This window comes from Somniosus microcephalus, chromosome 13, assembly GCF_052327205.1.
Source record: "Somniosus microcephalus isolate GS21.2 chromosome 13, FLI_Smic_1.0, whole genome shotgun sequence".
Classification (NCBI taxonomy): Eukaryota; Metazoa; Chordata; class Chondrichthyes; order Squaliformes; family Somniosidae; genus Somniosus; species Somniosus microcephalus.
This window is the reverse complement of record NC_140999.1, coordinates 486526-774883: the sequence shown is the minus strand read 5'-3', so window position 1 is coordinate 774883 and position 288358 is coordinate 486526. Positions and strand designations below refer to the sequence as shown.

Below are 288358 nucleotides of genomic sequence, written 5' to 3'. Positions count from 1 at the left end.
CTAACCTAACCCTAACCCTAACCCTAACCCTAACCCTAACCCTAACCCTAACCTAACCCTAACCCTAACCCTAACCCTAACCCTAACCCTAACCCTAACCCTAACCCTAACCCTAACCCTAACCCTAACCTAACCCTAACCCTAACCCTAACCCTAACCCTAACCCTAACCCTAACCCTAACCCTAACCCTAACCCTAACCCTAACCCTAACCCTAACCCTAACCCTAACCCTAACCCTAACCCTAACCCTAACCCTAACCCTAACCCTAACCCTAACCTAACCCTAACCCTAACCCTAACCTAACCCTAACCCTAACCCTAACCCTAACCCTAACCCTAACCCTAACCCTAACCCTAACCCTAACCCTAACCCTAACCCTAAACCCTAACCCTAACCCTAACCCTAACCCTAACCCTAACCCTAACCCTAACCCTAACCCTAACCCTAACCCTAACCCTAACCCTAACCCTAACCCTAACCTAAAAAACGCACTTTTTCAATGAAATGTCTCGTTTTTCGTAATTACCCTAACCCGAACCCTAGACCCTTGACAACTGACCCTAACCCTAACCCTAACCCTAAACAACTGACCCTTGACCCCTAACCCTAAACCCTAACCCTAACCCTAACCCTAACCCTAACCCTAACCCTAACCCTAACCCCTAACCCTAACCCTAACCCTAACCCTAACCCTAACCCCTAACCCTAACCCTAACCCTAACCCTAACCCTAAACCCTAAACCCTAACCCTAACCCTAACCCTAAACCCTAACCCTAACCCTAACCCTAACCCTAACCCTAACCCTAACCCCTAACCCTAACCCTAACCCTAGCCCTAAAAAACGCACTTTTTCAATGAAATGTCTCGTTTTTCGTAATTACCCTAACCCGAACCCTAGACCCTTGACAACTGACCCCTAACCCTAACCCTAACCCTAACCCTAAACAACTGACCCTTGACCCCTAACCCTAAACCCTAACCCTAACCCTAACCCTAACCCTAACCCTAACCCTAACCCTAACCCCTAACCCCTAACCCTAACCCTAACCCTAACCCTAACCCTAACCCTAACCCTAACCCTAACCCTAACCCTTACCCTAACCCTAACCCTAACCCTAACCCTAACCCTAACCCTAACCCTAAACCCTAAACCCTAACCCTAACCCTAACCCTAACCCTAACCCTAACCCTAACCCTAACCCTAACCCCTAACCCTAACCCTAACCCTAACCCTAAAAAACGCACTTTTTCAATGAAATGTCTCGTTTTTCGTAATTACCCTAACCCGAACCCTAGACCCTTGACAACTGACCCCTAACCCTAACCCTAACCCTAAACAACTGACCCTTGACCCCTAACCCTAAACCCTAACCCTAACCCTAACCCTAACCCTAACCCTAACCCTAACCCTAACCCCTAACCCTAACCCTAACCCTAACCCTAACCCTAACCCCTAACCCTAACCCTAACCCTAACCCTAACCCTAAACCCTAACCCTAACCCTAACCCTAACCCTAAACCCTAACCCTAACCCTAACCCTAACCCTAACCCTAACCCTAACCCTAACCCCTAACCCTAACCCTAACCCTAGCCCTAAAAAACGCACTTTTTCAATGAAATGTCTCGTTTTTCGTAATTACCCTAACCCGAACCCTAGACCCTTGACAACTGACCCCTAACCCTAACCCTAACCCTAACCCTAAACAACTGACCCTTGACCCCTAACCCTAAACCCTAACCCTAACCCTAACCCTAACCCTAACCCTAACCCTAACCCTAACCCCTAACCCCTAACCCTAACCCTAACCCTAACCCTAACCCTAACCCTAACCCTAACCCTAACCCTAACCCTTACCCTAACCCTAACCCTAACCCTAACCCTAACCCTAACCCTAACCCTAAACCCTAAACCCTAACCCTAACCCTAACCCTAACCCTAACCCTAACCCTAACCCTAACCCTAACCCCTAACCCTAACCCTAACCCTAACCCTAAAAAACGCACTTTTTCAATGAAATGTCTCGTTTTTCGTAATTACCCTAACCCGAACCCTAGACCCTTGACAACTGACCCCTAACCCTAACCCTAACCCTAACCCTAAACAACTGACCCTTGACCCCTAACCCTAAACCCTAACCCTAACCCTAACCCTAACCCTAACCCTAAACCCTAACCCTAACCCTAACCCTAACCCTAACCCTAAACCCTAACCCTAACCCTAACCCTAACCCTAACCCTAAAACCCTAACCCTAACCCTAACCCTAACCCTAACCCTAACCCTAACCCTAAAACCCTAACCCTAACACTAACCCTAACCCTAACCCTAACCCTAACCCTAACCCCTAACCCTAACCCTAATCCCTAACCCTAAAAAACGCACTTTTTCAATGAAATGTCTCGTTTTTCGTAATTACCCTAACCCGAAGCCTAGACCCTTGACAACTGACCCCTAACCCTAACCCTAACCCTAACCCTAAACAACTGACCCTTGACCCCTAACCCTAACCCTAACCCTAACCCTAACCCTAACCCTAAACACTAACCCTAACCCTAACCCTAAACCCTAACCCTAACCCTAACCCTAACCCTAACCCTAACCCTAACCCTAACCCTAACCCTAACCCTAACCCTAACCCTAAACCCTAACCCTAACCCTAACCCTAACCCTAACCCTAACCCTAACCCTAAACCCTAACCCTAACCCTAACCCTAACCCTAAACCCTAAACCCTAACCCTAACCCTAACCCTAACCCCTAACCCTAACCCTAACCCTAACCCTAAAAAACGCACTTTTTCAATGAAATGTCTCGTTTTTCGTAATTACCCTAACCCGAACCCTAGACCCTTGACAACTGACCCCTAACCCTAACCCTAACCCTAACCCTAAACAACTGACCCTTGACCCCTAACCCTAAACCCTAACCCTAACCCTAACCCTAACCCTAACCCTAACCCTAACCCCTAACCCTAACCCTAACCCTAACCCTAACCCTAACCCCTAACCCTAACCCTAACCCTAACCCTAACCCTAAACCCTAACCCTAACCCTAACCCTAACCCTAAACCCTAAACCCTAACCCTAACCCTAACCCTAACCCTAACCCTAACCCTAACCCCTAACCCTAACCCTAACCCTAACCCTAAAAAACGCACTTTTTCAATGAAATGTCTCGTTTTTCGTAATTACCCTAACCCGAACCCTAGACCCTTGACAACTGACCCCTAACCCTAACCCTAACCCTAACCCTAAACAACTGACCCTTGACCCCTAACCCTAAACCCTAACCCTAACCCTAACCCTAACCCTAACCCTAACCCTAACCCCTAACCCCTAACCCTAACCCTAACCCTAACCCTAACCCTAACCCTAACCCTAATCCTTACCCTAACCCTAACCCTAACCCTAACCCTAACCCTAACCCTAAACCCTAACCCTAACCCTAACCCTAACCCTAAACCCTAAACCCTAACCCTAACCCTAACCCTAACCCTAACCCTAACCCTAACCCCTAACCCTAACCCTAACCCTAACCCTAAAAAACGCACTTTTTCAATGAAATGTCTCGTTTTTCGTAATTACCCTAACCCGAACCCTAGACCCTTGACAACTGACCCCTAACCCTAACCCTAACCCTAACCCTAAACAACTGACCCTTGACCCCTAACCCTAAACCCTAACCCTAACCCTAACCCTAACCCTAACCCTAAACCCTAACCCTAACCCTAACCCTAACCCTAACCCTAAACCCTAACCCTAACCCTAACCCTAACCCTAACCCTAAACCCTAACGCTAACCCTAACCCTAACCCTAAAACCCTAACCCTAACCCTAACCCTAACCCTAACCCTAAAACCCTAACCCTAACACTAACCCTAACCCTAACCCTAACCCTAACCCTAACCCTAACCCCTAACCCTAACCCTAACCCTAACCCTAAAAAACGCACTTTTTCAATGAAATGTCTCGTTTTTCGTAATTACCCTAACCCGAAGCCTAGACCCTTGACAACTGACCCCTAACCCTAACCCTAACCCTAACCCTAACCCTAAACAACTGACCCTTGACCCCTAACCCTAACCCTAACCCTAACCCTAACCCTAACCCTAACCCTAACCCTAAACCCTAACCCTAACCCTAACCCTAACCCTAAACCCTAAACCCTAACCCTAACCCTAACCCTAACCCTAACCCTAACCCTAACCCTAACCCTAACCCTAACCCTAACCCCTAACCCTAACCCTAACCCTAACCCTAAAAAACGCACTTTTTCAATGAAATGTCTCGTTTTTCGTAATTACCCTAACCCGAACCCTAGACCCTTGACAACTGACCCCTAACCCTAACCCTAACCCTAACCCTAAACAACTGACCCTTGACCCCTAACCCTAAACCCTAACCCTAACCCTAACCCTAACCCTAAACCCTAACCCTAACCCTAACCCTAAACCCTAACCCTAACCCTAACCCTAACCCTAACCCTAAACCCTAACCCTAACCCTAACCCTAACCCTAAAACCCTAACCCTAACCCTAACCCTAACCCTAACCCTAACCCTAACCCTAACACTAACCCTAACCCTAACCCTAACCCTAACCCTAACCCCTAACCCTAACCCTAACCCTAACCCTAAAAAACGCACTTTTTCAATGAAATGTCTCGTTTTTCGTAATTACCCTAACCCGAAGCCTAGACCCTTGACAACTGACCCCTAACCCTAACCCTAACCCTAACCCTAACCCTAAACAACTGACCCTTGACCCCTAACCCTAACCCTAACCCTAACCCTAAACCCTAACCCTAACGCTAACCCTAACCCTAACCCTAACCCTAAACCCTAACCCTAACCCTAACCCTAACCCTAACCCTAAACCCTAACCCTAACCCTAACCCTAACCCTAACCCTAAATCCTAACCCTAACCCTAACCCTAACCCTAACCCTAAACCTTGAAGGATTTTTAAACCGCGCGAAAAAAAACGCACTTTTTTAATGAAATCTCTCGTTTTTCGTAATAACCCTAATCCGAACACTAGACCCTTGACAACTGACCCTTGACCCCTAACCCTAACCCTAACCCTAGCGCGCAGCCGAGAAACCTTGAAGGATTTTTAAACCGCGCGAAAAAAAAACGCACTTTTTTAATGAAATCTCTCGTTTTTCGAAATAACCCTAATCTGAACCCTAGACCCTTGACAACTGACCCTTGACCCTTGACCCTTGACCCCTAACCCTAACCCTAACCCTAAACCTAGCGCGCAGCCGAGAAACCTTGACGGATTTTTAAACCGCGCGAAAAAAAACGCACTTTTTTAATGAAATCTCTCGTTTTTCGTAATAACCCTCATCCGAACCCTAGACCCTTGACAACTGACCCTTGACCCTTGACCCCTAACCCTAACCCTAACCCTAGCGCGCAGCCGAGAAACCTTGAAGGATTTTTAAACCGCGCAAAAAAGACCGCACTTTTTTAATGAAATCTCTCGTTTTTCGTAATAACCCTAACCCGAACCCTAGACCCTTGACAACTGACCCTTGACCCTAACCCTAACCCTAACCCTAACTCTAACCCTAACCCTAACCCTAAACCCTAACCCTAACCCTAACCCTAAACCCTAACCCTAACCCTAACCCTAAACCTTGAAGGATTTTTAAACCGCGCGAAAAAAAACGCACTTTTTTAATGAAATCTCTCGTTTTTCGTAATAACCCTAATCCGAACCCTAGACCCTTGACAACTGACCCTTGACCCCTAACCCTAACCCTAACCCTAGCGCGCAGCCGAGAAACCTTGAAGGATTTTTAAACCGCGCGAAAAAAAACGCACTTTTTTAATGAAATCTCTCGTTTTTCGAAATAACCCTAATCTGAACCCTAGACCCTTGACAACTGACCCTTGACCCTTGACCCTTGACCCCTAACCCTAACCCTAACCCTAAACCTAGCGCGCAGCCGAGAAACCTTGACGGATTTTTAAACCGCGCGAAAAAAAACGCACTTTTTTAATGAAATCTCTCGTTTTTCGTAATAACCCTCATCCGAACCCTAGACCCTTGACAACTGACCCTTGACCCTTGACCCCTAACCCTAACCCTAACCCTAACCCTAGCGCGCAGCCGAGAAACCTTGAAGGATTTTTAAACCGCGCGAAAAAAAACGCACTTTTTTAATGAAATCTCTCGTTTTTCGTAATAACCCTAACCCGAACCCTAGACCCTTGACAACTGACCCTTGACCCTAACCCTAACCCTAACCCTAACTCTAACCCTAACCCTAACCCTAAACCCTAACCCTAACCCTAACCCTAAACCCTAACCCTAACCCTAACCCTAAACCCTAACCCTAACCCTAACCCTCACCCTCACCCTAACCCTAACCCCTAGCCCTAACCCTAACCCCTAACCCCTAACCCTAACCCTCACCCTCACCCTAACCCTCACCCTCACCCGGATTTTTCTGTCAAAATAATAGTATGGTAAATGCCACCCGCTGTTATTTATGTGCAAATGCTACAGCAACTTCAGGCATGGGGCAGGAGTGTGGTTAAACTCAAATATCCAAACGTTGCTGTCCAAGATGTGCTGCTCTGCCATTAGATTCGTGAAAATTGCATCTTGCTGACTGCCTCACTGTTGAAATGCATTGAATGGCATGAAATTGCTATATTTGTGCTGTAGATACAAACTAAACTCACCAGACAGTTGAGTTTTGTCCATTTCAGTATGAGTACTCTTAGTGTGGTAAGTATTAGTTACTGCCAGTCAACCGTTCTGACACTGAACATTAACTATTACAAGTGTGGAGTCTCATTACTTCAATTTTAATTGTTGGAGATTTTAGAAATGTAAAATTCTGTCTCTTTCTCTCTCTCTCTTAATCCAATCTTTCTTTCCCTCTGGTAAAATAGATAAGGGAGAACCAGTGGACGTGGTGTATTTGGACTTTTAAAAGGCTTTCGATAAGGTCCCGCATAAGAGATTAGCTTGTAAAGTTAAGGCACATGGGATTGGGAGCAAGGTATTCACTTGGCTAGAGAACTGGTTGGCAGACAGAAAGCAACGAGTTGGAATAAACGGGTCTTTTTCTGATTGGCAGGCAGTGACTAGTGGGGTAACGCAGGGATCGGTCCTTGGACCCCAGCTATTCACAATATATATTAATGATCTAGACAAGGGAACTAGATGTAATATCTCCAAGTTTGCAGACGACACAAAGCTGGGTGGGCATGTGTGCTGTGAGGAGGATGCTGAGAAACTCCAGGATGATTTGGACAGGTTGGGTGATTGGGCAGAAGCAATATAATGTGGATAAATGCGAGGTTATCCACTTTGGTGTCAAAAACGGGAAGGCAGATTATTATCTGAATGGCAATAGATTGAGAGAAGGGGAAGTGCAACGAGACCTGGGTGTCCTTGTGCACCAGTCGCTGAAGGTAAGCATGCAGGTGCAGCAGGTGGTTAAGAAGGCAAATGGTATGTTGGCCTTCGTAGCAAGAGGGTTTGAGTACAGGAACAAGGATGTCTTGCTCAATTGTACAGGGCCTTGGTGAGACCACATCTTGAGTATTGTGTGCAGTTTTGGTCACCTTATCTGAGGAAGGATGTTCTTGCCATGGAAGGAGTTCCGTGAAGATTCACCAGGCTGATACCTGGGATGGCAGGAATGACGTATGAGGAGAGATTGGGTCGATTGGGCTTATACTCGCTGGAGTTTAGAAGAATGAGAGGGGATCTCATTGAAACTTATAAAATTCTGACAGGACTGGACAGACTAGATGCAGGAAGGATGTTCCCAATGGTCGGGGAGTCCAGAACCAGGGGTCACAGTCTAAGGATAAGGGGTAAGCCATTTAGGACAGAAATGAGGAGGAATTTCCAACATCTGCAGTATTTTGCTATCGTACTAGTGAACCTGTGGAATTCTCTACCACAGGAGGCAGTAGAGGCCAATTCATTAAATATATTCAAGAAGGAGTTGGATATATTTCTTAAGGCTAAAGGGATCAAGGGATATGGGGAGAAAGCAGGGACAGGGTACTGAATTTGGATGATCAGCCATGATCGCATTGAATGGCGGAGCAGGCTCGAGGGGCCAAATGGCCTACTCCTGCTCCTATCTTCTATGTTTCTATGTTCAGTTTGGCTAGATTCCTGATTGTGCAAAGAAGGAATGCTCTTTTTTAAGGGGAGGAGAATCAATCTAAAAAGTATTTTAAATATAAGCTAAAAGATAAGGCTCTGTGGATGTTTTATTCAGAAAGGAATTTAAAGATAGTATTTTGCAATCAATTTTTAAAGTACAATCAATTAATATATGTTACAGGAGACAAATTAAACTTTAGGTTTTGATGTTAAAATGTGGTGGCGGAATGGCTGTGCAGAGCGGCGGAATGGAATTGTATGATACAATGAAATGATCACAATGTTGTAAATGTTCTTAATGTTCAATAAAGTATGTTAATAAAAAAAAGTTGGTAGCACACTTGCATCTGAGTCAGAAGGTTGTGGGTTCAAGTCCCACTCCATGGACTTGAGCATATAAAGCTAGGCTGACACTCCAGTGCAGTGCTGAGGGAGTGCTGCACTGTTGGAGGTGCTGTCTTTTGGATGAGACGTTAAACCGAGGTCCTGTCTACTCTTTTAGGTGGATGTAAAAGATCCCATGGCACTATTTTGAAGAAGAGCAGGGGAGTTATCCCTCAACCAACATAACAAAAACAGATTATCTGGTCATTATCACATTGCTGTTTGTGGGACCTTACTGTGCACAAATTGGCTGCTGCGTTTCCTACAACAGTGACTACACTTCAAAAGTACTTCACTGGCTGTAAAGCGCTTTGGGACGTGTGGTGGTCGTGAAAGGCGCTATATAAATGCAAATCTTTCTTTCTCTGGATTCTTTTAAAATGCATGGATGCAATCCATCCGGACCAGGGGTTTAATCCTCTTTGTGTTTGATTAGCTTATTTAATATTTCTCCTCTTTTTATTTTAAATGCGGTTATATCTTTTCTAATCTCATCTTCCAATGTCCACCTGTTCTGTCTCCCTGGTAAATACCAAAGCAATTGAATATTTCTGCCATTACGCTATCGCTGCCTGTAATTTAACCTGTCCACCCCTTAGTGGCTCTATTCCCATCCTGACTTTCCTATTTTTTAAATTTAGGTGTCTGTAGAGTATTTTACTATTTTGTTTTATGTTCCTTGACAATTTAATTTCAGTTCCTCTTTGCCTTCCTAACTGTTTTTTTGACTTCTCTCCTAATCTCTTTGTATTCACCCTTGTTATGCTCTCCCCTGCTGTTCATATAATGATTGCTGTAAATCCTGTGTAAAATGATGTAATCTGTTGGAACACCTGGGAATCAAAGTGCAGTCTTTAAAAAGGCAATGGTCCTGGTTTCCCGCCCACATTGGCCCAGATTTTGCTGGTGTGAGGCATCTCACGGTGCACCGTTAGTTAGACTGTGATATGCCTATCAATTAGTCCAATAAAAGGCGACGAGTTAAGAACGTAACTGAAGGTTTTTATTGGCTAAATAACAGAGCCCACCCTCGTGGGTGATCCGATCCAACAGGGAGGAATACTAGCCAGTCAGCTACCTTTATACCTGGGCAGGTAATGGGCGGAGTCGGAGGTGGTCAGCCCAGGTATAACAGTGCGACAAGAGGCGACCTCGTGTAGTGATGTGACAGTGAGAACAGTGAGAACAATATACAGTGATAACTATAACAGTGGTTTACCACATTCACCCCTTGTTTAGATTAGAGTCCGGCGGGGTGAAGTGTATTACCAGCTCTGGTATGTCAGTCTGTCCGGAGGCTTCGTTAGCCTCTCCGATCGTCGCAGCGGCGGTGTTACATTATCCGGTGTTAAAGCTGGTGTCTGCGTAGTCGGCAAAGGCTCGTGGGGTTCCGGCATGCCGTCTACCTCGGCTGGACTCGGGGGGTTGGGAGGGGGGGGTGAGGGTGCGAGGTCTCGTAAGGAGACAGTGTCCTCCCGTCCGTCTGGGTAAGCCACATAGGCGTACTGGGGGTTGGCGTGCAGGAGGTTCACCTTCTCGACCAGGGGGTCCGTTTTATGGGCCCTCACGTGCTTTCGCAGCAAGACGGGTCCCGGAGAGGTCAGCCAGGTTGGTAGGGTGGTTCCCGTAGTCGACTTCCTGGGGAAGACAAACATTCGGGCATGGGGGGTGGTGTTAATGGCAGTGCAAAGTAGTGACCGGATGGAGAGCAGCGCAATCGGGAGGACCTCTTGCCAGCGGGAGGTTGGGAGGCCCTTAGACTTTAAGGCTAAGAGGGTGGCCTTCCATACCGTCGCGTTCTCTCTTTCCACCTGGCCGTTCCCTCGGGGGTTGTAGCTGGTGGTCCTGCTTGCTGCAATACCCCTCTCCAATAGGAACTGACGGAGTTCCTCGCTCATGAAGGAGGCGCCCCGGTCACTATGTATATAGTTCGGGAACCCGAACAAGGCGAAGAGTTTGTTCAGGCATTTAATGACCGTGTTACTGGTCATGTCTGGGCAGGGGAAGGCAAAGGGGAAACGGGAGTACTCATCAACGATGTTGAGGAAGTACACATTACGGTCGGATGACGGTAGGGGCCCCTTGAAGTCGATGCTCAGACGCTCGAAGGGGCGGGTGGCCTTGATCAGGCTTGCTCTGTCCGGCTTATAGAAGTGCGGTTTGCACTCAGCACAGATCTGGCAGTTCCTGGTCATGGTCCTGACCTCCTCGATGGAGTATGGCAGGTTGCGGGCCTTAATGAAATGGTAGAGTCTGGTGACTCCGGGGTGGCAGAGGTCATTGTGGAGGGTCTGAAGTCTATCACTTTGCGCGCTGGCGCATGTAATGCGTGAAAGAGCATCAGGGGGGTCGTTCAGTTTACCGGGCCGGTACAAGATCTCATAATCATAGGTGGAAAGCTCGATTCTCCACCTCAAGATTTTGTCGTTCTTGATCTTGCCCCTCAGCTTGTTATTAAACATGAAGGCAACCGAGCGTTGGTCGGTGAGGAGGGTAAATCGTTTGCCTGCCAAGTAGTGCCTCCAGCGCCGTACTGCCTCCACAATTGCCTGGGCTTCCTTCTCGACCGACGAGTGTCGGGTCTCGGGGCCCTGTAGGGTCCTTGAGAAGAAGGCTACCGGCCTACCCTCCTGGTTAAGGGTAGCGGCTAGGGCGAAGTCGGATGCATCGCTCTCCACTTGGAAGGGGATTGACTCATCCACTGCGTGCATTGTGGCCTTGGCTATGTCTCCCTTAATGAGGGAGAAGGCCGCGCACGCCTCTTCCGTGAGGGGGAAGGATGTGGTTTTCAGGAGGGGTCTGGCTTTGTCCGCATAATTGGGTACCCATTGGGCATAGTAGGCGAAAAGCCCCAGGGTTCTCCTAAGTGCTTTTGGACAGTGGGGGAGGGGTAGCTCCATGAGGGGGCGCATTCTTTCGGGGTCGGGGCCGATGACTCCGTTCTCTACTACACAGCCAAGGATGGCAAGGCGCGCTGTGTTAAACACGCATTTCTCCTTATTGTAGGTGAGGTTCAGCCGTTGGGCCGTACGGAGGAATTTCTCCAGATTCACGTCGTGGTCCTGCCGGTCGCGGCCGCAGATGGTGACGTTATCTAGGTAGGGGAATGTGGCCTGCAGTCCGTTCTGGTCAACCATCCGGTCCATCTCCCTTTGGAAGACCGAGACCCCGTTGGTGACACCGAAGGGGACCCTAAGGAAGTGGTATAGGCGCCCATTCGCCTCGAAGGCGGTGTACTGGCGGTCCTCGGGGTGGATAGGGAGTTGGTGGTAGGCCGACTTAAGGTCGATGGTCGAGAATACGCGGTATTGTGCAATCTGATTGACCATGTCAGATATGCGGGGAAGGGGGTATGCGTCCAGCTGGGTGTATCTGTTTATGGTCTGGCTGTAGTCGATGACCAGGCGATTTTTATCGCCGGTCTTAACGACCACGACCTGGGCACGCCAGGGGCTGTTGCTCCCCTCGATGATGCCCTCCTTCAGGAGACGCTGCACCTCAGAGCTAATGAAAGCTCTGTCCCCAGCGCTGTACCGCCTGCTCTTGGTAGCGACGGGTTTGCAGTCGGGGGTGAGGTTAGCGAACAGGGAAGGTGGCGGCACCTTGAGGGTGGATAGGCTGCAGGTGTTACGCGGTGGGCGGTTTAACCTTCGCTGGTTGTCGACTGTGAGTGGGGGGAGGGGTCCACCGTATGCTAGGGTTACACTTTGGAGGTGGGATTGGAAGTCCAGCCCTAGTAGGACGGCAGCGCAGAGCTGGGGGAGGACGAGGAGTTTAAAGTTTTTATACTCTGTACCCTTAACCGACAAGGTCACAGCACAGTAGCCGCTAATGTCCGTGGCGTGGGACCTCGATGCCATCGAGATTCGGTTGCGCGTTGGCAGGACAGGGAGGGAGTAGTGGCTCACCGTGTCTGGGTGGATGAAGCTCTCCGTGCTTCCGCTGTCGAACAGGCAGGTCGTGGCGTGGCCGTTTACTTTGATGTCCATCATCGACTTGGACAGGTGGTGTGGGCGGGCTTGATCCAGAGTGACGGAGGCTAGCGTGTAGGTAAGCGAGTCGTTGTCGTCTGCGGGCGAGGCGGTCGTCGGGTCCGGGGGCCCGGTGGCAGTCGGGCGTGGTGTGTAAAATGGCGTCTCCCACGAGGTAGGACAAAATGGCGGAGAAGATGGCTGCCCCCATAACTCACATGAGGCACTATTGGGGTCGGTTGCCTTGATCAAAGATGGCCGCCCCCATGACTCACGTGTGGGGATACTGGCCTCAGTTGCCGTGAAAGAAGATGGCCGCCCCCACAGTTCGCATGAGGCACTGCTGGCCTCTGAAGATCCGCTCCTGCAGGCCTTAGAGAAATGGCCTTTCTTCCTGCAGGTTGTGCAGGTAGAGTTCCTGGCTGGGCAGCGCGACCTCGGGTGCTTCTCCTGGCCGCAAAAGAAGCAGCCGGCGGCCCGATCGCGGGTGCCCGATGTCGGAGCCGGTACCGGGGGTGGCGGGCCCGGTCGGGTCCGGGACGCCGACGCTGAGGTAGGTCCCGGGGGCGGCGCTGCGAAGGGTATTGCGGTAGGGGTCGGGCCCGAGTCCCAGGGTCGCGAGCAGTACCTGGAAAACGCCTCCTGGTCCTGATGGGCCACCTCCAGGGAGAGAGCGAGGGCTTCAGCTTTGTCCAGGTCGAGGTCTTTAGCTTCAAGCAGTCTTTGCCGTGAGTAGTCGGACCGTAGGCCTTTCACAAAGGCATCGCGGATATTATCTTCCGTATTTTCAACAGCCGTCACCGCTTTAAAGTCACAGTTCCTGCCGAGTGCTCTTAGCGCCCGTAAAAATTCAGCTACAGACTCTCCTGGCTGTTGCGGGCGGGATCTTAGGAGGTGCCTGGTGTACATGTAATTTACCGGGCTGCGGTACTGCTGTTTCAGTAGGTTGATAGCGGCCTCGTACGTAGTCGTGTCCTGTATGAGTGCGTATACTCTCGGGCTCGCTTGGGCGTTCAGAAGTCTTAGTTTGGATCTCTGCGGGGCGCCGGATTCTTCCAGGTAGGATTCGAAGCAGTCCAGCCAGTGTTTGAAGTTGAGGGCTGCGTTTGGTGCCTGTGGGTTTAGATCCAGGTATGGTGGTTTCAAGGCTTGCAGCCAAGCCGGCTGGTGTGGCCCGTTGTCTGGAGGCTGCTGTTGCTGTGCTGCTGGGTGAGCTCCTTGCTGTTGCTGTTCATTATCAGACATCTTTAAAATTTAGCCAATAAAATTGATATGCCTATCAATTAGTCCAATAAAAGGCGACGAGTTAAGAACGTAACTGAAGGTTTTTATTGGCTAAATAACAGAGCCCACCCTCGTGGGTGATCCGATCCAACAGGGAGGAATACTAGCCAGTCAGCTACCTTTATACCTGGGCAGGTAATGGGCGGAGTCGGAGGTGGTCAGCCCAGGTATAACAGTGCGACAAGAGGCGACCTCGTGTAGTGATGTGACAGTGAGAACAGTGAGAACAATATACAGTGATAACTATAACAGTGGTTTACCACAGACTGTTTCCCTCCTTTCAGCTCGAAATGTTTTGCCCTGTAACTTGCTGGAAGTGTGAGCTAATGACGGTGCGGCGAGGGCAATGGGGCAGCTGGGACTTTAGTGAACGATGGGATCAGCAGTATATCTCCTTAGCCAATGAGTTAAAAAGATTGAGAGAAAAAAAGAGGAATGAAGGAGGAGGGTGAATCAGGTACAGAAAGAGAGGTAAAGAAAGAGCGAATTAAGAGAGAAGAAAAAAGAGACACAAAGGAGAAGCAGAAAAACAAAATTAAATTTTAACTTTAAAAAGCCTCTCAGAACAATTTACTAGCTGCAGGAATGAGATTCCAGTTTGAATTGTTTCCTTTCTGGGTTGGAAGGGTTGAGTGGCATTGCAAAAGAGTCCTTATGCTATTATGTACCAGCCCCTAACTTTCTGCAGCGAGTTTAATTGGCAATTAATGCAGCAATTTCTTGAAACTCACGGGGAGGTTGAGGGCAAGATGTTGTTTTCACGAGGCTAACAGTGGACTGGCACAAATTGTCCAACAACTTGTGGTGATTCGCGATTTACAGGGTATCGCTCATTCGCCACAAGTTGCTGGATAACTTACACATTAATAAGTGTGAGCATTAAACTCACCATTAGTTTAGCAGCAAAATCTGGGTCTTTATTTATTATTTCAAGGGCGCAAGTCTCAATCTGGACCAATTGTCTTATCTAAGGTGTGCGTTGTATTATTTTAGCAGCTGTTTACAATATTAAAAATGTTAAAATTTAAAACTTCCAACACAAATAGTGTAACTATTTATTAATAGGATGTCACTGCTTCCTGCCTAAGCTATCTTGAACTTCTCAAATTTTCTTGCATTGTGAACTGGTCCAACTGGTCTGCTTCAGATTTGGCCCAGTGCACTCTGGTTCAGGTTTGTCTCGGTTCGGCCTGGCTCAGTGCGGGTTGCACTGATGAACTGATTCCGACCTTGTTGATAACATATAAAGTTGGAAATTTTCTCAGCCATTTAAGGGGAACATTCCAAACAAAGTTAGACTCTGATCCATTTTTAAACATGTATTTTATTTGATTTCAGCAAAAATAGAAAATGTTTCAGTTAAAAAAAATTCCATTGTATTTTTAGTTAAAGTAACTGGGACAGAAAGGGAATAAAACCTGGTCTGTGATTGTTAAAGGGACAGTTTGGATTGGCGGTGGCCTGAGAATCTCGCTGGTGCAGGAATGTGTGTTTTGGCGTTCACTGCAAGAATCAAAACTCTTTCTACTTTAATTTCCAAAATGTCACCAGAGATCTGCAGACAGATTTTAATAACAATATTGCATACGGGCTAAGAGAATTCAGCTCTGGATCCCTGCTGATCTGCAGCTCAGGGAGCGACTCCAGCAATGTTTGTTAGAAAGCGCTTCAGACCAAAGTGCCCCCTCCTGTCTCCCCGTGATGAAAATGTAAATGCGTTGGAGCCATAGTATACGGAGACACTTGGAGTTCCAGATTCACTTCACGGCCAGGACTAGATTGCACATTTAGGGAACGAGTTCCTTCCTTCAGCTTTTGCACAGGCCTCTGGTTTCTTACCCTGTGACACAAAACAATGTTCTATTAATAGATTGTAACACTGCTGCAGCACTGAAATCACAACTGATTCACGACCAACTTATCAGGCATCTGTGGGGAAGGTGTCTAGAGCAATAACTGACTTACCGTTCATCTGCTTTCCCAAATGGCAATTTATTCAAGGATGAATTCATAAGAATCAACTGGGGGGTGGGGGTGCAATTCCAGGCGCACGGAGCGATTGGCTGGAGGGAGGGTTAATTATGTGGGGTCAGGAAGAACATAAATGCAGCGATTCCTTTAAGGATGGCTAGTCGCGGTTTCCCAGCTCACTCCACAATGGTGGCGGGACAGATGTCAGTGGCAGTGCACCAGGATTTGGGCACTTCAATCTTCGGAGGTGGACATTACTACGGACGCGGCGCTAGCGCGCAGCCGAGAAACCTTGAAGGATTTTTAAACCGCGCGAAAAAAAACGCACTTTTTCAATGAAATGTCTCGTTTTTCGTAATTACCCTAACCCGAACCCTAGACCCTTGACAACTGACCCCTAACCCTAACCCTAACCCTAACCCTAACCCTAACCCTAAACAACTGACCCTTGACCCCTAACCCTAACCCTAACCCTAAACCCTAACCCTAAACCCTAACCATAACCCTAACCCCTAACCCTAACCCTAACCCTAACCCTAAACCTTGAAGGATTTTTAAACCGCGCGAAAAAAAACGCACTTTTTTAATGAAATCTCTCGTTTTTCGTAATAACCCTAATCCGAACCCTAGACCCTTGACAACTGACCCTTGACCCCTAACCCTAACCCTAACCCTAGCGCGCAGCCGAGAAACCTTGAAGGATTTTTAAACCGCGCGAAAAAAAACGCACTTTTTTAATGAAATCTCTCGTTTTTCGAAATAACCCTAATCCGAACCCTAGACCCTTGACAACTGACCCTTGACCCTTGACCCTTGACCCCTAACCCTAACCCTAGCGCGCAGCCGAGAAACCTTGAAGGATTTTTAAACCGCGCGAAAAAAAACGCACTTTTTTAATGAAATCTCTCGTTTTTCGTAATAACCCTCATCCGAACCCTAGACCCTTGACAACTGACCCTTGACCCTTGACCCCTAACCCTAACCCTAGCGCGCAGCCGAGAAACCTTGAAGGATTTTTAAACCGCGCGAAAAAAAACGCACTTTTTTAATGAAATCTCTCGTTTTTCGTAATAACCCTAACCCGAACCCTAGACCCTTGACAACTGACCCTTGACCCTAACCCTAACCCTAAACCCTAACCCTAAACCCTAACCCTAACCCTAACCCTAACCCTAAACCCTAACCCTAACCCTCACCCTCACCCTCACCCTAACCCTAACCCCTAGCCCTAACCCTAACCCCTAACCCCTAACCCTAACCCTCACCCTCACCCTAACCCTCACCCTCACCCGGATTTTTCTGTCAAAATAATAGTATGGTAAATGCCACCCGCTGTTATTTATGTGCAAATGCTACAGCAACTTCAGGCATGGGGCAGGAGTGTGGTTAAACTCAAATATCCAAACGTTGCTGTCCAAGATGTGCTGCTCTGCCATTAGATTCGTGAAAATTGCATCTTGCTGACTGCCTCACTGTTGAAATGCATTGAATGGCATGAAATTGCTATATTTGTGCTGTAGATACAAACTAAACTCACCAGACAGTTGAGTTTTGTCCATTTCAGTATGAGTACTCTTAGTGTGGTAAGTATTAGTTACTGCCAGTCAACCGTTCTGACACTGAACATTAACTATTACAAGTGTGGAGTCTCATTACTTCAATTTTAATTGTTGGAGATTTTAGAAATGTAAAATTCTGTCTCTTTCTCTCTCTCTCTTAATCCAATCTTTCTTTCCCTCTGGTAAAATAGATAAGGGAGAACCAGTGGACGTGGTGTATTTGGACTTTTAAAAGGCTTTCGATAAGGTCCCGCATAAGAGATTAGCTTGTAAAGTTAAGGCACATGGGATTGGGAGCAAGGTATTCACTTGGCTAGAGAACTGGTTGGCAGACAGAAAGCAACGAGTTGGAATAAACGGGTCTTTTTCTGATTGGCAGGCAGTGACTAGTGGGGTAACGCAGGGATCGGTCCTTGGACCCCAGCTATTCACAATATATATTAATGATCTAGACAAGGGAACTAGATGTAATATCTCCAAGTTTGCAGACGACACAAAGCTGGGTGGGCATGTGTGCTGTGAGGAGGATGCTGAGAAACTCCAGGATGATTTGGACAGGTTGGGTGATTGGGCAGAAGCAATATAATGTGGATAAATGCGAGGTTATCCACTTTGGTGTCAAAAACGGGAAGGCAGATTATTATCTGAATGGCAATAGATTGAGAGAAGGGTAAGTGCAACGAGACTGGGTGTCCTTGTGCACCAGTCGCTGAAGGTAAGCATGCAGGTGCAGCAGGTGGTTAAGAAGGCAAATGGTATGTTGGCCTTCGTAGCGAGAGGGTTTGAGTACAGGAACAAGGATGTCTTGCTCAATTGTACAGGGCCTTGGTGAGACCACATCTTGAGTATTGTGTGCAGTTTTGGTCACCTTATCTGAGGAAGGATGTTCTTGCCATGGAAGGAGTTCCGTGAAGATTCACCAGGCTGATACCTGGGATGGCAGGAATGACGTATGAGGAGAGATTGGGTCGATTGGGCTTATACTCGCTGGAGTTTAGAAGAATGAGAGGGGATCTCATTGAAACTTATAAAATTCTGACAGGACTGGACAGACTAGATGCAGGAAGGATGTTCCCAATGGTCGGGGAGTCCAGAACCAGGGGTCACAGTCTAAGGATAAGGGGTAAGCCATTTAGGACAGAAATGAGGAGGAATTTCCAACATCTGCAGTATTTTGCTATCGTACTAGTGAACCTGTGGAATTCTCTACCACAGGAGGCAGTAGAGGCCAATTCATTAAATATATTCAAGAAGGAGTTGGATATATTTCTTAAGGCTAAAGGGATCAAGGGATATGGGGAGAAAGCAGGGACAGGGTACTGAATTTGGATGATCAGCCATGATCGCATTGAATGGCGGAGCAGGCTCGAGGGGCCAAATGGCCTACTCCTGCTCCTATCTTCTATGTTTCTATGTTCAGTTTGGCTAGATTCCTGATTGTGCAAAGAAGGAATGCTCTTTTTTAAGGGGAGGAGAATCAATCTAAAAAGTATTTTAAATATAAGCTAAAAGATAAGGCTCTGTGGATGTTTTATTCAGAAAGGAATTTAAAGATAGTATTTTGCAATCAATTTTTAAAGTACAATCAATTAATATATGTTACAGGAGACAAATTAAACTTTAGGTTTTGATGTTAAAATGTGGTGGCGGAATGGCTGTGCAGAGCGGCGGAATGGAATTGTATGATACAATGAAATGATCACAATGTTGTAAATGTTCTTAATGTTCAATAAAGTATGTTAATAAAAAAAAGTTGGTAGCACACTTGCATCTGAGTCAGAAGGTTGTGGGTTCAAGTCCCACTCCATGGACTTGAGCATATAAAGCTAGGCTGACACTCCAGTGCAGTGCTGAGGGAGTGCTGCACTGTTGGAGGTGCTGTCTTTTGGATGAGACGTTAAACCGAGGTCCTGTCTACTCTTTTAGGTGGATGTAAAAGATCCCATGGCACTATTTTGAAGAAGAGCAGGGGAGTTATCCCTCAACCAACATAACAAAAACAGATTATCTGGTCATTATCACATTGCTGTTTGTGGGACCTTACTGTGCACAAATTGGCTGCTGCGTTTCCTACAACAGTGACTACACTTCAAAAGTACTTCACTGGCTGTAAAGCGCTTTGGGACGTGTGGTGGTCGTGAAAGGCGCTATATAAATGCAAATCTTTCTTTCTCTGGATTCTTTTAAAATGCATGGATGCAATCCATCCGGACCAGGGGTTTAATCCTCTTTGTGTTTGATTAGCTTATTTAATATTTCTCCTCTTTTTATTTTAAATGCGGTTATATCTTTTCTAATCTCATCTTCCAATGTCCACCTGTTCTGTCTCCCTGGTAAATACCAAAGCAATTGAATATTTCTGCCATTACGCTATCGCTGCCTGTAATTTAACCTGTCCACCCCTTAGTGGCTCTATTCCCATCCTGACTTTCCTATTTTTTAAATTTAGGTGTCTGTAGAGTATTTTACTATTTTGTTTTATGTTCCTTGACAATTTAATTTCAGTTCCTCTTTGCCTTCCTAACTGTTTTTTTGACTTCTCTCCTAATCTCTTTGTATTCACCCTTGTTATGCTCTCCCCTGCTGTTCATATAATGATTGCTGTAAATCCTGTGTAAAATGATGTAATCTGTTGGAACACCTGGGAATCAAAGTGCAGTCTTTAAAAAGGCAATGGTCCTGGTTTCCCGCCCACATTGGCCCAGATTTTGCTGGTGTGAGGCATCTCACGGTGCACCGTTAGTTAGACTGTTTCCCTCCTTTCAGCTCGAAATGTTTTGCCCTGTAACTTGCTGGAAGTGTGAGCTAATGACGGTGCGGCGAGGGCAATGGGGCAGCTGGGACTTTAGTGAACGATGGGATCAGCAGTATATCTCCTTAGCCAATGAGTTAAAAAGATTGAGAGAAAAAAAGAGGAATGAAGGAGGAGGGTGAATCAGGTACAGAAAGAGAGGTAAAGAAAGAGCGAATTAAGAGAGAAGAAAAAAGAGACACAAAGGAGAAGCAGAAAAACAAAATTAAATTTTAACTTTAAAAAGCCTCTCAGAACAATTTACTAGCTGCAGGAATGAGATTCCAGTTTGAATTGTTTCCTTTCTGGGTTGGAAGGGTTGAGTGGCATTGCAAAAGAGTCCTTATGCTATTATGTACCAGCCCCTAACTTTCTGCAGCGAGTTTAATTGGCAATTAATGCAGCAATTTCTTGAAACTCACGGGGAGGTTGAGGGCAAGATGTTGTTTTCGCGAGGCTAACAGTGGACTGGCACAAATTGTCCAACAACTTGTGGTGATTCGCGATTTACAGGGTATCGCTCATTCGCCACAAGTTGCTGGATAACTTACACATTAATAAGTGTGAGCATTAAACTCACCATTAGTTTAGCAGCAAAATCTGGGTCTTTATTTATTATTTCAAGGGCGCAAGTCTCAATCTGGACCAATTGTCTTATCTAAGGTGTGCGTTGTATTATTTTAGCAGCTGTTTACAATATTAAAAATGTTAAAATTTAAAACTTCCAACACAAATAGTGTAACTATTTATTAATAGGATGTCACTGCTTCCTGCCTAAGCTATCTTGAACTTCTCAAATTTTCTTGCATTGTGAACTGGTCCAACTGGTCTGCTTCAGATTTGGCCCAGTGCACTCTGGTTCAGGTTTGTCTCGGTTCGGCCTGGCTCAGTGCGGGTTGCACTGATGAACTGATTCCGACCTTGTTGATAACATATAAAGTTGGAAATTTTCTCAGCCATTTAAGGGGAACATTCCAAACACAGTTAGACTCTGATCCATTTTTAAACATGTATTTTATTTGATTTCAGCAAAAATAGAAAATGTTTCAGTTAAAAAAAATTCCATTGTATTTTTAGTTAAAGTAACTGGGACAGAAAGGGAATAAAACCTGGTCTGTGATTGTTAAAGGGACAGTTTGGATTGGCGGTGGCCTGAGAATCTCGCTGGTGCAGGAATGTGTGTTTTGGCGTTCACTGCAAGAATCAAAACTCTTTCTACTTTAATTTCCAAAATGTCACCAGAGATCTGCAGACAGATTTTAATAACAATATTGCATACGGGCTAAGAGAATTTAGCTCTGGATCCCTGCTGATCTGCAGCTCAGGGAGCGACTCCAGCAATGTTTGTTAGAAAGCGCTTCAGACCAAAGTGCCCCCTCCTGTCTCCCCGTGATGAAAATGTAAATGCATTGGAGCCATAGTATACGGAGACACTTGGAGTTCCAGATTCACTTCACGGCCAGGACTAGATTGCACATTTAGGGAACGAGTTCCTTCCTTCAGCTTTTGCACAGGCCTCTGGTTTCTTACCCTGTGACACAAAACAATGTTCTATTAATAGATTGTAACACTGCTGCAGCACTGAAATCACAACTGATTCACGACCAACTTATCAGGCATCTGTGGGGAAGGTGTCTAGAGCAATAACTGACTTACCGTTCATCTGCTTTCCCAAATGGCAATTTATTCAAGGATGAATTCATAAGAATCAACTGGGGGGTGGGGGTGCAATTCCAGGCGCACGGAGCGATTGGCTGGAGGGAGGGTTAATTATGTGGGGTCAGGAAGAACATAAATGCAGCGATCCCTTTAAGGATGGCTAGTCGCGGTTTCCCAGCTCACTCCACAATGGTGGCGGGACAGATGTCAGTGGCAGTGCACCAGGATTTGGGCACTTCAATCTTCGGAGGTGGACATTACTACAGGAATTGAAAAGCAGGGATCCCCACTCACCTGACCCAAGATATATTTTTTTATTCATTCATGGGATGTGGGCGTCGCTGCAAAGGCCAGCATTTATTGCCCATCCTGAATTGCCCTCGAGATGGTGGTGGTGAGCCGCCTTCTTGAACCGCTGCAGTCCGTGTGGTGAAGGTACTCCCACAGTGCCGTTAGGGAGGGAGTTCCAGGATTTTAACCAGCGACGATGAAGGAACGGCGATATACTTCCAAGTCAGGATGGCGTGTGAATTGGAGGGGAACTTGGAGGTGATGTTCCCCTGCACCTGCTCCCCTTGTCCTTCTAGATGGTAGAGGTCGCGGGTTTGGGAGGTGCTGCCGAAGAAGCCTTGGTGAGTTGCTGCAGTACATCTTGTAGATGGTACACACTGCAGCTACAGTGCGCTGGTGGTGGAGGGGGTGAATGTTTAAGGTGGTGGATGGGGTGCCAATCAAGCGGGCTGCTTCGTCTTGGATGACGTAGAGCGAGTGCTGTTGGAGCTGCACTCATCCAGGCAAGTGGAGAGTATTCCATCACACTCCTGAATTGTGCCTTGTAGATGGTGGAAAGGCTTTGGGGAGTTAAGAGGCGAGACATTTGCCGCAATATGCCTAGCCTCTGACCTGCTCTTGTTGCCACAGTATTTATGCGGCTGATCCAGTTAAGTTTCTGGTCAATGGTAACCGCAGGATATTGATGGTGGAGGATTCGGCGATGGTAATACCATTGAATGCCAAGGGGCGGTAGTTAGACTCTTGCTTGTTGGAGATAGTCATTGCCTGGCACTTGTGTGGCACACGTTACCTGCCACTTATCAGCCCAAGCCTAAATGTCATCCAGGTCGTGTTGCATGGGGGCATGGACTGCTTCATTATCTAAGGAGTTGAAAATGGCACTGAACACTCTGCAGTCATCAGCGAACATCCCCACTTCTGACCTTATGATGGCGGGAAGGTCATTGATGAAGCAGCTGAAGATGGTTGGGCCTAGGACACTGCCCTGAGGAACTCCTACAGCGATGTCCTGGGGCTGTGATGATTGACCTCCAACCACCCCAACCATCTTCCTTTGTGCTAGGTATGACTCCAGTCAGTGGAGAGTTTTCCCCCCCCGATTCCCATTGACTTCAGTTTTACTAGGGCTCCTTGCTACCACACTCGGTCAAATGCTGCCTTGATGTCAAGGGCAGTCACTCTCACCTCACCTCTGGAATTCAGATCTTTTGTCCATGTTTGGACCAAAGCTGTAATGAGGTCGGGAGCCGAGTGGTCTTGACGGAACCCAAACTGGGCATCAGTGAGCAGGTTATTGGTGAGTAAGTGCTGCTTGATAACACTGTCAACGACACCGTCCATCACTTTGCTGATGATTGAGTGTAGACTGATGGGGCGGTTAATTGGCCGGATTGGATTTGTCCTGCTTTTTGTGGACAGGACACACCTGGGCAATTTTCCACATTGTCAGATAGATGCCAGTGCTGTAGCTGTACTGGAACAGCCTGGCTAGAGTCGTGGCTAGTTCTGGAGCACAAATCTGCAGCATGAGAGCCGGGATGTTGTCAGGGCCCATAGCCTTTGCTGTATCCAGTGCGCTCAGCCGTTTCTTGATATCACATGGAGTGAATCGAATTGGCTGAAGGCTGGCTTCTGTGATGGTGGCAAGCTCAGGAGGAGGCCAATATGAATCACCCACTTGGCACTTCTGGCTGAAGGTGGTTGCAAACACTTCAGCCTCATCTTTTGCACTCACATGCTGGACTCCAGCTGAGGATGGGGATATTCATAGAGCCTCCTCTTCCCATATGTCAGAGGTTTTTTTTTTAAAGGAGAGAGTGGTTGAAGGTGATCCTATTATTAACGCAGATGTTTAAAATTATTTCATAATACATAAAGAAAAAGATTACTTCCCATTGGATGTTGATTCGCCTGAAACAGACAGCAGAGGGAGAATAGAACAAACTTTCCTCGCTTTGCACACAGGGAAATCTGTTCCTGGCTGCAAAGCAGAGGAAAATTGTGTGATCTCTCGGGTTGGTTCAGGTCTGTGCCGGCCGGTTTTGACAGATCGGCTCTGACTGAGGCTCCCGGTTCAGAGTCATCACCTTCACATGGGACTGGAACCGGAGTCTGGGCTAGAGTCCAAGGAAATCAGGAGAGTGATTGGGCCTGTGAAAAAAGTAGCATTGACTGGGAGCCTGACCACATCTGGTGAATCTGGCTATGATTTCAGGGTGAATATCAGCAGGTTATAGGATTATTACTAGTTACAGGTAGCATATCAGGGCATTACACCTATTACTATCAGTTACATATAGATTATCAGTGAGTTATTGTATTACTGTTAGTTATGAGGGGAATCAGAGTGTTACCACTTTACTATTAGTTATCAGTGCAATGTCAGTGAGTTATTCGTTACTGTTGGAATCAAAGTTCCTCCCACCTCTGGTTTCCCCTACTCGCACCCCCCCCCACCTCCCTGCCCTCTGGTTCTTGGAACTTCTTGCAGAACAGCTGCCGGTGTGAAACCATCAGCAAAAATATTCAACTACAGGGACTCAAGCTTCAAACGGCGAATGCAATGTTTGCAGAGGTCACGTGATCAAACCTCCAGGAATGCCTCCAACCAGAGTTGGCAACCTTGGTCCAAACATTTATCTGTCGGCCACGTCTTCAGTTTCAATCCCCGTTCCATTTCCCAGATACCTCAAGTTGCTGCTACTAAACAGATCCTGGCGTTCTGCTTTAAGATTTATTCCCCAGTGTTGTGGGCCTAGCCCCAGACCTAGGGGAAAAATTGGGTATCGCCGATTTTGGAGTGCTAATATCGGCCGGGCACAAAGTTTAGGGCCCGGCGCTAATTATCGTCTCAGTGCAAAATTCTCCTTGATTTGAGCGCTAAATCAAGCACTACACACCTCTCGGGGAGCGAGGCGCTAGCTCAACACACTACCGAAGCTCAGGCGATGTTCGTCTTCATGGAAGCCAGACAGACTGGCGCCATCCAGTTCTTAAAGGGGAGGGGCCATCTTGCTGGCCAGCCACACCCTGCTCATTGCAGCCTTGAATCTCGGCCTGGAGACACCTCTGAAGCAATTGTGTTGGAAACGCTAATGGATAGGCCCAGGGAAAGAGCTCGGCGCTTAGGAACCACAAAAGTGGTTCTCAGGACAAAAAACTCCTTCGGACAGCGTCGAATCTCTGACGTCTCTCTCTTCCCCCTCTCAACCTGCGTGTTCCAAAGATTTTGCAGACAAGAAAAGGCAGGAAGCACCCACCTTTAAATAGTGTTCCCACAGCCCCTTCCCGACCCGAAAACGTTCCCCTCTACTTGTCGTTCCTAGTGGCAGACGGTAAGGCAGGGGGCGCGACTCGATCTGGGGCGCTACCGGGGCATTGCACGCGCGACATATCATGATCTGCGAGGGCAGGAGATCAGGGCAGCAATGTTTAGGGCAGCTGCAAAACGACTGGTCAATTTCGCGAGTGGCACTAAAATCGCCGCGCTCGGGCGCTAAGTTCCTAGCGCCCCCCGGAGGCGCTAACCAACCGAATTTTCCCCCCCTCCCCTAGTGTTTTAAGGAGAGAATTAGAAGAAAAATGTATGGGGTACAGTAGCATAGTGGTTATGTCACTGGACTAGTAGCCCAGAGGCCTGGACTAATGATCCGGAGCCACGAGTTTAAATCCCACCACGGCAGCTGTGGAATTTAAATTCAGTTAATTAAATAAATCTGTAATGAGTTAGTATCAGTATTGGTGACCATGAAGCTACATAAAAAAACACAACTGATTCACTAATGTCCTTTACGGAAGGAGATCCGCCATCCTTACCCGGTCTGGCCGGACCAACAATAATGTGGTTGGCTCCGAAATGGCTCAACAGTTGAATCAAACTACTCCAAAAAGAATAAAACCAGACAGACCACCCAGCATCGAGCTAGGCATCAGATTCAGACACGACAAAGGTAAACCCAGACCAGTCAACTCTGCAAAGTCCTCAATAACATCTGGGACTTTTGCCAAAATTGGGAGAGCTGTCCTAGACAAGTCAAGCAACAGCCTTATATAGTCACACTCTCAGAAACATAACAGTTAACGTCCTAGAGCACTCCATCACCATCCCTGGGTATAGTAATCTGGGATGTAATGTTTAAGTTAGCCACCAGATGGAGCCAAAGAGTAAGGTTTCACATTCACCAGTATTTAAGGTAATGGGTCATGTAGTCAATGTCCTGGTACACCAGTTATTAAGGTAATATGGCATTGCATTATGGGTATGACTCAGAGGTGAATCCTCCATCTTGCAGTAAGAAATTGTGCGCTTTGCCTGCAGCCTGTAAGATATGTTCCTCTGCTACACCATGTAATAAACAGTTGGGTTTTGTTCCTTATATCTCACTTATCTCAGTTTTGGACCTTACCACGCGGATATCACATATTGGCGACGAGGATCAACAGATCACATCGTGACGGAAAAAAAGAGCACTGAAGAGGATCATGGCTGCTACGGTAGGAAAGATCTCTGCTTTTGATGTTCAGACACAGACCTGGGATGAGTACTGCGAGTTGCTGATGCATTTCTTTGAAGCAAATGATATAGATGATGTCGGAAAAAGGAGAGCTATTTTGCTCACTTCCGTGGGAAGTCAGACGTATAGTTTAATGAGAAACTTATGCAGTCCTGAAAAGCCTGGAGTCATAACATTTGCTAACTTAGTGGCCTTGCTGAAGAACCATTTCAATCCCAGACTGAGTGAGATTCTACAGCGTTTCAAATTTAATTCACGGAACAGGAAACCGGGAGAGACTGTATTGGATTATGTAGCGGTGTTGAGAAAATTGGCACACGATTGCAATTACGGGGACAACCTGAAAGACATGCTGAGAGATAGGCTAGTTTGCGGGATAATGGATGATCGAATGCAGGAGATTATTGTCCGAGACTGGGCTTACGTATGAAAAGTGTTGGAACTTGCTCAAGCCATAGAGACAGCGAACCGAGATGTAAAAGAAATACAAGGTTCCAGCTGGGCTACTACAAAGCAAGTTGCAAGTCAGGTTGCTGTGCACAAGTTAAATATGAGTCAGAAACCACAACGTGATCATGTGAAGGCATGTTATAGATGCAATGGCGATCACCTGGCGAGGGAATGCTGGTTCCTGGAGGCAAAGTGCCACAAGTGTGGGAAAAAGGACATATAAAAACGTGCATGCAGGGCAAAAGCAGCCGTGGAGGAATACAAACCAAAAAGGGGGAGGAAAGCAAAACCTAGGAAGAGAAGTGAAAAAACAGGGAGCACATCACATCAGCGGAGAAGCTGAGAAAGACGACGACATGTTCATAATGCATAGTATGGTAGAGAACATTCCAAAAGTGGATCCTATCACCTTGCAACTGATGGTAAATGACTCTAAGGTCAACTTTGAAGTGGATACAGGATGCGGCGTAACCATAATGAACAGGGAGGAGTACTCAAAATTGTGGAACCGTGCAAAAGTTCCAGAATTAAAGTCTTGCTCTATGCAGCTTAAAACATATACCGGTGAGCGAGTGGCGACATTGGGTACAGCTACTGTAACTGTGCAACACAGGGACACCGTGGAACAGCTACCTGTAGTTGTAGTAGCGGGTCCCGGACCAAACTTGTTAGGTCGGGGCTGGATACAAGAACTTAAATTAGATTGGGGAGCAATAAATCAAATAGAGGGAGGCAAACAGTTGTCTTTGCAAGAAGTATTGATTGAACATGAGAACGTGTTCAAGGGAGAACTTGGCACATTTAATGGCCCCCCAGCTAAGATTTGTGTCGACAAGGAGGCACTGCCAAGGTTTTTTAAACAACGACCTGTGCCGTATGCCATGAAACCAAAGGCAGAGGCTGAGCTTGACCGTCTTTTGAGAGAGAACATTCTGGAACCTGTAAAATGTTCAGAATGGGCAGCTCCCATTGTACCTGTTTTAAAACCGGACAATTCAGTAAGACTCTGTGGAGATTACAAATTGACAGTAAATAGGGTGTCTAAACTAGAACAGTATCCTATTCCCAAAACAGAGGATCTCTTTGCAAACCTGGCTGGAGGGAAGAAATTCACGAAGCTGGATATGAGTCATGCATTCTTGCAGATTACACTAGATGAGGAATCCAAGAAGTATGTAACCATAAATACACACAAGGGTTTGTTTACCTATAACCACTTACCATTCGTTGTCTCATCTAGTCCAGCTATTTTCCAGAGGACTATCGAGGGTGTACTGCAAGGGATCCCACATGTTTCAATCTATCTGGATGACATTCTGGTGACAGGAAGAACCAACCAGGAGCATCTGAGCACTCAGAGAGGTACTACAAAGATTGGATAAGGCTGGGTTACGGCTCAAGAGGAGTAAGTGCACTTTCCTGGGGAATGAGGCCGTGTTCCTGGGACACAGAGTGGACGCCACCGGGCTCCATCCAATTAAGAAGGTACAAGCACTGCAGGAGGCCCCAGCTCCTACCAATGTGACCGAGTTAAAAGCTTACCTGGGACTGCTAAACTATTATAACAGGTTTTTACCAAACTGGTCAACAGTGTTAGCACCTCTTCACAAACTTCTGCGCAAGGAGACAGTGGCAGTGGGAAGAGGAACAGAGGGTTTCATTTGAACAGTCCAAGAAACTGATGCTGTCCTCAGATGTGCTGGTTCACTACAATGCAAAGAAAGACATAATTCTCTCTTGTGATGCTTCACCTTACGGGGTGGGGGCGGTTCTTTCACATAGCTTGGAAGATGGAACAGAAAGACCAATAGGGTTTATGTCTCGAACTCTGACACCAGCGGAAAAAAACTATTCCCAGTTAGATAAAGAGGGGTTAGCAGTGATGTTTGGGTTACAGAGGTTTCACAAGTACATATATGGCAGGAAATTCACCATATGCACCGATCATAAACCTCTTCTATCTCTTTTTAATGAAACAAAAGCAGTGCCACAGATGGTGTCACCCCGGATCCAGAGGTGGGCAGTGACGTTGAGGGCACATGAGTATGTCATCGTTTACAAGGCGGGCAAGTACCATGGGAACGCAGATGCCTTGAGCCGTCTTCCACTGCCAGGTACACCTATCCGTGCAGCTCCAGAGGACAGAGTTTTGATGTTGAGGACACGGACACGGCAATTGTGACCGCAGAACAAGTAAGGACATGGACCGGTAAAGATCCAGTACTGTCTAGAGTCCGAGAATATGTGCTGAGGGGTTGGCCACAGCATCAGGAAGGGACGGATTTCACACCTTACAGTGTCAGGAAGACGGAGCTGAGTGTGCAGGATGGTTGCGTGTTGTGGGGAGCACGAGTGATTATTCCACAGCCAGCACGACAGTCTATCCTAGGGCAACATCATCAGTGTCGTCCTGGAGTTTCGCGTATGAAAGCCTTGGCAAGGAGTTACTTGTGGTGGCCAAAGCTAGATGAGGAGATAGAAAAATCTAGTCAAGACATGCAGCACTTGTCAAGTACACAGGAAGGCACCAGCAGCGGCTCCTCTCCACCCCTGGGAGTGGCCGGATAAACCATGGAGAAGATTACATGTAGATTATGCGGGTCCATTCATGGGAAAGAATGTTTCTCAATCATTGATGCACATTCCAAATGGATGTGTATCCTGTAAATTCTGCTTCATCTACTGTTACTATAGACTGCCTGCATAGGAGTTTTAGTAATCAAGGGCTACCGGAGATCGTAGTAAGTGACAATGCCACGTGTTTTGAGAGTACAGAAACAAGAGAGTTCATGAGAAACAATGGCATAGTGCACGTGACCTCAGCTCCATATCATCCGTCTTCAAATGGACTTGCGGAGAGAGCCGTACAAACATTTAAGGAGATGAAAAAAAGTGCGGAAGGGAGTTTGGCAGCCAAGGTGTCACAAGTTCTGTTCAGCTACAGAATAACACCTCAATCTACCACAGGACTCTCTCCTGCTGAGCTGTTGTTAGGACGTCGACTACGCTCCACTCTTGACCTGGTTCACCCAGATCTAAAAAGGAAGGTGGAAAACTGACAAATCAAACAAAAGGAGAACCATGACAGAAGGACAAAGAGCCGCAGTTTTGGGGAAGGAGATGCGGTCCTTACCAGGAATTTCAGTTATGGTCCAAAATGGATTCCTGGCATCATAGGCTCAATGACCGGTCCAGTATCATATACGGTCATGGTGGGAACTGGTCAGGTAGTACGCAGACATGTAGATCAGATACTGACCAGACAAGGGGAAATCGAAATGGAGGTTCCAGAGGAGATGTCAGAGGACAAGTTGGCCCCCAGTTATCCAAATGCATCGGTAGTACCACCACCACGAACAGAGCCAGTTCCACCTGGACCCCTTCGACAAGAGGCAACCATCGTAGCAGAGTCAGATACTCAGTGCTGCTCAGGAGCAGCAGGTGGCTCTACCACAACCAAGCAGGGACTTGACTGTAAGACGTTCACCAAGGTCTCACAAGCCGCCAGAGAGATTGACAACGACCTGCTAGATTCGTTCAGTATGGACTATCGTTAAAGGAGTTTCCTTATGGGACTTTTTAAGAACGTTAAGAAATTAATGTTCATCTTAAGACGGGAGGGATATAGTAATCTGGGATGTAATGTTTAAGTTATCCACCAGATGGAGCCAAAGAGTAAGGTTTCACATTCACCAGTATTTAAGGTAATGGGTCATGTAGTCAATGTCCTGGTACACCAGTTAAGGTAATGTGGCATTGCATTATGGGTATGACTCAGAGGTGAATCCTCCATCTTGCCATCGTGTAGTAAGAAATTGTGTGCCTTGCCTGCAGCCTGTAAGATATGTTCCTCTGCTACACCGTGTAATAAACAGTTGGGTTTTGTTCCTTATATCTCGCTTATCTCAGTTTCGGACCTTACCACTCGGATATCACACTGGGTATGTCCTGTCCCACCAGAGGTGGCAGCACAGTGGTATACAGTAGGGAGGGAGTGGCCCTGGGATCCTCAACTTTGACTCTGAATCCCATAAATTCTCATGGCATCAGGTCAAGCATGGACAAGGAAATCTCCTGCTGATCACGACCTACCGCCCTCCCTCAGCTGATGAATCAGTACTCATGTTTAAAACCACTTGAAAGAAGCACTGAGTGTAGCAAGGGCGCAGAACATACTCTGGGTGGGGGACTTCAATGTACATCACCAACAATGGCTCGATTTTTCCCTCATGTTGGTTCTCTCACCATCTGCCGAGGGGGATGGGGCAGGGGGTGGGATGAGCAAACACGAGGGAAAAACCTATTGGATCTTGTCCTCCCCAATCTGCCTGTTGCAGATGCATCTGTCCATAACAGTATTGGTAAGAGTGACTGCCATACAGTCCTTGTGGAGACAAAGGCCTAGAAATTCGGTGGGCTGCGCCACCAGTTAGCGCCTAAAGAGGGCACTCAGTGGCTTTAGCGCCACTGGCCACGCCTCCCGCGATATTTAGCTGGGGTGCTAATGGCGGCGTTAGGCTGTTGCGCTGCGCCGCCACCGATGACGTCATCGGTGTGCGCAGTGCCCCGCTACAGCCCCGATCTCGATATTCGGTAGCGCCCGCCTCTGTAGCGCCGTTCGCAACTCGCGCCCGGTTCACGGGGCCTACCTGTGGCGGCAGTGGCACAAAGCTGGAGGTGCGGGGCGGCCGTTTTTTCCGGCGGCCGCCTGCCAGCACCTCCGTCCCCGGCCTCCTGATCTCCCCCCGCGGCAGTGCCGGCTGTTTTCCGAGAGCCCGGCACTACTCCTCGGTGCCGGGTGCTTTTGCCAGCACTCAATCTCTGATCGTGCTGGTGCAGGCCCCTCCCCCTTAAGAATGGGAGGAAGGCCTGCAGTACCGCAGTGCGCCGTGCCGCAGCGTGTGGCGCTGCGGCACGTTGCGCTGTGATATTCAGTTTCAGCGCCCTAAGAGGGACGCGGAGTGCCTCGAGCCTCGCCCCGTGTCCCTCTTGGGGCGTTCAAGCTGAATTTCCGGCGGTCGCAACTGCTCCGATCACTGCACTAATTCCAACGCCCCGGCGAGCTTGCCGCCCCGTTTGCGGCTCCAGCGAATTTCTCCCCCCCAAGTCTCGTCTTCACACTGAGGACACCCTCCATTGTTTTGTGTGGTACTACCACCGTGCTAAATGGGATAGATACAGAACAGATCTAGCAGCTCAAAACTGGGCATCCATGAGACACTGTGGGCCATCAGCAGCAGCAGAATTGTATACCACCACAATCTGTAACCTCATGGCCTGGCATACCCCTCACTTTACCATTACCATCAAGCCAGGGGACCAACCCTGGTTCAATGAGGAGAGCATGCCAGGAGCAGCACCAGGCATACCTGAAAATGAGGTGCCAACTTGGGGAAGCTGCAACAGTGGAATGTCTATAGCATGCTAAACAGTGGAAGCAGCATGCTATACAGGGCTAAGCAATCCCACAACCAACAGATCAGATCAAAGCTCTGCAGTCCTGCCACATCCAGTCATGAATGGCGACGGACAATTAAACAACCAACAGGAGGAGGAGGCTCCATGAATATCTCCATCCTCAATAATGGAGGAGCCCAGCACACAAGTGCAAAAGACAAGGCTGAAGCAGTTGCAACCATGTTAGCAAGAAGTGCCAAGTGGATGATCCATATCGGCCACCTCCTGATGTCCCCACCATCACAGATGCCAGTCTTCAATCAATTCAATTCACTCCACGTGATAAAGAAATGGCTGAGCAGCACTGGATACAGCAAAGGCTATGGTCCCTGACAACATCCCGGCTGTTATGCTGAAGCTTTGTGCTCCAGAACTAGCTGCACATCTAGTCAAGCTGTTCCAGTACAGCTGCAACACTGGCATCTACTCGACAATGTGAAAAACTGCCCAGGTATATCCTGTCCACAAAAAGCAGGACAAATCCAATCCGGCCAATTACCACCCCATCAGTCTACTCTCAATCAAAGTGATGGAAGGTGTCGGCGACAGTGCTATCAAACGGCACTTCCTCATCAGTCGTCAGGAAAATGCTTGAACCTATTATTAAGGACGTGGTAACAGGGCACTTAGAAAATTATAATAGGATTGGGCAGAGTCAACAAGGATTTATGAAAGGAAAATAGTGTTTGACAAATCTGTTGCCGTTTTTTTGAGGTTGTAACTAGCAGAATAGAAAAGGGGAAACCAGTGGATGTGGTCTATTTGGATTTTCAGAGGGCATTCGATAAAGTGTCACACAAGAGGTTATTAAACAAAATTAGGGCTCATGGGATTAGGGGTATTATACTAGCATAGATTGAGGATTGGTTAACGGACAGAAAACAGAGAATAGGAATAAATGGGTCATTATTGGGTTGGCAGGCTGTAACTAGTGGGGTACCGCAAGGATCAGTGCTTGGGCCTCAGCTATTCACAATCTATATCAATGATTTGGATGAGGGGACTAAATGTAATATATCCAAGTTTGCTGATGATACAAAGCTGGGTGAGAATGCAAGTTCTGAGGAGGATGCAAGGAGGCTTCAAGGAGATATAGACAGGCTAAGTGAGTTGGCAAGAACATGGCAAATGGAATATAATGTGTAGAAATGTGAAGTTATCCACTTTGGTAGGAAAATAGAAAAGCAGAATGGAGATTGGGAAATGTTGGTGTTCAGAGGGACCTGGGTGTCCTTGTACACGAGTCACTGAAAGCCAACATGCAGGTAGAGCAAGCAATTAGGAAACCAACTGGTATGTTGGCCTTTATTACAAGAGGATTTGAGTATAAGAGTAAAAACGTCTTACTGCAATTATATAGGGCCCCGGTGAAACCACACCTGGAGTATGGTGTACAGTTTTGGTCTCCTTACCTAAGGAAGGATATACTTGCCATAGAGGGAGTGCAATGAAGGTTCATCAGACTGGTTCCTGGGGTGGGGGGATTGTCCTATGAGGAGAGATTGAGTAGACTAGGCCTATATTCTCTAGAGTTTAAAAGAATGAGAGGTGATCTCATTGAAACATACAAAATTCTTAGAGCTTGTCAGGGTAGATGCAGGGAGGATGATTCCCCTGGCTGGGGAGTTTAGAACCAGGGGTCACAGTCTCAGAATAAGGGATCGGCCATTTAGGACAGAGATTAGGAAAACTTTCTTCACTCAGAGGATGGCGAATCTTTGGAATTCTCTACCCCAGAAGGCTGTGGAGGCTCAGTCGTTGAGTATATTTCAAGACAGAGATCGATAGATTTTTGAATGTTAAGGGAATCAAGGGATATGGAGATAATGCAGGAAAGTGGAGATGAGGTAGAAGATCAGCCATGATCTTACTGAATGGCAGAGCAGACTCGAAGGGCCAAATGGCCTACTGCTGCTCCTATTTCTTATGTTATCAATAAACTGCTCACCAATGCTCAGTTTGGGTTCCACCAGGACCACTCGGCTCCAGACCTCATTACAGCATTAGTCCAAACATGGACAAAAGAGCTGAAGTCCAGGAGGTGAGGAGAGAGTGACTGCCATTGTCATCAAGACAGCATTTGACCGAGTGGTCCTAGTAAAATTGAAGTCAATGGGAATCGGGGAAAACACTCCGCTGGTTGGAGTCAAACCTAGCACAAGGGAAGATGGTTGTGGTTGTTGAAAGCCAATCACCTCAGCCCAAGGACATTGCTGCAGGAGTTCCTCAGGGTAGTGTCCTAGGTCCAACCATCTTCAGCTGCTTCATCAATGACCTTCCCCCATCACAAGGTCAGAATTGGGGATGTTTGCTGATGACTGCACAATGTTCAGTTACAGGCTTGGGCTGACAAGTGGCAAGTATCATTCACACCATACAAGTACCAGGCGATGACTATCTCCAACAAGAGTATCTAACCACCACCCCTTGACATCCATATGCAGGTGCAGCAAGCCATTAGGAAGGCAAATGGTATGCTGGCCTTTATTACAAGAGGATCTGAGTACAGGAGTAAAGAAGTCTTACTCCAATTATATAGGGCCTTGGTGAGACCACACCTGGAGTACTGTGTACAATTTTGGTCTCCTTACCTAAGGATATACTTGCCATAGAGGGAGTGCAACGAAGGTTCACGAGATTGATTCCTGGGATAGCGGGACTGTCGTATGAGAAGAGATCGAGTAGACTAGGCTTGTATTCTCTTGAATTCAGAAGAATGAGGGGATCTCATTGAAGCATACAAAATTATTACAGGGCTTGATAAGATGGATGCTGGGAGAATGTTTCCTTTGGCTGGGGAGTCTAGAACCAGGAGCCACAGTCTCAAGATAAAGGGTCGGCCATTCAGGACTGAGATGAGAAGAAATTTCTACAGAGGGTGGTGAATCTTTGGAATTCTCTACCCCAGAGGGCTGTGGAGGCTCAGTCATTGGGTATATTCAAAGCAGAAGTTGATAGATTTCTGACTAGTAAGGGCATCAAGGGATATGGCGATAGGGCCGGTGAATGGAGTTGAGGCAGATCAGCCATGATCTCATTGAATGGCGGAGCAGGCTCGAATGGCTGACTCCTGCTCCTTGTTCTTATGTTCTAATGGCATTACCATTGTCTAATCCCCCACTATCAATAGCCTGAGGGTCATCATTGACGAGAAACTTAACTGGACCAGGTCAGAAGCTGCATATTCTGCGGCGAGTGAGTCACCTCGACTCCCGAAAACCTTTCCACCTGTGATGGAATGAGTCTGGATGAGTGCAGCTCCAACAACTTAAGAAGCTCGACACCATCCAGGACAAAGTAGCCCACTTGATTGGCACCTCATCCACTCCTTCCACTGTGTAATATGGCTGTAATATGTACCACCTACAAGATGCACTGCAGCAACTTGCCAAGGCTTCTTCGACAGTACCTTCCAAACCTGCGATCTCTACCACCTAGAAGAACAAGGAAAGCAGGCACATGGGAACACCACCACCTCCAAGTTCCCCTCCAGGCCACACACCATCCTGACTTGGAAATAGATCGCCATTCCTTCATCGTCGCTGGGTCAAAATCCTGGAACTCCCTCCCCAACAGCACTGTGGGAGTACCTTCACCACACGGACTGCAGCAGTTCAAGGCAGTGGCTCACCACCACCTTCTCAAGGGCAATTAGGGATAGGCAATAAATGTTGCCCTTGCCAGTGACTCCCATATAGGGAGTCATAATGGCACAGAAGGGGGTCATTCAGCCCATTGAGTCTATGACAGCTCTCTAGAGCAATCTAGTCAGTCCCATTCCCGCTCTATCCCTGTAGCCCAGCAAGTTTATTTCCCTCAAGTGCCTATCCAATTTCCTTTTGAAATCATTGATCATCTCCGCTTCTACCACCCTCATCAGCAGCGAGTTCCAGGTCATTACCACTCGCTGCATAAAAAAGTTCTTACTCGCGTCTCCCCTGTATCTCTTGCTTAAAATCTTAAATCTGTGTCCCCTAGTCCTTGTACCATCAGCTAATGGGAACAGCCTTTCTCTGTCTACCTTATCCAAACCCGTCATAATCTTGTACACCACTATCTCTCCCCTCAACCTCCTTTGCTCCAAGGAGAACAACCCCAGCTTCCCCAGCCTAACCTTGTAACTAAAATCCTTCATCCCTGGAACCATTCTGGAAAATCTCCTCTGCACCCCCTCAAGGACCTTCGCATAGAAACAGAAGATAGCAGCAGGAGTAGGCCATTCGGCCCCTCGAACCTGCTCTGCCATTTAATGAGATCATGGCTGATCATCCAAATTCAGTACCCTGTCCCTGCTTTCTCCCCATATCCCCTTAGCCTTAAGAAATATATCTAACTCCTTCCTGAATATATTTAATGAATTGGCCTCAACTGCCTTCTGTGGTAGAGAATTCCACAGGTTCACCACTCTCTGGGTGAAGAAATTCCTCTTCATCTCTGTCCTAAATGCCTTACCCCTTATCTTTAGACTGTGATCCCTGATTCTGGACTCCCCCGCCATCGGGAACATCCTTCCTGCATCTAGTCTGTCTAGCCCGGTTAGAATTTTATAAGTTTCAATGAGATCCCCTCTCATCCTTCTAAACTCCAGCGAATATAAGCCCAATCAACCCTCATAAGTCATTCCTGCCATCCCAGGTATCAGCCTGGTGAATCTTCGCTGCACTCCCATGGCAAGAACCTCCTTCCTCAGATAAGGTGACCAAAACTGCACACAATACTCAAGGTGTGGTCTCACCAAGGCCCTGTACAACTGCAGCAAGACATCCTTGCTCTTGTACTCAAATCCTCTCGCTATGAAAGACAACATACTATTTGCCTGCTGCACCTGCATCCTTTCTAAAGTGTGGTGACCAGAACTGGACGCAATGCTCTAGTTGTGGCCTAACCAGAGCTTTATAAAGGTTCAGGATAACTTCCCTGCTTTTGTACTCAATACCTCCATCTATGAAGCCCAAGATCCCATATGCTTTGCTAACTACTCAATATGTCCTGCCACCTTCAGGGACCTATGCACATCAACTCCCAGGTCCCTCTGTCCCTGCACATTCTGTAAAACTGTGCCATTAAGTGTATATTGCCTCTCCCTATCCCTTCTGCCAAAATGCATCACCTCACACTTCTCTGTATTAAATTCCATCTGCCACTTGTCTGCCTATTCTGCTAGCCTATCCAAGTTCTGTTGCAGTCGATTGGCATCCTTCTCACTGTTTGCTACACCTCCAAGTTTGGTATCATCGGCAAATTTAGAAATTTTACTCTGTATCCCAATATCCAAGTCATTTATAGATATAAAAACAGGCAGTGGTCCCAGCACTGACCCTTGGGGAACACCAGTGTCTACCATCCTCCAGTCTGAAAACCAACCATTTACCACAACTCGCTGTTTTCTGTCCTTAGCCAATTTCTTATCCAAGCTGACATTGACCCTCCTATTCCATGAGCCTCAATTTTATTAACCAGCCTTTTATGTGGTACATATCCCATGAAGGAATAAATTAAAAACATTTTATAAAGGAGACAAAAAAGTTGGGAATTCATACAAAAGCTGGAGAAAGTTTATTTTAATTCATTCTTTGGATGTGGGCGTTTCTGGCAATGCCGGTATTTATTGCCCATCCCCAACTGCCTTGAGAAGGTGGTGGTCGACTTTATTGTTGAACCACTGCAATCCGTGCGGTGAACAGGCTTCCAGAGTGCCTGGAGGTAGATCCAGGATTTAGACCCAGTAATGTTTAGAAATATTAGAAAAAGAAAGCATGAATTAGGGACAAAAACTACTGCACAAGAGGGACCCAACAAGATTTTACAGCCATGACATTAGAATGGTGGACTTAAACCCCGATTTTAACAGGGGCTGGTTCAGAGCAGGCGAGAAACCCCCAGACAGAGCACGAGCCACAGTACACAATCATGGTGGGTTGCCCTCCGGATTGCCTGCAGAATCAGGTGGGCAACCCCTTGCCACACGCAACTCCCAGCACGACTCCTGGCCACGCTTAACGCAGGGATGGACTCTGTACTTTCATTTCTTGTGTTCAAACTGCTCTTAAACTGGTGGAAATAAATAGAAAACATACTCTGGCAGCCAGGATGAGCAGGAATCTGCCCCACAATTCTCTGATGTCTCTGCCTAGTGGTTTCAATGAAGGAAGTAAGGCTGTGTAAAGTTTGTGAAAAACAGCCGATTTATTGGGCGAGGCTGCAATGTTGGCACCCAGCAGCTGGAGGGGAAATTGTCATCAAGGGACAGCAGCTCTTCCAGATGCTTCAAAAAAAATCAGTAAACTGCAAGGAGCAGTAGATCTGTCACTCACCGAGTAGGTTTTACAAACTAGGTTAAAGAGCGAATTCACAGCCTCATCCTCTAAATCTTCAGTGTGTTTCTGTAAAATAAACGAGGTTTGAACATCACAGCAGAAATGTTTATAATAGAGAATTATTTTTCTAACCTTTCAGGCTTCTCAAAAAAAACTCCAGCTTAAAATTTTACATTTACACTTTACATAAAAGTACAATTCTAGGGCTGGAGGAGGGAGCACGCATAGCAGAGATGTTGCTTTGTTGAGCAGAGCATCGTTCCATCTTACCCCATTGACTAGGATCCAGGGAACATACTCATGCGGTGGGTTTAGTGCCCTGGTTAGTTCTGCATTCTGGTGCATCAGTTTGTTTCCCAGGTCACCGGTTACGCAGCTTTCAATGTTGGTCCAGGAGACTTTGGGCTCGTAAACCTGGAGACACTGCAGAGATCAAACAGTAGAGATTAACTTCAAAACTAAGCTTGAAACTAAGAATGACAGCTCCCGCCACAAGTTGCACTAAGTGTGTTGTTGCAGGGAGGGAGCCGCAGGTTTGTAAACAAGGCTCCATTTCTCAGACAACAATCTGAGGCATGGGTGGAGATCAGTTGCCAACACCAATTTCTGCTGCTCACCGTCCAGCACTAGTTAATGCGGTATGGGATCAGGAAGCAGCAGTGACCATCGAGAAGTTCAATGCACAGATGTTCTGGGTGAAAGGGGAAGCACAGTGACCGAAACCTTTGATGCAAAACCGAGGAGGAAGTTGAAACTAGTCACAGTACATCTCGGGGTGGGGGAACACAGTGGAGGGGGCGAGGCCCAAGCTTTCCGCATGGAACGTCTCTCGCTCCTCCTGGACCAATAGCGGGTTCCCCACTCAGGCCCATTAAAATTGTGGTCTGGATCCACTGACATCATCATCATGTGGAACAGGCTAGAGGGGCTGAATGGCCTACTCCTGTTCCTAGGTGCCAGTATAGACGAACACAGCTGGCTTTGGCAGAGTTCCTTGCTGCCGGTCGGTATCGAATTCGGAACGGCGAGCTCCCAGATTAACCATCTGCGTGCAATTAAAAGTTGCTCCTTGACCTTTTCCAGCACCCCCCCCATAACACTGTACTTCTTCATAGAATCATAAACGGCCCATCAGGCTTGTCCTCTTGTTATAATGCTCATCTTCATCCTTCGTTAATCCAGAAATCTGCACACCGACTCCCAACCTCCCATAAGAAGCCGGCATTCCCATCAACGCCTTGCCAAGCCTCCAGCACTCTTACTTAAGCCACTTCTCCTAGTTTTCCAATCTCTTCAGTCTCAGGGATCTTGTCCAACTGTTGCCCAGCCTGCACCTTCATCTCAACTCTGGACTTCTGATTAAAATGTAATGGAATGAGCAGTTTGAACTCCTTCTGCAACTCTTCCGCATAACCACTTCACTTTGCTATCTCTCCTTCAGAGGTCTTCAAGAAAAAAGTAGCCAAATCTGTCCTTAGGTTTAGTCCGTCCCTCCCCCATGTTTCCTATCCACTGTACCCAAGATTTTCAACAATAAAAACAGAAAATGCTGGAAATACACAGATCAGGCAGCATCTGTGGAAAGAAACAGAGTTAATGAATCAGGTCGATGACCTTTCAAGTTAGCGCAGGTGGTAGCTCTCTCACCAGAGTGAAATCTTGTGGGTTAAAGTTCCACTCTAAGACTCGAGCCCATAATCTCAGACGACACTTCAATGTAGTACTGAGGGAGCGCCCCACTGTCGGAGGGGCAGTACTGAGGGAGCGCCCCACTGTCGGAGGGGCAGTAATGAGGGAGCGCCCCACTGTCGGAGGGGCAGTACTGAGGGAGCGCCCCACTGTCGGAGGGGACGTCTTTTAGAGATGTTACATCAAGGTGCAGCAGCAGGGAGCTCGCCCAGTATCCTGGCAGGGGGGACCAGCCGTGTCAGCATCGGGTACTCACCAGCTGAGCGGCTGCAATCACATTGTCTGCTGATTCCATGCAGAAAATAACAGGGAAATACCGTGCAGGCTCCTGGAGGGTGTACATCAGGCAGGCCTGTAAATCAACATCAATAGAGAGAAGCACTTACAGCACTAATTCAATTATCACACGAACCAGCAGTGATCACAGGACTTGTGCTGAGGATTGCGGCTGTTTCTGGGGATGAGGGAAGCCAGACACACTGCACTAATTCAATTATCACACGAACCAGCAGTGATCACAGGACTTGTGCTGAGGATTGCGGCTGTTCCTGGGGATGAGGGAAGCCAGACACACTGGTCAACTCACGGCCGGCCAGGAACAGGAGCGTGTTGGAGGGAGAGGGTGGGACACGAGGCTTCATAGCAGGCTATCGAGGTACATAATATTCACAACTCATCAAATCTAAAGTTCAAGTCTCAGTTTTGAACAATGTGAAATTAATTTAGTTGAATTGAGGAGGAGGCCTAATCATGTTAAAAAGACTTTTGTCGCTTTGAGTTAGCCGATCACAGATTATTAAGGAACCCAACAGCAATTTCCACAACTCGCATTTCTCTGGAGCCTTTAATGGGCGACGGCTCGGTCGAGGGGGTGGCTGTGAATATGGATTGGGGAGTTTACAAGGAGGGAGAGGTTAAGGGAGGATAGGAGGGCAATGAACTCAGAGGAGACAAAGCAAGGCGAGTTGAGATGAAGGTTACTGGGGGGGGGGGGGGATGAGAAGTCGCTCAGTACAGAGGCTGAGGAAGGAAAGCAGTGAAGGTATCTCAGGAGAAACTTGGCGTGGTTCTTAGGTGGGCAGTAGAGGACGAGGATTTTAAAAGGAGGCAAGGGGGGTGGAACAAGGCGAGGTGAGATGCTCAAAGAAGGAGAAGGTGCCAGAGTAGGGCGACAGACTGATTTCGTGAGAAGGGCCACACCATCACCGCGGTGGACTGGGTGGGGCAAGTGGCGTGGAAGGTATAGACAGGCGGGAAAGCTTCACCAAGGAGAAGGTGTCATCACCCTCAGCCAGATTTTCATCAAGGCCATGATGTTGATACAATCATCCACAATAAGCTCATGGAATGCAAGGGCCTTGCTCACAAATGAATTGGCATTTTGCAGGGAGATGCAGAGGGGCGGTAGTGGCTGGTCCATTGGCAGAGTCCACAGGGTCAGCGCTGGGAGGGCTGAGTTGGACTGAAAGGAGGTAGGAATGATTAGCCCCCAGCGAGCATGCTGGGCAGGAAGGTCAGCGAGAGAGTAGGATGGGGTAGTTAGGGTTGCTGATCATAAGGAGAAAGTGACGAGTGTCTTGATGGGCCCTTCAGAGGCTAAGAGAGGCATAGAAGAAAAAAGGGGAATAAAATGGATGGGCACAGGTTAGAGTCATATCCAATTTAAAATCACATGGAAAACCTGGGAGGATGAAGAGGATGTTAAAGAAAGCGACTTTGGATAGAATTCTCAAGGATATTAGATGTGAGGATTGTGCAATGATCATATGACCCTCAGTACCTGTTCAGATCGGGTACGCACCTCAATCATGTTTCCAGTACATTCCTGCTCTCCGTGCTGACAGTTGAAAATCCACTTGCCACTTTCATTTCTCTCCTACAAGAGATGGTAACAAAATATGAGAGAGGATTAACAGGGAACATGGCAGCCTGGCTTAGACCTACTTCAGTGCTGCTCGAAGGCTGTCTCACTGAATAAAGGTTATAGCAAAACTTTAAACCGCATCTTGGCCTCAGCTGCTCATTGTCAAACCAGGTTCGTCGCAGGAGACAGGAAGTCGCGCTCAAAGATGTCAATTCGCTCCCTAAATTCAGAGGAAGTGAGGCACAGGGGTTCCCGGGGGGGGGGGGGGGGCGCACTGGAACAGGGAACTGGGCGGGGCGGGCACTGGGAGTTCTGTACAACTGAAGCATCACTTCCTCCCCTCTATATTCCAGCCCCTGAAATAAAGGCCAATATTCCATTAGTCTTTTTGATTGGTTGTACCTGTCCACTAGCATTTAGTGATTCGAGTACTTGGACTCCTCAATCTCTGCTCCTCCACAGTTCCTAGTCTCTCGCCATTTAGAAAAGAACAAATGACAGGCCAGTTCCTAGTCTCACCATTTAGAAGAGAACAAATGACAGGCCAGTTCCTAGTCTCACCATTTAGAAAAGAACAAATGACAGGCCAGTTTAGAAGAGGCTTGGAGAAGTTCTAAAATTTCAATGCGAAAATAGAGCTAAAAAATCCCAGTAAACAGAAATGAGAAGTAGTAATTGTGGGTTAAACACAAGATGTTGTGCAGTGGCATGGGTCAATGCGCTCGCCTGAGTACAACATTAGTCACTCAGCTCCGCGCGACCAGTCAACATTCCCCAAAATCAGCAATACGTCATAGAAATCAAGAACTAGGATTTTGTGGTCTGCCACTTCTCTCCACACTTTCAGATTGAGAATCTAACTTTGCATGTTGCAAGCTGCTTCTATCTTTTTCTGCCAGCTCTCTGTATAGCAATCCAGTCAGTCCCATTCCCCCGCAAGCTTATTTCCCTCAAGTGCCTATCCAGTCTCCCTTTGAAAACATCGAGTGTCTCCACTTCCATCGGCAGCGAATTCCAGGTCATCCCCAATCGCTGCATAAAAAAGTTTTTCCTCACATCCCCCCTGTATCTCTTGCCCCAAACCTTAAACCTGTGTCCCCTGGTCCTTGCACCGCCAACTAGTGGGAACAGCCTTTCCTAGTCTAGCCTATCCAAACCCGTCATAATCTTGTACACCTCTATCAAATCACCCCTCAACCTCCTTTGCTCTAACAAAAACAAATCCAGCCCCTCCAACCTGTCCTTGTATCTAAGATCCCCCATCCCCATTCTGGTAAATCTCCTCTGCACCCTCTCAAGGGTCTTCACATCCTTCCTAAAGTGTGGTGACCAGAACTGGACGCAATACTCCAATTGTGGCCTAACCAGTGCTTTATAAAGGTTCAGTATAACTTCTCTACTTTTGTACTCAATACCTCTATTTATGAAGCCCAAGATCCCATATGCTTAGTTAACCACTCAATGGCCTAGAAATTCAGTATAGCCACTTTTGGGGCGGTAAAGTCGGGCGGTCGCTAAAGTTAGCGCCCGCCGGAAACTGCAGGTCACTTCGCCGAAATTCAGTAGATCTGGCCAAGAGTTTGGGCGAGCGCTGAAACTGGCGTTGCACTCCTATCTTCAGGCGCTAAGCCGGCGGTGCGGACTGATAACGCCGAGGCCGGGCGCAGCGCAGGTGCGGTCATGTTTTGATTGACAGCAGACACCCTGACGCCAGCCAGCTCTTAAAGGGGGAAGGGTCGACTTTGTCTGCAGCCACGCCCTGGATAGTGGAGCCCTGCAGCTAGGCCTGAACACTGCTGGTGGACCCAAATAGCGCCTGAAGCCATGGAGAAGGCCCGTGAACGAGCGCAGCGCTTCTCCCAGCATGCTTTGAGGGTGCTGGTTAGGGGGTTGGAAAGGTACAAAGAGATCTTGTGCCCGGACAGTGGCAAGAAGGCTCCCAGGAGGCAGTACAGGAGAGCCTGGAGGAAAATCGCCCACAGGGTGTCAGTCAACAGCAATGTCCCCAGGACTGGTGACCAATGCCGCAAGAAGTACAACGACCTCACTCGGATGGTCAAGGTGAGTACCCTTTCCAGTGTCCTCCTCATCCTTGCATGTGCACCTCACATTATGGGCAAAGGGACCTCAAAGGCCTAATGGCCAGCCCTCCTCCCGCAGCTATGGCACTGGCATGATCCTCAATAGCACTTTCTGCACTTAACACACTGGCCAAGCTATTCGACCATGGGAGGCAGTGCACACAACAACAGGCCACCACACTGCCAAGCTATTCCACCATGGGAGGCAGTGCACACAACAACAGGCCACCACAATGTACTTAGAGGCCGTCCTTTCTCTTGCAGGCCAAGATGGCCCGGAATTTGAAGAGCCAGAATGTCACCGGGGGAGGCCGTGCCCAGTTCCAGGAGCTCAGTGAGCTGGAGGAGAGCATGGCTCGACTCATGCGTGGCCGGGTGGTTGGCCCTGTTGCCATTGGAGATGCCGACCCTGTGCTGCGACCCAATGGTAAGGACATGACCGTTTGGACCTCTCTCGTTCCCCTAGCGCATCAGATCTACATCCTTTGCCACTGTCCGACCAATGCGCTGAATGCCACCACTCATGCCTCCCTCGCTGACGCCCTGTCCTCACTGTAAAGCTACTCTTGTGCCTTCCTGCTTTCAGCTGGTGAGGAGGAGGTCCCTGAAGCAGAGAGTGCCAGACCCTCGGAAGAGGAGCACGACGAGGACCAACAGGAAGGCGGCACATCGGGGGAAGCATCATCTGCGCCAGGGGATGGCAATGGAGGGGACACGTCTTGCCTGGAGGAGAGCCAGGGGGAAGTGTTGCAGGGGGGTGTAGCTCCTGGGCCCAGTGCCGTCCAGGCACGCGGGAAGGGTCGGGCAGAACGGCGGCCTTCTCCCCAGAGGGGGGGGGGGGGGGGGGGGGGGGGAAGTGTTGCAGGGGAGGGCAGTTGCTGGGCCCAGTGGCGTCCAGGCACGCGGGAAGGGTCGGCCAGCTCGGCGGCCTTCTCCCCAGAGGGAGAGTCCGGCCTCCAGTCCGGAGACGGACCTCGCCCAGGAGGTGCGCCTCCTTGATCAAATGTCGGCGGATTCGGAGCGGCGCCACAAGGAGTTCATGGGGGTTGTGGGACAGTTGCCTCAGGCCATTGAGTCCCTGGCTCATAGTGTGGCCGCTTTCGGGGAATCACAGGCCAGGAGTGTTGAGCAACTCGCGGCAGCACACGCCAGGGGTGTCCACCAACTCGCGGCAGCGCAGGACGCAAGTCGCGAGTTCATGAGTGGTGCCGTGCAGACACTCACTGATCTGATGCGGGCACAGACCAGGGCAGTTCGGGCACTCACTTCTGCCACACTCGCTGTGTCGCGGAAGCATCGCCAGGGCACCCGCCGCCCTGCTGCAGCACAGCGGTCTGGCCTCCACCAGATTGCTGCGCTTGCTGCACTGCCAGCCCAGCCGAGTGCCAGTGTCTCTGGCGAACAGCGAGCGCGTGCCATCAGCCAGCTTGCCCCCATTGCTGCAGCCGCCACTGCAACTCCCCCAGCCAAGGTGCGACGAGCTGCTGCAGAGACTGATGCTGCGCAGCCACAGCTGCAGCAGTCAGCAGCCGGCCCCTCCAGGGCCGGACCTCGTCTAGGCCGACCCCCAAGGGCATCTGCCGTCACGCATTCTGCCCCTCAGGAGCCTTCCCCCAGCCTTGCAACACCCACAGGGCCCAGGTTGAGGCGGAGCAACAGGTCGGGCAGGGGCCGCACAAGGACTCGCCCTCTCGGCACACCCAGTAGAGTATGGTGGCAATGGTGTTTTTTATATGGGGGTGTTTGTGTTGTGGGGGGGCCTTCTTTTGGTAAGGCCGAGGATGAAGGCCAATGGTTTCTTATATGGGGGTGTTTGTGTTCTGTTTGGGGGGGGGGGGGGGCTTCTTTTGGTAAGGCCGAGGATGAAGGCCAATTGGATGGGCAAGTTTTGTTATTCCTCCCCAGGTTGTGGGAGTGAGATATTCTTTTCACAGTTTTTTGGGGGGTGTTGTCTGTTTTTCTGTTTCATGTGGGAAGGGCCCGGAGTTTGTTAAATAAAGCTTTTTATTTATTCAGCTTGTCCAGGTGTCATGTTTCCAGTGGTTGTTGCGTTAAGTGGCTGAGGGCTTGCGGAGCGGCTGCATTCAGGTGCGTTCATTGCCACAAGCCATTCCCTGACAGGGGGCCTAGAAGTGTCGTTCAATAAGCCGCCGGCGGACGGCCCTTGGACCTTGTGGCTCCCTCCTGGCCTGGTACTCCTCCTCCTCCTCATGGTCCTCCTGCGCGTCCTCCTGAGGTGGTGGTGCTACGTCAGGTGGCAGTGCCCGAGTCCTGCGGATAGCCAGGTTGTGCAGCATGCAGCAAACGACGACGAACTGGGAGACTCTATCCGGCGAATACTGTAGAGATCCGCCGGAGCGATCCAGGCAGCGGAACCGTTGCTTGAGGACGCCAATCGTTTGCTCTATGATGTTCCTTGTGGCTTGATGGCTTTCGTTGTATGCCTCCTCCGCAGGGGTCCTGGGCGCGCGGAGCGGGGTCATGAGCCATGTACACAAAGGGTAGCCCTTGTCCCCAATAAGCCATCCCCTTGGTGGAGGCTGTGCCTCGAACATGTCAGCCACAGTAGTCTGGCGCAGGATAAATGCATCGTGGCTGCTTCCTGGAAAGCGGGCATTGACAGCTAGGATGCGCTGCCTGTGGTCACACACCAGCTGTACATTGAGGGAATGGTAGCCCTTCCGGTTGCGGTAATCCTCAGCATTGTCGATAGGTGCCCGCATAGCCACATGCATGCAGTCAATGGCGCCCTGCACCATGGGGAAGTCCGCGATCCTGCCAAATCCGACTGCACGCTGCTCCTGCCTCTCTAGGGTCATGGGGAAGGAGATGAATTGGTGTCTCCTCGCGAAAAGGGCATCGGTGACCTGCCGGATGCAGCGATGCGCGGCGAACTGGGAGATGTTCGCTATGTCCCCAGCAGCGGCTTGGAAGGAGCCGCTTGCATAAAAGTTCAGAGCCACCGTGACCTTCACTTCCACCGAGAGAGACGTCCTGCACATCAGCTGCGGACGCAGATCTCGGTGAAGCAGCTGGCAGATCTCTCCAACCACCTCCCTTCTGAAGCGCAGCCTCTTAACACACTGCGCGGCAGTCATGGTGAGATAGGACACCTGCTGCCGGTATTCCCCGAGTGGGTAAGGCCTACGTTGCCGACGCCTGATGGCCCCTCTGCGTCTAGGCATGGCTGGCCCTCTCACACAGCGTCTGCGAGCCCTTTGCACATAATGCTGCAACTGAGGGTTGCCACCCCATACAGCCCCCATAATAAACTTGCAAACAGTGAAATCACAATGAATCAAATTTCCAAGCTCTGGCCAGAAGCCAAAAATACCTCTCCTATGTTGTCCCAAATCAGTAAGCTCTGTTCCTTGGCCTCTGTCCAGAAATCCAAAGCACTAAAGTCATTGCAGCAAAATGGCTGGGCTTTATAGGTCAGTGTAAGTGCCCTTTAATTAGCGCTCCCCAAGGCCCGCAGGGCCTCTGTTGCGTTCCACTTCACAGTTCTTAACAGCGCCTCACCCACATTGGGCGGGCGCCACTGAATTTCCGGTTTGAGGCACACAAACAGCGTTGCACGACGAAATGACGTCATAAGCTGCGCGCGCAGCTGAGCGGGCGCAAACACTTTGCGCCGGCGCTAAATGACAACTGAAGTTGGGCGTAGGCGCAGTTCATTCTGCGCCCGGGCGCTGAGTGCCTAGCGCTGGAAATCTACCCCTCTTATGGCGTTAACGGCTGGCGAACGCAACTGAATTTCTAGGCCAATATGTTCTGCCACCTTCAGGGACCTATGCACATCAACTCCCAGGTCTCTCTGTCCCTGCACACTCTTTAAAACTGTGCCATTAAGTGTATACTGCCTCTCCTTTTTCCTTCTGCCAAAATGCATCACCTCACACTTCTCTATTAAATTCCATCTGCCACTTGTCTGCCCATTCTGCTAGCCTTTCTATGTCCTGTTGCGGTCCATTGATATCATCACTGTTTGCCACACCCCCAGGTTTGGTGTAATTGGCAAATTTAGAAATTCTACTCTGTATTCCAATATACAGGTCATTTATATATATCAAAAAGCAGTGGCACCAGCACGGACCCTTGGGGATCACCACTGTCTACCATCCTCCAGTCTGAAAAACAGCCATTTGCCACAACTCGCTGTTTTCTGTCCTTAAGCCAATTCCTTATCCAAGCTGCCACTGACCCACCTATTCCATGAGCCTCAATTTTGTTAACCAGCCTTCTATGTGGTACTTTGTCAAACGCCTTCTGAAAATCCATGTGGACAACATCCATTGCATTCCCTTCATCAATCCTCTGTTACTTCATCAAAAAATTCAATTAGATTAATCAAACTCAATCTGCCTTTTACAAATCCGTGTTGGCTCTCCTTAATTAGCTTAAACCTCTCCAAGTGCCCGTTAATGTTTTCCTTGATTATGGTTTCTAAAATTTTGCCCACCACTGATGTTAAACTGACCGGCCTGTAGTTACTAGGATTGTTCTCGCACCCTTTGAACAATGGTGTCACATTTGGCACTTTCCAATCCTCAGGCACCTCCCCCGCATCTAGGGAAAATTGGAAAATTATGGCAAGCTCTTCCGCTATCTCCTCCCCCAGTTCGCTTAGCAACCTGGGATGCAAGTCATCTGGACCAGGTGACTTGTCCACTCAGCATACCCAGCCTTTCTAGTACATCCTGTCTATCAATTTTCACCCCTTCCATTGCTTCTAGCTTTTCTACTTCTACTGATATTTTGTCAGCATCCACCTCCTTAGTAAACACCTATACAAAGTACTCGAGTATTCTAGCCTTGCCCTGCGCCTCTAAGCATATATCACCTTTGTCTCCAATAGGCCCCACCCAGACTCTTACTACCCGCTTACTGTTTACATGCAGGTAGAAGATTTTTGGGTTCCCTTTTATGTTAACCGCCATTCTACTCTCATATTCTCTCTTTGCCAATCTTATTTTCCATCTTCACTTCCCCTCTCAACTTATTGTATTTGGTTTGATTCTCCCTTGAAGAATTTACCTGACATGCATCATACACCCTTTGTGTTTCCTCATCTTCTCTATCGCCCTCGTCATCCAAGGAGCCCTTGCTTTGGTTCCCTTACCTTTCCCTCTTGTTGAAATGTACCTAGCCTGTACTTGGAATATCTCCTCCTTAAAAGATCATCCATTGTTCAGTTACAGTTTTTCCCGTCAGTCTTTGGTTCCATTTGACCCTGGCTAGATCCTTTTGCATCCCATTGAAGTTAGCCCTATTCCAGTTTAAAAGTTCCACTCTAGATTGTTCCTTTCTCCTCTCCATTGCTAATCTAAATCTTATGATACGATGATCACTCGTACCCAAGTGTTCTCCCACAGCCACTTGGTCGACCTGGCCCACCTTATTCCCCAGCACCAGATCCAGCAATGCCTCCTTCTTAGTTGGGCCAAGAACATATTGGTCAAGGAAATTCTCCTGAACACATTTCAGAAATTCCTTCCCCTCACCCAAGCATTATCCCAATTGATATTTGGGTAATTAAAGCCCCCCAATATCACCACTCTATAGCTCTTGCATATCTCTGCGATTTCCCTGCAGATTTGCTCCTCTACCTCCCTCTCACTATTTTGAGGCCTATAGAATACCCCCAATAGCGTGATCATACCCTTTTTGCTCCTCAACTCTAACCAAATGGATTCTGTCCTTGTCCCCTCAAGAACATTCTCCCTTTCCAACACTACAATGTCTTCCTTAATCAGCACTGCTACCCCACCTCCCTTTTTTCCTTCCCTAGCTTTTCTGAACACCTTGTACCCTTGAATATTAAGTGCCCAGTTCTCACTGTTTTAAGCCACATTTCAGTTATTGCCACATGGCTAATTGTGCTTGTAGCTCACCAACCTTATTCACCACACTTTGTGAGTTTGTGTACATGCATTCTAAAACCGTTTTTGAATTTTTTGTAGTCTTTCTTAGTCTGCTCCTATCTAATATGGTACTACTACCGCCTCTAGTACTATCTTCTCTAGTACTAGCCAACACACTCACTCTTTTATGCACCTTATTCCTCTTTTCTACTCCTATATGCTGGTGCCCATCCCCCTGCCAAGCTAGTTTAAACCCTCCCCAACAGCACTAACAAACCTCCCCGTGAAAATATTGGTCCCGACTCTGTTGAGGTGCAACACGTCCAGCTTGTACAGGTGCCACCTTCCCCAGAAACAGTCCCAATGCCTCAGGAATCTAAAGCCCTCCCTCCTGCACCATCTCTCCAGCCACGCATTCATCTGTTCTATCCTCCTATTTCTGTACTCACTAGCACATGGCACCAGCAGTAATCCGGAGATTACTACCTTTGAGGTCCTGCTTTTTAATCTCTCTCCTAGCTCCCTAAACTCTGCCTGCATGACCTTATCCCCTTTCCTGCCTATGTCGTTGGTACCGATATGGACAATGACCTCTGGCTGTTCACCCTCCCCCCTCAGTGTCCTGCAGCCGCTCAGTGACATCCTTGACCCTGGCACCAGGGAGGAAACATACCATCCTGGAGTCATGTCTACGGTCACAGAAACATCCGTCTACTCCCCTAACTATCGAATCCCCTATCACTATTGCTCTCCCACTCTTTTTCCTCCCCCCCGTGCAGCTGAGCCACCCATGGTGCCATGGACTCTACTCTGGCTGCCCTCCCCAGAGGAACCATCGCCCTCACCAGTACTCAGAACAGAATACTGGTTGGAGAGCACGATGCACTCGGGGGACTCCTGCACTACTTGCCTGGTCCTCGTCTTCTATCTGCTGGTCACCCATTCCCTCTCTGCCTGAAAACTCTTAAGCTGCAGGGTGGCCACCTCTAGAAACGTGCTATCCACGTCTCATGGCATCAGTTAAAACATGGGCAAGAAAATCTCCTGCTGATTACCACTTACTGCCCTCCCTCAGCTGATGAATCAGTACTCCTCCATGTTGAACACCACTTGGAAGAAGCACTGAAGATAGCAAGGGCACAGAATATACTCTGGGTGGGGGACTTCAATGTCCATCACCAAGTTTGGTGCACCACTACTGGCAGATTTCTGAAGGACATAGCTGCCTGATTGTCTCTCCATCTGCTGCAGGCCCAACCAACACGAGGGAAAAACCTACTTGACCTCGTCCTCGCCAATCTACCTGCCGCAGATGCATCTGTCCATGACAATATTGGTAGGAGTGACCACCGCACAGTCCTTGTGGACACCAAGTCCCGTTTTGACACTGAGGATTCCATCCATCGTGTTGTGTGGCACGACCACCGTGCTAAATCGGATAGATTCGGAACAGATCTAGCAGCTCAAAATTGGGCATCAGTGAGGCGCTGTGGGCCATCAGCAGCATTGTATACCACCACAATCTGCAACCTCATGACCCGGCATATCACTCACTCTACCATTACCATCAAGCAGGGAACCAACTCTGGTTCAATGAGGAGTGTAGAAGAGCATGCCAGGAGCAGCACCAGGCATACCTAAAAATGAGGTGCCAACCTGGGGAAGCTGCAACACATAGAAACATAGAAGATAGGAGCAGGTGTTGGCCATTCAGCCCCTCAAGCCTGTTCCGCCATTTAATGAGATCATGGCTGATCATCCAAATTCAGTACCCTGTCCCTGCTTTCTCCCCATATCCCTTTAGCAATATAGCAAACTCCTTCTTGAATATATTTAATGAATTGGCCTCAACTGCCTTCTGTGGTAGAGAATTCCACAGGTTCACCACTCTCTGGGTGAAGAAATTCCTCCTCCTCAGTCCTAAATGGCTTACCCCTTATCCTTAGACTGTGACCCCTGATTCTGGACTCCCCTGCCATCAGGAACATCCTTCCTGCATCTAGTCTGTCTAGTCCTGTTAGAATTTTATAAGTTTCAATGAGATCCCCTCATTCTGCTAAGCTACAGCAAATACATGCCCAATCGACCCAATCTCTCTTCATACGTCATTCCTGCCATCCCAGGTATCAGCCTGGTGAATCTTCGCTGCAATTCCTCCATGGCAAGAACATCCTTCCTCAGATAAGGCGACCAAAACTGCACACAATACTCAAGCTGCGGTCTCACCAAGGCCCTGTACAACTGCAGCAAGACATCCTTGCTCCTGTACTCGTATCCTCTTGCTATGAAGGCCAACATACCATTTGCCTTCTTAACCGTCTGCTGCACCTGCATTTTTACCTTCAGCGACTGGTGCACAAGGACATCCAGGTCTCGTTGCACTTCCCCTTTTCCCAATCTATTGCTGTTCAGATAATAATCTGCCTTCCTGTTTTTGCCACCAAAGTGGATAACCTCGCATTTATCCACATTATACTGCATCTGCCCAATCACCCAACCTCTCCAAATCATACTGGAGTTTCTCTGCATCCTCCTCACATAACACACGCCCATCCAACTTGGTCATCTGCAAACTTGGAGATATTACATTTAGTTCCCTCATCTAGATCATTAATATATATTGTGAATAGCTGGGGTCAGAGGACCGATCCCTGCGGTACCCCACTAGTCACTGCCTGCCACTCAGAAAAAGACCTGTTTATTCCAAATCTTTGCTTCCTGTCTGCCAACCAGTTCTCTATCCAAGTCAATACCTTACCCCCAATCCCATGTGCTTTAACTTTGCAGGCTAATCTCTTATGCGGGACCTTATCAAAAGCCTTCTGAAAGTCCAAATACACCACATCCACTGGTTCTCCCTTATCTATTCTACCAGTTACATCCTCAAAAAATTCCAGTAGATTTGTCAAGCATGATTTACCTTTTGTAAATCCATGTTGACTTTGTCCGATCCGGTCACTGTTTTCCAAGTGCTCTGCTATTACATCTTTTATAATGGACTCCAGCACTTTCCCCACTACCAATGTCAGGCTTACCAGTCTATAATTTCCCCTTTTCTCTCTACCACCTTTTTAAAATAGTGGGGTTATATTAATTACCCTCCAATCCATGGGAACTGTGTCAGAATCTATAGAATTTTGGAAGAGGACCAGCAATGCATCTACTATTTCTAGGGCCACTTCCTTAAGTACCCTAGGGTGTAGATTATCAGGTCTTGGGGATTTATCAACCTTCAATCCCGTCAATTTCCCTAACACCATTTCCCTACAAATACTGATTTCATTCAGTTCCTCCCGCTCATTAAACCCTATATTCCCCGACATCTCTGGGAGGTTATTTGTGTCCTCCTTTGTGAAGACAGAACTAAAGTATGTATTTAATTGGTCTGCCATTTCTTTGTTCCCCATTACAAATTCCCCTGATTCTGACTGCAAGGGACCTACGCTTGACTTCACCAATCTTTTTCTCTTCACATATCTATAAAAGCTTTTACAGTCAGTTTTTATGTTCCCTGCAAGCTTACTCTCATATTCTATTTTCCCCCTCTTAATTAATCCCTTTGTCCTCCTTTGCTGAATCCTAAACTGCTCCCAATCCTCAGGTTTGCTGCTTTTTCTGGCCAATTTATATGTCCTCTCCTTGGATCTTATGCTATCCCTAATTTCCCTCGTTAGCCAAGGTTGAGTCACCTTTTTGTTTTATTTTTATGCCTAAGAGGAATGAACAAGTTCAGTAGTTCATCCATGTGATCTTTAAATGTTTGCCATTGCCTATCCACCGTCAACCCTTTGTGTAACGTTCCCCAATCCATCCTAGCCAACTCGCACCTCATACCATCGTAGTTTCTTTTATTTAAATTCAGGACCCTAATCGGAGTCAAATATTTCACTCTACATCTTAATGAAGAATTCGATCATATGATCGCTCCTCTCCAAGGGGCCTCGCACAAGGTTGCCAATTAATCCTCTCTCATTACATAATACCCAGGCCAAGATGGCCTGATCTCTAGTTGGTTCCTCGACATATTGGTCCAGGAAACCATCCCGTATACACTCTAGGAATTCCTCCTCCACAGTATTGTTACTAATTTGGTTAGCCCAATCTGTATGTAGATTAAAGTCACCCATGATAACTGCTGTGCCCTTATTGCACGAGTCTCTAATTTCCCATTTAATGCCATCCCCAACCTCAGCATTACTGTTTGGGTGTCTGTATACAACTCCCACTAACGTTTTCTGCCCCATGGTATTTCTCAGCTCTACCCATACAGATTCCACATCATCAGAGCGAATATCCTTCCTTATTATTGTGTTAATCTCCTCTTTAACCAGCAATGCTACCCCACCTCCTTTTCCTTTTTGCCTGTCTTTCCTGAATATTGAATACCCCTGGATGTTGAATTCCCAGCCTTGGTCAACCTGGAGCCATGTCTCCGTAATCCCAATTATATCATATCCATTTATATCTATTTGTGCACCTAATTCATCCACCTTATTACGAATGCTCTTCGCATTAAGACACAAAGCCTTCAAGCTTGTTTTTTTTTTTTTTTTTTTTAAAAACACTCTTAGGCCTTTTAGAATTATTATTTACTGTGCCCATGTTTGATTTACACCCTTGATTTCTCTGACTGCCACTTTTGCTTTTCTCCTTCCCGTCTTTTGCTTCTATCCTTGCTTCCCTTTCCTCTGTCTCCCTGCACAGGTTCCCAACCCCCTGCCATTTTAGTTTAAACCCTCCCCAACAGCACTAGCAAACACTCTCCCTAGGACATCAGTCCCGGTCCTGCCCAGGTGCAAATTGTCCAGTTTGTACTGGTCCCACCTCCCCCAGAACTGGTTCCAATGTCCCAGGAATTTAAATCCCTCCCCCTTGCACCATTCCTCTAGCCATGTATTCATCTGAAATATCCTTCTATTTCTACTCTGACTAGCACGTGACACTGGTAGCAATCCTGAGATTGCTACCTTTGAGGTCCTTTTTTTGATTTACCTCCTAACTCCCTATATTCAGCTTTTAGGACTGCTTTTAGGTTTTTACCTATATCGTTGGTACCAATATGCACCACAACAACTGACTGTTCACCCTCCCCCTCCAAAATGCTCTGCAGCTGCTCCGAGACATCCTTGACCCTTGCACCAGGGAGGCAACATACCATCCTGGAGTCTCGTTTGCGGCCGCAGAAACGCCTATCTATTCCCCTTACAATAGAATCCCCTATCACTATAGCTCTCCCACTCATTTTCCTCCTGTCCTGTGCAGCAGAACCACCCATGGTGCCAGGAAGTTGGCTGCTGCTGCCTTCCCCCGATATGCCATCTCCCTCAACAATATCCAAAGCGGTATATCTGTTTGAGAAGGGGATGGCCACAGGGGACCCCTACACTACCTGCCTGCACCTACTACTCTGCCTGGCGGTCACCCATTCCCTTCCTGCCTGTGCAGCCTTTACCTGTGGTGTGACCAACTGATTAAATGTGATATCCACGGCGTCCTCAGCATCGCGATGCTCCAGTATGTATCCATTCGCAGCTCCAGTGCCGTAATGCGGTCTGCCAATAGCTGCAGCTGGATACACTTCCCGCACACATGGTCGTCAGGGACACAGGAAGTGTCCCTGATTTCCCACATAGTGCAGGAAGAGCATGCCACGGGGCCGAGCTGTGCTGCCATGACTTACCCTTTGATTTTAATTTAAATTAATTAATGCCACTAATTACACTACAATTAAATGATATACTCAAGGGCCCTTGTTTACTAGCACTCCCCGCTACACAACAGAGACCTTAGAATCTATAACTACAAAAATGAAGACCTTCTAAACTTTATAAACTATTAACCTTAACTGTCAAACTATAGAGTATAATTACTCACCTGGCCGTACTCACCCAATCAGCTGCTTCCTCTTGCCTGCGTCACTTTGAATTGTGACGTGGCTCTGGAACACTACCGCTGGTCTGCGAGATTGGCAAGCCTCTGAAAAAACCCACGAAAGTGAGTTTAAATATTCACTGTACTCTCCTGCTGCTCCTGACACCAGCCTCTTCCTACAGGGTGAAAAGTTAGGAAAAACAAAGCCAAAGAAAGGGATCACCTCCTTCCACTCTTCGCCCAACTCCCGGACTCACCCAATTCACAGCACTCTGTTGAAACCGCACTCAGTGCAAAAATCACACTTCAAAGCCTGTTTTATAGGCCCTGAAACAAAGGAGACTTGCTGAGCCCAGCTACAGGAGAACCAGCTTAATCTAATCTAGTTTCCCTAATTAACTGCCTTCAGCTGCTCTGAATTGTAGGCCTTGTATATCCCTTTATAACCCTGCTTAAAGCTGGGAAACTTAGATTTTAAACAGTAGACAGTAACAGTAAATGTGAAACACAAAAGTTTGATTTTAGCAACTAATTAAGCCTCCCTGACTCACCTAACTTGCAGCACTCTGTTGAAACCACACTCAGGACTACATGCACACTAAACAGTGGAAGCAGCATGCTATAGACAGAGCTAAGCGATCCCACAATCAACGGATCAGATCAAAGCTCTGCAGTCCTGCCACATCCAGTCGTTAATGGTGGTGGAGAGTTAAACAACTAATGGGAGGAGGAGGCTCCTTGAACGTCCCCATCCTCAATGACGGTGCGTGCAAAAGAAAAGGCTGAAGTGTTTGTGACCATCTTCAGCCAGAAGTGCCGAGTGGATTATCCATCTCGGTCTCCTCCCAAGGTCCCCACCATCACAAAAGCCTGTCTTCAGCCAATGCAATTCACTCCACATGATATCAAGAAACAGCTGAGCGCACTGGATACAGCAAAGGCTATAGGCCCCGACAACATCCCGACTGTGGTGCTGAAGACTTGTGCTCCAGAACTAGTCGCACCTCTAGCCAAGCTGTTCAGTACAGCTACAACACTGGCATCTACCTGACAAAGTGGAAAATTGCCCATATACATCCTGTCCACAAAAAGCAGGACAAATCCAATCCGGCCAATTACCGCCCCATCAGTCTACTCTCAATCACCAGCAAAGTGATGGAAGGTGTCATCGACAGTGCCATCAAGAGGAACTTACTCACCAATAACCTGCTCACCGATGCTCAGTTTGGGTTCCGCTCCAGACCTCATTACAGCCTTGGTTCAAACATGGTCAAAAGAAAAGCGGAATTCCAGAGGTGAGGCAAGAGTGACTGCCCTGGACATCGAGGCAACTTTTGACAGAGTGTGGCATCAAGGAGCCCTAGTAAAACTGAAGTCAATGGGGATCATGGGGAAAACTCTCCACTGGGTGGAGTCATACCTAGCACAAAAGGAAGATGGCTGTGGTTGTTGGATGCCAATCATTTCAGCCTCAGGACATCGCTGCAGGAGTTCCTCATGGCAGTGTCCTAGGCCCAACCATCTTCAGCTGCTTCATTAATGGCCTTCCCTCCATCATAAGGTCAGAAGTGGGGAACTTCGCAGATGATTGCAGTGTTCAGTGCCATTCACAACTCCTCAGATAATGAAGCAGTCCATGCCCGCCTGCAAGAAGACCTGGACAACATCCAGGCTTGGGCTGATAAGTGACGAGTAACATTCGCGCCACACAAGTGCCGGGCAATGACTATCTCCAACTAGTCTAGCCACCTCCTTGACATTCAGCGGGGTTACCATCACCAAATCCCCCACCACCAACATCCTGGGGGACCACCATTGACTAAACTTAACTGGACCAGCCACAAATATTGTGGTTACAAGAGCAGGTCAGAGGCTAGGTATTCTGCAACAAGTGACTCACCTTCTGACTTCCTAAAGTCTTTCTATCATCTAGAAGGCATAAATCAGGATACTACCACCACCACCACAACATAGTAAAACGTCCCAAGGAGTATTAATTATAAAAGAAAAAATTGGACACCGAACCACACAAGGAGAAATTAGGGCAAGTGACCAAAAGCTTGGTCAGAGGTAGGTTTTAAGGAGTGTCTTAAAAGGAGGAAAGAGAGGTAGAGAGGCGGAGAGATTTAGGCAGGGAATTCTAGAGCTTAGGGCTTATGCAACAGAAGGCACGGCCACCAAAGGTTGAGCGATTATAATCAGGGATGCTCAAGAGGCCAGAATTAGAGGAGCGTTGATATCTCAGGGAGGTTGCGAGGCTGGAGGAGATTACAGAGCTAGGAAGGGACGAGGCCATGGAGGGATTTGAAAACAAGGATGAGAATTTTGAAATTGAGGCGCTGCTTAACCGGGAGCCAATGTAGGTCAGCGAGCATGGGGGTGATGGTTGAAAGGGACTTGGTGCAAGTTAGGGCACAGGCGGCCGAGTTTTGGAATGCCTCAAGTTTAGGTAGGGTCAAATGTGGGAGGCCAGCCAGGAGTGCATTGGAATAGTCGAGTCTAGAAGTAACAAAGGCATGGATGAGGGTTTCAGCAGTGGATGAGCTGAGGCAAGGGCGGAGACGGGCAACATTAGAGGTAGAAATTGGCGGTCTTAACTATGCCACAGATATGTGGTCAGAAGCTCATTTCAGGGTCAAATATGACACCAAGGTTGCGAACAGTGTGGTTCAGCCTCAGACAGATGTTAGGGAGAGGGATGGAGTCAGTGGCTAGGGAACAGAGTTTGTGGCGGGGACTGAAAACAATGGCTTCGGTCTTCCCAATATTTAATTGGAGAATTGCAGTAGTGTGTGCAGTTCTGGTCACCACACTATAGGAGGGATGTGATTGCATTGGAGAGGTTGCAGAGGAGATTCACCAGGATGTTACCTGGGCTGGAGCGCTTCAGCTATGGAGAGAGACTGGACAGGCTGGGGTTGTTTTCCTTAGCGCAGAGAAGGCTGAGGGGGGACCTGATTGAAGTGTACAAAATTATGAGGGGCATAGATAGGGTAGGTAGAAAGGAACTTTTCCCCTTAGTAAAGGGGTCAATAACCAGGGGGCATAGTTTCAAGGTAAGGGGCAGGAGGTTTAGAGGGGATTTGGAGGAAAAACTTTTTCACCCAGAGGGTGGTTGGAATCTGGAACTCACTGCCTGAAAGGGTGGTAGAGGCAGGAGCCCTCAACATTCAAGAAGCATTTAGATGAGCATTTAAAACACCATAGCATACAAGGCTATGGACCAAGTTCTGGAAAATGGGATTAGAATAGAAAGGGCTTGATGGCCGGCATGGACACGATGGGCCGAAGGGCCTCTTTCTGTGCTGTAAACTCTATGGGCAGGATTTTCATTGGGCCATGGAGGCAGGATTGATATCGCGAAATAGGGGGGCATGAACCCATCCCGCCCCCAACCCACCTCCATGCCAGTTTCAAAGGAGGCAGATACCCGACCTGTGCTGGGAGCCGCCTCCCCGAGGCGGGAAGGGGATTAGTGCCAATTAACTGCCTGTTAACAGGTTTTTAGCCTAATCCCTATTTTTATTCCTGAAGTGTGGGATTCCTGGCGGCTCCAAACCACGCCAAGTTAGCGAGGCGGACTGTCGGGCTGAAGGGTTCGAGATGTCCGGTGTTCAGGTGAGTGATGGGTGCATGAGTGCAGAGGTAAGTGTGTTTGGTGTGTGTATAAAGAAGTTTAATTACCTTTACAGCCTTCCTTCCTTCAGGTCTCGGGAGTCCCTCATCTCACCGGCATAGAAACCAGAATGGCCGCGAGCTGTCAAAAGTTGCAGCATTCAGCTTTCTGTTCTGGAGAGATCTCTAAATCAGCCTGAGAGGAAGGAATTAACTTGGAGTACAGATTGTCAGTGTTTGACAGCTTCAAAGAGCTGTCAAACGCTGATATTTCATCTGTCAAAAGCTCTTGACAGATGAAATGTCAATCTGTGACGTCACCTGTTGCCGGGTGGCCCTTAATTGGCCTGCTGAGCCCGCTGGGCAGGCTCAAGGTCAATCAAGTGAAAATCACATGGGTTGGCCGCAACTCAATGGAGGCGGGACTACAACCCCAAAAGTTGTAGTCCCGCCTCCTACATCAAAATCCAGCCCTATGACTAAAATTCCTGCTCATCTAGAACTGAATGTCATACAAGCAGTCTGACAAGTTTGAGACTGTGGAGGGGTCAAGAGAAGTGGTAGTGAGGTAGAGCTTGCTGTCGTCAGTGTACATGTGGAAAGTGAATGTGGAAAGCTGTGTTTTCGGATGATGTCGCCAAGGGGCAGCATGTAGATCAGAAATAGGAGGGGCCAAGAATAGATCCTTGGGGGACACCAGAGGTAACGATGCAGGAGCGGGAAGAGAAGCCATTGCAGGTGATTCTCCAGTTACGATTAGATAGATAAGAATGGAACCAGGCGAGTGCTGTCCCACCCAGCTGGACAATGGCGGAGAGGCGTTGGAGAAGGATGGAGTGGTCAACTGTGTCAAAGGTTGCAGACAAGTCAAGAAGGACGAGGAGGGACAGTTTACCTTTGTCACAGTCACAAAGGATGTTATTTCAGACTTTGAGTAGAGTCATTCGGTACTGTGGCAGGGGTTCAAACATGGAATTATGGGGAAGATGGGTTCGGATTTGGGAGGAGACAACACGGTCAAGGACTTGAGGAAAGGGAGGTTGGAGATGGGGTGGTAGTTTGCAAGGACGGAGGGGTGAAGGGTTGGTTTTTTGAGAGGGGCGATGACAGCAGATTTGAGGCAGAGGGGGATAGTACCTTAGAAACTAATAGTAAGATTGGGCAGAGTCAACATGGATAGATGAAAGGGAAATCCTGTTTGACAAACCTATTGGAGTTCTTGAGGATGTAACTAGTGGAGTAGACAAAGGGGAGCCGGTAGATGTGGTGTATCTGGATTTTCAGAAGGACTTCGATAAGGTCCCACATAAGAGGTTGGTGAGCAAAATTAGGGCACATGGAATTGGGGGTAATAAACTAGCATGGATTGAGAATTGGTTAACAGACAGAAAACAAAGAGTAGGGATAAACGGGTCCTTTTCAGGGTGGCAGGCTGTGACTAGCGGGGTACCGCAAGGATTGGTGCTTGGGCCCCAGCTATTCACAATCTATTTGGATGAGGGGACTAAATGTAACATTTCCAAATTTTCTGATGGTACAAAGCTAGGTGGCAGTGTCAGTTGCGAAGGGGATGTGAAGAGGCTTCAAGGGGAACTTGACAGGCTCAGTGAGTGGGCGAGAACATGGCAGATGGAATATAATGTGGATAAATGTGAAGTTATCCACTTCGGTAGAAAAAACAGAAAGGCAGAGTATTTCCTAAATGGTGAAAGATTGGGGCATGCAGATGCTCAAAGGGACCTGGGTGTCCTTGTATATGAGTCACAAAGTGAATGTGCAGGTGCAGCACGCCATTAGGAAGGCAAATTGTATGCTGACCTTCATTACAAGAGGATTTGAGTACAGGAGTAAAGAAGTCTTACTCCAATTATATAGGACCTTGGTGAGACCACACCTGGAATAATGTGTACAATTTTGGTTTCCTTACCCAAGGAAGGATATACTTGCCATAGAGGGAGTGCAACGAAGGTTCACGAGATTGATTCCTGGGATGGCGGGACTGTCCTATGAGAAGAGATTGAGTAAACTAGACCTGTATTCTCGAATTCAGAAGAATGAGAGGGGATCTCATTGAAGCATACAAAATTATTACAGGGCTTAATAGGGTGGATGCTGGGAGAATGTTTCCCTTGGCTGGGGAGTCTAGAACCAGGGGTCACAGCCTCAAGATAAAGGGTAGGCTATTCAGGACTGAGAGGAGAAGAAATTTCTTCAGAGGGTGGTGAATCTTTGGAATTCTGTACCCCAGAGGGCTGTGGAGGCTCAGTCATTGGGTATATTCAAAACAGAAATCGATAGATTTCTGACTAGTAAGGGCATCAAGGGATATGGCCAGTGAATGGAGTTGAGGCAGAAGATCAGCCATGATTGCATTGAATGGCGGAACAGGCTTGAAGGGCTGAATGGCCTACTCCTGCTCCTATTTCTTATGTTCTTACCTGAGGAGACAGAACCGTTAACAATGTCAGCTAACATGGGAGCCAGAAAAAGAAGTTGGGTGGTCAGCAGTTTAGTGGGAATAGGGTCAAGGGAGCAGAAAGTGGGGCTCTGGGACAAGATGAACGCAGCGAGGTCATGAGGGGAGATCGGAGAGAAATTGGAGAAAGATGCAAGTTCAGGGTTAGGGCAGGGGGGGAACCTTAGAGGAAGTTTGGCCTAGTGGGCTAGGGGAAGGAAAGGAAGTGACAGAGGCAGCTGAACGGATGGTCTCAATCTTAGAGACAATGAAGTTCATGAGCTCCTCGCACTTGTCGGAGGTGAGGGTGGAGGAGACAAGGGAGAGGGGGTTTAAGACGGTAAGCAGTGGAGAATAGAAGCCGGGGTTTATCTTTGCATTCTAGAATGATTCTGGAATAGTGAGCAATTTTGGCAGATGAGAGCAGGGCCCGATATGCTTTATGTGGTCCAACCAGATCTGACGGTGAATGGCTAAACCAGTTGTCTGCCATATCTGTGCAAGTCTGCGTCCTTTGGACTGAAGGGAGCGAAGATGAAGGCTGTACTGGGGGGGGGGGGGGGGGGGGGCGGTGGGGAACAGCCAGGGTGCGAGAGGGAGTAATTGTTTTATCGGGAACGCTAGCAAAGTGGTTATATTACTGGACCAGTAATCCAGAGATCAAAACAGACAATGCTGGAAATACTCAGCAGGTCAGGCAGCATCTGTAGAGAGAGAAACAGAGTTAGGGTTTCAAGTCTATGAACCTTCATCAGAACTGGGAAAAGTTGGAGATGTAACAGGTTTTTAAGCAAGTGTAGGGGCAGGGAAAGGGGGGAGGGGAGGAAAGAACAAAAGGGAAGGTCTATGATAGGATGGAAGGCAGGAGAGATTAAAAGACAAAATGGATGATGGGAGAGGACCTCGCACCTCGCCTCTTTTTCCGGTACATTGATGACTATCGGTGCCGTTTCCTGCTCTCGCCCCGAACTAGAAAATTTAATTCACTTTGCTTCCAATTTCCACCCTTCCTTCACCTTCACATGGTCCATCTCCAACTCTTCCCTTCCTTGACTTCTGTCTCCATCTCTGGGGTTACGCGATTGACAAACTCACTATAAGCCAGCCCACTGACTCCCACAGCTACTTGGACTATACTTCCTCCCACCCCGCTTCCTGTAAGGCCTCTATTCCATTCTCCCAGTTTCTCCATCTCCGAAACATCTGCTCTGATGCCACCTTCCATACTAGTGCTTCTGACATGTCTTCCTTTTTCCTCAACCGAGGATTCCCCTCTACCATGGTTGACACGCCATTTGACCATATCCATTCCATTTCCCGCACTTCCGCTCTCACTCCTGCCCCTCCCTCCCGGAACCACGATAGGGTTCCCCTTGTCCTCACCTTTCACCCCACCAGCCTCCACATTCTACAGATCATCCTCCGCCATTTCTACCACCTCCAGCGTGATCCCACCACCAAACCTCCCCTTTCAGCATACCTGCTCCCTCCGCGACACCCTAGTCCACTCCTCTATCACCCCCAACACCCCTTCCCACGGCACTTTCCCGTGCAAGCGCAGGAGTTGCAACACCTGCCCTTTTATCGCCTCCTTATCTGAGGAAGGATGTTCTTGCCATGGAGGGAGTACAACGAAGATTCACCAGACTGATACCTGGGATGGCAGGAATGACGTATGAGGAGAGATTGGGTCGATTGAGCTTATACTCGCTGGAATTTAGAAGAATGAGAGGGGATCTCATTGAAACTTATAAAATTCTAACAGGACTAGACAGACTAGATGCAGGGAGGAAGTTCCCAATGGCGGGGGAGTCCAGAACCAGGGGTCACAGTCTAAAAAGATAAGGGGTAAGCCATTTAGGACAGAGATGAGGAGGAATTTCTTCACCCAGAGAGTGGTGAACCTGTGGAATTCTCTACCACAGAAGGCAGTTGAGGCCAATTCATTAAATATATTCAAGAAGGAGTTAGATATATTTCTTAAGGCTGAAGGGATCAAGGGCGATGGGGAGAAGGCAGGGACAGGGTACTGAGTTTGGATGATCAGCCATGATCTCATTGAATGGCGGAGCAGGCTCGAGCGGCCTACTCCTATCTTCTGTGTTTCCTCCCTTCCCACTATCCAGGGCCCAAACACTCCTTCCAGGTGAAACAGCGATTTACTTGTACTTCTTGCAATTTAGTGTACTGTATTTGCTGCTCACGATGCAGTCTCCTCTACATTGGGGAGACCAAACGCAGATTGGGTGACTGCTTTGCAGCACACCTCTTCAGTCCATAAGGGTGACCCCGAGCTGCTGGTCGCCTGTCACTTTAATTCTCCGCTCCACTCCCACTCTAACTTCTACGTCCTCTTATATTGTTCCAACGAAGCTCAACATAAGCACAAGGAACAGCACCTCACCTTTCGATTAGGCACTTTATAGCCTTCTGGACTCAACATCGTGTTCAACAATTTCAGACCATAACCTCTGCACCAATTTATTTTCTTCTCTCACATGGCAGCTGTTGATGATTCTGTTGTTGTATCAGTGTGTTAATGAAGACACGGAATGCAGGAGTTGGTTTACAGGTGTTTACTGGACAAAGTCTGGAGGTGAACTAACAGATACAAGACAATATACAGGCTTATATAGCCCGAGTGGCCATTACAGTACACAGGGGGCTTAAGGCACATACACCACAATTCCTCCCCTTTTAGACAACCAGTACATAACATTAAGTAATTGTTATTTAACATGTTTACAAGAACAAGAATATACATATTGCTGCAGTTAATCAATTATAAGTCAGTCTCTCTGGAGGCTTCCTGACTCGGTCTGGATAACGCCTCGGTGGTGTAGTAGGTTCTTTTGGCAAGGTCGATTCGGCTGGAATGCCAGTGTCGGGTTCATCTGGTTCTAGCATCACTGGATCGGAGGTAGATACTATGGGTATCTCTGCTTCATCATCAGGTGTATAGAGTTGTGGTGTAGGTTGTCCCTTTCGGATGACTATGATCTGGTCAGCATAGCGCCTTATTATGCTTTCTCCAATGTCCACGGTATATATCAGCGGTCCTAGTCATGTGCAAATAGTTCCAGGCTGCCATTTCTCGGTACGGTAGTCCCGGGCCAAAACTTGTTGACCTATCTGGAAGGTTCTAGTTGGCCTTTCATTCATGCCTTGAAATTGCCGGTTCTCTACGTCCCTTCTGATGTTTGGCTTGATCAAATCCAGCCGGCATCTTAGGCTTCTATTGAAAAACATCATGGCGGGAGCCAGGGACCCGGGTTCGAATCCAGCCTCGGGCGACTGTCTGTGTGGAGTTTGCACATTCTCCCCGTGTTTGCGTGGGTTTACTCCGGGTGCTCCGGTTTCCTCCCACAGTCCAAAGATGTGCGGGTTAGGTTGATTGGCTATGATAAATTGACCCTTAGTGTTAGGGGGATTAAATACGTGGGGTTACGGGGATAGGGTGGGATATGTGTCGGTGCAGGCTCGATGGGCCGAAATGGCCTCTATCTGCACTGTGTGGTTTCTGTGATTTCTGTGATTTCTGAGTCTGGTTTGTAACCATGTGTTGAATTCCTGTATACAAACAAGAAGTTATCTACCTTGTGCTGTAGATTTATGTCTTCATTACCCATGGCCTTTATGGCCTTCTTGAAGGTCTGGACAAACCTTTCAGCCAATCCATTGGTGGCGGGATGGTATGGGGCGGACGTGTAGTGCTTAACCCCATTGTTTTTTAAGAACTTCCTGAATTCTTCGGACACAAATTGCGGTCCATTATCAGAACAGATCTGTTCAGGCAGCCCATTCCTGGCAAATATGGTCCTTAACACGGTGATGGTTTTTTCCGTGGTGGTGGAGGACATCTTTATTACCTCCGGCCACTTGGAGTGTGCATCAACCGCGATTAAGAACATGGAGTCCATAAATGGACCAGCAAAGTCGATGTGTACCCTTTGCCATGGAGACGAGGGCCACTCCCATGGATGTAGAGGGGCTTGTGGTGGGGCATTTTGGACCTTCTGGCATCCTAGACAGCCCTTGGTCATTTCTTCGATGTCTCCATCGCTACCTGGCCACCACACAAACGCTCTGGCTAGGTTCTTCATTTACACTCCACCCAGATGCCCCTCGTGAAGCTCCTTTAGCACTTTATCCTGGAGTTTGGGTGGAATCACCACTCTGGATCCACACGTCAAGGTTCCTCGGCACACTGACAGCTGTTCCCTTCTTTGCGAGAATGCTGGCAACAGTGGTTCGCCATGTGCTGGCCATCCCTTCACCGTTAAATCGTAGACTCGGTGAGAGAGTCGGGTCATTTCTCGTTTCCTTTTCAATGGCAGAATTTGTTACTGGTAGACATTCTACTATGGTAGAGTGGAACATTTCCACTGGGTCCACTGTAGGTGCCTCTTCTACCGTTGGCAACGGTAGACACGATAAACCGTCAGCATTTCCATGCTGTTTTGATCCTTTGTATTCTATGTCATATTGGTGTGCCCCTAGGAAAAGGGACCACCTCTGTAGCCTTTGTGCTGTCATAATGGGAACGCCCTTTTTAGGGTTGAATATGGAGACGAGGGGTTGATGGTCAGTCAACAAGGTAAATTTTTGTCCGTGTAGGTAATGGTTGAATTTCTTCACTCCCCATACCAGGCTGAGTGCTTCCCTGTCGATCTGGGCATAGTTACGCTCAGCTGACTTCAATGAGCGTGACGCAAAAGCTATCGGCCATTCTGAGCCATCAGGGAATCTATGTGATAATACCGCTCCTACGCCGTAAGGGGATGCATCGCACGCCAGTCTGATTGGCAGTGATGGGTTGTAATGAGCCAAAACTTCCTTGGATGTGATCAAGCCTTTACATTTAGGGAAGGCACGTTTACAGTCCTCGCTCCATTCCCAAATTACTCCCGTTTGTAGCAGTGCATTAAGAGGGTGCAGAACAGTTGACAAGTTCAGTAAAAATTTATGGTAGTAATTTATCAATCCCAGGAACAACCTTAATTGAGGGACATTTTCAGGTGCTGGTGCTTTTATGACTGCTTCAATTTTCTCAGGGGACTTATGCAACCCTTCCTCATTAATTATGTGGCCACAATATGATATTTGTTTCTGGAAAAATTTGCACTTGGGGCGGTTTGCTCGTAGGCCCCATTCTCTCAGCCTAGTGAGCACCTTCTCCAAATTGGAGAGGTGTTCGTTGTCGTTTTCTCCTGTTACAAGGCTGTCGTCTAGGTAGCATTGAGTCCCAGGAATCCCTTGCAGGACTTGTTCCATAGCTCTTTGCCAGATAGCTGGAGCTGATGCTATTCCGAAAACCAGTCGATTGTACTGGTACAGGCCTTTGTGTGTGTTTATTGAGATACTTTTTAGAGGCCTCCTCAACCTCCATCTGTAGATATGCCTGTGCCAAGTCAATTTTTGTGAAACGTTTCCCTCCGGATAGTGAGGCGAAAATATCTTCTATCCTCGGAAGAGGATAGTGTACCGTGTGAAGGACTGGGTTTACAGTCACCTTTAAGTCCCCACAGATGCAAATTTTTCTCTGTTCTTCAGATTTATCATTATTTAACGTTTTCTTCATGACCGGGACGATGGGTGTTGCCCACTCGCTCCAATCTATCTTGGATAACACACCTGTCTTTTCCAAATTCTCCAGCTCTGCCTCGACTGCTGGACGAATTGCGTATGGCACCGGCCTTGCCTTAAAAAACTTGGGACTTGCCGCATCTTCCACCTTTATTGAGGCGGTGACGCCTTTCAATGTTCCTAGTTCCTGTTGGAACACTTCTTTGGCGTTGGCCAAGATGTCTTTTAATCGTTCAGGTATGATATCATCATTTTTTTTCTTACTGATCACCGTCAGTGCCTGAATGGAGTGCCAGTCCAAACGTCTCTTCCTGATCCATTCACGTCCCAACAGCAGTGGACCACCATCTTGCAGAACGTATAAATACAACTTCTGTATTTCCTTGCCGTTGTATACAACAGGCACCTTTATTTTCCCTTTTGGGTATACTTTCTGCCCCGTATGTTTTCAAGATAATGGATGTGTCTTTCAAAAGGTATATGTGGAAATAGCCGCTCGTAATCCCGTCTACTTATGACGGTCAGAGCTGATCCTGTATCTAGCTCCATTTTAACTGGGGACCCCGTTATCGTGAGGGTAACCCAAATGGTCTGGTAATCTTTGGCAATTACATTATGTAATTTGAGAGCTTAGTCTCTTGTTTCCGGAGTTGCCATCGCTCTTCTGGTCTTCGGAGTTACTGTCCGTCATCATTTGTACCTTTCTGTACTTTTCCTTATTGATTTTCTTTCCGTCAGTGGATTTTTTGTTTCCAGATCGGCATACACGTGTAATGTGTCCCATCTTTCCGCATTGCCTGCACGCTTTGTCCTTGAACCAGCAGTCCCTCTGGTCATGGGTGGATCTGCCGCAGCGATAACATCTCGAAACCCCATGTCATTTCATGGGTGCCGAAGTCCTGTGGCTTTTGCTGTATCTCTGCAGCTCCTCTTGCTGCTGCTTCGTATGATACAGCTACACTGAAAGCCTTGTCCAGTGTCAAATCTTTCTCAGAAAGTAGCCTTTTTTGTGTTCCTTCACTTAGGAGACCGCAGACGAATTTGTCTCGTAGAGAATCTGACAGTCCTGCCCCGAATTGGCAGTGTAGGGTATCAACAATCTCCTTAAAATTCTTGTCCATCGGTTTGGCTGGAGTGATTAAGTTTCGTAACAGCCTGTATGTCCTTGCGCCCATTAGATTTAGAAGTACCGATGCCTTTTTAATCATCCTTTATTTCATTCGCTGTGCAATATACTTCCACTCTTTCCACATATGTGGCCCAATCCTCTACATCACTATCGAAAGTAGTAATGTTGCCAGTCTTAGGCATCCTTAAAAAAAAAATGGCGCCTCCCGCGCTTTCCTTTCTTCCTTGCTGAAAAAAGGAATGGCGCCTCCCACGCTTTCCCGCCGCTGTTGCTGCTGACAACGCTGTTCTCCGCGGTTTTTATTTATACAAATATTTTTAATAGTCGGAGACTTGTTCCCGCCAGACTCTCTGGGACTTTCCCCGCCCCCTGCGTGGTCCGAACGCCGACTTGCTTTGCAGAGCTGGCTGTCTCCCGAGTGCTCCACCCTTCGTATCTGTTTGCCTGCACCTTCACTGCTTGGCCCCGCTGTAGAGCCAGCTGATCGAGCCCCAGCCCGCCGCCCAGAAAGGATTATTGCAGTACCTGCCACCAGCCTGGCTAGCTGGTGAAACCACAGTTTTTCTTCTTCCTTCGTCTGAGGAATCGATCTCCTTGAGGTGCTGCCGAATTGCAGGTAAGTCCGTTTCCAATTCGTCGCCACTGTTGTATCCGTGTGTTAATGAAGACACGGAATGCAGGAGTTGGTTTACAGGTGTTTACTGGACAAAGTCTGGAGGTGAACTAAAAGATACAAAACACTATACAGGCTTATACAGCCCGAGTGGCCATTACTGGCATTACAGTACACAGGGGCTCTTAAAGGCACATACACCACATCTGTCATTGCCATTTACACTTCATCTAGACCTATCTTTTGTTTCTTAACTTGTCCCATTACCATCTCCTTTTGCCATCATCCTTTTTGTTTTTTAATCTCTCCTGCCTTCCATCCTATCACAGACCTTCTCTGCCCTTACATATGCTTAGAAATCTGTTACATCTCCAACTTTTTGATTTCTGACGAAGGGTCATCGACCTGAAATGTTAACTGTTTCTCTCTCCACAGATGCTGCCTGACCCGCTGAGTATTTCCACCATTTTCTGTTTTTATTTCCGATTTCCAGCATCCACAATATTTTGCTTTTGTATTAGTAATCCAGAGGCCTGGACTAATGATCCAAAGACGCCAGTTCAAATCCCACCATGGCAGCTGGGGAATTTTAATTCAGTTAATTAAATTTTTTAAAAATCTGGAATAAAAAGCTAGCATCAGTGATGGTACCATGAAATTATCGTAAAAACCCATCTGGTTCACTAATGGCCTTTAGGGAAGGAAATCTGCTGTCCTTACCTAGTCTGGCCTATGTGATTACAGGCCCACAGCAATGTGGTTGACTCTTAACTGCCCTCTGAAATGGCCTAGCAAGCCACTCAGTTGTAACAAACCGCTACAAAAAACAATAAGAATAAAACCGGACGGACTATCCGGCATCAACCTCGGCACTGGCTATGGACATGACAATGGCACACCCAGCCCAGTCAACCCTACAAAGTCCTCTTCACCAATATCTGGAGACTTGTGCCAAAATTGGGAGAGCTGTCCCACAGATTAGTCAAGCAATAGCCTGACAAAAGTCATACTCACAGAATCATACCTTTCAGCCAGCGTCCCAAACTCCTCCATCACCATCCCTGGCTATATCCTCACCCACTGGCAGGACAGACCCACCAGGGGTGGAGGCACTGTGGTATACAGTCAGGAAGAAGTGACCTTGGGAGTCCTCAATATTGACTCTGGACCCCATGATGTCTCATGGCTTCAGGTCAAGCAAACTTCCTGCTGATTACCACCTACCACCCTCCCTCAGCTGATGAATCAGGAGTCCTCCATGTTGAACACCACTTGGAAGAAGCACTGAGAGTAGCAAGGACACAATGTACTCTGGGTGGAGGGACTTCAATGTCCATCTGAGTGGCTGGGAAGCACCACTACTGACCAAGCTGGCTGAGTCCTGAAGGACATAGCTGCCAGTCTGGGCCTGCGACAGGTGGTGAGAGAACCAACACGAGGGGAAAAACCTACTTGACCTCATCCTCACCAATCTACCGGTCGCAGATGCATCTGTCCATGACAGCAGTGACCACCACAGTCATTGTGGAGACAAATCCCATCTTCACACTGAACACCCTCCATCGTGTTGTGGGGCACTACCACCGTGCTAAATGGGATAGATTCAGAACAGATCTAGCAGCTCAAAACTGGGCAATCATGAGGTGCTGGGGCCATCAGCAGCAGCAGAATTGTATTCCACCACAATCTGTAACCTCATGGCCCAGCATATCCCTCACTCCCATTACCATCAAGCCAGGGGGCCAACTCTGGTTCTATGAGGAGTGTAGAAAAGCATGCCAGGAACAGCACCAGGCGTACTTAAAAATGCAGTGCCCACCTGGGGAAGCTGCAACACAGGACTACATGCATGCTAAAAAGCAGAAGCAGCATGCTATAGACAGAGCTAAGCGATCCCACAATCAACAAATTTGATCCAAGCCCTGCAGTCCTGCCACATCCAGTCGTGAATGGTGGTGGACCATTAAACTACCAACAGGAGTTGGAGGCGCCATGAATATCCCCATCCTCAATGATGGTGTAGCCCAGCACGTGAGTGCAAAAGACAAAGCTGAAGCATTTGCAACCATCTTCAGCCAGAAGTGCTGAGTGGATGATCCATATCGGCCTCCTCCAGAGGTCCCCACCACCACAGAAGCCAATCTTCAGCCAATTTGATTCACTCCACGTGATATCAAGAAACAGCTGAGCGCATTGGATACAGCAAAGGCTATAGGCCCCGACAACATCCCGACTGTGGTGCTGAAGACTTGTGCTCCAGAACTAGTCGCACCTCTAGCCAAGCTGTTCAGTACAGCTACAACACTGGCATCTACCGGACAGTGGAAAATTGCCCATATACATCTTGTCCACAAAAAGCAGGAAAAAGCCAATACAGCCAATTACCATCCCATCAGTCTACTCTCAATCATCAGCAAAGTGATGGAAGGTGTCGTCGACAGTGCTATCAAGCAGCACTTACCAACAACCTGCTCACTGATGCCCAGTTTGGGTTCTGCCAGGACCACTCAGCTCCAGACCTCATTACAGCCTTGGTCCAAACATGGACAAGAGAGCTGAATTCCAGAGGTGAGGCGAGAGTGACTGCCCCTGACATCAAGGCAGCATTTGACAGAGTGTGGCATCAAGGAGCCCTAAAAGTGAAGTCAATGGGAATCGGGGGGGATAACTCTCCATTGGCTGGAGTCATACTAAGCACAAAGGAAGATGGCTGTGGTGGTTGGAGGTCAATCATCTCAGCCCCAGGACATCACTGCAGGAGCTCCTCAGGGTAGTGGCCTAGGCCCAACCATCTTCAGCTGCTTCATCAATGACCATCCCTCCATAATGTCAGAAATGGGGATGTTCACTGATGACTGCAGTGTTCAGAGCCATTCGCACCGCCTCAGATAATGAAGCAGTCCATACCCACATGCAGCAAGACCTAGATGACATTCAGGCTTGGGCTGATGTGTGGTGTGAATGTTACCTGCCACTTAAGTGCCAGGGAATGACTATCTCCAACAAGCGAGCATCTAACCACCGCCCTTTGACATTCAACAGCATTACCATTGCTGAATCTCCCACCATCAATATCCAAAAACTTAACTGGACCAGCCAGATAAATACAGTGCCAACAAGAGCAGGTCAGAGGCTGGGTATTCTGTGGTGAGTGTCTCACCTCCTGAATCCCAAAAGCCTTTCCACTATCTACAAAGGCACAAATGAGGAGTGTGATGGAATACTCTCCACTTGTCTGGATGAGTGCAGCTCCAACAACAAAAACTTGTATTTATATAGCGCCTTTAACATAGCAAAACATCCCAAGGCACTGCACAGGATTATTTTAAGACAAAAAATTTGACACCGCTCCACATAATGATAAATTAAGGCAGGTGACCAAAAGCTTGGTCAAAGAGGTAGGTTTTAAGGAGCATCTTAAAAGGAAGAGAGAGGTAGTGAGGTGGACAGGTTTAGGCAGGGAATTCCAGAGCTTAGGGCCTAGGCAACAGAAGGCACGGCCACCAAAGGTTGAACGATTATAATCAGGGATGCTCAAGAGGGCAGAATTAGAAGAGCGCAGATATCTCAGGGGGGGGGGGGGGTTGTGGGGCTGAAGGAGATTACAGAGATAGGAAGGGGGCAAAGCCATGGAGGGATTTGAAAACAAGGATGAGAATTTTGAAAGCGAGGCGCTGCTTAACCGAGAGCCAATGTAGGTCAGCGAGCACAGGGGTGATGGGCGAACAGGACTTCAAAAACAACACGCAAGGAGCTCGACACCATCCAAGACAAATCAGCTCTCTTGACTGGCACCCCATCCACCACCTTAAACATTCCCTCCCTCAACCACCGGCATCCCATGGTTGCAGTGTGTACCATCTACAAGATACACAGCAGCAAGTCGCCAAGGCTTCTTCGGCAGCACCTTCCAAATACACAGCCTCTACCACTTAGGACAAGGGCAGCAGGTGCATGGGAACACCACCACCTCCAAGTCACACACCATCCTGACTTGGAAGTATATTGGCCGTTCCTTCATCGTCGCTGGGTCAAAATCCTGAAACTCCCTCCCTAACAGTGCTGTGGGAGTACCTTCACCACACGGACTGCAGCAGTTCAAGGCAGCGGCTCACCACTACCTTCTCAAGGGTAACTAGGGATGGGCAATAAATGCTGGCCTTGCCAGTGACACCCGCTTCCCATGAATGAACGAAAAAAAGTTATGTGGAGAGACTGGAAAAACTGAGGTTTTTCCTCTATAGAGCAGAGAAGGTCAAGGGGAGATTTGATAGAGGTGATCAAAATCATGAAGGGTTTTGATGGAGTAAATAAGGAGAAACTGTTTCCAGTGGCAGGAGGGTCAGTAACCAGAGGACACTGATTGAAGGTGATTGACAAAAGAACCAGAGGCGACATGATGAAAAACAAATTTACGCAGCGAGTTGTGATCTGAATTGCGTGGCCCGAAAGAGCGGTGGAAGCAGATTCAATAGTAACTTTCAAAATGAAATTGGATAAATACTGGAAGGGCAAAAAATTACAGGGCTATGGGGAAAGAGCAGGGGAGTGGGACTAATTGGATAGCTCGATGGGCCTCTCTCTATGCTGTAAGATTCTATAGGTGGTTTGAAACAGGGATATAATGAGCTGACAATTTAATGGCTCAGTCTGTCCAGGGAAGGGGTGGCTGCCCAGCAGCTTCCACTGAACTCCCAAACAAAGAAAAGCATAAATGCTGTAAATCTTAAAAAAACAGAGTTGGAAATCACAACAGGTTCATCATTGTTTGAAAGAGAATGGACACTTTCCTAACCTGGGCTCGCACCAACTGGATTAGTAATGAGGAGACTCGAGGTATTGCAACGCTTTCCATTGGAGCAGAGAAGGTAAAGGAGGCATTAGAGTTTTCTAAATTTATGAAGCATGAATAGAGAAAGACTATCTTCTTTGTTTGGGGAAACTGTCAGTAAGGGAGAATGAGGAGAGCAGTTGGAGCTTCATCACAGGGAGTGGTTGAGGCAAAGATCATTAAAATAAAAATTAATAACTATTTTAATCAGAGGAAGATACAGGGCTATGGGGAAAGAGCGGGTCAATGGGATTAGTTTGGAATTGCTCTAACAAAGAGCTGGCACAGACCCAATAGGCTGAATGGCCTCATTCAATGGCACATTAGACCACGCACAGAGTTCTTCACTAACTTACAAAGCTATAAATCCAACCTCAAATTTCTGGGGAAAGTTTAACCACAATTTCTGCTGAACTCAAGTCTTCCTCATTTTTTTTGATAATTTTCAGTTTCTGCAGAATCTGAATTCAATTGGAACAGCCGCATGATCCTGACCTCCTTCCTTCCCCCCCCCCCAATTGCCCGCCTTCATCTCTTCTTTCCCCTTTCCTCACTCAGCCTGCCCATCATGCTTACTGCCCACCAGCCTTCATCACATGCCCCTCCCTAAAGCCTCCTTGGCCTACCTGCCCCACCTTTGACTTCTCCCCTTTGACCACTGCCACCATAAGTGTTGAAGTACTTTACCACAGCATTTCCATATGGGACGAGTGTGACATTCATTATGTCATTCAGCATCAGCCAGGTGGGAAAAAGCTGAAACACGAGAAAGTTACGACATGCTCCACAGAGACTCTCGTAGTACAAGCTGATCACAATGGGATCAACATCCTTCTTCATCTTGAACTCTAAGCACTGGTGTTCCACCTACAAGAGAGAGCGAACAGCAGGTTTCAGTTGTTTAATATCACATGTTGCCCATAGGAACAGGAGGAGGCCATTCAATTAGTTCATGGCTTACCTGTTCTCCAAAACCATTCACCCGCCTTTGCTTCAGATCCCTCGATACCCTGAACCTACAAAAATCTATCGACCTCAGTCTTTAAAGCTCCAATGACCCCCAGCATCCACAACTTTTTGGAGGGAGAGAGTTCCAGATTTTCACTACCCTTTGTGTGAAGAAGTGCTTCCCGACATCCCCCCTGAACAGCCTAGCTCTCACTTTAAGGTTAATGCCCCTCGTTATGGACTCCCCTCACCAGTGGAAATAGTTTCTCTCTATCTACTCATTGTCATTTTAAACACCTCGATCAGGTCGCCCCTCAACCTTCTAAACTCAAGGGAATACAAGCCTAGTCTATGCAACCTGGCCCTGTAATTTAACCCTTTAAGCCCCGGTATCATTATGGTGATTCTACATTGCACCTTTTCAAGGCCAATATATCCTTCCTGAGGTGCAGGACCCAGAACTGAACACAGTGTCCAGATGGGGTGTCTGACCAGAGCTCTATACAACTGAAACATAACTGCCTCCCCTTTGTATTCAGCCCCCTCGAGATAAATTAGCCTTTTTGATTACTTTTTGCACTTGACCACTAGCTTTTAATGATTTGTGCACATGGACACCTAAGTCTCTCAGCTCCTCCACAGTTCCTGGTTTCTCACCATTTAGAAAATATTCTGATTTGTCTTCCCTGAATCCAAAGTGGAAGACCACACACATTCCCACATTAAACTGCATCTGCCAGATTTTGGCCCGGTCACTTACTCTATTAATGTTCCTTTGTAACTTCTTGCTCTAATCTGCACAATTTACTGTGCCACCTAACAGCCACCAGGAGTAGAACCCGTACCCCAACATCATTGGTAGGGGCAGGGGGCACCACCAATGGAACCCGTACCCCAACATCATTGGTAGGGGCAGGGGGGCACCACCAATGGAACCCATACCCCAACATCATTGGTAGGGGCAGGGGGGGCACCACCAATGGAACGCGTACACACATCATTAACAGAGGGCAACGAGCACCAGTGGACCTTGTACCTTAGCACTAGTCAGCACATTTAGGAGGAGGAAAAATGGGTTCCAATTTGCTTAATAATTACCCTAACAACGGATCACAAGCTCAGAGTGTCCGATTGAGCAGCTTCAGAAATTGGTCTCCCGTTGGTTCTGAGAAAATTTCAAGAGCCCATGATACAAGATGAAATTACTGAACAATGAGAGACATTGAGCTAATCAGCAAATCGGTGAAGGACTGATTGCACTTGATTCATTGGTTATTGAGGAAATCACAGCGTCCGGATAAAGAGCATGTGGTGGATGTGAAGACTGGATTGACGTTGTAGCCACTCTCTCTATTCCCGGAACTGCTCACAGGCGTGTGTACTTTTCAGGTTATAAATCTGCGGGTCTAAGTTTTACCAATTTTCTTTTCAGAAAGATGATTTTGACTAAAGTGCGAGCTGTGCCTCAACCCCGTCCGTCGAACCGATAATCAGCGACTCTGCCTGTTTGATCTCGGTCAAAGTGGAACCTTACTTTGCTGGGTTGATTTGTACTTTCACAATGTGAATAAACAAAACATGGCAACTTAAACTATTCAGATTAAATTCGAATTTAAAGTTGGCTTTAGTCACACACCCTAGCTTATGAATGATCAGTTTTTAAAAACCCAGAACCATACCTGACAGGCAATTGCGATTTGCTCCGAGTTACACCATTGAGCGGGAGGATAGTCGCAAGCTGGTCTCCCATCGCCCTCGCTCACTGCCCAGAGCAGCAGACACACCAGCACAGCCGCGACCCTCATACTTCTCAATCGATTCAAAACAAACTCGGGAATCCCCAGCAACGCCAGGATATATAGGTGATTTCCTGTGCCACTCACATGACAGAGTTGAGTCAGGAAGAGGTTAACCCCTTGGGTGCTGATTTCACAGCTCAATCGCTGCAGCTGCTCAAAGTAGGATCTTAGAATGTCGCTGACTCATTCTGAACTTCCACAAAGACCACCTGGTCCATCGAGCTTGCCCCATAACGCATGACTAAAAATTTAACTTTTTTCTTATTTTACTCCTTTTGTAAGTCTTGTTTTTATTTTAATAATTAATTCTGATTTATTGATGAAGTCAAAAAGTAATCCAATTGAATCAAATCTACTGAATTAAGAGAGGAGTTTGTCTCTCACTGTCCCACCATCCCCACGCACCCAACACTCCGGCCCCCATTCCCCGATATCCCATTCCCGCAAGTCAACTGTACCCCGATTCTCCCTGTGCCCCCGATTCCAACCCCACCCCCACCATGCAGGCCCGCACGCAGCAAGACCTGGACAACATTCAGGCTTGGGCTGATAAGTGGCCGGTAACATTCGTGCCACACAAGGGCCAGACAATGACCACCTCCAAAAAGAGTCTAACCACCTCCCCTTGAGATTCAATGGCATTACTGTTAAGTCTGTGTGTTATATTGAGAATTACTACACAGACCACAAGAGTAAAATTTAACAGGTCTTTACTAGTCGAAGGTCAGGGCGGAACTGCCCAATAAATCATTGCACAGCACTTATATACCGGTGTGGTCACCACCGGTATTACAGTATACAGCAGCCAAGATAAAGTAGTGCAACCCTTAAAATAGTTCTCTTAAAGGTGGAACGGTTACATACACTACAATCCTCCCTTTTTAGGTTAACAGTATATATTCCCATTAAACATAACATCATAACATATATATACAACTTCATGTAAAAACAGTTCACAGATTCAGTCTCTCTGGAGGCTTCCTGACTCGGTCCGGATAACGCCTCGGTGGTGTAGTAGTTTTCGGTGGTGTAGTAGGTTCTTTTGGCAAGGTCGATTCGGCTTGCATGCCAGTGTCGGGTTCATCTGGTTCCAGTATCACCGGATCGGAGGTAGATACTATGGGTATCTCTGCTTCATCATTAGGCGTATAGAGTTGTGGTGTAGGTTGTCCCTTTTCGGATGACGCTATGATCTGGTCAGCATGGCGCCTTATTATGCTTTCACCAATGTCCACGGTATACATCAGTGGTCCTAGTCGTGTGCAAATAGTTCCAGGCTGCCATTTCTCGGTACGGTAGTCCCGGGCCAAAACTTGTTGACCTATCTGGAAGGTTCTAGTTGGCCTTTCATTCATGCCTTGGAATTGCCGGTTCTCTACGTCCCTTCTGATGTTTGGCTTGATCAAATCCAGCCGGCATCTTAGTCTTCTATTGAAAAACATCATGGCGGGAGTTTGGTTTGTGACCGCATGTGTTGCATTCCTGTACGCCAACAAGAAGTTATCTACCTTATGTTGTAGATTTATGACTTCGTTACCCATGGCCTTTATGGCCTTCTTGAAGGTCTGGACAAACCTTTCAGCTAATCCATTGGTGGCGGGATGGTATGGGGCGGACGTGTAGTGCTTAACCCCATTGTTTTTTAAGAACTTCCTGAATTCTTCGGACACAAATTGCGGTCCATTATCAGAACAGATCTGTTCCGGCAGCCCAGTCCTGGCAAATATGGTCCTTAATACTGTGATGGTTTTTTCCGTGGTGGTGGAGGACATCTTTATTACCTCCGGCCACTTGGAGTGCGCATCAACCGCGATTAAGAACATTGAGTCCATAAATGGACCAGCAAAGTCGATATGTACCCTTTGCCATGGAGATGAGGGCCACTCCCATGGATGCAGAGGAGCTTGTGGTGGGGCGTTTTGGACCTTCTGGCATCCTAGACAGCTCTTGGTCATTTCTTCGATGTCTCCATCGATACCTGGCCACCACACAAATGCTCTGGCTAGGTTCTTCATTTTCACTCCACCCAGATGCCCCTCGTGAAGCTCCTTTAGCACTTTATGCTGGAGTTTGGGTGGAATCACCACTCTGGATCCACACATCAAAGTTCCTCGGCACACTGACAGCTGTTCTCTTCTTTGCGAAAATGCTGGCAACAGTGGTTCGCCATGTGCCGGCCATCCCTTCACCGTTAAATCGTAGACTCGTGAGAGAGTCGGGTCATTTCTTGTTTCCTTTTCGATCGTAGAATTTGTTACTGGTAGACATTCCACTATGGTTGAGTGGAACATCTCCACTGGGTCCACTGTAGGCGCCTCTTCTACCATTGGCAACGGTAGGCGCGATAAACCGTCAGCATTCCCATGCTGTTTTGATCCTTTGTATTCTATGTCATATTGGTGTGCCCCTAGGAAAAGGGACCACCTCTGTAGCCTTTGCGCTGTCATGATGGAAACGCCCTTTTTAGGGTTGAATATGGATACCAACGGCTGGTGGTCTGTCAGCAGTGTAAACTTCTGGCCCTGCAGGTAATGATTAAACTTCTTTACTCCCCACACCAGGCTGAGAGCCTCCCTATCTATCTGAGCATAGTTGCGCTCAGCGGAGGTCAATGATCTGGATGCAAATGCGACTGGCCTTTCCGAGCCATTTGGCAACTTGTGTGAGAGTACTGCTCCAATACCATAAGGAGAAGCATCACAAGCTAAACGAATAGGTAGCGTTGGGTTGAAGTGAGCCAACACTTCCTCTGAGGTGATCAATGTCTTGCTTTTGCGAAAGGCCTTCTTACAGTCCTCGCTCCACTTCCATGGTACTTCTTTCTGCAAAAGAGCATTCAGCGGGTGCAGCACCGTGGATAGATTTGGCAGAAACTTATGGTAATAGTTAATCAACCCTAGGAACGATCTCAACTGGGATACATTTTCCGGAGCGGGAGCCTTCACAACAGCTTCGATCTTGTCAGGTGACTTGTGCAGCCCCTCCTGGTCAATGACATGACCACAGTACGAGATCCGTTTCTGAAAGAACTCACATTTCTGGCGATTAACTCGAAGGCCATATTCCTTCAACCTGGTGAGCACCAGTTTCAAATTTGCAAGGTGTTCCTCATTGTCATCTCCTGTAATCAGGATATCGTCCAAGTAACATTGAGTGCTTGGAATTCCCTGTAATACCTGCTCCATGGCCCTCTGCCAAATTGCTGGAGCCAAAGCCACTCCAAAAACCAGTCTATTATATCGATACAAGCCTCTGTGCGTGTTGATTGTGAGATACTGGCGCGACTCTTCCTCAACTTCCATCTGTAAGTACGCTTGCGCCAGGTCTATCTTGGTGAAGCGTTTCCCGCCAGACAATGAAGCAAAGATATCCTCAATCCGCGGAAGCGGATATTGCACCGTGTGAAGCACCGGATTAACTGTGATCTTGAAGTCTCCACAGATGCGGACCTTCCCCGGTTCCCCTGGCTTGTTACTCGATGAACGCTTCATGACGGGAACAATGGGCGTGGCCCACTCACTCCAGTCCACCTTAGACAGTACTCCTGAATGTTCCAGCCCTTCCAGCTCAGCTTCCACAGCAGGTCGTATCGCATAAGATACCGGTCTGGCTTTGAAAAATTTTGGGTTTGCATGTTCTGCAATCTTGATTTTTGCCTTAATTCCTCTCAGTGTTCCCAGTCCCTGTTGGAACACCTCTTTAGCCTCATCCAATATTCTGGACAATCGTTCAGGTTTGACATCTTTTTTTCCGGAATCTACCGTTATTGCGTTTAGGGAGTGCCAGTCCATATTTATTTTCCTGATCCACTCCCGTCCCAGAAGTGGTGGACCTCCCTCAGGTAGTACATATAAGTCCATTCCTTGGTGTTCTTTGCCCTTGTGTATCACCTTGACTTTTATCTTTCCGATGGGGTATACTTTTTGCCCCGTGTATGTCTGCAATACTATCTCCGTATCCCGTAGGGGAATATGTTTGAATAACTTTTTGTAATCTTGCTTATTCATGACCGTCAATGCCGATCCAGTGTCCAATTCCATCTTCACTTGGACTCCTGCTATCTGCAGTGTGACCCAGATAGTTTGTCGGTCAGCTTCCTTACTCACGTTGTGAATTCTCAGACTACCCAGTTCCTTGCTGTTGGAGTCTGAATCCGAATTCTGTTCATCCGAACTCTTCTCAGCCACCTTATGTACCTTTCTGCACTTTCCCTGTGGTGACTTTTTGTTGCTGGTCTTCTTTCCTGACCGGCATACTTTAGCTATGTGACCAAGCTTGCCACATTTTCTACATTCCTGGTTTTTAAACCAGCATTGGTTCTGATCGTGTGTTGTCTTTCCACAATGATAACATTTCGTTGTACCCAAAGCCATTTGATCTACGCTGAGTACCGCTGCCTTCAGCTGCATTTCTGCAGTGCCTCTCGCTGCGGCTTCGTGCGATGCTGCAATAGTGACAGCCTTATCAAGTGTAAGATCATTCTCTTCAAGCAGCCGCTTTTGTGTTCCTTCTTTCGACAATCCGCACACGAATTTGTCTCTCAGTGCCTCTGTCAGACTTTCCCCAAACTGACAGTATTTCGCTAGCTTACGCAGTTCAATTAAGTACTCCGCGTTGCTTTCCTCTTTCAGTTGCGTTCTCGCATAAAATTTAAATCGTTCCGCTAACATCAGCGGTGTGGGGTTCAAATGATCCTTCAGGACAGCAACAATATTAGCGAAAGTCTGATCCGCCGGTTTAGCTGGTGATAGAAGATGCTTCAATAGCCCGTATGTCTTTGCACCCATTGAGTTTAGTAAGGTTAGTGCTTTATCTTCATTTGATATTTTATTTGCCTTACAATATATCTCTATGCGTTCTACATACGTGGCCCAATCTTCAACATCGGGATCGAAATCGTTGATGTTACCACGCTTAGGCATCCTCGCAATCTTCTTGAGAAACAAAAATAAATTTTTTCTTTACTTTTTTTTTTCAAAATGGCGGTTTCCCGCACTTGTCTTCTTCCCCGCCCACGAAAATGGCGGCTTCCCGCGTTTACCTTTCTCCCCCGCTGGCTGTAATGGTGATTGCCATATTGCTGTGTTCGCCCTCCCCAGCGGTTCTTGAATCGTGCCTCCCAGCCCCTCTTGCAGTCCGGTCCTTTCCCCCCGGCTGCGGCTGAGTTCTCCGCGTTTTTTTTAAAAAAATTTATTTTCTCCCGCGCAAGCGGTTCTCGAATCGTGCCTCCCAGCCCCTCTTGCAGTCCGGTCCTTTCCCCCCCGGCTGCGGCTGAGTTCTCCGCGGTTTTTTTTTCTCCCGCGCCTTTCGCTGTCCCGGTCGCTGCGCCTCGCGGCCTCGGTAGCTGCCCGGCCTTTTTCACCGGTCGCGGTCGAGCTTGCTCTCGACGCTGTTGCGTCTCCCAGCCCGCTTGCAGCCCGGTCTCTCACACCGGCTGCGTTTGCATTCACCGCGGCTTCCGTGCCTTACACTGCCCCAGCCTCAGCGCCTCTGGCCCCGACTTCTGTCCGGCTCTTTTCCCCGGCCGTGGTCGAGTTCTCCGCCCTTATATCCTCCGTTTTTTTATTTTCTCCCCTACTCACAGTCAACGTGGCCGACTTGCTGCTCGTCGCTGATCGGCTTACCCACCACCGTGATAGAAGGGATGATCACTGTTGCTGATGGAAGGCTTCGTGTCAGAATTCTTCCTTTGCTCTGCAGACCCGAGTCTTCTTTCAGCAGAATGATGAGGGCGGATGCCTCCTCTCGACGCCCGTTAAACTGCCTTGGATGTATCTCTGCCACAGGGTAAGATCGTACTCGTCGCCACTGTTAAGTCTGTGTGTTATATTGAGAATTACTACACAGACCACAAGAGTAAAATTTAACAGGTCTTTACTAGTCGAAGGTCAGGGCGGAACTGCCCAATAAATCATTACACAGCACTTATATACCGGTGTGGTCACCACCGGTATTACAGTATACAGCAGCCAAGATAAAGTAGTGCAACCCTTAAAATAGTTCTCTTAAAGGTGGAACGGTTACATACACTACAATTACCATTGCCAAATCCCCCACTATCAAGATCCTCGGGGTCAGCGTTGATCAGAATCTTAACTGGACCAGCCACATAAATATTGTGGCAATAAGAGCAGGTCAGAGGCTGGGTATTCTGTGGTGAGTGACTCACCTTCTGACTCCCCAAAGCCCATCCACCATCTACAAGGCACAAGTCAGGAGTGTGATGGAACACTCTCCACTTGCCTGGATGAGTGCAGCTCCAACAACACTCAAGAAGCTCAACACCATCAAGGACAAAGCAGTCGCTTGATTGGCACCCCATCCACCACCTTAAACATTCACTCCTTCCACCATCGGCACACCATGGCTGCAGTGTGTACCATCTACAAGATTCACTGCAGCAACTCGCCAAGGCTTCTTCAGCAGCACCTCCCAAACCCACGACCTCTACCACCTAGAAGGACAAGGGCAGCAGGCACATGGGAACACCACCACCTCCAAGTTCCCCTCCAAGTCACACACCATCCTGACTTGGAAATATATCGCCGTTCCTTCATCGTCGCTGGGTCAAAATCCTGGAACTCCCTCCCTAACAGCACTGTGGGAGTACCTTCACCACACTGAAGGTGTGCAGCGGTTCAAGAAGGTGGCTCACCACCACCTTCTCAAGGGCAACTAGGGATGGGCAATAAATGCTGGCCTTGACAGCGACACCCACATCCCTCAAATAAATATACACATTTTCCCCTGCCCTGACCCCTTTCTACACTCACTGCTCCCACCATGGGTTTCTTATATTTTTCTCTCAGTTTAAGAAGGTGCGTCTCTCAGGCCACATCCACCAACACATTGATTGTCAGCCTGCTCCCAGAATTCCACAGGGAATCCACCGAATCGTGGTTTGAAAGACTTGAGAGTTTTTGTCTTTCCTCTACAGCCCTTCTCTAGTAATGGGTCTTCAACAGCTGAAAGACTAGGGTAAAGAATAGTTCTCCAACCTCTGCCATTACTTAAGTAAATGGGGAGAGGAAAGAGAGAGAAAAACTCCCAGAGAAATACAAGGCACCTTATTGGAGCAGGATTCCAAATGTCTGTAGTCTCTAATTGATGTTATTCACTTTTTAAAGTCTGGCCTTTAATTAACCTGATTCTAGACACAAAAAGGCTTCGAGGGGTATAGGGAGAGAGCGGGAATATGGTATTGAGATCGAGGATCAGCCATGATCATATTGAATGGCGGAGCAGGCTCGAAGGGCCGAATGGCCTACTCCAGCTCCTATTTTTCTATGTTTCTATGTTTCTAAATGGGTGGGGTTGGGGTGGAGTCCGAGGGGTGGCTGACCCCTGACCTAGGCTCACACTCCAGTCACATGACCTCTCTACTTACTACACATTTAATAGAGAAACAGAAGATGATAAAAAGCCAAAGTCCTTTATTAAAAGCTGTCACAGAGAAACAACTAGACAAAATCCAACCGGTAGAAAGTAAAAAAATTCAACATTAAACCAATGAGGAAATCACAAACACCGGATGTCACTTTGTTAAAATTGCATTCCGTTATTCGCTGAATCTATTTGTGTCACATTTTAAAAGCATAACCACTGCACCTTGTCAAACACTAAAGTTACAGGATCAGAATTGGAAGAAATGTCTTTTCTCTCGGCACAGATTGAAGGTTTCGTACCTCAAGACACAGCACTTTGGAACCAGGCCACTCAAGATAGGAATTTTCAATAGCCTCTGTTACTTCTGTGTTTCATTACAATTGCCAGAATTTCTCAGATATAAAGCTAGAAACTACTGTCAATCTCATATTTGGAGGTTAATGATCTGGTTACCAAAGCTTTTTGGGAAAGTTGTAACCGGTTAACTCGGACATTGTTGGTTTTCAACCAATGGTGAATCTGGAGCAGCTCAGTGGTTTGCAGAACTCTCTACATTAGCTGCGAACTCGTTAGTCCCTGAAATAGCACAGCAACAAAAGCAGCGCATTGCTGCAGAGCTGGGTTTTACTGACTGGGCAGGAAGCGTGAGCTTTCTACAATGACTCCGAGAGAAAAGACACCATTTTTAAGGGTCGCACCCAGGCACAGCTTTTACAGAATAAACTTAAAATGAGCAACAGTCAGCCTGGACATACAACCTAACAATGCACAACCCACAATCGGCCAACACACTTACTCATTCCACAAGGAAGTTATGTAGAAGGTTTGAGGTTCGGTTTCATACATTTGAAAGAAAGTACCAACTCAAACCGCAACATTCACAAAGCACAACAGGGAAAATAAATGCCCTACAGTTCACTTAGACATCCTGTCTCTGGTTCTAACACAGCAAATCCCCAGAATAAGATGGCAACAGATTGGTATGAAGAACTGAGCATGAAAGTGAAGGACAAGCTGCTTTCGGCACCATTGCTTGGCAGATCCAGTTTGCCCCTTTAAGAAATGCTGCAGCTTATGGCAAGGCACCTTTAATTAGTCCCATCAAACACTCCCACAGCACGGGTTAGATACGGAGTAAAACTCCGCTAAATTACAACAGTGACTACATTTCAAAAGTACTTAATTGGCTGTAAGGCATTTTGGGACGTTCTGAGTTGGTGAAAAGCTCTGTTGAAATGCCCGTCTTTCTTTCTTTTCAAATCTCAACCACTAATATTTCACTTCTCCTTTAAGACTGTAACAAGGTCAAAATGCAGCTGAACCTTTAACTCATGGGGTCAGAAATATTGAAAACTCTCCCGTAAAATGTTCAGCTGCTGTCTGTTTAATTTTCTGGTTAACAATGGGCATCATAAGAGACCAGTCACATAGCATTGGCCTTAGCCACTCCTTCACTTCACCAACATGGCATAGTGAACATGGGCGTTAAGTGATCACTTTACACAACTGGAGGCAGTTTCTGAGCTGAATTATCAAACTGGTTTATCATTGTGTACATGTTCAACAATTTAGTTTCTGTTTATGAAGAATTAGACTGATTTTTTAGTTCTCATGTTACATCCTTGGTTTTAGAGACTTTCAATAGTCCAGTCCCTGCGGTGTATCAAACACTGCTGGCAAACTTTGTGCTTTGTATAATTTGATGTATTTTAAAATGTCTTATTCTGTTATAAATAAATTAGTGGCAGTGACTCTCAGCCCTGTTCTGATCCATCGCTTCCAGTTACTGTGACAGCAGCAATGTGTAGGTAAATGAGATTTCCTGTATTACTAAATTTGACTCTTTTTTATAAACATAAAAGGTGCCTTATAAAAACATATTCCCATGTCCAGCACCCATCCCTTCACTGTGCCTCCAGCCGCTAAACACGCACACGCACACAGGCACACAGACACAGACAGACAGACACACAGACAGACGCACACACACAGACACAGACACACTTTAGTCCACATTGACTGTAACGTTATAACAACAGAAAATGCTGGAAAAACTCAGCAGGTCAGGCAACATCCGTGGAGAGAAATTTGAGTTGACGTTTCGGGTTTGACCCTTCTTCAAAACTGGAGAGAAAAGGGCGTTTCCTGATTGGTCCGGTGTGGTGATTTTGGAGCTCAATCTTTAGTTCTTCCTTTCTTGCGATTCCTTGTAGATTTCCTGGCTGGAGAGTCTGAAGTGAGTGTGTTGTCCTTGTCTGCCTCCTGTTTCTCAGACTGGTTTTGCAGTGTTTCAGTGTCTAAAAATGGCAGATTCTCTCTCCTGTGTGTCGGTGCCTCTTGCACCTCTGTGTGATGTTTGGGCTCACAGGCGCCTAGAATTAGCCCAATCAGTGTTAGACTTTCATCTGTTACCAAGGAACTTTGACCTTTAACTTGACAGTGCAGTAAATTTGATTGGCGGTCCCCAACACAGAGGTGTGTGTGATGTTCAGGACTCAATGACGCACCTGTTGGTGTCGCTATCATTTCCACCTCAGACTGCACCTCTTGTCCATTTGGCTGCTGAATTGGCACCCACTGTTTCCTAAAGCTGCTGATTTCAGCTCCTCTTGCTATTTCCAAGTGTCTAAAGGGTTCTTGACGCAAGCCTTGAATGGGATAGGTTGCCTGACATTCCCATTCCACAGCACCCCGTTTATGACTTTCGACCTCTGACCTATGAACTTCAATTTGTGGCTCTAAGTGTGATTTCCAGCTGTTGGGCTCTTTAAGATCAGAGTATTTATCTGCAGCTGGTTCAGGGATTTCTACCCAAGCTGCTTTATACTGAGTACATTTCTCCTCGACTGCATCCTCTCCCTCTCTCTCCCCACTGGCTCTCTCTTTCCTTGTTCTTTCCCGCTCATCAGTGGCTGGTGTCACCTCAGGCTCGTCAAAGCTCACTTCCTGAACTGCTTCTTGTTTCTTAAATGAATCGCGCCGTTCTGACCAATTTAACTTTCTCATTACGACTATATCTTGATCTCTCTCATGTCTCTCCGCTGTCCACTCTCTTAGCCTTTGAGCTCCTGCGTGAACAAGGCGCACATTCTCTCCCAAGCCCTGCCTCTCAGGTAAAGCTTGGACCTCACCTGCTGCGCCCAGACTTTGAAGATCTTTCTGCAAAGCTTCATTTATTCCTTCGCCCGGAGACATTTCCGGAAGTTTTCTTGAGCCACACGGTTTCTTATCCGCAAGATATGCAGCTGAGAGTTTCTCCGCTGACTGCACGCGTTTCAGCAGTGGTGATCGTGGTGGTTCTCCAATGCGTGGCCGGACTGAATGTCTAACGATGGTTGGAGGGGACAGCGTCTTGCCAGGATATGACTGGACATTCTTTGAGTAGCACGATAAAGGAGAGGGAGAGCGGTGTGGTGAGGGCGGTTGGGGTGTTGGTGATGGTGTGCACGCCAGAGGGGAGGGTGGAATGCTGCTGGTGGACTTCCGTCGCCCAGCCTTGTAACGTTGGCTATTGGGCTTGGGGGCCAATCCGTGCAGTGTGCAGGGCCTAATGTTCCCAGCTGGTGAGCTTGGAGCGCTGGGTCCAGGGGAGATGCTCGGAGGTGAGTTAGTCCCTGTAAGAAATAGAGAGGTTAGTTTCACTAGAGACCTTTACAAAGCTAGCTCTTTATGCCTGTTCTTTAAATCTAAAATTGGAACAGTGACTGGATCTCTACTGATGTCAAGCTAGCTCAGTAACTCCTCTTAACTAGCTAGCACCCAGAGAGAAAAAGAAACAGACATTTAACCATTATTTAAAGTATAACACAGTTTGTTCCACAAACCACCATAAGACAAGTACCGGAACCATGGAATAATTTGGTTGTCACCTGAGTGGAGCTCAGGAGCAGGACTTCGACAGGGAGTTGTTGATCCCGGAGACAGGCTGTGAGTGGGTGATCCTGGAACGCTTTCACTGGACGACAGGGACTGGTGCAAGGCAGACGAGAAGCTTTTGCTTGTGTGTAACGCTGGTGCCTGCTTGGAAATCTTCTTGAAGTGTGATCTCTTTCTGTTAACAGCAAAAGTAATATTTGGTTAATCCACTTCTCTCAAATGTAAGAGAAAAACTGAGGCACAGCACACTGCTGCAAACACTGAGTAAGCCCAGCGGGGGAGGGGAGATTCCAAATGTAGCACTGGGTGGTGGGTTCAGTTGCCGTTAATTGTCTCTTATACCTGTTGTGAATATTAATGCCATGTTGTAGTTTGGTGAAGAATCAGGTTTTAAACAGCCTGATGATGTCATTGCCCCATTGCCATAAAGCATTTCTGCAATAACATCCACATTTTCCATATTTTCCTCCTGGTTTTTGATGCCTGGCAATTAGCCAAACAAAAGCAGCAGCCTTGGACAACACCTGGAAGAAGGGGCAAGCAGTCTGGCACAATCGAGCTCACGTGACACTGACGGTCAGTTTTGAAGATTTGTGTTTCTGAATCCCCCAATCACTCTGCCCCTCTATTTGTTTTAAAGTTCAGTATTTAATGTAGATTTCCTCTCCTCACCTCTTTCTACCTTAAATATCATCTGACATCTACCTGCCCCATCTACTAACCTGTTTCCTTCTGAAGTTGGTTACAACTCTCTCCACAGTTACCCACGCAAATTTGCAAATTTTCATTGAGTGCCCCGTACCAAAGTCCAGACTGTTAATATATTAAGAGCAAATATCCCTCCAGCCCAAAAAACATCCATCAGCCACTGCTCTCTTTTTTCTGTCCATTAACCAACTGCCTATTAATGCTGCCTCATTCTCTTTAATAACATGTGCCTTCATTTTATTACTAACCTCCGAGGTGGCTCCTTATCAAATGTCTTTTGTAAATCTGTATAAATAACATCCATTGTATTTCCTTTATCAATACAATCTGTTACTTCCTCAAACAATTCAGTTAAATTTGTCAGACACAACTTGTTTTTTACAAATTTGTCCTGGCTGTCGTTAATAAGGCCTGCCTGCCTAGGTGAAGATGAATTTTATGTCTGTATTACGGCCTTTGTAATGGTGTGCTCAGCAAGACTGACCTCTCCTGGCCATCCTTCTTTCGGTTCCTCTTGCTGCGTCGCGCCATCGTGCCCTTGAAGCTCAGCTTCCTGGCTGGACCAATCTTTATTGAAGTGTTCTCCAGTGGGGTGGAGCGTATCACCACCTTGTTTCCACTCTGTGCGAGAAGATAATGTGTCCATTATCATTAATGGTCTGTGGCAGGAGGAATATCATCATTTTGAAAGTCTCCGGAAGTAAGGGCTTATAACACAACTGAGTTTACAAGATGGAAAACAATATTCAGTGTTCAACAACAACTTTTCTGAGTACTTCTCCCACTAAAGTAATAAGCAGCCTGTGGTCAGGATTCCCCTCTGCTTTTAGTTCCACTATAAGGAGTTTCCAGGTAACTGAAGCTAAAGGAACAGACAGATTACAGCCTTGGAGCAGATAAGAAGGTCATTAGCAGAACAGAGCAGCGCACAGGACATCGGACACAGAAAAACTGGAGGAGGAAGGAAGGGATAGACAATGTGGGATATGGAATGAGGAAGGGATAGACACTGTGGGATAACTCGCCAAGTCTTCTTCGACAGCACCTCTCAAACCCGCGACCTCTGCCACCTAGAAAGACAAGGGAAGCAGGCGCATGGGAACACCACCAACTCCAAGTTCCCCTCCAGTCACACACTATCCTGACTTGGAAATATATCGCCGATCCTTCATCGCTGGGTCAAAATCCTGGCACTCCCTCCCTAACAGTATTGTGGGAGCACCTTCGCCACACGGACTGCAACGGTTCAAGGCGGCAGCTCACCAACACCTTCTTGAGGGTAATTAGGAATGGGCAATAATTGCTGGCCTTGCCAGCGACGCCCACATCCCAGGAACGAATAAAAAAAATATGGAATGAGAAAAGGTTAGACACTGTGGGATATGGAATGTGGAAGGGATAGACACTGTGGGATACGGAGTGAGGGAGGGTTAGACACTGTGGGATATTGATTGGTTGCACATCCTGTACAATGAATCACAATACGATCAGGCCGATTACGGTAAGTACCTTCAGGAGGATTTCCACCACATCCGTGTGAACAAGCCCCAGCACCGATTCTCCATTGACATGTGTAATGAGGTCACCCGTGCGCAATCCTGCCTCGTGAGCTGGACTTGCTTCTTCTACACTCTGCAACAAAGCACAAACAGCTGGTACAAAACTGCAAAGGGCTCCAACATTTCCTACACTTTATATTCAATACCTTGCTTACTGATCAGAAAACTAAAGAAACAGGACTATGATGATTTCTCCATCTGTGCCATCCATTGCTGCTGGAATCCTAATCCATTCCTTCATTCCCGCCATTGCATTCTCGAACTCCACTCAGCACAAACTCCAGCTCATTCAAAACTCCAATCCTCACATCCACCCCTGCACTGAATTCCACTCCCCCATCACCCCATCCTCGCTTTCCTCAATTGGCTCTGAGCCCCCCAAAGTATTACATTCAAAATCCTCATCCTTATTTACAAATCTTCCCCATGGTCGTGACCCACTCTACCTCCCCATGTCTCACCTTATGTTCTTCACACCTTCGATTCTGACCACCTCGCCCCGTTGTCTTGCTATCTCTGACATTTCCTTCAGCTGTTTTAGAAACTTGTCCCTAAACCTCTAAAGCCTATTCATAACCTGTCTTTTCAACCAGGCTTTCCAGCACTCCCTGAATCCAACTGCCTCTCAGTATTAGTTTGTCCTCTGTAAAGTCATTTGGGAATTTTCTATATTAAAGGTGCTGGTTGTTGTTAAATGGTAATATATATAAAATGCTCCATTATTCTCTCACACTGCAGTATTTATTGAAGTGATTTGTAAATTGTGTGCAGTATGATTCTGAATTTCCAAAATGTGGCAAGGCTCCCACTGGCAGCTCAAAGTCAGAAAATGACCCTATTGGCTCAGGTCATACCCTGCCCCTATATCCGCCCCCAGACCATGTATCTGCCCCAGACCATGTACCTGCCCCCAGACCATGGCCTAGAAATTCAGTGCCCTTAGCGCCGATTTTGCGGCGCTAGAGGGCCTAGCGCTGCAATTGGCGCCGGCGCCGAAATTGCCTGGGGCCCTTCCGCCGCGGTAGACCGGTAGCGCTGCGCCGGCACCGATGACGTCATCGGTGTGCGCAGCGTCCCGGTTGCCATGCCGACGGGCCCCAGCGCCGAAATTCAGTTGCGGCCGCCTCGCCCGTGGCAGCCGCAACTAAGACTCTGGCAACAGAGTCTTACATGACTTTGCGCCGGCGCATTAAAGGCACCGCGGCGGCCGGCCGCTTTCCCGCCGGCCGCCTGGCCGCAGCTCCCTCCCCGGACTTCCCCCCACCCCCCCCCCGGAACAGAAGCAAGCCCGGCACTTGTCCGAGGTGCCGGGCTCATTTTTAAAAAGATTTTCGCGGGCCGCGGCCGGGTGCAGGCAGATCCTCCTTAAGGGAAGGAGGAGGCCTGCACTTCCCGAACCTGCCGCACCGCAGCGGGCGCCGCAGCGCCGGAATAGCGCCAATATTCAGCGCGTAGCGCCAGTTTTCAGGCGCAAACAGCTCTCAGCAGCGCCGGCAGCCGTTTGGGCGCAGAATTGGTGAATTTTGGGCCCGACCAGCGCGACTTAGCTCCGGCACTAACTTCCAGCGCTAAAGCCCTGGCTGCGCCAAAACTCAATTTCTAGGCCCATGTATCTGCCCCCAGGCCATGTATCTGCCCCCAGACCATGTATCTACCCCTAGACCATGTATCTTACCCCAGACCATGTATCTTACCCCAGACAATGTATCTAACCCTGTATCTGCCCTCAGACCATGTATCTGACCCCAGACCATGTATCTTACCCCAGACAATGTATCTAACCCTGTATCTGCCCCCATATTAATGAGTAGAATTTCTACAGGGTTTCTTCCAATCTCCCTCCATAACCTTGGCACAATCAGGGTTTCTGCTGAGCTTCTGTTGGTTACAGTAGATCAGGACAAACCCCATGGAAATTCTTCCTTTGTGCCTAACCTGTATCTGCCAATATATTTTCTTTATGGTGAGAGACAAGGAACTGTGGAGGAGCCGAGAGATTTACTCTCTGACTATATAAGCTGTGTCTTTATGCATTTCTCCACTTCACCTGACGAAGGAGCAGCGCTCCGAAAGCTTGTGATTTCAAATAAAGCTGTTGGACTATAACCTGGTGTTGTGTGACTTCTTACATTTAACAAAAGTTTATCCATCTCAGTCTTGAAAGCTCCAATTGACCCCCAGAATCCAAAACCTTTTGGGGAGCAATTTCCAGATTTCCACTGTGTGAAGAAGTGTTTCCTGACATCACCCCTGAACAGCCTTGCTCTAATTTTAAGGTTATGCCCACTAGTTTTGGTTTCCTCCACAAGTGGAAACATTTTCTCTATGTCTACCCTATCAAACCCTTTCATAATTTTAAAGACCTCTAGCGGGTTAATTGAATGGCAGAAGAGGCTTGAGGGGCTGGATGACCTATTCCAGTTCCTAGATCAGACTCAGCCTGCATTTCTATCTGGCCCAGACCTTAATTAGCTCTATTCTTACCCAGACCACATGGTGCACAGTATACACATCACTGTCTCCCACATAGACTCGAATCGCTCGTAATGTGAATCCCAACTTCTTCCCAGAACTGTGAATAATTATTGGAGGCCGCAGACTTGTGATGTTCAATGAATGATCACGACTTGGTGAGGAGTCTCTGGATGATGGATTTGATGAAAGAGAGTGTGGTGATACTGGACCAACCACAGGCACACAGCCAAACTCATCTGAAAAAGGAAACAATTTAGAGTTGTCAGAATTAATCCAATGATCAATTAATTTTTTTTAGAGAAATCTACGCCCTGTGAACCACTCGAACAGACCCCACTCCCTGCCATACCCTCGAAGAGACCAATATCAGAAGGCTGGACTGTTTGGGAATTACATGTTTGGAGGAGGTTAAGCAGATAATGTGGCTGAGGCCTTGGAGGGACTTAAAGATAAAGATGAAAATTGTAAACTTAAGGCATTGGCTAATGGGAGCCAATGGGAGAGGACAGGATCCAGAGTCCCAGACACCTGCTCCCAGAGTCCCCGCTCCCAGTGAATCCCCTGAGCCATGCACTCCCAAAGACTACCAGGGACCTGCTGCCTGGGATCTGTTCTAACCAGCAAGGCTAGGGACCAAGAGCTGGAAAGTGGAATTAGGCTGGGTAGCTCTTTTTCAGCCAGCACAAACACGACGGGCCGAATGGCCTCCCTCTGTGCCATAAACATCTATGATTCTATGTCTTTTCTCAGTTACTTGAAGGAGTAGGGGGGGTTATGCTTCAACTGTATAAAACACTAGTTAGGCCTCAGCTAGAGTACTGCGTGCAGTTCTGGTCACCACATTACAGGAAAGATGTGATTGCACTAGAGAGGGTACAGAGGAGATTTACAAGGATGTTGCCGGGAGTAGAGAATCTTAGCTATGAGGAATGATTGGATAGGCTGGGTTTGTTTTCCTTGGAACAGAGGAGGCTGAGGGGAGACCTTATTGAGGTGTATAAAATTATGAGGGGCATAGATAAAGTGGATAGAAAGGACCTATGTCCCTTAGCAGAGGGGTCAAAAACCAGGGGGCACAGATTTAAAGTAATTGGTGGAAGGTTTAGAGGGGATTTGAGGGGAAATTTCTTCACCCAGAGGGTTGTGGGGGTCTGGAACTCACTGCCTGAAAGGGTGGTAGAGGCAGAAACCCTAACCACATTTAAAAAGTACTTGGATGTGCACTTGGGATGCTGTAACCTACAGGGCTACGGACCGAGAGCTAGGAAGTGGGATTAGGCTGGAGAGCTCTTTGTTGGCCGGCGCGGACACGATGGGCCGAAATGGCCTCCTTCCGTGCTGTAACTTTCTATGATTCTATGAGTACCACTGGGGTGTGGGGCAATTACTCTACCCTCCACCTGCACCATCCCAGATCCAATCAAACTCTTGCTTACCGGGTGTGATAATAAGCGAGAGGGCACTGATGGATGCCGATTTGGGGATTGTATTTCCAGTGGCCATCCTGTTCTTCTCTAAGTGACCCTCTAGTCTGTGAGATGTTGTGGGGTGCAGTCCTTTCGGTGTTGAGCTTCTGTGCCCCACGCTGTTACTACGTACGCGCATGAGATTAATACTGCTGGCAAGAACATCTGAAAAGGAATCAACCCAACAAGTCAAACTGCAGCATAGGCACACAATAAAATGAGTTCCCAATATACTGCGAAGAGCTAAAATGATCGCACCATTAGAAAGAAATCAAAATTGTTTGAAAAGCAATGATCCACCTCAGCAACACATGATTCTGCAGTCGTGGTTTGCGTCTGGTTACGGTCTGTGTATGGTTATAGAATTATCGAACCTTACGGCACAGATTTTCTCCAGAGGGTTGTGAATCTTTGGAATTCTCTACCCCAAAGGGCTGTGGATGCTAAATAGTTAAGTATATTCAAGATAGAAAGATTTTTGGATGCTGAGGGAATCAAGGGATATGGAGATCGGGTGGGAAAGTGGAATTGAGGTCAAAGATCAGCCATGAAGGGAATGTTACTCAAAGGGTTGACGGTTGATAGGCAATGGCAAACATTCAAAGATCACATGGATGAACTACAGAATTTGTTCATCCCTGTTTGGCATAAAAATAAAACAAAAAAGGTGACTCAACCGTGGCTAACGAGGGAAATTAGGGATAGCATAATATCCAAGGAGAGGACATATAAACTGGCCAGAAAAAGCAGTAAACCTGAGGATTGGGAGCAGTTTAGGATTCAGCAAAGGAGGACAAAGGGATTAATTAAGAGGGGGGAAAATAGAGTATGAGAGTAAGCTTGCAGGGAACATAAAAACTGACTGTAAAAGCTTTTAAAGATATGTGAAGAGAAAAAGATTGGTGAAGTCAAGCGTAGGTCCCTTGCAGTCAGAATCAGGGGAATTTATAATGGGGAACAAAGAAATGGCAGACCAATTAAATACATACTTTGGTTCTGTCTTCACAAAGGAGGACACAAATAACCTCCCAGAGATGTCGGGGAACATAGGGTCTAATGAAAGGGAGGAACTGTAAGAAATCAGTATTTGTAGGGAAATGGTGTTAGGGAAATTGATGGGATTGAAGGCCGATAAATCCCCAGGGCCTAATAATCTACATCCTATTCAATTCAATTCAATTTTATTTGCCATATGTACTAGTACAATGGAATGCTTACTCCCCGTAGGGACACGTCAGCTATTCTTACAGCGCCGTGTTCAGAAAGTCAATTCTTTGGCATCCAGTGGCAGTGGGCACGATGTCCCTCAGCCGCTCCGTAGTCCTCGTCACCGCGGCCTCCTCCTCACTGTTGCCGGCTCGGCTCCACGTGTGGTGGCCTGCTTCTCCCGCTCACCCTCTGGCCACCATTCCCGGCTCCCCTCCTCCCAGTTGGACTGCGAGTCGTCGTGGCTGCTGCTGCTGCTCGATGCGCTGCGCTGCCTCCACCCGACTCGCCGAACACATCCTCCGGTCACCGCGGCCTCCACCTCACCGTCGCCGGCTCCACGGTCCGACGGCCCGGGGCCTCCCCCCATTAATTAGTTTAAAGCCCTCTCTACAGCCCTAGGTTATTTGATTTGCCAGGACTCTAGCTCCAGCACTGGCAAAGTGAAGTCCGTCCCAACGGAACAGCTCTCTCCTGTCCCAGTAAACTGTTCTCTGCTCCGGCTCTCGCTCTTTTTAAACTTTTCTCCGCTCTGGCTCTCACTCTTTCTAAATACTCCTAGGGTACTTAAGGAAGTGGCCCTAGAAATAGTAGATGCATTGCTGGTCATCTTCCAAAATTCTATAGACTCTGGAACAGTTCCCATGGATTGGAGGGTAGCTAATGTTACCCCACTGTTCAAAAAAGCTGGTAGAGAGAAAACGGGGAATTATAGACCGGTAAGCCTGACATCGGTAGTGGGGAAAATGCCAGAGTCCATTATAAAAGATGTAACAGCAGAGCATTTGGAAAACAGTGACAGGATCGGACAAAGTCAACATGGATTTAGAAAATGTAAATCGTGCTTGACTACATAGAAACATAGAAGATAGGAGCAGGAGTAGGCCATTCGGCCCCTCGAGCCTGCTCCGCCATTCAATGAGATCATGGTTGATCATCCAAATTCAGTACCCTGTCCCTGCCTTCTCCCCATATCCCTTGATCCCTTTAGCCTTAAGAAATATATCCAACTCCTTCTTGAATATATTTAATGAACTGGCCTCCACCGCCCTCTGTGGCAGAGAATTCCACAGGTTCACCACTCTCTGGGTGAAGAAATTCCTCCTCATTTCAGTCCTAAATGGCTTACCCCTTATCCTTAGACTATGACCCCTGGTTCTGGACTCCCCGGCCATCGGAAACATCCTTCCTGCATCTAGTCTGTCCAGACCTGACAGAGTTTTATAGGTTTCGATGAGATCCCCTCTCAATCTTCTAAACTCCAGTGAGTACAAGCCCAATCGACACAATCTCTCCTCATACATCATTCCTGCCATCCCAGGTATCAGCCTGGTGAATCTTTGCTGCACTCCTTCCATGGCAAAAACGTCCTTCCTCATATAAGGTGACCAAAACTGCACACAATACTCAAGGTGCGGTCTCACCAAGGCCCTGTACAACTGCAGCAAGATATCCTTGTTCCTGTACTCGAACCCTCTTGCTACGAAGGCCAACATACCATTTGCCTTCTTAACCGCCTGCTGCACATGCATGCTTACCATCAGCGACTGGTGCACAAGAATACCCAGGTCTCTTTGCACTTCCCCTTCTCCCAATCTATTGCCATTCAAATAATACTCTGCCTTCCTGTTTTTGCCACCAAGGTGGATAACCTCACATTTATCCACATTATAGTGCATTTGCCATGTTTCTGCCCAATCACCCAACCTGTCCAAATCGTACTGGAGTTTCACGACATCCTCCTCACAGCATACCCTCCCACCCAGCTTTGCGTCATCTGCAAATTTGGAGATATTACATCCAATTCCCTCGTCCAGATCATTAATATATATTGTGAACAGCTGGGGTCCTAGGACCGATCCTTGCGGTACCCCACGAGTCACTGCCTGCCACTCAGAAAACAACCCGTTTATTCCAACTCTTTGCTTTCTATCCGCCAACCAGTTCTCTATCCAAGTCAATACCTTGCCCCCAATCCCATGTGCCTTAATTTTGCACACTAATCTCTTATGCGGGACCTTATCGAAAGCCTTCTTAAAGTTCAAATACACCACATCCACTGGTTCTCCCTTATCTATTTTACCAGTTACATCCTCAAAAAATTCCAGTAGATTAGTCAAGCACGATTTACCTTTTGTAAATCCATGTTGACTTTGTCCGATCCTGTCACTGCTTTCCAAGTGCTCTGCTATTACATCTTTTATAATGGACTCTAGCATTTTCCCCACTACTGATGTCAGGCTTACCGGTCTATAATTCCCTGCTTTTTCTCCACCACCTTTTTTGAATAGTGGGGTAACATTATCTACCCCCCAATCCATGGGTACTGTTCCAGAGTCTATCGAATTCTGGAAGATGATCAGCAATGCATCTACTATTTCTAGGGCCACTTCCTTAATACCCTAGGATGTAGATTATCAGGCCCTAGGGATTTATCGGCCTTCAGTCCCATCAATTTCCCTAACACCGTTTCCCTACAAATACTGATTTCTTTCAGTTCCACCCTTTCCTCAGACCCTATGTTCCCTGGCATCTCTGGGAGGTTATTTGTGTCCTCCTTTGTGAAGACAGAACCAAAATATGTATTTAGTTGGTCTGCCATTTCTTTGTTCCCCATTATAAATTCCCCTGATTCTGACTGCAAGGGACCTACGCTTGACTTCACCAATCTTTTTCTCTTCACATATCTATAAAAGCTTTTACAGTCAGTTTTTATGTTCCCTGAAAGCTTACTCTCATATTCTTTTTTCCCCTTCTTAATTAATCCCTTTGTCCTCCTTTGTTGAATCCTAAACTGCTCCAAATCCTCAGGATTATTGCTTTTTCTGGCCAATTTATATGTCCTCTCCTTGGATCTTATGCTATCCCTAATTTCCCTTGTTAGCCACGGTTGAGTCACCTTTTTTGTTTTATTTTTATGCCAAACTGGGATGAACAAATTCTGTAGTTCATCCATTCGGTCTTTGAATGTTTGCCATTGCCTATCCAGCGTCAACCCTTTGAGTAACATTCCCCAATCAATCCTACCCAACTCGCACCTCAGACCATCGTAGTTTCCTTTACTTAAATTTAGGACCCTAGTCTCTGAGTCAACTACTTCATTCTCCATCTTAATGAAGAATTCGATCATATTATGATCGCTCCGACCCAAGGGGCCTCGTACAACAAGATTGCTAATTAATCCTTTCTCGTTACATAATACCCAGTCTAAGATGGCCTGATCTCTGGTCGGTTCCTCAACATATTGGTCCAGGAAACCATCCCGTAAACACTCCAGGAATTCCTCCTCCACAGTATTGTTACCAATTTGGTTAGCCCAATCTATATGTAGATTAAAGTCACCCATGATGACTGCTGTGCCATTATTGCACGCTTCTTTAATAATTTCCCTTTTAATGCCATCCCCAACCTCCGCCTTACTGTTTGGAGGTCTATATACTACTCCCACTAACGTTTTCTGCCCCTTAGTATTTCTCAATTCTACCCATACAGATTCCACATCATCAGAGCTAATATCCTTCCTTACAATTGTGTTACTCCCTTCTTTAACCAGTAATGCTACCCCATCTCCCTTTCCTTTTTGCCTATCTTTCCTGAATATCAAATACCCCTGGATGTTGAGTTCCCAGCCTTGGCCATCCTTGAGCCACGTTTCCGTAATCCCAACCAAATCATATTTGTTTACCTCTATTTGCGCAGCCAATTCATCCACCTTATTACGAATGCTCCTCGCATTAAGACACAAAGCCTTCAGGTTTGTTTTTTTAACGCTCTTAGACCTATTAGAATTATTATTTACTGTGGCCATGTTTGATTTAAACCGTTGATTTCTCTGACTGCCACTTTTGTTTTTCTCCTTCCTATCTTTTGCTTTTATCCTTGTTTCCCTTTCCTCTGTCTCCCTGCTCAGGTTCCCAACCCCCTGCCATTTTAGTTTAAACCCTCCCCCAGAGCACTAGCAAACACTCCCCCTAGGACATCGGTTCCAGCCCTGCCCAGGTCCAAATCGTCCGGTTTGAACTGGTCCCACCTCCCCCAGAACCGGTTCCAATGTCCCAGGAACTTGAATCCCTCCCCGTTGCACCATTCCTCTAGCCACGTATTCAGCTGAAATATCCTTCTATTTCTACTCTGACTAGCACGTGGCACTGGTAGCAATCCTGAGATTACTACCTTTAAGGTCCTATTTTTTAATTTACCTCCTAACTCCCTATATTCAGCTTTTAGGACCTCATCCCGCTTTTTACCTATATCGTTGGTGCCTATATGCACCACGACAACTGGCTGTTCACCCTCCCCTTCCAAGTTGTTCTGCAGCTGCTCTGAGACATCCTTGACCCTTGCACCAGGGAGGCAACACACCATCCTGGAGTCTCGTTTGCGGCTGCAGAAATGCCTATCTATTCCCCTTACAATAGAATCCCCTATTACTCTTTTTCCTCCCGTGCTGTGCAGCAGAGCCACCCCTGGTGCCAGGAAGTTGGCTGCTGCTGCTTTCCTCTGATAAGCCATCCCCCCCAACAGCACTCAAAGTGGTGTATCTGTTTGAGAGGGGGATGTCCACAGGGGACCCCTGCACTACCTGCCTGCGCCTAGTACTCTGCTTGTTGGTCACCCATTCCTTTTCTTCCTGTCCAACCTCTACCTGCGGTGTGTCCAACTCCGAAAACGTGCTATTGACGACGTCTACTAATCTACTGGAATTTTTTGAGGATGTAACTGGTAGAATAGATAAGGGAGAACCAGTGGATGTGGTGTATTTGGACTTTCAGAAGGCTTTCGATAAGGTCCCACATAAGAGATTAGCGTGTAAAGTTAAGGCACATGGGATTGGGGGCAAGGTACTGACTTGGATAGAGAACTGGTTGGCAGACAGGAAGCAAAGAGTTGGAATAAATGGGTCTTTTTCCGACTGGAAGGCAGTGACTAGTGGGGTACCGCAGGGTTCGGTCCTAGGACCCCAGCTATTCACAATATATATTAATGATCTAGATGAGGGAACTAGGGCCTAGAAAAATGGGGCGCCAGTCTCGCCAGAGCGCCGGAAGTACCACCCGGAAGGAGTCGCGGCCACCCGCCGCAAATTCAGTTTCAGCGCCCCAGACGGAAGCGCAGCGCTACTCGAGGCGCCCCGCATCCCTCTTGGGGCGCTGCAACTGAAAATCGCAGCGTGCGCTGCGGTACTGCAGTCCTTCCTTCCCTTCTTAAAGGGGAGGGGCCTGCTGCAGCGCACTCGAAGAGCGCGAGTGCCGGCAAAAGAGCCTGGCACCGAGGAGAAGTGCCGGGCTCTTGGGACACAGCCGGCACAATGCGGGAGGAGGGCTCAGGAGGCCGGGGACGGCAGCGCGAAGAGGTGCTGGCAGGCGGCCAGCAAAAAAAATGGCCGCCCCGCACCTCAGCACCTCTACCGCCGCAGGTAGGCCCCCCTGAACCGGTCGCAATTGCGTTAAAGCAGGGGGCGCTACCAAATTTCACGATCGGGGCAGTAGCAGGGCGCTGCGCACACTGATGACGTCATCGGTGGCGGCGCAGCGCTAACGGCTAGCGCCGCCATTAGCACCCCGCTAAATCTAGCGGGAGGCGTGGCCAGTGGCATAAAACCCACTAAGTGCCCTCTTTGGGCGCTAACGGGTGGCGCAGCCCACTGAATTTCTAGGCCTAGATGTAATATCTCCAAGTTTGCAGATGACACAAAGTTGGGTGGGCGTGTGTGCTGTGAGGAGGATGCCGAGAAACTCCAGTATGATTTGGACAGGTTGGGTGATTGGACAGATGCATGGCAGATGCAGTATAATGTGGATAAATGCGAGGTTATCCACTTTGGTGGCAAAAACAGAAGACAGATTATTATCTGAACGGCAATAGATTGGGAGAAGGGGAGGTGCAACGAGACCTGGGTGTCCTTGTGCACCAGTCGCTGAAGGTAAGCATGCAGGTGCAGCAGGTGGTTAAGAAGGCAAATGGTATGTTGGCCTTCATAGCGAGAGGGTTTGAGTACAGGAACAAGAATGTCTTGCTGCAGTTGTACAGGGCCTTGGTGAGACCACACCTTGAGTACTGTGTGCAGTTTTGGTCGCCTTATCTGAGGAATGATGTTCTTGCCATAGAGGGAGTGCAGCGAAGATTCACCAGACTGATACCTGGGATGGCAGGAATGACGTATGAGGAGAGATTGGGTCGATTGGGCTTATACTCGCTGGAATTTAGAAGAATGAGAGGGGATCTCATTGAAAATTATAAAATTCTAACAGGACTAGACAGACTAGATGCAGGAAGGATGTTCCCGATGGCGGGGGAGACCAGAACCAAGGGTCACAGTCTAAGGATAAGGGGTAAGCCATTTAGGGCAGAGATGAGGAGGAATTTCTTCACCCAGAGAGTGGTGAACCTGTGGAATTCTCTACCACAGAAGGCAGTTGAGGCCAATTCATTAAATATATTCAAGAAGGAGTTAGATATATTTCTTAAGGCTAAAGAGATCAAGGGATATGGGGAGAAGGCAGGGACAGGGTACTGAATTTGGATGATCAGCCATGATCTCATTGAATGGTGGAGCAAGCTCGAAGGGCCGAATGGCCTACTCCTGCTCCTAATTCTTATGTTATGTTCTTATGAGAACAATCCCAGCGTCTCCAATCTCTCCACATAATTTAAGTCCCTCATCCCTGGTAGCATCCTGGTAAATCTCCTCTGCACCCTCTCCAAGGTCTTGGCATCCTTCCTAAAATGTTGTGCCCAGAATTGAACACAATACTCCAGCTGAGGCCTAACCAGTGATTTGTAAATGTTTAGCATGACTTCCTTGTTTTGTATTCAATGTCGCATTTTACAAAGGCAAGTATCACTTACACTTTCTTAACCGCCTTATCAACTTGCCCTTCCACCTTCAAGGATTTGTGAATCTGCACCCCCAGGTCCCTCTGTTCTTGCAGCCCCTCAAAATAGGACCATTTAGATTATACTGCCTCTCTATGTTGTTCCTCCCAAAGTGCATCACTTCACACTTATCCGCATTAAATTGCATCTGCACGTCTGCCCATTTCACCACTCTGTCTCTGTCCTCCTGAAGTCTGCTACTATCATGCTCACTATTTACTACATTGCCCTTTTTGTATCATCTGCAAACTTTGAAATTATACTCCCTATACCCAAGTCAAGGTTTGTGTATGGTTATGGCCCGCGTGTGGTCAGGGCCCGCGTGTGGTCAGGGCCCGCGTGTGGTCGCGGCCCGCGTGTGGTCAGGGCTCGTGTGTGGTATTGCAGCAGCTATATTTTCTAACATCTATTCTGTCTCTGATTGGCTGATCCAAGGTTAGTGATGCATGTACAGAAATGGCTCAACGGGAATATAGGAACAGGAGGAGGCCGTTGAGCCCCTCGAGCATGTTCCGCCATTCAATGAGATCATGGCTGATCTGTGACCTAACTCCGTATACCCGCCTTTGGCCCATATCCCTTAATAGCTTTTTTTAAAAATTCGTTCATGGGATGTGGGTGTCACTGGCAAGGCCAGCATTTATGCCCATTCCTAGTTGCCCCTTGAGAAGGCGGTGGTGAGCCGCCTTCTTGAACCGCTGCAGTCCGCGTGGTGAAGGTGCTCCCACAGTGTTGTTAGGTAGGGAGTTCCAGGATTTTGACCCAGCGACGATGAAGGATCGACGATATACTTCCAAGTCAGGATGGTGTGTGACTTGGAGGGGAACGTGGAGGTGGTGGTGTTCCCATGCGCCTGCTGCCCTTGTCCTTCTAGGTGGAAGAGGTCGCGGGTTTGGGAGGTGCTGCCGAAGAAGCCTTGGCGAGTTGCTGCAGTGCATCTTGTAGATGGTACACACTGCAGCCACGGTGTGCCGGTGGTGGAGGGAGTGAATGTTTAAGGTGACAGATGGGGTGCCAATCAAGCGGGCTGCTTTGTCTTGGATGGTGTCGAGCTTCTCGAGTGTTGTTGGAGCTGAACTCATCCAGGCAAGTGGAGAGTATTCCATCACACTCCTTACTTGTGCCTTGTAGATGGTGGAAAGGCTTTGGGGAGTCAGGAGGTGAGACACTCGCTGCAGAATACCCAGCCTCTGACCTGCTCTTGTTGCCACAGTATTTATGTGGCTGGTCCAGTTAAGTTTCTGGTCAATGGTGACCCCCAGGATATTGATGGTGGAGGATTCAGCGATGGTAATGCTGTTGAATGTCAAGGGGCAGTGGTTAGATGCTCGATTGTTGGAGAGTCATAGCCTGGCACTTGTGTGGCGTGAATGTTACCTGCCACTTATCAGCCCAAGGCTGGATGTCGTCCAGGTCTTGCTGCATGTGGGCATGGACTGCTTCATTATCTGAGGAGTTGCGAATGGCACTGAACACTGTGCAGTCATCAGCGAACATCCCCACTTCTGACCTTATGTTGGAGGGAAGGTCATTGATGAAGCAGCTGAAGATGGTTGGGCCTAGGACACTGCCCTGAGGAACTCCTGCAGCGATGTCCTGGGGCTGTGATGATTGCCCTCCAACCACCACAACCATCTTCCTTTGTGCTTGGTATGACTCCAGCCAGTGGAGAGTTCCCCCCCCCGCCGATTCATAAGAACATAAGAAATAGGAGCAGGCCATTCGGCCCCTCGAGCCTGCTCCGCCATTTAATGAGATCATGGCTGATCTGATTTTGGCCTCAACTCCACTCTCTTGCCCGCTCCCCATAACCCTCGACTCCCCTGTTGCTCAAAAATCTGTCTATCTCAGCCTTGAATATATTCACTGACTCAGCTTCCACAGCTCTCTGGGGTAAAGAATTCCAAAGATTCACGACCCTCGGAGAAGAAATTCCTCCTCATCTCCGTCTTAAATGGGCGACCCCTTATTCTGAAACTATGCCCCCTAGTTCTAGATACCCCCACTAGGGGAAACATCCTCTCAGCACCCACACTGTGAATCCCCCTCAGAATCTTATATGTTTCAATAAGATCACCTCTCATTCTTCTAAACTCCAATGAGTATAGGCCCAACCTTTCCTCATAAGACAACCCTTCCATCCCAGGAATCAACCTAGTGAACCTTCTCTGAACTGCCTCCAATGCAAGTATATAAGGGGACCAAAACTGTACGCAATACTCTAGGTGTGGTTTCACCAGCGCCCTATACAGTTGTAGCAAGACTTCCCTACTTTTATATACTATCCCCCTTGAAATAAAGGCCAACATTCCATTTGCCTTCCTAATTACAGGAAACTCTTTGGTATCCGGTACCGACGGGACCGGGATGGTGCCGGTTGATTAAAAATTCCGGATGACGGAGAGGGTTATCTACCGAGGCTATTTTTAACAAACAAAGAGTCAGACTCCTGTTATTGAGGTGTTCGGACTTCTGACAGTGCCAAGAAGCCAAGTAGTGGCAGTTTGGAGAACTACCCCCACTGACTAACTTGGCCACAGCGGGAGACTCGGACTCGGACTCAGCAACATTTCCGGTTATTGAGGTGTTTTCGGAGTATGCATTTCGCTGGTTAATAGAGAATTCTGGATATTTAGGTGCCGTTTAAACGAGAGTTTCCTGTACTTGCTGCACCTGCATGTTAACCTTTTATGTTTCATGTACGAGGACACCCAAATCCCTCTGTACCGCTGCATTCTGTAATCTTTCCCCATTTAAATAATATTTTTCTTTTCTATTCTTCCTACCAAAGTGGATAACTTCCATCTGCCAAATTCTTGCCCACTCACTTAACCTGTCTGTATCCCTTTACAGACTCTATGTCATCCTCACAACTTGCTTTCCCACCTATCTTTGTATCGTTTGCAAATTTGGATACAATACACTCGCTTCCTTCATCCAAGTCATTAATATAGATTGAAAATAGTTGAGGCCCCAGCACTGATCCCTGTGGCACCCCACTAGTTACAGATTGCCATCCTGAAAATGACCCATTTATCCCGACTCTCTATTTTCTGTTAGTTAGCCAATCCTCTATCCATGTTAATATATTACCCCCAACATCATGAGCTCTTATCTTATGCAGTAACCTTTTATGTGGCATCTTGTCGAATGCCTTTTGGAATTGGATTCCCATTGACTTCAGTTTTACTAGGGCTCCTTGATGCCACACACGGTTAAATGCTGCCTTGATGTCAAGGGCAGTCACTCTCACCTCACCTCTGGAATTCTGCTCTTTTGTCCATATTTGGACCAAGGCTGTAATGAGGTCTGGAGCCAAGTGGTCCTGGCGGAATCCAAACTTGGCATTAATGAGCACGTTATTGGTGAATAAGTGCTGTCGATGACACCTTCCATCACTTTACCGATGATTACATAACATAAGAAATAGGAGCAGGAGTCGGCCACTTGGCCCCTCGAGCCTGCTCCGCCATTCAATAAGATCATGGCTGATCTTGGGCTCAAAGCCGCTTCCCTGCCCACTCCCCATAACCCTTCATTCCCTTATCTTGCAAAAATCTGTCTATCTCCACCTTAAATGTATTTAATGACCCAGCCTCCACGGCTCTCTGGGGCAGAGAATTCCACAGATTTACGACCCTCTGAGAGAAGAAATTCCTCCTCATCTCAGTTCTAAAAGGGCGACCCTTTATTCTGAAACTATGCCCCTGAGTTCTAGATTTCCCCACGAGGGCAAACATCCTCTCTGCATCTACCTTGTCGAGCCCCCTCAGTATCTTATATGTTTCAATAAGATCACCTCTCATTCTTCTAAATTCCAATGAGTATTGGCCCAACTTGCTCAACCTTTCTTCATAAGTCAACTCCTTCATCTCAGGAATTAACCTAGTGAATCGTCTCTGAACTGCCTCCAATGCAAGTATATCCTTCCTTAAATAAGGAGACCAAAACTGTACGCAGTACTCAAGGTGTGGTCTCACCAATACCCTGTACAGTTGTAGCAGGACTTCCCTGCTTTTATACTCCAACCCCCTTGCAATAAAGGCCAACATTCCATTTGCCTTTTTTATTACTTGCTGTACCTGTGTGCTAACTTTTTGTGTTTCATGCACAAGGACCCCCAGGTCCCTCTGAACTGTAGCATTTTGTAATCTCTCTCCATTTAAATAATAATTTGCTTTTTTATTTTTCCTGCCAAAGTGGATAACCTCGCACTTTCCCACATTATACTCCATCTGCCAAATGTTTGCTCACTCACTTAGCCTGTCTTATATCCCTTTGCAGATTCTTTGAGTCCTCTGCACATAATGATTGAGAGTAGACTGATGGGGCGGTAATTGGCTGGATTGGATTTGTCCTGCTTTTTGTGGACAGGACATACCTGGGCAGTTTTCCACATTGTTGGAACAATGTTATAGCTGTACTGGAACAGCTTGGCTAGAGGCGCACAAGTCTTCAGCACGACAGCTGGGATGTTGTCGGGGCCCATAGCCTTTGCTGTATCCAGTGCGCTCAGCTGTTTCTTGATATCACGTGGAGTGAATCGAATTGGCTGAAGACTGGCTTCTGTGATGGTGGGGACCTCAGGAGGAGGCCGATATGGATCATCCATTCGGCACTTCTGGCTGAAGATGGTTGCAAACACTTCAGTATTGTCTTTTGCACTCACGTGCTGGGCTCCACCATCATTGAGGATAGGGATATTCATGGAGCCTCTTCCTCCCGTTAGTTGTTTAATGGTCCACCACTATTCACGACTGGATGTGACAGGACTGCAGAGCTTTGATCTGATTCATTGATTGTGGGATCGCTTAGCCCTGTCTATAGCATGCTGCTTCCACTTTTTAGCATGCATGTAGTCCTGTGTTGCAGCTTCCCCAGGTTGGCACCGCATTTTTAGGTATGCCTGGTGCTGTTCCTGGCATGCTCTTCTACACTCCTTATTAACCTTTGGTTAACAAAAAGCGACCAATCTCAGATTTAAAATTAACACTTGATCTAGCATCAATTGCAGTTGTGGACGAGAGTTCCAAACTTCTACCACCCTTTGTGTGTAGAAGTGTTTCCTAACTTCACTCCCGACAGGTCTGGCTCTAATCTTTAGACTATGCCCCCTAGTCCTAGACTCCCCAACCAGCGGAAATAGTTTCTCTCTATCTACTCTATCTGTTCCCCTTAATATCCTGAAAACTTCAATCAAAACACGCCTTAACTTTCTAAATTCTAGGGAATACAATCTTAATTTGTGTAATCTCTTCTCGTAACTTAACCCTTGGAGTCCGGGTATCATTCTGGTAAACCTGCACTGCACTCCCTCCAAGGCCAGTATATCCTTCCTAAGGTGCGGTGCCCAGAACTGCTCCCAGTGCTCCAGGTGTGGTCTGACCAGGGTTTTGTACAGCTGCAGCATAACTTCTACCCCCTTGTACTCTAGTCCTCGAGATATAAAGGCCAGCATTCCATTAGCATGTTTGATTATTTTCTGTACTTGTTCATGACATTTTACCTGGACCCCCCGAGTCTCTTTGGACCTCCACTGTTTTTAGCTTTTCACCATTTAGAAAGTACCCTGTTCGATCCTTTTTAGGTCCAAAGTGGATGACCTCACATTTACTTACATTGAAATCCATTTGCCACAGTTTTGCCCATTCACTTAATCTGTCGATATCCCTTTGTACTTTTATACTTTCATCTACACTGTCTACAATGCCGCCTATCTTGGTGTCATCGGCAAATTTGAATATATGACTTTCTCTGCTGCTTAACTGGATCAGCCATGTAAATACTGTGGCAACAAGAACAGGTCAGAGGCTAGGTATTCTGCGGCGAGTGTCTCACCTCCTGACTCCCCAAAGCCTTTCCACCATCTACAAGGCACAAGTAAGGAGTGTGATGGAATATGCTCCACTTGCCTGGATGAGTGCAGTGCCAACAACACTCAAGAAGCTCGACACTGTCCAGTACAAAGCAGCCCGCTTGATCGGCACCCCATCCAACACCTTAAACATTCACTCACTCCACCACCGGCGTACCGTGACTGCAGTGTGTACCATCTACAAGATGCACTGCAGCAACTCGCCAAGGCTTCTTCGGCAGCACCTCCCAAACCCGCGACCTCTACCACCTAGAAGGTCAAAGGCAGTGGGTGCATGGGAACACCACCACCTTCAAGTTCCCCTCCAAGTCACACACCATCCTGACTTAGAAGTATATCGCCGTTCCTTCGTCATCGCTGGGTCAAAATCCTGGAACTCCCTCCCTAACAGCACTATGGGAGTACCCTCACCACACGGACTGCAGCGGTTCAAGAAGGCAGCTCACCACCACCTTCTCAAGGGCAATTAGGGATGGGCAATAAATGCTGGCCTTGCCAACGACACCCACATCCCATAAACAATTAAAATAAAAGCCGTTAATAAATAGTGTGATTAGTTGAGGCCCCAACACAGATCCCTGCGGGACACCACTAGTCACATCCTGCCAATTGGAGTACCTGCCCATTATCCCTACTGCCTGTCTCCTGCCGTTCAGCCAGTTTCCTAACCAGGTCAATAATTTGCCCTCAATTCCCGTGGGCTTCTACCTTAGTTAATAGTCTCTTATGTGGGACTTTATCAAATGCCTTCTGGATGTCCATATAAAGAACATCCATAAACATTCCCCTGTCCACTACTTTAGTCACCTCCTCAAAAAATTCAATCAGGTTTGTCAGGCATGACCTACCTTTCACAAATCCATGCTGGCTCGCTCTGATCAACTGAAAATTTTCGAGGTGTTCAGTCACCCTATCCTTAATTATAGACTCCAGAAATTTCCCGACAACAGATGTTAGGCTAACTGGTCTATAATTCCCTGGTTTCCCTCTCTCGCCATTCTGAAATAACAGAGTGCATTGTGCAATTTTCCTATCTAAAGGAACAGTTCCTGTATTCAGAGAACTTTGGAAGGGTTAGTACTGAGGGAGCGCTGAACTGTTGGAGGGGCAGTACTGAGGGAGTGCTGCACTGTTGGAGGGGCAGTACCGAGGGAGTGCTGCACTGTTGGAGGGGCAGTACTGAGGGAGCGCTGCACGGTTGGAGGGGCAGTACTGGGCGAGCGCTGCACTGTTGGAGGGGCAGTACTGAAGGAGGGGCAGTACTGAGCGAGCATTGCACTGCCAGAGGGGCAGCATTGAGGGAGCGCTGCACTGCCAGAGGGGCAGTACTGAGGGAGCGCTGCACTGCCAGAGGGGCAGTACTGAGGGAGCGCTGCACTGTCGGAGGGGCAGTACTGAGGGAGTGCCGCACTGTCGGAAGTACCGTCTTTCAGCTGAGATGTTAAACCGAGGCCTTGTCTGCTCGCTTAGATAGATGTAAACATCCCACGGCACTATTGGAGAGTAGGGGAGTTCTCCCAAGTGCCTTAGGGCCAATATTTATCGCTGTGATTAGCTACACAAACATTTTTGTGGCCTTTTGTGGCCTGCGGTGTGGGCCACACTTTCTTCAGCTCCCTGGGAGAAGGCCAGTCACTGGATCCATGCTGGCCAGGAGGAGAGAGAGGGGATCGGAGGGGGAGAGCGAGAGAGGATCAGAGGGGGAGAGCGAGAGAGAATCGGAGGGGGAGAGCGAGAGAGGATCAGAGGGGGAGAGCGAGAGAGGATCGGAGGGGGAGAGCGAGAGAGGATCGGAGGGGGAGAGCGAGAGAGGATCAGAGGGGGAGAGCCAGAGAGGATCAGAGGGGGAGAGCGAGAGAGGATCGGAGGGGGAGAGCGAGAGAGGATCAGAGGGGGAGAGCCAGAGAGGATTGGAGGGGGAGAGCGAGAGAGGATCGGAGGGGGAGAGCGAGAGAGGATCAGAGGGGGAGAGCGAGAGAGGATCGGAGGGGGTGAGTGAGAGAGGGAATCGGGTGGGGGGGAAGAGAAAGTCAGGAACTCGGTCGGGGGGGGGGGGTTGCTAAAAGAGCAGAGAGCACAGTGGAGATGGGGGAAGAACATGATCCAGGTATAAAAGTGGGGGGCAGGGTGGGTAAATGAGAGCAAGAACGTGATCCAGATGGTAAGACGGATCACGTTCTTCCAACCCCACCCCCTTTACACCCGCACCATGTTCTCCCTCTCCTCCCCCCAGACCTGGTTGATTTCTCGGAAAGCTCGATGCGTGTGTGGCAAGTTATATAATTGGACTGGACGAAATCCGGAAGTCATGACTCTGTCACACTTCACTTCATACCCAAAAAACCTGTTGACAATCCGTGACCCACACACAATGCCCCATCTATGGAGGGCAGGGGGGGATGGGGGGAAGTTCAGGAACTTGTTGGGTAGGTGGGAGGTCAGGAGCTCGGGCGGGGGGGGCGGAGGTCAGGAGCTCAGGCGGGGGAGGTCAGGAGCTCGAGCGGGGGAGGGAGGTCAGGAGCTCAGGCGGGGGGGAGGTCAGGAGCTCGGGGTGGGGGGGTCAGGAGCTCAGGTGGGGGAGGTCAGGCGCTCGAGCGGGGGGGGGGAGGTCAGGAGATCGGGGTGGGGGGGAGGTCAGGAGCTCGGGGTGGGGGAGGTCAGGAGCTCGAGCGGGGCGGGTCAGGAGCTCGGGCGGGGGGGGTCAGGAGCTCGGGATGGGGGAGGTCAGGAGCTCGGGCGGGGGGGGAGGTCAGGAGCTCGGGCGGGGGGGGTCAGGAGCTCGGGATGGGGGAGGTCAGGAGCTCGGGCGGGGGGGAGGTCAGGAGCTCGGGTTGCGGGGGGAGGTCAGGAGCTCGGGCTGGGGGGGAGGTCAGGAGCTCGGGCGGGGGGGGAGGTCAGGAGCTCGGGCGGGGGGGAGGTCAGGAGCTCAGGCGGGGGGGGAGGTCAGGAGCTCAGGCGGGGGGAGGTTAGGAGCTCGGGCGGGGGGGGAGGTCAGGAGCTCGGGCAGGGGGGGAGGTCAGGAGCTCGGGCGGGGGGGAGGTTAGGAGCTCGGGCGGGGTGGAGGTCAGGAGCTCGGGCGGGGGGGAGGTCAGGAGCTCGGGCGGGGGGGGGAGGTCAGGAGCTCGGGCGGGGGGGAGGTCAGGAGCTCGGGCGGGGGGGAGGTCAGGAGCTCGGGCGGGGGGGAGGTCAGGAGCTCGGGCGGGGTGGTCATCAGCTCGGGCGGGGGGGGGTCAGGAGCTCGGGCGAGGGGGGAGGTCAGGAGCTCAGGCGGGGGGGGAGGTCAGGAGCTCAGGCGGGGGGGGAGGTCAGGAGCTCGGGCGTGGGGGGGAGGTCAGGAGCTCGGGCGGGGGGGTGGGGGGAGGTCATCAGCTCGGGCGGGGGGGGTCAGGAGCTCGGGTTGGGGGGTAGGTCAGGAGCTCGGGCGGGGGGGGAGGTCAGGAGCTCAGGTGGGGGGGTCAGGAGCTCAGGCGGGGGGGTGATCAGGAGCTCGGGCGGGGGGGGGAGGTCAGGAGCTCGGGCGGGGGGGGGTCAGGAGCTCGGGCGGGGGGGAGGTCAGGAGCTCGGGCGGGGGGGGAGGTCAGGAGCTCGGGCGGGGGAGGTCAGGAGCTCGGGCGGGGGGGGAGGTCAGGAGCTCGGGCGGGGGGGGGAAGTCAGGAGCTCGGGCGGGGGGGGGAGGTCAGGAGCTCGGGCGGGGGGGGTCAGGAGCTCGGGCGGGGGGGGTCAGGAGCTCGGGCGGGGGGGTGGGGGGGTCAGGAGCTCGGGCGGGGGGGGCGTCAGGAGCTCGGGCGGGGGGGGTGGTCAGGAGCTCGGGCGGGGGGGGTGGTCAGGAGCTCGGGCGGGGGGGGAGGTCAGGAGCTCGGGCGGGGGGGGTCAGGAGCTCGAGCGGGGGAGGGAGGTCAGGAGCTCAGGCGGTGGGGGAGGTCAGGAGCTCGGGCGGGGGGAGGTCAGGAGCTCGGGCGGGGAGGAGGTCAGGAGCTCGGACGGGGGGCAGGTCAGGAGCTCGGGCGGGGGGGGGAGGTCAGGAGGTCGGGCGGGGGGGGGAGGTCAGGAGCTCGGGCGGGGGGTGGAGGTCAGGAGCTCAGGCGGGGCGGGGGGTAGGTCAGGAGCTCGGGCAGGGGGGTGGAGGTCAGGAGCTCGGGCAGAGGGGGAGAGGTCAGGAGCTCGGGCAGCGGAGGGGAGGTCAGGAGCTCGGGCAGCGGGGGGGAGGTCAGGAGCTCGGGCAGCGGGGGGGAGGTCAGGAGCTCGGGCAGGGGGGCGGAGGTCAGGAGCTCGGGCAGGGGGGCGGAGGTCAGGTGCTCGGGCGGGGGGGGAGGTCAGGAGCTCGGGTGGGGGGGGGAGGTCAGGAGCTCGAGCGGGGGAGGGTCAGGAACTTGTTTGGGAGGGGTGGGAGAAGGTCTTAATCCATGAGGGTGAGCCCCGTCTGTTCTCTGTGAGCTGTGTTCCGTCTGGAACCTGGCAATCAGAATGGCTCGAATTACACTTTGCAAAGTAATTGATTACTTAGGCAGGGAAGATCTAATTACACACTGCAGATAAACTGCCGGGTGTGTCTTGTCCTCCAAGGGGACCAATCAGATATCAGGTGTTGCCTTCAAGGTGACCAATCAGAGATCTGGTATTGGAAATAAATGCAACCAATATTTATCCCTCAACCAACATCACTGAAAAACAGATTATCTGGTCATTATCACATTGCTGTTTGTGGGAGCTTGCTGTGTGCAAATTGGCTGCCACATTTCCTTCATTACAACAGTGAGTACACTTCAAAAGTACTTCATTGGCTGTTAAGCGCTTTGGAACGGCCTGAGGATGTGAAAGGCGCTGCATAAAAGCAAGTCTTTCTTTCTTTGCACACGGCGTAGCCAATCCCCTGCTCGCACGGTGCAGCCAATCCCCTCCCCGCACGGTGCAGCCAATCCACTCCCCGCACGGTGCAGCCAATCCTCTGCCCGCACGGTGCAGCCAATCCACTCCCCGCACGGTGCAGCCAATCCTCTGCCCGCACGGTGCAGCCAATCCACTCCCCGCACGGTGCAGCCAATCCCCTGCCCGCACGGTGCAGCCAATCCTCTCCCCACACGGTGCAGCCAATCCCCTCCCCGCACGGTGCAGCCAATCCACTCCCCGCACGTGCAGCCAATCCACTCCCCGCACGGTGCAGCCAATCCCCTGCCCGCACGGTGCAGCCAATCCTCTGCCCGCATGGTGCAGCCAATCCCCTCCCCGCACGGTGCAGCCAATCCCCTGCCCGCATGGTGCAGCCAATCCACTCAATGCACGGTGCAGCCAATCCATTCCCCGCACGTGCAGCCAATCCCCTCCCCGCATGGTGCAGCCAATCCACTCAATGCACGGTGCAGCCAATCCTCTCCCCGCACGGCGCAGCCAATCCCCTCCCCGCACGTGCAGCCAATCCCCTCCCCGCACGGTGCAGCCAATCCACTCAATGCACGGTGCAGCCAATCCCCTGCCCGCACGGTGCAGCCAATCCCCTCCCTGCATGGTGCAGCCAATCCCCTCCCCGCACGTGCAGCCAATCCCCTCCCCGCACGTGCAGCCAATCCACTCAATGCACGGTGCAGCCAATCCCCTCCCCGCACGTGCAGCCAATCCATTCCCCGCACGGTGCAGCCAATCCCCTGCCCGCACGGTGCAGCCAATCCCCTCCCCGCACGGTGCAGTCAATCCCCTCCCCGCACGGTGCAGCCAATCCATTCCCCACACGGTGCAGCCAATCCCCTGCCTGCATGGTGCAGCCAATCCACTCAATGCACGGTGCAGCCAATCCTCTCCCCGCACGGTGCAGCCAATCCCCTCCCCGCACGTGCAGCCAATCCCCTCCCCGCACGTGCAGCCAATCCACTCAATGCACGGTGCAGCCAATCCCCTCCCCGCACGGTGCAGCCAATCCCCTCCCCGCACGTGCAGCCAATCTCCTCCCCGCACGTGCAGCCAATCCACTCAATGCACGGTGCAGCCAATCCCCTCCCCGCACGGTGCAGCCAATCCCCTGCCCGCATGGTGCAGCCAATCCCCTGCCCGCATGGTGCAGCCAATCCCCTCCCCGCACGGTGCAGCCAATCCCCTCCCCGCACGGTGCAGCCAATCCCCTGCCCGCATGGTGCAGCCAATCCACTCCCCGCACGTGCAGTCAATCCACTCCCCGCACGGTGCAGCCAATCCCCTCCCCGCATGGTAACCTGCAAGAGACTCCCACCTGAGAATGTTCTGGCTCTCGGTCTGTTTGGCTCGTTCTCCGACTGTGGTTCCATCAGTTCTTGTCTCTCTAGATGCAGTGCTTGTTGGGTCAGTGCACAAACCTCGCTCTCATCCTCTGCGGAGAATGCAAACCATGGCACCATGTCTGAGCTGGGAATGCTGGAGGTGGGACTGCCACCTCGGTCAAAGTGGGAGCAGGCCGAGGATGCGCGAGGCCGCGGGCTGTTCAATACAATAGGCAGTGGTTATATTTCACACAGCCGTGCACAAGCTGCTCTTACACAAAGACTCAAACATTTGAATCATAATATCCTAGAATGGAACAGCACAGCCATTTGACCCATCGTGTCTGTGCCGGCTCTTCGAAAGAGCTCTCCAATTAGTCCCACTCCCCTGTTCTTTTCCCATGGCCCTGCAAATTTTCTCCCCTTTAAGTATTTATCCAATTCCCTTTTAAAAGTTACAATTGAATCTGCTTCCACCGTCCTTTCATGCAGCGCAGTCCAGATCACAACAGCTCGCTGTGTAAAAAACATTCTCCTCACCTCCCCTCTGACTCTTTTGTCAATCATCTTAAATCTGTGTCCTCTGGTTACCAAACCCTCCTGCCACTGGAAACAGTTTCCCCTTATTTACTCCATCAAAACCATTCATGATTTTGAACACCTCGATCAAATCTCCTCTTAACCTTCTCTGCTCTAAGGAGAACAATCCCAGCTTCTCCAGTCTCTCCACATAACTGAGGTCCCTCATCCCTGGAACCACTCTAGTAAATCTCCTCCGCACCCTCTCCAAGGCCTTGACATCCTTCCTAAAGTGCGGTGCCCAGAATTGGACACAATACTCCAGCTGGGGCCTAACCAGTGTTTTATAACAGTTTAGCATAACTTCCTTGCTTTTGTACTCTATGCCTCTATTAATAAAGCCAAGGATCCCATATGCATTTTTAGCAGCCTTCTCAACTTGTCCTGCCACCTTCAAAGATTTGTGTACGTACATCCCCAGGTCTCTCTGTTCCTACACCCCCTTTAAAATTGTATCATTTCGTTTATATTGCCTCTCCTCATTCTTCCTACCAAAATGCTTCAATTCACACTTCATACTTCCCTGCATTAAATTTCATCTGCCATGTGTCTGCCCATTTCACCAGTCTGTCTATGCCCTCCTGAAGTCTGTTACTATCTTCCTCACTGTTTACTACATTTCCGAGTTTCGTGTCATCTGCAAGCTTTGAAATTATTGTGCCCTGTATACCCAAGTTCAGCTCATTAATATATATCAAAAAGAGCAGTGGTCCTAATACCGACCCCTGCGGAACACCACTGTACACATTCCTCCAGTCTGAAAAACAACCGTTCACCACTACTCTCTGCTTTCTGTCCCTTAGCCAATTTTGGATCCACCCTGCCACTGTCTCTTTAGTCGCATAGGTTGTAATTTTGCTAACAAGTCTATTATGTGGTACTTTATCAAACGCCTTTTGAAAGTCCATATACACAACATCAACCACACTACTCTCGTCAACCCTCTTCGTTACTTCATCAAAGAATCAAATCAAGTTGTCAAACACGATTTGCCTTTGACTAATCTGTATTGGCTGTCATTTATTAACCCACATTTTTGCAGGAGACAATTAATTTTGTCTCGTATTGTCGCTAAAAGTTACCTCACCACCAATGTTACGTTGATTTGCCTGTAGTTACCGGGTTTATCCTTCTCCCCTTTTTTTAAACAGGGGCGTAACATTTGCAATCCGCCAGTCCTCTGGGACCACTCCCATACCTAAGGAGGTTAAGGAGATTGTGGCCAGATCATCCGCAATTTCCATCATTACTTCCCTCAGCAACCCTAGCGTGCATCCCATCCGGACCGGGTGTAAAGGCTCTATATAAATGCAAGTCTTTCTTTTTTATATGTTGATAAAAAAACTTTTGGATTCCCTTTCATGTTACCCACTAATCTATTCTCATACACTCTCTTTGCCTCTCTTATTTCCTCTTTCCTTTCTGTATTTGGCTTGGTTCTCCACTGTGTTATGAGCCTGATATTTATCTTTAGCCTCCTTTATAGAATCATCGAAATTTACGGCACAGAAAGAGGCCTTTCAGCCCATTGTGTCTATGCCTATCCAGCCTAATCCCACTTTCCAGCTCTTGGTCCGTAGCCTTGCAGGTTACGGCACATCAAGTGCATATCCATGTACTTTCTACCAATTACTTTAAATCCATGCCCCCTGGTTATTGACCCTTCTGCTCAGGAAAATAGGTCTTCCTATCCACTCTATCTAGGCCGCTCATAATTTTATTCACCTCAATTAACTCTCCCCTCAACCTCCTCTATTCCAAAGAAAACAGCCCCAGCCTATCCAATCTTCCCTCATAGCTAAAATCCTCCAGTCCTGGCAATATCCTGGTAAATCTCCTCTGTACCCTCTAGTGCAGTGGTTCCCAACCAGTGGTCCGCGAGGGTACTGCAGGTGGTCCGTGAAAAAATGGTCCAAACCCCTAAAATAAAGGTGTCTGTTGTCTCCACAGATGCTGAATGAGCCGCCGTGTGGTCCCAGTGTTTTTATTGCTGTTTAAAGCTGGGTTTTGGGGATGAGCTGATGGAAGTGAAAACCTGCCGTGGATGGAGGGCGGGTTGGTTTCTGGAAGGAGCAAATCAACTGGGCTGAAAAATCAGCTCCAGACAAATTCACCTTCGGAGAGGTTTGTGTTTCTGAATCCCTAAATCTTCTGGCTCTTTTGACATGTCCCCATTCAATGTAGAGACCCTCTCCTCATTCTGCCCCTCGAGACCCGTCACCTCACATTTCTCTCCAGCTAATTTCGAAACATGTTTTACACACCCCTCCAGGATTGCCCTGGAGTCCCAAACACTGTGTCAATTGGGAATTAGGCAGACCAAGTGTCGCTGAGCATTTGCTGTAGTGAAACAAGGGTTCATTTCATGAAACAGTGCTACAGCTTTCGGAATAGAGGGAGCTTATAGAGACCTGATGGGTTCCACCGAAACAAAAAGGGTTTGAGGTGTTGGCAGGCAGGACAGATAGAATGTAGGGAGTGTTTAAACTAGATGTGGAGGTTGTTGCTGTAGTTGTTCTGTGGAGTTCCTTCAAGGAGGTGATTCTGAATGCAATGGATCAACGTGTACCCATGCAAAGCAAAGGCACTGAGCATTGTTAAAGTCCAGCCTGGTTCAACGGAACTAACAAACAATTCATCCAGAAGAGAAAAAGGGATTTAAGGCCATGACAGTAAATGGCACAGCATTCAGGTGGCTACAAAACTAGAAGGCAAGACAAGAGTATAAAAACTGCAGCAGAATGGCGAAGAACAATTTCACATTGAACATGGCAAGTGAAGAGAAGGGTGATAATAGTGCCAGAGGTAAGTTGTGACATTATTCACAATTTGGCCTAGAAATTGGGTTGGGGTGCCAAAGTGGCGCAAAAGTCGCCTGAGCGCAGGATTTAGCGCAGCGATCGGTGTAATACCGATCGCCAGAAATTCCGTTTCAGTGCCGCTCGAGGGACACGGGGCGAGGCTCGAGGCGCTCCGTGTCCCTCTTAGGGCGCTGAAACTGATTATCGCAGCGCAACGTGCCGCAGCACCACACGCTGCGGCACGGCACGCTGCGGTACTGCAGGCCTTCCTCCCACTGTTAAGGGGAGGTGCCTGCAACAGCGCGATCCCCGCTCGCGAGTGCCGGCAAATGAGCCCGGCACCAAGGCAAAGTGCCGGGCTCTCGGGAAACAGCCGGCAATGCTGCGGGGGGGGGGGTGGTTAGGAGGCCGGGGACGGAGGTGCTGGCAGGCGGCCGCCGAAAAAGCGGCCGCCCCGCACCTTCACCTCAACTTGCGCCGCTGCCGGCAGAGTAAGGCCCCGTGAACCGGGCGCGGGTAGCGAACGGCGCAACTGCGGCGTTCGCTACCAAATATCGCGAACGGGGCACGAATGGGGCGCTGCGCACACCGATGACCATCATCGGTGGCGGCGCAGCGCAAATGCCTAACGCCACCATTAGCGCCCCTACTGAATATCGCGGGAGACGCAGCCAGTGGTGCTACAGCCACTGACTGCCTCTTTAGGCGCTAACAGGTGGCGCTACTCACCCAATTTCTCCCCCAAAATGTTTTAAACGGCTTGCTTACGTTGTGGTCCACAAAAGCTTTTGATGACAATGTCGTGGTCGGCATAAAGGAAAAGGTTGGGAACCGCTGCTCTAGCGCAATCACACCTTTCCTGTAATGTGGTGCCTGTGTTCTTTCTTAGTCTGACCCCACCTAATACCTTACTATTTCTTACTTTAGCGCTCTCTGCCTCTCCCAATCCTTTGAGCACTTTATTTTCCCTTTCTAATGTTATATCCTGGTGCCCACCCCCCTGCCAAATTAGTTTAAACCCTCCCCAACAGCACTAGCAAACCTCCCCGCAAGGATATTGGTTCCAGTCCTGTTGAGGTGCAACCCGTCCGGCCTGTACAGGTCCCACCTCCCCCAGAATCGGTCCCAATGCCCCAGGAATCTAAAGCCCTCCCTCCTGCACCATCTCTCCAGCCACACATTCATCTGTTCTATCCTCCTATTTCTATATTCACTTGCGTGTGGCACCGGGAATAATCCGGAGATTACTACCTTTGAGGTCCTGCTTTTTCATCTCTTTCCTAGCTCACTAAAATCCGCCTGCAGGACCTCATCCCTCTTCCTACCTATGTCGTTGGTTCCGATATGGACCACGACCTCTGGCTGTTCACCCTCCCCCATCAATGTCCTGCAGCCGCTCAGTGACATCCTTAACCCTGGAACCAGGGGGGCAACATACCATCCTGGAATCACGTCTGTGGCCACAGAAATGCCTGTCAGCTCCCCTAACTATCGAATCCCCTACCACTTTTGCTCTCCCACTCTTCTTCCTCCCCCCCCGTACAGCTGAGCCACCCGTGGTGCCGTGGACTTGGCTCTGGCTGCACTCCACAGAGGAACCATCGCCCTCACCAGTACTCAGAACAGAATACAGGTTGGTGAGCAAGATGTGCTCAGGGGACTCCTGCACTACCTGCCTGGTCCTCCTTGTCTGTCTGATGGTCACCCTTTCCCTCTCTGCCTGCACACTCCTTAGCTGCGGGGTGACCACCTCCTGAAACATGCTATCCACATAGCTCTCAGCCTCACGGATGCACCGCAGGGATGCTAGCTGCTGCTCGAGCTCCTCCAGCCGACGACACTTCCTGCACACGTGGTCGTCCAGGACACGGGAAATGTCCTGGAGTCCCCACATGGCACAGGATGTGCACTCTGTGGGACTGAGCTGCCCTGCCTCAATTTAATAGGCTATTAACTAGCTTTACAGAAACTTAAGACTAAGATGTATCCAATTCAAATTATTAATATAATACAGTATTAACAGATACCAATCCCTAAGTTTCTGTTTCATCTCTAACCAGCTATTTAACCCCAGCCCCTTGAAGAGCAAGAAAAAAACTGATGTGACCTTTACCAACCAATAAGTTACCAGCTGTCCTGTGATGTCACTCCTTGTGTTTTTCTCTTTCTTCCGCTCTTTAAATCCTCAGTCTCTGCGCTCGGTCTCCACCCAGGTCAGCTCTCACTGCTGCTCCCGGTGAGTCTGGGTTGTGAATCTTTGGAATTCTCTACCCCAAAGGGCTGTGAATGCTGAGTCGTTGAGGATATTCAAGGCTGAGATCGATAGATTGTTGGACTCCAGGGGAATCGAGGGATATGGAGATCGGGCGGGAAAGTGGAGTTGAGGTCAAAGATCAGCCATGATCTTATTGAATGGCGGAGCAGGCTCGAGGGGCCGAATGGCCGACTCCTGCTCCTAATTCTTATGTTCTTATGTTGAATCCCTCCCACTGCTGTGGCACTGATTTACCATCAAGTAGCTGTTTCCAGTCCACTTTCGCTAAATCACATCTAAGCCTAGTAAAACTAGCCTTTCCCCAGTTGAGAACTTTTACTCCTGTTCTATATTTGTCCTTTTCCATAACTATACCAAATCTAACTGAATTATGATCACTACCACCAAAATGCTCTCCCACTGATGCCGCTTCCACCTGCCACCTCCATCTGTTGCTCATTTGTTTTTGAAGTTCTGGGGTAGAAATTCGACCTGTATTTGAGCCCAGGTTCAGTGTAATGGAGCTCTCTGCTGCCCCCTGGTGTCTCTGTGTAATATAGAAACATAGAAACATAGAAGATATGGTGTGGAGACGGTGTTGGACTGGGGTGGACAAATGTAAGAAGTCACACAACACCAGGTTATAGTCCAACAGTTTTATTTGAAATCACAGGCTTTTGGAGCGCTGCTCCTTCGTCAGCTGAAGTGGAGAGATGCATAAAGACACAGCTTATATAGTCAGAGAATAATGTTCATACAGACCCCAGCATCTGCAACATTTGACCCCTTGTGACCCCACCTCATTGTTCTTTGATGTAATGTTTTCCTGACTGTCCTGTTTGGACACCATTCACACCTTTGATTGCTGTGATTATCTCTCTGCCGAGGTGTGATAAATGGCAGTTAGAAAGATTACCTGTAATCATCTGACATTATTCTCTGACTATATAAGCTGTGTCTTTATGCATCTCTCCACTTCACCTGACGAAGGAACAGCGCTCCGAAAGCTTGTGATTTCAAATAAAACTGTTGGACTATAAACTGGTGTTGTGTGACTTCTTACATAGAAGATAGGAGCAGGAGTTGGCCATTCGGCCCCTCGAGCCTGCTCCGCCATTTAATGAGATCATGGCTGATCATCCAAATTCAGTACCCTGTCCCTGCTTTCTCCCCATATCCCTTGATCCCTTTAGCCTTAAGAAATATATCTAACTCCTTCTTGAATATATTTAATGAGTTGACCTCAACTGCCTTCTGTGGTAGAGAATTCCACAGGTTCACCACTCTCTGGGTGAAGAAATTCCTCCTCATCTCAGTCCTAAATGGCTTACCTCTTATCTTTAGACTGTGACCCCGGGTTCTGGACTCCCCCGCCATCGGGAACATCCTTCCTGCATCTAGTCTGTCTAGTCCTGTTAGAATTTTATAAGTTTCAATGAGATCCCCTCTCATTCTTCTAAACTCCAGCAAATATAAGCCCAATCGACCCAATCTCTCCTCATACATCAGAATGTTGTTTATAGACTACAGCTCAGCATTCAACACTATCGTCCCCAACAAGCTGGCCACCAAACTCCAAACTCTTGGCCTGAACACTTCCCTCTGCAACTGGACCCTGGACTTCCTAACAAACAGACCCCAGTCTGTCAAATTAGGCAACCACACCTCCCCCCCACTGACCCTGAACACGGGGGCCCCACAAGGATGTGTGCTGAGCCCCCTCCTCTACTCCCTCTTCACCCACGACTGTGTGGCTGTTAATGGTTCCAACACCATCATCAAGTTTGCAGATGACACCACAGTAGTAGGCCAGATCACCAACAACGATGAGTCAGCCTACAGGGAGGAGGTCCAGCATCTCGTGAAGTGGTGCGCCGACAACAACCTGGCCCTTAACACCAAGAAAACAAAGGAAATAATCGTGGACTTCAGGAAGTCCAAAGGCGGAAGTCACACCCCCATCCACATCAATGGGGCGGAGGTGGAAAGGGTAGCCAGCTTTAAGTTCCTCGGAGTCCATATCACGGAAGACCTCTCCTGGTCCCTCAACACCTCCTCTCTGGTGAAGAAGGCCCAGCAGCGCCTATATTTCTTGAGGAGGCTGAAGGGATGTAATCTGTCACCCCCGATCCTCTCTAACTTCTACCGCTGCACTATAGAGAGCATCCTGACAAACTGTATCACGGTATGGTACAGCAGCTGTAGCTCCCATGACCGGAAAGCCCTGCAGCGGGTAGTCAAAACTGCCCAACGCATTACCGGCACCCGGCTACCGACCATAGAACATATATATCAGAAACGCTGCCTACGGAGGGCACGGTCCATCATCAAAGACCCTACCCACCCCAGCCACAGTCTGTTCGCCCTCCTACCATCTGGAAGACGCTACAGATGCATTCGCACCCGTACGACCAGATTTAGGAACAGCTTCTTTCCCAGGGCTGTCATCCTACTGAACTCCACAAATAAACACTAAAGCCTGCACATCTGCCGATGCACTTTATTGTGGTCATATTTATGCTAATATATATGTACAAATGTATGTTGAAATGTTTAAGTGTCCAATCCAAATTGTACACTCTCGGGAGCCACAAGCCTACATTTCGTTGTACTGCACTTGTGCACTAACAATGACAATAAAAGTTGATTTGATTTGATTTGATTTTTGATTTGATTCCTGCCATCCCAGGTATCAGTCTGGTGAATCTTCGCTGCACTCCCTCCATGGCAAGAACATCCTTCCTCAGATAAGGCGACCAAAACTGCACACAATACTCAAGATGTGGTCTCACCAAGGCCCTGTACAACTGCAGCAAGACATCCTTGCTCCTGTACTCGAATCCTCTCGCTACGAAGGCCAACATACCATTTGCCTTCTTAACCGCCTGTTGCACCTGCATGCTTACCTTCAGCGACTGGTGCACAAGGACACCCAGGTCTCGTTGCACTTCCCCTTCTCCCAATCTATTGCCGTTCAGATAATAATCTGCCTTCCTGTTTTTGCCTGTAATGGAGCTCTCTGCTGTCCCCTGGTGTCTCGATGTGTAATGGAGCTCTCTGCTGCCCCCTAGTGTCTTTGTGTAATGCAGCTCTCTGCTGCCCCCTAGTGACCTTTGCCTCTCCTTGGACTTGGTGACTAAACCGTTTCATTTCATTTTGTTTACATTCAGAGCCTTTGAAGCAGAGTCTGACTCACAGTCTCTTCCCTTGACTCCATCCCCAATGGTGATTGGTGGGTGGAGGTTGGAGGTGTGCGATGCTCCTACTATTGCAGAGTGTGATCCCAATCCCGGTTAATCTCAGCTGGTGCAACGGTCGGAGGGCTACAACTGGACTCAGTGCCCAGGGTTCCTGCTCCTAATCACTATTCTGTGTGTGGACTTTGGTCAAGGACATAATAACATAAGAATTAGGAGCAGGAGTAGGCCATATGGCCCTTCGAGCCTGCTCCGCCATTCAATAAGATCATGGCTGATCATCGACCTCAACACCATTTTCCCGCCCGATCTCCATATCCTTTGATTCCCCTGGAGTGCAAAAATCTATCAATCTCAGCCTTGAATATACTCAAAGACTCAGCATTCACAACCCTCTGGGGCAGAGAATTCCAAAGATTCACAACCCTCTGAGTGAAGAAATTCTTCCTCATCTCAGTCTTAAATGGCCTACAACTTATCCTGAGACTATGCTCCCTAGTTCTAGCCACTCCAGCCAGGGGAAACAACCTCTCAGCATCTACCCTGGCAATCCCCTTCAGAATCTTGTATGTTTCAATGGGGGAAAAATTCAGTTGTTTGCGCCTCCTGTTAGCCTTAAGAGGGCGCTAATGGGGCGCAAAGCAACTAGCACCTGGCGCGGTGATGTTTGCGCCGCTCGCAAAATTAACAAGACATTTTGCGGCGGCGCTAAACACTACCGCCACAATCTCCTGCGCCAGCAGATCGTGATGTCAGTCGAGTGCGCAACGCCCCGGTAGCACCCCAGACCGGATATTGAGTGGCACCCCCCTGCCTTACCACCTGCCGCTAGCAATGACAGGTTGAGGGGAGCGTTTTGCAGTCAGAAAGGGACTGGGGGGGCGCCATTTAAAGGCGACCGCTTCCTGCCTTTTTTTGTTGGTGACATTTTTGCACCACGCATTCTGAGAGAGAGAGAGAGAGAGAGACTTCTGGAGAGATTCAACGCTGTGTGAAGGAATTTTGGGTACTGAGCAGCACGTTACATGTTCATTTTGATTTGCCCTTCCTTGCTTCGCCAGCGCTCTGAGGTAGCACCTCGCTCCTCAGTCTTTGCGCCTTAAGACAGGTGTAAAGCGCCTGATTTAGCGCTCCAATCACCTCCAGGGGCGATAAAAGCCAAGTTTGCCGTCGGAGGTGATAATTAGCGCCAGGTGCTAAACTTTGCGCATGGCCGATAATGGCTCCCCAAATGGGGCGATACTGAATTTTTCCCCCAATGAGATCACCTCTCATTCCTCTAAACTCCAGAGAGTATCGGCCCATTCTACACAATCTCTCATCATAGGACAGCCCTCTCTTCCCAGGGATCAATCTAGTGAACCTTCGTTGCACCGCCTCCAAGGCAAGTGTATCCTTCCTTAGGTAAGGAGACCAAAACTGTGCCCAGTACTCCAGGTGTGGTCTCACCAAGGCCCTGTACAATTGTAGCAAGACTTCCTCACTCTTATACTCCAACCCTCTTGCAATAAAGGCCAACATGCCATTTGCCTTCCTTATTGCTTGCTGTACCTGCAGGCTAGCTTTCTGTGTTTCTTGTACGAGGACACCCAAATCTCTCTGAACACCAACATTTAATAGTTTCTCACCATTTAAAAAATATTCTGTTTTTCTATTCTTCCTACCAAAGTGAATAACCTCACATTTCCCTACATTATACTCCATCTGCCACCTTACTGCCCACTCACTTAGTCTATCTACATAAGAACATAAGAAATAGGAGCAGGAGTAGGCCATTCGGCCCTTCGAGCCTGCTCCACCATTCAATGAGATCATGGCTGATCTTCTGCCTCAACTCCATTCACCGGCCCTATCGCCATATCCCTTGATGCCCTTACTAGTCAGAAATCTATCGATTTCTGTTTTGAATATACCCAATGACTGAGCCTCCACAGCCCTCTGGGTTAGAGAATTCCAAAGATTCACCACCCTCTGAGTGAAGAAATTTCTTCTCATCTCAGTCCTGAATGGCCTACCCTTTGTCCTGAGGCTGTGGCCCTTGGTTCTAGACTCCCCAGCCAAGGGAAACATTCTCCCAGCATCCATCCTATCAACCACTGTAATAATTTTGTATGCTTCAATGAGATCCCCTCTCATTCTTCTGAATTCAAGAGAATACAGGCCTAGTTTACTCAATCTTCTCATACGACAGTCCCGCCATCCCAGGAATCAATCTCGTGAACCTTCGTTGCACTCCCTCTATGGCAAGTATATACTTCTTTAGGTAAGGAGACCAAAATTGTACACAGTACTCCAGGTGTGGTCTCACCAAGGCCCTATATACAGGAAACTCTTTTTTACCCGGCGCCGACGGGACCGGCGTGGTGCCGGTTTATCAAAAAGTCCGGATTACAGAGAGGTATAGTTAAAAGGTACAGGAGCTCCGTACACAGCAACAAATCCAGGCTTCCCTGTTGCTTAGCAACAGGTGCAGGAACCCCGGCCACAGACCAAGCATCCCTGTTGCGGGCAGGAACCCCGATTACACAGCCACAGATCCAGGAACGGCCACTAATATGAAGTAAAACTTACCTGAACCTACTCCTGAATTTTGCCGGTTAACAGAAATTTCCAGTTATTTAGGTGCTGGTAAATCGAGAGTTTCCTGTAATTGGAGTAAGACTTCTTTACTCCTGTACTCAAATCCTCTTGTAATGAAGGCCAGCATACCATTTGCCTTCCTAATGGCTTGCTGCACCTGCACATTCACTTTCAGTGACTCATGTACAAGGACACCCAGGTCCCTTTGAGCATCTGCATTCCCCAATCTTTCACCATTTAGGAAATACTCTGCCTTTCTGTTTTTTCTACCAAAGTGGATAACTTCACATTTATCCACATTATATTCCATCTGCCATGTTCTCGCCCATTCACTGAGCCTGTCAAGATCCCCTTGAAGCCTCTTCACATCCTCTTCACAACTGACACTGCCACCTAGCTTTGTATCATCAGCAAATTTGGAAATGTTACATTTAGTCCGCTCAACCAAATCATTGATATAGATTGTGAATAGCTGGGGCCCAAGCACCGATCCTTGCGGTACCCCACTAGTCATAGCCTGCCATCCTGAAAAGGACCCGTTTATCCCTACTCTTTGTTTTCTGTCTGTTAACCAATTCTCAATCCATGCTAGTATATTACCCCCAATTCCATGTGCCCTAATTTTGTTCATCAGTCTCTTGTGTGGGACCTTATCAAAGGCCTTCTGAAAATCCAAATACACATCTACAGGTTCCCCTATGTCTACTCCACTAGTTACATCCTCAAAGAACTCCAATAGGTTTGTTAAACAGGATTTCCCTTTCATAAATCCATGTTGACTCTGCCCAATCTTACTATTAGTTTCTAAGTGCCCAGTTATTTCATCCTTTATAATAGATTCCAGCAATTTCCCAACTACTGATGTGAGGCTAACAGGTCTGTAGTTCCCTGTTTTCTCACTACCTCCTTTCTTAAATAGCGGGGTTACATTTGCTATCCGCCAATCTGCAGGAACTGTTCCAGAATCTATAGAATTTTGGAAGATGACAACCAATGCGTCCACTATCCCAATGGCCACCTCTTTCAAAACCCTAGGATGTAGGACATCCGTCCTTGGGATTCATCGACTTTTAGTCCCATTAATTTTGCCAGTACAGTTTTTTTACTATTAATAATAATTTCTTTAAGTTCCTCATTCTCGTTACACCCTTGGTTTTCTCATATTTCTGGGAGGTTTTTTGTGTCTTCCTCCATGAAGACAGAAACAAAGTATTTATTTAATTTATCTGCCATTTCCTCATTCCCCGTTATAAATTCTCCCGTCTCTGACTGTAAAGGACCTACATTTACCTTCTCCAGTCTTTTCCTTTTCACATACAGGAAACTTTGGTTTATCCGGAGGTTAAAACTGTATCACAGTATGGTATGGCAGCTGTAACTACTATGACCGGAAAGCCCTGCAGCGGGTAGTCAAAACTGCCCAACGCATTACCGGCACCCGGCTACCGACCATAGAGCACATATACCAGAAACGCTGTCTACGGAGGTCACGGTCCATCATCAAAGACCCTACCCACCCCAGCCACAGTCTGTTCGCCCCCCTGCCATCTGGGAGACGCTACAGATGCATTCGCACCCGAACGACCAGATTTAGGAACAGCTTCTTTCCCAGGGCTGTCATCCTACTGAACTCCACAAATAAACTCTAAAGCCTGCACATCTGCCAATGCACTTTATTATGGTTATATTTATGTTAATATACTACAAGCCAAATGTATGTTGAATGTTTAAATGTCTTAATCCAAATGTACACTCTCGGGAGCCGCAAGCCTACATTTCGTTGTACTGCACTTGTGCACTAACAATGACAATAAAAGTTGATTTGATTTGATTTGATTTGATTTGAGGTTAACTGTCCGCAATGCTCGAGCCACCGGCAAAATTCAGGTCGGTTCAGTAAGTTTTTTTTCTTTTCGTTGCTTTTTTTTCACCAATCAGGCTCTGCAAGGTCTAGCTAAAGCTGTTGCTTAGCTACAGAGACACTTGCAAGCTACGGCCGACTGTTTAGAAGCTAAGCAACAGGGTTTGTTGCTAGATACGGAGCTCAAAAGCTTCCGTATGTTTTAACATTAGCGCTGGTTTGTCCGGCAGTTTTGATGGGACGGCAACAGCTCGGTCCCGTCGGTGCCGGATAGCACAAAGTTTCCTGTACCTATAGAAGCTTTTACAATCCGTTTTTATATTTTTCGCTAGTTTGTGCTCATATTCCATTTTCCCTTTCTTTATCAATTTCTTGGTCCCCCTTTGCTGATTTCTAAAAAGATCCCAATCCTCAGGCTGACCGCTTTTTCTGGCAACTTTATAAGCTTCCTCCTTTGACTTAATACTAGCTTTAATTTCTTTTGTTAGCCATGGTTGGATCACTTTTCCTTTTGGGTTTTTATGCCCTAGAGGAATATATGTTTGTTGCAAATTACAGGAAACTTTTGTTTAACCGGAGGTTAAATGTCCGGAAAGCTCTATCTACCGGCAAAATTCAGGAGCCGTTTCCTATAAGTTTTTTTACTTCTCGTTGCTTTTTTTTTCCAGTCAGGCTCTGCAAGGTCTAGCTGAAGCTGTTGCTTAGCTACAGAGACGCTTTTAAGCTGCGGCCGACTGTTTTGAAGCTGTTGCTAAGCAACAGGGTTTGTTGATTCACACGGAGCTGAAAAGCTCCGTATGTTTTAACATTAGCGCTGGTTTCTACGGCAGTTTTGATGGGACGGCACCAGCTCGGTCCCGTCAGTGCCGGATACCAGAAAGTTTCCTGTATGCATTATTTCCTTGAATGTTAGCCATTGTATGTCCACCTTCGTACCTTTTAGTGTAGTCTCCCAATCTACCATGGCCAACTTGTCCCTCATACCCTTGTAGTTTCCTCTGTTTAGATTGAAGACCTTAGTTTCAGATTGGACTACATCACTCTCAAACTTAATGTAAAATTCAATCATATTATGGTCATTTGTCCCTAAAGGCCCCTTTACCACAAGATTATTGATTAGCCCTTTCTCATTATATCCCCTTTGCAGACTCTTTGGCCTAGAAATTCAGTATCGCCACGTTTGGGGCGCTACAGCCGGGCGTTCGCTAAATTTAGCGCCCAGCGCAACTTAGCGCCACCTTCGCCGAAATTGAGTTGCATCGCCCCAAGAGGTTGCTGCTGCGCTAAAGCAGGCGATGCACGACTATCATAATGCACTAAGCCGGCGAGCAAAGGCGCTAACACCGAGGGCGGGCGCAGCGCAGGTGCGGCGAGTTGCTGATTGAAGGCAGACACGCTGGCGCCGGTCAGCTCTTAAAGGGGGAGGGTCGATTTGTTTGGCTGCCACACCCTGCACACTGCAGCCCTGAAGCAAGGCCTGACCATTGCTGGTTCAACAGTTCAACGCCCAGGACAATGGAGAAGGCTAGGGAGTGAGCGGAGCGCTTCAGCGAGGGTGCCCTGAGGCTACTGGTTGGCGCAGTGGAGCGCAGGCGACCTGTCCTCTTCCCTGACAGTGGGAGGAGGCTGCTTCCCAGCGAGTACCGAAAAGCCTGGAGGAAGGTGGCAAACAGGGTGACCACCAACAGCATGGTTGCCAGGACTCCAGTTCAATGCAGAATAAAGTTCAACGACCTCACTCGGGTTGTCAGGGTGAGTACCCTTTCCACTATCCTCTTCATCCCTGCATGTGCATCTCAGTTTCTGGCCAAAGGGACCTGAAAGCCCCAATGCCCAGCCCTCATCCAAGAGCTATGGGACTCTCATGAAAACCACTTGCACATTCAGCACTTTACACACTGTCAGGGCTATTCCACCATGGGAGGCAGTGCAGGCAAGATGAGGGCTTGACACTGTCAGAGCTATTCCACCATGGGAGGCAGTGCAGGCAAGATCAGGGCTTGACACTGTCAAGGCTATTCCACCATGGGAGGCGGTGCAGGCAAGATGAGGACTTGACACTGTCAGGGCTATTCCACCATGGGAGACAGTGCAGGCAAGATCAGGGCTTGACACTGTCAGGGCAATTCCATCATGGGAGGCAGTGCAGGCAAGATCAGGGCTTGACACCATCAGGGCTATTCCACATTGGAGGCAGTGCAGGCAAGACCAGGGCTTGGCACTGTCAGGGCTATTCCACCATGGGAGGCAATGCAGGCAAGATCAGGGCTTGACACTGTCAGGGCTATTCCACCATGGGAGGCAGTGCAGGCAAGATCAGGGCTTGACACTGTCAGGGCTATTCCACCATGGGAGGCAGTGCAGGCAAGATCAGGGCTTGACACTGTACTTAGAGGCCGTCCTTTCTCTTGCAGGGCAAGCTGGCCCACAATCGCAGGCAGCAGCTACGGACCGGGGGAGGCCGTCCTGACCTTAAAGAGCTCAGCGATCTGGAGCAGCGTGTGGAGCACATTGTGGCAGGCCGGCTGATTGGCCCCGTCGCCAGTGGAGATGCCGACCCTGTTCTGGACAGCAATGGTAAGGTCATCACCTTTTTGACCTCTCTCTTTCCACTTGTGCCTCACACCAGCATCCTTTGCCACTATCGAACCAATGCAGTGCATAGCAGCACTCATGCCTCCCTCGCTGCTGCCCTGTCCTCACTCTAAAGCAACTCTTGTGCCTCCCTGCTTTCAGATGCTGATTCGCCAGGTGAGGAGGCGGGCCCTTAAGCTGCCACTGTCAGTGATTCTGAATTCGAGGAGGAGGAAGAGGAAGCCGGCCCATCAGTGCCACCCTCAGCCGAGGCAGCCCATGGCCATGATGGGGACACGTCTTCCCTGGAGGGGAGCAGGGGGGAAGGGTCTGAGGAGAGTGAAGCTCCGGGGCCCAGCTGGCTGCAGCAACGCGGGAGGGGTGGGGAAGCTCAGCGGCCTTCTCCCCGGAGGGTGAGTGCGGCCTCCAGTCCTGCTACGGTGAGCGCAGAGGAGGTGCGGCTCCTTGGTGAAATGGGCGCCCAGGCTGAGCGCAGACACACTGAGCTCATGGCTGCAGTGGCAAGGATGCCTGACTCCATAGAGTCACTGGCAAGGAGTGTTCAGGAATTCGGGGCAGCACAGGCCAGGAGTCTGCAGGACTTCACGGCAGCACAAGCTAGGAGTCAGCAGGACTTTGCTGCATCACAGGCGGCTTCCAGCCAAGTGCTCAGTCGTGCCGTGCATTCACTGGCTGGTCTGATGCAGACACAGATCAGGGCCACACAGGCACTAACTGCTGCCACCCTCGCTGGATCGGCCAGGCATCGCCGGGGCCCTTGCCGCGCCGCAGCAGCCCAGCAGTCTGTGCTTCAGCAGATTGTGTGCTCAATGATGTTCGTGGTAGCTTGATGGCTGTCATTGTATCGCTCTTCAGCAGGGGTGCTGGGCGCACGAATCAGGGTCATCAGCCAGGTGCACAAAGGATAGCCCTTGTCCCCGAGAAGCCATCCTCCTGGGTGAGCCTGGGCTTCGAAAATGTCTGCCACAGAAGTCTGGCACAGGATGAAGGCATCGTGGCTGCTGCCTGGAAAGCGGGCATTGACAGCTAGTATGAGCTGCCTGTGGTTACACACCAACTGGACGTTGAGCGAATCGTAGCCCTTCCGGTTGCGGTAATCCTCGGCATTCTCTGGAGGTGCCCGCAAAGCCACATGCGTGCAGTCAATGGCGCCCTGGACCATGGGGAAGCCCGCTATTCTTCCAAATCCCATTGCACGCTCTTGCTGCTTGCCAAGGGTCATGGGGAAGGAGATGTACTGACGTCTCCTTCTGAAAAGGGCATTGGTCACCTGGCGGATGCAGCAATGTACCGCAAACTGGGAGATGTTGGCAATGTTCCCAGTAGCTGTGGCTGCAGATCTCTGCGAAGCAGGTGGCAGATCTCAGTGGCCACCTCCCTTCTGAATCGCAGCCTCCGAACACACTGCTCCTCAGACATGTTCAGATATGAGAACTGCTGGCGGTATACCCTGGGTGGGTAAGGCCTCCTGTGCCGATGCCTGTTGGCCCTTCTCCGTCTGGCCATGACTGAGCCCTTTGAATGCAATGCAGAAAGACAACGTTTCCACCCATTGCAGCTGTTAGATCCGTGATTCAGAGGATATGCTGTTATTAAATAATCACACGGATGCTGTACATTAATAATAAACAGGTCTTTACTGGAGGAGGGTAGTCTCAAGACTGGGGGTACAGAGGCATGCGCACAGCTTATATACCAGTGTGGTCACTGCCGGTACTACAGTATACAGGAGCTGTAAAAGTAGTTCTGACTTAAAGGCACATACACTACAATTCCTCCCCTTTTAGATTAGTAGTACCCCTAATATTCAAATAACAATTAACATTTCAACATGTACATTAAACAACAAAAGTCCATTTATAGATTCAGTCTTTGGGGCGGCTTCCTGACCCTTTCGGGATAGCGCCTCTCTGGAGGTTCTTGTTCTTGGTGCAGAGGCGATTCTGACCCCTTTTCATCGGATAGTTCATCGGGTTCCACTGCTACTGGGTCTGAAGTAGATGCTACCGGTATGTCGGGTTCATCCCCAGGTACTCGAGACATGGGGTTGACGCGTTCCTGTGACGCTAAGATCTGATCGACGTGGCATCTCACAATGTTCTCCCCGACATCCACTGTGTACATTAATGGCCCCTGTCTTGTACATATCGTTCCGGGTTGCCATTTCTCTGTTCGATAGTCACGGGCCAAGACTGGTTGCCCTACATTGAAGCTCCTTGTCGGCTTCTCATTGATGTGCTGGAATTGTTTGTCCTCAACATTTCTTCGCACATTTGGTCTGAGCAAGTCCAGACGAGATCTCAACCTTCGGTTAAAGAACATCATGGCCGGGGTCTGGTTGGTAACTGCATGTGTCGCGTTTCGGTAGGCTAATAAGAAATTGTCCATCTTATGCTGTAGTGGAATTTCATCGTCGCACATGGCCTTTATCGCCTTCTTAAAGGTTTGTACGAACCTCTCAGCCAATCCATTTGTGGCTGGATGATACGGGGCGGATGTGTAATGCCTTACCCCATTCCTTCTCATACATTTTTGGAACTCGTCGGACACAAACTGTATCAGAGCAAATCTGCTCTGGCAAACCGTTTCTGGCAAATATGGTCCGTAGGACTGCAATCGTTTTCTCTGTAGTGGTTGAAGACATTTTTATCACCTCAGGCCACTTTGAATGAGCATCCACTGCTATTAAGAACATTGAGTCCATGAATGGACCAGCAAAATCAATATGCACCCGTTGCCATGGAGAGGAGGGCCACTCCCATGGGTGTAGAGGGGCATGTGGTGGTGCATTTTGGACCTTCTGGCATCCTAAGCAGCTCTTAGTTAGGTCCTCGATTTGTTGATCGATTCCCGGCCACCACACATAAGCCCTAAGCAAGGCTTTTCATTTTCACTCCCCCCAGATGACCTTCATGTAGCTCATTTAGCACTCTCTCCCTTAACTATGGTGAAATCACCACTCTGGATCCACACATCACTGTCCCCTGGCATACTGACAGCTGTTCTCTTCTGGATGAGAATGCTGGCAACAGTGAGTCGCCATGTGTTGACCATCCCCTCACCGTCAATTCATATACCCGCGACAGCGTCGGATCATTGCGGGTCTCCTTCTCTATATCCACGTTTGTTACTGGCAATCGTTCAATTATTGACGAATAAAATATCTCGATAGGGTCCACTGCTGGTGCTTCCTCCACAGTAGGCAGTGGCAGGCGCGATAGCCCATCAGCGTTCCCATGCTGTTTCATGCCTTTATATTCTATTTCATATTGATTCGCCCCTAGAAACAGGGACCATCTTTGTAACCGCTGTGCAGTCATCACTGGAACGCCCTTCTTAGGATTAAAGATGGAGACCAGTGGTTGGTGGTCAGTCAGCAAGGTGAACTTCTGCCCATGCAGATAGTGGTTGAATTTTTTTACTCCCCATACTAGGCTGAGGGCCTCCCTGTCAATCTGGGCGTAGTTGCGCTCGGCTGAGGTTAGTGACCGAGACGCAAAGGCTACTGGCCTCTCCAACCCGTCTGGGAATTTGTGCGACAGCACCGCTCCAATACCATAGGGTGATGCATCACATGCCAAACGAATTGGTAGTGCTGGGTTGAAATGGGCCAACACCTCTTTTGATGTGATCAATATTTACACTTCTGGAAAGCTCATCTACGTTCGTCATCCCACTTCCATGGTACCCCTGTTTGCAGTAGGGTGTTCAGTGGGTGTAATACTGTAGACAAATTTGGTAAGAACTTGTGGTAGTAGTTTACCAGCCCGAGGAACGACCTCAGTTGTGACACATTTTCCGGTGCTGGTGCCTTGACTACTGCCTCAATCTTGTCAGGGGACTTATGTAACCCCTCTTCATCGATGACGTGGCCACAATACGAGATCTGTTTCTGGAAAAACTCGCACTTGTGGTGATTAGCTCGTAGTCCATACTCCTTTAATCTGGTGAGCACCTTCTCCAAGTTGGCGAGGTGATCACCGTCATTTTCGCCCGTGACCAAGATGTCGTCCAAATAACACTGGGTCCCTGGAATCCTTTGCAGGACCTGATCCATCACCCTTTGCCAGATAGCCGGAGCCGAGGCTACTCCAAACACCAGCCGGTTGTATTGATAGAGACCTTTATGAGTGTTGATCGTAAGGTATTGTTTCAAAGCTTCTTCTACCTCCATTTGCAAGTACGCTTGGGCTAGATCAATTTTGGTGAAGTGTTTACCTCCAGATAGCGAGGCGAAAATATCCTCAATTCGTGGAAGTGGATATTGTACCGTGTGAAGGACTGGGTTCACTGTCACCTTAAAATCCCCACAGATGCGGACCTTCTTTGGTTCCCCAGGCGTATTACTCAACGACCTCTTCATTACAGGAACGATGGGTGTAGCCCACTCACTCCAGTCCACTTTGGACAGTACTCCTGAACGTTCCAACCCTTCCAGCTCTGCTTCAACAGCTGGTCTGATCGCATAAGGCACTGGTCTGGCCTTCAAAAACTTTGGGCTTGCATTTTCCTCTATTTTAATCATTGCTGTTATTCCTTTTAGTGTTCCTAGTCCCTCCTGGAACACTTCTGTTGCGTCAGTTAGCATTTTTGACAGTCGTCCAGGTGTGACGTCGTCATCCTTTTTGGCCTCAACCTTCAGTGCCTGTATGGAATGCCAATCTAATTGTATCTTCCGGATCCATTCACGTCCTAGCAGTGGTGGTCCTCCATCTGGCAATACATATATATACATTTTAGGTATTTCCTGGCCTCTATATGTCACTTTCACCCTTATTTTTCCTTTGGAGTAGACTTTTTGCCCCGTATACGTCTTCAAGACAATCTCTGTAGCTTTCAAGGGTATGTGTGAAAATAGCCGCTTGTAGTCTCTTTGATTTATGACTGTTAGAGCTGACCCTGTGTCCAATTCCATTTTCACTTGGACTCTGTCTATCTTGAGTGTAACCCAGATAGTCTGGTGATCCTCCATTTCGGTTACCTTATGTAGTTTCAGACAACCCAGCTCCTTGCTTCCGGAGTCTGTGTCACTTTTCTGTTCGTCTGAACCACTGTCCATCACCTGGTGTACCTTTTTGTACTTCTCCTGTGGAGATTTCTTACTGTTGGTTTTCTTCCCAGACCTGCAGACTCTTGCTATGTGTCCTGCTTTCCCACACTGTCTGCACACTTGGTCCTTGAACCAACAATCTTTCTGGTCATGTGTTGTTCTGCCGCAGCGATAGCACTTCCCTGTTCCATAGGACATTTCGTTGGTGCCATATTCTTGCGGTCTCCGTTGTATCTCTGCAGCGCCCCTTGCAGCTGCTTCGTGTGATACTGCCATACTGAAAGCTTTGTCCAGCGTAATATCCTTTTCTGATAGAAGCCGTTTCTGGGTTCCTTCACTTTGTAGCCCACACACAAACTTGTCCCTTAACGTATCTGCTAGTCCCGCTCCAAACTGGCAGTGTTTCGATAGCTTGCGCAGTTCCATTAGGTACTCAGCATTGCTTTCATCTTTGTGTTGGTTCCTTTTATGGAACTTAAATCGTTCTGATATCAGCAGCGGTGTGGGGTTTAAGTGGTCCTGTAGGATTTCTACTATGCTTTCAAAATTCTTGTTTACCGGCTTCTCTGGGGTTATTAGATTTTGCAGTAACCCATAAGTTTTTGCACCCATGGAATTTAACAGAACCAGTGCTTTATTAGCATCTGGCACTTCATTCGCCCTGCAGTACACCTCAATACGTTCCACATATGTCGCCCAATCTTCGACTTCATTGTCGAACGTAGAGATACTGCCACTCTTCGGCATCCTTGGGTGTGAGTTAACTGTCAAAAATGGCGCCTCCCGCGCTTCCCCTTCTTCTCCGCTGGCACAAAATGGCGTCTCCCGCGCTTTCCTTCCTTCCCGCGCTCGCCCTTCTTCTCCACTACGGCTTCTAAAAATGGTGTCTCCCGCGCTCTTCCTTCTTCTCCGCGGCTCAATGGCGTCTCCCGTGCTCCCCTTTCTTCGCCCCGCGGACCCTGTTCAGCCCGTGAGCCCTGGCTGTGCTCTGCGCGTTCTTCTTTTTATATTTTTCGACGCCGCTCAGTCTAGAACCCGGCTGTTTATTTACCCTCTCTCTCTCCGGTTTGTTTTCTTTTTCTCGACGCCGCTCGGTGTTCAACCCCCGGCTGCGCCCTGCGCTCTTCACCCTCTGTCTTACCCCGTCGACGCTGCTCGGCTTTCTCTCCACCGTCGGTCGGCTCCAGCCGCCGCTGCTCGGGAAGGGTCTGCACTGGACCTGTCGTCGGTCTCTTGCTGCTCGTTGTGGCTGGGGAACCAAGCCCGGCTCTCCACAGCCTCCCCTGCGAAGTTCAATCTCTGCCTGACGGCTGGGTGGTTGCTCGTGGTCGACGCCCGTGTTCCTGGCCTCGACTATTTTTTTTTTTTAAGTTGCAGGTAGATTCGAATCGACACTCATCGCCACTGTTAGATCCGTGATTCAGAGGATATGCTGTTATTAAATAATCACACGGATGCTGTACATTAACAATAAACAGGTCTTTACTGGAGGAGGGTAGTCTCAAGACTGGGGGTACAGAGGCATGCGCACAGCTTATATACCGGTGTGGTCATTGCCGGTACTACAGTATACAGGAGCTGTAAAAGTAGTTCTGACTTAAAGGCACATACACTACAGCAGCCCCCATTATATGTGGCGACTCAAGGCTATGGCACTGAAAGTGAAATCCAAGTGCAAAGCTCTGGCCTGAAGGCAGAAGTGCCTGTGCGAGCATTGAGTCAAAGCAGAAAGCTCTCTCCCTTTGTCTCTCTGCAAATATCTGTCTCTCACACAGAAGGATTGGCACAAAATGGCTGCCACTTATAATGCAGGAGAGTCCCCTTTAAATAGCGCCCCCCGTGCCCCGCAGCGACTGGGAACCGTTCCCCTCTACCAGTCGCTGGGGGCGCCAGGCGCACAGAAGGGGGGCGCCACTGAAGTTCCGGATCGGGGCGCACCAAGGGCGTTGCACCATGAAATGACGTCAGGATCTGCGCGCGCAGCTGAGCGGGTGCTGCGGTTTTGCGCCGCCGCTAAATCTTGAGTGAAGTTCGCGAGAGGCGCAGATCGCGCCGCGCCCGGGCGCTAGCCGCTTAGCGCCCCACTTCTCCTCCTCCTAAGGCGCTAGCGGCTGGCGCTAACAACTGAATTTCTAGGCCTTTGTGTTCTCCTCACAGCTTACTGTCCCACCTAGCTTTGTATCTTCAGCAAACTTGGATACATTACACTCGGTCCCGTCATCTAGCTCATTAAGATAGATTGTAAATAGCTGATTTAAAACACTGATCCTTGCGGCACCCCACTAGTTACAGCCTGCCAACCTGTCATAGAATCATAGAATGGTTACAGCATGGAAGAAGGCCATTCGGTCCGTCAAGCCCGTGCCAACTCTCAGCTAGACCCACTCCCCGCCCTTTTTCCTTCAGATACTTATCCAACTCACTTTTGAAAGATAAAATTGAATCTGCCTCCACCACCCTTTCAGGCAATGCATTCCAGATCCTAACCACTCGCTGCGTAAAAAAGTTTTTTCTTACGTCGCCTTTGGTTCTTTTGTTAATCATCTTAAATCTGTGTCCTCTGGTTCTCGACCTTTCTGTCAATGGGAACAGTTTCTCTCTATCTGCTCTGCCCAGACCCCTCATGATTTTGAACACCTCTATCAAATCTCTTCTCAATCTTCTCTGCTCCAAGGAGAACAACCCCAGCTTCTCCAGTCTATCAACGTAACTGAAGTCCCTCATTCCTGGAATCATTCTTATAAATCTTTTCTGCTTCTCTAAGGCCTTCACATCCTTCCTAAAGTGCGGTGCCCAGAATTGGACACAATACTCCAGTTGGGGCTGAACCAGTGTTTTATACAGATTCATCATAATTTCCACACTTTTGTACTCTATACCTCTATTTATGAAGCCCAGGATCCTGTAAGCATTTTTAACTAATTTCTCAACCTGTCCTGCCGCCTGCAACGATTTGCGCACACATATCCGCAGGTCTCTCTGTTCGTGCGCCCCCTTTAAGATTGTACCATTTACTTTATATTTCCTCTCCTCATTCTTTCTACTAAAATGTATCACTTCACACTTTTCTGCATTAAATTTCATCTGCCATGTGTCCGCCCATTTCACCAGCCTTTCTATGTCTTCCTGAAGTCTATCATTCTCCTCCTCACTGTTCACTATACTTCCAAGTTTTGTGTCATCTGCAAATTTTGAAATTGTGCCCTGTACACCCATGTCTAAGTCATTAATATATATCAAGAAAAGCAGTGGACTAGAACCGACCCCTGGTGAACACCACTGTATACCTTCCTCCAGTCCAAAAAACAATCGTTCACCACTACTCTCTGTTTCTTGTCACTTAGCCAATTCTGTATCCATGCTGCCACTGTCCCTTTTATTCCATGGGCTTCAACTTTGCTGACAAGCCTATTATGTGGCACTTTGTCGAACGCCTTTTGGAAATCCATGTACACCACGTCAACCGCATTACCCTCATCAACCCTCTCTGTTACCTCATCAAAAAACTCGGTCAAGTTGGTTAAACATGATTTGCCTTTAACAAATCCATGCTGGCTTTCCTTAATTAATTCACACCTATCCAAGGGACTGTTAATTTTATCCCTGATTACTGTTTCTAAAAGTTTCCCCACTCCCGAGGTTAAACTGACTGGCCTGTAGTTGCTGGGTTTATCTTTACACCTTTTTTTGAACAATGGTGTAATATTTGCAATTCTCCAGTCCTCTGGCACCACCCCCGTATCTATGGAGGATTGGAATATTATGGCCAGTACCTCTGCGATTTCCGCCCTCAATTCCCTCAGCATCCTAGGATGCATCCCATCTGCTCCTGGTGATTTATCTACTTTAAGTACAGCTAGCCTTTCTAATGCCTCTTTATCAATTTTTATCCTATCAAGTGCCTCCACGACCTCCTCCTTCACTATGTCTATGGCCGCATCCTCTTCTTTGGTGAAGACAGATGCAAAGTACGCGTTTAGTACCTCAGCCATACCTTCTGCCTCCATGCATAGGTCTCCTTTTTGGTCCCTAATCGGCCCCACCCATCTTACTACCCTTTTGATGGTTGGGGTCAAGGGTCATTTTGCCACAATCAGATACACTGCGGACACTCATTGTCTAAACCCACACATTTGGTTTGGGTATTGCAGGGCGCTTAATGTTGTGGAACTGGACCCAGCAGGAGCCGGCACCGGGAGCAGCACTGTTCTTACCTGGGGCTTGTGCTGAATGTTTGCTTTGGGCCATGCTGCTCTCCTCGCTCCTCCTTCGCGCCACGCTCAGTCGGTGAGAGGCTCAGGTTCAAGGGGGATGCCAAATGCTCAGAACTGCCGTAAACCTGCAACATGGTGAAAAATTAAAAATTCACAACCTGAATTTTCAACAAATTAAAGACAGAATTATAAGAATGAATTGAACACTTGCAGTGCCACAGAATTACATCACAAAGCACTTCACACAATGAATCCATTTCTTGAAATGCAGTAGCACATAAGGCTAGATAGATGGCAGCAGTGCGATAAATGACCAATTCATCTATAGTTCCTCAATTGGTTAAGGGAGGTTGTAGACAGCACAAGGTGAACTCCTTGCTCTTCAAACAGTCCCATGGGACCTTTAACATCTACCTGAATCTGCAGATGGGACCCCAATTTAACGTCACATCTGGAGGACAATACAGCACTCCCTCAGTACTGCCCCTCCGACAGTGCGGCGCTCCTTCAGTACTGCCCCTCCGACAGTGCGGCGCTCCCTCAGTACTGCCCCCCCGACAGTACAGCGGTCTCTCAGTACTAAACCTCCGACAGTGCAGCGCTCCCTCAGTACTGACCCTCCGACAGTGCGGCGCTCCCTCAGTACCGCCCCTCCGACAGTGCGGCGCTCCCTCAGTACTGCCCCTCCGACAGTGTGGCGCTCCCTCAGTACTGGCCCCTCCAACAGTGCAGCGCTCCCTCAGTACTGCCCCTCCGACAGTGCAGCGCTCCCTCAGTACTGCCCCTCCGACAGTGCAACGCTCCCTCAGTACTGACCCTCCGATAGTGCAGCGCTCCTTCAGTACTGCCCCTCTGACAGTGTGGCACTCCCTCAGTACTGCCCCTCTGACAGTGCAGCTCTCCCTCAGTACTGACCCTCCAACAGTCCAGCTCTCCCTCAGTACTGCCCCTACGACAGTGCGGCACTCCCTCAGTACTGCCTCTACGACAGTGCAGTGCTCCCTCAGTACTGCCCCTCCGACAGTGCGGCGCTCCCTCAGTACTGCCCCTCCGACTGTGCGGCGCTCTCTCAGCACTGCCCCTCCGACAGTGCAACGCTCCCTCAGTACTGACCCTCCGATAGTGCAGCGCTCCTTCAGTACTGCCCATCTGATAGTGCAGCGCTCCCTCAGTACTGCCCCTCTGACAGTGCGGCGTTCCCTCAGTACTGCCCCTCTGACAGTGCAACGCTCCCTCAGTACTGCCCCTCTGATAGTGCAGCGCTCCCTCAGTACTGCCCCTCCGACAGTGCAACGCTCCCTCAGTACTGACCCTCCGATAGTGCAGCGCTCCTTCAGTACTGCCCCTCTGACAGTGCAGCGCTCCCTCAGTACTGCCCCTCTGACAGTGCAGCGCTCCCTCAGTACTGTACTGGAGTTTCCCCCATTCTGCTCCTGCCGTACCTTACTGAATCGGTGTGAACAGGATGAAAATTGCCTTATCTCCAGAGACGATTCTTCATCATTCGTGTCCTCATCCTCCTCTGACGCTAAGTGCTGATACTTCTCCGAGCGTGCTGCAAAAACGCACAGAACAAGTTACTCACAGCTCACAAAGCAACCACTGGACCGCTAGGGACAACCACTGCACACTGACACTAGGTCTGGGAATTACTGGCAGAGCTGTTCTCTAGCGACCCTCTACCAGCAGAAATTAATAAATCGCTGTTGCCATGTGATTTTATAACTGAGCGTTTCGAGCTTCTCCATTTTAACTCACTGTCAAAGTAGCTGGTATCATCATCAGACTCCAGCTGAGGGATGAACTCTGCTTTCTGGCGAAGCAACCCATTCCAGTCCAGCTGAGTGAAGAAGTTGTGTTGTTTCACCTCGAGAGCTCCACCTGCACACCAGACAATAGTTTGAAATGACCAAGGAGCTTAATGGGTTAATTCCCCACCCGGTGTGGTACTGAGTCCCACAGACCAGCACAGGCCCAGTGACCAGCGCAATCCCATCCCCCGCCTGGTGTGATGCAGAGTCCCACAGACCAGCACAGACCCAAAGACCAGTACAGTCCCACAGAGCAGCACAGGCCCAACCCCGCCTGGTGCGGTACTGAGCCCCACAGAACAGCACAGTCCCAGGTCCCATCCCACATTGGATTGGAAGATTGCCAATGCCATTCCATTATTTAAGAAGGGTAAGAGAGATAGACGGGGAAATCATAGGCCTTTTGGTCCAACGTCTGTTGTTGGAGAGTTACTAGAACCTGTTATTTAGGGACAGAGTGACTGAACATTTGGACAAATTTGAGCTGATCAGAGAGCCAGCATGAATTTGTGATTGGTAAGTCATGTCTAACTAACCCAGTTGAATTTTTTGAGGAGATCACAAACGTGGTGATAAGGGAGTGTCTATGGATGTTATTTATATGGACTTCCAGAAGACATTCAACAAGGTTACATATAAGCGACTGTTAACAAAAATGAGTGTGCGTGGAATTGGAGGCAACCTATTGGCTTGGATAGGGAATTGGTTAGGAGTTAGGAGATAGAAAGTAGGGATAATGGGTATGTACTCCAATTGGCAGCATATGACGAGTGGTGTTCCACAGGGATCTATACTGGGGCCTCAGCTTTTTACTATATTTATAAATGACTTGGATGAAGGAATAGAGAGCCGTATATCCAAGTTTGCTGACAACACCAAGTTAGGAGGCACAGTAACTAGTGTAGATAAGAACATAAGAAATAGGAGCAGGAGTAGGCTACTTGGCCCTTCGAGCCTGCTCCGCCATTCAGTATGATTATGGCTGATCTTCTACTTCATTTCCACTTTCCTGCCCGAGCTCCATATCCCTCGATTCCCTTAATATTCAAAAATCTATCGATCTCTATCTTGAATATACTCAACGACTGAGCCTCCACAGCCCCCTGGGGGAGAGAATTCCAAAGATTCACCACCCTCTGAGTGAAGACATTTCTCCTCATCTCAGTCTTAAAAGGCCGATCCCTTATTCTGAGACTGTGACCTCTGGTTCTAGACTCCCCCGCCAGGGGAAACATCCTCCCTGCATCTGCCCTGTCAAGCCTTGTAAGAATTTTGTATGTTTCAATGAGATCACCTTTCATTCTTCCAAACCTAATCTCTCCTCATAAGACAAGCCCCCCATCCCAGGAACCAGTCGGGTGAACCTTCGTTGCACTCCCTCTATGGCAAGTATATCCTTCCTTAAGTATGGAGATCAAAACTGTACACAATACTCCAGGTGTGGTTTCACCAGGGCCCTATATAATTGCAGTAAGGCGTCTTTACTCTTATACTCAAATCCCCTTGTAATAAAGGCCAACATACCATTTGCTTTCCCAATTGCTTGCTGTACCTGCATGTTAACCTTCACTGATTCGTGTACAAGGACACACAGATCCCTCTGAGCACCAACATTTCCCAATCTCTCACCATTTAAAAAATATTCTGCTTTTCTATTTTTCCTACCAAAGTGGATAACTTCACATTTCTCCACATTATATTCTATTTGCCATGTTCTTGCCCATTCACTTAGCAAGTCTATATGCCCTTGAAGCCTCCTCACAACTTAAATTCCCACCCAGCTTTGTATCATCAGCAAATTTGGATATATTACATTTGGTCCCCTCATCATTGATGTAGATTGTGAATAGCTGAGGCCCAAGCATTGATCCTTGCGGTACCCCACTAGTTACAGCCTGCCAACCTGAAAATTACCCGTATATTCCTACTCTCTGTTTTCTGTCCATTAACCAATCCTCAATCCATGTTAGTATATTATCCCCAATCCCATGAGCCCTAATGTTGTTTAATAACCTCTTGTGTGGCACCTGATCGAATGCCTTCTGAAAATCCAAATACACCACATCCACTGGTTCCCCCTTATCTATTCTGCTAGTTACAACCTCAAAAAACTCCACCAGATTTGTCAAACACGATTTCCCTTTCATAAATCTGTGTTGACTCTGCCCAATCCTATTATTATTTTCTAAGTGCCCTGTTACCATGTCCTTAATAATAGATTCTAGCATTTTCCCTACTACTGATGTCAGGCTAACCGGTCTGTAGTTCCCTGTTTTCTCTCTCCCTCCTTTCTTAAATAGTGGGGTTACATTTGCTACCTTCCAATCCACGGGAACCATTCCAGAATCTATGGAATTTTGGAAAATGACAACCAATGCATCCACTATGCCTATAGCCACCTCTTTCAAAACCCTAGGATGTAAGCCATCAGGCCCAGGGGATTTATCGGCTTTCTGTCCCATTAATTTCTCCAGTACCTTTTTTTACTAATATTAATTTCTTTCTGTTCCTCATTCTCGCTAGAGCATTGGTTCTCCACTATTTCCGGGAAGTATTTTGCGTCTTCTTCCGTGAAGACAGACACAAAGCACATGAATTTCACAGGGCCATGGAGGTGGGAATGGAGGTGTGTGGGGGGTTAAAATTGCAAAAAGTGGCGTGCGGGCCCAACCCCGCCTCCATGCAATTTTCAAGACATCGTGTTTACTGCTCCCGTCTCCGTCCTGCCTCCAAGAGGCGGGATAGGCCCTTAAGGCCCTTAACAAACACTAAATTGCCTCTATTGTCCCATTTTGAAAGGTCTTTGTGATTTTAACCCTTTTCCCACGTGAAGCACGCCTGCTCTGAAACACGACGGTGAAACCTGGCGGGAGAACAATTGGATTGCTGACTATTAGCTGCAGCTCCACCATTAAATAGGAGATTTGATCAGTCATCATTTGCAGGTGGCAGGAATTTGTTGTCTCAGGTCTGGGGGAACTTTTAGAAGGCATAACCACAGCTGTGGAAGTTTGGAGCCTGACACCCATCTCCAGTGTGACCTCCTGGGAAACCCCTCTCGCCATCTTGACTGAGCGCTTCCTCAACTGAGGCATATACCAGAAGCATGGGAGCCATTTATTTCCTTCCCTTCTGGACATCAGATGAGGACGAAGACCAGCCGCGGCAGCAGCAGAACCATGAACAACAGCACCACCAACAGCAGCAGCAACAACAGGAGCGCCAGGGTCTCCAGAATCGTCGTGGTTTGCTGTGCACTTCACAACGTGGCACAGCATCGTGGCTTGCAGATTCCTGAGGACCAAGTGGCTCCTCACATATCCTCCTCAGATGAGGAGGAGGAGGAGGAGGAGGAGGTGGAGGAGGAGGTGGAGGAGAGCGAAAACGAACATCTTGCAGAATCCCATCAACCAGTGGCAGCAGTACACGAGAACATTGCTGCCCGGGATGCAAGGAACGCACTCATCCTGGCCAGATTTGCTTAGCCTAGCCAATCAAGCACTTCTGCCTCACAGCCTCTTACCAGAGCTTCGACAATGGCCAAGAACCAGCGGATTCCTAACAATTTGACCACCATACTGACAATTGCAAGTAATCCTAAGCCCTCAATGTGGAAGTCCCATTAGCGAAATGACACACGCCACAACTGCAGCAGTAGCCATCAGATTTTTTATTTACAGTAACCATTTGATGGCTTTTTAACATTAAACATCAAATTTCACCCAAGTGACTACCCTTGTGACTATTTGTGCAGTATCTTTCTCTTACGCGTGCCCCTACGTGGTGCTTCCCCTGTGGCTTCAGCAGATGTGGAGGCCCCTTGCTCAGTTTCTTGCTGCTCCTGTCTCGACGCCTTTGGCGGGTGTCCTCTGGGGTTGCGAACCTGTGCGGGCTCGCCAACAGCCTGCTGCTCCCGCGGCTGTGCAGGGGTTGAGACGCCGATCTCAGTTGGGTGTGGACTCTGGTGGGGCTCTGACCGAGGGCTCTGCAGTGGCATGGAAGTGTGAGCGCTTGGAGAGGAGCCCCCACTTCCTTGATGTCTGCCACCAACTTCCCTCTCATGGGTCAGGACCCCCTCAGCGCTTGCAAGTGGCTTGAGAGCACCTTGCTGCACTTCAGGGGGGCCATGGGGACCCATATCTGCACTGGCAGTCCTACTCAGAAGGACTTCCATGAAGGTCTGGTTTCTCTGTTCAATAGATGACCATCACTCCTCCAGAGATGTCATTCTATTCAGAACACTCACCATGTTTTCTGCACTCTGGCGACTTATCACCTCCATGGAGGTTACCATCCTTTCCATGCTGATGCATTCATGCGCCAATGACTCCACAAAGGCTCTGCTCATGTTCGCAATGGACTCCTCCATTCGCTCCACACTCGCAGCGACCCTGGAGACAAAACCTGCCAGAGACTCTTGCATCTGCTCCTGGAGTTCCAGCACCGCTGATCTTGTGGATGGACCCAGAGGCAGAGGGTCGACATGCAGCTGAGCCGAGCTGGGAGAGTCCTGCGCCCTCCGACTAGGACTCTCCACTGCTGTCCCTGTCTCTACCATCTGCTGATGCTCACTTGTGAGCTGTGATACACCAGGTGACAACACTACTCTATCTCGCGAAGGTCCCACCGAGGTGTGAGTGTCTGCACTGGTGCTGGGTGCGCTGAATTCTGCTGATGCTGCGCCCTCAGAGGTTGCAGCTTCCTCTGAGGAGTCTGGATGCTCAGGCTCTTCCTCCTGGCTAGTGGGGACGGGTGCTGTCGATGGTCCTGTGGGGGAGTAAAGGAAAGAGTCAGAGATGTGATGCCAAGATTACATGCACATTGCATATTGCAGATGATCATAAGTCCATCTGTTAGAGCTTCAGAATCATTATCAGCGACTCATGCAATGTCAATGAGAGAGATGGAAAACTATTCTGTCACCAGCTTGCTGTGATGCACCCGTCTGTCCGTCCCCCACTTGCACATCGTCCTCCACTCCCACGATCTCCAGGACCACATCCTCCCAGGGGGTGAGCTGGGCTACTGAGGGTGGCCCTCCTCCTGTCCTCGCTCTTTCCCTCTTATTGTGAGCTCTCTTTTCCTGCAATGAGGGAGACAAGTGGAGTTTGAGTGAGAGTGAAGGAGTGAGTGTAGAGAATCCATAGCATAGGTGCTTAGAAGGAGACAAAGATGGAGTGAGGTGGCAAGACCAAGGGCCCTCCCTGTGTGTTGTAAGTTGTTTTCATAGCATCACAGTGATAGGGAGTGTGAGGGCTGCATAGTCGAATAGTTAGGTGAATGTGCCCATAGAGAGAGAGAGAAAGGGTAAGGGTGCATGGATGTCAGTGTCAAGTGGGATGTGGAGGAAGAGATTGCTAAAGCTGAGTGCTGGTGAGGAGAGGCAATGGGGATCTGATTGAGGGTGATGGGAAATTCATACTCACTTTTCCAGTGCGCAGAAGGTCATGAAACCTCTTCCTGCACTGAAGCCAGGTTCTGCGGGTTATCAACAAAGAGTTAACCTCCTGGGCCACCTGGATCCACATAGCCTTGGCCTGCTGGAGAGGCTTCTTCCTCCCTGAAGAAGGGAAGAGCCCTCTTTATTGGCTCTTGCTCCCTCCACTAAAGCTTGCAGGGCAACGTCATCAAACCTGGGAGCAGACCCAGGTCTCTCGCTGGTCATTCTGCCTCCAGGTCCCTCTAGCATGAAAGGGCAAAAGGTTGGCAGTCTGCAGAAGAAGCAAGGCTTCTTGCAGGCCTTAAATGTAGCAGCAATGATGACATAATCTGAGGCGAGTTTCAGACTGAAAAAACTAATTGGGCCATGGATTCCCACACGCTGGAACTCAATTGCCCACTTAAGTTAAAATCGCTTCATTCTCCCACATCGATTTAGAATCGGGTGGCTAACACGAAAAGCAGATTACACGACCCCAGCCCGCCCCAGTGACAAAATCCAGCCCAAAGTATTTTGTTTAATTTCTCTTCCATTTCCTTATTCCCCATTGTAATTTCTCCTGTCTCAGACTGTAAGGGACCCACATTTACTTTTGCTAATTTTTTCCTTTTTACATACCTATAGAAGCTTTCACAGTCTGTTTTTATGTCTCTCGCTAGTTTACTCTCATATTCTGTTTTCCCTTTCTTTATCAATTTCTATGGTCCTCCTTTGCTGAATTCTAAAATCCTCCCAATCCTCAGCCTTACTATTCTTTTTGGCAACATTATAAGCCTCTTCCTTTGATCGAATACTATGTTTAACTTCTCCTGTTAGCCACGGATGAATCACTTTTCCTGTGGGTTTTTTGTGCCTTAAAGGAATGTATATTTGTTGTAAATTATCAATTAATTCTAAATGCTAGCCATTGCTTGTCTACTGTCATACCTTTTAATGTAGTTTCCCAATCTACGTTAGCCAACTCGCCCCACATACCTACGTAGTTTGCTTTGTTTAGATTTAAGACCCTAGTTTTGGATTTAACTAAATCACTTTCAAACTCAATCTAAAAGTCTATCATATTATGGTCACTCTTCCCTAAAGGCCCCTTTACTACAAGGTTATTAATAAACCCTTTCTCATTGCACAATCTAAATTAGATCTAAAACAGCCTGTTCCCTAGTTGGTTCCTCAATATACTGATCTAGAAAACTATTTTGTATACATTCCATGGGCAGGATTTTCATTGGGCCGTGGAGGCGGGATTGGAGGCGTGTGGGGGGGTTAAAATCCTGAAAACAGGGGGCACAAACCTATCCCGCCCCCAACCCGCCTCCATGCCAGTTTCAAAGGAGGCGGGTACCCGACCCGCATTGGAACCCGCCTCCCCAAGGCGGGAAGGGGATTAGTGCCAATTAACTGCCTGTTAACAGGTAGTTAACAGGCAGTTTTTAGCCTAATCCCTATTTTCATTCTAGAAGTGTGGGATTCCCAACGGCTCCAAACCACGCCAAGTTAGCGAGGCGGGCCATCGGGCTGAAGGGCTTGGAGGGATCGAGATGTCCGGTGTTCAGGTGAGTGATGGGTGCATGAGTGCAGAGGTAAGTGTGTTTGGTGTGTTTAAAGTGTTTAAAGAAGTTTTACAGCCTTCCTTCCTTCAGGTCTCGGGAGTCCCTCATCTCACTGGCACAGAAAGCAGAATGGCCGCGATCTGTCAAAAATTGCAGCATTCAGCTTTCTGTTCCGAAGAGATCTCTAAATCATCCTGAGAGGAAGGAATTAACTTAGAGTACAGATTGTCAGTGTTTGACAGCTTCAAACAGCTGTGAAACGCTGATATTTCATCTGTCAAAGGGTCTTGACAGATGAAATATCAATCTGTGACGTCATCTGTTGCCGGGTGGCCCTTAATTGGCCTGCTGAGCCCGCTGGGCGGGCTCAACAAGGTCAATCAAGTCAAAATTGCGTGGATTGGCTACAACTCGATGGAGGCGGGACTACAACCCTGAAAGTTGTAGTCCCGCCTCCTACCCGCCTCCTCAATGAAAATCCAGCCCCATGAATTCATCCTCCACACTATTACTGCAAATTTAGTTTGCCCAGTCTATATGTAGATTAAAGTCCCCCATGATCACCATTTTACCCTTGCTACATGCACCACTAATTTCCTGATTTATTCTTTGCCCTACATTACAACTACTCTTTGGGGCCTATAAACAACTCCCACCAATGTTTTCTGCCCCTTGCTGTTTCTTAGCTCCACCCAAACTGATTCTACTTCTTGATTTTCGGCGCTAAGATCCTTTCTCTCTACTGTCTTTATCCCATCCCTATCACGGCTAACCCTCCTCTTTTCTATTTTGCCTATCTCTTCTAAAAGTTAAGTATCCTGGAATATTTAGTTCCCAACCTTCGCCACTTTGCAACCACATCTCTGTTATGGCTATTAGATCAAACCTGTTCATTTCTACCTGCACCATTAATTCATCTATTTTGTTGCGAATGCTTTGTGCATTCCGATATAGTGCCTTTAGCTTTGACTTATTTCTCTTTTTCCCTGATGTCACCTTAGTCCCTGATGCCCGATTACCTTTGTTGCTCTCTCTGTCCCTTCCTGACCCACTCTGCTTATTTTTACCCAAAACTCTACTCTGCTCTCGAGCCTTGACATTTCTCTCGCTGCTTTTAAATTTACTCTTTCCCGAATCTTCCCACCAACGCCCCCCCTTCATTAGTTTAAAGCCCTGTCTACTGCCCTCGTTATTCAGTTCGCCAGGATCTGAACTGAAACCCCTTCCTCCCACACCACTCTTTGAGCCACACATTTAAACCTCTAATCTGTTTGGTCCTATGCCAATTTGCACGTGGCTCAGGTAACAATCCAGAGATTATTACCTTTGAGGTTCTGCTTTTTAATTTGGATCCTAGCTCCTCAAGCTCCCTCAGCAGAACCTATGTCGTTGGTTCCTACATGGACCATGACAACTGGATCCTACATAAGAACATAATAAACAGGAGCAGGAGTCGGCCATTCAGCCCCTCGAGCCTGCTCTGCCATTCAATAAGATCACGGCTGATCCAATCTTGGCCTCAACACCACTTTCCCGCTCTCTCCCCATACCCCTCGACTCCCTGTAGTTCAAATGTCTGTCAAACTCCGCCTTGAATATATTCAGTGACTCCGCCTCCACAGCTCTCTGGGGTAGAGAATTCCAAAGATTCACGACCCTCTGAGAGAAGAAATTCCTCCTCATCTCTGTCTTAAATGGGTGACCCTTTATTCTGAAACTATGCCCCCTAGTTCTAGATACCCCCACAAGGGGAAACATCCTCTCTGCATCTACCCTGTCAATCCCCCTCAGAATCTTATATGTTTCAATAAAATCACATCTCATTCTTCTAAACTCCAATGAGTATAGGCCCAACCTGCTCAACCTTTTGTCATACGTCAACCCCTTCATCCCAGGAATCAACCTAGTGAACCTTCTCGGACTGCCTCCAATGCAAGTATATCCCTCCTTAAATATGGAGACCAAAACTGTACACAGTACTCCAGGTGCAGTCTCACCAGCGCCCTGTAAAGTTGCATCAAAGTTTCCCTACTTTTATACTCCATTCCCGTTGCAATAAAGGCCAACATTCCATTAGCCTTCCTAATTACTTGCTGTACCTACATGCTAACGTTTTGTGTTTCATGTACTCGGACCCCCCGATACCTTTGTACCGCAGCGTTTTGTAGTCTCACTCCATTTAAATAATAATTTGTTCTTTCATTCTTCCTTCCAAAGTGGATAACCTCACATTTTCCCACATTATACTCCATCTGCCAAATTTTTGCCCACTCACTTAACCTATCTACATCCCTTTGCAGACTCTGTGTCCTCCTCACAATTTGCTTTCCCACCTATCTTTGTTATCATCAGCAAATTTGGCTACAGTACACTCGGTCCCTTCATCCAAGTCATTAATATAGATTGTAAATAGTTGAGGTCCCAGCACTGATCCCTGTGGCACCCCACTAGTTACTGATTGCCAAACGGAAAATGACCCATTTATCCCGACTCTCTGTTTTCTGTTAGTTAGCCAATCCTCTATCCGTGCCAATATATTACCCCCAACCCCGTGCGCTCCTATCTTCTGCAGTAACCTTTTATGTGGCACCTTATCGAATGCTTTCTGGAAATCCAAATACACCACATCTACTGGTTCCCCTTTATCCACCCTGTTTGTTACATCCTCAAAGAACTATTGCAAATTTGTCAAACACGATTTCCCTTTCATAAAACCAAGCTGACTCTGCTTGATTGTCTTATGATTTTCTAAATGTCCTGCTATTACCTCCTCAATAATGGATTCCAACATTTTCCCAATGACAGATCTTAGGCTAACTGGTCTATAGTTTCCTGCTTTCTGTCTCCCTCCTTTCTTGATGAATAGTGACGTTACATTTGCAGTTTTCCAATCCGCTGGGACCTCTCCAGAATCCAGGGAATTTTGGTAGATTACAACCAACGCATCCACTATCCCTGCAGCCACTTCTTTTAAGACCCTAGGATGCAGGCCATTGGGTCCAGGGGACTTGTCGGCCCTTTGCCCCATTAGTTTAGCCCCTAGTACTTTTTCTCTAGTGATAGAGATGGTTTTAAGTTCCTCCCTCCCTACAGCCCCTTGATTATCTATTATTATTGTGATGTTTTTAATGTCTTCTACCGTGAAGACCGATCCAAAATAATTGTTTAGAGTCTCTGCCATTTCTCTATTTCCCATTATTAATTCCCCAGTCTCATCCTCTAAGGGACCAACGTTTACTTTAGCTACTCACTTCCTTTTTATATACTCCCCCTCTCACTCCAAGTTCTTCTCCAACCGCAAAGAGATGTCTTTAACCCTGACACCAGGCAAGCAACAGGGCCTTGGTGAGACCACATCTTGAGTATTGTGTGCAGTTTTGGTCGCCTTATCTGAGGAAGGATGTTCTTGCCATGGAAGGAGTGCAGTGAAGATTCACCAGGCTGCTACCTGGGATGGCAGGAATGACGTATGAGGAGAGATTGGGTCAATTGGGCTTGTACTCACTGGAGTTTAGAAGAATGAGAGGGGATCTCATTGAAACTTATAAAATTCTAACAGGACTAGACAGACTAGATGCAGGAAGGATGTTCCCGATGGTCGGAAAGTTCAGAACCAGGGGTCACAGTCTAAGGATAAGGGGTAAGCCATTTAGGACAGAGATGAGGAGGAATTTCTTCACCCAGAGAGTGGTGAACCTGTGGAATTCTCTACCACAGAAGGCAGTAGAGGCCAATTCATTAAATATATTCAAGAAGGAGTTGGATATATTTCTTAAGGCTAAAGGGATCAAGGGATATGGGGAGAAAGCAGGGACAGGGTACTGAATTTGGATGATGAGCCATGATCGCATTGAATGACAGAGCAGGCTCGAGGGGCCGAATGGCCTACTCCTGCTCCTATCTTCTATGTTTCTATGTTTCTATGCAACACAACCTTCGAACTCTCGGTCGCGGCTGCAGAGAACAGCATCTCTCCCCCTGAATATACTGTCCCTTACCACAACTACATTCCCTTTCACTCCCCCCACTTGAATGGCCTCCTGCACCATGGTGCCATGGTCAGCTTGCTCATCCATCCTGCAGGTTTTCCCTCATCCACACAGGCAGCAAGAACCTCATACCTGTTGGACAAGGGCAAAGGCTGAGGCTCCTCCAGCACTGCACCTGGGGTCCCCTTACCTGCCTGAGTTGCAGTCACACCCTCCTGTCCCTGAGCACTAACCAGACCTGTACCACTGCCTAACCTAAGGGGTGTCCAGGTAACTCTCTCCCTCGCTGATGCCCCGCAATGTCTGCACCTCAGACTCCAGCTCAAAAACTCTTAGCTGACGTTCCTCAAGATGCAGGCACTTACTGCACATGTGGTTGTCTGGGATCACACTGCTCTCCACAAACTCCCACATGCTGCAGTTGCGACACACCACCTGCACTGCAATCCCTATATGACCTTGTTTTATTTAATTAGGTAACTTAGTTTACAGTGTAGTTTCTTGACTACTTACTTGATCTAGATTAAGTTATGGGTACTGAAATTAAATATCTACCTGTAACACAAAGCACTACAAGTAGTGTCAGCAAAAAGCAACAACTCCTTCCCCCCTTCTCCAAATTCCCACTCTCTCCAAATTCCCAAATAAAACACTCTGTTCAAATCCACACCGTTTAATCCCGCTCTGTGCAGCCCGCAGATGGGAGCAGAAAGTTGCAAAGTGACACTGATCGATTCAATGAGTGGGTAAAACTGTGGCGGATGAAGTCCGCTGTGGACCCAAGAAAGATAAATCAGAGTATTTTCTAAATGGTAAGAAGCTGGGAACTGGAGGAGCCGAGAGGTCGAGGGGCCCAAGTACAGGAATCACTAAAAACTAGTGGACAGGTGCAAAAACTAATTATGAAGGCTAATGGAATGTTGGTCTTTATCTCTGGAATACAGAGGGGAGGAAGTGATGCTTCAGCTGTACAGAGCTCTGGTCAGACCCCACCTGGATACTGGGTTCAGTTCTGGGCACCGCACCTCAGGAAAGATATATTGGCCTTGGAGAGTGGAGTGAGCCTTGGATCAGTGGAAGCATTCCTGCCTCCGAGCCCCTCTCCACGCAGACCCGGTGAGCAGGGCCAGAGCTGCGATCTCCGATTACTGGATGGAATCTAGTGGGGACTCGGGTGGAGTGAAATGCTCCAAGGAGGAGTTAACATTTGGGAAAATCACCAACATTTGTACAATGGTCAAGAGGTAGGCAAGGATCACTCGAGAGTCACAGAGAGGGGTCGAGGAGCAGGCAATGGGTCACTCGAGGGTCATAGAGGGGTGGAGGGGCAGGCAAGGGTCACTCGGGGGTCAGAAAGAGGGGTCGAGGAGCAAGCAAGGGTCACTCGAGGGTCAGACAGAGGGGTCAAGGGGCAAACAAGGGTAACTTGAAGGTCAGAGAGAGTACTTGATTCCCTCATCACAAACACCCAGCACCATTAGGAATTGGCAAACAATTTGAGCTGCTCTGACACAGTTTCTTACCTGTTCCCAGGCGATCGAGAGGATTCTGCCTTAACAGCCTGCTGATGAGATCCTGGGCTTCGGGGGGGAGAGTCTCCTCTCCTTCTGGCCAGATTATCTCATCTGCAACACATCAACAATTGAATTTAATTCCCTTTGTCCCAGGTACATCTCGAGCCCAGGGTGAAGGAAATATTGGCAGGACGTCAGGAGGTGGTTCTTAGTGGACGTGTGGGGCAGGCTGGAGGCTTGTGGCTGGAGTGAAGATCACCGAGTACAAGAGGCAGAGGCCCTGTAAAACGTCAACGGGATCTCCTGGACTAGGATCCATCGACTAAAAGGGTAGGTGAGGAGGTTTCCAGATTTTTCCCCCTAATTGGCCTGGGATTTTATCTGTTTTTGGCCTCTCCCGGAAGATTCAGGTGGGTTTGATCAAAACACATTTGGCTTTAGAACACGGAACAGGCTCACTGGACCAGTGACCTTTCCTGGCTGTTATCTTCGTATGGTTTCATCTGAAGCTGGAGCCCGCCCCCCACCAACCACAAACTGCGCCCACACCCCTCCCCTGCTCCCCCCTCCCTCCTGGCACGCCCGCTCCCCCTCCCCCACACTCTCCCTCCCCTGCTACTCCCCCCACTGCACTCGCTCCCCTCCCCCCAATGCCCGGCTGCACTCGCTCCCCCGCTCCCCCACTCCCGACCACCTCCGCTCCCTCCTCCACGCCCCCACACCCAACCACCTCCACCACTGCGTTCAACCCCGCTCCCCCACTCCCGACCACCCCTCCCCCACTGCGTTCACCCCCGCTCCCCCACTCCCAACCACCCCTCCCCCACTGCGTTCACCCCTCCCACATGCTTTACTCCCCCTGCAAGCATGTCTTAGTGTGTCTCAGTATTGCACTGATTCAGGAAGCAGTTTGCAAGCCCTCGCCCCACTCTGCCTCCCCCCCCGGCCCTCGCCCCACTCTGCCTCCCCCCCCGGCCCTCGCCCCACTCTGCCTCCCCCACCGGCCCTCGCCCCACTCTGCCTCCCCCACCGGCCCTCGCCCCACTCTGCCTCCGTCGGCCCTCACCCCACTCTGCCTCCCCCACCGGCCCTCGCCCCACTCTGCCTCCATCGGCCCTCGCCCCACTCTGCCTCCCCCCCGGCCCTCGCCCCACTCTGCCTCCCCCGGTCCTCGCCCCACTCTGCCTCCCCCGGCCCTTGCCCCACTCTGCCTCCCCCCCGGCCCTCGCCCCACTCTGCCTCCCCCGGCCCTCGCCCCACTCTGCCTCCCCCCCGGCCCTCGCCCCACTCTGCCTCCCCCGGCCCTCGCCCCACTCTGCCTCCCCCGGCCCTCGCCCCACTCTGCCTCCCCCCCGGCCCTCACCCCACTCTGCCTCCCCCGACCCTCGCCCCACTCTGCCTCCCCCGGCCCTCGCCCCACTCTGCCTCCCTCGGCCCTCGCCCCACTCTGCCTCCCTCGGCCCTCGCCCCACTCTGCCTCCCTCGGCCCTCGCCCCACTCTGCCTCCCCCCCGACCCTCGCCCCACTCTGCCTCCCCCGGCCCTCGCCCCACTCTGCCTCCCTCAGCCCTCGCCCCACTCTGCCTCCCTCGGCCCTCGCCCCACTCTGCCTCCCTCGACCCTCGCCTCACTCTGCCTCCCCCCCGGCCCTCGCCTCACTCTGCCTCCCCCCCCGGCCCTCGCCCCACTCTGCCTCCCCCGGCTCTCGCCCCACTCTGCCTCCCCCGGCCCTCGCCCCACTCTGCCTCCCCCCCGGCCCTCGCCCCACTCTGCCTCCCTCAGCCCTCGCCCCGGCCCTCGCCCCACTCTGCCTCCCTCGGCCCTCGCCCCGGCCCTCGCCCCACTCTGCCTTCCTCGGCCCTCGCCCCACTCTGCCTCCCCCCCGGCCCTCGCCCCACTCTGCCACCCCCGGCCCTCGCCCCACTCTGCCTCCCCCGGCCCTCGCCCCACTCTGCCTCCCCCCCGGCCCTCGCCCCACTCTGCCTCCCCCCCGGCCCTCGCCCTACTCTGCCTCCCCGGCCCTCGCCCCACTCTGCCTCTCCCCCGGCCCTCGCCCCACTCTGCCTCCCTCGGCCCTCGCCCCGGCCCTCGCCCCACTCTGCCTCCCCGGCCCTCGCCCCACTCTGCCTCCCCCCTGGCCCTCGCCCCACTCTGCCTCCCTCGGCCCTCGCCCTGGCCCTCGCCCCACTCTGCCTCCCTCGGCCCTCGCCCCACTCTGCCTCCCTCGGCCCTCGCCCCACTCTGCCTCCCTCGACCCTCGCCTCACTCTGCCTCCCCCGGCCCTCACCCACTTTGCCTCCCCCGGCCCTCGCCCCACTCTGCCTCCCCCGGCCCTCGCCCCACTTTGCCTCCCCCGGCCCTCGCCCCACTTTGCCTCCCCCGGCCCTCGCCCCACTCGCAGCAAGGGGCAGCCTTTGACCGTCGCAGTGCTGGAAATCCCGACTCGTTCTCTGGTGCAACTTACCGCTAACCACTTGTCCAAACAGCTCCTCCGGAGTCTCCCCAAAGAACGGAGCACAACCAACAAGGAATTCATACAGGATGACCCCCATGGCCCACCAGTCTACAGGTTTGCCATAGCCCTGCCTGAGGATCACCTCTGGTGCGATGTACTCGGGCGTCCCACAAACCTGTGAAAAACACAGCAGCTGATCAACAAACTGAGCCGAGCTTACTGCTCCCCGCGCCGCCCCCCCCCCCCCGCCCCCAACATAGTAACTGGCATCCGAAAAAAAACCCGCCTCCGACCAGACCCCTCTGACCCCACTGCCCTCTGACCCCTCCACCCTCCGACACCCCCACCGCCCTCATACTGACCACCCTCCTCCGTCTCCCGCCCCCCAACACCCCCACTTTCTGACCTCCAAACCCCCAACTTGACCCCCCATCGCCCTCAAATCTCCTTTCTGACTCCCCCTGCACTCCAACCCTCCCAACTTCTGAACCCCCCGCACTGCCCTTCAACGCTGCAACCTTCTAATCCCCCCACTGACCTCCAACCCCCCCAATGACCTCCAACCCCCCCACTGACCTCCAACCTTCCCACCGCCCTCTGAACCCCGACCCCCCACACCGCCCTCTACCCTCCCCACCGCCCTCCCATTATCCCCCCATCCTCTGACCTTCCAGCGCCCACCATTCCCCCAGCGCCCTCCGAACCTCCCCTCCACTCTCATACCTGTTTATCGATGAACTCCCGGGTGTCCTTCTCAATGTGATCCTCGTACAGGTTGGTCGTCATGTTCATGAGTCCGATCCTGGACAGCCCGAAGTCGGTCAGTTTGATGTGACCCATCGAGGTGATCAACAGGCTGCAACCACAGCGAATGGTCATCACTTACTGACCACTCGACTCTTCGCAACATCTCCTTAGGACACTCAACACATCCAGCCAACAGGGCACCCGCCATCGCCCTGTGTACAGGCGGGGGGGGGGGGCGTGGGGGTGGTGGAGGCGGGGAAGGGGGCGTCAGTGTGGGGGGGTCAGTTCAGGGGAGGGGTCAGTGTGGGGGGGTCAGCTCGGGGGAGGGGTCAGTGTGGGGGGTCCGCAGAAATGGACAGCATATGTCTAGAATATCACAGAACCTCTCCCCATCACAAAATTTATCCATCCAGTTGACTCGGCATTTCAACTTCCAAGTGCATCAGGTGAGATGGGGAAGACCCGAGCGAGGATGATGCGAGCAGGGATGACCCGAGCGGGGATGATGCGAGCGGGGATGACGCGAGCGGGGATGAAGCGAGCGGGGATGAAGCGAGCGGGGATGATGCGAGCGGGGATGATGCGAGCGGGGATGAAGCGAGCGGGGCTGAAGCGAGCGGGGATGATGCGAGCGGGGATGATGCGAGCGGGGATGACCCGAGCGGGGATGATGCGAGCGGGGATGAAGCGAGTGGGGATGACCGGAGCGGGGATGAAGCAAGCGGGGATGAAGCGAGCGGGGATGATGCGAGCGGGGATGATGCGAGCGGGGATGATGCGAGCAGGAATGACCCGATCGGGGATGATGCGAGCGGGGATGACCCGAGCGGGGATGATGCGAGCGGGGATGACCCGAGCGGGGATGATGCGAGCGGGGATGAAGCAAGCGAGGATGATGTGAGCGGGGATGATGCGAGCGGGGATGATGCGAGCGGGGATGACCCGAGGGGGGATGATGCGAGCGGGGATGGCCCGAGCGGGGATGATGCGAGCGGGGATGATGCGAGCAGGGATGAAGCGAGCGGGGATGAAGTGAGCGGGGATGAAGCGAGCGGGGATGACCCGAGCGGGGATGACCCGAGCGGGGATGACGCGAGCGGGGATGGCCCGAGCGGGGATGAAGCGAGCGGGGATGAAGCGAGCGGGGATGAAGCGAGCGGGGATGACGCGAGCGGGGATGATGCGAGCGGGGATGAAGCGAGCGGGGATGACCCGAGCGGGGGATGACCCGAGCGGGGATGACACGAGCGGGGATGACGCGAGCGGGGATGATGCGAGCGGGGATGACCTGAGCGGGGATGATGCAAGCGGGGATGAAGCGAACGGGGATGATGTGAGCGGGGATGATGCGAGCGGGGATGATGCAAGCGGGGATGACCCGAGCGGAGATGATGCGAGCGGGGATGACCCGAGCGTGGATGACCCGAGCGGGGATGACCCGAGCGGGGATGATGCGAGCGGGGATGACCCGAGCGGGGATGACGCGAGCGGGGATGACGCGAGCGGGGATGACGCGAGCGGGGATGATGCGAGCGGGGATGATGCGAGCGGGGATGATGTGAGCGGGGATGACCCGAGGGGGGATGATGCGAGCGGGGATGGCCTGAGCAGGGATGATGCGAGCGGGGATGATGCGAGCGGGGATGATGCGAGCGGGGACGAAGTGAGCGGGGATGAAGCGAGCGGGGATGACCCGAGCGGGGATGAAGCGAGCGGAGCTGAAGCAAGTGGGGATGATGCGAGCGGGGATGATGCGAGCGGGGATGACCCGAGCGAGGATGATGCGAGCGGAGCTGAAGCAAGTGGGGATGATGCGAGCGGGGATGACCCGAGCGGGGATGATGCGAGCGGGGCTGAAGCAAGCAGGGATGATGCGAGGGGAGTTGAAGCAAGCGGGGATGATGCGAGCGGGGATGATGCGAGCGGGGATGACGCGAGCGGGGATGAAGCGAGCGGGCATGAAGCGAGCGGGGGTGATGCGAGTGGGGATGAAGCGAGCGGGGATGAAGCGAGCGGGGATGATGTGAGCGGGGATGACCCAAGCGGGGATGATGTGAGCGGGGATGACCCAAGCGGGGATGATGCGAGCGGGGATGATGCGAGCGGGGATGATGCGAGCGGGGATGAAGCGAGCGGGGATGATGCAAGTGGGGATGACCCGAGCGGGGATGGTGCGAGCGGGGATGATGCGAGCGGGGATGACCCGAGCGGGAATGAAGCGAGCGGGGATGATGCGAGCGGGGATGACCCGAGCGGGGATGATGCGAGCGGGGATGAAGCGAGCGGGGACGATGTGAGCGGGGATGATGCGAGCGGGGATGACCCGAGCGGGGATGATGCGAGCAAGGATGATGCGAGCGGGGATGATGCGAGCGGGGATGATGCGAGCGAGGATGATGCGAGCGGGGATGACGCGAGCGGGGATGACGCGAGCGGGGATGATGCGAGCGGGGAGGAGTAGACCACATTTACGAGCTTTGTAAGTAGCTGCTGCCACTACCATTGGTCAGGGTGGAGAGAGAGAGAGAGAGAGAGAGAAATAGATAAAAGGAAAAAATGATGGAACGGGTGAGAAACAGAGAAACAAGACGATTGAAAAGAAAGTGAAACAGTGAGAAAGAGTTTGGGAGAAAGACAGAGGGGTAGGGAGGGCTATTCACAATATATATTAATGATCTAGACGAGGGAACTAGATGTAATATCTCCAAGTTTGCAGATGACACAAAGCTGGGTGGGCATGTGTGCTGTGAGGAGGATGCCGAGAAACTCCAGTATGATTTGGACAGGTTGGGTGATTGGGCAGATGCATGGCAGATGCAGTATAATGTGGATAAATGTGAGGTTATCCACTTTGGTAGCAAAAACAGGAAGGCAGATTATTATCTGAATGGCAATAGATTGGGAGAAGGGGAAGTGCAACGAGACCTGGGTGTCCTTGTGCACCAGTCGCTGAAGGTAAGCATGCAGGTGCAGCAGGCGGTTAAGAAGGCAAATGGTACGTTGGCCTTCGTAGCAAGAGGATTTGAGTGCAAGAACAAGGATGTCTTACTGCAGTTATACAGGGCCTTGGTGAGACCACACCTTGAGTATTGTGTGCAGTTTTGGTCGCCTTATCTGAGGAAGGATGTTCTTGCCATGGAGGGAGTGCAGCGAAGATTCACCAGACTGATACCTGGGATGGCAGGAATGACGTATGAGGAGGGATTGGGTCGATTGGGCTTATACTCGCTGGAGTTTAGAAGAATGAGAGGGGATCTCATTGAAACTTATAAAATTCTAACAGGACTAGACAGACAAGGTGCAGGAAGGATGTTCCCGATGGCGGGGGAGTCCAGAACCAGGGGTCACAGTCTAAAGATAAGGGGTAAGCCATTTAGGACAGAGATGAGGAGATATTTCTTCACCCAGAGAGTGGTGAACCTGTGGAATTCTGTACCACAGAAGGCAGTAGAGGCCAATTCATTTAATATATTCAAGAAGGGGTTGGATATATTTCTTAAGGCTAAAGGGATCAAGGGATATGGGGAGAAGGCAGGGACAGGGTACTGAGTTTGGATGATCAGCCATGATCTCATTAAATGGCGGACCAGGCTCGAGGGGCCGAATGGCTTACTCCTGCTCCTATCTTCTATGTTTCTATGAGATATAGGAACATAGGAACAGGAGGAGGCCATTTAGCTCCTTGAGCCTGCTCCGCCATTCAATGAGATCATGGCCGATCTGCGACCTAACTCCATATACCCGCCTTTGCCCCATATCACTTAATACCTTTGGTTAACAAAAATCTATCAATCTCAGATTTTAAATTAACAATTGATCTAGCATCAATTGCCATTTGTGGAAGGGAGTTCCAAACTTCTACCACCCTTTGTGTGCATAAGTGTTTCCTAACTTCACTCCTGAAAGGTCTGGCTCTAATTTCGAGGCTATATCCTCTAGTCCTAGACTCTCCCACCAGTGGAAATAATTTCTCTCTATCTATCCAATCAGTTCCCTTGAAAACTTAGATCAAATCACCCCTTAACCTTCTAAATTCCAGGGAATACAACCCTAGTTTGTATAATCTCTCCTCGTAACTTAACTCTTGGAGTCCGGGTATCATTCTGGTAAACCCTCCAAGGCCAAGATATCCTTCCTAAGGTGTGGAGCCCAGAACTGCTGAACTGGTCACAGTACATAGCAAACATTTAAAGAAATAATTCATAATTCGCAATGAATATACATTCCCTTAAGGAATAAAAATACCATGGGAAAAATGGTCCACCCATGGCTAACAAGGGAAATTAAAGACAGTATTAGATTAAAGGAAGAGGCCTATAATGTTACCAAAAATAGTAAGCCTGAGGATTGGGAGAACATAAGAAATAGGAGGAGTCGGCCATTTGGCCCCTCGCGCTTGTTCCGCCATTCAATAAGATCATCGACCTCAACTCCACTTTCCTGCACTATCCCCATATCCCTTGATTCCCACAATATCCCAAAAATTATTGATCCGTCTTAAATATACTCAACGATTGAGTCCCCACAGCCCTCTGGGGTAGAGAATTCCAAAGATTCACAACCCTCTGAGTGAAGAAATTTCTCATCTCAGTCTTAAATGGCCAACCCCTTATTCTGAGACTGTGACCCCTGGTTCTAGACTCCCCAGCCAGGGGAAACATCCTCCCTGCATCTACCCTGACAAGCTCTGTAAGAATTTTGTATGCTTCAATGAGAGCACCTCTCATCCTTCTAAACTCTAGAGAATATAGGCCTAGTCTACTCAATCTCTCCTCAAAGGACAATCCCCCCATCCCTGGAACCAGTCTGGTGAACCTTTGTTGCAGCCCTCTATGGCAAGTATATTCTTCCTTAGGTAAGGAGATCGAAACTGTACACAATACTCCAGATGTGGTCTCACCAGGGCCCTATATAATTGCAGTAAGACCTCTTTATTCTTATAGGAAATAGTGGAGAACCAAGGCTCTAGCGAGAATGAGGAACTGAAAGAAATTAGTATTAGTAAGGAAATAGTACTGGAGAAATTAATGGGACTGAAAGCCGATAAATCCCCTGGACCTGATGGCCTACATCCTAGGGTTTTAAAAGAGGTGGCTATAGAGATAGAGGGTGCATTAGTTGTCATCTTCCAAAATTCCATAGATTCTGGAACGGTACCCGTGGATTGGAAGGCAGCAAATGTAACCCCACTATTTAAGAAAGGAGGGAGAGAGAAAATGGAGAACTACAGACCAGTTAGCCTGACATCAGTAGTAGGGAAAATGCTAGAATCTATTATTAAGGACATGGTAACAGGGCACTTAGAAAATAATAATAGGATTGGGAAGAGTCAACATGGATTTATGAAAGGGAAATCGTGTTTGACAAATCTTTTAAGAGTTTTTTGAGGTTGCAGCTAGCAGGATAGATGAGGGGGAACCAGTGGATGTGGTGTATTTGGATTTTCAGTAGGCATTCGATAGGCTGTCACACAAGAGGTTATTAAACAAAATTAGGGCTCATGGAATGGGGGGTAATATACTAGCATGGATTGAGGATTGGTTAACGGACAGAAAACAGAGAGTAAGAATAAACAGGTCATTTTCAGGTTGGCAGGCTGTAACTAGTGGGGTACCGCAAGGATCAGTGCTTGGGCCTCAGCTATTCACAATTTATATCAATGATTTGGATGAGGGGACCAAATGTAATATATCCAAGTTTGCTGATGATACAAAGCTAGGTGGGAATGTAAGTTGTGAGGAGGATGCAAAGAGGCTGCAAGGGGATATAGACAGGCTAAGTGAGCGGGCAAGAACATGGCAAATGGAATATAATGTGGAGGAATGTGAAGTTATCCACTTTGGTAGAAAAAGAGAAAAGCAGAGTATTTTTAAATAGTGAGAGATTGGGAAATGTTGGTGTTCAGAGGGACCTGGGTGTCCTTGTACACAAATCACTGAAAGTTAACATGTAGGTACAGCAAGCAATTAGGAAAGCAAGTCATATGTTGGCCTTTAGTACAAGAGGATTTGAGTATAAGAGTAAAGACGTCTTACTGCAATTATATAGGGCCCTGGTGAGACCACACCTGGAGTATTGTGTACAGTTTTGGTCTCCTTACCTAAGGAAGTCATAGAGGGAGTGCAATGAAAGTTCACCAAACTGATTCTGTTAGATTCAGGAGATGGTTCTGTGATAGTGGATTGGCGGTTAGGATCAGATCAGCCATGATCTTGTTGAATGGCGGAGCAGGCTCGAGGGGCCGATTGGCCTACTCCTGCTCCTATTTCTTATGTTCTTATGATGGGGGGATTGTCCTATGAGGAGAGATTGAGTAGACTAGGCCGATATTCTCTAGAGCCTAGAAGAATGAGAGGTGATCTCATTGAAACATACACAATTCTTACAGGGCTTGACAGGGTAGATGCAGGGAGGATGTTTCCCCTGGCTGGGGAGTCTAGAACCAGGGGTCACAGTCTCAGAATAAGGTGTCGGCAATTTAAGACTGAGATTAGGAGAAATTTCTTCACTCAGAGGGTTGTGAATCTTTGGAATTCTCTACCCCAGAGGGCTGTGGTTGCTCAGTCGTTGAGTATATTCAAGACTGAGATCAATAGATTTTTGAATATGAAGGGATATGGGAATAGTGCAGGAAAGTGGAGTTGAGGTAGAAGATCAGCCATGGTCTTATTGAATGGCAGAGCAGGCTCGAGGGGCCGAATGGCCGACTCCTGCTCTTATTTCTTATGTTGTTATGTTCTTATGTACTCCAGCTGTGGTCTAACCAGCGCTTTGTATAGCTCTAGCATAACTTCTACCCCCTTGTATTCTAGTCCTCTAGATATAAAGGCCAGCATTCCATTAGCCTTTAAAAAAAATATTTTCTATACCTGTCCATGATATTTTAATGATTTATATACATGGACCTCTGAGTCTCTGGATATCCACTGTTTCTAGCTGTTCACCATTTATTTATTCTTTTTTTTTATGGAAGGTGGGCGTTGCTGGCAAAGCCAGCATTTATTGGCCATCCCTAATTGCCGTTGGGAAGGTGGTGGTGAGCTGCCTTCTTGAACCGCTGCAGTCCGCGTGGTGAAGGTACTCCCACAGTGCTGTTAGGGAGGGATTTCCAGGATTTTCACCCAGCAATGATGAAAGAACGGCGATATATTTCCAAATCAGGATGGTGTGCGACTTGGAGGAGAACCTGGAGGTGGTGGTGTTCCCATGTGCCTGCTGCCCTTGTCCTTCTAGGTGGTAAAGGTCGCGGGTTTGGGAGGGGCTCTCAAAGAAGCCTTGGCGAGTTGCTGCTGTACATCTTGTAGATGGTACACACTGCAGCCACAGTATGCCGGTGATGGAGGGAGTGAATGTTTAAGGTGGTGGATGGGGTGCCAATTAAGTGGGCTGCTTTGTCCTGGATGGTGTCAAGCTTCTTGAGTGTTGTTGGAGCTGCACTCATCTGGGCAAGTGGAGAGTGTTCCATCACACTCCTGACTAGTGCCTTGTAGATGGTGGAAAGGCTTTGGGGAGTCAGGTGAGGCACTTGCCACAGAATACCTAGCCTCTGACCTGCTCTTGTTGCCACAGTATTTATGTGACTGGTCCAGTTAAGTTTCTGGTTAATGGTGACCCCCAGGATGTTGATGGTGGGGGATTCGGCGATGGTAATGCCGTTGAATGTTAAGGGGCAGTGGTTAGACTCTCGCTTGTTAAAGATAGTCATTGCCTGGCACTTGTGTGGTGCGAATGTTACCTGCCACTTATCAGCCCAAGCCTGAATGTCGTCCAGGTCTTGTTGAATGCGGGCATGGACTGCTCCATTATCTGAGGAGTTGTAAATGGCACTGAACACTGTGCAGTCATCAGCAAACATCCCCATTTCTGACCTTAGGATGGAGGGAAGGTCATTGATGAAGCAGCTGAAGGAGGTTGGGCCTGGGACACTGCCCTGAGGAACTCCTGCAGCAAAGTGCTGGGGCTGTGATGATGAATTCAACCACCACAACCATCTTCCTTTGTGCCATGTATAACTCCAGCCAGTGGAGACTATTATCCTCGATTCCCATTGAATTGAGTTTTACAAGGGTTCGTTGATGCCACACTCGGTCAAATGCTGCCTTGATGTCAAGGGCAGTCACTCACCTCACCTCTGGAATTCAGCTCCTTTGTCCATGTTTGGACCAAGGCTGTAATGAGGTCGGGAGCCAAGTGGTCTTGGCGGAACCCAAACTGGGCATCAGTGAGCAGGTTATTGGTGAGTAAGTGCCGCTTGATAGCACTGTCGATGACACCTTCCATCACTTTGCTGATGATTGAGAGTAGACTGGTGGGGCGGTTGTAGTGTATGTACTTTGAAGAAGGAACTATATTCTGCAGCCCCTGTATACTGCAGTACCAGTAGTGACCACCCCGGTATATAAGCCTGTGTAGTAACTTTGTATAGTAGTTCCAGTTTTGTCTCCATTCAGTAAACACCTGTTATAACCAACTCCTGCAGTCCGTGTCTCAATTACACACGGACGTTACACTGGCGACGAACAGATCCGAACTTACCTACAGTTCTGCACCACCTCACGGGGATCCATCCCTGAAGCAAAGTTGTTAGAGGTCGAGGCCAGAAGGAAGAAATCCAAAAAGAAAAAACAAACAAACAGAAGAAACGGGCGTCGACCGTGGGCAAATGCCCTCTGATTCATCGAATTCGAAGATTTGCAGGAGAGGCTGTCGAGAGCTGGGCTTGGTTATCCAGTCTATGGTGTTCCAGCTAATCGGGCTGGTGGCAGGTAGTACACTGATCTTTCCTGGGCTGCGGTGGGCTAGAGCTCGATCGGGTGGCTTTTCAACGGGGCCGAGCAGCGTTGTCGGGAAGAGGAGAGAGAGAGAGAGGGTGGAGCACACAGGGCGCGGCCGGTGCTACGAAGCCGGGCAGCGTACAGACCCGAGAAGAGGGAGGAAAGTGTCCCATAGGGTCTGCTCTGACGACAGGAACAGTAATTAAAATAAAAGAAATTAGAAGCGCAGAAAGCCACGAGGAGCTGCAGTTTGCCACGGGGACCGCGGAGAGCGGCGTTGGCAGCAGCGCGGGGGGGAAGTGCGCGAAGACCATAGGGCGTCGCCATCAAGGCATAAAAATGCCAGCAACAGCGCTAGCAGCAGCGGAAAAGACAGAAAGCGCGGGAGGCGCCATCTTAATCCAGCGGGGAAGAAGGCAAAGCGCGGGAGGCGCCATTTTGTTCAATCGGGGAAGAAGGCAAAGCGCGGGAGGCGCCATCTTAGATCTCCAAGATGCCGAAGACTGGCAATATCACTGCCTTCGATAATGCAATAGAAGACTGGACCACGTATGTGGAAAGAGTCGAAGTATATTGCAAGGCAAATAAAGTAGCCGATGAGAAAAAGGCATCGGTACTACTAAACTTAATGGGCGCAAGAACATACGGCCTATTGCGGAACCTGATCACTCCAGTCAAACCGATGGCGAAGAGTTTTAACGAAATTGTTGATATCCTACAGGAACACCTAAATCCTACACCGCTGCTGATAGCAGAAAGATTTAAATTCCACAAGAGAAATCAGCATAAAGATGAGAGCAATGCTGATTACCTTACGGAACTATGCAAGCTATCAACACACTGCCAGTTCGGAGCAGGACTGGCAGATACCCTACGGGACAAATTTGTCTGTGGACTCCTGAGTGAAGGAACCCAGAAGAGGTTACTCTCAGAGAAAGAGCTGACGCTAGATAAGGCTTTCAGCGTGGCAGTATCGTACGAAGCAGCAGCAAGGGGAGCTGCAGAAATACAGCAAAAGCCACAGGAATACGGCACCCATGAAATGACACGGGGATTTGAAAAATGTTATCGCTGCAGCAGAACAACCCATGACCAGAAGGACTGCTGGTCCAAGGACAAAACATGCAGGCAATGCGGAAAGATGGGACACATTGCACGAGTTTGCAGGTCCGAGAAGAAGACTAACGACAACAAAAAGACTACTAAGGAAAAGTACAGGAAAGTACAAAAGATGACGGACAGTAGTTCCGAAGACCAGCAGAGCGACAGTGAATCCGGGAACAAGAGACTAAGCTGTCTCAAACTACACAACATAATTGCAAAAGAGGATCACCGAACCATTTGGGTCACCCTCACGATAGCAGGGTCCCAAGACAAAATGGAATTGGATACAGGATCAGCCCTGACCGTCATGAATCGACGAGACTACGAGCGGCTATTCTCACACATACCCTTGAAAGACGCATCCATTGTCTTGAAGACATATACGGGGCAGAAAGTATACCCCAGAGGGAAAATAAGGGTGCCTGTCGAATACAACGGCAAGGAAATACAGAAATTGTATCTGTACATACTGCAAGATGGTGGACCACCGTTATTGGGACGTGAATGGATCAGAAAGATAAGTTTAGACTGGCACTCCATTCAGGCACTGACGGTGGCTGGTAAAAAGGATGACGACGTCACACCTGGACGATTGTCAAAAGTCTTGGCTAACGCTAAAGAGGTATTTCAACAAGAACTGGGAACTCTTAAAGGCGTAACCGCCTCAATAAAAATAGAAGAGAATGCAATTCCCAAGTTTTTCAAAGCAAGACCGGTACCGTATGCAATTCGCCCAGCCGTCGAGGCAGAGCTGGAGAATCTGGAGAATGCAGGCGTGCTAACTAAGGTAGACTGGAGCGAGTGGGCAACACCCATCGTTCCTGTCATGAAGAAAACGTTAAACAATAAGTCTGAGGAGCCAAGGAAGGTTCGCATCTGTGGGGACTTCAAGGTGACTGTGAACCCAGTCCTTCACACAGTACAGTATCCTCTTCCGAGGATAGAAGATATTTTCGCCTCACTATCTGGAGGGAAACGTTTTACAAAAATTGACCTAGCGCAAGCATATTTGCAGATGGAGGTTGAAGAATCCTCTAGGAAATATCTCACGATAAACACTCACAAAGGTCTTTACCAATATAATCGACTGGTATTCGGAGTTGCATCAGCTCCGGCTATATGGCAAAGAGCGATGGAACAAGTCCTGCAAGGGATTCCGGGGACTCAGTGTTACTTGGACGACATCCTAGTGACAGGTGAAAATGACAGTGAACACCTTGCCAACCTAGAGCAGGTGCTCACTAGACTAAGAGAACATGGGCTACGAGCCAATCGCCCCAAGTGCAAGTTTTTTAAGAAACAAATATCGTATTGTGGCCACGTGATTGATGAAGAAGGGTTACATAAGTCCCCTGACAAAATTGAAGCGGTAGTTAAGGCTCCAGCACCTGAAAATGTGTCGCAACTGAGGTCATTCCTCGGATTGGTGAATTACTACCATAAGTTTTTGCCGAATTTGTCCACAATTCTGCACCCACTGAACGCCCTGCTACAAACTGGAGTAGCATGGAAATGGAGCGATGAATGTAAGCGGGCCTTTCAGAAGTGTAAAGGCCTGATCACTTCAAGAGAAGTATTAACATAGAAACATAGAAGATAGGAGCAGGAGTAGGCCATTTGGCCCTTCGAGCCTGCTCCGCCATTCAACGAGATCATGGCTGATCATCCAAACCCTAGCACCCGGTCCCTACACTGACAGCCATCCCACCCAAGCCCTATCCCTGTAACCCCGTAACCCCACGTATTTAATCCCCCCTAACACTAAGGGCCAATTTTTATCATGGCCAATCAACCTAACCCGCACATCTTTGGACTGTGGGAGGAAACTATTGGCTCACTACAACCCATCACTACCGATAAGACTGGCGTATGATGCGTCTCCCTACGGCGTTGGAGCGGTACTGTCACATAAATCCCTTGATCGTTCAGAGAGGCCGATAGCTTTTGCGTCACGCTCGTTAACTGCAGCCGAGCGTAACTACGCGCAGATTGACAGAGAGGCCCTCAGCCTGGTGTGGGGGGTGAAGAAGTTCAATCACTACCTGCACGGACAGAAATTTACTCTACTGACTGATCATCAACCTCTTGTCTCCATTTTCAACCCTAGGAAGGGCGTCCCGATAATGACAGCACAACGGCTACAGAGGTGGTCCCTTTTCCTAGGGGCACACCAATATGACATCGAGTACAAAGGAACTAAACAGCATGGGAATGCTGATGGATTGTCGCGCCTACCGTTGCCGACGGTGGAAGAAGCACCTGCAGTGGATCCTGTGGAGATATTCCACTCGACCATAGTCGAATGTCTACCTGTGACGAATGCAAACATAGAAAAGGAAACACGAAATGACCCGACACTCTCCAGGGTCCATGATTTAACGCTGAAGGGATGGCCAGCACATGGCGAACCACTGTTGCCAGCATTCTTGCCGAGAAGAGAACAGCTGTCAGTGTGCCGAGGAACCTTGATATGTGGATCCAGAGTAGTAATTCCACCCAAATTGAAGGATAGAGTGCTCAATGAGCTTCATGAGGGTCATCTGGGAGGGGTAAAAATGAAGAACTTAGCCAAAGCGTTTGTGTGGTGGCCAGGAATCGATAGAGAAATCGAAGAGATGACCAAGAGCTGTACAGGATGCCAGAAGGTCCAAAACGCCCCACCACAAGCCCCTCTACATCCATGGGAGTGGCCCTCATCTCCATGGCAAAGGGTGCACATTGATTTTGCTGGTCCCTTCATGGACTCGATGTTTTTAATTGCGGTGGATGCACATTCAAAGTGGCCAGAGGTAATAAAAATGTCCTCAACCACCACAGAAAAAACCATCACAGTCTTACGAACCATATTCGCCAGAAATGGGCTGCCTGAATAGATTTGCTCCGACAATGGACCACAGTTTGTGTCTGAAGAATTCCGGAGGTTCTTAAAGAACAATGGTGTTAAGCATTACACATCCGCCCCATATCATCCAGCCACCAATGGATTGGCTGAGAGGTTCGTTCAAACATTCAAGAAGGCTATCAAGGCAATGTGTAATGAAGACATACCCCTACAACACAAGGTGGATAACTTCTTGTTTGCCTACCGGAATGCGACACATGCGGTTACCAACCAAACTCCAGCCATGATGTTCTTCAATCGAAGACTAAGATGCCGCTTGGATTTGGTTAAGCCAAACATCAGAAGAGATGTGGAGAACAGGCAGTTTCAGAATATGAATGAAAGGCCAACCAGGAGTTTTAAGATAGGTCAACCAGTTTTGGCCCGGGACTACCGCACAGAGAAGTGGCAGCCAGGAACGATCTGCACACGGCAAGGACCTCTAATGTATACCGTGGACGTTGGAGAGAGCATTGTAAGACGCCATGCTGACCAGATTCTAGAGTCACTGGAAAACGTCAAATCCACACCACGATCCGATACACCTGGTGATGAAACCGAAGTACTAATTGCATCTACCTCAGAATCGGTGATATTGGAAGCAGACGAACCAAACAACGACGTTGATCCCGAATCAACTTTGCCAGAAGAACCTGATACCCCAAAGAGGCGTTATCTGGACAGAATCAGGAAGCCTCCTCAAAGACTGAATTTATAATTGCTTAACTTCAGCTAATGTATATAGCAACTGTAATTGTAAATATGTTATTTAATTATTAATCGAATGTTATGTACTGTTTAGCTAAAAGGGGAGGAATTGTAGTGTATGTACTTTGAAGAAGGAACTATATTCTGCAGCCCCTGTATACTGCAGTACCAGTAGTGACCACCCCGGTATATAAGCCTGTGTAGTAACTTTGTATAGTAGTTCCAGTTTTGTCTCCATTCAGTAAACACCTGTTATAACCAACTCTTGCAGTCCGTGTCTCAATTACACACGGACGTTACAGCGGTAATTGGCCGGATTGGATTTGTCTTGTCCTGCTTTTTGTGGACAGGATATACATGGGCAGTTTTCCACATTGTCAGATAGATGCCAGTCTTGTAGCTGTACTGGAACAGCTTGGCTAGAGGCGCTGCTAGTTCTGGAGCACAAGTCTTCAGCACAATAGCCGGGATGTTGTCAGGGCCCATAGCCTTTGCTGTATCCAGTGCGCTCAGCTGTTTCTTGATATCACGTGGAATGAATCGAATTGGCTGAAGACTGGCTTCTGTGATGATGGGGACCTCAGGAGTAGGCCGATATGGATCATCCACTCGGCACTTCTGGCTGAAGATGGTTGCAATCACTTCAGCCTTGTCTTTTGCACTCACGTGCTGGGCTCTGCTATCATTGAGGATGGGGATATTCATGGCGCCTCCTCCACCCGTTAGTTGTTTATTTGTCCACCACCATTCACGACTGAATGTGGCAGGACTGCAGAGCTTTGATCTGATCCGTTGATTGTGGGATCGCTTAGCTCTGTCTATAGCATGCTGCTTCTGCTTTTTAACATGCATGTAGTCCTGTGTTGCAGCTTCCCCAGGTTGGCACCTCATTTTTAGGTACGCCTGGTGCTGCTCCTGGCATGCTCTTCTACACTCCTTATTGAGCTTCAACTTTAGCTAACAGCCTCTTATGAGGGACTTTATCAAATGCCTTCTGTAAGTCCATTTAAATCACATCCATAGACAGGGCGAGAGACAGGGAGGGAGGGAGGGAGAGAGAGAGGCAGAGACACAGACAGTGAGGGCGAGAGAGAGAGAGGCAGGGAGGGTGAGAGAGAGAGCAAGAGAGAGGGAGAGATAGACAGACAAGGAGGGTGCGAGGGGGGGCGGGCACGGGTGAGGGCGAGGTGGGGAGCGATGGCCAGGGAGGGAGGGCCAGGGAGTGTGTGGCTGTCAATATTCGATGCTTTGCCCAGCTTGTGAAGCTCAGGTTTTCTAACGTGACCTTTCTTACTTGTCTGGTTTGAGGTCCCGATGCACAATGCCATAGTTGTGGAGATATTCCAGGGCCAGAACTGTTTCTGCAAAATACATCCTGGTCATGTCAACCGGCAGGGGACCAATATTCTTCAGGAGATTGGCGCAGTCTCCACCTAAACACATGGAGCAGATACAGTCAGACCCAGCGCTGGTACCTTGTCCATCCCCGATTTTAATTGTTCCACTATTGGCGGCCGTGCCTTCAGCTGCCTGGGCCCTAAGTTCCAGAATTCCCTCCCTAAACCTCTCCGCCTCTCTCTCCTCCTTTGGGACGCTCCTTAAAAACTATCTCTTTGACCAAGCTTTTGGTCTCCTGCCCTAATATCTCCGAATGTGGCTTGTTGTTGAATTATGTTTGATAATCGCTCCTGTGAAGCACCTTGGGACATTTTACTATGTTAAAGGCGCTATATAAATGCAAATTGTTGTTGTTAGCACAGAAATGAGAACCATTCGTGGGGTCAGTCGGTTACAGACTTTGCCCCTCTCGCCGTGCCAAGCACAGAATGGACAAGGTCAGACCTCCACATTGGCTCAATCCATTCGTCAAAGAAGGGTAGCATTTCCGTGTGTGTTCTCTTGATTGCCCGCCCTAACTCGGCATTTTACCATTGACAGCATTTCTTTGTGTAGCCGCTGAAGTTATGGTGCAAGATTGGCGGAAACGGTAAAAATTCTGTGTCAGTCGCTCCAGCCGTCTGTTAATTGCGGTGAAGGAGAATCTCAGCGTGTGTCTCCTAATCTCCTGCCCTAATCTCCTGCAATAACCTCAGCCCAAGCCTCGGAGAAACTGCAGTGTTCAGCCATTTATGTTGTTTCACCAGAGGTTCTGCGGATCAACCGCAGAAGATGGGCATAGACCTGAATATACCCTGTCCCACCGCGCCGGCATTCCCCGTCGCACCGCGCCAGCATTCCCCGTCCCACCGCGCCAGCATTCCTCGTCCCACCGCGCCGGCATTCCCCGGCCCACCGTGCCGGCATTCCCCGTCCCACTGCGCCAGCATTCCCCGGCCCACCGCACCGGCAGTCCCCGGCCCACCGCGCCGGCAGCCCCCGGCTCTGTATTTAATGTGCTGAGCCCAAGTGGTTGCGGTAATGCACCAGGTGACGTGTGTTACAGACACAGTCCACTGAGTTCATTAAACGTAGTCACGCTGGGTTAGTGCATTAAATGGACTCACTCCGGATCAGCACATCAAGCTCACCGAATCCAAAACATCCATCGTGGCTTGAAGTTGATTGAGTGAGTGTGGCTAAACAAACTTTTAATGATGGTGCATTTTACCCTGGTGTCACGGGCACAATATCTCGATATTGGGAAATAACGCAGTCATGGAACCAAACCCTGGTCACAACTTCAGATTGACAAACGCGAGTGGCCTGGGCCCTGTGCTGCTGCCGATCCTCCGGCTTACCTTCCACATACTCCATCACCATGCAGAGGTGGCGCCTGGTTTCGAAGGAGCAATACATGCTGACAACAAATGGGTTCTCAGCGAAAGTCAGAATGTCGCGCTCTACAAACACCTGCTGGATTTGATTCCTCAGGATCAGGTTGTGTTTGTTGACCTTCTTCATGGCGAATCGCTGCCTTGTTTCTGTGTGTCGGACGAGGTACACGGCCCTAGGGACACAAACACCAGCTCAAATCATTCAGTTACTGCAACTCACTGCTGCTCAAGGGAAGGATTTGAAAGTAATGAGTCTTTGACCTACCCATACGCTCCGTTACTGATCAGTTTAATTGTCTCAAAATCGCACTCACTGGGTTTTCTGCGCGATGGAATCGATATGACTCGGTTCTGACAAAACAACATTTTTTGAATTAAAAATGATCATTCTTTCCTTACCAGAGATTCAGTGGAAAATATGGAATTGCAGCCCTGAGAAACTAAAAAAAATTCACACCACTGACCCCATCAACTACCGATCTTCAATTTACTGCCCCTGGCCCTGCACTATTGCTTTTCATAACCTCAGGGCTTTCCAAAGCGCTTTACAGCCAATGAAGTACTTTTTGAAGTGTAGCCACTGTTGTAATGTAGGAAACGCAACAGCCAATTTGCACACAGCAAGCTCCCACAAACAGCAATGTGATAATGACCAGATAATCTTCTTTAGTGATTATTTGGTTGAAGGATAAATATTGGCCCCAGGTCACCAGGGAAAACTCCCCTGCTGTTCTTCTAATAGTGCCATGGGATCTTTTACATCCATCTGAGAGGGCAGACAGGGCCTTGGTTTAATATCTCATCCGAAAGATGGCACCTCCGACAGTGCAGCACTCCCTCAGTACTGCCCATCCGACAGTGCAGCGCTCCCTCAGTGCTGCCCCTCCGACAGTGCAGCGCTCCCTCAGTACTGCACCTCCAGCAGTGCAGCGTTCCCTCAGTACTGCCCCTCTGACAGTGCGGCACTCCCTCAGTACTGACCCTGCGACAGTGCAGCACTCCCTCAGTACTGACCCTCCGACAGTACAGCTCTCCCTCAGTACTGCCCCTCCAACAGTGCAGCGCTCCCTCAGTACTGCACCTCCAGCAGTGCAGCGCTCCCTCAGTACTGCCCCGCCAACAGTGCAGTGCTCCCTCAGTACTGCCCCTCCGACAGTGCAGCGCTCCCTCAGTACTGTCCCTCCAACAGTGCAGCGCTCCCTCAGTACTGCCCCTCCGACAGTGCGGCGCTCCCTCAGTACTGACCCTCCGACAGTGCAGCTCTCCCTCAGTACTGCCCCTCCAACAGTGCAGCGCTCCCTCAGTACTGCCCCTCCGACAGTGCAGTGCTCCCTCAGGACAGTACTGACTCTCCGACAGTGCAGCGCTCCCTCAGTACTGCCCCTCCGACAGTGCAGCACTCCCTCAGTACTGACCCTCCGACAGTGCAGCGCTCCCTCAGTACTGCCCCTCCGACAGTGCAGTGCTCCCTCAGTACAGTACTGACTCTCCGACAGTGCAGCGCTCCCTCAGTACTGCCCCTCCGACAGTGCAGCACTCCCTCAGTACTGCCCCTCTGACAGTGCAGCACTCCCTCAGTATTGCCCCTCCGACAGTGCAGCACTCCCTCAGTACTGACTCTCCGACAGTGCAGCGCTCCCTCAGTACTGCCCCTCCGACAGTGCAGCACTCCCTCAGTACTGCCCCTCTGACAGTGCAGCACTCCCTCAGTACTGCCCCTCTGACAGTGCCGCACTCCCTCAGTACTGACTCTCCGACAGTGCAGCGCTCCCTCAGTACTGCCCCTCCGACAGTGCGGCGCTCCCTCAGTACTGCCCCTCCGACAGTGCAGCGCTCCCTCAGTACTGCCCCTCCGACAGTGCAGCGCTCCCTCAGTACTGCCCCTCCGACAGTGCAGCGCTCCCTCAGTACTGCCCCTCCGACAGTGCAGCGCTCCCTCAGTACTGCCCCTCCGACAGTGCAGCGCTCCCTCAGTACTGACTCTCCGACAGTGCAGTGCTCCCTCAGTACTGCCCCTCCGACAGTGCAGTGCTCCCTCAGTACAGTACTGCCCCTCCGACAGTGCGGCGCTCCCTCAGTACTGCCCCTCTGACAGTGCGGCACTCCCTCAGTACTGCCCCTCCGACAGTGCAGCACTCCCTCAGTACTGCCCCTCCGACAGTGCAGCGCTCCCTCAGTACTGCCCCTCCGACAGTGCAGTGCTCCCTCAGTACAGTACTGCCCCTCCGACAGTGCGGCGCTCCCTCAGTACTGCCCCTCCGACAGTGCAGCGCTCCCTCAGTACTGCCCCTCCGACAGTGCAGCACTCCCTCAGTACTGCCCCTCTGACAGTGCAGCACTCCCTCAGTATTGCCCCTCCGACAGTGCAGCGCTCCCTCAGTACTGCCCCTCCGACAGTGCAGTGCTCCCTCAGGACAGTACTGACTCTCCGACAGTGCAGCGCTCCCTCAGTACTGCCCCTCCGACAGTGCAGCACTCCCTCAGTACTGACCCTCCGACAGTGCAGCGCTCCCTCAGTACTGCCCCTCCGACAGTGCAGTGCTCCCTCAGTACAGTACTGACTCTCCGACAGTGCAGCGCTCCCTCAGTACTGCCCCTCCGACAGTGCAGCACTCCCTCAGTACTGCCCCTCTGACAGTGCAGCACTCCCTCAGTATTGCCCCTCCGACAGTGCAGCACTCCCTCAGTACTGACTCTCCGACAGTGCAGCGCTCCCTCAGTACTGCCCCTCCGACAGTGCAGCACTCCCTCAGTACTGCCCCTCTGACAGTGCAGCACTCCCTCAGTACTGCCCCTCTGACAGTGCCGCACTCCCTCAGTACTGACTCTCCGACAGTGCAGCGCTCCCTCAGTACTGCCCCTCCGACAGTGCGGCGCTCCCTCAGTACTGCCCCTCCGACAGTGCAGCGCTCCCTCAGTACTGCCCCTCCGACAGTGCAGCGCTCCCTCAGTACTGCCCCTCCGACAGTGCAGCGCTCCCTCAGTACTGCCCCTCCGACAGTGCAGCGCTCCCTCAGTACTGCCCCTCCGACAGTGCAGCGCTCCCTCAGTACTGACTCTCCGACAGTGCAGTGCTCCCTCAGTACTGCCCCTCCGACAGTGCAGTGCTCCCTCAGTACAGTACTGCCCCTCCGACAGTGCGGCGCTCCCTCAGTACTGCCCCTCTGACAGTGCGGCACTCCCTCAGTACTGCCCCTCCGACAGTGCAGCACTCCCTCAGTACTGCCCCTCCGACAGTGCAGCGCTCCCTCAGTACTGCCCCTCCGACAGTGCAGTGCTCCCTCAGTACAGTACTGCCCCTCCGACAGTGCGGCGCTCCCTCAGTACTGCCCCTCTGACAGTGCAGCGCTCCCTCAGTACTGCCCCTCCGACAGTGCAGCGCTCCCTCAGTACTGCCCCTCCGACAGTGCAGCACTCCCTCAGTACTGCCCCTCCGACAGTGCAGCGCTCCCTCAGTACTGCCCCTCCGACAGTGCAGCGCTCCCTCAGTACTGCACTGGGGGTGTTGGCCTGGGTTATGCGCTCAAGTCTCTGGAGTGGGACTTGAATCTGCGACCTTCTGACTATTGCTCCTCACTCTGAACTATTGCCCCTCTATCACATCCATATTCCTGCACTTCAACATCAAAAACTTCTTATATCTGAAAAGAGAAAAGATAATTATATCTACTCACATCCTGAAAATCATCCGTATCCGGGGAGATTGTGTTAAAACCGTCCAACTGAACCATTTCTGGATAAACAAACATAATTGCAAATTGGAGTAAATTCTGCACACACAATACGCGTGAAATCCACGTAGAGTTATAGGCCTAGAAATTCAGTATCGCCACTTTTGGGGCTGTAAAGTCGGGCGGCCGCTAAAGTTTGCGCCCAGCGCAAGTGGAGGCCACTTCGCCGATATTCAGTAGCTTTGGCCAAGGAGTTTGCTCGAGCGCTAAAACTGGCGATGCACGGCTATCTTTAGGCGCTAAGCCGGCGGTGCAGAGTGATACCGCCGAGGCCGGGCGCAGCGCAGGTGCGGTCATTTCTTGATTGACAGCAGACACCCTGGCGCCGGCCAGCTCTTAAAGGGGGAAGGGTAGATTTGGTCTGCTGCCACGCCCTGGATACTGCAGCCCTCCAGCTAGGCCTAAACACTACTGCTGGAGAGAAATAGCGCCAGGAAGGATGCAGAGGGCCCGTGAGCGAGCGCAGCGCTTCTCTGCCCATGATTTAAAGGTGCTGGTTAGGGCTTTGGAGAGGAGATGCCATATCTTGTTCCCGGACAGTGGCAAGAAGCCTGCCACCAGGGTGTACAGGAAAGCCTGGAGGGATGTCGCCCAGAGGGTCACAGCCACCTGCGATGTCCCCAGGACTGGTGTCCAATGCCGGAAAAAGTTTAACGACCTCACTCGGATTGTCAGGGTGAGTACCCTTTCCAGTGTCCTCCTCATCCTTGCATGTGCACCTCACATTATGGGCAAAGGGACCTCAAAGCCCTAATGGCCAGCCCTCATCCAGCAGCTATGGCACTGGCATGAACATCAATTGCACTTTCTGCACTTTACACACTGGCCAAGCTATTCGACCATGGGAGGCAGTGCATACAGCAACAGGGCACCACACTGGCCAAGCTATTCGACCATGGGAGGCAGTGCATACAGCAACAGGGCACCACACTGGCCAAGCTATTCGACCATGGGAGGCAGTGTATACAGCAACAGGGCACCACACTGGCCAAGCTATTCGACCATGGGAGGCAGTGCATACAGCAACAGGGCACCACACTGGCCAAGCTATTCGACCATGGGAGGCAGTGCACACAACAACAGGGCACCACACTGTACTTAGAGGCCGTCCTTTCTCTTGCAGGCCAAGCTGGCCCAGAATCTGAGGAGCCGGACTGACACTGGGGGAGGCCGTCCCCAGTTCCAGCAGCTCAGTGACCTGGAGGAGCGCGTGGGTCGACTCATGGGTGGCCGGCTGATTGGCCCCGTTGCATGTGGAGATGCCGACCCTGTGCTGGGCCCCAATGGTAAGGACATGACCTTTTGGACCTCTCTCGTTCCCCTTGCGCTTCAGATCTACATTCTTTGCCACTGTCCGACCAATGCGCTGAATGCCACCACTCATGCCTCCCTCGCTGACGCCCTGTCCTCACTCTAAAGCTACTCTTGTGCCTTCCTGCTTTCAGCTGGTGAGGAGGAGGTCCCTGAAGCTGCCAGTGACAGTCCCTCGGAAGAGGAGGAGGAGCAAGAGGAAGGCGGCCCATCGGGGGAACCCTCATCCGCGCCAGGGGATGGCAATGGAAGGGACACGTCTTCCCTGGAGGAGAGCCAGGGGGAAGTGTTGCAGGGGGGTGTAGCTCCTGTGCCCAGTGGCGTCCAGCCACGAGGGAAGGGTCGGGCAGTTCGCGGCCTTCTCCCCAGAGGGGGGAAGTGTTGCAGGGGAGTGTAGCTCCTGTGCCCAGTGGCGTCCAGCCACGCGGGAAGGGTTGGGCAGCTCGGCGGCTTTCTCCCCAGAGGGGGGAAGTGTTGCAGGGGAGTGTAGTTGCTGGGCCCAGTGGCGTCCAGCCACGCGGGAAGGGTCGGCCAGCTCGGCGGCCTTCTCCCCAGAGGGAGAGTCCGGCCTCCAGTCCGGAGACGGTCCTCGCCCAGGAGGTGCGCCTCCTCGATCAAATGTCCGCGGACTCGGATCGCCGGCACACCGAGTTCATGGGGGTTGTGGCACGGTTGCCTGAGGCCATCGAGTCCCTGGCTCATAGTGTGTCCGATTTCAGGGCCTCACAGGCCAGGGGTTTCGAGCAACTCGGGGCAGCACAGGCCAGGGGTTTCGAGCAATTCGGGGCAGCACAGGACGCGAGTCGGGCCGAATTCAGGGCAGCACAGGACGCGAGTCGGGACGACTTCAGGGCAGCACAGGCAGCGAGTGGCCAGTTGATCAGTGGTGCCGTGCAGTCACTGGCTGGTCTGATGCGGGCACAGACCAGGGCAGTACGGGCACTCACTGCTGCCACACTCGCTGTGTCAGCCAGGCATCGCCAGGGCACCCGCCGCGCTGCAGCAGCACAGCGGTCTGGCCTTCAGCAGATTGCTGCGCTTGCTGCAGTGCCAGCCCGGCCGAGTGCCAGTGTCTCAGGCGAGCAGCGAGCGCCTGGCATCAGCCAGCTTGCCCCCATTGCTGCAGCCACCACTGCCACTCCCCCAGTGAAGCTGCCACGAGCTGCTGGAGAGACTGATGCTGCCCAGCCACAGCTGCAGCAGTCAGCAGCCAGCCCCTTGAGGGCCAGAGCTCGTCTAGGCCGACCCCCAAGGGCATCTGCCGTCACGCCATGTGCCCCTCAGGAGCCTTCCCCCAGCCTTGCAGCACCCACAGGGCCCAGGTTGAGGCGGAGCAGCAGGTCGGCCAGGGGCCGGAAAAGGCTGGACAAGGACTCGCCCTCTCGGCACACAAAGTAGAGGGTGTTGCCAAATGTTTTTTTATATGGGGGTGGTTGTGTTGTCTATGGGGTGGTTGTTTTGGTAAGGCCGAGGGTGAAGGCCATTTGGATGGAAAAGTTTTGTTATTCCTCCCCAGGTTGTGGGAGTGAGTCATGTGTTTGACTGTTTTTTGGGGGTGTTGTCTGTTTTTGGGTTTCATGTGGGAAGGGCCCTGAGTTTGTTCAATAAAGCTTTTTCTTTATTCAGCTTGTCCATGTTTGATGTTTGAAGTGGTTGTTGCGTTAACCGGCTGAGGGCTTGCGGAGCGGCTGCATTCATGTCCCTTCATTGCCACAAGCCATTCCCTGACAGGGGGCCTAGAAGTGTCGTTCAATAAGCCGCCGACGGACGGCCCTTGGACCTTGTGGCTCCCTCCTGGGCTGGTACTCCTCCTCCTCCTCCTCCTCATGGTCCTCCTCCTGAGGTGGTGGTCCAACGTGAGGTGGCAGTGCCTGAGTCCTGCGGATAGCCAGGTTGTGCAGCATGCAGCAAACGACGACGAACTGGGAGACTCTATCCGGCGAATACTGCAGAGATTCGCCGGAGCGATCCAGGCAGCGGAACCGTTGCTTGAGGACGCCAATCGTTTGCTCTATGATGTTCCTTGTGGCTTGATGGCTTTCGTTGTATGCCTCCTCAGCAGGGGTCCTGGGCGCGCGGAGCAGGGTCATGAGCCATGTACACAAAGGATAGCCTTTGTCCCCGATAAGCCATCCTCTTGGGGGAGGCTGTGCCTGGAACATGTCAGCCACAGTAGTCTGGCGCAGGATAAATGCATCGTGGCTGCTGCCTGGAAAGCAGGCATTGACAGCTAGGATGCGCTGCCTGTTGTCACACACCAGCTGTACATTGAGGGAATGGTAGCCCTTCCGGTTGCGGTAATCCTCGGCATTGTCGATAGGTGCCCACAAAGCCACATGCGTGCAGTCAATGGCGCCCTGCACCATGGGGAAGTCCGCGATCCTCGCAAATCCGACTGCACGCTGCTCCTGCCTCTCCAGGGTCATGGGGAAGGAGATGAATTGGTGTCTCCTTGTGAAAAGGGCATCGGTGACCTGCCGGATGCAGCGATGCACGGCGAACTGGGATATGTTAGCTATGTCCCCAGCAGCGGCTTGGAAGGAGCCGCTTGCATAAAAGTTCAGAGCCACCGTGACCTTCACTTCCACCGACAGAGACGTCCTGCACATCAGCTGTGGACGCAGATCTCTGTGAAGCAGCTGGCAGATCTCTGCAACCACCTCCCTTCTGAAGCGCAGCCTCTTAACACACTGCGCGGCAGTCATGGTGAGATAGGACACCTGCTGGCGGTATTCCCTGAGTGGGTAAGGCCTACGTTGCCGACGCCTGATGCCCCCTCTGCGTCTAGGCATGGCTGCCCCTCTCACACAGCGTCTGCGAGCCCTTCGCACATAATGCTGGAACTGAGGGTTGGCACCCCATGCAGCCCCCATAATATACTGGCAAACAATGAAATCACAATGAGGCAAATTTCCAAGCTCTGGCCAGAAGCCAAAAATACCTCTCCTATGTTGGGCCAAATCAGTAAGGTCTCTTCCTTGGTCTCTGTCCAGAAACCCGTTGCACAAAAGTCATTGCAGCAAAATGGCTGGCCTTTATAGTTCAGTGTAAGTGCCCTTTAATTAGCGCTCCCCGAGGCCCGCAGGGCCTCTGCTGCGTTCCACTTCACAGTTCTTAGCACCGCCACGCCCACATTGGGCGGGCGCGACTGAAGTTCCGGTTTGGGGCGCACAAAGGGCGTTGCACGACGAAATGACGTCATAAGCTGCGCGCGCAGCTGAGCGCGCGCAAACACTTTGCGCCGGCGCTAAATGTCTACTGAAGTTGGGCGTAGGCGCAGATCGCGCTGCGCCCGGCCGCTAAGTGCCTAGCGCTCGAAGTCTACTCCTCTTAACGCGCTAACGGCTGGCGCACGCAACTGAATTTCTAGGCCATAGAGTTATACAGCACAGAAAGAGGCCCTTCGGCCCATCGTGTCCACGCCGGCCATCAAGCCCTGTCTAATCTAATCCCATTTTCCAGCACTTGGTCCGTAGCCTTGTATGCTATGGCGTTTCAAGTGCTCATCCAAATGCTTCTTGAATGTTGTGAGGGTTCCTGCCTCTACCACCCTTTCAGGCAGTGAGTTCCAGATTCCAACCACCATCTGGGTGAAAAAGATTTTCCTCAAATCCCCTCTAAACCTCCTGCCCCTTACCTTGAAACTATGCCCCCTGGAAATTGACCCCTCTACTAAGGGGAAAAGTTCTTTTCTATCTACTCTATCTATGCCCTCATAATTTTTTACACCTCAATCAGGTCCCCCCTCAGCCTTCTCTGCTCTAAGGAAAACAACCCCAGCCTGTCCAGTCTCTCTTCATAGCTGAAGCGCTCCAGCCCAGGTAACATCCTGGTGAATCTCCTCGGCACCCTCTCCAATGCAATCACATCCTTCCTATAGTGTGGCGACCAGAACTGCACACAGTATTCCAGCTGTGGCCTAACTAGCGTTTTGTACAGCTCCATCATAACCTCCCTGCTCTTATATTCTATGCCTCGGCTAATGAAGGCAAGTATCCCATATGCCTTTTTAACCACCTTATCTAGCTGACCTGCTGCCTTCGGGGATCTATGTACATGCACACCAAGGTCCCTCTGATCCTCTGTCCTTCCTAGGGTCCTACCATTCATTGTATATTCTCTTGCCTTTTTAGTCCTCCCAAAATGCATCACCTCACACTTTTCAGGGTTAAATTCCATTTGCCACTGTTCTGCCCATCTGACCAACCCATCTATATCATCCTGTAGCCTGAGGCTTCCCTCCTCGCTATTTACCACTCCACCAATTTTCATGTCATCTGCGAACTTACTGATCATACCTCCTACATTCATATCTAAATCATTAATGTACACTACAAACAGCAAGGGGCCCAGCACCGATCCCTGCGGTACACCACTGGACACAGGCTTCCAGTCACAAAAACAACCTTCGACCATCACCCTCTGCCTCCTGCCACTGAGCCAATTTTGGATTCAATGTGCCAAATTGCCCTGGATCCCATGGGCTCTTACCTTCTTGACCAATCTCCCATGCAGGACTTTGTCAAAAGCCTTACTGAAGTCCATGTAGACTACATCAACTGCACTCCCCTCATCCACACATCTAGTCACCCCCTCGAAAAATTCAATCAAATTGGCGTACTCGGATAATAATCAGTGATGGAGTGCGGAGAGTTCAGGTCAAAGATCAGCCATGGTCTTACTGAATGGTGGAGTGGGCTCAAGGGGCCGAATGGCCTCGTCTTGCTCCTATTTCTTATGTTCTTATGACAGATGGTACAAGGGAACTAATTATAGGTTCTGCAAAATGAGCAATATTATAAATACATCTCAGAGACAAGCCGAATACACATGCTTACCCTGGAGTGGATCCCTGGTCAGGCCCAACTGACTAATGATGTATCGCGGGATATCTGTCTTTATTCCTTGTCCGATCTTTGCATGACCCTCTGCCGCTTCCAGCAAATGATAAAACTCCTCGGGGTCAAACTCCTGCCACAAAAATCCAGAACAACTGTTAGTTAATAACCAAACTAAGCCACTTATTCAGGGTCAGAGTCACTCACAGTGTAATTGTACCTGGCGGGTCTGTGCCGGGCGGGTCTGTGCCAGGCGGGTTCTGTACCGGGCAGGTCTGTTCCTGGCAGGTCTGTACCTGGCGGGTCTGTGCCGGGCAGGTCTGTACCTGGCGGGTCTGTGCCGGGCGGGTCTGTGCCGGGCGGGTCTGTACTGGGCGGGTCTGTACCGGGCGGGTCTGTGCCGGGCGGGCCTGTGCCGGGCGGGTCTCTGCCGGGCGGGTCTGTGCCGGGCGGGTCTGTGCCGGGCGGGTCTGTACCGGGCGGGTCTGTGCCGGGAGGGTCTGTACCGGGTGGGCCTGTACCGGGCAGTCCATTTTGCACCCCTGCTGATGTTGAAGTTCCATGTGCTGACGTGAGGAGAATGTGAAACTCACCAAACATTCCAGGAGACGAGCCGGCCGAGCGATGACCATCAGCAACTTCCTCACCAGCTGAGTGATAAACGTTACCTCATCACTGTCCGAACGTTCGAAGGCCTGGAGAGAAACATCAGAGAATCTCAGTCAGAGGGCACAGCAAGAGGGACGGGGGAGGGGGTTCAGGGAGGGGTGGAAAGTGGGGTCCGGAACCCCCCCACCCCATACTGACCTCCTGACCCCCCCCTGACCCGCCCCCACTGACCTCCCACCCCACACTGACCTCCCCCACTGACCCCCCACACTGACCCCCCCACAGACCCCCCCACACTGACCCCCCCACTCACCACCCCCCCACACTGACCCCCCCCACTGACCCCCCCAGCACTGACCCCCCCACTCACCACCCCCCCACACTGACCCCCCCCACTGACCCCCCCCCACTGACCCCCCCCCCCACTGACACCCCCTCCACACTGAACCCCCCACCCCCGTATACAGGGTGATGGCGGGTGCCCTGTTAGGTGGATGTGTTGAGTGTCCTAAGGGGATGTTGCAAAGAGTCGAGTGGCCAGTAAGTGATGACCATTCGCTGTGGTTGCAGCCTGTTGATCACCTCGATGGGTCACATCAAACTGACCGACTTCGGGCTGTCCAGGATCGGACTCATGAACATGACGACCAACCTGTACGAGGATCACATCGAGACGGACGCCTGGGAGTTCATCGATAAACAGGTATGGCGGGGGGGAGGGGCATGGTTTGGTGGGTTGTGCTGGGTTCACAGAATCACAGAAACCCCACAGTGCAGATAGAGGCCATTTCGGCCCATCGAGCCTGCACCGACACATATCCCACCCGATCCCTGGTAACCCCTACACCAACACATATCCCACCCTATCCCCGTAACCCCACGTATTTAATCCCCCTAACACTAAGGGTCAATTTATCATAGCCAATCAACCTAACCCGCACATCTTTGGACTGTGGGAGGAAACCGGAGCACCCGGAGGAAACCCACGCAAACACGGGGAGAATGTGCAAACTCCACACAGACAGTCACCCGAGGCCGGATTCGAACCCGGGTCCCTGGCGCTGTGAGGCAACAGTGCTAACCACTATGCCACCGTGCTGCCCTTGTACCGGGTTGGGTTGTGCTGTGTTGTGCTGGGTTGTACCGGGTTGGGTTGTGCTGTGTTGTGCTGGGTTGCACCGGGTTGGGTTGTGCTGGGTTGTGCTGGGTTGTGCTGGGTTGCACCGGGTTGTGCTGGGTTGTACCGGGTTGGGTTGTGCTGTGTTGTGCTGGGTTGCACCGGGTTGGGTTGTGCTGGGTTGTGCTGGGTTGTACCGGGTTGTACCGGGTTGGGCTGTGCTGTGTTGTGTTGGAATGTGTTGAGTTGTGTTGGGCTGTACCGGGTTGAGTTATGTTGGACTGGGTTGGGGACTTACATCCTGCAGCATCTTCTCCAGATTTTCCTGTAACTCGAGGAAGTAGCGGGAGGTGATGAGGGCTTCATGTGACTTCTCCAGGCAGTCTCGTGCCAGTTCGATGATCTGATGATGGATGAACCCAAGCACCCCATCGGCGAGCGGCAAAATGCTGTCGGGCGAGAAGCTGCTGACAATATCCTGAAGTCGTTCCTCCATCTGAGCTGTGGCCTATCACCAACAGAAGAGAAAAACCATAGGGTGAGTACAGCGAGTGTGTAAAAAGTTACACAAAAAACACATCCAAGCAGAGATTGAAAGGGGCAACATGAAACCCAACAAGACAATGACAGCAGGAATAGTGACAGGATTTTGCAGTCAGCCTTACTTGTTGTAATGACATTGATTGAGGGATAAATATTGGCCAGGACACCGGGGAGAACTCCCCTGCTTTTCCAATAGTGCCATGGGATCTTTTACATCCACCTGAGAAGGCAGATGTGGCCTCAGTTTAACATCTCATCGATAAAACGCTTCTCCGAAAGTGCAGCACTCCCTCAGTACTGCATTGGAGTGTCAGCCTGGATTTTGTGTCCAAGTCTCTGGAGTGGGGCCTGAACCCACAACCTTCTGACTCAAAGGCGAGCGTGCAACCCACTGAGCCAAGGCTGACACTTTACAGTGTATAATATCAAGGCTGTAATGTGACGGGGTCACAGGCTGTAACGTGACGGGGTCAAAGCGTGTAATGTGACGGGGTCACAGGGTGTAATGTGACGGGGTCACAGGGTGTAACGTGACGGGGTCACAGGGTGTAACGTGACGGGGTCACAGGGTGTAATGTGATGGGGTCACAGGGTGTAACGTGACGGGGTCACAGGGTGTAATGTGATGGGGTCACAAGGTGTAATGTGACGGGGTTACAGGCTGTAATGTGACGGGGTTAAAGGGTGTAATGTGACGGGGTCACAGGGTGTAATGTGACGGGGTCACAGGGTGTAACGTGACGGGGTCACAGGGTGTAATGTGACGGGGTTACAGGCTGTAATGTGACGGGGTTAAAGGGTGTAATGTGACGGGGTCACAGGGTGTAATGTGACGGGGTCACAGGGTGTAACGTGACGGGGTCACAGGGTGTAATGTGACGGGGTCACAGGCTGTAATGTGACGGGATCACAGGGTGTAATGTGACGGGGTCACAGGCTGTAATGTGACGGGGTCACAGGGTGTAATGTGACGGGGTCACAGGGTGTAATGTGACGGGGTCACAGGCTGTAATGTGACGGGATCACAGGCTGTAATGTGACGGGGTCACAGGGTGTAATGTGACGGGGTCACAGGGTGTAATGTGACGGGGTCACAGGGTGTAATGTGACGGGGTCACAGGGTGTAATGTGACGGGGTCACAGGCTGTAATGTGACGGGGTCACAGGCTGTAATGTGACGGGGTCACAGGCTGTAATGTGACGGGGTTACAGGGTGTTATGCTGAGTTCCGTCGTATTGATGCCTTACCTTAGGAAACCGCTCTTTGTAAACATGATTCATCATCACAATCTCATTATCGAAGGAGACCGATGACCGCCCGGGGCTGTAAGGAAATAGAAATAATAAAGATATTATTGATATTGGTGATATTATTGATATTAGTAATATTGGGGTTAGCATTAATATTGGAGATATTATTGATATTGGAGATATTGGCCTAGAAATTCGGTGGGCTGCGCCACCAGTTAGCACCTAAAGAGGGCACTCAGTGGCTTTAGCGCCACTGGCCACGCCTCCTGCGATATTTAGCGGGGCGCTAATGGCGGCGTTAGCCAGTAGTGCTGCGCCACCACCGATGGCGTCATTGGTGTGCGCAGCACCCCGATCGCGAATTTTGGTCGCGCCCCCCGCTGTAACGCCGGTCGCAAATCGCGACTGATTCACGGGGCCTACCTGTGGCGGTAGTGGCGCAAATTAAGGTGGAGGTGCGGGGCGGCCATTTTTTTCGGTGGCCACCTGCCAGCACCTCCTCGCGCCGTCGTCCCCGGCCTCCTGATCCCCCACCCCGGGCAGTGCTGGCTGTGTCCCGAGAGCCCGGCACTTCTCCTCGGTGCCGGGCTCTTTTGCCGGCACTCGCGATCGGTCATCGCGCTGGAGCAGGCCCCTCCCCCTTAAGAAGGGGAGGAAGGCCTGCAGTACCGCAGCGTGCCGTGCCGCAGCATGTGGCGCTGCGGCACGTTGCGCTGCGATATTCAGTTTCAGCGCCCCAAGAGGGACACGGGGCGCCTCGAGCAGTGCCCCGTGTCCCTCTTGGGGCGCTCAAACTGAATTTCCGGCAGGCGCAAGCAGCTCCGTTCGCAGCGGTAATTCCGGTGCCCAGGCGAGCTTGGTACCCCAAACGGGGCGCCACCGAATTTCTAGGCCATTATGTCAAACTGTAAATGTGGCACATTGACCTTTCACCTCTGGTTTATGACCCTGACCAATTGGGTGAAAGTCCGCAATCGCCGCTGGACTCGGCGCTGGGATGGCAGGCGGTTGCAGTCACTCTGGTTTGCACTAATTGGAGTTAAGGTTCTGGTCTCAGTAACAGACCACAGCTGGTGTGGGAGTCGAATGGAATAAATAAGACAGTGGGGCTGGTAAATATGCTCAGGGCTCTCTTCCCATTGTGTTCCACTCTCTGTAGGCTTTGGAACTGCTGATCTGCTTGTTCGAGGCTCATTATTGCCCGAAGTCCACCACGCCGTGTGTGCAATTGCGACAGGTATGTGAGGGTGTCCTGTCCTCCCGATAGGGCAGTGCTGGGACTACAAGTATTGGCCACATTCAGTGTCAGCATGGGAACGTGTAGTGCAGATACAACCACGGGTCTCTCCCGCCCTCCTGAGTGCACAGACTGGCTGCTCCTGATGTGCATCGTACCTGAGACTCCTGGATCGAGGCCTGATGCTCGGCGAGTGCCGTCCCTCCTCGTCAGCAACACTGTCCGTGCTGCAGAAGTGTTTGGACAGGAAGCGGAGCTCATCTGGCGTGGGCTGGAATGGCAGCTGATGCAAACGTTCCTGAGAGGAGGAGGAGGACTGGAAAAAATCACCACAAGAGGAAGAGGAATGATTAAGCTGAAAAGACACAGAGTGAGAGACCAATAGACACAGAGAACAGAGATTAATAACAGAAATGGAAGCAGGAAGGTAAGCGCAAGGAGGGAAGGACACGGACACACAGGGCTCTCCCTCCCCCCATCACCACTGGTCTTTCCCCGCACTCCCCCCACCCTCCGCTCCGGACGAGAAGCTGTCCAGAGTGGAGAAGATTGTGAAACAGTCCAATGAGAGATCTGGACAGAGCAGATAGAAAGAAACTGTTCCCATTGGCAGAAGGGTCGAGAACCAGAGGACACAGATTTAAGGTGATTGGCAAAAGAACCAAGGGCGATGCAAGAAAAAACTTTTGTACGCAGCGAGTCTAGAATGCACTGCCTGAAAGGGTGGTGGAGGCAGATTCAATCACGGCTTTCAAAAGGGAGTTGGGTAAGTATCTGAAGGAAAATAGTTTGCAAGGCTACGGGGAAAGGGCGGGGAGTGGGACTAGCTGAGGTGCTCTTGCAGAGAGCTGGCTCGACGGGCCGAATGGCCTTCTTCAGTGCTGTAACCATTCTATGATAATGTTCCCGAATGAGCGACTTACTGACAGGGTGGAGCTCGGGGTGTTGGTTCCATATCCGGATGATGGGAGCGAGGCCAAGGACCAGCGACGGCCATCCACCCTGGGAATAGGGAATTAGAACAAAAAGTGTCAGCTCAACAAGATCACCATTACTGCCGAGAAGGAACAGAGCCTCTCGCAAACCCGGCCAATCCCAACCCTGCCCAGACAATCCCAGCCCAGACAATCCCAACCCAGCCAATCACAGCCCAGCCAATCCCAGCCCAGCCCAGCCAATCCCATCCCAGCCAATCCCAAACCTGCCCAGCCCAGCCAAGCCCAACCCAGCCAATCCTAGCCCAGCCAATCCCAGCCCAGCCCATCCCAACCCTGCCCAGCCAATCCCAACTCTGCCCGGCCAATCGCAGCCCAGCCTAGCCCAGCCAATCCCAACCCAGCTTATTCCATCCCAGCCCAGCCAATCCCAACACTGCCCAGGCAATCCCAGTCCAGGCAATCCCAGTCCAGCCAATCCCAACTCTGCCCGGCCAATCCCAGCCCAGCCCATCCTAGCCCAGCCAATCCCAACCCAGCTAATCCCATCCCAGTCCAGCCAATCCCAACTCTGCCCAGACAATCCCATCCCAGCCCAGATAATCCCAGCCCAGCCAATCTCAACCCATCCCAGCCAATCCCAACCCTGCCTAGCCCAGCCAATCCCAAACTAGCCAATCCCAACCCATCGCAGCCAACCCCACCCAGCCCAGACAATCGCATCGCAGCCCAGACAATCCCAGCCCAGCTCTATTCTGCTGATCTCAGATTGAGATCCAATAGATTAACGAACATCATTAGTGATTCAGATAAACTGAAACAGGGGGCTGGGGCTGTAGCAGGGACAGACCCCAGTGGCGCAACTATCACTGACTTGTTCGGTTAGTGAAAGGACTGAAATGACGGAAATGCCTGTCTGCATCTGAAGAATGGCTTGGGCGGATGGTTCTGTCACAGCCGAGAGATGGGGGCCAAGAACTAGAGGAAACGAGCCTCGAACCAACGGACCGACTCCAGCGAACCTCAATTCTGGCCGATGCTCAGTTTACAAATCGAGAGATTTTCCTCTCAGTCTGTACTGAATTAACGAATCAGCTGGGGCTGGAGTTAGGGCAATGGGCTGGAATGTAATGGGCGTGCTCTGGACTCAGAGTGCAGGAAGGAGTGGGATCGGAGGGTGGGACGCAGTTGGATCAGAGTGTGGGAATTTCCGTTGTCCCTATTTCCAATATTCTTCCTGCTGGATCACTAGAACACTCATCAGTATCCCAGATATCCAGAGGAATTCCTCACACCAGGAATTCACATTACCTGCGAGCGAATGGAAAGTTGAGAGCAGCGCTGGTGGAGAAATTCCTCGGACTGTCCAATGGGCTTCCGGCTAAACAAGATCAAAAACAAATTGTTGAGGAACTTTTAATTAGAAAGTAACATCCAAAGTAACGATCAGCACTCTGGAAAAAAAATAAGGAATTAGCTCCTTCTACACTGTCCCATGAAACACTCCCAGGGTAGATACAACACGGGTTAGATACAGAGTAAAGCTCCCTCAACACTGTCCCATCAAACACTCCCAGGGCAGGTACAGCACAGGTTAGATACAGAGTAAAGCTCCCTCTAAAAAGGAACAAAGAAATGGCAGACCAATTAAATACATACTTTGGTTCTGTCTTCACAAAGGAGGACACAAATAACCTCCCAGAGATGTCGGGGAACATAGGGTCTAATGAGAGGGAGGAACTGAAAGAAATCAGTATTTGTAGGGAAATGGTGTTAGGGAAATTGACAGGATTGAAGGCCGATAAATCCCCAGGGCCTGATAATCTACATCCTAGGGTACTTAAGGAAGTGGCCCTAGAAATAGTAGATGCATTGCTGGTCATCTTCCAAGATTCTATAGACTCTGGAACAGTTCCCATGGATTGGAGGGTAGCTAATGTAACCCCACTATTTAAAAAAGGTGGTAGAGAGAAAACGGGGAATTATAGACCGGTAAGCCTGACATCGGTAGTGGGGAAAATGCTAGAGTCCATTTTTAAAAATGTAATAGCAGAGCACTTGGAAAACAGTGACAGGATCGGACAAAGTCAACATGGATTTACAAAAGGTAAATCGTGCTTGACTAATCTACTGGAATTTTTTGAGGATGTAACTGGTAGAATAGATAAGGGAGATCCAGTGGATGTGGTGTATTTGGACTTTCAGAAGGCTTTCGATAAGGTCCCGCATAAGAGATTAGCGTGTAAAGTTAAGCACATGGGATTGGAGGTAAGGTACTGACTTGGATAGAGAACTGATTGGCAGACAGGAAGCAAAGAGTTGGAATAAACGGGTCTTTTTCCGAGTGGCAGGCAGTGACTAGTGGGGTACCGCAGGGATCGGTGCTAGGACCCCAGCTATTCACAATATCTATTAATGATCTAGACGAGGGAAGTAGATGTAATATCTCCAAGTTTGCAGGCGACACAAAGCTGGGTGGGCGTGTGTGCTGTGAGGAAAGTGCCGATAAACTCCAGTATGATTTGGACAGGTTGGGTGATTGGGCAGATGCATGGCAGATGCAGTATAATGTAGATAAATGCGAGGTTATCCACTTTGGTGGCAAAAACAGGAAGGCAGATTATCTGAACGGCAATAGATTGAGAGAAGGGGAAGTGCAACAAGACCTGGGTGTCCTTGTGCACCAGTCACTGAAGGTAAGCATGCAGGTGCAGCAGGCGGTTAAGAAGGCAAATGGTATGTTGGCCTTCATAGCAAGAGGATTCGAGTGCAGGAGCAAGGATGTCTTGCTGCTGTTGTACAGGGCTTTGGTGAGACCACACCTTGAGTATTGTGTGCAGTTTTGGTCACCTTATCTGAGGAAGGATGTTCTTGCCATGGAGGGAGTTCAGCGAAGATTCACCAGACTGATACCTGGGATGGCAGGAATGACGTATGAGGAGAGATTGGGTCGATTGGGCTTATATTCGCTGGAGTTTAGAAGAATGAGAGGGGATCTCATTGAAACTTATAAACTTCTAACAGGACTAGACAGACTAGATGCAGGAAGGATGTTCCCGATGACGGGGAGTCCAGAACCAGGGTTCACAGTCTAAGGATAAGGGGTAAGCCGTTTAGGACTGAGATGAGAAGGAATTTCTTCACCCAGAGAGTGGTGAACCTGTGGAATTCTCTACCACAGAAGGCAGTAGAGGCCAATTCATTAAATATATTCAAGAAGGAGTTAGATATATTTCTTATGGCTAAAGGGATCAAGGGATATGGGGAGAAAGCAGGGACAGGGTACTGAATTTGGATGATCAGCCATGATCTCATTAAATGGTGCAGCAGGCTCGAGGAGCCGAATGGTGTACTCCTGCTCCTATCTTCTATGTTTGTATGTTTCTACACTGTCCCATCAAACACTCCCAGGGCAAGTTCAGCGCGGGTTAGATACAGAGTAAAGCTCCCTCTACACTGTCCCATCAAACACTCCCAGGGCAGGTACAGCACGGGTTAGATACAGAGTAAAGGTCCCTCTACACTGTCCCATCAAACACTCCCAGGGCAAGTTCAGCGCGGGTTAGATACAGAGTAAAGCTCCCTCTACACTGTCCCATCAAACACTCCCAGGGCAAGTTCAGCGCGGGTTAGATACAGAGTAAAGCTCCTTCTACACTGTCCCATCAAATACTCCCAGGGCAGGTACAGCACGGGTTAGATACAGAGTAAAGCTCCTTCTACACTGTCCCATCAAATACTCCCAGGGCAGGTACAGCACGGGTTAGATACAGAGTAAAGCTCCTTCTACACTGTCCCATCAAATACTCCCAGGGCAGGTACAGCACGGGTTAGATACAGAGTAAAGCTCCTTCTACACTGTCCCATCAAATACTCCCAGGGCAGGTACAGCACAGGTTAGATACAGAGTAAAGCTCCTTCTACACTGTCCCCATCAAACACTCCCAGGGCAGGTACAACACGGGTTAGATACAGAGTAAAGCTCCCTCTACACTGTCCCATCAAATACTCCCAGGGCAGGTACAGCACGGGTTAGATACAGAGTAAAGCTCCCTCTACACTGTCCCATCAAACACTCCAGGGCAGGTACAGCACGGGTTAGATACAGAGTAAAGCTCGCTCTACACTGTCCCATCAAACACTCCCAGGGCAGGTACAGCACAGGTTAGATACAGAGTAAAGCTCCTTCTACACTGTCCCCATCAAACACTCCCAGGGCAGGTACAACACGGGTTAGATACAGAGTAAAGCTCCCTCTACACTGTCCCATCAAACAGTCCCAGGGCAGGTACAGCACGGGTTAGATACAGAGTAAAGCTCCCTCTACACTGTCCCATCAAACACTCCAGGGCAGGTACAGCACGGGTTAGATACAGAGTAAAGCTCCCTCTACACTGTCCCATCAAACACTCCAGGGCAGGTACAGCACGGGTTAGATACAGCGTAAAGCTCATAAAAACGTAAGAACTAGGAGCAGGAGTAGGCCATTCGGCCCCTTGAGCCTGCTCCGTCATTCAATAAGACCATGGATGAACTTCTACTTCAACTGCACCTTCCTGCGCTATCCCCATATCCCTTGATTCCCTTAATATCCAAAAATCTATCGATTTCACCGTGAGCTTCACAGAGAGCCTGGGTCTACGACAGTTGGTGATGACCATTTGTTGCCGCGATGTCGATCACACCGAGTGGGAACCGCTTTATAAAGATTTCAGAATGAGACATTTTCATCTTAAACCTCCAGTAACTGCAAGTTCCTGACAAGAAACAAAGAAATGATTTGAAATGTTTCTGAATGTTTCTTTTACCTGTTGGTACGGAGAGCGGCGAGAGAGGCCGAGAGAGACTGGGTGATGGCGAGCTGACCACCAGGCTCTTTCTGTTGCTGCGGCAACTGAGAAATCAAGAAAATAACATTCAGTCTGAGATAGCTGGAAACTGGAGCAACACCAGGAGCAAAAGCTGGGAAACCGGATCAGGAACTGGGAAACCGGAGCAGGAACTGGGAAACCGGAGCAGGAACATACATAGAAATACATGGAAGTTACAACACGGAAAGAGACCATTCGGCCCAACTAGTCTGTGCCGATGTTTGCCCTCCACGTGAGTAAATAGTTCCATTCCATTGACCCGACTTGTTCCCATATTCTTCCATCCACCTCTCCAATCTAATCCTGAATGTTGACACAGTTTCTGCCTCGACCATTAACCCTGCGAGGAATCCACAGCCTCACAACTCGCTGTGTGAAGAGGTTTCTCCTGCCCTCTGTTCTGCGGCGCTGTATGAATAGCTGACGCGTCCCTACGGGGAGTAAGCATTCCATTGTAATTGTACTTGTACTGGTTACATATGGCAAATAAAATTGAATTGAATTGAATAGATGAGACATTAAACTGAGGCCCCGTCTGCCCTCTCAGGTGATGTAATAGATCACATAGCCATTATTGGAAGAAGAGCAGGAGAGTTCTCCCCTGTGTCCTGGGCCAATACTTATCCCCCAACCAACACCAAAAAACAGATGATCTGGTCAATTTCTCATTGCTGTTTGTGGGATCTTGCTGTGTGCAAATTGGCTGCTGCGTTTCCCACATTACAACAGAGACTACACTTCAAAAGTACTTCATTGGTTGTAAAGCACTTTGGGATGTCCTGAGATTGTGAAAGGTGCTATAGAAATACAAGTTCTTTCTTTCTTATATTTAATCTTGTATCTGTGGCCCCTCGTTCGAGACCCTCAGCTGCTGGGAACGGTCTGATTCTTTCTACCCCAGCCCGTCCTTTCATCCGTTTAAACACTTCTAGCATATCGCCCTGTAACCAGCACTATTCTAACAAAAACAATCCCACTGGGGCAAGAACAGAACCAGGGAATAGGACAACATTGGGAAAGAGGAGACAGGAAAAGGGCAGGAGTTGGGAGGCAGCGATTCAGGAGCACAGCATCAGCAGCAACAACAACAGCAACTACTTGTCTTTATATAGCACCTTTCATGTAGTAAAATGTCCCACAGTGCTTCACAGGAGCGATTATCAAATAAAATTGGACATCGAGCCACATAAGGAGATATTAGGGCAGGTGACCAAGAGGTAGGTTTTAAGGAGCATCTTAAAGGAGGAGAGTGAGGTGGAGAGGTTTAGGGCGGGAATTCCAGAGCTCGGGGCCCAGGCAGCTGAAGTCACGGCCGCCAATGGTGGAGCGATGGAAATCGGGGATGCACATGAGGCTAGAATTGGGGGAGTGCAGATATCTTGGAGGATTGTGGGGCTGGAAGAGGTGACAGAGATAGGGAAGGATGAGGCCATGGAGGGATTTGAAAACAAGGATGAGAATTTTAAAATTGAGGCGTTGCCGGACTGGGAGCCAGTGTAGGTCAGCGAGCACAGGGGGTGATGGGTGAACGGGACTGGGTGTGAGTTAGGACACGGGGCAGTGAGCACAGGGGGTGATGGGTGAACGGGACTGGGTGTGAGTTAGGACATGGGGCAGTGAGCACAGTGGGTGATGGTTGAACGGGACTGGGTGTGAGTTAGGACACGGGGCAGTGAGCACAGGGGGTGATGGGTGAACGGGACTGGGTGTGAGTTAGGACACGGGGCAGCGAGCACAGTGGGTGATGGGTGAACGGGACTGGGTGTGAGTTAGGACACGGGGCAGTGAGCACAGGGGGTGATGGGTGAACGGGACTGGGTGTGAGTTAGGACACGGGGCAGTGAGCACAGTGGGTGATGGGTGAACGGGACTGGGTGTGAGTTAGGACACGGGGCAGTGAGCACAGGGGGTGATGGGTGAATGGGACTGGGTGTGAGTTAGGACACGGGGCAGTGAGCACAGGGGGTGATGGTTGAATGGGACTGGGTGTGAGTTAGGACACGGGGCAGTGAGCACAGGGGGTGATGGGTGAATGGGACTGGGTGTGAGTTAGGACACGGGGCAGTGAGCACAGGGGGTGATGGGTGAATGGGACTGGGTGTGAGTTAGGACACGGGGCAGTGAGCACAGGGGGTGATGGGTGAATGGGACTGGGTGTGAGTTAGGACACGGGGCAGCGAGCACAGGAGGTGATGGGTGAACGGGACTGGGTGTGAGTCAGGACACGGGGCAACAGAGTTTTGGATGAGCTGAAGTTTAGGGAGGGTGGAAGATGGGCGGCCGGCCCGGAGTGTGTTGGAATAGTCGAGTCCGGAGGTATCAAAGGCCCGGATGAGGGTTTCAGCAGCAGATGAGCTGAGGCGGGGCGGAGTCGGGCGATGTTACGGAGGTGGAAATAGGTGGTTTTAGTGAGTCTGGAATGCACTGTGGTCGGAAGCTCATCTCGGGGTCAAATATGACACCAAGGTTGCGAACAGTCTGGTTCAGCCTCAGACGGTTGCCAAGGGGAGAAATGGAGTCGGTGGCTCGGGAACGGAGTTCGTGGCGGGGACCAAAGACAATGGCTTCGATCTTCCCAATATTTAGTTGGAGGAAATTTCTGCTCATTCAATACTGAATGTCAGACAAACAGTGTGACAAATTAGAGACAGTGGCGGAGTCGAGAGAGGTGGTGGTAAGGTAAAGCTGGGTGTCGTCAGCATACATGTGGAATCTGACGTTGTGTTTTTGGATGATGTTGCCAAGGGGCAGCATGTAGATGAGAAATAGGAGAGGGCCAAGGATAGATCCTTGGGGACTCCAGAGGTAATGTTGCGGGAGCGGGAAGAGAAGCCGTTGCAGGTGATTCTCTGGCTACGATTAGATAGCTAAGAATGGAACATACGAACATAAGAAATAGGAGCAGGAGTCGGCCATTTGGCCCCTCGAGCCTGCTCCGCCATTCAATAAGATCACGGCTAATCTGATCTTGGCCTCAACTCCAGTTTCCTGCCTCTTCCCCATAACCCTTGACTCCCCTGTAGCTCAAAAATCTGTCTATCTCAGCCTGGAATATATTCACTGACTCCGCCTCCACAGCTCTCTGGGGAAGAGAATTCCAAAGATTCACGACCCTCTGAGAGAAGAAATTCCTCCTCATCTCCATCTTAAATGGGCGACCCCTTATTCTGAAACTATGCCCCCTCGTTCTAGATTCCCCCATGAGGGGAAACATCCTCTCTGCATCTACCCTGTCAAGTCCCCTCAGAATCTTATATGTTTCAATAAGATCACCTCTCATTCTTCTAAACTCCAATGAGTATAGGCCCAACCTGCTCAACCTTTCCGCATAAGACAACCCCCTCATCCCAGGAATCAACCTCGTGAACCTTCTCTGAACTGCCTCCAATGCAAGTACAGGAAACTTTCTGATATCCGGCACTGACGGGACCGAGCTGGTGCCGTACCAACAAAAGTGCCGTACATACCAGCGTTAATGTTGAAACATACGGAACTGAAAAGCTCCATGTGAATCAACAAACCCTGTTGCTTAGCAACAGCTTCAAAACAGTCGGCTGCAGCTGCAAGCGTCTCTAGCCGAAGCTGTTGCTATAGCTACAGACCTTGCAGTGCCTGACTGGGAAAAAAAAGCAACGAGAACTAAAAAACTTATAGAAAACGGCTCCTGATTTTTGCCGTTAGATCGAGTATTCCGGACATATAACCTCCGGATAAACCAAAGTTTCCTGTATATCCTTCCGTAAATAAGGAGACCAAAACTGTACGCAGTATTCTAGATGTGGTCTCACCAATGCCTTGTACAGTTGTAGCAAGACTTCCCTACTTTTATACTCCAGCCCCCTTGCAATAAAGGCCAACATTCCATTTGCCTTCCCAATTACTTGCTGTACCTGCATGCTAATTTTTTGTGTTTCATGTACGAGGACCCCTAGATCCCTCTGAACCGCAGCATTCTGTAGTCTCTCTCCATTTAAATAATATTTTGCTTTTCTATTCTTCCTACCAAAGTGGATAACCTCACATTTTCCCACATTATACTCCATCTGCCAAATTTTTTCCCACTCACTTGACCTATCTGTATCCCTTTGCAGACTCTGTCCTTCTCACAACTTGCTTTCCCACCTATCTTTGTATCATCAGCAAATTTGGCTACAGTACACTTGGTCCCTTCATCCAAGTCATTAATATACTGTAGATTGTAAATAGTTGAGGTCCCAGCACTGATCCCTGTGGCACCCCACTAGTTACTGATTGCCAACCTGAAAATGACCCATTTATCCCAGCTCTCTGCTTTCTGTTAGTTAGCCAATCCTCTATCCATGTTAATATATTAACCTCAACAATGTGAGCTCTTATCTTGTGACCCTTCGTCATCGACCTGAAACATTAACTCTGTTTCTATCTCCACGATGCTGCCTGACCTGCTGAGAGTTTTCAGCATTTTCTGTTGTTGTTTCAGATTTCCAGCATCCGCAGTATTTTGCTATTGTGTCACATTAACTATCTGGGATTGTCTAGGTCGTCCCATTCCTTTTGTAATGTTAAAGCAGGATGTCAGGTTAAACTGATTAACAGTTAAACCATCAAGATGGCTGTTATGTCAAGTCTGGAGGTTTGGCGAGAAGGAACCTCGCTTCAATATACATTCTGGGCATCATGGGATATGACTCACATTAAAGGGGGCGGGTACTTTAAGGGTGCCTGGAAGGTTTTTGAGCATATGACAGATGACAAAAGAGGGATACAAAAGAACAGGTAGCAGCCTTCTTGTAGTTAGAGCTCACGGGATGGTCGGAAGTCCAACACCTATGGAGGCCAAGCTTGATCACCTCGGGTCTGCAGGAAACCAGGTTGTATGAGTCTATTGTATAACCGTAATAGTTATTATACTGTTGGTGTCAGAGTAATAAACTTGCATTTGGACAATACGCTCGAGCCTGAATCACGAGGAATCATTTAATTGAGTTTAAGAGATTTCCTTACAGGGACTTGTCAGCCTTTAGTCCCATTAGTTTGCCTGGTACTGTACTTTTTCTCTAGTGATAGTGATTGTTTTAAGTTCCTCCCTCCCTTTTGCCCCTTGATTTTCCACTATTATTGGGATGCTTTTGGTGTCTTCTACCATGAAGACAGATACAAAATATTTGTTCAAAGTCTCTGCCATTTCCTTGTTTCCCATTATTAATTCCCCAGTCTCATCCTCTAAGGGACCAACGTTTACTTTAGCTACTCACTTCCTTTTTATATACCTGTAGAAGCTCTTACTGTCTGTTTTTATATTTCTTGCTAATTTACTCTCAATCTATTTTCTCCCTTTTTTTTTAGTCATCCTTTGCAAGTTTCTAAAAATTTCCCAATCCTCTGGCCTACCACTAATCTTCGCAACATTGTAAGCCTTTTCTTTCAATTGATACCATCCTTAACTTCCTTTGTTAGCCACAGATGGTTCAGCCTTCTCGTAGTCTTTCTTTCTCACTGGAATATATATTTGTTGAGAGTTATAAAATATCTCCTTAAAAGTCTGCGACTGCTTATCTACCATCTTACCTTTCAATCTATTTTCCCAGTCCACTTTCGCCAACTCTGTCTTCATACCCTTGTAATTATCTTTATTTAAGTTTAAGACACTAGTTTCAGACCCAAGTTTCTCACCCTCAAACTGAATGTGAAATTCTATCATGTATGATCACTCTTCCATAGAGGATCCTTTACTATGAGATCATTAATTAATCCTGTCTCATTACACATTACCAGATCTAAAATAGCCTGTTCCCTGGTTGGTTCCACAACATATTGTTCGAAGAAACTGTCCTGAATACATTCTATGAACTCGTCCTCAAGGCTACCTTTGCCAATTTGATTTGTCCAATCTATTTGAAGATTAAAATCGCACACAATTATTGCAGTAACTTTCTCACAAGCCCCCATTATTTCTTGATTTATACTCTGTCCCACAGTGTAGATACAGTTAGGGGGTCTATAGACGACTCCCACCAGTGACTTCTTTCCCTTATTATTTCTTATCTCCACCCAAACTGATTCTACATCTTGATCTTCTGAGCCAAGAATCAGGTGAGTGCAGTCCCACCCAGCTGGACAACGATGGAGGTGCGATGGAGGAGGATGGTGTGGTCAAATGTAAAAGCTGCAGACAGGTTTAGAAGAATGAGGAGGAATAGTTTACCACTGTCATAGGATGTCCTTCATGACTTTGATATGGGTTATTTCAGTAGAGTGGCAGGGGCGGAAACCTGATTGGAGGGATTCAAAAATGAAGTTGTGGGAAAGATGGGCACGGATTTGGTGACCACACGTTCAAGGATTTTGGAAAGGAAAGGGAGTTGAGGATAGGAGGGACACTGACCCACTAACCAACTAACTCACAACCTATTAGTCCACTAATCTACTAACCCACTAATCCAATAATCTACTAACCCACTAATCCAATAACCCACAAACTCATTAATCCAAAACCCCACTAATCCACTAACCCACTAATCTATTTTCCCACTAAAATCAAACTTTTGTTTGCTTCACATTTACTGTTACTGTTTACTGTTTAAAATCTAAATTTCCCAGCTTTAAGCAGGGTTATAAAGGGATATACAAGGCCTACAATTCAGAGCAGCTGAAGGCAGTTAATTAGGGAAACTAGATTAAACTGGTTCTCCTGTAGCTGAGCTCAGCAAGTCTCCTTTGTTTCAGGGCCTATAAAACAGGCTTTGAAGTGCGATTTGAACAGAGTGCTACAAGTTGGGTGAGTCAGGTGAGGAGTGGAAGGAGGAGCTCCCTTGCTTCGCCTTTGTTTTTCCTAACTTTTCACCTTGTAGGAATTGGTTCTTACTTTACACCAAGGAAAGAGTCCGAGAGCGGGAGCAGTCAAACAACAACAACTGCGAAACCGCTAAAGTGATGTCACAACCAGGGAAGGAGCTGATTGGTAAGTAGGACCTGGTGAGTATTTCTACAGTCCAGTTGTTGAAGTAAAAGTAAGGTCTCTAGTTTAGAGTAAGTAATGTTTAAAGGGAAGTAAGGTCCCTAGTATATTTTAATATTCTTTAATTTAAAGTGAATAAATTAAGGGTAGGGCATACCAGAGCAGCTCGGAAGTGTGGAGTGCTCCTCCTGTGCTATGTGGGAAGTCAGGGACACTTTCAGTGTCCAGGGTGAACACATGTGCAGGAAGTGTCTCCAGCTGCAGCTACTCGAAATCCGCATTTTGGAGCTGGAGCTGCGGCTGGAGTCACTGTGGACCATCCGCGAAGCTGAGATCTTCGTGGATAGCACGTTTAACGAGGTGGTCACATCGCAGGTAAAGCGTGCACAGGCAGACAGGAAATGGGTGACCACCAGACAGAGTAAAAGAACTAGGAAGGTAGTGCATGAGTCCCCTGGGTCCATCTGCCTCTCCGACAGATTTTCCGTTTTGGATACTGCTGGGGGAGATGGTTTCTCAGGGTCCGTGGCACTACGAGTGGCTCAGCTGCACAGGGGGGAGGGGGGAAACAGCGGGAGAGCAATAGTGATAGGGGATTCTATCGTAAGGGGAACAGATAGCCGTTTCTGTGTCCGCAGACGTGACTCTAGGATGGTATGTTGCCTCCCTGGTGCCAGGGTCAAGGATGTCACTGAACAGCTGCAGGGCATTCTGAAGGGGGAGGGCGAACAGTCAGAGGTCGTGGTTCACATTGGTACCAACAACATGGGTAGAAAGAGGGATGAGGTCCTGCAACAAGAATTTAGGGAGCTAGGTAGCAGATTAAAAAGCAGGACCTCAAAGGTTGTAATCTCTGGATTACTCCCGGTGCCACGTGCTAGTGAGTATAGGAATAGGAGGATAGAGCAGATGAATGCGTGGCTAAAGAGTTAGTGCAGGAGGGAGGGCTTTCATTTCCTGGATCACTAGGTCTGCTTCTGGGGAAGGTGGGACCTGTACAAGTCGGACAGGTTGCATCTGAACGGGACCAACATCCTTGCGGGGGGGGGGGTTTTAAACTAATTTGGCAGGGGGATGGGATACGGAGTGGAGCTATAGTAGGGGGTGATGCACAGCCAAATATAGAGGAAAAAACCAAGTCGGCCTGGAAGGCGGAGCAAATATGTAACGGCACAAGGGAGTATGGCAAGGCTGGATGGCATTTATTTTAATGCAAGGAGTCTTGCGAGTAAGGCAGATGAATTGAAGGTGTTGATGAACACATGGGAGTATGATATTGTTGCTATCACAGAGACATAGTTGAGGGAGGGGCAGGATTGGCAGCTCAATATTCCAGGTTATAGAATCTTCAGGCGAGACAGAGGGGGTGTAAAAGAGGAGGGGGTGTTGCAATATTAATCAAGGAGTCAATTACTGCTGTAAGGAGGGATGATATCTTAGCAGGTTCCTCTAATGAGGCCATATGGGTAGAACCTAAACAAAAAGGGGGGGCAATCACTTTGCTGGGAGTGTACTATAGGCCCCCAAACAGTCAGGGGGAGGTAGAGGAACAGATATGTAGGCAGCATGTAGAAAGTCCTACAAGAGAGGGCGGTACTGGACCTAATTCTAGGGACTGTAGCCAGGCAAGTGGCAGAAGTGTCAGTAGGAGAGCATTTTGGTGACCGTGACCATAATTCGGTGAGATTTAAGGTAGTCATGGAAAAGGACAAAGATGGACCGGAAATAAAGGTTCTAAATTGGGGGATGGCCGATTTTAATATAAGTCAGGATCTGGCCAAAGTGGACTGGGATCAGACACTTGTAGGAAAATCCACATCAGAGCAGTGGGAGTCTTTCAGAAAGGAAATAGAGTACAACGCCAACATGTTCCCGTAAAGGTCAAGGGTGGGACCAACAAGCCCAGGGAACCCTGCATGTCAAGGGATATACAAGAATGGATTAGGGAAAAAAAGGGAGGCTTTTGGCAGATACAAAGGACTAAAAACAGTGGAAGCCCTAGAGGAGTATAGAAAGTGCAGGGGGGGGGGTACTTAAAAAAGAAATTAGGAGAGCGAAGAGGGGGCATGAAAAAACACTGGCAGGCAAAATAAAGGAAAATCCCAAGGTGCTTTATAAGTATAAGTATATTAAGGGCAAGAGGTTAACCAGGGAAAGAGTAGGGCCCATTAGGGACCAAAGTGGCAATCTTTGTGTAGAGCCGAAAGATGTAGGTGAGGTTTTAAATTAATATTTTGCATCTGTGTTCACTATGGAGAAGGACGATGTAGGCATAGAAATCAGGCAGGGGGATTGTGATATACTTGAAGAAATTAATATTGAGAGGGAGGCGGTACCAGCGGTTTTAGCGGGCTTAAAAGTGGATAAATCCCCAGGCCCTGACGAGATGTATCCCAGGCTGCTGTGTGAGGCAAGGGAGGAGATTGCAGGGGCTCTGACACAAATTTTCAGAAACTCTCTGGCCACAAGGTAGGTGCCAGAGGACTGGAGGACAGCTAACATAGTACCATTATTCAAGAAGGGTAGTAGGGATAAACCAGGGAATTACAGGCCAGTGGGCCTAACATCAGTGGTAGGGAAATTATTGGAAAAAATTCAGAGGGACAGAATTAGTCTCCACTTGGAGAGGCAAGGATAGTCAGCATAGCTTTGTCAGGGGGAGATCATGTCTAACCAATTTGATTGAATTTTTCGAGGGGTGACTAGGTTTGTGGATGAGGGTAGTGCAGTTGATATAGTCTACATGGACTTCAGTAAGGCTTTTGACAAAGTCCTGCATGGGAGACTGGTCAAGAAGGTAAGAGCCCATGGGATCCAGGGCAATTTGGCACATTGGATCCAAAATTGGCTTAGTGGCAGGAGGCAGAGGGTGATGGTCGAAGGTTGTTTTTGTGACGGGAAGCCTGTGTCCAGTGGTGTACCGCCGGGATCGGTGCTGGGTCCTTTGCTGTTTGCAGTGTACATTAATGATTTAGATATGAATGTAGGAGGTATGATCAGTAAGTTCGCAGATGACATGAAAATTGGTGGAGTGGTAAATAGCGAGGAGGGAAGCCTCAGGCTACAGGACGATATAGATGGGTTGGTCAGATGGGCAGAACAGTGCCAAATGGAATTTAACCCTGAAATGTGTGAGGTGATGCATTTTGGGAGGATTAACAAGGCAAGGGAATACACAATGAATGGTAGGACCCTAGGAAGGACAAAGGATCAGGGGGACCTTGGTGTGCATGTACATAGATCCCTGAAGGCAGCAGGACAGCTAGATAAGGTGGTTAAAAAGGCATATGGGATACTTGCCTTCATTAGCTGAGGAATAGAATATAAGAGCAGGGAGGTTATGATGGAGCTGTACAAAATGCTAGTTAGGCCACAGCTGGAATACTGTGTACAGTTCTGGTCACCACACTATAGGAGGGATGTGATTGCACTGGAGAGGGTGCAGAGGAGATTCACCAGGATGTTACCTGGGCTGGAGCGCTTCAGCTATGAAGAGAGACTGGACAGGCTGGGGTTGTTTTCCTTAGAGCAGAGAAGGCTGAGGGGGGACCTGATTGAGGTGTACAAAATTGAGGGGCATAGATAGGGTAGATAGAAAGGAACTTTTCCCCTTAGTAGAGGGGTCAATAACCAGGGGGCATAGTTTCAAGGTAAGGGGCAGGAGATTTAGAGGGGATTTGAGGAAAAACTTTTTCACGCAGAGGGTGGTTGGAATCTGGAACTCACTGCCTGAAAGGGTGGTAGAGGCAGGAACCCTCAACATTCAAGAAGCATTTGGATGAGCACTTGAAATGCCATAGCATACAAGGCTACGGACCAAGTGCTGGAAAATGGGATTAGAATAGACAGGGCTTGATGGCTGGCACGGACACGGTGGGCTGAAGGGCCTCTTTCTGTGCTGTATAACTCTGACTATGACTAACCCACTAATCAGGGGATATGGGGATCGGGCAGGAAAGTAGAGTTGAGGTCAAAGATCTCAGCCATGATCTCATTGAATGGTGGAACAGGCTTGAAGGGCTGAATGGCCTACTCCTGCGCCTAATTCTTATGTAACATTGCCCCAACCCCAACTGTACCCTAACCCTAATCCCTGTGGAAATAGAAGGGGGGGTTAGCTGTTCCCCCTAACCATCACTATGGCAAAAACACAGGAAACAGACTGTACCTGGTAAAGGGAAGTCTATATTCACAGCACCAGAGGCACAACCAACAAAGCCTTAACTCTAACAATGAACATAACCCAAAACTTAATGCTAACAATACCCCATACCTTACCAATACCCAGGGCCCTATCAATAACCTTAACAACTCTAATCCTATCAATAACCCTAGTCCTACCAATACCCCTAACCTTACCAATAACCCCAAGTCTACCAATTAACCTCAAACCCTACCAATCTGCCTACCCTTATTAATAACTCTAACACGAACCCAAACCCAGACAATAAGAACTCCAACATTTCCAATAACTCCAAACCAAACAATGAATCCAACAAGATTGGTAACAACAATAAACCTACTTCAGGAATGCTGGGGGAAGGTGGGTTCAGGTGGGACCAGCACACAAGAGCGACCGAGTGACATGCACATCAGAGGTAGGCTCATGGAACCAAAAACATTTACAGCACAGAGAGGCCATTCAGCCCATCCGTGCTGGCTCATTGCTAGAGCAATCCCAAATGAATCCCACTGCCCCACTCTCTTCCCATGGCCCTGTATCAATCCCAAACTAATCTCACTGCCCCACTCTCCCCATAGCCGTGTATCAATCCCAAACTAATCCCACTACCCCGCTCTCCTCGTGGCCATATCAATCCCAAACTAATCCCACTGCCCCATGCTCTCCCCATGGCCCTGTATCAATCCCAAACTAATCCCGCTCTCCCCGTGGCCCTGTATCAATCTCTGCTTCAAATATTTATCCCACTTTCCCTTACCTCAACCATTTCCTGTGACAAACATTTCAAATTCCAACAACTGTGTGTAAAGAATGATCTGCTAACCTCTGTCCTCACTCTAGACAATTTCCAATTGATGAGCCTCATCACTGAATCCCGCACCATAAAAGCTTTGGGTCAGTTGTCCATCTCAGTGCCTGGTGTGAATGGGGCACCAGAGAGCTGACTCATAAATCTCAGTAGTATAAATAGGAAGGCTAGAGTAAAGTTGTCAGAGTGCAGCTTGGAACAGAGTGTAAGCCTGCGAGTTTGGTGAGTAAGGGAGTGAATCTTAAGGGTTAATCTCTTTTTTTAATGTAAAATCTAGTCTTGTGTGCTTGCAATTAGCATTTAACTTAAATTTACTGTTTTTAAGTTTCTTCCAGGCTTGGGCAGGGCAAAGCAAGCTCTGTGCTGGAGAGTGGGTGGGGCTAGTTAGTTAATTAACTGGTCTAATCTGGATCTGCAACTGCCAGAGAGCTAACTCATACATTTCAGTAGTATAAATAAGGAAGGCTAGAGTGCAGCTTGGAACAGAGTGTAAGCCTGTGAGTAAAGGAGTTGGGAGTGAGATGGGGAGGGAGGTGCTCCTTTCTTCTTTTTCTATCTTTGTCAACCTCCAGGGGAGCAGGAGTTAAAAATCTGCACAAGAGGGGACAGGGAACCAGCGGGAGTTCGGCTCTGAAACCCCCCAACCGCATTCAGGGAAAAATAAAAGGTGACATCACAGGAAAAAGGCAGAGGCAGCAGACCTGAGCGGGAGCGAGAGCGGAGGCGAAGCAAATAAACAGCATGGCAGAGGAAGGCCTGAGAGCAGACGCAGCGGACCTGACAACAAAAACAAGGAGTGACGTCGCAGGGAAGTGATTGGTTGGTCAGTATTTCTCTTTTCTTGGGCATTGGTTTAAATTAAGAGCCGGGATTAAAAACTAAATGTTCAAAACTTAAACACTTAATTAATTAAATACATTAGAGATGGCAGGGCAGGTGATGTGTTACTGCTGCAACATGTGGGAGCTGGTGGACACCATTGAGGTCCACGGCGACCACATTTGCAGTAAGTGTTGGTTGCTCGAGGAACTTCGGCTCCGTGTTGATGAGCTGGAGTCCGAGCTTCAAACACTGCGACACATTAGGGAGGGGGAGAGTTACCTGGACGCTGTGTTCCAGGAGGCAGTCACACCCCTTAGATTAATTCATTCAAATTTGGTCCATGGTCAGGGACAGCTGGGTGTGACTACGAGTGAGGCAGGTAGGGGGACCCAGGAGGTAGAGGTGGAGGAGCCTCGGCCCTTGCTCTTGTCCAACAGTTATGAGGTTCTTACTCCGTGTGTGGATGAGAGCAGGGACTGCAGTGAGGATGAGCAAACTGACCACAGCACCGTGGTACAGGGAGCCATTCAAGAGGGGGGAGCAAAAAAAAATGATAGTGGTAGAGGACAGCATAGTTAGGGGGATAGATACTGTTCTCTGCAGCCGAGAGCGTGAGTCCCGAAGGCTGTGTTGCCTGCCTGGTGCTAGGGTAAAGGACATCTCATCTGGGCTGGAGAGGAACTTAGAGTGAGAGGGGAAAGATCCAGTTGTCATGGTCCATGTAGGTACCAACGACATAGGTAGGACAAAGAAAGAGGTTCTGCTGAGGGAGTATGAGCAGCTAGGGGCTAAATTAAAAAGCAGAACCACGAAGGTAATAATCTCTGGATTACTACCCGAGCCATGTGCAAATTGGCATAGGGTAAATAAGATCAGAGAGATGGAGTGGCTCAAAGATTGTGAGAGAAATGGGTTTAGGTTCCTGGGGCACTGGCACCAGTACTGGAATAAGAGGGAACTGTTCCGTCTGGACAGGCTTCATTTGAACCAGGCTGGGACCAGTGTCCTGGTGAATCGAATAACTAGAGCTATAGATGGGGCTTTAAACTAAAAAATAGTGGGGCGGAGGGATACGCTGAGCGGAAATTAAAACTGTCAAAGAAAAATGAGAAGGCAAAAGTGCAGGGTAGCGATAGGGGTAATGATAACCAGAAAGAGGGATCAGAGTAGGGAACAATGTTAAAAAGACAATATTAAAAGCTCTATATCTGAATGCACGCCGCATTCGTAACAAGATAGATGAGTGACAGCACAACTAGAAATAAATGGGTATGATCTGAAAGCCATTACAGAGACGTAGTTGCAAGGTGACCAAGGCTGGGAACTGAATATTCAGGGGTATTTGCCATTTCATAAGGATAGGCAGAAAGGAAAAAGAGGTGGTGGAGCTCTGTTAATAAGGGATGAGATCAGTGCAGTAATGAGAAATGATATTGGCCTAGAAGATCAAGACGTAGAATCAGTTTTGGTGGAGACAAGAAATAATAAGGGTAAGAAGTCATTGGTGGGAGTGGTCGACAGGCCCCCAAACAGTAGCCACACTCAAGACAGAGAATAAATCAAGAAGTAATAGAGGCTTGTAAGAAAGGTGCGACTATAATCATGGGTGATTTTAATCTTCATATTGATTAGACAAAGCAAATTGGCAAAGGTAGACTTGAGGAAGAGTTCTTAGTGTATATGGGATGGTTTCTTGGAGCAATATGTTGTGGAACCAACCAGGGAGAAGACTATTTTAGACCTGGTAATGTGTAACGAGGCTGGATTAATTAATGATCTCTAAGTGAAGGATCCTCTTGTGAAGAGTGATCATAGCATGGTAGAATTTCAAATTCAGTTTGAGGGTGAGAAAGCTAGGTCTCAAACTAGTGTCCTGAACTTAAACAAAAGTAATTACAAAGGTATGAAGGCAGACCTGGTTAAAGTGGACTGGGAAAATATTTTACAGGGTAAGACTGTAGAAAAGCAGTAGCAAACATTTAAGGAGATATTTCATAACTCTCAACAAAGATATATTCCAGTGAGAAAGAAAGATTCTAAGAGAAGGATGAACCATCTGTGGCTAACGAAGGAAGTAAAGGATGGTATCAAATTGAGAACAAAAGCATTCAATGTTACGAAGAATAATGAAAGGCCAGAGGATTGGGAAATTTTTAAAAACCAGCAAAGGACGACTAAAAATTATAAAGAGAAGATAACTTATGAGAATAAGCTAGCAAGAAATATAAAAACAGACAGTAAGAGCTTCTACAGGTATATAAAAAGGAAGAGAGTAGCTAAAGCAAACGTTGGTTTCCTAGAGGATGAGTCTGGGGAATTAATAATGGGAAACAGGGAAATGGCAGAGACTTTGAACGAATATTTTGTATCGGTCTTCATGGTAGAAGACACTAAAAGCATCCCAATAATGGACAATCAAGGGGCTATTGGGGTGGGGGGGAACTTAAAACAATCACTATCACTAGAGAGAAAGTACTAGGTAATCTAAAGGTGGACAGGTCCCCTGGACCCGATGGCCTGCATCCTAGAGTCTTAAGAGGTGGCTGCAGAGATAGTGGATGCATTGGTTGTAATCTACCAAAATTCCCTGGATTCTGGAGAGGTCCCAGCGGACTGGAAAACCACAGATGTAATGCCCCTATTTAAGAAAGGAAGGAGACAGAAAGCAGGAAACTATTGACCAGTTAGCCTAACCTCTGTCATTGGGAAAATGCTGGAGTCCATCATTAAGGAAGTGATAGCAGGACATTTAGAAAATCATACAGTCAAGCAGAGTCAGTATGGTTTTATGAAAGGGAAATCGTGTTTGATAAATTTGCTGGAATTCTTTGAGGATGTAACGAGCAGGGTGGATAAAGGGGAACCAGTAGATGACGTGTATTTCGATTTCCAGAAGGCATTCGATAAGGTGCCACATAAAAGGTGGATAAAACATAAAACACAGGGCATAAAACACAAGCTAAGAGCTCACGGGGTTCGGGGTAATATATTAGCATGGATAGAGGATTGGCTAACTAAAAGAAAACAGAGTCAGGATAAATGGGTCATTTTCAGGTTGGCAAACTGTAACTGGTGGGATGCCGCAGGGATCAGTGTTGGGACCTCAACTATTTACAATCTATATTAATGACTTGGATGAAGGGACTGAGTGTAATGTAGCCAAATTTGCTGATGATACAAAGATAGGTGGGAAAGCAAATTGTGTGGAGGATGCAAAGAATCTCCACGGTGAGCACGGTGGCATAGTGGTTAGCACTGTTGCCTCACAGCGCCAGGGACCCGGGTTCAAATCCGGCCTCGGGTGACTGTCTGTGTGGAGTTTGCACATTCTCCCCGTGTTTGCGTGGGTTTCCTCCGGGTGCTCCGGTTTCCTCCCACAGTCCAAAGATGTGTAGGTTAGGTTGATTGGCCATGACAAAAATTGGCCCTTAGTGTTAGGGGGGGATTAAACATGTGGGGTTACGGGGTTACGGGGATAGGGCTTGTGTGGGATGACTGTCGGTGTTGGGACCGGGTGCTAGGGTTTGGATGATCAGCCATGATCTCGTTGAATGGCAGAGCAGGCTCGAAGGGCCGAATGGCCTGCTCCTATCTTCTATGTTTCTATGTATCCAAAGGGATATAGATAGGCTAAGTGAGTGGGCAAGAATCTGGCAGATGGAGTTTAATGTGGGAAAATGTGAGGTTATCCACTTTGGAAAGAAGAATGAAAAAGCAAATTATTTTTTAAATGGGGAGAGATTACAAAATGCTGAGGTACAGAGGGATCTGGGGGTCCTAATACATGAATCATAAAAACGTTAGCATGCAGGTACAGCAAGTAATTAGGAAGGCAAATGGAATGTTGGCCTTTATTGCAAAGGGAATGGAGTATAAAATTAAGGAAGTCCTGTTGCAACTGTACAGGGCGTTGGTGAGACCACATCTGGAGTACTGCGCACAGTTTTGGTCTCCTTTATTTAAGGAAGGATATACTTGCATTGGAGGCAGTTTAGAGAAGGTTCATGAGGTTGATTCCGGAGATGAAGGGGTTGTCTTATTAAGAAAGGTTGAGCAGGTTGGGCCTATACTCATTGGAGTTTATAAGAATACATAGATACATAGAAGATAGGAGCAGGAGTAGGCCATTCGGCCCCTCGAGCCTGCTCTGCCATTCAATGAAATCATGGCTGATCATCCAAATTCAGTACCCTGTCCCTTTAGCCTTAAGAAATATATCTAACTCTGTATTGAATATATTTAATGAATTGGCCTCTACTGCCTTCTGTGGTAGAGAATTCCACAGGTTCACCACTCTCTGGATGAAGAAATTCCTTCTCATCTCTGTCCTAAATGGCTTACCCCTTCTCCTTAGACTGTGACCCCTGGTTCTGGACTCCCGACCATCGGGAACATCCTTCCTGCATCTAGTCTGTCTAGTCCTGTTAGAGTTTTATAAGTTTCAATGAGATCCCCTCTCATTCTTCTAAACTCCAGCGAGTATAAGCCCAATTGACCCAATCTCTCCTCATACGTCATTCCTGCCATCCCAGGTATCAGTCTGGTGAATCTTCGCTGCACTCTCTCCATGGCAAGAACATCCTTCCTCAGATAAGGTGACCAAAACTGCACACAATACTCAAGGTGTGGTCTCACCAAGGCCCTGTACAACTGCAGCAAGACATCCTTGTTCCTGTACTCGAACCCTCTCGCTACGAATGAGAGGGGATCTTATTGAAACATAAGATTCTGAAAGGGCTTGACAGGGTAGATGCAGAGAGGATGTTTCCCCTCATGGGGGAATCTAGAACTAGGGGGCATAATTTCAAAATAAGGGGGCACCCATTTAAATTGGAAATGAGGAGGAATTTCTTCTCTGAGGGTCGTGAATCTTTGGAATTCTCTTCCCCAGAGAGCTGTGGAGGCGGAGTCAGACACATTTTTGAATGGTAAGGGAGTGAAGGGTTATGGGGAGCGGGCAGGGAAGTGGAGTTGAGGCCAAGATCAGATCAGCCATGATCTTATTGAATGGTGGAGCAGGCTTGGGGGGCCAAATGACCGACTCCTGCTCCTACGTCTTATGTTCTTATGTGATGGGGTGTCAATGGGGCAGCAATGGGGTGTCAATGGGGCGTCAATGGGGCAGTAATGGGGCAGTAATGGGGTGTCAATGGGCAGTAATGGGGTGTCAATGGGGCAGTAATGGGGTGTGAATGGGGGCAGTAATGGGGTGTGAATTGGGTGTCAATGGGGCAGTAATGGGGCGTCAATGGGCAGTAATGGGGTGTCAATGGGGCAGTAATGGGGTGTGAATGGGGTGTCAATGGGGCAGCAATGGGGTGTCAATGGGGCAGTAATGGGGTGTGAATGGGGTGTCAATGGGGCAGCAATGGGGTGTCAATGGGGCAGTAATGGGGTGTGAATGGGGCGTCAATGGGGCAGTAATGGGGTGTCAATGGGGGCAGTAATGGGGTGTGAATTGGGTGTCAATGGGGCAGTAATGGGGTGTGAATGGGGTGTCAATGGGGCAGTAATGGGGTGTGAATGGGGCGTCAATGGGGCAGTAATGGGGTGTCAATGGGCAGTAATGGGGTGTCAATGGGGCAGTAATGGGGTGTGAATTGGGTGTCAATGGGGCAGTAATGGGGTGTGAATTGGGTGTCAATGGGGCAGTAATGGGGTGTGAATGGGGTGTCAATGGGGTAGTAATGGGGTGTCAATGGGGCAGTAATGGGGTGTTAATGGGGTGTTAATGGGGTGCGAATGGGGTGTCAATGGGGCAGTAATGGGGTGTCAATGGGGCAGTAATGGGGTGTGAGTGGGGTGTGAATTGGGTGTCAATGGGGCAGTAATGGGGTGTGAATTGGGTGTCAATGGGGCAGCAATGGGGTGTCAATGGGGCAGTAATGGGGTGTAAATGGGGCGGGCCACCTTCCCGCCTCGCTAACCCCGGCCTACTGTCGGGTGTCCTCGGTGCCCGCCTGTTTCACGCAATAGGCTTCTTTAAATATGGAAAGCGGGTCCTGTGATGTAAATAGAATACGTGGAGTAAAAGAGAGGCAGAAGTGGAGGACAGAGAGCAAAGTGAAGGAGCAAAGTCAAACAAGAGGTGGAATTGCCGGAGGAAAGTTAGAAATGGAAGATGTTAAGGAGACGGAAAGAGAGGAAAGGATAAGCAGCAGTGAAAGAGGAGACAGAGAGACAAATGAAGAAAGGAAATAGAAATGAGGTAATGCGGAAGACTAAGTGGAACTTTAATCACGATTGTGTCATTCGATGTGATTCAGTCTCTGACGGGAGTTTCCGCCTGAAGGAAGATAACTGAAAACCTGAGACCAACCAAACTGTTCAAACTATTCAATCTGTAGCCGTTAACGGAGGTTCTCTTCACGCTGCCTTTTGTCAACACGCCTGAGCATCGGTTAGATATTAAACACAGTTTTAGTCACTTAGAAAGCAGCTCTTATTCTGTGTAGAACAGGCGCGGGCTGACGGGCTCTTCCTGTCTTCAGTTACTGTCTGAAGCGGTGGCGACTGCTCACAAATACCGGCAATAGCCACAGAAACATTTACCTTTTAGACCGTTGCAGCAGCGCCCCGGTCACAAAATGGCTCTTGTAGCTGGGGAGCCCCGTCCAGTAGCTCGGGTCGGACATGACCAGTCCCGGCCAGCCCTTCAAGGGTTAAAATAAAGTGTCGATCCGGGACGTTGAATAAAGGGCACTTCTCTGCTGTTCAATTCAAACCCCATCCATCCACCGTCAGTGCTTGAGACCCCCAGTGTTCGCTGATAGAGCCATGACCGAAGCTCTTTGTGTCTCTCCCTCTCTCCCACACACTCACCCTCTCTCGCCCTCTTTCTCTCTCTCGCCCTCTGTCTCTCACACACACACACACACACACACTGTCTCTCTCTCTCCCTCACTCACTCACTCTCTCTCCCACTCTGTCTCTCTCTCTCTCTCTCCCTCCCTCCCACACACTCACCCTCTCTCTCACTCTCCCTCTCTCTCTCACACTCTCTGTCTCTGTCTCTCTCTCTCCCTCTCACACTCTGTCTCTCTCACTCACTCACTCACTCTCTCCCTCTCTCTCCCTCTCACACTCTGTCTCTCTCTCTCTCTCCCTCACTCTCTCTCTCCCTCTCACACTCTGTCTCTCTCTCCCTCTCACACTCTGTGTGTCTCTCTCTCTCCCTCCCACACACTCACACTCTCTCTCTCCCTCTCACACTCTGTCTCTCTCTCTCTCTCCCTCACTCTCTCTCTCCCTCTCACACTCTGTCTCTCTCTCCCTCTCACACTCTGTGTGTGTGTCTCTCTCTCTCTCTCACTCTCCCTCTCCCTCTCACACTCTGTCTCTCTCTCCCTCTCACACTCTGTGTGTCTCTCTCTCTCTCCCTCACTCTCTCCCTCTCTCTCACACACTCTGTCTCTCTCTCCCTCTGACAAAGGATCGGGGACCTGGCCAGGGCTGCCTGCTGCTCCACTCACTCACACAGAAAGCCAACAGTCTCGCAGCCCCTGCGGGGTGTCACGGAATCCTCCACAGTTCGAGAGTCCAGGCCCGACAGCACTGCAGGAAGCAGCTCGATGCTCAGTGACAGGAAGCTGCGGCCAGCTCTCGCAGGGAGGAGTTGTGGCCTGGCTTGTTTTTGCTGCCTGGGGCCTTCTGTTAAAGTGGAGTTTTAGGGGCAGTCCCTTCGCAGGAAGAAGGATGTTGCACAGAAGCAGAAAACATTTTCCTCCAACACCTGTGACCCCAGAATTCATTAAACCGAGAGATCTCCCGTTTCCCCAACCCCTCCCGTGCTCCGACACTGAAAGGACTGAGATTCACAGCCGAGTCCAGAGAGTGAGAAGTCACAACACCAGGTTATAGTCCAACAGCTTTATTTGAAATCACAAGCTTTCCGAGCGCTGCTCCTTCGTCAGGTGAACTTCTCACATTTGTCCACCCCAGTCCAACACCGGCATCTCCACATCACGAATCCAGAGAGGAAGATGGAATAAGAATCTCCTCTTCGATATGGGCAGTGAGAGCACCAGAGATTCTCACCAGGCTGCAGTGTGAGACCAGAATCTTAAACCATAGTCAGCAGCCCCTGAACCTGGGACAGGCCTGCGGGTGCTGGTGATGGTAAAGGGGCCAAGATTATAGAGGAGTGAGATTAGGCCCAAGAGGATAACGGGATTAATAGTAAAAGAACCAAGATTCCAGGGGTCAGAAGTAAAGAGGTCGGAAGCGAAGGGTTGAGTGTAACAAAAATATCCCAAGACCCTTCAAAGAAACATAATCAGACAAAAATGAGCTCTGAGACAAAGGAGGAGATATTGGGAGGGGTGACCAAAAGCTTGGTCAAAGAGGTGGATTTTAAGAAAGGTTTTAAAAGCAGCAGAGGGAGGCGGAGGTGTCTAGGACAGAGAGTGGGGCCTAGATGGTTGAAGGCACAGCCGCCAATGGTGAGATGAAAGGATTGGGGGATGTGCAAGATGGCAGAATTAGAGGGTTCTTGGAGGGTTGTAGGGCTGGAGAAGGTTACAGAGATAGGGAGGGGTGAGGCCATGAAGGGAATTAAGCACAAAGATAAGAATTTTAAATTGGAGGGATTGGGGTACTGAGAGCCAATGTAGGTCAGCAAGCACAGGGGTGATGGGTGAACGGGACTTGGTGCGAGTTAGGACAGGGGGTGATGGGTGAACGGGACTTGGTGCGAGTTAGGACAGGGGGTGATGGGTGAACGAGACTTGGTGCGAGTTAGGACAGGGGGTGATGGGTGAACGGGACTTGGTGTGAGTTAGGACAGGGGGTGATGGGTGAACGGGACTCGGTGTGAGTTAGGACACGGGAAGCAGAGTTTGGGATGAGCTCAAGTGTATGGAAGGTGGAAGGTGTGAGGCTGGCTGGGAGAGCGTTGGAATATAGAAACATAGAAGATAGGAGCAGGAGTAGGCCATTCGGCCCCTCGAGCCTGCTCCGCCATTCAATGAGATCATGGCTGATCATCCAAATTCAGTACCCTGTTCCTGCCTTCTCCCCATATCCCTTGATTCCTTTAGCCTTAAGAAATATATCTAACTCCTTCTTGAATATATTTAATGAATTGGCCTCAAATGCCTTCTGTGTAGAGAATTCCACAGGTTCACCACTCTCTGGGTGAAGAAATTCCTCCTCATCTCTGTCCTAAATGGCTTACCCCTTATCTTTAGACTGTGGCCCCTGGTTCTGGACTCCCCCGCCATCAGGAACATCCTTCCTGCATCTAGTCTGTCTAGTCCTGTTAGAATTTTATAATTTTCAATGAGATCCCCTCTCATTCTTCTAAACTCCAGCGAATATAAGCCTAATCGACCCAATCTCTCCTTATACGTCATTCCTGCCATCCCAGGTAACAGTCTGGTGAATCTTTGCTGCACTCCCTCCATGGCAAGAACATCCTTCCTCAGATAAGGCGACCAAAACTGCACACAATACTCAAGGTGTGGTCTCACCAAGGCCCTGTACAACTGCAGCAAGACATCCTTGTTCCTGTACTCGAATCCTCTCGCTACGAAGGCCAACATACCATTTGCCTTCTTAACCGCCTGCTGCACCTGCATGCTTACCTTCAGCGACTGGTGCACAAGGACACCCAGGTCTCGTTGCACTTCCCCTTCTCCCAATCTATTGCCGTTCAGATAATAATCTCGCTTCCTGTTTTTGCCACCGAAGAATAGTCAGGTCTGGAGATAATAAAGGCATGGATGAGGGTTTTAGCAGTGGATGAGTCAGGGGTGGAGACGGGTGATGTTACGGAGGTGGAAGTAGGCGGTCTTGGTGATGGAGAGGATATGGGGTCGGAAGCTCATCTCCGGTTTAAATAGGATGCCAAGGTTGTGAGCAGCCTGGATTAGCCTCGGACAGTTGTCAGGGTGAGGGATGGAGTCTGTGGCGGGGCCCGAAGACAATGGCTTCAGTCTTCCTAATGTTTAAATGGAGGAAATTCTGTTCATCCAGTACTGGATGTCAGACAAGCAGTCTGACAATTTAGAGACCGTGGTGGTGAGGTAGAGCTGGGCGTCGTCCCCATACGTGTGGAACCTGACGTGTTTTCGAATGATGTCGCCGAGTGGCAACATGTAGATGAGAAATAGGAGGGAGCCAAGGATAGATCCTTGGGGGACACCAGAGGTAACGGAGCGGGAAGAGAAGCCTTTGGAAGTGATTCTTTGGTTATGACTGGATAGATAAGAATGGAACCAGGCGAGGGCAGTCCCGCCCAGCTGGATGACGGAGGAGAGGCATTGGATGGGGACGGTGTAGTCAACCGCGTCAAAGGCTGCAGACAGGTCGAGAAGGACAAGGAGGAATAGTTTACCTTTGTCACAGTCACATATGATGCCATTTGTGACTTTGTTAAGAGCCGTTTCGGTACTGTGGCAAGGGCGGAAACCTGATTGGAGGAATTCAAATATGGAGTTCAGGGAAAGATGGCTCATATTTGGGAGGTAACAACATGTTCAAGGACTTTGGAAAGGAAAAGAAGGTTGGAGATGGGGTAGTAGTCTGCAAGGACAGAGGGGTCAAGGGTGGTTTATTGAGAAGGGGGTTGATGACGGCAGATTTGAAGGGGAGGGGGACAGTAACTGAGGAGAGAGAACCATTAACTATCAGCTAACATGGGGGCCAGAAAGGGAAGCTGAATGGTCAGCAGTTTGCTGGGAATAGGGTCAAGGGAGCAGGAGGTGGGTCTTATGGGCAAGATGAGCTTGGAGAGGGCATGAGGGGAGATAGATGAGAAATTAGAGAAAGATGCTGGTTCAGTGTGGTGGGGTAGGGGAAGGGGCAGCTGAACAGATGGTCTTAATCTTAGTGACAAAGAAATCCACAGCTCCTCACACTTGTTGGAGGTGAGGATGGTAGGGGCTGGGGAAAGGGCTTGGAGGTGATCCTGGAGCGAGGCTTTATGGTGTTTGATGTGGTCCAGCCAGATATGGCGATGGATGGCTGCACTATTTGTGTGCCAGATACACCCTATACTGCACTACTCAGACTTGAGTGGAGGGACCACATGAGAATGACTATCAGGATGGCTGAGAGTTGAGGTTTGCTGGGACAAGTGATGAGGGAGTGGTTGAGCAGATTGCCAGCTGCAGAAGTATCATGGCAAATGGAGGGCCAAAGGCCAGCTGTAGATAGTGTGAAAGTGCTGTTGTGAGTGACGGGATAGTTCTTTCTAGGCGTGCAGACAGAAGGAAGTGGGGTTGAAAGGGGGTAGGGAGATGTGGATGAGAAAGCATACAAGGAAGTGGTTGGAGATGGACTTGTCTGTGATTGCGAGCATGGGAGTAGAGGAGCCACGAGAGATGGCAAGGGATGTCCGTGAGTATGGGTAGGAGAGTTTATATGAAGGGAGAAGTTAGGGAAGAATAGTAGGGCAGTGAACTCAGGAGAGAGGGCACAGGGAGCTTAGATAGAGATTAAGAAGCGAGAGGAGTGGGACAAGGCGAGATGCTCAAAGGAGGAGAAGGTGCCAGAGGAGTTGGGGGGAGAGAGCAAGGTGAGATTTAGTGATTAAGGACCACACTGCCACCTCGACAGTCTGAACAGAGCAGATGGGGAAAGGTATCACCAGGCAGGGGGGTCACTGCCCACCAGCCAAGATTCAGCCCAAGCCAGGAGGTCAATGCAATCGTCCACAATTAGGTTGTGGCCACAAGAGCCTGGTCCGGGGGTGAATGAACATTCTGGAAGGAAATGTGGAGAAGGACAGTGAGTATAGATCTGCTGGCAGTGTGTGAGGGCAGTGATGGGTGGGATCAGCCCCCATGGGGAGGGGCAGTGATGGGTGGGATTAGCCCCCGGGGGGAGGGGCAGTGATGGGTGGGATCAGCCCCTGGGCGGGGCAGTGATGGGTAGATTAGCCCCCAGGGGGGAGGGGCAGTGATGGGTAGATTAGCCCCCGGAGGGGAGGGGCAGTGATGGGGAGATTAGCCCCCGGGGGGGAGGGGCAGTGATGGGTAGATCAGCCCCCGGGGGGGAGGGGCAGTGATGGGTAGATTAGCCCCCGGGGGGGCGGGGCAGTGATGGGTGGGATCAGCCCCCGGGGGGAGGGGCAGTGATGGGTGGGATCAGCCCCCGGGCGGGGCAGCGATGGGTGGGATTAGCCCCTGGGGGGAGGGCAGTGATGGGTGGGATTAGCCCCTGGGGGGAGGGGCAGTGATGGGTGGGATTAGCCCCTGGGGGGAGGGGCAGTGATGGGTGGGATTAGTCCCCAGGCGGGTCAGTTATGGGTGGGATTAGCCCCTGGGGCGAGGGGCAGTGATGGGTGGGATTAGCCCCTGGGGGGAGGGGCAGTGATGGGTGGGATTAGCCCTCGGGGGGAGGGGCAGTGACGGGTGGGATTAGCCCCCGGGGGGAGGGGCAATGATGGGTAGATCAGCCCCCGGGTGGGGCAGTGATGGGTAAGAAGGCTGGTGAGGGCGGAGGACAGGGTAGTTGGGGCTGTCGTAAGATTGACAACGGGTAACCATGGGGTTATCAAAGGGGAATTCAAGCCTGGATAGCAGCAGGAGAGCCATGGTAAAGAGGGTGAGATTAAAGGATCTATGGGTAAAAGTGGTGAAACTAAGGGGGTCCGGGGTCAGGGGCCGAGGGGGTCAGGGGGGGCCGAGGGTACCGGCCTTGTCTGGTGTATGAATACACTCTAAGATGGAATGAGTGAAGGAGTCACAAGGTATCAATAACCTCTAGGGAGCGATATTGAGCAGAACAGCATGGCCTGCCCAAGCTCCCCACTGCCCCCAGCATTCCCCCTCTGATCCCACACACCGACTCTCAGAGTCTGACGCTCTACAGGCCAGAGGACTGAGCGAAGGTGCAACACCGATCCGTACTCCGGCATCCAATCGCTGCCTCAGCACTGCAGTTAAACAAACAAATACAATTTATCGATTATAGTGCCAGCACCGGCTAAATCATTTCATTCCAACATTCAGGCCGTCCTGTCCCAGTGAAGAGCTGGTCCTTTTGTTGCAGTTATTTAGGGAGTGGGACGATCATTTGAAATGACTGTGCTGTTAGGACACTCTGTCCGGGAGACATTGAGTCACAATCAGCCGTGTCTTGGCCCAGTCTCCAGGGAGATGGACACAAGGGGTGGAGAGGGGGGAGATGGGGGGAAGAGAGGGGAAGGGGGCGGGAGAGTGGTTGGGGAGGGGTTCTTTGTTTCGTGCTATTAAACTCTACAGGCGGAATGTCAAGGTGCTGTCGGTGTGGAGGGTTTTATTTTACTGATGGCCAAGCCCTTCCCGCCCTCCCCTCCCCTGCCCCCCCCCACCCCCCCCGCAACCCCAGCCTCATTCCCTGGGGATTTCTCACATGTCGGATTCAATAAGAAGGAACGTTAAGCAGAGTCTGAATACATGGGGTCAGAGGGTCAGCTTGGCTCCGGCCCTTCTGTTCCGCCCAGTGAGCTGCTCCTCTGTCGGATGCTCACCCTCGCCTCAGCTTTCAACTGCCTGAAATTATTTTCAATAGTGTCTAATTTTAGAATCTCTATTTAACATCTCTGACAGATTAGAAGTGTGTCTGTACTCACTCCAGCATAAGAGCAGGAACTCACAACTTGTCCCTCCGCAGGCTCATTGCTGTAGAGTCAGAGAGAATGTGCAGGATCAACGGTGGGGGAGTGGGGGGGGAGGGAAGGGAGGAGAGGATTGAAAAAGCAGGAGAAAAGGGCGAGGCCGAGAGCGGAGCGGGAGAAAAGGGCAGTCTGTGAATGGCACATGAGAAAAATCGCTTGGAGATTCAGACAGGAGAAATTATAATGGGGAATAAGGAAATGGCAGAGACATTAAACAAAGATTTTGTATCTGTCTTCACAGTAGAAGACACAAAAGGCACACCAGAAATAGTGGGGAACCAAGGAGCTAATGTGAGTGAGGAACTTAAAGTAATTAGTATTAGTAAAGAATAAGTACTGGGGAAATTAATGGGATTAATAGCCAACAAATCCCCTGGAACTGATGGCCTACATCCTAGGGTTGTAAGAGATGGCTGGTGAGGGCGGAGGACAGGGCAGTTGGGGCTGTCGTAAGATTGACAACGGGTAACCTTGGGGTTATCAAAGAGGAGGGGGGGGAGGAGGGGAGGAGGAGGGGGGGAGAGGAGGGGAGAGAGGGGAGAGAGGGGGGGAGAGGAGGAGGAGGAGGGGGAGAGGAGGGGGAGAGGAGGAGGGGGAGAGGAGGGGGAGAGGAGGAGGGTGGGGGGGAGAGGAGGAGGAGAGTGGGGGGGAGAGGAGGAGGAGAGTGGGGGGGAGAGGAGGAGGAGAGTGGGGGGGAGAGGAGGAGGAGGAGAGTGGGGGGGAGAGGAGGAGGAGAGTGGGGGGGAGAGGAGGAGGAGAGTGGGGGGAGAGGAGGAGGAGGAGAGTGGGGGGGGAGGAGGAGGAGAGTGGGGGGGAGAGGAGGAGGAGAGTGGGGGGGAGAGGAGGAGGAGAGTGGGGGGGAGAGGAGGAGAGGAGGAGGGTGGGGGGAGAGTAGGAGGAGGGTGGGGGGGGAGAGGAGGAGGAGGAGGGTGGGGGGGAGAGGAGGAGGAGGAGGGTGGGGGGGAGAGGAGGAGGAGGAGGAGGGTGGGGGGGAGAGGAGGAGGAGGGTGGGGGGGAGAGGAGGGTGGGGGGGGAGGAGGAGGAGGGTGGAGGGGAGAGGAGGAGGAGGGTGGGGGGGAGAGGAGGAGGAGGGTGGGGGGAGAGGAGGAGGAGGGTGGGGGGGAGAGGAGGAGGAGGGTGGGGGGGGAGAGGAGGAGGAGGGTGGGGGGGGAGAGGAGGAGGAGGGTGGGGGGGAGAGGAGGAGGAGGGTGGGGGGGAGAGGAGGAGGAGGGTGGGGGGGAGAGGAGGAGGAGGGTGGGGGGGAGAGGAGGAGGGTGGGGGGGGGAGAGGAGGAGGGTGGGGGGGAGAGGAGGAGGAGGGTGGGGGGGAGAGGAGGAGGGTGGGGGGGAGAGGAGGAGGAGGAGGAGGGTGGGGGGGAGAGGAGGAAGAGGGTGGGGGGGAGAGGAGGAGGAGGAGGGTGGGGGGGAGAGGAGGAGGAGGAGGAGGGTGGGGGGAGAGGAGGAGGAGGAGGGTGGGGGGGGAGAGGAGGAGGAGGGTGGGGGGGAGAGGAGGAGGAGGAGGGTGGGGGGAGAGGAGGAGGGTGGGGGGGGAGAGGAGGAGGAGGGTGGGGGGGAAAGGAGGAGGGTGGGGGGGAGAGGAGGAGGAGGGTGGGGGGAGAGGAGGAGGAGGGTGGGGGGGAGAGGAGGAGGAGGGTGGGGGGAGAGGAGGAGGGTGGGGGGGGAGAGGAGGATGGGGAGTGGGGAGAGGAGGGAGAGGAGGAGAGAGGAGGGGGAGAGGGGGAGGGAGAGGAGGGGGGTAGGGAGGGGGAGAGAGGGGGTGAGGAGGGGGGAGAGGAGGGGGGGAGGGAGGGAGGGGGAGAGGGGAGAGAGGGGCGAGGGGGAGAGGAGGGGGGAGAGGAGAGGAGGGGGGAGGGAGAGGAGGGGTGTGGGGGGGAGAGGAGGGGGGTAGGGAGGGGAGAGAGGGGAGAGAGAAGGTCAGGAACTCGGTGGGGGTGGGAGTCAAGGTCAGGAACTCGGGGGCGTGTGTAAGGAGCACGGAGAGCACAGTGGTGGTGGGGGAAGAACATGATCCAGGTATAAACCGGGGGCGGGGGGTGCTGGTGGGGCCGGGGAATGAGAGCGAGAACGTGATCCAGATGGTAAGACGGATCACGTTCTTCCAACCCCACCCCCTTTACACCCGCACCACGTTCTCCCTCTCCTCCCCCCAGACCTGGTTGATTTCTCGGAAAGCTCGATGCGTGTGTGGCAAGTTATGTAATTGGACTGGACGAAATCCAGGAAGTCATGACTCTGTCACACTTCACTTCATACCCAAAAAACCTGTTAACAATCCGTGACCCACACACAATGCCCCATCTATGAGTTGGGGGGAGGGAGGTCAGGAACTTGTCAGGGGGGAGAAGGTCATGAATCCGGGGTGGGAGGGAGAAGGTCAGGAACTCGGGCCAGGGGGGAAGGCCAGGAACTTGAGCGGGGCGGGGGGGGGGGGGGAAGGCAGGAATATATTTGCGGGTGGGAGAAGGTCTTAACCCACAAGCGTGAGCCCTGTGTGTTCCAAGTGAGCTCTGTTCTGTCTGGAGTAAGCAGCCAAAATGGCTCAAATTACACTTTGCAAAGTAACTGATTACATAAGCAGGGAGGATCTAATTACACATTCCAGAGAAACTGCTGGGTGTGACTTGTCCTCTAAGGGGACCAATCAGCAATCAGGACTTGTCATCCAAGGGGACCAATCAGAGCTTTTGGTGTTGCGAATAAACACATCCTTTTATGAAAGGGAAATCATCTTTCACAAGGCTGTTAGAGATTTTTCAGGTTGTAACTAGCAGGGTAGATAAAGGGGAACGCAGGCAGTGACCAGCGGGGTGCCGCAAGGATCTGTCCTGGGACCCCAGCTGTTCACAATATATATAAATGATCTGGATCAGGGAATTGGATGCAATATTTCCAAATTCGCTGACGACACTAAACTAGGAGGAGGGGTGGGCTCTGATGAGGATGTCAGGAGGCTACAGTGCGATTTGGACAGGTTGGGGGAATGGGCGGATACGTGGCAGATGCACTATAATGTGGATAAATGCGAGGTTATCCACTTTGGGGGTAAAAACAGGAGGGTGGATTATTATCTAAATGGCAATAGATTGGGAGATGGGGAAGTGCAGAGGGACCTGGGTGTTCTTGTGCACCAGTCACTGAAGGAGAGCATGCAGGTGCAACAGGCGATTAAGAAGGCAAATGGTATGTTGGCCTTCATATCAAGGGGGTTCGAGTATAGGAATAGGGATACCTTACTACAGCTGTACAAGGTGCTGGTGAGACCGCATCTGGAGTATTGTGTACAGTTTTGGTCGCCCCATCTGCGGAAGGATGTTCTTGCCATGGAAAGAGTGCAGCGGCGATTCACCAGGCTGATACCTGGAATGGCGGGAATGACCTACGAGGAGAGATTGAATAGTTTGGGCTTGTACTCACTGGAGTTTAGAAGATTGAGAGGGGATCTCATCGAAACATATAAAATTATGGCAGGCCTGGACAGGCTGAATTCAGAGAGAATGTTTCCAATGGCAGGGGAGCACAGAACCAGGGGCCACAGTCTAAAAATAGCGGGCAAATCATTTAAAACAGAGATGAGGAAGAATTTCTTCACTCAAAGAGTGGTGAGCCTGTGGAATTCCCTGCCACAGAGGGCTGTGAAGGCTAATTCAATAAATATTTTCAAGAGAGAATTGGATATATTTCTGAAGGCTAAGGGGATTAAGGGTTACGGAGAAAAGGCGGGGACGGGGTACTGAACTGGTAAGATCAGCTATGATCTCAGACGAAGATCAGCCATGATCTCATTGAATGGCGGAGCAGGCTCGAAGGGCCAAATGGCCTACTCCTGTTCCTATCTCTATGTAGTATATGTGGATTTTCAAATGGCATTACGATAAGGTGCCACACGGAAGATTAAAGCTCATGGGGTTGGGGTAATATATTAGCATGGATTGAGGATTGGTTAAACCAGGGGTTCTCAACCTTTTTGCTTCTAAGGCCCCCCTCCTGTGTTATAAAAATTCCACGTCCTCGTTTTCTGTCCTTCTGACCAGAATTGGACGCAATACTCCAGTTGTGGCCTACTCCTGCTCCTATTTTTCTGTTTCTATGTAACACAACACAAACATTTTTACTGTATAATAATGAGTTATTAGTTATTGATAGTTTGATTACACCTTACGTAAAGAAGAATTTATTAAGTCCTAAGTTTACATAAGCAAAATACTGTGGATGCTGGAAATCGGAAATAAAAACAGAAAATGCTGGAAATATTCAGCAGGTCATAGAGTCATAACGGCACAGAAGGAGACCATTCGGACCATCGAGTCCGTGCCGGCTCTCTGCAGAGCTATCGAGTCAGTCCCATTCTCCCGCTCTATCCCCGTAGCCCTGCAAGTTTATTTCCCTCAAGTGCCTATTCAGTCTCCCCTTGAAAACATTGAGTGTGTCCACTTCCGTCGGCAGCGAGTTCTAGGTGTAGCACCAGCTTTCTGGCCATTTTTATGACTCATATTTTATATCCAAAACTCCAAAAAGAACTGTACTGTTGGGCAAGCTTGTGGGAGTGGCTTAGGGAATAGGATTGCAAGCCAGGCTAACCTGACTAAGGTGCATTCATATGCAAATGGCCATCTCACACTGACAGGCTGGGTGGGAGGGAACCCAGGCCGATTGACCTGGGTTCCCTTCATCATCACCATCTAACATGATTACTGGGAACAATACCCCAAGAGGTAACTCAGAGACACTATGCCCTCACATCAATAAAGTACAGTCCCAACCAAAACTGGTGGAAGGCAGGAGACGGCCAGGCCATTGTCTTCCAGGAGATAAGCCAGTTAAGCAAGTTCAGTTTGAGATTGAAACCCATTACCTGCTAATGGGGGCCATCAACTCAGGAAATGACAGACATCCAGCAATCAGCACTCATTGTCTCTCCAGGTGCCAGGCCTGGGAGCGGGGAAACGGAATATCATTTTTCACAAAGATTTCAAAGGCCACAGGGTCCAGACAGTTCTCCTGAGTCAATACATCGATCAGTGTTGGCGGGAGAAAAGGTGAACGGGTTTTGGATATATCAGGAGCCGTTCAGGGGCTGCTCTCCCTCTTCTCCTTGGCATCAATCTACAGCGAGTCTCCCGAGTGGGGCTCGGCTCGACGGAACACCGCCAGAAGCTGAGCGCTGCTCTTCATCCCTCATCAACGGACCTTGACTCAAACTGGAACTTGGATACCGCGTCGGCGGTACGGAACCATGAGTGAGGCGTACAGGAAGAAGCTGCAAGCAAGACAACATGCAATCAGGATGAGCATATTGCCTGCGCCTACACATCCACAAGACCACTTAGCTGTGTGAGTTCTAACCAAACCTTAGAGGGGTTTAGTGCTGGGGTCCTGTGTTAGTTTATTTCACGGGAGGGTTCTTTTATTAGACCGTGGTAATTTAGCATGGTATAGCTTGTCGGACAAGCCAGGGTTGTATTGTTTTGTACTGTTACGAGCGTTATTGTTAACCCTATTAAACACAATACGGTTGAGCTCAAACGGGTGTCCGAGTCTGATCTGTCCATCTAATCCCTATCGTCCAGAACTTGTAGTAAGAGGTGTGTTTTCGGTGCGCCTGAGAAAACCACTTAGAGATTGGCAACCGCTGGCAGGACGATAGGTTTTCTGTCAGATCATGGACAGTTTTAAGGGCAAGAGGAATGGAGGATAGGATTTCCTCCTACGTGTTCAATAAGATTAACGTGTCTCAGCCAGAGGTGCTGGAGGTGCTGCGCTCTGAGTCCCCAGGATAGGGCTGCAGAATGGACAGGTAGCAGGGATCACAGGAAGTCAAAGGAGAGAGCGATTTGGCTCCTGTGTCTGCAGAAGCAAGTTCAACTGCTTAGGGAGCGGGTTGAAAAGCTAGGGAACGAACTTAAAGGGCCAAATTTTCAGTGTGCCGTGAGGCGGGCTTTTAGGCGTGCGGGGGGGGCAAAAATCCCGAATTCGGGGGTCTCGACACCATCCCGCCAAAAACCCGCCTCCACGTAAGTTTCAGAGGAGGCGGGAAGGGATTAGTGCCAATTAACTGCCTGTTAACAGGTAGTTAACAGGCAGTTTTTAGCCTAATCTCTATTTTGAGGGGTGTCATGAGGGATTCCCGACGGCTCCAAACCACACCAGGTTAGAGCAGGCGGGCCGTCGGGTTGAAGGACTTGGAGGGGTCGAGATGTCAGTGTTCAGGTGAGTGATGGGTGCATGAGTGCAAAGGTAAGTGTGTTTGGTGTGTCTAAAGTGTGTAAAGAAGTTTAAATTACCTGTACTTACCTTAACAGCCTTTCTTCCTCTAGGCGTCGGGAGTCCATCACTCAGCCGGCACTGAAAGCTGAATGGCCGCGAGCTGTCAAAAGTGACAGCCTTCAGCTTTCAGTGCCGGTGACAGTTCTAACTGAGTCTGTGTAGAAGGACTCAGGTTAGAAGTCAGACTGTCAGTGTTTGACAACTTCAAACAGCTGTGAAACGCTGATATTTCATCTGTCAAAAACTCTTGACAGATGAAATTTCAGTCTGTGATGTCACCTGTTGCCGGGTAGCCCTTAATTGGCCTGCTGAGTCCGCTGGGCGGGCTCAACAAGGTCAATCAAGGGAAAATCGCGTCAATTGGCCAGACGTCGATGGAGGCGGGACTAAAACCTGAAAGTTGTAGTCCCGCCTCCTTCCCGACTGCCGAATGAAAATCCAGCCCAAAGAGTCTGAGATAAAAACAGAAAATGCTGGAGATACTCAGCAGGTCAGGCAGCATCTGTGAAGTGAGAAACAGAGTTAACGTTTCAGGTCAATGACCTTTCGTCAGAACTCCAGTTCACGGTGCTGGATATCTCCAATGGGTTCTGGTCGGTTCCCCTCAAATGGGAAGATCAGTAGAAATTTGCCTTTACATTTAAAGGGCAACAGTATAATGTAGATAAATGCGAGGTTATCCACTTTGGTGGCAAAAACAGGAAGGCAGATTATTATCTGAACGGCAATAGATTGGGAAAGGGGAAGTGCAACGAGACCTGGGTGTCCTTGTGCACCAGTCGCTGAAGGTAAGCATGCAGGTGCAGCAGGCGGTTAGGAAGGCAAATGGTATGTTGGCCTTCATAGCGAGAGGATTCGAGTACAGGAACAAGGATGTCTTGCTGCAGTTGTACAGGGCCTTGGTGAGACCACACCTTGAGTATTGTGTGCAGTTTTGGTCACCTTATCTGAGGAAGGATGTTCTTGCCATGGAGGGAGTGCAGCGAAGATTCACCAGACTGATACCTGAGATGGCAGGAATGACATATGAGGAGAGATTGGGTCGATAGGTCTTATACTCGCTGGAGTTTAGAAGAATGAGAGGGGATCTCATTGAAACTTATAAAATTCTAACAGGACTAGACAGACTAGATGCAGGGGGAGTCCAGAACCAGGGGTCGCAGTCTAAAGATCAGGGGTAAGCCATTTAGGACAGAGATGAGGAGGAATTTCTTCACCCAGAGAGTGGTGAACCTGTGGAATTCTCTATCACAGAAGGCAGTTGAGGCCAATTCATTAAATATATTCAAGAAGGAGTTGGATATATTTCTTAAGGCTAAAGGGATCAAGGGGTATGGGGAGAAAGCAGGGACAGGGGACTGAATTTGAATGATCAGCCATGATCTCATTGATTGGAGGAGCAGGCTCGAGGGGCCGAATGGCCTACTCCTGCTCCTATCTTCCATGTTTCCCTGAGACAGGGCTCCTGCTCCGGGTCCCAACATTGCAGGCTGGGAATTGTGTGTGGACACACGAAACCCAACAATAGACTCCGGACACTCACCCAGACTCTGCGGTGAAGAATTTGTTACCCGACAAATCGAGGGAAAGAGAAATTATAAAAGTTAAACTTCTGTTGAGCGGCTGAGATCCACACGTGGCTAGTTGTGAGTTGAAGGTTTTGTGAAGATGTTTGTCTATGTCTCTGGGGATCTCGCCTGACGACAAACACAGGCTCCGGACTCATTGCCTGTTGTTCGAGTTTAATTACACGGCCCGCGTGTCCGCAGCCACATTGTCGCGGGTTTCTCTGATCGTGAAGCCCGAGGGTTGAAGAGCAGACCACGGGTGATAATCTCAGGACACATCCCGAGCCATGCGCTAGAACAGGCGGATTAAGGGAGCTCACTGCCCGGCTCAAGCACTGCTGTCAGGAAAAGGCATTGGGCATTCTGGGACAGACGGGAGCTATTCCACATGGACGGGCAGCATCTGCCTGATCCACTGGGAAAATAGTTAAATAGGGAAGTGACAAAATATTTAAACTAGGGAGAGGTTCTGGGAAAATCAAACCAACCAGGATCAGCTGATGGAGAATGGAGAAATAGATGAGAACAACAGGCAGACACATTTATTGAGAGGGATTTGGAGTAAAATTTAATTAAAGGGACTAGTTATAAACCGGGAAAAGACTGAAATAAAGGTCGGGGTAACTTAGACAAAAATATCACGGGAAAAGGCACGGAGTTAAAAAAACAAAAGTTAACATACAAGTATTGCAATTGCACAGAGTGAGTAAATAAACTGAGGACCGGAAACAATTCACTTACAGGAAGATCGCGACTTAAAGCGACAAAAATCTGGCTGCAAACTGGAGAAGAATGGAAAATATCGGGACATATAATTAGGAGGAATAGAAAGATAAGAACGGAGGAAGAGTGGCAATATTGTTTAAAGAGGGAATCCGTGCTGTGGAGAAGGGATGTAGACAGGGAGGGGACAGAGAGTCAGTGTGGGTGCAGCTCAAAGATAGAAAGGCTTGTGTCATCGGGTGTGTTACAGAGCGCCAGACTGTGGGAAGGAAACGGAAGCGAAAAGCTGCTGTCAGATTAGAGAGAGGAGCAGGAATCTCAGAAGTTTCTTAACTTGTCCCATTACCATCCCCCTTTGCCTTGCACCATCTCTTAATGTCTCTTAATCTCTCCGGCCTTCCATCCTATCACAGACCTTCCCTTTTGTTCTTTCCCCCCCCTCCCCCCTTTCCCCGCCCCTCCCCCTGCTTAAAAACCTGTTCCATCTCCAGCTTTCTCCAGTTCTGATGAAGGGTCATCGACCTGAAACATTGGGCTGGATTTTGCCAGCCCTGGGGAGGCGGATTTGGAGGCGGGGCTGCCGGGAAAATGGCAGAATTTGGGGGCAGGTGCTCAACTCGCCCCCAACCCGCCTCCATGCCATCTTGCCAGGAGGTGGTTAGCTGACCCGCGCCGAGGCGGGAAGGGGATTAGTTAACAGGCAGTTTTTTGGCTAATCCCTATTTTGAACCCTGAAGTGTGGGCTTCCCGATGGCTCCGAACCTCGCCAGGGTCAGCAAGGCGGGCCATCAGTCTGCGGGGATCAGAGGGGCCGAGATGTCCAGTGTGCACAAACATAGAAACATAGAAGATAGGAGCAGGAGTAGGTCATTCGGCCCCTCGAGCCTGCTCCGCCATTCAATGAGATCATGGCTGATCATCCAAATTCAGTACCCGGTCCCTGCTTTCTCCCCATACCCCTTGATCCCTTTAGCCTTAAGAAATATATCCAACTCCTTCTTAAATATATTTAATGAACTGGCCTCCACCGCCTTCTGTGGTAGAGAGTTCCATAGGTTCACCACTCTCTGGGTGAAGAAATTCCTCCTAATTTCTGTCCTAAATGGCCTACTCTTTATCGTTAGACTGTGTCCCCTGGTTCTGGACTCCCCGACCATCGGGAACATCCTTCCTGCATCTAGTCTGTCCAGTCCTCTCAGAATTTTATAAGCTTCAATGAGATCACCTCTCATTCTTCTAAACTCCAGCGAGTACAAGCCCAATCGACCCAATCTCTCCTCATACGTCATTCCTGCCATCCCAGGTATCAGCCTGGTGAATCTTCGCTGAGCTCCCTCCATGGCAAAAACATCCTTCCTCAGATAAGGCGACCAAAACTGCACACAATATTCAAGATGTGGTCTCTCCAAGGCCCTGTACAACTGCAGCAAGACATCCTTGTTCCTGTACTCAAACCCTCTCGCTACAAAGGCCAACATACCAGTTGCCTTCTTAACCGCCTGCTGCACCTCCATGCTTACCTTCAGCGACTGGTGCACAAGGACACCCAGGTCTCGTTGCACTTCCCCTTTTCCCAATCTATTACCATTTAGATGATAATCTGCCTTCCTGTTTTTGCCACCAAAGTGGATAATCTCACGTTTATCCACGTTATATTGCATCTGCCATGTTTCTGCCCAATCACCCAGCATGTCCAAATCATCCTGGAGTTTCTTGACATCCTCCTCACAGCACACACGCCCACCCAGCTTTGTGTCATCTGCAAATTTGGAGATATTACATCTAGTTCTCTTGTCTAGATCATTCATATATATTGTGAATAGCTGGGGTCCAAAGACAGATCCCTGCAGTACCCCACTAGTCACTGTCTGCCACTCGGAAAAAGACCCGTTTATTCCAACTCTTTGCTTTCTGTCTGCCAACCAGTTCTCTATCCAAGTCAATACCTTGCCCCCAATCCCATGTGCCTTAACTTTACATGCTAATCTCTTATGCGGGACCTTATTGAAGGCCTTCTGAAAGTCCAGATACACCACATCCACTGGTTCTCCCTTATCGATTTTACCAGTTACATCCTCAAAAAATTCCAGTAGATTAGTCAAGCACGATTTACCTTTTGTGAATCCATGTTGACTTTGTCCGATCCTGTCACTGTTTTCCAAGAGCTCTGCTATTACATCTTTTATAATGGACTCTAGCATTTTCCCCACTACCGATGTCAGGCTTACCAGTCTATAATTCCCTGTTTTCTCTCTACCACCTTTTTTGAATAGTGGGGTAACATTAGCTACCCTCCAATCCATGGGTACTGTTCAGATTCCATCGAATGTTGGAAGATGATCAGCAATGCATCTACTATTTCTAGGGCCACTTCCTTAAGTACCCTAGGATGGAGATTATCAGGCCCTGGGGATTTATTGGCCTTCAATCCCATCAATTTCCCTAACACCATTTCCCTACAAATACTGATTTCTTTCAGTTCCTCCCCTTCATTAGACCCTATGTTCCCCGGCATCTCTGGAAGGTTATTTGTGTCCTCCTTTGTGAAGACAGAACCAAAATATGTATTAAGTTGGTCTGCCATTTCTTTGTTCCCCATTATAAATTCCCCTGATTCTGACTGCAAGGGACCTATGCTTGACTTCACCAATCTTTTTCTCTTCACATATCTATAAAAGCTTTTACAGTCAATTTTTATGTTCCCTGCAAGCTTACTCTCATATTCTATTTTCCCCTTCTTAATTAATCCCTCTGTCCTCCTTTCTTGAATCCTAAATTGCTCCCAATCCTCAGGATTATTGCTTTTTCTGGCCAATTTATATGTCCTCTCCTTGGATCTTATGCTAGCCCTAATTTCCCTTGTTAGCCACGGTTGAGTTACCTTTTTTGTTTTATTTTTATGCCAAACTGGGATGAACAAATTCTGTAGTTCATCCATGCGGTCTTTGAATGCTTGCCATTGCCTATCCACCGTCGACCCTTTGAGTGACATTCCCCAATCAATCCTACCCAACTCGCGCCTCAGACCATCGTAGTTTCCTTTAATTAAATTTAGGACCCTAGTCTCTGAGTCAACTATTTCATTCTCCATCTTAATGAAGAATTCGATCATATTATGATCGCTGCGACCTAAGGGGCCTCGTACAACAAGATTGCTAATTAATCCTTTCTCGTTACATAATACCCAGTCTAAGAATGCCTGATCTCTGGTTGGTTCCTCGACATATTGGTCCAGGAAACCATCCCGTAAACACTCCAGGAATTCCTCCTCCACAGTATTGTTACTAATTTGGTTAGCCCAATGTATATGTAGATTAAAGTCACCCATGATGACTGCTGTGCCCTTATTGCACGCTTCTTTTGTTTGCCTTTTAATGCCATCCCCAACCTCTGCCTTACTGTTTGGAGGTCTGTATACCACCCCCACTAACGTTTTCTGCCCCTTGGTATTTCTCAATTCTACCCATACAGATTCCACATCATCAGAGCTAAGGTACCCCACCTCCCTTTCCTTTTTGCCTATCTTTCCTGAATATCGAATACCCCTGGATGTTGAGTTCCCAGCCTTGGCCATCCTTGAGCCACGTTTCCGTAATCCCAACCAAATCATATTCATTTACCTCTATTTGCTCAGCCAATTCATCCACGTTATTACGAATGCTTCTCGCATTAAGACACAAAGGGGGAGAAATTGGGTATAACCCCGTTTGGGGCGCTAGTCCTGGCGATGCGCAAAGTTTAGTGCCAGGCGCAATTTAGCGCCACCTGGCACGATATTGGGTTGCAGCGCCCCTGAAGGTGATTGCGGCGCTAAATCAGGTGCTGCACGATACTCTTAAGGTGCTAACCCGGCGGCGCAACCCAATTTCGCGGCGGCGGGGCGCAGAGCAGGTGCTGTCAATAATCACTTTCCCCGAGACACACTGGTGCCGGCCAGCTCTTAAAGGGGTGGGTCACCAGCCACGGGCACAGAGGATAGTCCTTGTCTCCAAGAAGCCAGCCTCCTAGGTGAGCCAGGGCCTCAAAGGTCTGCATCAGAAGTCTGGCGCAGGATGAAGGCGTTGTGGCTGCTGCCTGGGAACTGCGCATTCACTGCGAGGATCAGCTGTCGGTGGTCACAGACCAGCTGGACATTCAAGGAATGGAACCCCTTGCGGTTGCGGAACTCCTCCGGATTCTCTACAGGTGCCCGCAAAGCCACGTGCGTGCAGTCAATGGCACCCTGCACCATGGAGAAGTCCGCTATTGCAGCGAAGCCCTCTGCGCACTCCCACTGCTTGTCCGGGGTCATTGGGAAGGAGATGTACTGCCGCTTCCTTTTAAACAGGGCATCAGTCACTTGACGGATGCAGCAATGCACCGCAAACTGCAAAATGTTGGCTATGTCCCCAGTTGTGGCCTGAAAGGAGCCACTTGCGTAGAAGTTTAGGGCAACAGTCATCCTCACAGCCACCGACAGAGATGTCCTGCACCTTATCTGAGGCTGCAGATCTGGCTGAAGCAGGTGGCACAGCTCAGTCACCACCTCCTTTCTAAAGTGCAGCCTTCTGATACACTGCTCCTCCGACATGTTCATGTAGGAAAACTGCTGTCGGAAAACCCTGGCAGTGTAAGGTCTGGTGTGGCGACGTCTGTTGGTCCTCCTCCGTCTGGCCATGCCTGCCCCTCTCTCCCTGTGCCCTTTCCAGATGATTCAGCAGCAGAACGTTCCCCTCCAATGCAGCCCCCATAATAAGTGCGCAAAGAAAGTTTTGCCTTTGGAAATGCTCACCAACAGCAAGGTGATGGTCAGAGGGCTGAAGTTCCTCTGCCAGCGCTGGCTCAGTGGTGAAATGGCTCGCAGTGTGCAGCCCAGCAACTCTATGTAACTCTCGAAGAAGTTGTGAGCCAAAATGGCTGCCGCTTTTAAACCACACCAGTGCCCTTTAAATAACGCCCCTCCAGCCCGAGAGCGACTGGGGAAGGCTCCAGGTAAGCTGTCCTTATTAGCGCCAGGCGCTACGGAGGGGGGCGCCACTGAATTTCCAGTCCGGGGCGCCCAAAAGGCGTTGCACACTCAAATGACGTCATGATCTGCCTGCGCCCGTGAGCGGGCGCTAAGATTTAGCGCCGGCGCTAAATGCATGCTCAATATGGGGCGAGGCGCTGGGTTCACTGCGCCCGGTCGAAAATTGGCTAACGCCCCACTTCTCGACCTCTTTAGGCGCTAATTGGAGGCACAACCAACCGAATTTCTCCCCCAAAGCCTTCAGGCTTATTTTTTTAACGCTCTTAGACCTATTAGAATTATTATTTACTGTGGCCATGTTTGATTTAAACCGTTGATTTCTCTGACTGTCACTTTTGTTTTTCTCCATCCTTTCTTTTGCTTTTATCCTTGTTTCCCTTTCCTATGTTTCTGTCTGCCAACCAGTTCTCTATCCAAGTCAATACCTTGCCCCCAATCCCATGTGCCTTAATTTTACACGCTAATCTCTTATGCGGGACCTTATCAAAAGCCTTTTGAAAATCCAAATACACCACATCTACAGGTTCGCCCTTATCTATTTTACCAGTTACATCCTCAAAAAATTCCAGTAGATTATTCAAGCACGATTTACCTTTTGTAAAGCCATGTTGACTTTGTCCGATCCGGTCACTTTTTCCAAGTGCTCTGTTATTACATCCTTTAATTCAATTCAATTTTTATTTGCCATATGTAACTAGTACAATGGAATGCTTACTCCCCGTAGGGACACGTCAGCTATTCTTACAGCGCCGTGTTCAGAAAGTCAATTCTTTGGCATCCAGTGGCAGTGGGAGCACAATGTCCCTCAGCCGCTCCGTCCTCCTCATTACGGCGGCCTCCTCCTCACTGTTGCCGGCTCGGCTCCACGTGTGGTGGCCTGCTTCTCCTGCTCACCCTCTGGCCACCATTCCCGGCTCCCCTCCTCCCAGTCGGACTGTGAGTTGTCGTGGCTGCTGCTGCTGCTCGTTGCGCTGCGCGGCCTCCACCTCAACATCGCCGGCTCCACGGTCCGACGGCCCGGGGCCTGCTTCTCCCGCTTCCGTTCCGGCCTCTGGCCGCCATGCTCGGCTCCCCTCCTCCCAGTCGGAATGCCTTCCCGCTGAGGAGCTGCCGGCCGACAAGCTCTAGCAGGTCGACGTGGCTGCTGCTGCTGCTCGATGCGCTGCGCTGCCTCCGCCTGACTCGCCGAACACCTCGCTCCGGTTGCGGGAGCGAGCAGCGAGAGCGGGCCGCCCGAAGCAGGGAGAGCGTGCTAGCACCGGACCGTCTCGGTCGCCATCTTGCTTTTCTGTATCACTTGCTTTATAATGGACTCTAGCATTTTCCCCACTACCGATGTCAGGCTTACCGGTCTGTAATTCCCCATTTTCTCTCTACCACCCTTTTTGAACAGTGGGGTAACATTAGCTACCCGCCAATCCATGGGTACTGTTCCAGAGTCTATCGAATTTTGGAAGATGACCAGCAATGCACCGACTATTTCTAGGGCCACTTCCTTAAGTATTCTAGGATGGAGATTATCAGGCCCTGGGGATTTATCGGCCCTCAATCCCATCAATTTCCCTAACACCATTTCCCTACAAATACTGATTTCTATCAGTTCCTCCCTTTCATTAGACCCTATGTTCCCTGACATCTTTGGGAGGTTATTTGTGTCCTCCTTTGTGAAGACAGAACCAAAGTATGTATTTAATTGGTCTGCCATTTCTTTGTTCCCCATTATAAATTCCCCTGATTCTGACTGCAGGGGATCTACGCTTGACTTCACCAATCTTTTTCTCTTCACATATCTATAAAAGCTTTCACAGTCAGTTTTTATGTTCCCTGAAAGCTTACTCTCATACTTTATTTCCCCCCTCTTAATTAATCCCTTTGTCCTCCTTTGTTGGATCCTAAACTGCTCCCAATCCTCGGGTTTACTGCTTTTTCTGGCCAATTTATATGTCCTCTCCTTGGATCTTATGCTATCCCTAATTTCCCTTGTTAGCCACGGTTGAGTCACCTTTTTTGTTTTATTTTTATGCCAAACTGGGATGAACAAATTCTGTAGTTCATCCATGCAATCTTTGAATGTTTGCCATTGCCCATCCACTGTCAACCCTTTGAGTGGCATTCCCCAATCAATCCTACCCAACTCGCACCTCATACCATCGTAGTCTCCTTTATTTAAAATCAGGACCCTAGTCAACTATTTCACTCTCCATCTTAATGAAGAATTCTATCATATTATGATCGCTCCGACCCAAGGGGCCTCGCACAACAAGATTGCTAATTAATCCTTTCTCATTACATAATATCCAGTCTAAGATGGCCTGATCTCTAGTTGGTTGATTGATGAGTGCATGTGTGCAGAGGTAAGTGTGTGAGGTGTGTGTAAAGTGTTTTAATAAGTTTTACTTACCTTTACTTCTTCCTGCAGGCTTCCTCCCTTCAGGTCTCGGGAGTCCCTCAGCTCACCGGCACAGAAAGCAGAATGGCCACTGAACTGTCAAAAGCTGCAGCCTTCTGCTTTCTGGTCAGGAAGGCTTTCTAATTGAGTCTTGAGTAAAGACACAACTTAGAAGACAGATTGTGTGTTTGACAGCTTCACAGAGCCGTCAAACAATGACATTTCATCTGTCAAAAGCTCTTGACAGATGAAATGGCACTCGCTGACGTCACCTGTAACTGGCTTTCCCTTAATTGGCCTGCTAAACCCGCTGGGCGGGCATAACAAGGTCAATCAAGGGAAAATAGCGTGGGTTGGCCACAAGTCGATGGAGGTGGGACTAAAACCCAACAAGTGGGAGTCCCGCCTCCAAAAGTTTCCCATTGACAAAATCCAGCCCATAGTGTTCTCCTCACAGCTTACTTCCCACCTAGCTTTGTATCGTCAGCAAACTTGGATACATTACACTCGGTCCTTTCATCTAGGTCATTAATATAGATTGTAAATAGCTGAGGCCCTAACACTGATCCTTGCGGCACCCCACTAGTTACAGCCTGCTAACCTGCAAAAAGATCAGTTTATCCCTACTCTCTATTTTCTGTCCATTAACCAATCCTCTATCCATGCTATTATATTACCCCCAACCCCATAAGCCCTAATCTTGTGTAATAACCTTTTATGTGGCACCTTATCGAATGCCTTTTGGAAATCCAAATATACTACATCTACTGGTTTCCCTTTATCTACCCTGCTAGTTACATCCTCAAAAAACTCTAATAAATTTGTCAAACACAATTTCCCTTTCATAAAACTATGTTGACTCTGCCTAATCATGTTATGATTTTCTAAGTGCCCTGACACCACTTCCTTAACAATGGATTCCAGCATTTTCCCAATGACTGATGTCAGGCTAACTGGCCTGTAGTTCCCTGTTTTCTCTCTCCCTCCTTTCTTGAATAGCGGTATTACATTTGCGACCTTCCAATCCGCTGGGACCATTCTAGAATCTAGGGAATTTTGGAAGATCAAACCATTGCATCAAATTTCTGCAGCTGCCTCTTTTAGAACCCTAGGATGTAGGCTGTCTGGTCCAGGGGATTTGTCAGCTTTTAGTCCCATTAGTTTCTCTAGTACTTTTTCTCTACTTATATTAATTACGTAAGTTCCTCACCCTCATTAGACCCTTGGTTCCCCACCATTTTTGGTATGCTTTTTGTGTCTTCTACTGTGAAGACAGATACAAAATATTTGTTTAACGTTTCTGCCATTTCCTTATTCCCCATAATAATTTCTCCTGTCTCAGCCTCTAAGGGATCGATATTTACTTTTGCTATTCTCTTCCTTTTTACATACTTGTTGTTCTGCCTTATAATTGCAGGTGTTATGTTTTGTTGCCGCCAGTAGGTGGCAGTAGATGGTAATGGCCAGTCGGGTCACTCAACAGGAACAGGAAGTAGTATAGTGATAAGCAAACAAAGAGGTCACATCAGCATGAAGTGTGCTGCAAGTTAATCTGCTGTAATCTTACATTGTTACGCCTTCGAAAGCATTGCCTGTGAGTTGAATGGTTTCATTACATATTCATGTTTAGATGTTAGTTATATCTCATGTATGTAACAAGGTGCATTTCTTTCTTTTTTCTTTCTCAGTTTTACTCCAACCCAATCCAACTGATTTGTATTGTTTCATTGACCTCATGCAAGTGTGGCATCATTAAACACCGGAGCTTGGACGCTACATCCTGACTCCCATGTCGTTATTGAAAGGAGTTTGGCTGGCTGTCTAACTGTGTACAGACACATACACGTAGGGAGGACGGTACAGTAAAAAGGCACGTCATCAGCTGGTGCAACAAGCAACATTCGCAGTGCAGCACGGTGCAGCCATGGACGGCAAGAGCTTCCAAGACGAGCAGAGATCTGTGACCAGCTCAAGAAGTACACGCTCATCTAGATCATCAACAGCCAGTGTAGCAGCAGCTAGAGCATGTGCTAAAGCTAAAGCGGCACAGGCTCGCGTGACCTTTGCTGAAAAGGAACTGGCTGTGAAGAAAGAGAAGGTCCGACTACAAGCAGAGGCTGCTACATTGGACGCCATGCTGGAGGCACTACACATTGAGAAAGAAGCAGCTGCCGCTACTGCTGAGGCGGAAATATGGGAAGCGGCACTAGAAGCAGAGGTGGGAGAGCACCGCAGCATTGCTCGTCCTGCATCACCTCAAACCACTGAGAGGCGGACAAGCGACTATGTCCAGGAGCAGGCTAGGATACGCACAGACGTCTCCTCCTTCCCAAACTTTGAACCATTGCACGAGAACACGGAATCGCCATCACCAGCCCAACATGAGGTCACTCAGGTGAATCATTCATGCTACACTGATGACGACCCCTTCCTTGTTATTGATGACTGGTCACACGAAGGAGAGTTTGCAGCGCTCCCGAAGAAACCTGTGCCTCAATCCGCCGCTCCCAACCACTTGGAAGGTACTCATGCCAAAATTCCACACATCAAAAAAGAACCCTTTTCAAAGGCTAGAACAGGTCACCCGGCATGGCAGTCTCCCATCCAATCGCAGCCCTTCCGATGCGATCATACTCTGGCAACCCATGCACAGACTCCTAATATGACAGGCATTGCCCAATATTTGGCACGTAGAGAACTTGTAATCACAGGTCTCACAAAATTTGACGACAAGCCAGAGAGTTTTCGAGCATGGCAGTCATCCTTCCTTAATGCCACTGGCGGCTTGAGCCTGAGTGCTAGTGAGGAGTTGGATTTGTTGTCATCATGGCTGGGCAAAGAATCGTCAGAACATGCCCGTAGGATCCTGTTTGTGTACACAAATGACCCAAGCACAGCCCTTAGAATGGTCTGGGCAAGACTCAGGGAGTGTTACTGCGCTCCTGAGGTGATCGAGAAAGCCCTCTTCAGTAAGCTGGAAAACTTTCCTAAAATAGGTAACAGAGACTACCTTAAGCTTAGAGAACTTGGAGACCTTTTAATGGAGTTACTGGCAGCCAAAACAGACGGATACTTACCTGGGCTCTCCTATTTAGATACGGCTCGCGGCATCAACCCAATAGTGGAGAAGTTGCCACCCTCTCCAAGAAAAATGGATCAACGTAGGCTCAAAATTCAAAGAAGACAACCACATGTGGTTTCCCCCATTTTCCTTCTTTGTGAACTTTATCTGCAGAGAGGCCAGAATTAGAAATGATCCAAGCTTTGCCCTGTCCAGCTACTGTAGTGGACCCTCAAAGTATGAGAAGCCCATGTCAAAGTACGTAGGCACAAGAATGCCTATATCTGTGCATAAGACGGATGTCACTGCAAAGACTGACATCAGCATAGATGCAGCAAAGAATGAAGACGATCCCGGAAAACACTGTCCCATCCATCATAAGCCTCATCCGCTCGCAAAATGTAGAGGCTTCAGAAACAAGACCATAGATGAACGCAGAGCCTACCTCAAAGATAATAATGGGATATGTTTTAGGTGTTGCGCCTCCGTTTCCCACACTGCAAGAGACTGTAGGATAGCGTTGAGATGCAGGAAGTGTGAGAGTGACCGCCACAGCACAGCTATGCACCCAGGTCCTACCCCCACAACGGAAAAGCCAACCATCAAAGATTCTGAGCCCGGAGACGAGAGAAAGGGAACCCTTACCACTGCACCAATGGTGAGCTCCATATGCACTGAGGTGTGTGGCCAAGGCCTCACAGGACGATCGTGTTCCAAAATATGCTTTGTAAGAGTCTACCCACAAGGACAACGCGACCACTCAGTTAACATGTACGCAATACTCGATGACCAAAGTAACCGGTCACTCGCACGGTCAGACTTTTTTGACATATTTGGCGTCGAGAGTAGCCCAGCCCGTTACTCACTGAGAACCTGTGCCGGACTCTTGGCGATGGCAGGAAGGAAAGCAGATGGGTTCTGTGCCGAGGCAGTGAGTGAAGGGGTGAGCATAGACTTACCGCCACTGATAGAGTGCAGTGAAATCCCGAACAACCGATCGGAGATACCAACGCCTGAGACAGCACTTCACCATGCCCACCTAAAGCCCATAGCATCACGCATCCCAGCATTGGATCCAAAGGCCCAGATTCTCCTCCTGCTCGGGAGAGATGTGGTGAGGGTGCATAAGGTGAGAGAGCAAGTTAACGGACCACACGATGCCCCCTTTGCCCAAAGACTCGACTTAGGCTGGGTGCTCGTGGGAGAAGTGTGCCTAGGCCAAGCTCACAAGCCCAACGTAAGCACCTTTAAGACCAACGTGCTAGAAAGCAGACGACCCTCTTTCCTCACTCCCTGCCCAAGTCACATCCACCTGAAAGAGAGAGCGCGCTACGGCGGGGAGCAACAAGGTGATTTCTCTCACACAGCATGGGGGTGCTCGGCTGACACCAGAGCTGTCGACAAACTGGGGCACACCGTGTTTGAAAAGACAAAAGATGACAACAAAGGTGCTCTCTCCTTCGAAGACGAAGCTTTCATGAATATTATGGAGAAAGAATTTCACAAAGATGAGGCGAACAGCTGGGTTGCGCCTCTCCCCTTCAAGGTACCCCGGCTTCTTCTGCCTAACAATCGCGATCAGGCACTGTCACGCCTCGCATCACTGCGGCGCACATTAGATAGAAAGCCCGAAATGAAGGAACAGTTCATCGCCTTTGAGAGTAACCATGCTGAATTAGCACCTCCATTCAAAGAAGGGGAAGAGTGCTGGTATCTCCCGATTTTTGGAGTTTATCACCCCCAGAAGCCTAGTCAAATAAGAGTAGTTTTCGACTCCAGCGCTCGACGCTGTGGCATCTCACTCAACAACGTTCTGCTCACGGGTCCAGACCTAAACAACACCCTCCTTGGCGTGCTGATTCGCTTTAGGAAAGAGCTCGTAGCAGTAACCGCAGACATCCAACAGATGTTCTATTGCTTTGTGGTGAGAGAGGACCATAGGAACTATCTGAGGTTCTTCTGGTATCGCGACAACAACATGTCAAAGGACATCACTGGATACAGAATGCGGGTCCACGTTTTTGGTAACAGCCCTTCCCCTGCAGTCTCCATCTATGGGCTCAGAAGTGCAGCCAAAGAGGGAGAACACGAGCATGGAACAGACACAAGACAGTTTGTGGAGAGACATTTTTATGTTGATGACGGCCTCATATCCTTACCTTCAGAAGCAGAAGCCATCAACCTGCTGAAGCGAACTCAAGCTTCATTACCACAGTCCAACCTGAGGCTGCACAAAATTGCCTCAAACAGTGTAGCAGTGATGAAGGCCTTCCCAGCTGAGGATCTCGCCAAGGGCATTAAAGACTTAGACCTCAGTGACGAAACCATGCCAGCCCAGCTAAGCCTTGGTTTACGTTGGGAAATTGAATCTGACACCTTCACCTTTGCAGTGTCTGTAGGTGACAAGCCATTTACACACCATGGGGTGCTGTCACGGTCAACTCACTCTTTGACCCTCTCGGCATGGTGGCGCCCGTGACTATTCAGGGAAGAGCCCTACTACGAGAACTCTGCACAGACATGAGCGACTGGGACTCTCCACTCCCCGAAGGCAGGTTAACAGAATGGGAGACATGGAGAAATTCTCTCAAAAATCTAAAAAATCTTCATATCCCACGCACCTACTCACCAGACACACTCTCCAAATCCAAACGCACCGAGTTGTGTGTATTCTCAGATGCGTCCGAGAAAGCTATTGGCGCGGTAGCCTACCTGAGATCCCTGGATGATGAGGGCCAAAGCAACGTGGGATTTGTCCTGGGAAAGGCGAAGTTGACACCCCGGCCAGAGCCCACCATACCACGCCTGGAGTTATGCGCTGCAGTATTAGCGGTGGAGATGGCGGATCTCATCCTGGATGAGATAGATTTCAAGCTTGATGCAGCGAAATTCTACTGTGACAGCAAAGTTGTGCTCGGTTACATCTCCAATGAGTCAAAGAGGTTCTTCATATATGTACACAACAGAGTTCAGCGAATAACACAATCAACATGCCCCGACCAGTGGCACTATGTGCCCACAGAGCTGAATCCAGCTGACCTCGCCACCAGGTCAGTGCCTGCCTCCCAGTTCTCCAGTACAATGTGGTTTACCGGGCCAGCTTTCTTACACAAACCTGACAAAGCTGACCATATGGCACAAGAATCATTCAAGCTCGTCAGCCCAGAATTAGATGTGAAGGCCACTGTTCAAGGGATGGTCAAAAAGTTCTTCAGACCCATCTCAGAGGTCGTACTCCTCTTACCTAAGGAGGACTGAGTGTTATTGATTCCACAGTTCTGTATGTTTTATAAGTAGTGGCATCTAATAGATGCCAGGCGGGGAGTGTTCTGCCTTATAATTGCAGGTGTTACGTTTTGTTGCCGCCAGCAGGTGGCAGTAGATGGTAATGGCCAGTAGGGTCACTCAACAGGAACAGGAAGTAGTATAGTGATAAGCAAACAAAGAGGTCACATCAGCATGAAGTGTGCTGCAAGTTAATCTGCTGTAATCTTATATTGTTACGCCTTTGAAAGCATTGCCTGTGAGTTGAATGGTTTCATTACATATTCAGGTTTAGATGTTAGTTATATCTCATGTATGTAACAAGGTGCATTTCTTTCTTTTTTCTTTCTCAGTTTTACTCCAACCCAATACAACTGATTTGTATTGCTTCATTGACCTCATGCAAGTGTGGCATCATTAAACACCGGAGCTTGGACGCTACATCCTGACTCCCATGTCGTTATTGAAAGGAGTTTGGCTGGCTGTCTAACTGCGTACAGACACATACACGTAGGGAGGACGGTACACTTGTAGAAGCTCTTACAATCTGTTTTCATATTTCTTGCTAGTTTTCGCTCATTCTATTTTTTCCCTTTTTATCAATTTTTTGGTCATCCTTTGCTGGTTTCTGAAACTCTCCCAATCCTCAGGGTTACTATTATTCTTTGCAACATTATAAGCTCCTTCTTTCAATCTAATGCTATCCTTAACTTCTTTAGTTAGCCATGGTTGGACCACTTTTCCCATGGAGTTTTTGTTTCTCAATGGAATATATTTTTGTAGAGAATTATGAAATATTTCTTTAAATGCTAGCCACTGCTTATCTACCGCCATACCTTTTAATCTATTTTTCCAATCTACCTTAGCCAACTCGCCCCTCATACCTATATAATTGACTTTGTTTAAGTTTAAGACTTTAGTTTTGGACTTAGGCAAGTCAATCTCAAAATTAATGTCAAATTCTAACATACTTTGATCACTCTTTTTAAAAATTATTTTATGGGATGTGGGCTTCGCTGGCAAGGCCAGCATTTATTGCCCATTCCTAGTTGCCCTTGAGAAGGTGGTGGTGAGCCACCTTCTTGAACCGCTATAGTCCGTGTGGTGAAGCTACTCCCACAGTGCTGCTAGGGAGTGAGTTCCAGGATTTTGACCCAGCGACGATGAAGGATCGGCGATATACTTCTAAGTCAGGATGGTGTGTGACTTGGAGGGGAACTTGGAGGTGGTGGTGTTCCCATGCGCCTGTTGCCCTTGTCCTTCTAAGTGGTAGAGCTTATGGGTTTGGGAGGGGCTGCTGAAGAAGCCTTGGCGAGTTGCTGCAGTGCATCTTGTAGATGGTACACACTGCAGCCACGGTACGCCGGTGGTGGAGGGAGTGAATATATAAGGTGGTGAATGGGGTGCCAATCAAGCAGGCTGCTTTGTCTTGGATGGTGTCGAGTAGGGTTGCAAAATTCTGGGAATTTTTAAAAGAGGAAACTTTCCATGGGAATTTTTGGGAATTTATGGGAATTTGGGGAATTTATTGGAATTTATGGGAATTGAGTTTTTTTGCACACTGATGGTTTTTGTCTCTGACCCTTATATTATCTTTGTCGTCAAAATAGACATACTGTTCCATACAAATAAAAACAGGCTTTCAAAACTTTATTTAGGTTATAATTTTGAACTTTATTGAACCCCCACAAAAAAGACCCATCTAAAATAAAATAAAAAGAGCGTCAGCTTATTTAGCCTGTAATTTGTCCTTATTTTGTCCCTTTGAGTCTTCTACTCATGAGTCTTCTGAGTCTTCTACTCTTCATTGCTCCTGCTGATTCTCTGACTCTGGCTCTGACGTGTCCATTTCCTCCTCTGTGTCAGTGTCTAGCTGTGTGGTGGACACTTCTGTATCTGGCTCAATAAGTTGTAGGTTCGCCCGGATAACCACCAGTTTCTCCACTCTCTTGTTAGTCAGCCTGTTGCGCACCTTTGTATGCGTATTCCCAAAAAGTGACCAGTTTCGTTCAGAGGCCGCTGATGAAGGTGGGATTTGGAGTATCACTGATGCAATAGGTGACAGGGCCTCAGATGCACAAAGTCCCTTCCACCAGGTATGTGCACTGATATGCTTGCATGATTCCCATATCCCATCCCCATTCCAAAGACCTTGCTTGGTAGAGAACTTTGCCAGACTTCCCAGAACTTTGCCCACATCCAGATTGAGATGGTGTGAGAGGGTAGAAATCACACTGTAAGCACTGTTGATCTGTTCTCCAGAAAGTATTGGTCGCCCAACATGCTTTGGGTCCAGCATGTATGCTGCAGCATGAATCGGCTTGACACAAAATTCTTGACGCGTCTGTATGAATTGAACAATTGCCTTCTCCTCTGCTTTGAGCAGCAGGGATGTGGGTAGGGCAATGCTGATTTGTTCTTTTAAATCAGTAAAAAGCCTGAGAACATCTGACAAGACAGCGTCATCTCCTTCAATCTGAGCAATTGCAGATGCTACTGGTGAGAGTAGTTTAAGGCTGCTAACCACTCTCTCCCAAAACACATCATCCAGCAGTATTTTCTTGATGGTGGTTTCCATATCCCCAGACTGGGATATTGCCATTTCTTGCAGCGACTCCTTACCCTCCAGAAGGCTGTTGTACATTATGACAACACCACCCCATCTAGTGTTGTTGGGCAGCTTCAGTGTGGTGTTCTTGTTCTTTGTCATTTGCTTGGAGTTGTAGGTTGCTGCAACTACCTGTTTTCCCCTGACATACTGAACAACTTGCTTGGCTCTCTTGTACAGTGCTTCCATGGTTCTCAAACCCAGGAAAGATAGGCAAAAAGGAAAGGGAGGTGGAGTAGCATTACTGGTTAAAGAAGGGATTAACACAATTGTAATGAAGGATATTAGCTCTGATGAGGTGAAATCTGTATGGGTAGAATTGAGAAATACTAAGGGGAAAAAAACGTTAGTGGGAGTGGTTTATAGACCTCCAAACAGTAAGGCGGAGGTTGGGGATGGCATTAAAAGAGAAATTAAAGAAGCATGCAATAGGGCACAGCAGTCATCATGGGTGACTTTAATCTACATATAGATTGGGCCACCCAAATGAGTAACAATACTGTGGAGGAGGAATTCCTGGAGTGTTTACAGGATGGTTTCCTGGACCAATATGTCGAGGAACCAACCAGAGATCAGGCCATCTTAGACTGGGTATTATGTAACGAGAAAGGATTAATTAGCAATCTTGTTGTAAGAGGCCCCTTGGGTCGGAGCGATCATAATATGATCGAATTCTTCATTAAGATGGAGAATGAAGTAGTTGACTCGGAGACTAGGGTCCTCAATTTAAATAAAGGAAACTATGATGGTCTGAGGAGCGAGTTGGGTAGGATTGATTGGGGAATGGCACTCAAAGGGTTGACGGTGGATAGGCAATGGCAAACATTCAAAGACTGAATGGATGAACTACAGAATTTGTTCATCCCAGTTTGGCATAAAAATAAAACAAAAAAGGTGACCCAACCGTGGCTAACAAGGGAAATTAGGGCTAGCATAAGGTCCAAGGAGAGGGCATATAAATTGGCCAGAAAAAGCAATAATCCTGAGGATTGGGAGCAGTTTAGGATTCAACAAAGGAGGAAAAAGGGATTAATTAAGAAAGGGAAAATAGAATATGAGAGTAAGCTTGCAGGGAACATAAAAACTGACTGTAAAAGCTTTTATATATATGTGAAGAGAAAAAGATTGGTGAGGTCAAGCGTAGGTCCCTTGCAGTCAGAATCGGGGGAATTTATAATGGGGAACAAAGAAATGGCAGACCAACTAAATACATATTTTGGTTCTGTCTTCACAAAGGAGGACACAAATAACCTCCCAGAGATGCCGGGGAACATAGGGTCTGATGAAAGGGTGGAACTGAAAGAAATCAGTATTTGTAGGGAAATGGTGTTAGGAAAATTGATGGGACTGAAGGCCGATAAATCCCCAGGGCCTGATAATCTACATCCCAGGGTACTTAAGGAAGTGGCCCTAGAAATAGTAGATGCATTGCTGGTCATCTTCCAGAACTCGATAGACTCTGGAACGGTACCCATGGATTGGCGGGTAGCTAATGTTACCCCACTATTCAAAAAAGGTGGTAGAGAAAAGGCGGGGAATTATAGACCGGTAAGCTTGACATCGGTAGTGGGGAAAATGCTAGAGTCCATTATAAAAGATGTAATAGCAGAGCACTTGGAAAACAGTGACAGGATCGGACAAAGTCAACATGGATTTACAAAAGGTAAATCATGCTTGACTAATCTACTGGAATTTTTTGAGGATGTAACTGGTAAAATAGATAAGGGAGAACCAGTGGATGTGGTGTATTTGGACTTTCAGAAGGCTTTCGATAAGGTCCCGCATAAGAGATTAGCGTGCAAAATTAAGGCACATGGGATTGGGGGCAAGGTATTGACTTGGATAGAGAACTGGTTGGCGGACAGAAAGCAAAGAGTTGGAATAAACGGGTCATTTTCCGAGTGGCAGGCAGTGACTAGTGGGGTACCGCAAGGATCGGTCCTAGGACCCCAGCTGTTCACAATATATATTAATGATCTGGACGAGGGAATTGGATGTAATATCTCCAAATTTGCAGACGACACAAAGCTGGGGGGGAGGATATGCTGTGAGGAGGATGTCGTGAAACTCCAGCACGATTTGGACAGGTTGGGTGATTGGGCAGAAACATGGCAAATGCACTATAATGTGGATAAATGTGAGGTTATCCACTTTGGTGGCAAAAACAGGAAGGCAGATTATTATTTGAATGGTAATAGATTGGGAGAAGGGGAAGTGCAAAGAGACCTGGGTGTTCTTGTACACCAGTCGCTGAAGGTAAGCATGCAGGTGCAGCAGGCGGTTAAGAAGGCAAATGGTATGTTGGCCTTCGTAGCAAGAGGGTTCGAGTACAAGAACAAGGATGTCTTGCTGCAGTTGTACAGGGCCTTGGTGAGACCACACCTTGAGTATTGTGTGCAGTTTTGGTCGCCTTACCTGAGGAAGGACGTTCTTGCCATGGAAGGAGTGCAGCGAAGATTCACCAGGCTGATACCTGGGATGGCAGGAATGACGTATGAGGAGAGATTGTGCCGATTGGGCTTATACTCACTGGAGTTTAGAAGATTGAGAGGGGATCTCATCGAAACCTATAAAATTCTGTCAGGCCTGGACAGACTAGATGCAGGAAGGATGTTTCTGATGGCCGGGGAGTCCAGAACCAGGGGTCATAGTCTAAGGATAAGGGGTAAGCCATTTAGGACTGAAATGAGGAGTAATTTCTTCACCCAGAGAGTGGTGAACCTGTGGAATTCTCTGCCACAGAGGGCGGTGGAGTCCAGTTCATTAAGTATATTCAAGAAAGAGTTGGATATATTTCTTAAGGCTAAAGGGATCAAGGGATATGGGGAGAAGGCAGGGACCGGGTACTGAATTTGGATGATCAGCCATGATCTCATTGAATGGCAGAGCAGGCTCGAAGGGCCGAATGGCCTACTCCTGCTCCTATCTTCTATGTATCTATGTATCTATGTATGATGTCCTTGAGGAGCAGGTTAAGCCCATGAGCTGCGCACCCAATAGACGTAATATGAGGGTAGGCCTCCTCCACTTGAGCCCAAGCAGCCTTCATATTCGCAGCATTGTCAGTAACTACTGCAAAGACCTTTTGTGATCCAAGATCATTGATGACCGCTTTCAGCTCATCAGCAATGTATGTGCCTGTGTGTCTGTTGTCCTTCGTGTCTGTGCTCTTGAACACTGGGAGAGGAGTGGAGACTTGAGTGAAGTTGTTGCATTTGGATAAATGCTGCTGCATCTTTGTGGCATTCTTTACATATGGCTTTCTATAGTGTTTGCACATGTACACAGTCTTTCCATCTTTAATGCCTGGGGTAAAATGCTTCCACACATCCGACGGTAAACGTGGCATTGTTCTATGCAGAGAAATAAAGGGCATTCATCTCTGTGTCGAACTGCGGTCGATCAGCACGACTGCAACAGGGTGAGTACATTTTTGCTGATGCTCCATGTGATGGAAGCATGACCTGTACACACACGACACTACATCACCAATAGTGTATTATTTTGTATATTTTAAATTGAAGGACAACAGAGTTCAACAAGTAACTGGTTTATTTGGTATAAAGTCTGATTTACTTACTGCATCATCACAACATCAGCAGAAAACAAAATGACTTCCCTCAGGACCCCTAACCTGGATCTTTAAAAAACTATAGCAGTCTTACAGATGCCTGCAGGCCAATCACAATTCGATATGCAAATATTACAAATAGAGGGAGCTAATCGCTCATCCACTCATCCAACCAATCAGGACACATTTGTTCACAGTCACACACAAAACTTGTAATTATTAAAACAAGCCAAGTAAGAAGATAAACATATATTGATTAAGAAATTCCTTAATAATTAAGATTCCATCTCTGTTAGTAATTTTAAGAGAGGACCTGTGGAAAAAAAAGAAAGAAATACAAAAAAAACAATATTATGCTAGCATGTGCTTTTTTGGGCAAAATTCCCAAAGTTCCCAAGCTAAACTTCCCGTGGAAAATTTCCGGAAATTTACCGGAAACTTTCCACCCCTTTGCAACCCTAGTGTCGAGCTTCCTGAGTGTTGTTGGAGCTGCACTCATCCAGGCAAGTGGAGAGTATTCCATCACACTCATTACTCGTGCCTTGTAGATGGTGGAAAGGCTCTGGGGAGTCAGGAAGTGAGACACGCGCCGCAGAATACCCAGCCTCTGACCTGCTCTTGTTGCCACAGTACTTATGTGGCTGGTCCAATTAAGTTTCTGGTCAATGGTAACCCCCAGGATATTGATGGTGGGGGATTCGGCGATAGTAATGCCGTTGAATGTCAAAGGGGCGGTGGTTAGACTCTCACTTGTTGGAGATAGTCATTGCCTGGCACTTGTGTGGCGCAATGTTACCTGCCACTTATCAGTCTAAGCCTGAACGTCGTCCAGATCTTGTTGCATGCGGGCATGGACTGCTTCATTATCTGAGGAGTTGCGAATGGCACTGAACACCATGCAGTCATCAGCGAACATCCCCATTCTGACCTTATGTTGGAGGGAAGGTCATTGATGAAGTAGCTGAAGATGGTTGGGCCTAGGACACTGCCCTGAGGAACTCCTGCAGTGATGTCCTGGGGCTGTGATGATTGACCTTCAACCACCCCAACTGTTAGATCCGTGTATCTTGATGTTGTGTTTCCTTCAATAATGAGACAAGAGACTGCAGGGAACAATCAACAGGTGTTTACTCGATGAGGGTTACTCTAAAATGAACTGTACAGATCCCTACTCAGGGTTTATATACAGGTGTGGTCACTGCCGGTACTACAGTATACAGGAGCTGTAAAAAGTAGTTCTCCCCTTAAAGGTACATACACTACAATTCCTCCCCTTTTAGATCAACAGTACCATAACATTCATTTAACAATTAAATATCAACTAATTACAATTAACACTTTTAACATGCAACATTTACTGAAAATAGTCTATTTATAAATTCAGCCTTTGGGGAGGCTTCCTGATCCTTTCTGGATAGCGCCTTTCCTGAATTTCTTGCTCTTGGTGCGGAGGCGATTCTGGCCCCCTGTCGTCGGTTGGTTCATCAGCTTCCGATGCTACTGTTTCTGGGGTAGATGCTACCGGTATGTCGGGTTCATCACCAGGTATGTATGGGCGAGACATGGGGTTGACTCGTTCCTGTGACTCTAGGATCTGTTCAACATGGCGTCTCACAATGTTCTCCCCAACATCCACTGTGTACATTAGTGGCCCCTGCCGTGTGCATATCGTTCCTGGTTGCCATTTCTCTGTTCGGTAGTCGCGGGCCAAGACTGGTTGCCCTACATTGAAGCTCCTTGTCAGCTTCTCATTGATGTGCTGGAATTGCTTATTCTCAACATCTCTTCATACATTTGGTCTGAGCAAATCCATACGAGATCTCAACCTTCGGTTAAAGAACATCATGGCCAGTGTCTGGTTGGTGACTGCATGTGTCGCATTTCTGTAGGCTAACAGGAAATTGTCCACCTTATGCTGCAGTGGAATGTCGTCATCGCACATGGCCCTTACTGCTTTCTTAAAGGTTTGTACGAACCTCTCAGCCAATCCATTTGTGGCTGGATGATACGGGACGGATGTGTAATGCTTTACCCCATTCCTTTTCATAAATCTTCGAAACTCCTCGGACACAAACTGTGGTTCGTTATCAGAGCAAATCTGCTCTGGCAAGCCGTTCCTGGCAAATATGGTCCGGAGGACTGCAATAGTTTTCTCCGTGGTGGTGGAGGACATTTTGATCACCTCAGGCCATTTTGATCACCTCAGGCCATTTCGAGTGCGCATCCACGGCTATTAAAAACATTGAGTCCATGAATGGACCAGCAAAATCAATATGCACCCGTTGCCATGGAGATGAGGGCCACTCCCATGGGTGTAGAGGGGCATGTGGTGGTGCATTTTGGACCTTCTGGCATCCTGAGCAGCTCTTTGTCAGGTCCTCGATTTGCTGATCGATCCCCGGCCACCACGCATAAGCCCTAGCAAGGCTTTTCATTTTCACCCCTCCCAGGTGGCCTTCGTGAAGCTCATTGAGCACTCCCTTAACTTGGGTGGAATTACCACTCGGGATCCACACATCAAGGTCCCCTGGCATACTGACAGCTGTTCTCTTCTGGATGAGAATGCTGGCAACAGTGAGTCGCCATGTGTTGGCCATCCCTTCACCGTCAAGTCATATACCTGAGACAGTGTCGGGTCATTTTGGGTCTCCTTCTCTATATCAGCGTTAGTTACTGGCAAGCGTTCAATTATAGTCGAATGAAATATTTCGACAGGGTCCACTGCTGGTGCTTCCTCCGCAGTAGGCAGCGGCAGGCGTGATAGCCCATCAGCGTTTCCATGCTGTTTCGTGCCCTGATACTCGATTTCATATTGGTTCGCCCCTAGAAAAAGGGACCATCTTTGTAGCCATTGCGCAGTCATCACCGGAACGCCCTTCTTTGGATTAAAGATGGAGACAAGTGGTTGGTGGTCAGTCAGCAAGGTGAACTTCTGCCCGTGCAGATAGTGGTTGAACTTTTCCACTCCCCACACTAGGCTGAGGGCCTCCCTGTCAATCTGGGCGTAGTTACGCTCGGCTGAGGTTAGTGATCGTGACGCAAAGGCTATTGGCCTCTCTGAGCCGTCCGAGAATTTGTGCGACAGCACCGCTCCAATGCCATAGGGTGATGCATCACACGCCAACCGAATTGGTAGTGCTGGGTTGAAATGAGCCAACACCTCTTTTGATGTGATCAGTTCTTTGCTCTGCTGGAAAGCTCGTTTACATTCGTCATTCCACTTCCATGGTACCCCCGTTTGCAGTAGGGTGTTCAGTGGGTGTAGTACGGTAGACAAATTCGGCAAGAACTTATGGTAGTAGTTCACCAGCCCGAGGAACGACCTCAGTTGTGACACATTTTCTGGTGCTGGAGCCTTGACTACTGCCTCAATCTTTTCAGGGGACTTATGTAACCCCTCTTCATCAATAACGTGGCCACAATACGAGATCTGCTTCTGGAAAAACTCGCATTTGTGGCGATTAGCTCAGAGCCCATATTCCTTCAATCTAGTGAGCACCTGCTCCAGGTTGGCGAGGTGATCACTGTCATTTTCGCCCGTGACCAGGATGTCATCCAAATAACACTGGGTCCCTGGAATCCCTTGCAGGACTTGATCCATTGCCCTTTGCCAAATAGCCGGAGCTGATGCTACCCCGAACACCAGCTGGTTGTATTGGTAGAGACCTTTATGAGTGTTGATCGTGAGGCAGTGTTTCGAGGCTTCTTCTACCTCCATTTGCAGGTACGCCTGGGCCAGATCAATCTTAGTGAAGCGTTTCCCTCCAGATAGCGAGGGGAAAATATCTTCAATCCGTGGAAGCGGATATTGTACCATGTGAAGGACTGGGTTCACTGTCACCTTAAAGTCCCCACAGATGCGAACCTTCTTTGGTTCCCCAGGCGTATTACTCAATGACCTCTTCATTGCAGGAACAATGGATGTAGCCCACTCGCTCCAGTCCACTTTGGACAGTACTCCTGAACGTTCCAAACCTTCCCGCTCTGCTTCAACAGCTGGGCGGATCGCATAAGGCACCGGTCTGGCCTTAAAAAACTTTGGGCTTGCATTTTCCTCTATTTTGATCGTCGCTGTTATGCCTTTTAGTGTTCCGAGTTCCTCCTGGAACACTTCTTGTGCGTCAGTTAGCATTTTTGACAGTCGTCCAGGTGTGACGTCGTCATCCTTTTTGGCATCTACAGTCAGTGCTTGTATGGAATGCCAATCTAGCTGTATCTTCCAGATCCATTCACGTCCTAGCAGTGGTGGTCCTCCCTCTGGCAATGCATATAGGTCCATTTTTGGTGTTTCCTTGCTGTTATATATAACGTTCACCCTTATTTTTCCTTTGGGGTAGACTTTTTGCCCCGTGTACGTCTTCAAGACAATCTCTGTATCTCTCAAGGGTATATGTGAGAATAGCCGCTTGTAGTCCCTTCGGTTTATGACTGTTAGGACTGATCCTGTGTCCAATTCCATTTTCATTTGGACTCCGGCTATCTTGAGCGTGACCCAGATAGTTTGGTGATCCTCCATTTTGATCACATTATGTAGTTTCAGACAACCCAGCTCCTTGCTTCCGGAGTCTGTATCACTTTTCTGTTCGTCTGAACTACTCTCCGTCACCTTATGTACCTTCTTGTACTTCTCCTGTGGAGATTTCTTGCTGCTGGTTTTCTTTTCCGACCTGCAGACTCTTGCTATGTGTCCTACTTTTCCACACTGTCTGCACACTTGGTCCTTGAACCAGCAATCCTTATGGTCGTGTGTTGTTCTGCCACAGCGATAGCACTTCACTGTTCCATATGACATTCCATTTGTGCCATATTCTTGCGGTCTCCATTGTATCTCTGCTGCGCCCCGTGCTGCTGCTTCGTGTGATATTGCCATGCTGAAAGCCTTGTCCAGCGTAAGATCCTTTTCTGATAGAAGCCGTTTGTGGGTTCCTTCACTTTGAAGCCCACACACAAACTTGTCCCTTAAAGTATCTGCTAGTCCCGTTCCAAACTGGCAGTGTTTCGATAGCTTGTGCAGTTCCGTTAAATACTCAGCATTACTTTCATCTTTATGCTGGTTCCTTTTGTGAAACTTAAATCTTTCTGCTATCAGCAGCGGTGTGGGGTTTAAGTGGTCCTGTAGGATTGACACTATGTTTTCAAAATCCTTTTCCACTGGTTTCTCTGGGGTTACTAGGTTTCGCAGTAAGCCATACATTTTTGCACCCATTGAATTCAACAATACCAGCGCTTTCTTGTCATCTGGCACTTCATTCGCCTTGCAGTATACTTCAATGCGTTCGACATATGTCGTCCAATCTTCGACTTCATTGTCGAACGCTGTGATACTGCCACTCTTCGGCATTTTTGGGTGTGGTTAGACTGGCTCAAAATGGCGTCTCCCGCGCTCTCCCTTCTTCTCCGCTGCGGCTCAAAATGGCGTCTCCCGCGCTCCCCCTTCTTCTCTGCTGCGGCTCAAAATGGTGTCTCCCGCGCTCTCCCTTCTTCTCCGCTGCGGCTCAAAATGGCGTCTCCCGCGCTCACCCTTCTTCTCCACTGCGGCTCGTCCCTTGAACACCGGCTGCGCTCTGCGCGTTTTCCTGCGCGCCTCTCTCTCGTTGACGCTGCTCGGCCCTTGAACACCGGCTGCACTCTGTGCGCTCTACCCTCTCTCTTCTCCCGTCGACGCCGCTCGGTCCTGAACACCGGCTGCGCCCTGTGCGCTCTACCCTCTCTCTTCTCCCGTCGACGCTGCTCGGCCTTTTCTGTGCCGTCGGTCGGCTCTAGCTGCCGCTGTCCGGGAAGGGTCTGCGCCGTACCTGTTGCCAGCCCGTTTCGCTGGACCACCGTGACTGGAGAACCAAGCCCAGCTCTCAACAGCCTCCCCTGCGATGCTCAAATCTCCGCTGGATGGTCGACGCCCGTACTTCTGGACTCAGCCTTCTTCTTTCACTGTTCTCCAGGAGCGAATCCCTGGGAGGTGATGCAGAGTTGCAGGTAGGTTTGAATCTTCTCATCGCCAATGTTAGATCCGTGTATCTTGATGTGTTTCCTTCAATAATGAGACAAGAGACTGCAGGGAACAATCAACAGGTGTTTACTGGATGAGGGTTACTCTAAAACTAACTGTACAGACCCCTACTCAGGGTTTATATACAGGTGTGGTCACTGCCGGTACTACAGTATACAGGAGCTGTAAAAAGTAGTTCTCCCCTTAAAGATACATACACTACACCAACCATCTTCCTTTGTGCTAGGTATGACCCCAGCCAGTGGAGAGCTTTCCCCCCAATTCCCATTGACTTCAGTTTTACTAGGGCTCCTTGATGCCACACTCGGTCCAATGCTGCCTTGATGTCAAGGGCAGTCATTCTCACCTCACCTCTGGAATTCAGCTCTTTTGTCCATGTTTGGACCAAGGCTGTAATGAGAGCGGGAGCCGAGTGGTCTTGGCAGAACCCAAACTGGGCATCGGTGAGCAGGTTATTGGTGAGTAAGTGCCGTTTGATAGCACTGTCGATGACACCTTCCATCACTTTGCTGATGATTGAGAGTAGACTGATGGGGTGGTAATTGGCCAGATTGGATTTGTCCAGCTTTTTGTGGACAGGACATACCTGGGCAGTTTTCCACATTGTCGGATAGATGTCAGTGTTGTAGCTGTACTGGAACAGCTTGGCTAGAGGCGCGGCTAGCTCTGGAACACAAGTCTTCAGCACGACAGCCGGGATGTTGTCGGGGCCCATAGCCTTTGCTATATCCAGTGCGCTCAGCCGTTTCTTGATATCACGTGGAGTGAATCGAATTGACTGAAGACTGACTTCGGTGATGGTGGGGACCTCGGGAGGAGGCCAATATGGATCATCCACTCAGCACTTCTGGCTGAAGGTGGTTGCAAACACTTCAGCCTTGTCTTTTGCCCTCACGTGCTGGGCTCCACCATCATTGAGGATGGAGCCTCCTCCTCCCGCTAGTTGTTTAATGGTCCACCACCATTCACAACTGGATGTGACAGGACTGCAGAGCTTTGATCTGATCCGTTGATTGTGGGATCGCTTAGCCCTGTCTATAGCATGCTGCATCTGCTTTTTAGCATGCATATAGTCCTGTGTTGCAGCTTCCCCAGGTTGGCACCTCATTTTTAGGTACGCCTGGTGCTGCTCCTGGCATACTCTTCTACACTCCTTATTAAACCAGGGTTGGTCCCCTGGCTTGATGGTAATGGTAGAGGCCATGAGGTTACAGATTGTGGTGGAATACAATTCTGCTGCTGCTGATGGCCCACAGCGCCTCATGGATGCCCAGTTTTGAGCTGCTCGATCTGTTCTGAATCTATCCCATTTAGCATGGTGGTAGTGCTACACAACATGATGGAGGGTGTCCTCAGTGTGAAGATGGGAATTCGTCTCCACAAGGACTGTGCAGTAGTCACTGCTACCAATACTGTCATGGACAGATGCATCTGGGCAAGTTGGTTTTTCCCTCGTGTTGGTCCTCTCACCACCTGTCGCAGGCCCAGACTGGCAGCTATGTTCTTCAGTACTCAGCGAGCTCGGTCAGTAGTGGTGCTACCGAGCCACTCTTGGTGATGGACATTGAAGTCCCCCACCCAGAGTACATTCTGTGCCCTTGCTACTCTCTGTGCTTCTTCCAAGTGGTGTTCAACATGGAGGAGTACTGATTCATCAGCTGAGGGAGGGCGGTAGGTGGTAATACCACTGTGCCACCACTCCTGGATGGTCTGTCCTGTTGGTGGGACAGGACATACCCAGGGATGGTGATAGAGGAGTTTGGGACATGGGCTGAAAGGTATGATTCAGTAATTATGACTATGTCAGGCTGTTGCTTGACTAGTCTGTGGGACAGCTCTCCCAATTTTGGCACAAATCCCCAGATGTTGGTGAGGAGGACTTTGCAGGGTCGACTGAGCTGGGTGTGCCATTGTCATGTCTGTAGCCGGTGCCAAGGTCAATGCTGGGTCGTCCGTCTGGTTTTGTTCTTATTCTTGTGTTTCGTAGCGGTTTGTTACAATTGAGTGTCTCGCTGGGCCATTTCAGAGGGCAGTTAAGAGTCAACCACATTGCCGTGGGTCTGGAGTCACATATAGGTCAGACTGGATAAGGACGGTAGATTTCCTTCCCTAAAGGACATTAGTGAACCAGATGGGTTTTTACGACAATCCGATAGCTTCATGGTCACCCTTACGGATACTAGCTTTTTATTCCAGATTTATTTAATTAATTGAATTTAACTTCTCCCTCTGATGTGATGGGATTTGAACTCACGTCTTTGGATCATTAGTCCAGGCTGAATCCCCCACCATCACCCATCCTCTGCCCCAGAGGATCCTTCACTATGAAATTGCTAATTAACCCTGTCTCATTACACAATACAAGATCTAAAATAGCCTGTTCCCTGGTTGGTTCCATGACATATTGTTCTAGGAAACAGTCCCGAATGCATTCCATGAACTCGTCCTTTAGACTACCTTTGTCAATTTGATTTGTCCAGTCTATATGAAGATTAAAGTCCCCCACGATGATTGCATTATCTTTTTTGCAAGCTCCTACTATTTCTTGATTAATATTCTGTCCAACGGTATAGCTACTGTTAGGGGGTCTATATACTACTCCCACCAGTGTTTTCTGCCCCTTGTTATTCCTTATCTCCACCCATACTGATTCTACTTCCTGATCTTCCGAGCCAAGATTTTTTCTCTGTGTCCTTATATCATCCTTTATTATCAGGGTTACACCCCCTCGTTTTCCATTCTGCCTATCACACCATCGTGACCCCGATACTGACACTATCACACCATAGTGACCCCGATACTGACACCATAGTAACATAAGAACATAAGAAATAGGAGCAGGAGTAGGCCATTCGGCCCTTCAATCCTGCTCTACCATTCAGTAAGACCATGGTTGATCTTCTACCTCATCTCCACTTTCCTGAACTATCCCCAAATCCCTTGATTCCCTTAATATTCAAAAATCTATTGATCTCTGTCTTGAATATACTCAACGACTGAGCCGTCACAGCCCTCTGGGGTAGAGAATTCCAAAGATTCACCGCCCTCTGAGTAAAGACATTTCTCCTCGTCTCAGTCCTAAATGGCAGAACTAGCAGAAGGAGCTGAATTCCAGAGGTGAGGTGAGAGTGACTGCCCTTGACATCAAGGCAGCATTTGACTGAGTGTGGCATCAAGGAGCCCTAGTAAAACTGAAGTCAATGGGAATCGGGGGGAAAACTCTCCACTGGCTGGAGTCATACCGAGCACAAAGAAAGATGGTTGTGGTGATTGAAGGTTAATCATCACAGCCCCAGGACATCGCTGCAGGAGTTCCTCAGGGCAGTGTCCTAGGCCCAGCCATCTTCAGCTGCTTCATCAATGACCTTCCCTCCAACATAAGGTCAGAAATAGGGATGTTCGCTGATAACTGCACAGTGTTCAGCGCCATTCACAACTCCTCAGATAATGAAGCAGTCCATGCCCACATGCAACAAGACCTGGATGACGTTCAGGCTTGGGCTGATAAGTGGCAGGTAACATCGCGCCACAGAAGTGCCAGGCAATGACTATCTCCAACAAGCGAAAGTCTAACCACCTCCCTTTGACATTCAACAGCATTACCATCGCCGAATCCCCCACCATCAACATCCTGGGGGGTCACCATTGACCAGAAACTTAACTGGACCAGCCACATAAATACTGTGGCAACAAGAGCAGGTCAGAGGCTGGGTATTCTGCGGCGCGTGTCTCACCTCCTGACTCCCCAAAGCCTTTCCACCATCTACTAGGCACAAGTAATGGAATGCTGTCCACTTGCCTGGATGAGTGCAGCTCCAACAACACTCAAGAAGCTCGACACCATCCAGAACAAAGCAGTCCGCTTGATTGGCACCCCATCCACCACCTTAAACATTCACTCCCTCCACCACCGGCGCACCGTGGCTGCAGTGTGTACCATCTACAAGATGCACTGCAGCAACTCACCAAGGCTTCTTCGGCAGCACCTCCCAAACCCGTGACCTCTTCCACCTAGAAGGACAAGGGCAGCAGGCGCATGGGAACACCGCCACCTCCACGTTCCCCTCCAAGTCACACACCATCCTGACTTAGAAGTATATCGCCGATCCTTCATCGTTACTGGGTCAAAATCCTGGAACTCCCTCCCTAACAGCACTGTGGGAGCACCTTCACCACACGGACTGCAGCAGTTCAAGGCGGCGGCTCACCACCACCTTCTCGAGGGCAATTAGGGATGAGCAATAAATTCTGGCCTTGCCAGCGACGCCCACATCCCATAAACGAATTTTTTTAAACCCCGATACTGACACTGTCACACCATAGTGAACCCAATGCTGACACTATCACAAACACAACACACATGGTAGTTTCTGGAACTCCATTAAACTTTCTGAGAAACTTCAATCAGAACTTCAACCACCAACAGAACAGAAACACATGTCAGGGTCATTCTGTAGCTTGTTTTGCATAAATAGCCTCCGTGATACTGCACCAGAGTGTTCTGGGCTGCAGTGGGTTAATGCTCTTTGTGAACCTCATGTAGGTTAGATTGTGTGAGCAGTTGGACAGTGTGTGGTGTGAGGGGTGAGGGATTGGCCTGTCCTGCAAACTAGAAGCTGCAGGATCTGGTTAGTATCTTTGTGCAGCATGTGAAAGTGATGGGTACTTACACACTGTGCCTCCTTGGCAAACTCAGCTCCTTCTGCAAAAGAAAGAAACAGCACTCAGCTCGGACAATATCCCAGCATGGCAAGAGATTCAGCCACAAAGGGAACATTATATCAGCTGCATCACAATCACCCATGAAGTGCTTTGTACAGGGACTGACCATGTCTACAGTATTTCTTAAAAGACACTCAGTGATGACACTGATGTCATTGTGTAACATGATGTAATTTACTTCTCTCCCTGTCTCTGGCTCTCTCTCTCTCTCGCTCTCTCTCTGTCTCTCTCTCTCTCCGTCTGTCTCTGGCTCTCTCTCTCCCCATCTCTCTCTCTCTCTCTCTGGCTCTCTCTCTCTCCCTCTCTCTGTCTGTCTCTGGCTCTCTCTGTCTGTCTCTCTCTGACTCTGGCGCTCTCTCCCCATCTCTCTCTCTCTCTCTCTCTGACTCTCGCTCTCTGTCTCTCTCTCTGACTCTAGCTCTCTCTCTCCCCATCTCTGGCTCTCTCTCTCTGTCGCTCAGGTCAGAAGGTTGTGGGTTCAAGCCCCACTTGAGAAACTTGTGCACAAACTCCAAGCTGACACTCCAGTGTAATACTGAGGGATGCTGTTTGTGGGAGCTTGCTGTGCACAAATTGGCTGCTGCGTTTCCTACATTACAACAGTGACTACACTTCAAAAATACTTCATTGGCTGTAAAGCTTTAGGAGGTCCTGAGGTCTTGAAAGGCTCTGTAGAAATGTCTTTCATGTTTCTCACTGATAGACTTGCTAGCAAAATTAAAGTCCATGGGATTAAAGGGACAGTGGCAGTGTGGATATGAAATTGGCTAATGGACAGAAAGCAGAGAGTAGTGGTGAACAGTTGTTTTTCAGACTGGAGGGAAGTGTACAGTGGTGTTCCCCAGAGGTCGGTATTAGGACCACTGCTCTTTTTGATATATATTAATGTCCTGGACTTGGGTATACAGGGCATAATTTCAAAGTTTGCAGATGACACGAAACTCGGAAATATAGTAAACAATGAGAAGGATAGTAACAGACTTCAGGAGGACATAGACAGACTGGTGAAATGGGCGGACACGCAGCAGATGAAATTTAATGCCGAGAAGTGTGAAGTGATACATTTTGGTAGGAACAATGAGGAGAGGCAATATAAACTACATGGTACAATTTTAAAGTGGGTGCAGGAACAGAGAGCTGGGGGGTGGGGGAGGTGTATACACATCGCTGAAGGTGGCAGGACAAGTTGTGAAGGCTGTTGAAAAAGCATCTGGGATCCTGGGTTTTATTAATAGAGGCATAGAGTGCAAAAGCAAGGAAGTTATGCTAAATCTTTATAAAACACTGGTTCGGCCCCAGCTGGAGTATTGTGTTCAATTCTGGGCACCGCACTTTAGGAAGGATGTCAAGGCCTTGGAGAGGGTGCGGAGGAGATTTACTAGAATGGTTCCAGGGATGAGGGACCTCAGTTATGTGGAGAGACTGGAGAAGCTGGGATTGTTCTCCTCAGAACAGAGAAGGTTAAGAGGAGATTTGATAGAGGTGTTCAAAATCATGAAGGGTTTTGATGGAGTAAATAAGGAGAAATTGTTTCCAGTGGCAGAAGGGTTGGTAACCAGAGGACACAGATTTAAGGTAATTGGCAAAAGAACCAGAGGCGACATGAGGAAACTTTTTTTTACATAGCGATTTGTGATCTGGAATGCGCTGTCTGGTGGAAGCAGATTCAATAGTAACTTTCAAAAGGGAATTGGATAAATATTTGAAGGGGGAAATTTGCAGGGCTCTGGGGAAAGAGCAGGGAGTGGAACTAATTGGAGAGCTCTTTCAAAGATCCGGCACAGGCTCGATGGGCCGAATGGCCTCCTTCTGTGCTGCATCATTCTATGATTCCATGATGTTGCTGCCCGTGTTACTCATTGATGTTACTGTCCCACATACTGACCTCAACATTGAAAGCCATTAGTTTCCTAGTCCCCTCCTCTTACCTGAAGGCCGCGCCGTCTCAGGATGTTTGGCTCATCCATCGCTCTGCCCTCTTTACTCAATTTCTGTCTCCTTTTTTCTGGGTCTGGGAGACCTGTTCTGTGTTGCGTTCCCTGGCTGCGGGGATCACTCTCTCTGTCTTGGTCTCTCTCTCTCTCTCTCTCCGTCTCTCTCTGTCTCTCTCCGACTCCACACTGTACAAACATTGAATGAAAGAACTGCTTCCACCAGTTTCAGCCAGTCTGGATCAGCTGACCTGCTTCAGATGTGAATGAACAGACAGCCCATGAGTCAGAGACTGAAGCCAGGAGAGAGGCAGTGTGACACTCACACAGCAGCTTGACTCGGATTCCTAGTTCCATCGTGGACAAAGAATCAATGTGAACCACAAGCAGTTTTTTCTGAGTACTGACATCACTGGGGGTGTAGCCTGCGATGGGTTATCCATCCCAATAAATAAAATACAGTCTCCATAGTAACCTAAAGAAACAGCCACGGTACACCCTCCCCCAGCGCCCTGTGTTACTGACTATCATCAACGAGCAAACAATCGGCGTCCTCAAGCAACGCTTCCGCTGCCTGCACCGCTCCAGAGGAGCTTTGCAATCCAGCCTTGAGCGAGATTCTAGATCTGTGTTCATCTTCTGCTCGATCCACAACCTCCTCACCATGCGGGCTCGGCCCCCAACCACATTGGCCCAGCCCTCCCTACCACACGGGCCCAGCCCTCCTCACCATGCGGGCCCAGCCCGCCTCACCACACGGGCCCAGCCCTCCTCACCACGTGGGCCCAGCCCTCTTCACCACGCGGGCCCAGCCCTCCTCACCACGCGGGCCCAGCCCTCTGCACCACGCGGGCCCAGCCCTCTTCACCACACGGGCCCAGCCCTCAACCACACGGGTCCAGCCCTCTTCACCACGCGGGCCCAGCCCTCCTCACCACACGGGCCCAGCCCTCAACCACACGGGTCCAGCCCTCTGCACCACGCGGGCCCAGCCCTCCTCACCACACGAGCCCAGCCCTCCTCACCACGTGGGCCAAGCCCTCCTCACCACGCGGGCCCAGCCCTCTTCACCATGCCGGCCCAACCCTCCTCACCACACGGGCCCAGCCCTCCTCACCACACGGGCCCAGCCCTCCTCACCACACGGGCCCAGCCCTCCCTACCACACGGGCCCAGCCCTCCTCACCACACGAGCCCAGCCCTCCTCACCACGTGGGCCAAGCCCTCCTCACCACGCGGGCCCAGCCCTCCTCACCATGCCGGCCCAACCCTCCTCACCACACGGGCCCAGCCCTCCTCACCACACGGGCCCAGCCCTCCCTACCACACGGGCCCAGCCCTCCTCACCACACGGGCCCAGCCCTCCTCACCACGTGGGCCCAGCCCTCCTCACCACGTGGGCCCAGCCCTCCTCACCACACGGGCCCAGCCCTCCTCACCACGTGGGCCCAGCCCTCCTCACCACGTGGGCCAAGCCCTCCTCACCACACGGGCCCAGCCCTCCTCACCACACGGGCCCAGCCCTCCTCACCACGTGGGCCAAGCCCTCCTCACCACGTGGGCCCAGCCCTCTTCACTATGCCGGCCCAGCCCTCCTCACCACACGGGCCCAGCCCTCCTCACCACACGGGCCCAGCCCTCCTCACCACACGGGCCAAGCCCTCCTCACCACACGGGCCAAGCCCTCCTCACCACACGGGCCCAGCCCTCCTCACCACACGGACCAAGCCCTCCTCACCACACGGACCAAGCCCTCCTCACCACGTGGGCCCTGCCCTCCGCACCACACGGGCCAAGCCCTCCTCACCACACGGGCCCAGCCCTCCTCACCACGTGGGCCAAGCCCTCCTCACCACGCGGGCCCAGCCCTCTTCACTATGCCGGCCCAGCCCTCCTCACCACACGGGCCCAGCCCTCCTCACCACACGGGCCCAGCCCTCCCTACCACACGGGCCCAGCCCTCCCTACCACACGGGCCCAGCCCTCCTCACCACACGGGCCCAGCCCTCCTCACCACACGGACCAAGCCCTCCTCACCACACGGGCCAAGCCCTCCCTACCACACGGGCCCAGCCCTCCCTACCACACGGGCCCAGCCCTCCCTACCACATGGGCCCAGCCCTCCTCACCACGTGGGCAACAACAGAATAAAGCGGAGGGGGAGGAGGAGGAGGAGGAAGGAAAGGAGGAGGACGAGGAGGGGAAGGGAGAGGAGGAGGAGGGAGAGGAGAAGGAGGATGAGGATGAGGAGGAGGTGGAACTATCTGCCCAAGCAACAGCCTCACAATCCTTACCACTGTCCTTACTACCACCACCTATCACCTCCCTTCACTCCAACCTCATGGCTCTTGCCCTCACAACACTACAAAGATCAACACCAAATCCAGTGCACAAAACGAATTTACAAAACAAATATTCTCAATGTCATGTCAGCGTTTACAAAAAAACTCATGAATTCCCCCTTGTGCGAGCCCCTAACGCCTGTCCTGTGAGCTCCTTTCCTATCCTCGTGCTCTTACGCTGTGTCTCCCCAGTGACTACAGCTTGGGAGGTGGGAGGCTGCTGAGCTTCCATTGAAGACCCTTCAGATGGCCATGATGGGCGACGATGAGCAGCTCTGGGTCTTGAGGGCCTGGCTACAAACGGCAGCCTCTCGGGCTGGGCCGGGACAGTCTGGCCTAGCTGGCTGTGTGGCACTAACAAGGGCACTAGTGGAGTGGGTGCTGGGGGAGCAGATGCCTGTCCCATGGAGCCAAAGCCAATCTCCTGGGCCTCAGCTGTCCTGAGGCTCTGTGTGAGGACAAAGTGCGGGAGTGAGGTGACACTCACGAAGCTCCTGCCAACACTGGCCCCCAAAGCCAAGGTGCCTGAGCTTCCATGGCTGCAATAATTGCTGCGATAGAAGCTGCCAGTTTTGGAAGGCTGGGCTCCTCTTCCTCCGGCTGAGGGGCGTTGCCATTCTCAGCCGCTGAAATGAAAGCGAGGGACCCGAGTTTGCCTGTGGTTTTTTTTTATTCATTCATGTGGGCGTCACTGGCAAGGGCGGCATTTATTGCCCATCCCTAGTTGCCCTTGAGAAGGTGGTGGTGAGCTGCCTTCTTGAACTGCTCCAGTCCGTGTGGTGAAGGTACTCCCACAGTGCTGTTAGGGAGGGAGTTCCAGGATTTTGACCCAGCGACGATGAAGGATCGGCGATATACTTCCAAGTCAGGATGGTGTGTGACTTGGAGGTGGTGGTGTTCCCATGTGCCTGCTGCCCTTGTCCTTCTAGGTGGAAGAGGTCGCGGGTTTGGGAGGTGCTGCCGAAGAAGCCTTGTCGAGTTGCTGCAGTGCATCTCGTAGATGGTACACACTGCAGCCACGGTACGCCGGTGGTGGAGGGAGTGAATGTTTAAGGTGGTAGATGGGGTGCCAATCAAGCGGGCTGCTTTGTCCTGGATGGTGTCGAGCTTCTTGAGTGTTGTTGGAGCGGCACTCATCCAGGCAAGTGGAAAGTATTCCATCATAAACCTTACTTTGCCTTATAGATGGTAGAAAGGCTTTGGGGAGTCAGGAGGTGAGTCACTCGCTGCAGAATACCCAGCCTCTGACCTGCTCTTGTAGTCACAGTATTTATGTGGCTGGTCCAGTTAAGTTTCTGGTCAATAGTGACCCCCAGGATGTTGATGGTGGGGGATTCGGCGATGGTAATGCCATTGAATGTCAAAGGGCGGTGGTTAGACTCTCGCTTGTTGGAGATAGTCGTTGCCTGGCACTTCTGTGGCGCGAATGTTACCTGCCACTTATCGGCGCGGAAGTACCACCCCGGCCGCTAAATTCAGCTTACCGCCCCGCACAGGAAGTGGCGCGCAATGTCGGGCGCTTCACTTCCTGGTGGGGCGGTAACCGAGGCGGGGTGTGATCGGCAGCGCTCGACGGTGGCTCCGCAGAGTGCTGCCGCGTTTCAAAACTCTCCCCTTCAATTAAAGGGGAGGGCCACTGCGCACTCTGCAGGGCCTCCGATGGCCCACACTAGGCCACCAGGGCGGCGTGGTGCCATGGCAGCAGCCTGGTGCCGAGACGCGGTGCTGGGCTGCGCGATGGCGGCCAGGACCACGCCACAGAACACCACAGAGTGCCGACCTGGAGCTCGGCCAAAAAAAGAAAATGGCAGTGCTGGTCGCAGCCACACTTCCCCTTTAAATACTGCCCCATAAGTGGAGGTCAGCCTGGCTTGCGACCCGTGAGGCTGGCGCTGACACCGCCCGCGGCAGCCTTGTGGGGCTCAGCTGAATTTCTGACGCAGGGCAGTAAGGGGACGCGGCGGGGCGCTAAGGGGTCGCCGCGCACAGCGATGACAGAGGCGCTAACGGCAAGCGCAAAGAAGCCGAATTTCTAGCCCATTATCTCTAAGGTAGATCTGAGTAATTGGGCTACACCCATTGTTGTTGTACCTAAGTCAGCTGGTAAAATAAGTTTGTGTGGTGATTATAAGGTAACCGTAAACTAGGTTCGAGAGTGTAATCTACCCAATACGTTGCCAAATGTGGAAGATTCGTTCACAATGCTGACAGGTGGCCAGATCTTTTCAAAGTTAGATCTAACAAACGCCTACCTACAACTTGAGTTAGATGAAGAGTCCAAGTCATGCTTGACTATAAATACTCACCGAGGCCTATATCATTTCAATAGGCTACCATTTGGAGTGTCTTCTGCCTCTGACATATTCCAGGGGGTGATGAACCAAATTTTGCAAGGGATTGAAGGGGTAGTGTGTTATTTGGATGACATTCTTATTTCAACACCAAACAGGCAAATCCATGATAAGGTGTTGATTGAAGTGCTCAAACGGTTAGAGAAGTACAGAGTACAAGTGACTGCTCACAAGTGTGAATTGTTTCAAAATTCAGTGGAGTACTTAGAAACATAGAAACATAGAAGATAGGAGCGGGGTAGGCCATTCTGCCCCTCGAGCCCGCTCCGCCATTCAATGAGATCATGGCTGACCATCCAAATTCAGTACCCGGTCCCTGCCTTCTCCCCATATCCCTTGATCCCTTTAGCCTCAAGAAATATATCCAACTCCTTCTTGAATATATTTAATGAATTGGCCTCAACTGCCCTGTGTGGCAGAGAATTCCACAGGTTCACCACTCTCTGGGTGAAGAAATTCCTCCTCATCTCAGTCCTAAATGGCTTACCCCTTATCCTTAGACTGTGACCCCTGGTTCTGGACTCCCCCGCCATCGGGAACATCCTTCCTGCATCTAGTCTGTCTAGTCCTGTTAGAATTTTATAAGTTTCAATGAGGGCACAGAGTAGACAAAGATGATTTACATCCAACCTAGGGAAAGCTGGATGAAATGAGAAATGCATCACTCCCAAGAATGTCTCTGAACTTCGATCATCTTTGGGTCTTTTGAATTATTACGGAAAGTTCCTCCCAAACTTGGCTACATTGTTACATCCACTGAATGAGCCGTTGAGAAAACAGGTCCCTTGGAAGTGGTCAAAAGAATGTGACACAGCATTCAAAGTGTAAAAGCCAGTTAGTAGAGAGCGCCATATTAGTTCACTATGATGTATCTAAGGGTATCAAGCTAGTGTGTGACGCCTCTCTGTACAGAGTTGGGGCAGTGATCTCTCATGTACTAGATAGTGGGAGGAGAGACCAACTGCTTTTGCTTCACGCACTCAGTGCCAGTGAGTGGAATTATGCGCAGATCGAAAGGGAAGCTTTGTCATTGATTATTGGGGTCAAGAAGTTTCACAAATACTTGTTTGGTCGTAAATTTACCATAGTTACTGACCATAAGCCCCTGACAGCAATCCTCCATCCAAAGTCCCCAGTTACAACCATAGCTGCAGCCCGAATGCAGAGATGGGCTTTAATTATGTCAGCGTATACATATGACATTGAGTACAGACAATCAGCTGATCACAGTAATGCTGATGCTATGTCCAGGTTGCCACCCCCATCACAAGTTACGCCCAGGAAGAAGCGTTCTATTTCTCATACATTGATGAGCTGCCAGTCACAGGGCAACCAAACGTGACCCAATTATGTCAAAGGTGTATGATTACATAGCAAATGGATGGCCAAACCAGGTAACAAAGGAAGATATCCATCCATACTTTGTTCATAGGAATGAATTGTCAGTGGATAAAGATTGTATCATGTGGGGAGCAAGAGTGGTTATCCCAAATAGTTTCAGGTCTAAATTGTTAGGAGATCTTCATGACCAGCACCTGGGAATGTGCTTGACCAAGAGCTTTGCACGCAGTTATTTATGTTGGCCAGGTTTAGATAAAGAGATAGAGTACATAGTCAGTCAGTATACAACATGCCAATCGGTGAGCAAGAAACCACCATCAGTATCATTACAGCCATGGAAATGGCCTCCCAGAGTGTGGCAAAGGTTACATGTAGATTTTGCTGAGCTAGAAGGACAGCAATTGTTCATAGTGATAGATAGTCACTCACACCCTTATCTGAGGAAGGATGTTCTTGCCATGGAGGGAGTTCAGCGAAGATTCACCAGGCTGATACCTGGGATGGCAGGAATGACGTATGAGGAGAGATTGGGTCGATTGGGCTTGTACTCGCTGGAGTTTAGAAGAATGAGAGGGGATCTCATTGAAACTTATAAAATTCTGACAGGACTGGACAGACTAGGTGCAGGAAGGATGTTCCCGATGGTCGGGGAGTCCAGAACCAGGGGTCACAATCTAAGGATAAGGGGTAGGCCATTTAGGACAGAAATGAGGAGGAATTTCTTCACCCAGAGAGTGGTGAACCTGTGGAATTCACTACCACAGAAGGCAGTAGAGGCCAATTCATTAAATATATTCAAGAAGGAGTTGGATATATTTCTTAAGGCTAAAGGGATCAAGGGGTATGGGGAGAAAGCAGGGACCGGGTACTGAATTTGGATGATCAGCCATGATCGCATTGAATGGCGGAGCAGGCTCAAGGGGCCGAATGGCCTACTCCTGCTCCTAGCTTCTATGTTTCTATGTAAAGTGGGTAGAGGTGTTTCCGATGTGGATAATAACAACAAGCAAAACACTAGGCAATTTGCGAAGATTGTTTTCTTCATACGGCCTCCCAGAAGAAATTGTGTCTGACAATTTTGTTCAGAAGAGTTCACACAGTTCATGAGCAGAAACGGTGTGAAACATACCAAAGTTCCACCGTACCACCCTGCTTCAAATGGTGCAGCAGAGCGCACAGTACAAATTGTCAAACGTGCCCTCATCAAGCAAATGTTGGATCCAAATCCAAAGAAACGTCAGTTGTCATTGGACCACAAGCTGGCAAATTTTCTGATTACCTATCGGAATACTCCTCATACCACTACTGGTAGAAAACCAGTAGAATTGTTTCTCAAACGACATCCATGAACCAGGTTCTTGTTGTTAAAGCCAAACTTGGCACAGTCCGTAGAAGAGAAACAATCAAGGCAGAAAGAGAGTCATGATAAAGGTAGAGTTCGAGAGAGAAGTGTGAAGTTGAATCAGAAGGTTAGAGTGAAGAACCATCACCATAAATGGTTAAAGTGGTTACCAGGAACAGTAGTGAAGATATGTGGCCCTCGCACATATTTGGTCAAGATGTTTGATCATGGAAAGGTTAGGTTTGTTCACATTGATCATATCTTACCTACAGATGTGGAAGGAGTTGAAAGCTGGGTTGATTCAATTTATTCTGATGAGTCAGATAGTCTAGTTACAAGTAGAGTACCAGTAGCAAATCCTACATCAGACGTACCAGAAACAAGTCCAAGACAAAGTCAGAATTTAAGTCTGAGCCCGCGTCAGGCAGACAAACAGTCTGAAAGTGCAGAGAGTCCAAATGTAGATCAAGGTCAGCCCTTGGAGAAAAATTCTCCGCAGGCTCAGCCTAGAATGAATCAAAGTCCTATAACAAGATCTGAAAGTTCTGTTCAAGAAAGAGGGTATCCTCTTCGAAACAGAAGACCAGTGGTTAAGTTTAATCTGTAAATATGAAAAATAAGTTCATATCTTTTGTTTGTGTTACAGAATTCTATAGTAGAATTTGGAAACATAAAATCGGTTCCATTTGAGAAATGTATACCAAGAGTTGTGTATACCATGCAAGTCATGTACAATGATTATTTGCTATGATTAACTTCTTCAATAAGGAGCGAGAAGTGTAATTGAGCCACCTGGTGGACTACGGATATATAATAATAAAGCCATGTGCAGAACAGTTCTTACCGGAAGCCATGTTGTGCTGTTGTGTACATATATGCTGTGTCTCAAGATATCACATTGAGGTCATCCAAAATCTCTGTTGCCATATCCTAATTCACACCAAGCCCCGTTCACTCATCACCCCTGTGCTCGCTGACCTACATTGGCTCCCAGTCCGGCAATACCTTGATTTTAAAATTCTCATCCTTGTTTTCAAAACCCTCCACGAACTTGCCCCTCTCCCTAGCTCTGTAATCTCCTCCCGCCCTATAACCCTCCAAGATCTCTCCGCTCCTCCAATTCTGGCCTCTTGCGCATCCCCGATTTTAATCGCTCTACTATTGGCCCTAAGCTCTGGAATTTCCTCCCTAAACCTCTCCGCCTCTCTCTCCTCCTTTAAGATGCTCCTTAAAACCTACCTCTTTGACCAAGCTTTTGGTCACCTGTCCAAATATTCAGTCGCTCGGTGTCAAATTTTGTTTGATAATCACGCCTGTGAAGCGCCTTGGGACGTTTTACTACGTTAAAGGCGCTATAGAAATGCAAGTTGTTGTTGTTTTAGTGGGGGAGGGGCAGTGATGTGAGGGTTGTAATTAATCAGACTGAGTGGTGCAGCTGTGATGGGAAAGTATTTCAACAGAGCTCTTGCCATGAGAACTTGAGTGAAATGCTTGACTAGTCTACTGGAATTTTTTGAGGATGTAACTGGTAGAATAGGTAAGGGAGAACCAGTGGATGTGGTGTATTTGGAATTTCAGAAGGCTTTCGATAAGGTCCCGCATAAGAGATTAGCGTGTAAAGTTAAGGCACATGGGATTGGCGGCAAGGTACTGACTTGGATAGAGAACTGGTTGGCAGACAGGAAGCAAAGAGTTGGAATAAACATTCTTTTTCCGAGTGGAAGGCAGTGACTAGTGGGGTACCGCAGGGATCGGTGCTAGGACCCCAGCTATTCACAATATATATTAATGATCTAGATGAGGGAACTAAATGTAATATCTCCAAGTTTGCAGACGACACAAAGCTGGGTGGGCATGTGTGCTGTGAGGAGGATGCGGAGAAACTCCAGTATGATTTGGATAGGTTGGGTGATTGGGCAGATGCATGGCAGATGCAGTATAATGTGGATAAATGCGAGGTTATCCACTTTGGTGGCAAAAACAGGAAGACAGATTATTATCTGAATGGCAATAGATTGGGAAAAGGGCAAGTGCAACGAGACCTGGTGTCCTTGTGCACCAGTCGCTGAAGGTAAGCATGCAGGTGCAGCAGGCGGTTAAGAAGGCAAATGGTATGTTGGCCTTCATAGCGAGAGGATTCGAGTACAGGAGCAAGGATGTCTTGCTGCAGTTGTACAGGGCCTTGGTGAGACCACACCTTGAGTATTGTGTGCAGTTTTGGTCGCCTTATCTGAGGAAGAATGTTCTTGCCATGGAGGGAGTGCAGCAAAGATTCACCAGACTGATACCTGGGATGGCAGGAATGACGTATGAAGAGAGATTGGGTCGATTAGGCTTATATTCGCTAGAGTTTAGAAGAATGAGAGGGGATCTCATCGAAACTTATAAAATTCTAACAGGACTAGACAGACTAGATGCAGGAAGGATGTTGCCGATGGCGGGGGAGTCCAGAACCAGGGGTCACAGTCTAAGGATAAGGGGTAAGCCATTTAGAACTGAGATGAGGAGGAATTTCATCACCCAGAGAGTGGTGAACCTGTGGAATTCTCTACTGCAGAAGGCAGTTAAAGCCAATTCATTAAATATATTCAAGAAGGAGTTAGATATATTTCTTAAGGCTAAAGGAATCAAGGGATATGGGGAGAAAGCAGGGACAGGGTACTAAATTTGGACGATCAGCCATGATCTCGTTAAAAGGCTTCTTCGGCAGCACCTCCCAAACCCGCGACCTCTTCCACCTAGAAGGACAAGGGCAGCAGGCGCATGGGAACACCACCACCTCCAAGTTCCCCTCCAAGTCACACACCGTCCTGACTTAGAAGTATATCGCCGATCCTTCATCGTCGCTGGGTCAAAATCCTGGAACTCCCTACCTAACAACACTGTGGGAGTACCATCACCACACGGACTGCAGCGGTTCAAGAAGGTGGCTCACCACCACCTTCTCAAGAGCAACTAGGGATGGGCAATAAATGCTGGCATTGCCAGTGACGCCCAGATCCCATAAATGAATAAAATAAAGATAGCCTGCTCCCTGGTTGGTTCCATTGCATACTGTTCAAGGAAACCATCCCAGATGCATTCTATAAACTCCTCCTCAAGGCTACCATGGCCAATTTGATTTGTCCAATCAATATGGAGATTAAAATCACCCATGATTATTACCGTACCTTTTTTACAGGCCTCCATTATTTGTTGATTTATACCCTGTCCAACAGTATTGCTACTGTTCGGGGGCCTGTAGACTACGCCCACCAGAGACTTTTTCCCTTTATTATTTTTTATCTCCACCCAAACCGATTCTACATCTTGATCTTCTGAGCCAATATCACTTCTCACCACTGCACTGATCACATCCTTTACCAACAAAGTCACCCCACCTCCCTTTCTTTTCTGTCTATCCTTCCGAATTGTCAAATACCCTGGAATATTCAGTTCCCAGCCCTGATCACCTTGCAACCACGTCTCTGTAATGGCGATCAGATCATACCCATTTGTATCTATATGTGCCGTCAACTCATTTATCTTGTTACGAATGCTGCGTGCATTCAGATATAGAGCTCTTAACTTTGTCTTTTTACCATTCCTCCTTGTTTTGACCCCATTTTCTGTTGCACTCTTATTTTTAAACATTCTGGCCTAGAAATTCAGTTGCGTGCGCCAGCCGTTAGCGCCTTAGGAGGAGTAGATCTCGAGCGCTAGGCGCTTAGCGACCGGGCGCAGCGCGATCTGCGCCTCCCCCCAACTTCAGTAGACATTTAGCGCCGGCGCAAAGTCTTTGCGCGCGCTCAGCTGCGCACGCAGATCATGACGTCATTTCCTCGTGCAACGCCCTTTGGGCGCCCCAAACCGGAACTTCAGTCGCGCCGCCCCATTGTGCGCCTGGCGGCCCTAAGGACTGTGGAGTGGAACGGTGCACAGCCGATGCGGGCCGCGGGGAGCGCAAATTAAAGGGCACTTCCCCTGCACTATAAAGGCCAGCCATTTTGCAGCACTCACTCTTTTGAGACGGATTTTTGGAGAGAGACCAAGGTAGAGAGCTTACTGCTTTGGCCCAACACTAGGACAGGTATTTCTGGCTTCAGGCCACAGCTTTGTAATTCTCTTTGCCTTCATTGAGATTTCATTGTTTGCCAGCATATTATGGGGGCTGTCAACGCTGGCTTTCAGCATTACGTCCAAAGGGCTCACAGACGCCGTGAGAGAGTGGCAGCCCTGGCTAGACGCAGAGGGGGCAACAGGCGTCGGCAAGGGAGGCCTTACCCACTCAGGGTATACCGCCAGCAGTTCTCCTATGTCAACATGTCTGACGAGCAGTGTGTTAGGAGGCTGCGATTCAGAAGGGAGGTGGTCACAGAGATCTGCCAGCTGCTTCACAGAGATCTCCGGCCACAGCTGAGGTGCAGGACGTCTCTGTCGGTGGCAGTGAAGGTGACGGTGGCTCTGAACTTCTATGCCACCGGCTCCTTCCAATCCGCTGCTGGGGACATAGCTAACATCTCCCAGTTCGCCGGGCATTGCTGCATCCGCCAGGTGACCAATGCCCTTTTCAGAAGGAGACGTCAATTCATCTCCTTCCCCATGATCCTGGAGAAGCAGCAGCAGCGTGCAATGGGATTTGCAAGAATAGCGGACTTCCCCATGGTGCAGGGCGCCATTGACTGCACGCATGTGGCTTTGCGGGCACCGCTGGAGAATGCCGAGGATTACCGCAACCGGAAGGGCTACCATTCCCTCAACGTACAGCTGGTGTGTGACCACAGGCAGCGCATCCTAGCTGTCAATGCCTGCTTTCCAGGCAGCAGCCACGATGCCTTTATCCTGCGGCAGATGCCCTTGGGGGTCGGCCTAGACGAGCTCTGGCCCTCGAGGGGCCGGCTGGTGACTGCTGCAGCTGTGGCTGGGCAGCATCAGTCTGTCCAGCAGCTCGTGGCAGCTCCACTGGGGGAGTGGCAGTGGCGGCAGCAGGAATGGGGGCAAGCTGGCTGATGGCAGGCGCTCGCTGGTCGCCTGAGACACTGGCACTCGCCCGGGCCAGCACTGCAGCATGCGCAGCAATCTGCTGAAGGACAGACCGCTGTGCTGCTGCAGCGCGGCGGGTGCCCTGGCGATGCCTGGCTGACGGAGCGAGTGTGGCAGCAGTTAGTGCCCGTGTTGCCCTGGTCTGTGACCGCATCAGACCAGCCAGTGACTGGATGGCACCACTGATCATTTGGCTACTAGCGGCCTGAGCTGCCCTGACTTCCTCCAGACTCCTGGCCTGAGCTGCCCCGAATTGCTGCAGACTCCTGTCCAGAGCTGCCCCGAATTGCTGCAGACTTCTGGCCTGTGATGCCCCGAATTGCTCCAGACTTCTGGCCTGTGATGCCCCGAATTCCTTGACACTCTTCGCCAATGACTCTATGGCGTCAGGCATCCGTGCCACTACCCCCATGAGCTCCGTGTGCCTGCGCTCCGAGTCGACCGCCATTTCCTCGAGGAGGCGCACCTCCTCTGCGCTGACCGTCGCCGGACTGGAGGCCGCACTCACCCTCTGGGGAGAAGGCCGCCGAGCTTCCCCACCCCTCCCGCGTTGCTGCAGGCCGCTGGGCCCAGGACCTGCACTCCCCACCGACCCTTCCCCCAGGCTCCCCTCCAGGGAAGACGTGTCCCCTACATCGCCATGGGTTGGCGCGGCTGAGGGTGCCACTGATGGCCCGCCTTCCTCTTCCTCCTCCTCTTCCTCCTCCTCCTCCTCCTCCGACGACGAGGGGCTGACACTGGCAGCTTCGGGGACATCCTCCTCACCTGGAGCCTCACCATCTGAAAGCAGGAAGGCAAAAGAGTAGCTTTTGAGTGAGGACAGGGCGTCTGCGAGGGAAGCATGTGTGGTGCCATTCACCGCATTGGTCGGACAGTGGCAAAGGATGTTGATCTGATGCGCAAGTGGAACGAGAGAGGTCCAAAAGATCATGTCCTTACCATTGGTGCCCAGAACAGGGTTGGCATCTCCAGTGGCAACGGGGCCAATGACACGGACTCCCATGATGCGCTCCACGCGCTGGTCTAGGTCGGTGAGCTCCTGGTGCCGAGGACCGCCTCCCCCAGTGGCAAGCTGGCTACGCTTATTGTTAGCCAGCTTGGCCTGCAAGAGAAAGGATGGCCTCTAAGTACGGTGTGTAGCCCTGATCTTGTCTGCACAGCCTCCCATGGTGGAATAGCTTGCACAGTGTGTAAAGTGCAGAATGTGCAATTGATGGTCATGCCAGTCCCATAGCTGCGGGATGAGGGCTGGCCATTAGGGCTTTCAGGTCCCTTTGCCCATAATGTGAGGTGCACATGCAAGGATGAGGAGGACACTGGAAAGGGTACTCACCCTGACAATCCTAGTGAGGTCATTAAACTTCTTCCTGCATTGTACAGGCGTCCTGCCAACCACACTGTTGGATGTCACCCTGTTGGAGACATCCCTCCAGGCTTTGCGGAAGATGCTGGTCACTGGTTTCTTGCCAGTGTCTGGAAACAAAATATGGCGTCTTCGCTCCACAGCGCGAACCAGCAGCCTCAGGTCAGCTTCAGTAAAGCGCTGCGCTCTTTCCCGGGCCTTCTGCATCGTCCTGGTCGCTAAATAGGTGCAGCAGCAGTGCTCAGGCCTAGCTGGAGGGCTGCAGTGTCCAGGGCGTGGCAGCCAAACAACTCGACCCTTCCCCCTTTAAGAGATGGCCGGCGCCAGCGTGTCTGCCATCAATCAACAAATGACCGCACCTGCGCTGCGCCCGGCCTCAGCGGTATCGCTCAGCACCGCCGGCTTTGCGCCTAAAGATAGTCGTGCATCGCCAGTTTTAGCGCTGCAGCAACTTCTTAGGGCGATGCAACTGAATATCGGCGAAGTGGCCTCGACTTTGCGCCGGGCGCAAACTTCAGCGGCCGCACGACTTTACCGCCCCAAAAGTGGCGAAACTGAATTTCTAGCCCTCTGTCCCTTCTTGTCACATTCTGGTTATTATTTCCCCCATCTCTATCCTGCTCTGTTGCTTTCTCATTTCTCATTGACTTTTTAAATTCCCGCTCACCTGGATCCTTCCCAGCACTACTTAGTTTAAAGCCCTCTCTACAGCCCTAGTTATTCGGTTTGCCAGGACTCTAGCCCCAGCATGGTTCAAGTGAAGCCCGTCCAAGCGGAACAGCTCCCTCTTATCCCAGTACTGGTGCCAGTGCCCCACGAATCGAAACCCATTTCTCCCACACCAGTCTCGGAGCCACTCGTTCATTTCTCTGATCTTATTTACCCTATGCAAATTCAATCGTGGCTCAGATAGTAATCCAGAGATTATTACCTTTGTGGTTCTGCTTTTTAATTTAGCCCCAGTTGCTCATAATCTCTCAGCAGAACCTCTTTCTTTGTCCTACCTATGTCATTGGTACCTACGTGGACCATGACAACTGGATTTTCCCCTCCCACTCCAAGTTTCTCTCCAGCCCAGAGGAGATGTCCTTAACCCTGGCACCGGGCAGGCAACATAGCCTTCGGGACTCACGCTCTCGGCTGCAGAGAACAGTATCTATCCCCCTCACTATACTGTCCCCAATCACTACAACATTTCTTTTACTCCCCCCACTTGAATGGCTCCCTGTACCACAGTGCTGTGGTCAGGTTGCTCATCCTCCCTGCAGTCCCTGCCCTCGTCCACACAGGGAGCAAGAATCTCGTACCTGTTGGACAAGGCCAAGGGCTGAGGCTCCTCCAGCACTACCTCCTGGATCCCAATACCTGCCTCGCTTGTAGTCACACCCTCCTGTCCCTGACCATGGGCCAAATTGGAAGTAATTATTCTAGTGGGTGTAATTGCCTCCTGGAACTTAGTGTCCAGGTAACGCTCCCCCTCCCTAATGTGTCGCAGTGTCTGAATCTCGGACTCCAGCTCATCAACTCTGAGCCGCAGTTCCTCGAGCAGCCAACATTTGCTGCAGATGTGATCGCCTTGGACCTCAATGGTGTCCACCAGCTCCCACATCCAACAACAACACATTGCCTGGTCTCCCATCTCAATTAATTCATTAATTAGTTTTAAAATTTGGAACACGTATATCTTTTAATCTACACCAAGGCACTTAAACTTAGACTCCCAAGTTTGGAAAAAAAGCGAGAAGTATAGAAATACTCACCAACAAATCACTTACCTGCTTTCTGGTGACGTCATACTTCGATTACTTTTTACTTCTTTACACTGACCGGTCCTTTACAGCCGCTCCCTGGGCTCCCGATGTTTTAGTAGCTCCGAACTCTCGACCACCTGGGCTCCCGATGTTTTAGTAGCTCCGAACTCTCGACCACCTGGGCTCCCGATGTTTTTGTAGCACTCTAACATACCCCACACCCCTCATTGTAACACTCTGATAAACCCCGCACCCTTCACTGTAACACACTGATATACCCCACACCCCTCACTGTAACACTCTGATATACCCCACACCCCTCACTGTAACACTGATATACCCCACACCCCTTGTGATAATAATAATAACTTCCGGGAAGTTATGTGCACATCACTTCCTGTGAACTGTGAACTGTGAACTCTGTGCATACGTCACTTCCTGTGCATACGTCACTTCCTGTGTTTGGACTAGTATAAATACTGAACTGCTCAGTATGGTAAAAGGGCTTCACCTAGAGGCATGGTGAAGACCGCTCTTGTATATAGTTTAATTATAGGTTGCTTAAAGCTTACTTTAAAGTTCCTTGATGTGTGAGACTTTTTTGTTACATCAATTTAAGCAACTTAGTATTTACACTCACAAATACCAGACCTTCGGACAAACTCGGAGTTAAGGATCCAGGGAACCACCCATCATGGAAAACATCCTTAAACCTACTCGTCTGGACTTGGACCCAAATGCACCAGCAGCTGGCAGGGTATGGAAGCATTGGTACCGTACTTTGGAGAATTTTCTGGATGAATGTAAAGCGAATGCTCCTACTAAACTGAGGATACTTATCAACTATGTGACCCCAACAGTGTTTGAATATGTTGATGAATGGGATAATTACGATGAGGTGATCCGGGCACTTAAAAAACTATATGCCAAGACCGCAAATGAGGTCTATGCTAGACATCTACTAGCCACAGCCCGACAAGGGCCAGGGGAATCGATTAACGAATTCCTCCAGGAACTTTGCAGGCTCAGCGTAGATTGTAACTTTCAGGCAGCCTCGGCTGAGCTGTACCGCGAAGAAATGATTCGTGATGCTTTCATCTGCGGGATTGCCTCTCCATTTATACGCCAGCGTCTACTGGAAAGTAAAACACTTGAGCTACAAAAGGCTTTTGACCTGGCTTGTTCTCTGGATTTGGCAAAGAAAAATGCAGACCTCTATCAGCTGCCCAGATCTCGATCTGCTGCTGTAACTGCAACCAGACGATTCAAGTGGCCTCAGGTGAACCCTATCATGGAGGAATCTAATCCTGATGATACTTCTGATGAAGAAGAGGAGTATGACCCCACTTTAGCAGCCTCTTGGCAATCTAGGAAGGAATGCTTCTTTTGTGGAGATTCTTTTCACCCTAGGAAATTCTGCCCTGCTCGCAATGCGATCTGCAGTCATTGCGATAAAAAGGGACACTTTGCAAAAGTTTGCCAATCAAGAGCCTCTACGAGGGCCTATCCAGCTAAGGCCTACCGGACTGCCCCAATTAGGGCCTATCAAGATGCTCCGGCTAGGACCTATCAAGCTTCCTCTCGAGCTCTCTCCCGAAGAAGCACACCTAGAGTTTCAGCCACTCTCTGTGCAACCACACCAATTACAGCTGCTTGCCCACAGAACCTGTTTCATGCAGCTACAAAAGTTTCAATTAATGGGCATACCTTAGATGCCTTAATTGACTCAGGAAGTACTGATAGTTTCATTAGAGAACAGGTTGTTGCGAAATTGAAACTACATATCTTCCCATCGGACCAGGCAATTGCGATGGCTCAGTCATCACTTAATACCAGAATCTTCGGCTTTTGTATTATTGATATGACACTTAATGGTCGCATGTATCCCTCCACCCGACTTTCAGTGCTCAAGGACTTATGTAGCGATCTCATCTTAGGGTTGGATTTTCAAAAACAGCATAAGAAACTCACCATTGAGTTCGGCGGATCCAAACCTGGACTTACTATTTCTAATATACTGTCTAAATTACCGTTTTGTGCATTATCAGCAGCTTCACTTGATGAACCCTCATTATTTGCCAGTATTCCTCCTCGATGTAAACCAATAATAATGAAATCATGGCGCTTTAGTCAGGAAGACCAATCTTTTATTGAGGCTGAAATCTCTCGACTTTTAGCAGAGGATATCATCGAACAATGTTCGTCGCCCTGGCGGGCTCAAATCGTCATCGTCAAGAACCCTCTAAAACCTCGCAAACAACGACTATGCATTGATTATTCGCAAACCATCAATCAATATACTGACTTGGACGCCTACCCATTGCCACGCATTGATGATATGGTTAATAAACTGGCCGAATACAAAGTGTTCTCAACTTACGATTTTAAAAGTGCCTATCATCAGGTACCCTTGAAGGTCTCAGATAAGCAGTACACGGCCTTTGAGGCTAATGGGCGGCTGTACCAATTTCGTCGCCTCCCATTCGGGGTTACTAATGGAGTGGCTGTCTTCCAACGGGCAATGGATGGCCTGGTTAAGCAGGAAAACTTAAGGGACACTTTTCCCTATCTTGATAACATTACTATTGCAGGTCACGATCAACAGGAACATGACGCCAACCTCCAAAAATTTCAGGATGCCCTCCATCACCGTAACTTAACTTTGAATGAATCTAAATCTGTTGAGTCGCAACCGACCATCAACATCCTTGGCTACTGCGTAGGCAATGGTATCATTAAGCCAGACCCAGAAAGACTTTGCCCGCTCCAAGAGCTCCCGTCACCTAAGAATCCGGCTTCTTTACGTCGGGCTCTCGGTCTGTTTGCATACTACGCTAAATGGATTCCTCATTTTTCAGACGAAATCCAACCCTTGCTGCATGCTCGATCATTTCCATTGGAAACAGCGGCTGTTGCAGCCTTTAACCTTCTCAAAAAACAGTTGGAGAAAGCGGCTCTTCACTCCATCGATAAGAATCTCCCTTTCATAGTCGAATGTGATGCCTCGGAGGTGGCGATCTCAGCTACTCTAAATCAGGAAGGTCGTCCTGTAGCATTTATGTCCAGGACCTTGCAAGGTGCCGAGCTACATTATCCTCCGGTTGAGAAGGAAGCCACAGCCATCATAGAGGCGGTACGGAAGTGGAACCATTTCCTAGCTCGCCAGCACTTTACATTAATCACGGACCAGCGATCAGTCGCCTTCATGCTCGATAATCGAAAACGAACCAAAATTAAGAATAATAAAATACAGCTTTGGAGGATGGAACTGGCCTCTTTTGGTTACACCATTCACTATCGACCTGGCAAGGAGAATGTGGCCCCGGATACCCTCACACAAGCATTCTGCTCCACTATGTCGTCCTCTACTCTCATAGATGTCCATAATGGATTGTGTCATCCTGGCGTTACGCGCATGCTACATTTCGTACGATCACGGAATCTCCCTTTTTCTACTGGAGATGTAAAGAAAATGTGCTCAGAATGCCGGCTTTGTGCAGAATTAAAACCTCAGTTCTTCTGCCCCTCAGAGGGTATGCTCATACATGCGACCCAACCGATGCAACAACTTAGCATCGATTTTAAGGGCCCAGTACCCTCTTCAACTCAGAACACATATTTGCTCACCATGATTGATGAATATTCACGTTTTCCGTTTGCCTTCCCCTGCTCCAATATGCTGGCGTCCACAGTAATCTGCTGCCTTGAGCAGGTATTTTCTCTCTGTGGCATGCCGGCTTATATTCACTCGGATCGGGGTCCATCCTTTATGTCAAGGGAACTCAAGGACTACCTCTCAGAATGGTGAATTGCTACAAGCAAAACGACGCCATATCATCCCATCGGAAATGGGCAGGTAGAGAGGTATAACGGTATCATCTGGAATTCCATACATCTTGCTTTAAGATCTCGGGGCCTACCAAACCAGCAATGGGAAACAGTGCTTCCGGATGCATTGCACTCTATACGGTCCCTTCTTTCTACAGCCACAAATACTACACCTCATGAGCGGTTCTTTGGATTCCAGCGTCGCTCATCTTATGGGACATCCCTCCCGTCATGGCTAACTACTCCTGGACCTGTACTACTCCGAAGATACGTTCGGACGTCTAAAAATGACCCTCTCGTAGACGAGGTCGAACTAACTGATGCCAACCCCACCTATGCATACATACGATATCCCGACGGCCGAGAATCTACCATATCATTACGGGATCTGGCTCCCTGCCCACCAGGACCTAGTGGGACATCGAGTGATGGTATTTTACCAGGAGCCTCTTGGAACCTACCGGGTACCCCTCTTCAGGATCCTGATCTGACACCAACTAGCTTGGTACCGGTAAAACCCCGTACTCAAAGTTGCGACCCTCCCAGTACCGCGCACCAAAGTACTGATCCGCCACAGACCAGCTCTGCACCTCCCTCTGAACAGAGACAGACCGACTCTGCACCTATTGGGACTCGTACACGAAGCCATGATCTCCCCGACCCTTCACAGGGTAATCCAGGCCACACAGACTCTGACCAATGGCCAACAGCATGTAAGCGGACCAGCGACCCTCTACGACAGGAACCCAAACGGGTGCGACTCTTCCTCGTTCGGCGGCTGCGGAACAAAAGGAAGACCACAGCCTTCTAATCTCGCAGGAGGGAAGAATGTGATAATAATAATAACTTCCGGGAAGTTATGTGCACATCACTTCCTGTGAACTGTGAACTGTGAACTCTGTGCATACATCACTTCCTGTGCATATGTCACTTCCTGTGTTTGGACTAGTATAAATACTGAACTGCTCAGTATGGCAAAAGGGCTTCACCTAGAGGCATGGTGAAGACTGCTCTTGTATATAGTTTAATTATAAGTTGCTTAAAGCTTACTTTAAAGTTCCTTGATGTGTGAGACTCTTTTGTTACATCACCCCTCACTGTAACACTCTGATATACCCCACACCCCTCACTGTAACACTCTGATATACCCCACACCCCTCACTGTAACACTCTGATATACCCCACACCCCTCACTGTAACACTGATATACCCCACACCCCTCACTGTAACACTCTGATATACCCCACACCCCTCACTGTAACACTCTGATATACCCCACACCCCTCACTGTAACACTCTGATATACCCTGCTATAAATCTCATCATTTATCAAGAAACTACTCATGAAATAACACTGGACGGCCAGCTGGTGGTGCCGTCCAAGGAGTATAAATACTCAGGAGTGGGTCCAGCTTGTCAGGGACATTTTGTAAGACAAGGAACTAGTGAAGTACAACTAGACCTCCATGTTCTGAAACAAGTTGATTAAAGCCTTGCTTTATACTCAAACCAAGTGCGTACTGAGTTTTATTACATCATACCCCACACTCCTCATTGTAACATGTAATGTATATACCTTTAAGGGGGGAACTATGTTTTACAGCTCATGTATACTGCAGTACCGGCAGTGACCACACCTGTATATAGCACTGAGTAGTAATCTGTACAGATCAGTTGCAGTGTGAGCCACGTTGAGTAAACACCTGTTGTACCGTTCTCCGCAGTCTGTGTCTTATTATACACGGACGCAACATTGGCGACGAGGCAGGTTCGAACCTACCTGCAACTCTGCATCACCTCCCGGGGATTCGTTCCTGGAGATCAGTGGATTGGAGGTCAAGGCCAGAGACTCGGGCGTCGACCACGGGCAACCGCCCAGTCATCCAGCAGAGACTCGAGAATTGCGGGGGAGGCTGTCGAGAGCCAGGCTTGGCTTTCCACTTGAGGTGGTCCAGCGAAACGGGCTGGCAACAGGTAGTGCGCAGACCCTTCCCGGACAGCAGCGGGCTAGAGCCCGACCGAGCGGCACAGCAAAGGGCCGAGCAGCGTCGACGGGGGAGAGAGAGAGAGGGCAGAGCGCACAGGGTGCAGCCGGTGTTCAGGGGCCGAGCAGCGTCGGAGAGAGGGAGAGAGAGACGCGCAGAAACCCGCGAGGCGCCGCCATTGCCACGAGGACCGCCGAGAGCGGCGTTGGCAGCAGCGCAGGAGAAGCACGCGAAACTTACAGGGCGCCACCATTGCCACGAGAACCGCCGGGAGCGGCGTTGGCAGCAGCGGGGGAGGAAGGAAAGCGCGGGAGATGCCATTTTAAGCCATTGGGAGACGCCATTTTAAACCACACCCAAAATGCCGAAGAGTGGCAGTATCCCCGCATTTGACAATGAAGTCAAAGATTGGACTACATATGTCGAACGAATAGAGGTGTACTGCAAGGCAAATGAGGTATCAGATGACAAGAAAGCATCGGTATTGTTAAATTTAATGGGTGCAAAGACGTATGGTTTATTACGAAATCTAGTAACCCCAACGAAGCCAATATAAAAGAGTTTTGAAGACATAGTAACGATACTAAAGGAACATTTAAACCCCACACCGCTGCTGATAGCAGAAAGATTCAAGTTTCACAAACGGAACCAGCATAAGGATGAAAGCAATGCTGATTATTTAACAGAACTGCGCAAACTATCGAAACACTGCCAGTTTGGAGCAGGACTGGCAGATACCTTAAGGGACAAGTTTGTGTGTGGGCTTCAAAGTGAAGGAACCCAGAAACGGCTTTTATCTGAAAAGGACCTTACGCTGGAAAAGGCTTTCAGCATTGCGGTATCATATGAAGCAGCAGCACGGGGCGCTGCAGAGATACAACAGAGACCGCAAGAATATGGCACAAACGAAATGTCATATGGAACAGAGAAGTGCTATCGCTGCGGCAGAACAACACACGACCATAATGATTGCTGGTTCAAAGACAAAGTGTGCAGACAGTGTGGAAAAGTAGAACACATAGCACGAGTCTGCAGGTCGGGAAAGAAAACCAGCAATAAGAAACCTACCAAAGGAAAGTACAAGAAGGTACATAAGATGACGGAGAATAGTTCAGACGAACAAAAGAGTGATAACGACTCCGAAAGCAGGGAACTGAGTTGTCTGAAACTACATAATGTGATCACAACGGAGGATCACCGAACCATTTGGGTCACTCTCAAGTTAGCAGGAGTCCAGGTAAAGATGGAATTGGACACAGGATCAGCCCTAACAGTCATAAACCGACGGGACTACAAGCGGCTATTCTCACACATACCTTTGAGAGACACAAAAATTATTTTGAAGACGTACACGGGGCAAAAAGTCTACCCCAAAGGAAAAATAAGGGTGGCTGTTATATATAACGGTAAGGAAACACCAAAACTAGACCTGTATGCATTGCAAGATGGAGGACCACCATTACTGGGACGTGAATGGATCTGGAAAATACAACTGGATTGGCATTCCATACAGGCACTGACTGTGGCTGACAAAAAGGATGACGACGTCATACCTGGGCGACTGTCAAAGATCCTAACTGACGCAAAAGAAGTGTTCCAGCAAGGACTCGGAACACTAAAAGGCATGACAGCAATGATTAAAATGGAAGAAAACGCAAGCCCAAAATTTTTTAAGGCCAGACCGGTACCTTATGCGATTCGCCCAGCCGTCGAAGCAGAGCTGGAGAGTCTGGAACGTTCAGGTGTACTGTCCAAGGTAGACTGGAGCGAGTGGGCTACACCCATCATCCCTGTGATGAAAAAGTCGTTGAGCAGCACGCCTGGGGAACCAAGGAAGGTTCGCATCTGTGGGGACTTTAAGGTAACAGTGAACCCGATCCTTCACACCATACAATATCCACTTCCGCGGATTGAAGATATTTTCGCCTCGCTATCTGGAGGGAAATACTTCAGTAAGATTGATCTGGCCCAGGCGTATCTGCAAATGGAGGTAGAAGAAGCATCAAAAAAATACCTCACAATCAACACCCATAACGGTCTCTACCAATACAACCGGCTGGTATTCGGGGTAGCATCAGCTCCGGCTATTTGGCAGAGGGCAATGGAACAAGTCCTGCAAGGGATCCCAGGGACCCAGTGTTATTTGGACGACATCCTGGTCACGGGCGAAAATGACAGTGATCACCTTGCCAACCTGGAGCAGGTGCTCACTAGATTGCAGGAATATAGGCTCCGAGCTAACCGCCCCAAATGCGAGTTTTTTAGAAAACAGATCTCGTATTGTGGCCACGTTATCGATAAAGAGGGTTTACATAAGTCCCCAGAGAAGATTGAGGCAGTAGTCAAGGCTCCAGCACCAGAAAATGTGTCACAACTGAGGTCGTTCCTTGGGCTGGTAAACTGCTGCCAAAAGTTCTTGCCAAATTTGCCTACAATACTACACCCACTGAACACCCTACTGCAAACTGGGGTGCCATGGAAGTGGAGTGACGAATGTAGACGAGCTTTCCAGAAGAGCAAAACACTAATCACATCGAAAGAGGTATTGGCCCATTAAAACCCGGCATTACCAATTCGGTTGGCATGTGATGCGTCACCCTACGACATTGGAGCGGTGCTGTCGCACAAATCTCGGACAGCTCAGAGAGGCCAATAGCCTTTGCGTCACGATCACTAACCTCAGCCGAGCGTAACTACGCCTAGATTGACGGGGAGGCCCTCAGCCTAGTGTGGGGAGTGAAAAAGTTCAATCACTATCTGCACGGGCAGAAATTCACCTTGCTGACTGATCACCAGCCTCTTGTCTCCATTTTTAATCTGAAGAAGGGCGTTCCGGTGATGACTGCGCAACGACTACAAAGATGGTCACTTTTTCTAGGGGCGCACCACTATGAGATTGAATATAAGGGTACGAAACAGCATGAAAATGCTGATGGGCTATCACGCCTGCCACTGCCTACTGTGGAGGAAGCACCAGCAGTGGATCCTGTCGAAATATTCCATTCGACTATAGTTGAATACCTACCGGTAACTAACGCTTGTATCGAAAAGGAAACCCGAAATGACCCGACACTGTCTCAGGTATATGATTTGACGGTGAAGGGATGGCCAGCACATGGCGACTCACTGTTGCCAGCATTCTCGACAAGGAGGGAACAGCTGTCAGTGTGCCGGGGGACCTTGATGTGTGGAACCCGAGTGGTAATTCCACCCAAGTTAAGGGATAGAGTGCTCAATGAGCTTCATGAGGGTCATCTGGGAGTGGTAAAAATGAAAAGCCTAGCCAGGGCTTATGTGTTGTGGCCGGGAATCGATAAACAAATCGAGGACCTGACCAAGAGCTGCTCAGGATGCCAGAAAGTCCAAAATGCACCACCACAGGCCCCTCTACACCCATGGGAGTGGCCCTCATCTCCATGGCAACAGATGCATATTGATTTTGCTGGTCCATTCATGGACTCAATGTTTTTAATAGCCGTGAATGCGCACTCGAAATGGCCTGAGGTCATCAAAATGTCCTCCACCACCACGGAGAAAACTATTGCAGTCCTACAGACCATTTTTGCCAGGAATGGCTTGCCAGAACAGATTTGCTCCGACAACGGACCACAGTTTGTGTCCGAAGATTTCCGAAGGTTCTTGTAAAAGAATGGGGTAAGGCATTACACATCCGCCCCGTATCGTCCAGCCACAAATGGATTGGCTGAGAAGTTCGTACAAACCTTTAAGAAGGCAATAAAGGCTATGTACAATGACAACATTCCGCTGCAGCACAAGGTGGACAATTTCCTGTTCGCCTACCGGAATGCGACACATGCAGTCACCAACCAGGCCCTAGCCATGATGTTCTTTAACCGAAGGTTAAGATCTCGCCTGGATTTGCTCAGACCAAACGTACGAAGAGATGTTGAGAGTAAGCAATTCCAGCACATCCATGAGAAGCCAACAAGGAGCTTCAATGTAGGGCAACCAGTCTTAGCCCGCGACTACCGAACAGAAAAATGGCAGCCAGGAACGATATGCACACGGCAGGACCCACTAATGTACACAGTGGACGTTGGGGAGAGCATCGTGAGACGCCATGCTGACCAGATCCTAGAGTCACAGGAACAAGTCAACCCCATGTCTCGCCCATACGTACCTGGTGATGAACCCGACGTACAGGTCGCATCTACCCCAGAAACAGTAGCATCGGAAGCTGATGAACCAACCGATGACAGGGGGCCAGAATCGCCTCCGCACCAAGAGCAAGACACTCGGGAAAGGCGCTATCCAGAAAGGATCAGGAAGCCTCTCCAAAGACTGAATATATAAATAGACTATTTTCAGCTAATGTTGCATGTTAAAAGTGTTAATTGTAATTAGTTTGATATTTAATTGTTAAATGAGTGTTATGGTACTGTTAATCTAAAAGGGGAGGAATTGTAATGTATATACCTTTAAGGGGGGAACTATGTTATACAGCTCATGTATACTGCAGTACCGGCAGTGACCACACCTGTATATAGCACTGAGTAGTAATCTGTACAGATCAGTTGCAGTGTGAGCCACATTGAGTAAACACATGTACGATAGCAAAATACTGCAGATGTTGGAAATCCGAAATAACAACAGAAAATGCTGGAAAAACTCAGCAGGTCAGGCAACATCCGTGGAGAGAAATTTGAGTTGACGTTTCGGTTCTTTTGGTTCTTTTATTCTTTTGTCCGATCGCAGCCCTGCCCTCGATCTAGTTCCTTTTCTCTCCAGTTTTGAAGAAGGGTCAAACCCGAAACGTCAACTCAAATTTCTCTCCACGGATGTTGCCTGACCTGCTGAGTTTTTCCAGCATTTTCTGTTGTTATTTTGAGTAAACACATGTTGTACCGTTCTCCGCAGTCTGTGTCTTATTATACACGGACGCAAAATAACACTGATATATCCAACACCCCTCACTGTAACACAATCTGATATACCCCCCACCACTCACTGTAACACGCTGGTATACCCCATACCCCTCACTGTAACACTGATATACCCCACACCCCTCACTGTAACACTGATATACCCCACACCCCTCACTGTAACACAATCTGATATACCCCACACCCCTCACTGTAACACTGATATACCCCACACCCCTCACTGTAACACTGATATACCCCACACCCCTCACTGTAACACAATCTGATATACCCCACACCCCTCACTGTAACACTGATATACCCCACACCGTAACACTCTGATATACCCCACACCCCTCACTGTAACACAATCTGATATACCCCACACCCCTCACTGTAACACACTCTGATATACCCCACACCCCTCACTGTAACACGCTGATATACCCCACACCCCTCACTGTAACACAATCTGATATACCGCACACCCCTCACTGTAACACGCTGATATACCCCACACCCCTCACTGTAACACTGATATACCCCACAC

General features: G+C 49.4%; 2 protein-coding genes across 5 annotated transcripts; both read right to left on the bottom strand.

The window, feature by feature from the left end:
* Positions 1 to 21101: 21101 nt before the first annotated feature.
* LOC147107938 (gamma-interferon-inducible lysosomal thiol reductase-like) lies at positions 21102 to 77243 on the bottom strand. 3 transcript variants are annotated; one of them, XM_086004305.1, is made up of 7 exons: positions 77021 to 77234; positions 75081 to 75260; positions 42286 to 42360; positions 40741 to 40836; positions 39066 to 39218; positions 38793 to 38861; positions 21102 to 21635 (listed from the first exon to the last, which is right to left on the bottom strand). In XM_086004305.1, exons 1-7 carry the CDS (start codon positions 77144 to 77146, stop codon positions 21570 to 21572), a joined length of 765 nt encoding a protein of 254 aa, XP_085860431.1. In that variant the 5' UTR covers positions 77147 to 77234; the 3' UTR covers positions 21102 to 21569. The 3 variants fall into 3 exon arrangements, with proteins under 3 accessions (XP_085860431.1, XP_085860432.1, XP_085860433.1); XM_086004306.1 differs by lacking the exon at positions 40741 to 40836 and having other exon boundaries at positions 77021 to 77243; XM_086004307.1 differs by lacking the exon at positions 75081 to 75260 and having other exon boundaries at positions 77021 to 77238.
* Positions 77244 to 84556: 7313 nt separating this feature from the next.
* LOC147107937 (microtubule-associated serine/threonine-protein kinase 3-like) lies at positions 84557 to 261811 on the bottom strand. 2 transcript variants are annotated; one of them, XM_086004302.1, is made up of 27 exons: positions 261598 to 261811; positions 259618 to 259649; positions 194049 to 194134; positions 190552 to 190621; positions 189229 to 189307; positions 188464 to 188621; positions 187066 to 187141; positions 185573 to 185782; positions 184142 to 184243; positions 183549 to 183681; positions 177343 to 177401; positions 173934 to 174019; positions 173633 to 173841; positions 172189 to 172327; positions 157404 to 157536; positions 156690 to 156855; positions 154236 to 154337; positions 141681 to 141803; positions 141365 to 141477; positions 139923 to 140047; positions 114785 to 115008; positions 94581 to 94775; positions 93154 to 93380; positions 90620 to 90742; positions 89595 to 89731; positions 88396 to 88577; positions 84557 to 88140 (listed from the first exon to the last, which is right to left on the bottom strand). In XM_086004302.1, the coding sequence occupies exons 1-27, from the start codon at positions 261799 to 261801 to the stop codon at positions 86702 to 86704; spliced, it is 4932 nt and encodes a 1643-aa protein (XP_085860428.1). In that variant the 5' UTR covers positions 261802 to 261811; the 3' UTR covers positions 84557 to 86701. The 2 variants fall into 2 exon arrangements, with proteins under 2 accessions (XP_085860428.1, XP_085860429.1); XM_086004303.1 differs by lacking the exons at positions 259618 to 259649; positions 261598 to 261811 and adding an exon at positions 213414 to 214573.
* Positions 261812 to 288358: the final 26547 nt, after the last annotated feature.

Bases quoted from the DNA above. Each gene is read 5' to 3' on its own strand.
- LOC147107938 (XM_086004305.1), bottom strand. From the start codon at position 77,146: ATGAGGGTCGCGGCTGTGCTGGTGTGTCTGCTGCTCTGGGCAGTGAGC. The intron at 39,219-40,740 runs GTGAGTACCCGA...TGATCTCTGCAG, and splicing joins TGATTGCAGCCGCTCAGCTG to TGTCTCCAGGTTTACGAGCC. The intron at 38,862-39,065 runs GTAAGATGGAAC...TTTATTTTACAG, and splicing joins CCTGGATCCTAGTCAATGGG to AAACACACTGAAGATTTAGA.
- LOC147107937 (XM_086004302.1), bottom strand. From the start codon at position 261,801: ATGTTTGTACAGTGTGGAGTCGGAGAGAGACAGAGAGAGACGGAGAGA. The intron at 187,142-188,463 runs GTACGATGCACA...ATTTCCTTACAG, and splicing joins CCTCGATCCAGGAGTCTCAG to CCCCGGGCGGTCATCGGTCT. The intron at 94,776-114,784 runs GTGGGAGTCTCT...ATTCCTTTTCAG, and splicing joins GAGAGCCAGAACATTCTCAG to ATGTTCTTGCCAGCAGTATT.